General features: G+C 56.3%; 10 protein-coding genes and 3 long non-coding RNA genes across 22 annotated transcripts; 6 read left to right on the forward strand and 7 right to left on the reverse strand.

Moving 5' to 3' along the window:
- Window positions 1–43: 43 nt before the first annotated feature.
- Window positions 44–18,599, reverse strand: FHOD1 (formin homology 2 domain containing 1). Of its 3 annotated transcripts, none has more exons than XM_051629336.1 (24): window positions 18,390–18,599; window positions 12,446–12,552; window positions 12,241–12,305; window positions 11,150–11,217; window positions 10,954–11,059; window positions 10,671–10,765; window positions 9,404–9,515; window positions 9,224–9,318; window positions 8,990–9,133; window positions 8,650–8,852; window positions 7,810–7,920; window positions 7,528–7,551; window positions 5,926–5,979; window positions 5,315–5,481; window positions 4,182–5,077; window positions 3,771–3,920; window positions 3,435–3,617; window positions 3,085–3,204; window positions 2,741–2,902; window positions 2,471–2,661; window positions 2,204–2,396; window positions 1,949–2,102; window positions 1,686–1,862; window positions 44–449 (listed from the first exon to the last, which is right to left on the reverse strand). In XM_051629336.1, the coding sequence occupies exons 1-24, from the start codon at window positions 18,558–18,560 to the stop codon at window positions 367–369; spliced, it is 3,831 nt and encodes a 1,276-aa protein (XP_051485296.1). In that variant the 5' UTR covers window positions 18,561–18,599; the 3' UTR covers window positions 44–366. The 3 variants fall into 3 exon arrangements, with proteins under 3 accessions (XP_051485296.1, XP_051485294.1, XP_051485297.1); XM_051629334.1 differs by having other exon boundaries at window positions 3,771–3,923; XM_051629337.1 differs by lacking the exons at window positions 5,926–5,979; window positions 7,528–7,551 and having other exon boundaries at window positions 3,771–3,923.
- Window positions 18,600–23,117: 4,518 nt separating this feature from the next.
- On the forward strand, window positions 23,118–37,888 carry SLC9A5 (solute carrier family 9 member A5). 3 transcript variants are annotated; one of them, XR_007890559.1, is made up of 17 exons: window positions 23,118–23,275; window positions 27,665–27,967; window positions 28,565–28,728; window positions 28,985–29,063; window positions 29,323–29,500; window positions 29,627–29,847; window positions 30,026–30,228; window positions 30,781–30,870; window positions 30,976–31,046; window positions 31,893–32,022; window positions 32,168–32,256; window positions 33,315–33,441; window positions 33,543–33,713; window positions 34,618–34,687; window positions 34,887–35,018; window positions 35,312–35,991; window positions 36,573–37,888. XR_007890559.1 is itself a non-coding variant. In XM_051629346.1 (16 exons), exons 1-16 carry the CDS (start codon window positions 23,143–23,145, stop codon window positions 35,776–35,778), a joined length of 2,628 nt encoding a protein of 875 aa, XP_051485306.1. In that variant the 5' UTR covers window positions 23,118–23,142; the 3' UTR covers window positions 35,779–37,888. The 3 variants fall into 3 exon arrangements, 2 of the variants coding, with proteins under 2 accessions (XP_051485306.1, XP_051485307.1); XM_051629346.1 differs by having other exon boundaries at window positions 35,312–37,888; XM_051629347.1 differs by lacking the exon at window positions 32,168–32,256 and having other exon boundaries at window positions 33,580–33,713; window positions 35,312–37,888.
- A 12,972-nt stretch (window positions 37,889–50,860) lies between these two features.
- On the forward strand, window positions 50,861–144,606 carry PLEKHG4 (pleckstrin homology and RhoGEF domain containing G4). Of its 6 annotated transcripts, XM_051629331.1 has the most exons (24): window positions 50,861–51,546; window positions 67,153–67,350; window positions 74,491–76,648; window positions 81,944–82,150; window positions 85,571–85,694; window positions 86,736–86,829; window positions 93,226–93,312; window positions 95,015–95,131; window positions 98,096–98,194; window positions 99,215–99,363; window positions 112,345–112,483; window positions 115,012–115,134; window positions 115,644–115,835; window positions 131,930–132,879; window positions 134,600–134,849; window positions 135,544–135,633; window positions 136,376–136,600; window positions 137,528–137,698; window positions 138,724–138,937; window positions 139,494–139,610; window positions 139,703–139,978; window positions 140,693–140,889; window positions 141,436–141,520; window positions 142,705–144,606. In XM_051629331.1, the coding sequence occupies exons 1-23, from the start codon at window positions 51,364–51,366 to the stop codon at window positions 141,475–141,477; spliced, it is 6,402 nt and encodes a 2,133-aa protein (XP_051485291.1). In that variant the 5' UTR covers window positions 50,861–51,363; the 3' UTR covers window positions 141,478–141,520; window positions 142,705–144,606. The 6 variants fall into 6 exon arrangements, with proteins under 6 accessions (XP_051485291.1, XP_051485290.1, XP_051485292.1 ...); XM_051629330.1 differs by having other exon boundaries at window positions 141,436–144,606; XM_051629332.1 differs by lacking the exon at window positions 141,436–141,520.
- Window positions 144,607–144,650: 44 nt separating this feature from the next.
- LOC127389165 (uncharacterized) lies at window positions 144,651–148,330 on the reverse strand. Its single transcript, XR_007890565.1, has 3 exons — window positions 147,907–148,330; window positions 147,409–147,534; window positions 144,651–145,694 (listed from the first exon to the last, which is right to left on the reverse strand). It is a non-coding gene; the product is annotated as an uncharacterized LOC127389165 (long non-coding RNA).
- A 5,389-nt stretch (window positions 148,331–153,719) lies between these two features.
- Window positions 153,720–156,339, reverse strand: TPPP3 (tubulin polymerization promoting protein family member 3). The gene is made up of 3 exons (XM_051629414.1): window positions 155,886–156,339; window positions 154,738–154,891; window positions 153,720–154,562 (listed from the first exon to the last, which is right to left on the reverse strand). Exons 1-3 carry the CDS (start codon window positions 156,071–156,073, stop codon window positions 154,374–154,376), a joined length of 531 nt encoding a protein of 176 aa, XP_051485374.1. The 5' UTR covers window positions 156,074–156,339; the 3' UTR covers window positions 153,720–154,373.
- Window positions 156,340–161,224: 4,885 nt separating this feature from the next.
- On the reverse strand, window positions 161,225–186,406 carry ZDHHC1 (zinc finger DHHC-type containing 1). Its single transcript, XM_051629372.1, has 11 exons — window positions 186,325–186,406; window positions 183,642–183,860; window positions 180,806–180,981; window positions 179,205–179,306; window positions 178,025–178,149; window positions 177,109–177,267; window positions 172,815–172,927; window positions 167,470–167,555; window positions 166,821–166,914; window positions 164,811–164,919; window positions 161,225–164,218 (listed from the first exon to the last, which is right to left on the reverse strand). The coding sequence occupies exons 2-11, from the start codon at window positions 183,858–183,860 to the stop codon at window positions 163,698–163,700; spliced, it is 1,704 nt and encodes a 567-aa protein (XP_051485332.1). The 5' UTR covers window positions 186,325–186,406; the 3' UTR covers window positions 161,225–163,697.
- A 2,648-nt stretch (window positions 186,407–189,054) lies between these two features.
- On the reverse strand, window positions 189,055–192,323 carry LOC127389144 (fibulin-7-like). The gene is made up of 8 exons (XM_051629392.1): window positions 192,264–192,323; window positions 191,721–191,877; window positions 191,372–191,542; window positions 191,004–191,129; window positions 190,757–190,879; window positions 190,524–190,661; window positions 190,307–190,445; window positions 189,055–189,618 (listed from the first exon to the last, which is right to left on the reverse strand). Exons 1-8 carry the CDS (start codon window positions 192,321–192,323, stop codon window positions 189,258–189,260), a joined length of 1,275 nt encoding a protein of 424 aa, XP_051485352.1. The 3' UTR covers window positions 189,055–189,257.
- Window positions 192,324–194,790: 2,467 nt separating this feature from the next.
- Window positions 194,791–200,788, forward strand: LOC127389375 (C-type lectin domain family 18 member A-like). The gene is made up of 11 exons (XM_051629795.1): window positions 194,791–195,012; window positions 195,709–195,933; window positions 197,104–197,195; window positions 197,745–197,866; window positions 197,952–198,059; window positions 199,378–199,470; window positions 199,585–199,691; window positions 200,139–200,268; window positions 200,346–200,442; window positions 200,556–200,647; window positions 200,739–200,788. Exons 1-11 carry the CDS (start codon window positions 194,791–194,793, stop codon window positions 200,774–200,776), a joined length of 1,326 nt encoding a protein of 441 aa, XP_051485755.1. The 3' UTR covers window positions 200,777–200,788.
- A 2,122-nt stretch (window positions 200,789–202,910) lies between these two features.
- Window positions 202,911–211,165, forward strand: LOC127389151 (RNA-binding Raly-like protein). Its single transcript, XM_051629412.1, is given in 8 exon segments — window positions 202,911–202,965; window positions 205,356–205,431; window positions 208,127–208,177; window positions 208,348–208,369; window positions 208,371–208,536; window positions 209,017–209,130; window positions 209,602–209,747; window positions 210,459–211,165. Coding segments are annotated over 8 exon segments (651 nt in total). The 5' UTR covers window positions 202,911–202,928; the 3' UTR covers window positions 210,498–211,165.
- A 1,228-nt stretch (window positions 211,166–212,393) lies between these two features.
- On the forward strand, window positions 212,394–212,950 carry LOC127389163 (uncharacterized). Its single transcript, XR_007890563.1, has 4 exons — window positions 212,394–212,433; window positions 212,470–212,583; window positions 212,623–212,697; window positions 212,854–212,950. It is a non-coding gene; the product is annotated as an uncharacterized LOC127389163 (long non-coding RNA).
- Window positions 212,951–212,987: 37 nt separating this feature from the next.
- On the reverse strand, window positions 212,988–213,809 carry EXOSC6 (exosome component 6). Its single transcript, XM_051629395.1, has one exon. It carries the CDS (start codon window positions 213,807–213,809, stop codon window positions 212,988–212,990), a length of 822 nt encoding a protein of 273 aa, XP_051485355.1.
- Window positions 213,810–214,680: 871 nt separating this feature from the next.
- AARS1 (alanyl-tRNA synthetase 1) lies at window positions 214,681–234,825 on the reverse strand. The gene is given in 22 exon segments (XM_051629345.1): window positions 214,681–214,949; window positions 215,425–215,538; window positions 216,840–216,926; window positions 217,432–217,551; window positions 217,827–217,940; window positions 218,629–218,737; window positions 219,175–219,359; window positions 220,758–220,964; window positions 222,289–222,402; window positions 223,585–223,641; window positions 223,643–223,764; window positions 224,408–224,552; window positions 225,475–225,599; window positions 226,410–226,560; window positions 226,658–226,766; window positions 227,271–227,416; window positions 228,386–228,530; window positions 229,018–229,209; window positions 230,168–230,313; window positions 230,907–231,095; window positions 232,322–232,524; window positions 234,788–234,825. Coding segments are annotated over 21 exon segments (2,907 nt in total). The 5' UTR covers window positions 232,466–232,524; window positions 234,788–234,825; the 3' UTR covers window positions 214,681–214,763.
- A 1,102-nt stretch (window positions 234,826–235,927) lies between these two features.
- On the forward strand, window positions 235,928–237,068 carry LOC127389164 (uncharacterized). Its single transcript, XR_007890564.1, has 3 exons — window positions 235,928–236,038; window positions 236,674–236,818; window positions 236,927–237,068. It is a non-coding gene; the product is annotated as an uncharacterized LOC127389164 (long non-coding RNA).
- The last annotated feature ends 6,313 nt before the right edge of the window (window positions 237,069–243,381 follow it).

Raw genomic sequence — 243,381 nt, forward strand, 5'->3', positions numbered from 1 at the left:
CAGCAGAGGGGTGACCCGGGCGCAGGGACAAGGGACACGGGCAGCGTGTCAGACCAACTTTATTGCCACAGTGGCCACGGGACAGACCCAGTTCCCAGAGCAGGTCTGGGTCCAGCCCCTTGACCCCTCTAATACTGTTGAGAAGATGAACCCTGAGGCTCCATGCCCACACCCAGGAGCTTGGGCACCTCCATCCTGGCCACCACGGAGCAGCTCCGGGGCATCGCTCGCATCCTGCTGCCCACTCCTGCTGGAGCTGGAGGCCAGGGGAGGGAAGGGGAGAGGACCTGCCAGTCCTGGAGCCACAGGGGCTGCCACCACCTCCATCTGCCTCCCCGGGGCTGCTGGCAGGGGCAGGGGGGCCCCTCACACCTCCATGCCAGGCGCCCGCCCCAGGCCCAGCGCCTGCACCAGGTCGTCGCTGAGCCCGCTCTTGAGTGTCCTCCTCACTGTGGGGACAGGAGAGGAGAGGGTGGCACAGGCAGCAGCAGCTGCCAGGGTCACCGAATCGTTCTGGTTGGAAAAGACCTTTAAGAGCCATTAATGCAACTCCACCAAGCCCAGTGCTCAGCTGTGTCCCTCAGCACCACGTCTACGTGGCTTCTAAACCCCTCCAGGGATGGGGATCCCAGCACCTCCCTGGGCAGCCTGGGCCAGGGTTTAATGACCCTTTCAGGGAAGAAGTTTCTTCTAATCTCCAATCTCAACCTCCCCTGGAGCAACTTGGGGCCATTTCCTCTTGTCCCATCACTTGTTCCTGGGGAGCAGAGACCAACCCCCCTGGCTCCAGCCTCCTCTCAGGCAGTTGCAGAGCCAGGTCTCCCCTCACCTCCTGGTCTCCAGGCTGGACACCCCCAGCTCCCTCAGCTGCTTCTCCTCACACTTGTGCTCCAGCCCCTTCCCCAGCTCCCTTGCCCTTCCCTGGACACACTCCAGCCCCTCAGTGTCCTTCTTGTAGGCACTGGGTGTCTGTCCCAGCATGGTGGCCCCGGCTTGGTGGGGAGGTGTGGGGGTATGGTCTGGTCTCAGGGGCCCTCCTGGGAAGTCAGAGGTGGGCAGTGGGGAAGGGGTCAGGTAGGACATGGGGACAAGGACACAGGGGTGGGACAGGGTGTGGGGACAAAGCATGGGAACAGAGACAGGGATGGGACATGGACACAAAGATGGGAAAGAGCATCTGGGTAGGGGACAGGGCCACAGAGATGGAACAGAGTACAGGGATTGGGCAGAGCACAGGGACAGAGACAGGGATGGGGTAGGGCATGGGGACAGGGAGATGGAGATGGGACAAGGCATGGGGACAGGGACAGAGATGGAAGAGGGACACAAAGATGGGAAAGGACATCTGGGCAGGGACACAAGGCAGTACAGGGACAGGGACACAGAGCTGGAATGGGATATGGGGACAGGGACACTGAGATGGGACAGAGTACAGGGACTGGGCAGAGCATGGGGACATGGAGACTGGGCAGAGTCTGGGGACAGGGAATGGGAACAGGGCCACAGAGGTGGGACACATGGGGATATGGACTTAGAGGTGGGAGAGAGACACAGATGGGATGAGGCAAGGGGACAGGGACATGGAGATGGGAAAAAGCATCTGGGCAGGGAGAGAGAGATGGAACAGAGTACAGGGCCAGAGCACGGGGACAGAGACAGGGCAGGGGGACAGGGGTGGGACTCACAGGACTTCCTGTTGCCCCGCGACCTCCTGCGCTCCTTGCTGGGGCAGGGCCGGGGGTTGGCGCTCTGTGTCACCGACTTCACCAGCTGGTCCATGATCTCATCAGAAGCATCATCTGGGGAGCTGGGGACATCCTCCTGCGCTGGCGAGCCCTGCACCGGGCTGGCCTGCCCTGCCCCTGCGTGGGGATAACAGAGGTGCTGGCAACCAGCAGCACCCACACGGATGGGTACGTCTGGAGTGCCACTGCCACCCTGCTCCTACCCCGGCTGGCCCGGCTGCGGCGGGCAGGGACATCCGCGGGGGAGGTCAGCAGGATCTTCATGCTCTCATGACCGGCTTCCATCTGCTCCCCGGGGCTGCTGGAGACCACGGCGGGGGGTGGAGCGGCCTCGGTGATGCCGGAGAACTTCTCGGTCTGCAGCGGGGAGGAGAGGTGGGCATCAGGGACCTGGGGAGCATCACCTGGTGGCGGTGGAGGCGGTGGCAGGTGGGTCAGCCCGAGTGCCCCCCCCGCACCTCGGTGATGAGCCGCCCCCGCGTCTTGTTGCGCTCGCGGTGGGTGGCCCGTTTCTTCTGCTGCTGGAGGACGCGTTCCCGGCAGGTGCGGTACTCCAGGGCGAACTCCCTCAGCAGCTTGCAGATGGAGGTCACCTTGACGTCCCTCACCGTGCCTGCCGGGTACCCCAGGTAGAGCAGGAAGGAGCGGAACCTGCGGGGACATCAGTCGTGGAGGGGCCGCCAGCGGGACCCGGGGTGAGCTCCCCAGGACCTGGAGGCACCCACCTGTTGAGGACGCGCCTGTGCACCACCTTCAGGACGACGACGCGCTGGGTGCTGTCCTTGAGGAAGTCAGTCAGCTTGCTCTTCAGCACTGGCTTGGTCTCGTGCTTGGCCATCACCTTCAGGTTGTCCCAGGAGGCCCTGCACCTCCGCTCCAGCTGCGCCAGGCTGTTGGCCAGCTCCTCAAAGTCAACCTGGAAGGGAGAGAGGTGGAGCTGGGCAGCCAAGGGACCTGCACCCTTGCCCTGCTGGGTGTCACCTGCCTTGCCTCACCTTGGCGGAGCGGGTGATGGAGGCGATCTCTGAGTAGAGGTCAGTGGTTTCTGGGAACTTCTCCACCACCATCTGGCAGAGATGGTGGAGTAGGGACTGCCGGTGCACGGTGTCCTTCACTTCCGAGACCTTCTCCAGGTAGCCCAGCTCAAAACCTCTGCTCTGAAACCCAAATGGACTCAGCAGGGCCTCTCCATCCTCCTCCAGCAGACCTCCAGTCTGCAGACCCACAGGGCCCCCACCAGCACCACCCAGCACCAGGCGCTGCCCCAGGGTTCCTGTGGTCCCTCTTGGGCACCCACACACCACGGACAGGCCACATGTCCCCACACCTTGCTCCTCACCTGGGAGCCGTTCAAGAAGTTGCCCATGGCCAGCAGCGTGGCCAGGATGCACTTGAAGGTGTGGTTTCTGGCCAGCTGCTCCATGCCCACCTTCAGATCATAGAGCGGCTCTGCAATCTCCTGGGTGAGGAGAGGAGAAAGGTGAGAACCCTCATCCACCTGCTCCCTTGGGGGCTTCAGCATTCACCCTCACCCATGAGGGCCACCACCTCATGGTCAACCCAAGCCCACGGAGCCTCTCCCCAGCCAGGATGGCATCTCCTGTACTTGGTGCCCACCAGGAACATGCTTGGCTCAGCACTGGGGGGGCTCCAGTGGTGGGAGGGCAGGTGAGGTCCAGGGCTCTGTACCTGCTCCAGACTCTCATAGTCCAGCTTGAAGGCCCAGAGCTGGAGCCTGGCCGTGAGGTCGCTGATGGAAGACAGGGCGAGTAGGAACTGCTCTGCAGAGCCCAAAGGCACATCAGGGTTGGCCAGCTGGGCCTCCTGGATCTTCTGCTTCTCCTCCTCGGTTGGGACCATGGTCAGGATTTTCTACAGCAGGCAAAGAGAGATGTGGCACACTCCAGGCACGTCAGCGTGGGACGTGTCACCCCGAGGGCTGGCAGGGCAATGTCTTGTGGCGTGGAGGCCTCCTGGCCAGGGGAAACGACCTGCACGAGGACCTCAGAGGAGCCTGGTGCTCACCTCAATCCCTTCCTTGTTGACCGCGAACTCATCGAAGTTGAGCACGGCCGTCTTGATGATGTGCACGGGGGGCAGCACCGTCAGGCCGATGTTGATGGCGTTGCTCCTCTTGGGGTCCAGCACCACCACCACCTTCTTCCCATCGATGGCCTTCTGCGAAGAGGACAGGATGGATGGGGACAGCTGGGCAAGGGCCTCACCTTCAGGAAAACTCCACGGGGAGCCAATCAGGAACCTGGTGGTGAGGCAAACCTGCACAGCGCCCGTCACCGTCCCCACCCAGCCTTGGGGTGCCCATCCCCAGCGTGGGGTGGGGGTGACAGTGCATGTTCCTGGGTCCCCTCAGGAACTAACAGCACTCCCTCCCACCCCTCAAGTCCCCTCAGCTGGTGGGTGCCAGCCTGCTGGTACCTTGGAAGTTGGTGCTTCCTTTGACCGTGACTCAAAGAGATGCTCCAGTTTGGCAGCATTGACCTCGACGCTCTGCAAGGACGCCCACAGTGTCTCTTGGCCAAACCTCCCTGGCCCCACAGTGCCATCCAGCTGCTTCAGCTCCTTCCAAAAGAGCTTCACTGTCCTCTTCTTCTTGGCCTGGGAGGGGCCATCTGTCGTTGAGGAGCCTGGTAGCCCTGGGGGAGGTGGGCAGCTGGGGACTGCAGGAGGTGGAGGGGGAGGTGGTGGGCAACCAGGGATGGCAGGAGGTGGAGGAGGAGGTGGTGGGCAACCAGGGATAGCAGGAGGTGGAGGAGGAGGTGGTGGGCAACCAGGGATGGGGGGAGGTGGAGGGGGAACCATTAGAGCTCCAGCACTCGTTGCTTCGATGCCAGGAGGGAGGAAGGAGCCATTGGCCATAGGCCCCGTCTCCAGGATGTCAAAGTCTTCTTCGTCCCCCAGATCAGTGAAATCCAGGTCTTTGATCTTCAGCTGCACGGGGCCGGCCTCCAGGCGCTCCCATGTCAGCTCCACCTCCTTCTTGACGGGCATCATCCCAGTGCTCTCCAGCTTCTGCGCCTGGCTCTCGGCGTCTGTGCTGGACATGGCACGTGCCAGCTTGGCGTGGGCACTGGCCACCGGCCCATCTGGAGCCCTGCCACGGTGCCAGGCACCCTCCTGCTCCTGGCTGACACCTCCCTCGGGCTCCTTCTCCACTTCGCCCTGGACTGGGGGGGACAACGGGACCTCAGGGAAGACCTTCTCCCTGCCCAGCTCTGAGGAGCCCTTGGCGTAGAGCATGTCCAGCATAAACTTGGTGTCGGAGGAGATGGTGCCGCAGGAGTCGGTGGCATCGGGCCGAGCCAGGCGAGACCCTGTGGGGAGAAGGGGAGTTGGCTGGGACATCCCGCCTGGAGCAGGCAGGAGCTGCTGGGCTGCAGGTGGAGTTGGGGTCCTGCTCCCCCGTGGGGGGTGTTGGTGTTCAGAGCAGGATCGGGAGGTACCACCTCCACGGGTCTGGGTATCACAGGGCAGAGGGGCCACCAATGCCCACCCCAGGGACCCCCGAGCTGGGCACACACCCCCCCCCCCCCCCCCCCAGTAGCACCTACTTATGTTGGGTGGCTCCATCCCAGGCTCAGAGGTGCCTCTGTCTCTGTCCCAAGGCAGAGCACTGGGATGCTCCAGGGCAGCATCTCCAAGGACATCGAGCCGTCCCTTGGCCATGGAAGCCATCTTCTCCTTCTGGGCTGCAGCCAGGTTCTCCAAGAAGCGAGCTCTGCGAGACAGGGGTGGACGTTGGCCAGGAGCAAGGTGGGGATGGGGACAAGTGGGACAACACACAAACCACGCCATGCCACACCACCACTGCACAGCCAGCAGAGACCCCCTGCACCCACCACGCCACAGCAGGGACCCGGAGGACTCAACCTCCTCCAAGCCCTGCAGAGAGATGGGTGATGCCACCACGGCTTGGGGACAGGCACACCACATCCCCACGGGAGCTGAAGGCCCGTGCCAGCAGGCTGCCACCATCACCTGTTGGTCCCAACGGGCCTGGTGCCCACTCTGACCCTCCTCCAGAAGCTGCAGCACCCAGGAGGGTGCCCGGGCAGAACCTGGCAGCACCCTCCTGCTCCTCCTGCACTGGGTGGCTGGAGCCTCCAGCCACAGCTGGTCCAAGGAAGCACATGCCTGGAGCCACCCACATGCCTCTACTTACTCAAACCTCCTCAAAATAGGCTTGTCCCCACGCAAGGGGGGGGCATCCTCCCTCCTGAGGGAAAACAGGGGTTAGCCCCCCCTGCTGCTGGCAGACCCCCCAGGGCCTCCTGCCTGCACTCCAGCATGGGACCCTCATCCCACAGCCCTGGGGGGGTCACAGGGAGCCCCAGAGAGTCAGAGAATCCCAGACTGGTTTGGGTTGGAAGGGACCTTGAAGATCATCCAGTTCCAACCCCCCTGCCATGGGCAGGGACACCTCCCACTAGATCAGTCCCCTCCTGCCTGGCCACTGTGTGCCTTGCCCCACCAGAGCCACCCAGCTTGTCACCAGGATGCTGAGGCCACCCCCTGGAGGGGAGGTGGGCTGTGCCACCCCTGGCAGGGACATCCCACCCCCAAAAGAGGGGAGCAGAGGGTGCCATCACCCCAAGACAGGGGAGTGGGCTGGGGTCCTCCAGGCAGGACTTGGAGGGATGGGGGGCAGCGAGTGGGTCACTGATCCCATTGGGGCATCACATGGGGAAGGAGCATCCTGCCAGAAAGGAGCATCCTGCTGGGAAGGAGCATCCCATGGGGAAGGAGCATCCTATTGGAAGGAGCATCCCATTGGAAGGAGCATCCCATGGGGAAGGAGCATCCCTTTGGAAGGAGCATCCCATTGGAAGGAGCATCCCTTTGGAAGGAGCATCATCCCAAAGGGAAGGAGCATCCCACGGGGAAGGAGCATCCCATTGGAAGGAGCATCCCATTGGAAGGAGCATCCTAATGGGAAGGAGCATCCTGCCAGGAAGGACCATCCTGCTGGGAAGGAGCATCCCAATGGGAAGGAGTATCCTGCCAAAAAGGAGCATCCCCAGAGAAGGAGCATCCCTCAGAGAAGGAGCATCCCCAGAGAAGGAGCATCCCCCAGAGAAGGAGCATCCCCAGAGAAGGAGCATCCCCAGAGAAGGAGCATCCCCGGGGAAGGAGCATCCCATTGGAAGGAGCATCCCTGGGGAAGGAGCATCCCCCAGAGAAGGAGCATCCCCCAGAGAAGGAGCATCCCCGGGGAAGGAGCATCCCCAGAGAAGGAGCATCCCCAGAGAAGGAGCATCCCCGGGGAAGGAGCATCCCCAGAGAAGGAGCATCCCCGGGGAAGGAGCATCCCCGGGGAAGGAGCATCCCCAGAGAAGGAGCATCCCCAGAGAAGGAGCATCCCCCAGAGAAGGAGCATCCCCCAGAGAAGGAGCATCCCCAGAGAAGGAGCATCCCTCAGAGAAGGAGCATCCCCAGAGAAGGAGCATCCCCAGAGAAGGAGCATCCCCCAGAGAAGGAGCATCCCTCAGAGAAGGAGCATCCCCGGGGAAGGAGCATCCCCAGAGAAGGAGCATCCCCAGAGAAGGAGCATCCCCAGGGAAGGAGCATCCCCAGAGAAGGAGCATCCCCCAGAGAAGGAGCATCCCCAGAGAAGGAGCATCCCCGGGGAAGGAGCATCCCTCAGAGAAGGAGCATCCCCAGAGAAGGAGCATCCCCCAGAGAAGGAGCATCCCCAGAGAAGGAGCATCCCCAGGGAAGGAGCATCCCCAGGGAAGGAGCAGCCACGCAGAGCCCGGGCACTTACCAGACAGGGCCAGTTTGGCGCAGCCTGCAAAAGGAAAGACAGAGGAGTGGGCAGAGCAGAGAACAAGCGTGGGCAGAGGACAGAGGAGCTGCAGCAGAGCTGTGCGTGCCCAAAGGATGCCCCGAGCCCCTGCTGGACCCTCACAGGTGCCTACCCCCCCCCCTCCCTCCATCAGGCTGCTCTCCTGTCCCAGGGCCTGCCAGGACTCTGTAACCCCCAGGAGCCCCCCAAGCTGCCCAGGGGGATCCCCCCCTTTGCCCCCAGTCCCTCCCTGCTGCTCACTTGTAGACGCTGCGCTCGCCCGGGCCGGGGGGCTGCTCCTGCTGGGCTGGGGGGGCTGCCAGGGCCAAGCGGACGCTGGACGCGCTGCTGAACGTGCTGGTGGGACAAGGGCTGGAAGAGGAGGTGACAGGGCCTGAGAGCAGGTCCCCAGGACTCTGCTTCCAGCCCAGCACCTGGAACGGAGCCGAGCGCTGCTCGTGCTGCTTCCCAGCGTCTTCGGCATCCCGGGAGCATCCCTGGAGCACCCCCCACCCTCCTGGGAGGATCCTTCTCATCTCTGGAGCATCTTCACCATCCCTGCAGCATCCCTGCTATCTCTGGAACATCCCCCAAAAGTCCATGCCATCCCAGAAGCATCCCCATAGCATCCCCATCATACCAGGTGCATCCCTGCCATCTCCAGAGCATCCCTGCCATCCCTGGAGCATTCCCACCACCGTGGGAGCATCCTCACCATCCCAGGAGCATCCCTGCCATCCCTGGAGCATTCCCACCACCGTGGGAGCATCCTCACCATCCCAGGAGCATCCCTGCCATCCCTGGAGCATTCCCACCATCGTGGGGGCATCTTCACCATCCCAGGAGCATCCCTGCCATCCCTGGAGCATTCCCACCATCGTGGGAGCATCCTCACCATCCCAGGAGCATCCCTGCCATCCCTGGAGCATTCCCACCATCGTGGGGGCATCTTCACCATCCCAGGAGCATCCCTGCCATCCCTGGAGCATTCCCACCACCGTGGGAGCATCCTCACCATCCCAGGAGCATCTCCACCACCCCAGGAGCACCCCTGCTACCTTGGGAGCATCCCCACCACGAGCCACCTCCAGCTGTACTCACTCTGTGGGGCTGCTGGGCACGGAGACAGCCGGGATGTCCTTGGTGGGGGGCTCCTCCGGGGTGCCAGGGGACCCTGGCAGTGGCTGGGGGTCTGGGCAGCCCCCCTGGGACCTCCACCCACGCCGACCCTCCTCCGTCCTCCTCCGCTCCTTGCGTGTCCCTGGAGATGGCTCCTCCACCCCGTCCTCCAGCTTCAGGGCACTCTGTGGGATGGGTGGAGGGGCTTGGCATGGGGTGGGGGGGGCAGGCCACCCCTGCCACCCCATGTGTGTCCCTAGGCTGGGGGGTGTCCCACCGTGAGGTTGTGGACACAGTGTCACCTTGAGGGAGCCCCACACACCTCGTAGAGCACAAACTGCTGCTTCAAGTCCAGGTCGGTGCCCTTGTTGGCCAAGTGCTGCTGCACCACCTGCTCCATGCCCTGCTGCTCCAGGCAGTCTGTCACGTCGTAGAAGGTGTCCTGGTCTGGGAGGGCTGCCAGGGTCTGGGTGGGAGCAGAGGGACACTGCTGGGAGGGGTGTGACCTCCACCAAGCTCCAGCAGTCTGGCCTCTCCCTGCCCACCCTCCCCAGACCTTGTTGACCAGCGTCATGGCAAAGACCAGCAGCTCCGTGTCAGCCCCGTTGCGTTGCTCCAGGATGGCCATCAGGTTGGACCATGGACACATGCCTGTGAAAAGCAGGGTGATACACGGACCAGGGGGGACACCCTGTCCCCCACTGGGGGACCTTGGGGTTGGCTGGGGTGCACCCACCTCTTGCCTGGTCCACGGCGTTGACGGCGTGGATGAGGAGCAGGGCGTTGGGCTCCGTGTACTCCACGAACACCAGCAGCAGCTTCAGGGCCATCTTCACCACCAGGCGGAACTGGGACAAGGGGCAGCAGTGGTGGGACAAGGGACAGCAGTGGTGGGACCAGGGGCAGCAGTGGTGGGACAAGGGGCAGCAGTGGTGGGACAAGGGACAGCAGTGGTGGGACCAGGGGCAGCAGTGGTGGGACAAGGGGCAGCAGTGGTGGGACAAGGGACAGCAGTGGTGGGGCAAGAGAGAGCAGTGGTGGGACAAGGGGCAGCAGTGGTGGGGCAAGAGAGAGCAGTGGTGGGACAAGGGGCAGCAGTGGTGGGACCAGGGGCAGCAGTGGTGGGACAAGGGGCAGCAGTGGTGGGACAAGGGGCAGCAGTGGTGGGACAAGAGAGAGCAGTGGTGGGACAAGGGGCAGCAGTGGTGGGACAAGAGAGAGCAGTGGTGGGGCAAGAGACAGCAGTGGTGGGACCAGGGGCAGCAGTGGTGGGGCAAGAGACAGCAGTGGTGGGACCAGGGGCAGCAGTGGTGGGACAAGGGGCAGCAGTGATGGGACAAGGGGCAGCAGTGGTGGGACCAGGGGCAGCACTGTGGGACAATAGACAGCAGTGGTGGGACCAGGGGCAGCAGTGGTGGGACAAGGGACAGCAGTGGTGGGACAAGGGGCAGCAGTGGTGGGGCAAGAGAGAGCAGTGGTGGGGCAAGGGGCAGCAGTGGTGGGGCAAGAGAGAGCAGTGGTGGGACCAGGGGCAGCAGTGGTGGGACCAGGGGCAGCAGTGGTGGGACAAGGGGCAGCAGTGGTGGGACAAGAGAGAGCAGTGGTGGGACAAGGGGCAGCAGTGGTGGGACAATCCACAGCAGGGGCTGCCAGTGGGATGGTGGGACATCACGGGGTAGCTGTGCCCACATCCCAGGACTGGGGGCTTTGCTGTGGGGCCAGGGACCAGCCTGCAGCTGTGACACTGGTGGCTGAGGGACACTGGGAAGGGACCCAAACCAGGACCTTCTCCTACTCCAGCTCCGTGCCCAGGAGCACGGTGACATCTGGGGAGCTCTGGGGACCCTGAGTGACATCCAGATGAGTGGGAGCAGGATCCAGCACACCCAAAGGTAGCAGGGCACCATGCCCAAAGGCAGCCAGTGGGGTAAAGCCCCCAGGGGACAAGGTGAGGGGACAGCCACAGGCAGGGGTGCAGCCCCCTCAGGGCATGGAGGTCTTACCGGGCTCCCCGAGAGGGTGTAGAGCCACTGGATGGTCTCGTTGTGGTTGATGACCCCCTGCATCCCATCCACGAAGAGCATGATCTGGCTCAGGGCTGCAAAAGATCAGGCAGGGTGACAGGGAGAGCTCAGGCAGGGTGACAGGGAGAGCTCAGGCAGGGTGACAGTGTGGCAGGCAGGGCTGCAAGGTGGCCCAGCCAACCTCCCTTCCTCAGCATCCCCCTCCCCCGGGTCCCAACCCTCCTCCCCAGGGACCAGACGTGCCCTGGACCCAAATACCAACCCCGGAGGATGTAATTCTGGTAGTTCTGGTCGGCTTCTGCCCCTACTTTGATCAGACACGTCAGCCCATCCAGGTTCACAAACTCAGGCACCAAGTCCTTGTCCTCCTGGGGGGGGGGTGAGGGCCAAAAGTTAGGGAAGCTTGTGGGGGGCAGCCAGCCCTGAGGGGCCCCCCAAGCCCCCTGCCATCCCCCTACCTGGAAGAGTTGCTTGAGGGAGAAGAGGGATCTCCGCAGCTCCGGGCCCTGGGAGTTGTACAGCTTCTCTGGAAGGGAAGGAGAGATGTGGTGGCCGAGCTGGCTGTGGGACCAGGGCTCCAAAATGCTGCCAGCTGCCTGGGAAAGCCCCACAGCCCAGCTCTAGCCTGCAGGACACGTAGGGTGGAAGCAGCTGCAGCTCCACAACTGTTTATTTCAGCCCTGCCACCTTCCTATTTCCTTTTTTGTTTCTTTGCCTCTTTTGCTTGGGGTTTTTTTTTTTCTGTCCAGCAATTACACAAATATCCCCTCTGGTTTCCTGTGCAGAACTGAAACAGGAACACGGGCAGGAGGCTGAGCTGCTTTTAGCTGTCCCTTTCCAGGCACAGCCCTGGCATGGTCCCAGAGCCCCCCCAGCTTGGGAAGAGCTGCAGGACGGGGGTGGGAAGGATGGCAGGGACAATGGGATGGTCAGGCTTGGATGGAGACTACGTGTTGATGGGGATGGAGCCTTCACAGGAGCAGCTGGGACAACGGGGAGCTGCAAAGCCCCATTCCTATGAGAGGAGACCAAAGGCAGCAGCAGCCAGAGCTTCTTGCAGCCAAAAATCTAGTTATCCAAGAATCCAGCTATCCAAGCATCCCGAGTTCTTTGGGTTAGGCTTGGAGCTGTTCCAAAGGGGAAAAACAAAGATTTGAGGCTCTGGAATATTTTGCAGGGTTGGCCGAAGCCGTGGCAGTGCTTTCTGCTGCTCCAGACCTGTTTGTTTGGAACCTCCAAAGTTATATTTAGATCTTGCCTGAAGGACCCAGAATATCTGGAGAATATCTCCCAGCTGAGGAGGCAAAAGATCCAAGCTGGGAGGATGGGGGAGGGGATTAACCCAGTGGGTCCCCAACACGGGTGGGGACCGTGTCCCCTGCACCTCCTGGGGGGGTTATAGGGTGGGAGCAGCCCTGGGATGTATTGTTTCCTATTCTCCATCCCCAAAACTCTGGTCGAAACTCAAAGTGGAGATCAAACCCCTGCTGTTGGGGGGGGTTCAAGCTGCCAGACCCACCCCAGGCTGGGGTGCCCCCACCCCACTCACCGATGATGGCGTGGACCCGGACCGAGAGCTGCGTGCGCAGGATGAGGGTGGGTCGCCTCCCCTTCCTAGGGTGGGGGTAAAGGCCATGTGAGCACCCCACAGAGGGACACCCCAAGCCCCAGCCCCCTTGCCCGTGGTGCTCACACACACGTGGAGTCTCCACGTGTCCTGTCCCCGGAGGGTTCGGGCACCCCACGTGTCTCACCTGACCTCCTCGTAGAAACCCTCCAGATCATCCTTCTGCTCCAGCAGCGACAAGTCGAGGTCCAGGTAGTGTCCTGAGGGTGACACCTGCAGTGTGCAGTCCTCCAGCTGGGGGTGCAGATAGCCTGGATGAGCCCCCCTGCCCACCACGGCCCCCCTGCAGCACCCCCAGGCCACCCTCCCATCCACTGCAAGCCCACCAGGCAGCCGCAGCCTGGAGTGGGGTGGCAGGTCCCACCTTGTCCCTGCTGGGAGATGCCCTGGCACCTGCTGCCCCAGCCTGCTGGCAGACTGGGGAGAAAGATGGGGCCCCAGGCTGGGAAAAGGGCGGCTGCCACCGGGCTCCTTGGCAACCCCTTGGATTGGAGCCATGGCAAGAGGCTGATCCACACCCTGGGGCTCCCCTTCGGCAGCCGGGGTGTGACCGGGGCAGAATCCGTCTCCTCCTAGGGATGAGTCTCCTCCACCCGTGGGGAATGGCTCTGTGGGGACTGTCACAGCACCCAGCCTGGCCAGGGACACCCCAAGCCATGGCAGATCCCACAGGGATGTCCCCTGGGTGACCCGGCCCCTGGCTCAGCCTGCAGCCTCCTGACATCTTCCAAGGGATAGCACAGCCCGAGGCCAGGCTGGGGTGAGGGCATCTCACCTGAAAGCCCGTGGCCAGCACCCATGGTGCACCCCAGGCAGCAGGCACAGCACCCAGAGGTGCCCCAGACACAGCACCCACAAAAGCCCTGAGCCACCAGGGCACCCAGCAGCAGCCAGGCAGGGCTCCAGGGCCAGCTCCCCATGGGATGGGGGACAGTGCCCTCCAGGTGTGAGCCAAGACAGAGGGAGGGCAGAGCCTGCCTGGCTCCTGCCACCCTAGAGCATCAGGTCCTGTTCCTAAAGGATCTTCAGCCCCCTTTCCAGCTCATCCCACCTCCCAGGAGTTGATGCTCCTTCCCAGCAGGGCTGTGTCACCACTGGAGGGGCTGAGGATGGGGGATAAAATCCCATTTTTAATGAAAAAAAGAAAGAGCAAAGTGGCACAGAGACCAGGGGAGACAAGTGGGACTCATCAGCCAGCTAAAAACACCCCCAAATTTCAGCCCTAAATTGCAAAACTCTCAGCCCTGTGGCTGAGTAGCTGAGATGGGGACAGTCACAGCTCCTCTGGCTTCAGCACTGCTGCCTGTGTCCCTCTGGTGGCCCTGGTGACAGACAGCAATGCCAGGCATGGCTCCTGCACCTCGAGGTGCACCTTTTCCACAGAAGCCCCCACCTCTTTGGGTGCCAGATCTTGCAAGAGCTCACAGGTCTGACATCACTGCCAGTGACGTTACAACCAGAGGGCAAAGAAGAAAATGCCATGTGCATTAAAATAATTAACAGCTCTGACTAAGCTTGGCAATAAAGGGCAACCTGGCAGGGCAGAGCCCTTGGGTTGGACACAGTTGTTGTGTTATTAGTGTCCTGCTCCACCTCCCATGGCTGCTGGCCACGCCAGCCATGGCAACAGGCACCAAACATGGGCTGCTGGCTCCAGGCAAGTGCTCCTGGCCACCAGCTCAGGGTATCACTAGCCCTGAGCCCAGGCAGGGGTTGCTTGTTGGGGAAAGCTTTAATTCCTGCACAGGGAAAGGGCTCTCCTGGGTATCCCTGTATCCTCCTGGGCATCCCCTCAGGCGTTCCTGAATCCTCCTGGGCATAGGGAACCCCTCCTGAACCTTGATGGGCATCTACACACCTTCCTGGGCATCCTTGAGTCCTCCTGGCCATCCCCTCAGGCATCCCTGAATCCTCCTGGGCACGGGAGACCCCTCCTGCATCCTCCTGGGCATCCCCCACATCCTTCTGGGCATCTTCTCAGGCATCCCTGAATCCTCCCAGGCATGGGAAACCCCTCCTTCATCCTCTTGGGCATCCCTGCATCTTCCTGGGCATCCCCTCAGGCATCCCTGAATCCTCCTGGGCATGGGAGACCCCTCCTGCATCCTCCTGGGCATCCCTGAATCCTCCTGGGCATCCCCTCAGGCATCCCTGAATCCTCCTGGGCATGGGAGACCCCTCCTGCATGCTCCTGGGCATCCCTGAATCCTCCTGACCATCCCCTCAGGCATCCCTGAATCCTCCTGGGCATGGGAGACCCCTCCTGCATCCTCCTGGCCATCCCTGCATCCTCCTGGGCGCTCAAGCCCGGTGCAGAGGAACCCTGAGCTCCAGCACAAAAACTCTGCCTCACTCTGGGCTGCCAGAGCCCCGGCACAGCAGAGTTAACAACCTCAGCTCCTCCTCGGGCTGGTGACATGTCCCAGCTGGCCGGGGAGGAGACCCAAGTCCCTGGGATGTGACCCTGTGTTTCCCACGCACGCTTGGCAGCGCTTCCCGGGTCCGGCGACGACCCCCCCTGGCAAGCAGCAGCCCCTGGGGATGCAGACAGACCATCCCGGGGTTTGTGCTGCCCTGCCAAAAACTGAGTGCCCCAAGGCTGGGGTTCCTCTGGTTGCTTGGATGAGGGACTCAAACCACCCCGGGAGCTCGGGGTCACGCTGCTGGGGACAGCAGGTTGTGGTCACAGGGCACTGACAGCTCCACACGGGCCTTTTCCTGCCCACCCGTTTCCTGCCCTGTTTTAAAATGAGTTTTGGGGGTCATGGGGACATGCAGGCAGAGCTGGGGAGGAGGAGAGTGTCCCACGCTCACACCTCCAGCCCCCAGCCCAGCCACCCCCCAGCAGCACCCATGTCCTCCACCCACCCTCAAACCTGAGACATGGGGCAGGTGGGAACACACGGAGCTCCCTGATCCTACCAACACCAGCAGCTCCTGCTGGCTTTGGCATTCAGCAAGGACACACGTGCCAGGCAAGGGAGTTCCAGGGAAAGCTGGCTTCCCCAGGGCAGGACTGTCCCCCCAAACCATGGGGGTGGTGGAGAAAGCTCCACTTCTGAGATGGGAACATCCATCACCTTTTCCTGCTCATCCCTATCATGGCACCCGCACGCATGGAGAAGGCTCCAAGGCTGGACAGTGAATACCCCCTTTATCTGCCAGCAGAGGAAACACTTTATTCCCCTCTCTAACACTTTCTTTTTGCAGCAACCACAATTTCCCACCATGGCTGCAGCTTTTCTTGGAAGGCTGTGGGGAAGTTACAGGCAAAAAACATGCATTGTTTGCTCCAGCTGAGGCAGCACTTGAGCTGGAGGTCAAGTGGATGGATGGCAGCAAGTGGATGGCAGCACTGCTGTCACCTTATCACGGCAGGAGGGGAGGGGGAGAAATAACCCTCAGGCCAGGAGGGATCTCTGGAGGTCACCCAGAGTTGGCCCAGGACTGCAAACTCCAAGACTGTGCTGGGAGCTGCAGGGCACCAACCTCAGCTCTAAGCACTGGAAGAGAAGCAGGTGGCAGCTACAAGGTGGTGAAGTCAGATGGCAGCACTGCCAGTGACCCCATCTCACTGCTCTTGGGCCTGCCAGAGGTTAAGTGAGGCCAAGACCTTCAGAGAAACCCCCCCCTTGAGCTGGTTAGGACAAGCAGGGCTGGTGGGACTGGGCTTGTACACCTCATGCGTGCACCAAGGTCGCCCCAGCAGCTCTCCTCAACCAAGCCTCTATCAAAGTGAGCTTGAGCCACGGAGGCCAGCGAGCTGTTTGCTTCTCCCTAGGGAAAGGGAAAGGGAAAGTGAAGCTCCAGCCCGTCAGGTTTTGCAACTGTTTGGAAAAAAGTCCCTTGGCTGAGAGGTGAGATAGTGCCGGGGGGCAAGGGAGCGCGGGGGGCCTTGGGGGAGCAAAGGGACAGCCCAAAAAATCTGCCCTGCCAAAACCTGCCTGCAGAGGGTCAGAACTCCACCCCCACCCAGCACGAGCATCACCCAAGGGTCCTAGAAAAATGCTGGAAAGCAGGAGGAGATAGTATCAGTCTGGAGCTGAACAATGTGGTGGCAGCAAACAAAGCGGGAAGGGATTTTCAAGCACAAACACGTTTTCCGGCCAGCATGAAAAAGTCATCAGTGCCGGGTCAGGGAGAGGAAGCACTGAGGGTGTCCCAGAGCAGGACATGCTGTTCAAGGCAAGAATCCTCCTGCTCATCATCTCCAGGCTGTTCCCAACCCCGGGAGCAGCTTTGCTGTGCACCAGGACCCGGCCAGTCCCCCCAAGGCAGCTCATCCCCTGCGGGGTGGGGGATGTGGGGAGCTCCAGCCCAGCTCCTCCTGGTGCTCTGCAGCTCCAGACATGCTGCCCAGCACGTCACCTCCAGCCTGGCACTGGGCATCCTCAGCTGAATTTTTTTACAGCCCGTTCCTTGGGAAAAAAAATGTGAGTGTTCATTTACTAATTTTAGGGCGGCGACTAACGGAGCTGAGCACCACCTGGCACCGGGGGCACCAGGGGAGCTTGTGCCAGGATGACAAGGTCTGTGTGGTTCCAAGGTGCCAGCTCTGAATTTGGACTGAGCCGAGTGGTTCAGGAGACCAACCTCATTCCACCGGGTGTAAAGCCCACTGCAGGAGGCTCCTGACAGAGACACAAGCTCCTGCAAACCCCAGCCAGCACCCCAGCTTGCCAGGCTGGGATGGAGCCCCCTGTCACCAAGGTTTGTAGCCTGTATAATTTCACCTCTACACACCCCGGGAATCTGGTTTATAATCCCAGCGGAGTCTCAGCCACTTGCCTGTGATTTTGCCAAGGGGTGATGGAGGGAAACTATGGAAAAAACCACCCGGAGCTTGGCTTAGGCAGGGAACGGAGCCCCAGCCCTGGGGATCACCACGCCTCTGCTGGGCACAGCACCTCCTTGCAACGCTCCTGCCCTCGGGAATGCTGTGTCCACCCCCCTCCCGGCCACCCCGGCAGCACCCCGGGCTGGTGATCCCGTTACAGAGCACATGCCTGAAATTTGAGTTTGCTCCATTCGTCATATCTCGGGGCTGTTTGTTCCCAAACAAACCCCTTTTAGTCACCACCTAAACATCCCGTGACGGCGACGACATGAGACGCGGCTGCTTCGCTCCAAGCAAAACGCAAAAGGGGGAATGAAAGGGAGGGGCTTTTGGTGCAGGCAAAGGTCTGACCGTGATTTCCCACCTCAGCTCTCCCACCCAGCTCCGGGCAGGACCCACTCGCCCTGCCTGCCCCCTTCCCTGCACTCCGGTGGTGCTGCAAGCCGGAGATGTTCAACCATCACCATCCCACACCTCACTTGAGCTCCTAAGCAGGAAAACCAGCCCGTCCCCGTCCCGCAAAGGATGCTCGGAAAGCATCCCACCACCAGAGGGTTACCCAGGGGGAGAGTCCCCGGCTCCTCTGGCTCCCAGTCCCTCTGTCCCAGCCTGGATCAGGGAAGATAAGGAAGACATAGCTCCTGGCTTCAGCTTCTGCCTCCCGCCTTCCTCCTGGCCGGAGGAAATTGCTCAGCACGAATTTCCGCACCGCTCTCCGGCGGCAAAGCTGCCCCCGAAGCGGAGGGGCGAGGGGCTGGGGACCCTCCGGCTCCCTCGGCCCCTCCCCGGGCTCCAGGTACCGCAGCGGGGGGAGGGGGGGAGGACGCTGGCTCGGTCCCCGGTGTTGGGGTGCCGGTGTGATGCCGGCGAGGCCCCGCTCCCGGGGAAGGGGGGGGGATGCTGGAGTGGGAGCAGGCTGCCTGCTTCAGCCCCGACGGCACGGGGATGGGCTCCTGCCCACACCCTGCTTCCCCCCTGCCCGGGTTCCTGCCTGCTCTCGGCAAGCACATCCTCTTCCTCCCTGCCGACTCATCCGGGGCGGCATCTCCCCCCCCCCCTCCCCCCCCCCCCAAACACACAAACCCCGGGGCTCAGGGATTCCGCCGTGACTCACTCAGGGGCTCCGCCGGGACACACCGCCCCATCCCTCGCCTCCCAGCCGACATTCCCCGCTCCCCCCTTCCCCGTTCCCGATACCTCCCCCCCCCCCCCGCCAGGCCCGGCTCCCCCTCACCGGTAGCGGGGCCCCGAGCAGGCGGTGCAGGGCGGGCAGCTGCGCTCCCAGGGCCAGAGCCTCCACCACGGCGTACACCGGGGCTCGCCGCGGCTCCGGGAAGCTGCCGCAGCCGAAGGGATCCGCGTCCTCCAGGTACTGCACCCGGCAGGACACCGCCGGCTCCGCCATGGCCCCGCCGCCGCTCCCGCCGCCACCGGGGCTGGGGCAGAGAGGCGGCCCCGCCTCGTCCCGTCCCGTCCCGCCCCGGGAACGGCCGCTCGGGGCTCAGCGCGCCCTCCCGTGGGCATCCTGGAGCGGGGACTGATCCGCCGGGATGCTCCGGTGCCGGGATGCTCCGGTGTCAGGATGCTCCGGTGCCAGGATGCTCCGGTGCCGGGATGCTCCGGTGCCAGGATGCTCCGGTGTCAGGGATGCTCCGGTGTCAGGGATGCTCCGGCCCTGGGAACTGTCTCTCACCCTCGGGGGATGGTCTGCCAGGATGCTTCGGTGGCGGGATGCTCTGGTGTCATGATGCTCCTGTGTCAGGGATGCTCCAGGCCCTGGGAACTACCTCTCACCCGAGAGGGATGCTCCACTGGGGTGCTCTAGTGCCAGGATGCTCCAGTTCCAGGATGCTCCAGTGCCAGGGATGCTCCAGGCTCTGGGAGCTGCCTCTCACCCTGGGGGGATGCTCTGCCAGGATATTCCAGTGTCAGGGATGCTCCAGACCCTGGGGAGCTGTCTCCCACCCTGGAGGGATGCTCCACTGGGGTGCTCTAGTGCCAGGATGCTCCAGTTCCAGGATGCTCCAGTGCCAGGGATGCTCCAGACCCTGGGGAGCTGTCTCCCACCCTGGAGGGATGCTCCACTGGGGTGCTCCGGTGCCAGGATACTGCAGTTCCAGGGTGCTCCAGTGTCAGGGACGCTCCAGGCTCTGGGAGCTGCCTCTCACCCTGGGGGTATGCTCTGCCAGGATATTCCAGTGTCAGGGATGCTCCAGACCCTGGGGAGCTGTCTCCCACCCCAGAGGGATGCTCTGGTATCAGGGATGCTCTGAAGTTAGGGATGATCCAGGCCCCAGGAGCTGCCTCCCAGCCCAGAGGGATGCTCTGCCAGGATGCTCTGGTGCCAGGATGCTCTGGTGTTCAGGCCCTAGGAACTGCCTCCCACCCCGAGGGCTGCTCTGCTGGGATATTCCAGTGCCAGGGATGCTCCAGACCCTGGGAACTGCCTCTCACCTTGGAGGGATGCTCTGCCAGGATGCTCCAGTGTCAGGGATGCTCCAGACCCTGGGGAGCTGTCTCCCAGCCCAGGGCGATGCTCCACTGGGGTGCTCCAGTTCCAGGATGCTCTCATGTCAGGGATGCTCCAGGCCCTGGGAACTACCTCTCACCCTGGAGGGATGCTCCACTGGGGTGCTCTAGTGTCAGGATGTTTCAGTTCCAGGATGCTCCAGTGTCAGGGATGCTCCAGACCCTGGGGAGCTGTCTCCCACCCCAGAGGGATGCTCTGGTATGAGGGATGCTCTGAAGTTAGGGATGATCCAGGCCCCAGGAGCTGCCTCCCAGCTCAGAGGGATGCTCTGCCAGGATGCTCTAGTGCCAGGATGCTCTGGTGTTCAGGCCCTAGGAACTGCCTTCCACCCCAAGGGCTGCTCTGCTGGGATATTCCAGTGTCAGGGATGCTCCAGACCCTGGGGAGCTGTCTCCCACCCTGGAGGGATGCTCCACTGGGGTGCTCTAGTGCCAGGATGCTCCAGGCCCTGGGAACTGCCTCTCACCTTGGAGGGATGCTCTGCCAGGATACTCCAGTGTCAGGGATGTTCCAGCCCCGAGGAGCTCTGGGCTGCACTGGTAGGGGCTGCTTGCCCTGGGTGAATGGGAGTACAGGTGTGGGGCTGTGCTGAAACTCCCCATTCTGGGGCAGGGGGTAGTGGAGGAGGGATGAGTCCCCTTGCTTTGGGAGCCCCCCGGAGCCAGGGGGCAGTGGTACCACCCTGGCAGCTCTGAGGCCAGAGTTGATGCTAATGAGAGTGTCCAAGCTGGACCGTGTGTTCATCCCTATGGCTATGGTGGGCTTGGGAAGGAGCAGGCAAAGGAGAGCTGGGACCCCTAGGAGGACCCAGGGGAACTGTGGCTGCATCAGGGATGGGTCTGGGGACCTTGGATGGGTCTGGGGACACGGGAAGGTCCCATCACTCTTGGACTCAGCATGAAGCACCACTGAGCACTCTGAGCCCAACCCAGCGAGGCAAAGCTTTTGGAAAGGTGATTTTACTTTCTTTATGACTGATCCCCTGGGCCATGATGGCAGCCCAACGTGATGGAGGGGTGGGCAGGGAGCCTTCCCCCTGCCTGGGCTCCCAGTAGGAGTGAGGTGTGATCAGAGGATGATGAAATCACAGGATTATTTAGTTAGAAAAGACCTTTAAGATCACCCAGTCCAACCCTTCCCCCAGCCCTGCCAAGGCCACCACTGCCCCATGTCACTCAGCTCCACATCTACAGGGCTTGGAAACCCCTCCAGGGATGGGGACATCACCTCTGCCCTGGGCAGCCTGGGCCAGGGCCTGACAGACCTTTTCCTTGAAAAAATGTTTTCTGATCAGCCTGGGGGAGCTTGGCAGAGATTCCCAGGCAGTGGCACGGGCTGGGCCCATGAGGTCAGGGCAGCAGAGCACGACCATCCTGAGGGAGGCAAAGGAAGGGAGGGTTTAATGACACTTTTGACAAGGGAAAAGGGGAGTGGAGGGAACCTGTTCCCATCACAGCCCTGGCCAGGCCATTCCTGCCTTGCCTTTCCTGGCTGGACCAGCTGGCAGGGGGTGGCAGCATCAGGCTGCTTTCCTTTGCTGCCGCTGGAAAAGGTTTGTGCTGGATCAGAGAGATGGGAAGAGGTGACACCACTGAGGCTGCTGGGGACACATCCTGGAGCTCATTCCAGTGGGCTCTGCCCAGCACTCCACTTCCAAGGGTGCCCGCTCCATAGGCAGTGCCAGCCAGAGGCCAAGGTGTCCTTCTGTCCTGGCCCTGGGGACACACGGACACAGCTCAGAGCTGGCTCTCCATGAATTGCTTGCTCTGCCAGGGTCCATTCTTGCCCCCTGCCAGGTGGCATCTCCTGGGCATCCTTTGCTGCCTGCCCACGACATGGTGCTCTGGACCTGGGAGCCACCAGGATGGAATGTGGAAGATGGGGCACCTCAGGGAGCAGGGGGGATGGCCCAGGGTCAGTGGGCATCTTTAGGGGTGTCTGAGAGGGGCTGGGGAGGTGAGGGTGAACCATGGGGTGGGGGGTGGGCTGGGGCCAGCATGGGTGCTCTTGGTAGCAGAAGGGGCTGGGCTGGGAAGGGGCTGGGTGGGGCTGGGAGATCTGGAATCTGGTGGGTGCAGGAGGACGGTGATGGGACCCAGGCAGGGCAGGGGCACCAAGGGAGGGCAGGGGGGATCAGTGGGGTGCAGGGGGCACCGGGTGGGTGGCAGGGGAATGGTGTGGGGCAGGGGGGCACAGGGGCAAGATGACTGCTGTGGGGCAGGGGGGCAGAAGTGGGACCAAGAGGGTGCAGGTGAGCTGGGGTGCAGGGGGATGTGTGGGTTGATGTAGGACAGTGCTGGACCCCAGGGGCAAGTGCAGGGGTCCTGGGGCAGCACCGGGGGCCCCGAGGCAGTACTGGGGGGTTGGGACAGCACCAGAGGGGTATAGGGGGGCAGCACTGGGAGCCCCTGAGCATTATGGGGGACGCTGGGGCAGCACTGGGGGAATCTGGGGTGGGGTGAGGGGCGCAGGGCAGTACCAGGGGCCCCAGGGCAGGACCTGGTGGGTCCCAGGCAGTACCCGGGGCGGGCTGGGTAAGTACCCAGGGGACTGGGGCAGCACAGGACAGGGCTCTGAGGCAGTACCAGGAGCCCCTGGACAACACGGGTGACCCTGAGGCAGCACCGGGGGTGGTCGGGTCAGTACCAGGGACCCCGGGCCAGTACCAAGGGGTGGTCGGGGCAGTACCAGGGGGTCAGGTCAGTACCAAGGACCCCAGGGCAGTACCAAGGGGTGGTCGGGTCAGTACCAGGGACCCCGGGCCAGTACCAAGGGGTGGTCGGGGCAGTACCAGGGACTCATGGGCAGTACCAAGGGGTGGTCGGGTCAGTACCGGGGCCCCGGGGTCAGTACCAAGGGGTGGTCGGGTCAGTACCAGGGGGTCGGGTCAGTACCAGGGGGTCGGGGCAGTACCAAGGGGTGGTCGGGTCAGTACCAGGGACCCGGGGCAGTACCAAGGGGGTGGTCGGGTCAGTACCAGGGGGTCGGGTCAGTACCAGGGGGTCGGGGCAGTACCAGGGGCTCGGGGTCAGTACCAAGGGGTGGTCGGGGCAGTACCAGGGGGTGGTCGGGGCAGTACCAGGGGGTCGGGGCAGTACCAGGGGCTCGGGGTCAGTACCAAGGGGTGGTCGAGGTCAGTACCAAGGGGTGGTCGGGTCAGTACCAAGGGGTGGTCGGGTCAGTACCAGGGGGTCGGGGTCAGTACCAAGGGGTGGTCGGGGCAGTACCAGGGGGTCGGGGCAGAACCAGGGGGTCAGGGTCAGTACCAAGGGGTGGTCGGGGCAGTACCGGGGCCCCGGGGGCAGTACCGGGGGTTGGTCCGGGCCAGCCCCGGGGGCGGGGAGCGGCGGGCGGAGCCGGTGCAGAGGGGCGGGGGGGGGCCGGCCCGGAGGGGCCCCACGTGCGTGTGACGCGGCGGGGGCCGGAGCGGCGGGGAGCGGCGGGGAGCGGCGGGGCCATGCAGCCCCCGGCGGCCTCCCCCGGCCCCGCAGCCCCGGAGGGGGCCGAGCTGCTGCGGTGGCAGTGGCGGGAGGTGCAGGGGCCCTGCTTGGTGGCCGCCTGGATCCTGGTGGCCAGCCTGGCCAAGATCGGTGAGTGTCACCACCCCCATCCCCACCTCCCCCACCCCCCGACTCCGGTCCGGTCCGCCGGGGCTCCGGGAGGAGCTGTGCCCACCCCCGGGGCAGGCAGGGTGGGATGCGGTGTCCCTGGGGGGGGGGAGGGAGCGCGGGGAGACGCGGAACCGGGGGTGTCACCGCACAGCAGGACACGGGTCTTGGGGACAAATGGCCAGAGGCTGGCTGGTGGCTGTCCCCGGCAGGGCTGTGGTGGCCTGGCACGACCCCCGAGCCACGTCCCCTGTCCCCTTCCCTGGGGGGGATCAGCGGTGACAAAGGTAGAGCCCGAGGCGCAACGCGGGGACCCCATTTTCCCTGCGAGGGAGGGACGGGTGGGCGCAGGTGCAGGAGGAGGAGGAGGAGGAGGGGAGCAGAGATGCCCAAAATGATGTCCCGTGTCCCCCCAGGCTGGCACCACGCATGTCACTGGTCGGGGCTGGAAGCCATTTGATCCCCCCCCCGCCCCCTCCGCCCACCACCACCACTCCCGGGAAGGGCTCGGTGGTGCCGGTGTTGGGCAAGTCATGTCCCCCCAGCAGCCCCTGGGGACGGGTCGGTGATTGTGGTCCCCTCGGGGGGTCACTCCAGCTCCGTGTGCCCTCCCGGGTGGCCAGCGGGAGGCTGCGTGGGAAGGTGGGGGGAGGATGTGTGGGGATCTGTGTCCCCCTCCGCGCCGGGGTGCTGGGCAGGGTCCCCAGGGGCTGGTCCCCTGCTGTGTCTCTGCCCGCTGTGCTGGGGATGAGACCATGACCTTGAAGCTGTTTTCCTGCTGGGGGGGCCTGGCTGGGGGCACAGCCCTCTTAGGGAGGGGGGGGGTGGGTACAGACACCCACTTAGTTTGGAGCCAGCTCAGGAAACATGGGTTCAGGGTTAGGCAGAGGAATCCGGGAGTCTCCAAGCAGCTGGGGACCAGCTCCCAGTGCCCAGGGGACAGCTACAGCTGTGGCCACCAGCTGGCCTCTGCTGGTCCCAAGTGTCCTCGAACCCACTGCCACAGACCTAACGTTCCTCTCCTCCCTGGGCCTTCTCGCCAGGGAGCCCTAAAGCATCGCGAGGAGTGAATTAATGAGCATCATAAGCTTAAAAGTAGAACCTGCTCTCTGCAGCGGTGCCACCTCCAGCTGCCGAGCATGTCCCTCCTACCTGCAGAAGATCAAGAGAGATGATTCCTTTCCCTGGCTCTTGCTGTCTTCTCTCAAGCATCTCCCCCGTGTGGGTTTCCCTTAGTGCATTCCCCTTTGCCCCAGTGGAGCTGGTGGGTGCCATGGGGGTCTGAGCTGGGATTGTCCCAGACCCCCAGCCCCACCACACTCTTCCAGGCCTGAGACAAGCTGATGCCCACTGTCCCTCTCCATCTGGGAGGCACAGCCCCTACAGTAGGTAACTCCAGGTTGCTGGACTCAACGCATCGGATGGGTCCGATGGTGGAGCAAGGAGTGACACCCTGGGCAGGGGGAAGCCCAAACATGTCACACGACCCCACCACGCCTGTGCTCCCCGGGGCACCCAGGAGCCCCACAGAGGAGCTGGAAGGTGGGGGTGGAGGATGCTGGGGAGCAGCGGGGGCTGCCGAGGAGCGGCGGCGGCGCGGGGCTGCCAGCTCACAGCCCTGTGACTGCAGGGGAGGAAGTGGCCCCACGCCCGGGTGACAGGGAAATGACACTGTGGGCTCTGTTCTCCCAGGCTGTCACGATGCCCTGAGCGAATAAACACCCAGGGTGGGGAAAAACTGGCCTGGGTGTTGCCTTCCTGTGAGGCCAGGCATCAGCCGGGCTCTGCTGCCTCTTCTGTATTCGGCCAGAGCACAGATCTGCTTGGATGGCAGAAGAGAGATGAAGGACCAGCAAGAGCATTGCCCCGAACCTGCTTCTCACCCAGGGTTGTCCCACGGGCAGGGGTTTCCCAGCAGGTGGATGTTTTTCTACCCAGCAGCCTCCCCATGGGTCACAACCTTCTCTCCTTGCACTGTCACCTCTGTCCTTAGATGCTCGTGTCTTGGTTTTGGTGTTTCCTGAGCCCTGGAGGAGCGGAGCAGGTTGGCCCTGAGTTCTTCCAATGGCAAATCCCATCTTATGGATGCCTGAGTGTGGATTATGGTTCTGAAGTTAATTCACATGTGGCTAAGTTACCGTTGCTGTGGGAACCTTTAATGCTGAAATTCTTGACTCCAGCACATGTGAAATTACAGCTCCTTCCCCCCCTCCCTGCTGGCTGCTCCCTGTGGTGCAGAGGAGCTGCTGGGTGGTCATTTGCTGGGGAGGGTGGCAAAACCCCCATCTCAGCCAGGGCATTTTTGGAAACCCAGGGTCTTTCCCATCAATGCTGCTCCCTTTTTTGCCCAAGGTTTTTGGCTCGGGGGAAGGAAGGATGGATGACATCCAGGATCCAGGTCCCCGTAGCATCTCTGCGGGCTCTCCTGGGTGTCTCGAGCCAGCCGGGGCATATCTCCACAGCACGGGGAGTGCAGATGGGTTGCTGGAACAGGGATCTTGGCAATGCTCCCGAGCATGCAGAAAGGGGCTGGACGCCTCGTTCCTTTCTTGAAAACTTCAGAGCTCTGTTCCCGTGGGCGGGGAAGCAGTTTCGCAACGTGCAGCAGGCGCGGAGCGAGCGCCCGTCGCCCACCGGCGCTGCCTTTGCAGGGCTGGCAGGGGGTGAGCAGGGCTCTGCCAAGGCTGCTGTGGGCATTTGGCAGGAATTTGGCAGGGCTGGAGCTCAGCCAGCCCTTCCCAGGGCTGTGGATTTGCTCGGAGGGCTGCAGCGTCCAGGCGGATCGCCGGTTTCTCCCCGGTTGAAACGTGGTCCCCGGCAGTGAGCGGAGGCGGCTGGGGGTGAGGGGGGATCAGAGGATCACGGGGTGGTGGGGGTTGGAAGGGACCTCTGGAGATCATCTAGTGCAACCTCCCCGCTAGAGCAGGACCACCTACAGGACATCCCACAGGAACACGTCCAGGCGGGTTTGGGATGTCTCCAGGGATGGAGACTCCACCACCTCCCTGGGCAGCCTGGCCCGGGGCTCTGGGAAAATAAGTTTTTCCTGATGTTTGACTTGACCCTCCTGAGCTCCAGCTTGTGCCCATTGCCCCTTGGCCTGTCACTGGACACCCCTGAGACGGGTCTGGCCCATCCTCCTGACACCTCCTGTAGATACTGCCCAGCACTGATCAGATGCCCCCTCAGCCTCCTCCTCTCCAGCTGAGCAGCCCCAGCTCTCCCAGCCTTTCCTCACAGGCAGATGCTCCAGCCCCCTCAGCATCTCAGTGCCCTGGGATGGACTCTCTCCAGGACTTCAGCTGATGGGGATGGAGATGCTGGACACCTGCATCTGGTGGGATGACTTGCCACAAGCAATGGGCAGCTTTAGTCCAGCTAAAGGGCTTTAGGGACCAGGTTTTGGGTTGGCAGCAGGACTGGGTTTGCAGCCAAGTGACAGCTCAGAGGCCACTCTGGTGTCCCCTGTACCTACTGGGTGCTCAAGGACAGAGGTGGCTCTGGAAGTGCCTGGAGGAACCTGTTCCCCAGGAGAAGGTTTCTCCATCTGATGGCCAAGTCATGCTAGAGAGCTGGGCTGGATGTCACAAGTGATGGCAGAAGGTTGAGGGGACAAACACCCTGGGGACAAGCCTGCCTGGAGGAGTGAGTCCCCTGTGCTGGCTGGTGTGACATCCCAGTGTCTTGTGCCTGAGCTGCAGGCTCATTGCCACCTTCCTGATGGATGGACACCAGGGCATACTCCGCTTGCTTTCAAAAGTACATCCCGTTCCACAGCAGTTAAAATGTGGTCCAAACCTCACGTGGAATAACCTGATTATTCAAAGCATCCCTCGAGCTGCAGCTCCTGCTCTCCTGGTCTTTGCACATGGGTGGGTCAGTGGGCTCTGTGGAAGGTGGTGCTGCAATGGTTTGTGTCCTACTCCATCTGCTCACTCAGATGGCTGCAAACAAGGTCACCCTGTCACCAGGGCTGAGTGTCCTCGTATCTAGTTGGGTAGCACGTCGAGGTGAAGCGGGACATCTGTGCTCCAACAGCAGTGGTGTTGCTGGTGACACCACGAACGTGCTCTCTGGCTGCTTTTGTCAGAGCCAGAGGCCCAGAAAAGCAAACCAGCAGCTGCCTGGTGCATTGGGCAGTGGCTGGGGAGGGGAAGGAGATCCCAAAGAGTTTGGGGACCTGAAAGCCTGACCTGGGAGCTAGCTGGAAGGTCTTCTCTGCACACATAGCCACAAAGCAGCCTTAGGTGCACCCTTGTCAACCCTGGGGTCTCTCATGCGTCATCCAGCCCTTCCATGGGGCGTGTGGATCTGGAATGCTCTGCCCACCTGCCTGCTTGGCTGATGCTCACGTCCTTCCTTTCCTTCTAGTGTTCCACCTGTCGAGGAAGGTGACGTCCATCGTCCCGGAGAGCTGCCTCCTCATCCTGCTGGGGCTGGGCCTGGGGGGCATCGTCTTGGCCGTGGCCAAGAAAGCCGAGTACCAGCTGGAGCCCAACATGTTCTTCCTCTTCCTCCTGCCCCCCATCGTCCTCGACTCGGGCTACTTCATGCCCAGCAGGTTGTTCTTCGACAACATCGGCGCCATCCTCACCTACGCCGTGGTGGGCACGCTCTGGAACTCCTTCACCACCGGCGTCGCGCTCTGGGGGCTGCACCGGGCCGGGCTCATGGGTGGGTGCACAGGGCTGCTGAGCTCGGACCACGTCCCCAAAAGATGGGTTGGAGGGTGCAAAGCAACCCCCTCCCCCCCCCCCCCCAAGTTCAGAGCCCGCTGCCCAGCCCCACCGTGGCTTCCTAGGAAGGAAAAGTCCTGGTGTCCTGGGAATGGTGCTCCAGCAGGGCTGTCAAGCGTGCAGGACAAACGGGCCCTGCTCAGCACTGGGCTGACTCATGTCTTTGCTATTTTTGTCACCGACCTTGGCTAGTGCTGCTGGCTCACTGCCAGGTTCCCTGTCCTCGGCTGGAGCCACTGGGCTTGCTGCCTGGACCTGAGGTGGGGGCTGCTGAGCCTCCTTCAGTCCATACCTGCCAGAGGAGCAGTGATGCACCTGGGTGCCCAGGGCGACATCCAAGCCCTGCTCCCCTCATGCTGCTGGGAGGGTGTGCTGAGCCCTGCTTCCCCTGGTGGACCTTGGAGGTCTGGGAGCACTCCCAGGCTCAGCCCACGGCACCCCAAGTCGGGATGCTGTGGCCATCAGATGTTTCATCTTGGTGAGGGGGGCTGTGGGGCAGATGATCTGCCTGAGCTTGGTCCTTCTGTCCTAGCAGATCCAGGCGTTGAAGCTGGGCTGATGGATTTCCTGCTCTTCGGCAGCCTCATCTCAGCTGTGGACCCTGTGGCAGTGCTGGCCGTCTTCGAAGAGGTCCACGTGAATGAGACCCTCTTCATCATCGTGTTTGGCGAGTCCCTCCTGAATGATGCAGTCACCGTGGTGAGTTGGAGCTCGGGGGACACAAAAGTGGAGCCCAATGTGGGCCAGGGCACTGGAATCCCCCAGGATGGGCAGAAGATGCAGGTGACATCCCTAAGCCAGCGGCAGACCCACACCATGGGTCCTCTCTCCTTGGTCTTGGGGGACTTTGCCTGCTGAGATAAGCTGTGTCACCTGGCAGAGTTGGACCCTCTCCTGTGGGGTCCATCCTGCCCATGGGTGCTGCCCCTCCCCAAGGGATTTGCCTTGCCTGCAGGTGCTCTACAAGGTCTTCAACTCTTTTGTGGAGCTGGGCCCAGCACACATCCATGCCACGGACTACTTGAAGGGGGTAGGTGAGTATGTGCCCACCAGACCCTCCACCCCTCCAGGGTGGGACCGTAGGGGGCAAGCACGGGTGCTGTTGTGCCGTGGGGTGGCCACTGAGCTCCACAGCTCCGTCATCTCCATCTCAGTGGTCACACATTGGCTGTCATCACAGGATGTTTTGGTGGGAACGTGGGGCTCGGCCAGCCCAGCGTGCCATGGCCATGGGGCACGGGAGCTGGGCGCGCTTGTGCGCGGCGCAAACGGGTCTTCTCCCCACCCCACCAGCCTCCTTCTTCCTGGTGAGCCTGGGGGGCACGGCCGTGGGGCTGCTCTTTGCCTTCCTCCTGGCCCTGATCACGAGGTTCACCAAGCGCGTGCGCATCATCGAGCCGCTCTTCGTCTTCCTCCTGGCCTACGTGGCCTACCTGGCTGCCGAGATGGTCTCGCTCTCCTCCATCCTGGCGTGAGTACCAGGCTGTCTCCTGGAGGGGGGAGGTCCAGGCAATCATGCAGAGCAGCAAGTGGTGGTGAGCAGACCCGCTCCTCGTCCTACCGTAGGGTCATGCTGGCTCCTTCTGCCCCTCTCCAGTGTCACCTTCTGTGGGATCTGCTGCAAGAAGTACGTGGAAGCCAACATCTCTCAGAAATCCCGCACCACGGTCAAGTACACCATGAAGACACTGGCCAGCAGCTCAGAGACCATCATCTTCATGTTTCTGGGCATCTCGGCTGTGGACACCTCCAAGTGGACATGGGACACAGCCCTGGTGCTGGGCACCCTCATCTTCATCCTGCTCTTCAGAGCTGTGGGTCAGTCTGCCCCACGGTGCTTCTGGCGAGGAGCACCCAACCCTTTTCCTGCCAAAAAGTGGCATTTCCCAAGAAAGGCTGGGACATGGGACCAGCCACAGCTCCTGGCCTGGGCTTTGCCCCATCTCCAGGAGCAGGCCAGGCTCTGCCAGCATCCCGGGCTCTCCTTCTTCCCTAGGTGTTGTCCTCCAGACCTACGTGCTCAACCGCTTCCGCCTCATCCCCCTGGACAGGATTGACCAGGTGGTCATGTCATATGGTGGCCTCCGTGGAGCTGTGGCCTTCGCCCTGGTCATCCTACTGGACAGGACAAAGGTGAAAGCCAAGGACTACTTTGTGGCAACAACCATCGTGGTGGTGTTCTTCACTGTCATCGTGCAGGTGAGGACACTCTGCCCTCCTCCAGTGCTGCCCTCTTGCCCGGAGCTGGTCAGGACATGTGCTTGGGGCAAGTACCTCTTTTCAAGTCACCTTTGGTGCCTTCTGGCACTCCATCCACCCCCAGGCTGGCGTGCAGGACCTCGGTGGTGGCTGTCATGGTGGCAGGGCCATGGCCCACGTTGTTTCCCTCTTGTTCTGGGACTGGCTCCAGGAGCACGTGCCTCCAGCCTCCAGGCGTGTGCCTGGCCAGGCCATTTCCCTTAAAAGCTGCTGATGGTCCATGGCTCTGGAGTTCCTGCTCTCCAGGAAGGGGTGCATGGCAGATGGACACCAGCCTAGGGTCAGGGGGAGTGTGGGGTACAGAATGGTCACTGCCTGCTGGGACACGGGACCATCTCCCAGCTCCTGGGGTGCAGGGGTTGGGTTGGGAGGGACACGTGTGGCAGGCACAGCTGCTGTCCCTGGTCACTTCTTTCTGCTTCTGCTCCCGTGCCCCAGCCATGCACCCTCTCACCCTCCCAGTCTTTCCCCTGCCTTCTCCTGCCATTCCAGGGCCTGACCATCAAACCCCTGGTGACCTGGCTGAAGGTGAAGCGCAGCGACCACCACAAGCCCACCCTGAACGAGGAGCTCCATGAGCACGTAGGTGCTGGGGGCTGGAGGCTGGAGCAGGGACACCCGTGGCCTCAGCACCCCCGGGGCACCCACCACCTCGCCACCACTCTCACCTTCTTCTCCTCACTCAAGGCCTTTGACCACATCCTGGCAGCAGTGGAGGACATCGTGGGGCACCACGGCTACCATTACTGGCGGGACAAGTGAGTGTCTTGGTCAGGATCCTCCGCTGGCCACCAGGTGGGTGGGGGTTGCAGGCCAGCCCTGGGGACATGGCAGGGTCCCCACTGGAGGACACCCCTGCTGTAGGCAGGGTGGCAGTAGCAGGAAGGCTGGATGTCTGTCCATCTGGAAGGGGACTGTCTATCTGCTCTTCAGCAGCAGACAAGCTCCTAGAAGCATCCAGGAGAGGTTGGGCAGGCGCAGCTGGAGATGCTGCAGCACCTGGCATTGCTTCCCCAGGATGGAGCTGCTGGTGGCTGTGGGGTGGCCATGGTGGCAGCAATGTCCCTGTGCCTCCCCGTGGAGCTGCGCTGGGCACTGAGGAGGGCACAGCCCTGTGGAAGCCCAGGCAGTGTTTATCTGCAGGGTGGTGGCAGGAAAGGGATGGGACAAGCCTGCTTCCTGGAGGGGAAATGCTCTGGTGGGGCTGCTCCTGCTCCCACTCCCATCCCTCCTGCAGCCCTGCTGGTCTCCAGCTTCCCCTTGGGCAGGGATGAAGGATCAGCCCGTCCTGTCCCCTCCTGCCCTCCCAGGGCACAGGTCACAGAACCACAGGATCATCACGGTTGGAAAAGACCTCTTAAGGTCACCGAGTCCAACCACCAACCTGGAAAAAGCCACCGTGCCCACTAGAGCATGCCCTGAAGTCTACATGTGTTTTTTGGATGCCTACAAGGATGGTGACTCCACCACCTCCCTGGTCAGCCCGTGCCAGTGCCCAGCCCACTCTAGCCATGCTTTGGCCACTCAGCCTCACATGGGCAGGGTTCCCTGGCCGTGGTTCCCCCGTGGGAGCTAAACCACCCATGTCTTCCATCTGGTGGCAGGTGGGAGCAGTTTGACAAGAAGTACCTGAGCCAGCTCCTGATGAGGAAGTCTGCCTACAGGCTGCGGGATGAGATCTGGGATGTCTACTACAAGCTGAACATCCGTGATGCTATCAGCTTTGCTGACCAGGTGAGGGATGAACGGGCATGCGGTGGGGACGGGGCAGTGGGATGGCCTGGCAGGAGCCAGCTGGCCCCACGTGTGGCCATGCCATGTCCCCTCTGGCTGGGCGGTGGGGACCCCCAAGTGCCAGCTTTGCCCTCCCACCTCCCAGGGTGGCCACGTGCTCTCAGCTGCCAAGCTGGCCCTGCCCTCCATGCCCAGCCGCACATCCGTGTCGGAGTCGTCGGTCACAAACCTCCTGTGAGTACCAGCACCTCTCCAGACCCCCTGGGCAGACCCTGCTGGGCCCCTGCAGCCAGACCCTTCCCCACGGGGGGTTGTGCCAGGATGCAGGAGCCCAGCATCTCCATCACTTGAGCTGCTGTACTTTTGAAAGCAAGTGGAGTATGCCCTGGTGTCCATCCATCAGCAAGGTGGCAATGAGCCTGCAGCTCGGGCACAAGACACTGGGATGTCACACCAGCCAGCACAGGGGACTCACTCCTCCAGGCAGGCTTGTCCCCAGGGTGTTTGTCCCCTCAACCTTCTGCCATCACTTGTGACATCCAGCCCAGCTCTATAGCATGACGTGGCCATCAGATGGAGAAACCTTCTCCTGGGGAACAGGTTCCTCCAGGCACTTCCAGAGCCACCTCTGTCCTTGAGCACCCAGCAGGTACAGGGGACACCAGAGCGGCCTCTGAGCTGTCACTTGGCTGCAAACCCAGTCCTGCTGCCAACCCAAAACCTGGTCCCTAAAGCCCTTTAGCTGGACTAAAGGTGCCCATTGCTTGTGGCAAGTCATCCCACCAGATGCAGGTGTCCAGCATCTCCATCCCCATCAGCTGAAGTCCTGGAGAGAGTCCATCCCAGGGCACTGAGATGCTGAAGGGGCTGGAGCATCTGCCTGTGAGGAAAGGCTGGGAGAGCTGGGGCTGCTCAGCTGGAGAGGAGGAGGCTGAGGGGGGATCTGATCAGTGCTGGTCAATATCTACAGGGGGTGTCAGGAGGATGGGCCAGACCCTTCTCAGGGGTGTCCAGTGACAGGCCAAGGGGCAATGGGCACAAGCTGGAGCACAGGAGGTTCAAGTCAAACATCAGGAAAAACTTATATTCCCAGAGCCCCGGGCCAGGCTGCCCAGGGAGGTGGTGGAGTCTCCATCCCTGGAGACATCCCAAACCCGCCTGGACGTGTTCCTGTGGGATGTCCTGTAGGTGGTCCTGCTCTAGCGGGGAGGTTGCACTAGATGATCTCCAGAAGTCCCTTCCAACCCTGACCCCTCTGTGATTCTGTCTTTCCCCCCCCCCAAAAAAAAAAGGAGGGAGAGCGGGAGCGGGGCCTGCCTGGACCTGCAGGTGATCGACACGGTGCGGAGCCGGCGGGACAAGGAGGACGCGGCCATGCACCACGTCCTGCGCGGGAGCCTCTACAAGCCCCGCCGGAGGGTGAGCACCTCGGCCACCCCCCCGGGGGAGCAGGGATGGAGGGTGCTCCCCTGGGGACGGCTGCTCACCCGTCTTGTCTCTCTGCCTCTCCCCTCGGCCAGTACAAGGCCAGCTACAGCCGTCACTTCATCTCTCCAGATAAACAAGAGCGCCAAGATAAAGAAATCTTCCGGCAGAACATGAAGAGGAGGCTGGAGACCTTCAAGTCCACCAAGCACAACGTGTGCTCCTCCAAGAGCAAGGCCAGGCTGAAGGAGAAGGGCAGGAAAAAGGCAAGTGGTCCCCAGCTGCCTGCCCAATCCGTAGCTCTGTGGTTTGCCCCACAGAGCTGCAGACAGGGAGGTCCTCTGGGGGTCGAGGTGCTGCAGGGTGTCAGCAGCTCCAGGGCCAGTGTGGAGAGCAGCTCATCTCACATCTCCATGTGTCCCCACCATACCAGCAGTGCCGTGGTGTGGTTCTTCCCTGGGCAAAGTTTCTCTGGGGAGACCTTAGAGCAGCTTCCAGTGCCTGAAGGGGCTCCAGGAAAGCTGGGGAGGGGCTTGGGACAAAGGCAGGGAGGGATGGGATGAGGGGGATGGATTCAAACTGGAAGAGGGAGATTAAGGTGGGACATGAGGAGGAAATTCTTTGGTGTGAGGGTGGTGAGAGCCTGGCCCAGGTTGCCCAGGGAAGCTGTGGCTACCCCATCCCTGGCAGTGTTGAAGGGCAGGTTGGATGGGGCTTGGAGCAACCTGGGCTGGTGGGAGGTGTCCCTGCCCATGCAGGGGGTTGGAACTGGATGATCTTTAAGGTCCCTTCCAACCCAAACCAGTCTGGGATTCTATGAACGTGGTCCCAAGCCCTGGAGAAGCCCCACGTTTATTTTCCAAGAGCACCCAGCACAAAGTAGCCTGAACATTGGTGCAGGTCCAGGCTTAGATGTGTGGCACTGCACCTTAAACTGGGCTGTAGGTGTCTTCTCTCCCTTGGGGGCTTTTTGAAGCCATTGCAGCTCAACTGTTTATTGTAGGGCCACGAAGATGCAACACCTTAGGACTAGGAGGCACTGCCTGCTGGCTGCCATCCAGCCAGGGTGGGAATCTGTGTCCCCAGGGCTGCCTTGGCTTGCAGGGCCAGCTGGGTGGGGGTTAGGGCTTTGCACAGGGCAGGTCCCAGCCAGTCCCTCTTCCTTTGCAGAAGAACACCTCTCTGAGCAGTGATACACCCAATGGGAAGACACACAGAAACGTGCCCTGGCAGGAGGCTGGTAAGGCTGGTGGCTGGTGAGGTTTGCAGGACCTGCCCAGGGGACCTGGTGGGGTGGGATGGAGCAGCCTGCTCTGCCTGCCCTCTGCCAGCTCGGTGGCACCACAGTTGTGCCAGCACCAAGTCCTCCTTCCATGGGTGCAGTCCTTGCCCCACAGAGTGCCCCATCCTCCAAACCAACTGCCTCCATCTGGCTGTAGCTCCTGTCCTGGTGATGGTCAGCTCAGAGGAGGAGGAGAGTGAGAGCTCAGACACGGAGAGAGAGGATGACGAAGGGATCGTGTTCATCGCTCGAGCCACCGATGAGGTCCTGCAGGGCAAGACAACTCAAGGTAGGCACCAAAGTGCCCACACCAGGGCAGATGACATTGGGGAGCTTGTCCTTCCTCTACCCGGGGAGCAAAGTCGCCTTGGGCTGGGCCAAACCCAAGGTCAGCAGAGCATGGATGGGAGAATCCCCCTTCTCTGCAGGCCTGGAGGCACAGCAGAGCCTCCCTGCTGGCTGCTGCATCCCTGGGCCAGCTGGCCATGCAGCAGGGCTTGCTTCTGCCACGTCTGCAAGGCCCAGGGGGAAAGCAAGAGCTGTGCAAGGTCCCTCTCACTGTCCCTCCTTCTGCATCCCCAGGCAGCCTGGACGTCTGCCCCAGCCCCTGCATCATCCCACCATCCCCCACCTTGGCCGAGAAGGAGCTGCCATGGAAAGGAGACCAGGCTGATCTGGCTGTTTACGTCTCCTCAGAGACCACCAAAATCGTGCCAGTGGATATGCAGAAGGCCTGGAACCAAAGCATCTCCTCCCTGGAGAGCATCGCTTCCCCCCCAGGCCTGGAGAGTGGACCTCAGCACAGGAGATTCACCTGCTCTGTGCTGGAGGAGCAGCCCCAGTCTGCCAGCCAGGCCGTGCCAGAGCAGAGCTCCTGCTTCCAGTTCCCCAGCCACCTCTCCAGGAGCGGCCGGTCGCAGAGTGACAGCAGCCCAGATGGGGTGGAGCAGCAGGAGCTGCAGCCTTTGATGGCCACGGAGGAGCAGGGCAGGATGGTGCCCACCACAGAGCCCAAGTGGCTGATGTTCAACAGGGCGGGCCAGCTCTGAGGCCAGCTGAGGGTGGGGGCTGCCCACGGGCTGTGAGCCCCTGACTGCTCTGCTCTCTTGCATTGTAAAGCTTGGGTGTGTCTCCAAAAACTCCAGGAGAGGAGGGCAGGAAAGCCTGGGACTCCTTCCAGAGCTGCACTCCAAAGTGGGCTTTGCCCATGCACCTACTGATGCAAAGCTGGTCAAGAATTAGGCTTCAAGCTGCAAGAACAGGTACAAGCCTCGTCCACTTGGGAGTTACAGACCCCAAACCTTTCTTCCTTTCTGGTCCCTACATATCTTCATGGCTTTGAAAGGCCAGAGATGTGTTTAAGGACATGGGGCTGTTGGAGAGAGGCCAGAGGAGGAGCCACGGAGATGATCCAAGAGCTGGAGCAGCTCTGCTCTGGCACAGGCTGGGAGAGTTGGGGTGTTCAGCCTGGAGAAGAGAAGGCTCCAGGGAGACCTTAGAGCACCTTCCAGTGCCTGAAGGGGCTCCAGGAAAGCTGGGGAGGGACTTGGGACAAGGGCAGGGAGGGAGAGGACAAGGGGGAAGGGATGAAAACTGGAAGAGGGAGATTGAGGTTGGACATGAGGAGGAAATTCTTTGGTGTGAGGGTGGTGAGAGCCTGGCCCAGGTTGCCCAGGGAAGCTGTGGCTGCCCCATCCCTGGCAGTGTTGAAGGGCAGGTTGGATGGGGCTTGGAGCAACCTGGTCTGGTGGGAGGTGTCCCTGCCCATGCAGGGTGTTGGATCTAGATGATCTTTAAGGTTCCTCCCAGTCCAAACCAGTCTGGGATTCTGTGTTCCTCCCAGGGCTGTGATCCTAGCTGGACTTGATCCTGTCTCTGCCACCCTGAGGTGTGTGGGTGCTGGCTAACAGGATGTGGCTGCTCTCATGTGTGGGAGCATGAGCTGATCTCCAGCCTGGCTGTGAGTTGGAGACCTCTGGACAGAGGGCTGGGAGTGGCAGCTGATGCACCAGAGCCCGTCCATACCCAGTAACTGAGCCATTGACTTCAAGGCAGCTGCAGTGCTGGTTCCTCATGGCACGCGTGGAGCTGAGCCAGGAGGCCAGAGGTGGGCTCCTTGCCACAGCAGCTCTGCCTTCCCTGCATTGTGGAGGTACCTCAGAAGCAAGGCCATGACCTTCTCAGGACTGGGAGCAGTGCTCCTGGGGTTTGGCTCCACCAGGAGCTGGACTAGTCAACGCACAGGGACTCCTCCAGCAGCCAACCTGCTGTGCCAGCCTCACGCCTCTTGTCTGGATGTGCTCCCAGGAGCTGCAGCACTCAGCAGCCTTCCTGGCTTTGCTGGGAGGCAGCTGCCCAGCACAGCATCCTTGGCATTCATCCTGCCCGTGTCCCAGGCCCTCCAGTTGCCTGGAGCCCATCAGCTGGGAGGGCTGGTCACGGTGCGAGGAGTGGAGCGAGCAGCAGGTATGAATGTACATCAGGAAGAGGGGGGATGGGTGAGAACTGAGCGTATCATCAAAGGTCTGTCCCCACCACCTGCCTCTCAGCCTGCCCTGGTCCGTCTTGACAGGGTGGTGGGACCTGGTGGCAGTGGCCCACAAGGTGAACTAGTGCTGGTGGGACCTCAAGGGCCAAAGATTGCTCCCCAGGAACTGCTCAGCACTCAAAAGCTCCACCCAGCAGCTGGGCTCTGGCAATGCAGGAGGGCTGAGGATGTTCCTCTTGAGGAGGAATGGGAACTTGGGCTGTTAATGCCCCAAAGCAGGTAAATAACTGCCTGTTCCAGCTACCTGGGCGTGCTGAGACAGCAGGTGTGAAGGGGACACAAAGATGCACTAGGCAAGTGAGCACAACGGGCAGGCGAGCTGGTGGTACCCCCTGGTGTCACCAGCAAGGCCCCTCTGCTCTGCAGCCATCCCGCCAGATGAGCATGAGGTTTTTAAAAGGTTTTTTATATAGTTTTGCATTTCTGGTATGCCTTATTCTGGTTTTGCTGTCTGATATTTGGGCCATACTAAATCTCTAGCCGGGTCGGTGTTTTCCGTAGCCACGGGCACCACAAGCGACTCCAGACTTACCATCTGATTTGCAGTTGTTTGGATGTGAAAATATATGCAGAGTATTTTGTAATGTTCAATAAATGGGAGTTGGAGCAGGCGTCGTGGTCTGGTGTCTCCTCTCTCTGGGAACCTCTGCACATCCTGGTTTGGTTCTCACAGGCACCACGTCCCCCTGCCTCTCTGCTCGTCTCCACCCCAGGCCACAGCCCCCCCTCTCAGACTCCGTGTGCCTGATGAGATTTCCTAGTTTCCATCATGTTTGTGGAAAATGTGACATTCTTTCCAAAGGGCAGCTTGCCTGCAGCATTCATGAGGTCGTGCCGTGGGGAGCAGCCAGCCAGAGGCTGGCCAGGCCAGGCTGTTTCCCTGGAAGCAGTGGGTCTGTGGCATTCAGGTCCTTGGAGGAGGAAAAGTAGATGCCTCAGCTTCAGGAAACACTGGGGCTGGTTGCTGCTCTCTCACGTGGATATCTGAGCCTGGCAGCTAATGCATGTGCAGGATCTTCATGCCAGCATCTTGGAGCTCTTGACCCCAGCCATGTTGTGACCAAGGATGGTGGCACCTTCCCTGCAGGGTTTTGTCAGTATTTCTTCTCCTGCTCCACTTTTTGTATCTCACTTCACAGGGAGAGGGAGCAGGCAGCACCCTGCCTGCACAGGACTGCTCTGCACAGCACCGAGCCAGCTCTTTCAGCCTAAAAATACTGGAGTGTTTCAGTGGAAAAACACAAGAACCAGGCCAAACCACAAACACGTGTGCCCAAACCTCTGCTTCTCCAGGAGAGAGCAGAGCAGAACCAAAGCAGCTGCTTGTCAGACCCAGAACACACAACCCTCTGGCTGTTATTATCAGGAGCCCCATCCTGGAGCAGCCTATCCCAGACCCATCATTTTGCACCCAAGGCTTCTCCTCAGAGCCTGCCAGTAGATCTGCACGTTTGTTCCACAGGGATTTGTTTTCTCCCATGTTCAGCTCCTCTGGTTTCTCCGAGGTACCAGAACTTGTGAAGTCAGCAGAGGATGGGAGGCAGCTCTGGGAGCAGGGGCACCAGCTGGATGGAAGAGCCAAGCTGGGAGCAGTGGATTGGTGTTGGCCACCTCCCAAGTCAGCTAAGCAGGCATCTTAAAATCCCCACCTTGCCAGTGCTCAGTCCTTGTTGGAGCCTCAGGTAAATATCAGGCTGGGAGGGGATTGGGAGGTCTGTGGTCCAAGGCTGGCTCCATCCAGGGCTGGTGGCAAAAGCTAGAGCTAGATAGCTCAGAACCTTGTCTGGTTGGGTTTAGAAAGTCCCTGGGGATGGAGGTGTCACCATCTCCCTGCCCCAGAGCCACACGAGGGCTGCAACACTCTCAGGCAGAATGTTTTTCTCCTTATGCCCAGCAGGAATTTCCCCTGGTGTAGCTCATCCCCGCTGCCTCTTCTGCTTCCAGGTCTCTGAGAAGACTCGGGCTCTAGTTTCTCTGTCCCCTTTTGGTAAATCCCCTCTTTGTCTCACCTTCCTAAAGCTGGTTCTCTCTTGTGGGGAGCTCCAGGTTTGAGTGAGGGCCCAGTTGTGTCTCACAGGTACCAAGACAAGAGCAACAATCATTTTCTTGAACCTGCCAGCTTCACTTTCTCTGTTGCAGCAAGGGTGTCATTAACTCACAGGCAACCTTGGGGTTGTTTTTTTTTAATTCTGCTCTATTTCTGGAGCACTTCTGACGCCCTCGTGTGATGTTTTCATGACGCTCCACAAAGGCACCAGTGGTGGGAAGCTGATGAATGGGAGCCCAGTTTCTCACCTCCCACTTGGCCCCAGCAAGCACAAAGCATGGCAGAGGCTTTGGCCACGCTCAGGTTTTCATGGAGAACAGTGGGAGAATTCAGGAGTTCAGGCTGATCATAGCTGGGACACTCAGTTTGGAAACACATCAGCCCACTCTTGGCTCCTTCCTGCTCTTGTCTGTCTGTCCAGGCATCCATCTCACCTGGATATCATCAGACTGAACACCTTCACACAGGAAGCAGCCATCCCTGCTGTCTCTGGAAGCCTGCTTGGCCTGTTGATGGAGGGAACCATTCGTTCTCCCTCCAGACCTGCCTCTGGAGGGCTGGCTGGCAGCCCTGTCCCCTCTGCCCCGCTGTGCTGGCAGGTGGTCTCCGAGGAGACGTAAACAGCCAGATCAGCCTGGTCTCCTTTCCATGGCAGCTCCTTCTCGGCCAAGCTGGGGGATGGTGGGATGATGCAGGGGCTGGGGCAGACATCCAGGGATGCAGAAGGAGGGACAGTGAGAGGGACCTTGCACAGCTCTTGCTTTCCCCCTGGGCCTTGCAGACACGGCAGAAGCAAGCCCTGCTGCGTGGCCAGCTGGCCCAGGGATGCAGCAGCCAGCAGGGAGGCTCTGCTGTGCCTCCAGGCCTGCAGAGAAAGGGGGATTCTCCCATCCACGCCCTGCTGACCTCGGGTTTGCACCACTTGGTGCAGCAGCTTGCTCGGCTGCCGGGGACACCAGCCGGCTGGGGCTGCCGGGAGGCGAGGGGCTGGGGACAGAGCCGGGATCAGTCGGCAGCCGGGGTGGATAACGAGGACCAGATGCCGCTGGGCAGCGCTTCCCAAGCTGCGTTCCAGGACGGGAAAGCCGCCGTGCTTCCCGCTGCCCCCCTCCGGGGCGTGCGGAGCCAGCCCCTCGGCTCGCCCGGCTCTCCCCACCGGCTGCCGGGGCTGAACGTCCCCCCAGGCTCCCCGCAGAGCCGGGGAACCTTCTCCAGGGGCTTTGCCACCCGCCAGGCTGGCCACGAGGCTTCACCTGCATCCCAGCTGCCCAGGGGCACAAGCTGCAGCGTGGACAGGCTTGAGGACGGAGAAGAGCAGGGGGAATTTTGGGGCAGCAGGAGCTGGGGGGGGGGGGACGGGACCCACACCCTGCTTGGTGGGTCGGGTTTCCCTGCTTTTGCCTGGAGGAGCAAAGTGGCTGTGGGACTGACTCCCTGCCCTGGAGGACTGCGTGGCCAGGCTGCTGAACAGCCAGGGACTGCTGCAGAACAGCCAGGATGGATGCCAGCACGGTGGGGGCTTTGATGTTATGAGTACCCCAGATCCTAGAGTCGTCTTCTTGCCCCCAGCCAGCCAGAGCTGTTCCTCAGAGCCACGGGGAAGGCAAAGATCCCTGAAGAAGCCACCTGAGCTCCTCTCGCCTCGTCTTCTCCTGGCATCCAGTGCTTGTGCAGCCAGGCTGCCTGGAAGGTAAATGAAACCTGGGGTGGGTGAGTTGGAGAGGGAGGGTGCTGAGGAGACCCTGGGGAGATGGCCTCCAGCCCAGCTGGTCTGGTCTACATCAGACCACAGGTTGGCCCAAGCTTGCAGGCAGCCCCTGAAGAAGGACATGGAAAGGCCTTGGGGTACTGGTGGAGACCAGACCCTGCAGCCAGATCTGCTGTGTTTGTGCTTTCCTCTCTCACAGCAATGCAGGGCAATCCCTGCCTGTGCTCAAGCTTTACCTCCCAGAGCCCAGCTAAGCCCACAGTGTTGAAGTGGGAGAGCCAGTTAAAGCTTTGCTTTGGCTCCTTGGCTGGCTGGGGGGAAGTCAGCTTCTGGGCTGTGCACACCCCCAGGGCTTTGCCGTGTGGGGGTCCCAGAGGTTTTGGGGCTCTGAAGCTCTCCCAGGCAGCTGGGCAAAGTGTGGGCTCAGAGCTGTCCTGGGAGCCTTCCTCTAGGCATGGCTGGTGCTGGCACCACACAACCATGGCTGGTGCAGGGGTCACCCCTCCAGACTTCTCCTGGACACTTAGGGTCCTGCTGGCTTTCTCAGGAAGTCCCCCCTCCCAGAGCCAGGATATTACCTTCTCCACCACATACGTGTGCGTAGATACCCATGTTTTCAGTGGGCACCCCTCCCCTATTGATGGAGAAAGCTGCCAAAAGCTTTGCAAAGGTATCCCAGGAGAATGAAAAACAAAAATAAATGCAAACATCTCTGAAGGGCAGGAATGATGTGTTCCCATGCTGTGGTGTGGTGCTGGCTGGTGAAGGGGCACAACCTTGTGTTGGCTGGGGCTGAAGGACTGCTGGTTAGCAGGTTAGCCAGGCTGCTGCTGGGCAGTTAACAGGTGAGCCCTGCTAGACAGAATCGTTAGAAATGCTTGATTATTTTGGTTTCCCGCAACAAAAAATAGCAAACGGGAAATTTCAGAGCCTAGAGAGCGCAATAAAGAGTCAAGAAAGCCTGGCAGCTGCCTCGCCCTGCTGGGCTTGGGCTATAAATCCTGCTCCGTACAGGGCGCCGCGTGGCCAGAGGTGGCCAAACTGCCCCCAGGCTGCTGGACACGGCGGGGCTGGCTGCAGGAGCCCTGCAGGGAGCCGGTTATCCCGCAGGGAGCCGGTTATCCCGCAAGGAGCCCGTTATCCCGCAGGGAGCCCGTTATCCCGCAGGGAGCCGGTTATCCCGCAGGGAGCCGGTTATCCCGCAAGGAGCCCGTTATCCCGCAGGGAGCCGGTTATCCCGCAGGGAGCCGGTTATCCCGCAGGGAGCCCGGCAGTGCTGAGGAACCCCGCAGGGAGCCCGTTGTCCCGGTTGGAGCCCGTTACCCTCAGTTGGAGCCCGCTGCCTCTGGAGCCCATCACCCCCGGTGCGGTGTGGGTGCGGTGCCCCCAGTGCCCGTTGCCCCCAGTGCCCGTTGCCCCGTTGCGGATGCGGTGCCCGCAGTGCCCGTTGCCCAGGTGCGGGGCGGTGCCCGCAGTGCGCCCAGTGCCCGGTGCCCGCAGTGCCCAGTGCCTCCAGTGCCCCGGTGCGGGTGGCGATGACCGCAATGCCCGTTGCCCCCAGTGCCCGTTGCCCCGGTGCGGGGGCGGTGCCGGCAGTGCTCCTTGCCCGCAGTGCCCGGTGCCCCGGTGCAGGTGCGGTGCCCGCAGTGCTCGCAGTGCCCGGTGCCCCTGTGCGGTGCGGGGGCGGTGCCCGCAGTACCCGTTGCCCCAGTGCGGGTGCAGTGCCCGCAGTGCCCGGTGCCCGCAGTGCCCGTTGCTCGGGTGCGGGTGCGGTGCCCGCAGTGCCCGTTGCAGTGCCCGGTGCCCGCAGTGCCCGTTGCCCCAGTGCCCCGGTGCAGTGCCCGCAGTGCCCGTTGCGGTGCCCGGTGCCCGCAGTGCCCGCAGTGCCCCGGTGCGGGGGCGGTGCCCGCAGTGCCCGTTGCGGTGCCCGGTGCCCGCAGTGCCCCAGTGCCCCGGTGTGGGTGCGGTGCCTGGTACCCGCAGTGCCCTGGTGCGGGTGCGGTGCCCGCAGTGCCCGGTGCCCCTATGCGGGTGCGGTGCCCGGTGCCCGCAGTGCCCGGTGCCCCGGTGCGGTGCGGGGGCGGTGCCCGCAGTGCCCGTTGCGGTGCCCGGTGCCCGCAGTGCCCGTTGCGGTGCCCGCGGTGCCCGGTGCCCCGGTGCGGGGGCGGTGCGGTGCCCGCAGTGCCCGGTGCCCGCAGTGCCCGTTGCGGTGCCCGCGGTGCCCGGTGCCCCGGTGCGGGGGCGGTGCGGTGCCCGCAGTGCCCGGTGCCCCCGGCAGGGGTCGCCCCGCTCCCCGCCCTCGCCTCCCCGCGGCGGCGGCTGCGCCCCCCGGGGCCGGGCGGGCTCGGCGGGGCGCGCCAAGGGCAGCGGTTCCCGTCTGGATGCCGGAGGGGTCCCGGCCTCCTGCTCCTCCCCGCCGTGCCCGCTCTGTAGCGGGTGCTACCCTTGATCTGGGAGCAGAGACCTTTCCAGAAGGAGGAAGGGAATGCTGGCAGCGATGGGAGGAGGGTGTGAGGAGGAGGAGGCAGGGGAGGCTGCTCATCTCTTCAGCAGGCGTTGGTCCCGCTGCTGGTGGGATTCAGTCCCCCTGTTCCCTGCTGGTGCTCTCCAGCCCTCGTGCCACGGAGAGGAGATGCCCACCCTAGCTGGCACCGTGCTGCCCGGTGCAGGGTCCTGTCTCTCCAGCCCACCCTGGAAACAAAGGGTGTAGGTGCCCCGATCTCCATCACACCACTTCTTCTGGGAGCCTGCCACGCATGCCCTGTGGCCCCTCGGCTCTGCCTCCCTGCCTGGCATCCCCACTGGAGGCCTTCCCTGAGGGTCACTCATCTAATTGCCAGCCATGGATTTCCCAGGGCAGACTGCTCCTACCCCTGCCAAACCAGCCCTTCCTGGTGGCATCTGAGGAGCTTTCCCATCACCTCCTGTGCTCTGGCTCTGCAGTCAGCAGAGCTGGCTCCAGACCCTCCTGGGAAGAAGACCCCGACCCCAAACTGCTGTTTGCCAACCGCAGAGCCGCTCAGGTCTCAGCCTGGAGCTTTGCAGAGTTGCTCTGTTGAGACTGAGAAGGGGAACCAGGTTTTTCCCCTTTGCCACCAGCTGGGCAAGGCTGCAGGGGAAGCGAAACCCGTGCCTGCACCAGGGGAGACCATTGCCCAGCTCTGAGCAGGTTGTCACTCCTCTGCTGGAAATACCAGCAGGATTAAGAGTACTTTGAGAAAGCACCTGGAGGGACCCCCCAGTGGCACTGCCTGGGTTCAGTGGGAAATGAGGCCCGACTGGTACAGGGAAGGTGGGAGCTGGGCCTGGGGAACGCCCACGTGGCTGGGTGTGATTCCACACTGAGCTGCACCTCGGGGCAACTGCTCTGCCCCCAGTCAGAGCTGAGCTAACCCAGCTGCTTCTCTCCTTCCCTGCCCGGTCTGGAGGAGCAAACTGCAGGCAGGTGAGAGCTTTCCTTATCTCTGGAGAGACTCTGCCATGGGAGAATGGTTTGCAGGATCTGCTGGGATCTGCTGGGCGCAGGCTCTGCAAGTGCTGGCTGTAAGTGTGGGGGGTGTGAGGGGCTGGGGGGGGGGGGCTTGGCAGAGCCTGTACCAGGGGGGAATCGCAGTCCTGGGGCGGGGGCAGAGCTCCTGGAGCAGAGTGAAGGAGATGCTGCAGTCCCTGGCTGCCCCCCAAGGTAGCACCTGGGTGTCTGTGGTCAGTGGGGGTCCCTGCTCCCCTGGAGTGGGGTGGCTAGAGCTGGCAGCCCTCCTTCCTGGCAGAGCATGCTTAAATTGAGGTTGCTTTGGGGAAGAGAAGGAGTGGGTCTCTAGCTCAGAAGTGTGTCCCAGCCCTTGTCTGGTAATGGTTGGTGCTTCGTACCTACTTGGGACATCCCCCGAGGGCTGGATCTGCTCCTCCTGGTGTGGGCTGGGTGGGTATTTTGTGGGTAGTGGTTGCTGAGCTGGGCACAGAGCAGGGACACAAGTGGGGGCTGCTGGTGATGGCAGAGACATGGTGGGCTGGGTGGGTGGGTGTCTGTCCTTGCAACCCTTGCTCTGTCAAGCAGACCTGGGAAGAGGAGCAGGAAGGGAAGGGCGTAGGTGCCTGCTGGCATGTCTAGCTGGAAGTGAGTGTGCTGTCTTGAAGTGCACAGTAAACATCTGCCGTGAGGACTAAATAGCCTGGGACATCCCTGCCAGCAGGGGAAGTAAACAGATGACTGTCTTATGTCATTATTTAGGTGGGGTCTGGTGACACATGGGTCAGTTTTAGGCTGCTCTTCAGAGAAAGCTGATCTGTCCTCCCAGAGATGGTGGGAGTTTTGAAGCAGCAGTCCTGAAACCACAGGTGGATTTCTAAGCTAAGAGCACTTTAGTCTCAGAAAAAAGGCAAGGCAGTGCCTGAACTGCAGGGAGACAAATGAGCAGCTCCTCTTAAAGAATTCAAGCTCTCCTGGCTGGGTCTGCACCCACCGAGGTGTGTTGCTGCCAGGCTCTGTGTCCTGCAGGTCTCAGCTGCAGGCTTTCCATGAGGTTTGAGGTCTTCTTTCCACAGTGGCTGTGTCCTGGTCAACCAGTGCACCTGCCTAGTGCTCAGAGCACTTGGGATGCTGAGACTTAGCACCCAGACAGGGCAGTCTACCCCAGCGGGGAAACATCTTGGGGTGTGTGTTGTAAAGAAAACCTGCCTGTTGGGAAGGGTTCCTGATGGGGCAGGAGGCCTGGTTTCCATCCAAGCCTTGCTCCTATCCACCTTGGCTGTGTTCGTGGCTTTCACATCAGGAGGAGCCTCTGGAGGATGCTGTTGTAGAGGCATCAGCCCAAGAGGAACGTGCAGCATGGCCTCTTCTCAAGGCCTGGGGGGCACCCTCCCCAAGAACAGCCCAAAGTCAAGGTAGCCCAAAGCTGCCCAGGCTGAGCCTGGTGTCTTGGGTGTATGAAGAAGCAGGACTCGGGTCCTGTGGGCTGTTGCTGAGCAGAGACCCTGGGTACTTGGGGATGCCTGGAGCAGGCATTCAACTAGGAAGTGCCCTGCATGAATTGAGTCCCACTGCCTTGTCTGGGAAGGAACCAAGTCTCACCATGGTGTGCCTTCATGTCTGTGCAGACAGGCCATAAGGCTGGCATCCCCTGCTTGGCTTGTGAGGACCTGCACCCTGGCAGCTTGCACGTGGCCTGCAGCACACCTGATGTGATTTGATTTTATTTTTTTTTTTTAATCCCCCCAACCCTGTGACACGTGGGTATTTGAGAGCCCCTAAGTGGGACCTTCCTGGCTTCTGTTCCCATAAAACATCTCCTGTAAAGCCTCCTGCTGGGGAGCTGCGTTGCACGTGGCACTGAACAACATCTTGAAGTGTTGCTGGAGACCTGGTAATTGAGTTGCTCCTGTTCCTTCAGATGGTGAGCATGACCAGCTGTTGTTATGCAGCCTCTCCTCCAGTCCTTCTGGGAAATCACACCACGATTATATTTCTGGCTTAAGACATTTTCCCCCCTAATCAGACTGGGCCTCACAAAGAGGTTGCCACTTAGTGGTAATTACTTGCTTTAGAAGCTGCATGTCTCTTGAGGATTGCAAATAGGGGATTATCAAATTAATTAGTTAAACCAAGATGTGCTTTTGTGAAGCTGAGGCCTGTTTTACTTGTGATCTGAAATAAAGGTTTAAATATTATTAAAGCACACACTACCCCCTCTTGTCCCACTAATGGGGAGAGAACAAGTTCTTGCCTGAAACCTTTCTGTTGGCACAAAGGGCTGCCTGCAGCTCTCCTTGCTGCAGCACTTGTTGCTTTTCTTTGATAGATGTTTGCCTGAAACTGGTTTTATCACTGGTCTTAAGGCACCTGGTTGTGCTCAGCGGGGTCTGATGCTGCTGCTTGGTGGCTTCCCATGTTTTTCTAGGCTGCCAAGGGGAATGGGGTTCTCTTTGGGTCACTTGGTGGGACTGCAATGTGGCTTTCTTGAAGGGGGACTTCCAGGGGGCAGCTTAATCCACAGGACATCCGTGTAGCCTTGTGCACGGACATGGGAGCTGGTGGAGAGCCCTGGTCCAGGAATGAGGAGAGGCCTGGAGGTAGACTGAGAGGCATTCACTGATCCCTTACGTTAGCAGGAGGTCCTGGAGCACAGCTCTGCCACAGCCTGCTCCTGGACTCTCCCTCGGAAGGCCCTATGGACATGGGAAGCTCCCTGTGCTGTGCCAAGGACCTCACCAGTGATCCTGCTAAGCTAACGTGGAGTGTGTGGGGGAGTTTTCCTAAGAGCTGGTGGCTGCACAGTGCAGTTGTCTAGCTAGGATGCATATTGCACAACTTCCCCTAGGTCAGAAGATGTCTGTATCTGGCATCTGAAACATCTGGCCTGTGTTTTTTCCTGTTGGCAAAAGCACTGAGCTTTCCCTGATTTGCACGACTGAAAACAAGCAGCACTGTGCTGGTGCTGGCTCGAAGGCAGAGGTCTTTGCCTGCCTCCTACCTCTGCCTGCACTCTCCCCCAGCTCTTTCAAGGCTCTAGGTTTTGGTTCTGCTTCAGCAGGTACTTGAGAACCACAGCAGCTCCAGAAACCAGTCTCAACAAAGGAGGAAGGGATTGGGGAGGGGGGGAGCAGGGAAAGAGATGAGGGTCTGAAATTACACCCTCTGAAGTTTCAGAATAGTTGGCATGCTGACCCCTCTCCCACCCCTTCTTCTCCCAACTCTGGGGGGTCCCACAGCTTCAAAGTCTGGCTCCTCATCCTTCCTGATGCCAGCCTTTGCTGCCCCTTGCCATGTTTCCCCTCTGGGACAGGCTGTGCTTAGCAGTGCTGAGCTGCTGCCACAGCCGGGGACCAAAGTGGTTCCTCGAGGGTGAACCTGCCCGTCGCTCCACGCGAAGGACCCAGGACTGCTTGATGGGAAGCTGGAGCATCTTGAGCTGATGGCAGTGGCTTCAAGCAGTTCAAGCAACCCCAAGGAAAGCTCAGGCCTCACGGAGGAGTGAGGAGCTGCTCCTGCAGGGAGGCAGCGCGGGGCTGTGCGGGGAACAAGCGCCCCATTGTTGTCGGCCGCAGTCAAGAGGGGCTTTTCACACCCACTGGAGTGCTGCCTACAGCTGTCTCCCATGTGCTTGTGAGGGAAATGGATCTACAAGGCAGGAGAGGAGGGAAATGCCACTTTGTAATTTAAAAAGGAAAAAAAAAAAAGCAGCTATATCAGGAGCCAGGCATGAGTAAACAGTGTGATGTTCCCCTTAGCTCAGGAAATGGCGTCACTGCCTCCGACGGGGATGGGGCTGAGCTGAATTTGGGCTCTTCAGCCTGGAAATCTTTGAGGGGGGAAGGTTTTCCTGAGCTTTGGGCACAGGGTAGAAAAGGGAGGAGGTGCGAGGGCGGGCTCTAAGCCACTTTTGTGTTAGGCAACGGGTTCCCCCTCTGCTTTGGTCAATAAACACCTACAGCCGTTGGCTTTCCTGCATTGTCCTGTTGTGGTGTTGGCTTGGGAACCTGCCACTTGTCATCTCCACAACTGAGCTGGCTGCTGCACTGCAAAAAGCATGTGCTAGTGGTTATATAGTTAGAGTGGGACCTGGATAGTGAGTGTTGGCTGTGTGGTCTGGAGAGCATCTGGCTCTGTCCCTGGTCACAGAGGGGGAAAACGGGACAGGAACCAAGTCTGGGCTCTGTGTTTACGTGTTGCCCTCCCCATTTGTTTGTTGGGATGCTGCAAACTCCTACCCTAGCCCCTGGAAGTGACACATCTCTCTTTCTGGCCTTCAAAAAGCTGGGATTACATGGCTTGACTGCTAACTTGGAACTAAAGGAGATGGCAACCTTGTATTTCCCAGATCTGTGCCAGCCACCTGAAGGGGTGAGGAAAGCAGAAAGCTGCTGCCATAGGTCTGGGTGCAGGAGACTGGTTTAGTACCAGCATAGGAGTAGGTTCTCAGCTCCATCCCCTTCACCCTCATGGTCTCTCGAGATGCCCCAGCCTCCCCTGGGTCTGCATTGCTCTTTGTTTCAGAAAGTGAGGTAGCTCCTGGCTTGTGCAACAGCCCTTGTGGAGGTGCAGGGACCCTTTCAGCCCCACAGCAGGCTTTCAGACTGGCTGGGGCTTTGGCCACTGCTGGACTAGCCCTGAAGAGAGCCCAGTCTTGGTGGCTAGACTGCTTGTGGAGGCTTCAGATCTCTAGTCAGAGGCTGGTCCCCTGCAGACCCAGGGGAATTGCAGGGACCTAAAGTAGTCCAGTGCAAGGTGTTGGGTTAGGCCTGGGCAGCCCTGGCCTCCTGAATTGAAACCTGCATGTATTGCTGCAGTTGAGGAAAGAGCAGGGAGATTTCCATAAAACATCTGGGCACGAGAGGTGTGGTGGATCTCTTCTAACCCCTTTTCCTCTGTGGTGGGGGCTGTGCCTCTAGTTTAGCACCTCAGACAGCACGAGGCTTGTCACAGCCAGCTGTGTGCCATGCATCAGCTGCACCCCCTTTCTTGCAGGGGGTGCAGTCCCTAGAGAGACTCCCAGCACCTGCAGGAAGATGTTGCAGAGGTGTAGCCACATTTGTGAGCTGTGTTTGGGGAACAGGTGAAGGGCAAAGCAACTCTGCACATGTAGCCTGGTGCAGAGGGTGAACTCTGTGGTTGGAGGCTTTGCTGGGGAAGTATGCCAGGTTCCTCATCCTTCTACTAGGAATACAACAGGGCAAGAGAGGCTCTCCTGCATCCATAGACAAGGTCACAAATTCCTTCAGCTGTTGTGGAAGACAGCAACTAGGTAGTGCCTGTGCTGGGTCATTGATGTCCCTTGTATTGGCAGGGATGCTGTCCTTCACCCAGCTTGGGATTGTCAACTGATCCCCCCACTGTCAGTGCCTTTTAGGAGGACATCTCTTCCTGCTTAAGGAAAGCAAAGTGCATCCCTGCAGGGACTGTCATCCATCACTGCTGCTTGTAGACAATCCAGCAGCACATCAAGCAGCTGGAGTGTGGGATGGTTGCCTTTGGGACTGCTTGAACCCCTGATTGTTGGTTATGCTTGAGAAAATGCCACGAGGCCACCATGTGCAATGGCCTTTAGGGCCAACTGTTGGCAATGTTCCCTAGGAGAGGGGTGTCTGAAGGTGTTCTTGAGCTGGACCACCCCTGGTGGGCTCTGCTGCTGGACCTATGGAGCAGGGGGACCTGAGGTGCCCTTGAGCCGAGGCACCAGAGGAGTTTTGCAGCCTCTCCAGTTTCATCAGGCAAGTTCCTTGAGCTCCCCCTCTCAGCCTGCCCTTGCAGGGCACATCTCTCCTCCTGCTGCGGGTCCTCAGGTCCTGCCTGAGTCACCTTTCCTCTTGGCATGGCTTGGTTCGTGTGACCTCCCCCAGCAGGCGGGACAAGCAGCCGGATACCAACCTCCTCGATGGAGTGTGGGTCCCCACCGAGAGACTTGGGGGACACGCTTGCCCGAGGCCGGGGAGGCAGCTCCCAGGCCCTGCATCTCGTGTCCCAGCGCTCGGGGCTTGGCTTGTGTGTCATTTCCCCCCCGCTTCCCGTTCCACAAAGCCCTTTGTGTGTCAGCAGATGCTGGGATGCCCCGCGGCACCTGCCTCTCCCCTCCCTCTCTGCCTTTCCCCGTTGTCCCCCCTGGGCGGCTGCTCCCTGCCTGTTGAGTGACCTTCCCCGCTTCTCCCGCCGCTCGGGGCCAGGATTTTGGCCCCCGGCCATCTGAAACAATTAATGGAGGGGTGGAGAAATTTGCCACGTTAAATGACTTCCTCCTTTGGGAGGGGGGTGAGGTCTTCACGTCTCTCGCCCGGCCCCCGGTGCAGTTTGTCGCCGTTGCCTGAAGCGGTCACTGCCTCGCTGTTTTCCTTCCCAAAAGTTAGGAAAACAGGCTTTCCGAGCCGGTCTCTTTGTATTTCTCAGCGTTTTAGCTGAATAACCTGCGGCGCTGCCTCGGGAACCTCGCAGAGCAGAGAAACTCTTCAGGACTTTGGGACGAGAAAGAAAGAAACCAGGAGGAGAGGGAGGCGAGGGGAGGATTTTGCTGGGAGAAGCTGGAGACCTCCTCGGGGTGCCTGCCGTGGGCTGCTTCTCCTCTCGCAGCTCTCCAGCTCTTCTCGGGAGGAGGCAGCTCCTTGCCACGGAGCAGAGGAGTTAAGCAGGGCTGTGAGGACGACCAGGAGAGCTCCGGGGGTCTCGGAGGGCAACCAGATCGAAGCGAGCAGCCCCCGAGCGCTGCTGGCTCTGCTTGAGCCCCGAAGGGTCCCCCCCCCGTCCCCGCTTTGTGCTCTCTATGCCCTTCTGGCCGTCCAGCGCTGGAGTTGGTTGTCAGAGAAGCCTTGGAGGTCCCCTGCTCAGCCCCGGTAGTGTCATGAGTTAGATGAGTTGGAGCGGCGCTGGGGGCGGTGAGGGCTTGGGTTACAGAGCAGAACTCCAAGCGCTTCTCGGGGCTTTCACGTCGGAAGGGCTGGGAGGAGCCGCCCCCCGCTCGCACCCATGGAGGAAAAAGAGAAAAAAAGCTGCCTCGGCAAGTGAGGGAGAAGAGAAGGAGGCTGGGAACATGGTAAGGAAAAAAACCAAAACAAACCCAACCAAACCACTCTGCCCCGGGGTTGAGGAGGGCTGTGCGGGATGGAGCTGCCCCCGGGCCAGCCCGCCCGGAGCCCGGCGCTGCTACCGGCAGCGGGACCGGGGCTCCCTGGCACTGCCCGTGGCTCGGGTGGCACCAGCCCGGGCGGTGGCTGCAGCCCCACGGGGCTCTGCTGGCACCGGTGCCCCTTGGGGTGCTCTGTGTCGGGACACAGCCCTGGAGGCAGGGGCAGGGGCAGGCAGGGCTTTTCGGGCTGCCCCAAAGCCGGGCTCTCCTGCTGCCTGCTCTCCGTGGCAGCCCTGCTGGGGGCTGTGGCACTGCCCTCTTGCAGCGCCCAGGGAAGGGAGAGCTTTTGTTGCTGCCTAGGGTGGGCATCCGGGGTTCAGAGAAACCCCTGGAGCTGGGCAGGGATCCCCCTCCCCCCCCCCCTCCCTTTCAGTGTCAAGTTCTGCACGTGAGGATCCTTGTTTTGGGAGAGGAGAGAGACCAGTGAGCCCAGCTGGGCAGCAGAGCACCCATCTCCCTGGGGGGAGCTGCAGGGCAGTCCCTGCCCAGCCCCATGGGTGCTGGCCTGCAAGCAGTCTGGCTTCTGATGGTTTATGATTGGCATCTGGGTGCCCAGCAGGGCTGCATCTCCTGGTCCTGCTCTGCTGGGAACAAATCTGGCTGCTTCTCCACAGCAAAGGGTGCAAAGTCCATGAGGGGGACAAGCTGCTTGCTTTGCTGCTGGCCTAGCAGGGACTTGCTTTTCCTTAAAAGTTCAGCTTCTGGGCTTGGAGAATCTCTGCTTCCTTTGAAGGAAGAGTTGCCCAACTTTTGGCTTCTGCAGCCCTGCTCACAGGCCCATGTCTCTTCCACCCTCCAGCTCCTCTGCAGAGGACCCTGTGGCTCCCTGCACCCTCACAAGCCTGTGTTTGAGCCATGGTGTGCTCTCCTGTCCTGCTGTGGAGGCCCTGTGCTTCTCCCACTTCACCCCAGTCAGGAGACCTCTTTCCATCACCCCACCCCTAGTGTGTTCCTGGAGATTTTTGGTCTCTGCTGGTGATTGTATGAAGCTGAAATCAAAGGAGAGCTCTGTCTGGGGCTGTGCAGAGTAGATGCCACTCCTTGCTGTCCCATGGGCTGCATTTTGCTCAGGGCTTGTGAAGCTCTGCCTCAGAGACCAGCCACTGTTACTCTGCTCCTGCAAGCTGGAGGTGACTTTCTGGTTCCCAGGTGCTTCATCCCCAGTCCAGGTTCCTCATGTGATCTAATGAGTGATGCAGAAGCTGTCTGAAGCAAGGGCCTTTGCCCAGAGCAGTGCTGTGGTCAGTCTAGGTGCCATGGTGGGTTGTAGGTGTGCAGGGACCAAGCACCACTGCTGAGGAGGGATCGGGTACCTCTTGGGTGTGGAGTTCATGCTTGGCAGCTGCAAGGAGCAGGAACTGGAGGCCAAGATGCCACAGACCTGGCAGTGGGTGCTGGCCACACTGTGGTCACCTGTGCTTGGTGGCAAGTGTCTGCTGGTAGAGCAGTTTGCAGTTCAGGAGGTGTGATCTGTGAGTGGCTAAGTTGGGACTGTAGCTCCAAACTGTTCTGTTTGACTCGAGGGTTTGGTGTCCACCAAACCCTGCAAGCAAAAGATTTGGATCTAAGTAAATGTAGGTCAGGCTGTTGGCCTGCATGAGACTTGCCCATGGCCTCTGGCATCCACGGGGCACCTGGTGGTTTGGCTCTCCATGGGAGTCTGGCATGGTGCAACTGCTGGCTGCCCTGCCCTGTGTGAGGCAGGGGATTCCTCTTCACAGGGTGTCTGTCCTGCTTCATTCTTGGGGTTGATGTGGTGTGTGTATGGGTGCATGGGGGTTGTTGCAGCTGGGGGTGGCCTTAAACATCAGGTTTGTGTAGATGTGTAGGCCAAAGTAGCCCACAGCTGTGTCTTGGACTATTCTTCTTGTGTGGTGGCATGTTCCAAGTCTCCAGCCATCATGTAGACATGTAGAGCAGAGCCTGCATCACAAGATGTGCAAATGTTGGTGTCTTCCTGCAGAGGAGTTCAGGTGGCACCTCTGTGTTGGCAGAAGAGAGGATGAATTTCAGCAGAAAAGAGTCTTTCTTTTATCCTCTGGTTATGTCTTCTCCTCGGACGGGAAGGAAATGAGTCTGGGAATCACAAAGAGCTTTAAGCATTGGGGAGCTTCTTTATTTCTGTGCCAAAGCCATGAGCAAGATGTTGGAACACAGACAAAGCCCAGAGACATAATTTTGAGCACATGGAAGTGGTTTGAGAGCATCTTCTCTGGGGCAACAAGGATGACGGTCTGTGCTTGATGTCCTGTTCCTTTCCAAAAACTCTGGGCAAGTGAATGTGCTGTTTGTTGTAACAGTGAAGATAATGGCTAAATGCAGGTGACAGGACAGCATCCATGTCTGTCTGCCCAGCAGTCATCACAGGTGGTCCAGTAGAATCATAGAATCATGAAGGTTGGAAGGGACTTAAAGATCACCCAGCTCCAACCCCCCTGCCATGAGCAGGGAACCCACCACTAGACCAGGTTGCACAAAATCTTCTCCAACCTGGCCTTAAAAGCCTCCAGGGATGGGGCATCAACAACCTCCCTGGGCAACCCATCCCAGTTCCTCACCACCCCTTAGAGTGAAGAATTTCTTCCTAATATCTCACCTAAATCTCCCCTCTCTGAGTTTAAAACCATCCCCCCCTTGTCCTGTCACTGTCTTCTCTGATGAAAAGTCCCTCCCCAGCTTTCCTGGAGCCCTTTTCAAGGACTTGAAGGTCCTATAAGGTCTCCCTGGAGCCTTCTCTATGCTCAACAGGTGGGAATATTAACAGCAAGAGTTTGTGGTGAAATGTGGGAGGTGTCCAAGGAGGAACATTGGACACACCTTGCCTGGTGCACCCTGCTCCTTGGTGGGAGGCTGGCAGGAGAAACCCCAACCCGAGAGCCCTGTGAGTGTCTTGCTGCTGGCCACTTTGGGGAAGATGGCCAGCCAGCAGGTCTGCTCCTAAACACTAGAGCCCAGTCACAGCCTCTCAGCTCCCAGAGCCTCCTCTTCTGGCTTCACTTCAAGCAGAACCCTGTCTGCTCCTGAGCTGTGCAAAGCTGAGCCAGCCTAGGGGCTGTGGGAACAGCCTAAAGCTGAGCTTTGGTGCTGAGTGAGCATGGAAGTCCCAGGCACAGGCCCCTTTGGTAACAAAACATCAAGATGACTTCTGCAGAAGCTATAGACTCAACCCCCCATGGGCACTCAGGACATCAGAGCACCTTTTGTTCCTGCTCATGCCTCTCTACCCATGAAGAACCCTCTGCTCCTGTCCTGCAGGCCTCAGGGTAGGCAAGGTCTGAAAAACAGGGAGCAGCAGCACCAGGATGGGATGTGGAGCTGACTGAAGAGCACTAAAAAAAGCAAGGAGAGGCTGGTAGGGTGAGCTGCCCACTTCTGGTGGTGGGATGATGCTCTGTGCTAGCTACACCACTTGTGACACCTGCCCTGCAACTTGGACAAGTGAAGGGTTGTGCCCTTGTTGACCCTGAAGGTCTGTCCATGCTAATGGTCATGCTCATACCACCCTGCCACATGGAGTGCCTCATCCCTGTGGCCTGGCTTGGTTTGTCATTAAAAAATGACCAAAAAACCTTTCTTGTGCTAAGAGCTCCTGGCTGGTTTCATTTGTATCCCATTTCTTACATTGCTGGACACCAAGCTGAAACTGCCAGGATCAAAGCAGCACAGAATGAATCTAAAAGTCTGCTCAGATTTACCATCCTGCTATCAGGTGGGGATGCCCAGGATGAACCCTGCTCCAGCTGGTGATGAGAATGGGATCAAATGGCTCAGCAGAAGAGCAGCAGGGACCAGATGAAGACTTGCTCCTTCTGCATGTTGGTACAGGCAGAGAGGGCATTATGGTCACCTCAGCAGGATGCAATGCTGCGACTGGATGGTGGTTTGCATGGTTCAGGGAGGGCAAGCTGCAGGAGTTCTGATGATCTGAGCTAGGTGTCCACCTTGAGCTTCACAGCTTGTGTTAGGTGTGGCAGGGTTTGCAGGAGACTGAGTTGTGAGGCTTCCTGAGCGGGTTCCTTCAGGAGGATCCCTTCCCTCAGGCTGCCTCTCAAATCCCACTGGCTCCCAACAAAACCCTGGTGCTGCTGTTCCTCCACCGTGGTTAAAGGCTGTGGGTTATTTGCTGCCTGTTGTCATCTTTCTGAATACATTTACCTTTTGAACAAGGTCCTTCTCATGTGCTGGGGAGGCTGGTATGCAGCCCCGTTAATGGATCAAGGGGAAAAATGCCTGTGGATGTATTCTCCTTTGTGTTGGGGCTTATAACCACCCACGTTTTGGCATCCATCCCTTCTGTGCACAAAGATGTCTTTTAGAAATCGCTGGTTAAATCTCCACCCTCCTTTGATATGTATGGAAATAATGGGGCACGTGAGACTGTTTTCTGCTTGGAAAAAAAAATAATAATAATGGTGAAGCCATAAAGGGAGTAGCTTTAAAAGCCTGTATTTACGCCTCTAACTCGGGAGTTTAGTAAAAGTAATGCCCTGAATTTATGACTGAGTTACTGAGCTCTCCAGGAGGCATTTGGGGCTCTAGCTGGATAGAGGGGAAATGTTTTCATCTGACTGGCAGTCCCAGGCTTGGCTGTTCAGGGGTGGGAGAGCTTAGAATCATCGAATCCCAGACTGGTTTGGGTTGGAAGGGACCTTAAAGATCATCCAGTCCCAACCCCCTGCATGGGCAGGGACACCTCCCACCAGCCCAGGTTGCTCCAAGCCCCATCCAACCTGCCCTTCAACACTGCCAGGGATGGGGCAGCCACAGCTTCCCTGGGCAACCTGGGCCAGGGTCTCACCACCCTCACAGCAAAGAATTTCCTCCTCATGTCTCACCTCAATCTCCCTCTTCCAGTTTTAATCCCTTCCCCCTTGTCCTGTCCCTCCCTGCCCTTGTCCCACATCCCTCCCCAGCTTTCCTGGAGCCCTCTCAGATACTGGAAGGTGCTGAAGGTCTCCCCAGAGCTTAAGGATACCTGGGTTTGCTCCCCATTGAGCTTGGAGAGGCTTGGAACAAATCTGGGTCTCTCTGACCAGGAGCACTTCTCCCAGCAGGGCACAGACTGATGCTTCTTATAGTGGCCCAGGGCTGAGCTGTCACAACCACAGCCATCTCTGGGCTGCCTGCTCTGTCCTTCTGGCTTGTCCTTCCTCAGAGGTGGCATCTGGTCACTGCTGGCAAGCTGCTTTCTCCTATGGAAGGTGTGCAGGGATCTGCTCCTTCAAGGAAGGTCCTTGTGCACTTACTGTTTCCTCATGCCATCAGCCAGCCTGGAATTACATCTCTGCTTCAGAGTGGTTTCTGTTCCTTCTCCAGGACTTGCATTTCAGGAGCACGTGGTAATATGGGCTGTTTAAGGCCAAAAGGAGCTCTGGTTCATCTGTGAGGGGATACTGGGACCATAGAGTGTTAGCTCCCAGTCTCAACATGGGAGGCAGGTCTTTTAACTAAACCATGATCATTTCTTAGTGGTGTCTACGCTTCATTATGGATGTTGCAAGAGATGGAGAAGCCACCAGTCCCCATGGCAGTCTGGCTTGCAGCTCATGCACCTTGCAGAGGAAGGGGTGGGCTCTGAACACGATCCAGACACAGCCTTGAGCTCATCACGTGTGCAAAGCTGGCCCATCAGTAATAATCTAAATGCTGACACTGTGAAGATAATTTCTGGCACTCATCAGCTGTCCTGCTGAAGGATTATCATTTTCTCTTTGAGCACAGGAGGCTGCCCATCTGTTGTAGGGTGCCCCCAGATGGGTGTCTGAACACAAGGTGTTGGTTATGGCCTAATGCCTCTGACTAAAAGGTGTTAAAATGAGCTGACCTCTTTGGCTAACGACTCACTCAGGGTATGTTGTGTTCATACCAGCCAGCTGCATCTTCCCTCTGTCCAGAGAGCCCTGGCCTGGCATTTGGCACAAGCAGTAAGGAGTCCAAGGTGCTGGTGCTCAGGTTGGTTTGTGAGATGGATGCCAACACCTGAAGTTGAGAGTGGAGAAAACACTGGAACTAATAATACGAATGAGCTCAAGCAATTTCTTCACTTGGGTAGCAGAGAGGTTTTTAGTGCATTTCCCCAAAAGAGCCCTGAAAACAAAGGGAGCCTGCTGTAATGTTCCAGGACCAGCCTTGCGTAGGAAGTGCCTGAGAGAGAAATTCTTGGCTCTGGCTGGGGTACCTGACAAGATTTAGCAAACCTTATCTGGCCCCAGTGTCTGAGCCTGTTGTAGGAACATGACACGTTGCATGTGGAGATAGATCCCTGGCTGGATTATGGCATGTGGTGCCATGGCCAGACTGTTGGTGCCCAAACCATCTGGGAGTGAAGAGGGGCACAGCTCTGCCCTGGGGGGGCTCAGGGAGGTGTATGTGGCTAGTGCTGGGCAACAAAGCCATGTCCAGTACATATGTTCTTCCAGCGTGAGTCTGTTGCTGCAAAGGGTGTTTTAAAAGTACCCAGAGCTTTGCAGCACACTGAGTGCAGCTTTGCTAATTAGCTGCATGGTTAGATCTATGCCAATGATACTTAAAAAAAAATAATAATCTGTGCTTAGACAGTTATTCCAGATTAAAGACTTAATCCCTTGATTAAACTAAACCAAAATAAGCTGGTCTCCAGCTGTAGGATGGTGTTCTACACACAGCTCTTCTCATCCACTTGCAGGTCTGTGGTTCAGCTGATAGATTTCTAAGGATGGGGCTTTGGTTTGTTTTCTCACATGCCCTTTAAACACCTCTATCATCTCCCTGATCTATTGCTAATAGAAAGTAAGAGGCCCTTGGGAGCAGGGACTCATTCCTTGCTCTGGATAAGACCTACCTTCTGCTCAATTCAGTGAGAGCTCAGTTACAAGCAGGACTCATCTCTATGAGGAAAGGCTCATTTCCATTTCTCTGTTGTGCTCCTCTCTGGCCATATCTGGACTGTTTTTGGACTGTGGGTCAGTGTTTCACCCCCAGTTCGGCCTCTCTAATCTGTTCAGCAGTTGTCAGCAGCTTTTCTGATGTGTTGGGTGTTGCACAGGCAAAGGACAAAGCCCCAGGCCTGGCTCCAGAGAAGCTGGGGTATGAAAACCTGATGGAAAGGCTAGAGAGAAGCAACCTGAGCCCTGATGGGAAGAGGAGCTGGATTGCTGTGTCCAAATGTGATGCTGTTTTCTTTGGGGAGCAGCGTTTGGACCTGGCTCCCCAGCCAGGTCTGGAGATGGTGGAACAGCAGAGAGCTTGCTGGGTGAGCTGGGAGTGCATCCAGCTTCCCCTGGGGGCACGGGCAGGCGAAGGGCTGGGAAAGGCCCTGCTTCTCCAGGTGCACAGGCTTCCCTGCCAGAAGGACTGCACCAGGAGATGTCTTTGGCCAGGATGGATACTGGGCTTTGGGTACGTTAAGAGCAGGTTTGCTTGTTGTGCTGTTGTATCAGACCCATGTAAACATCCTGCTGGGCTGCAGGGCTGAGCAGCCAGGTGCTGGTCATGTTGCCATGTGTCAAGGTCTGTGTTTGGCCACCTGAAGAGCCAGGGGTGCACCTGTACCAGGCTTCCTCTGCTGCCCGCTATTCCCTGCCTTTCTCTCCAGCATAAGGACAGCACTGGTTTAGCTGTGCACTAGATCCCAAGCTCGAGGCTACTTTTAAAGCAAACTGGGATGTCCCCTTTGACTGGCAACAAAGCAGCCCTGGGTTGGCCAGGTGGTTGCCCAGCTTTGGGGCTGCTTTTCCCCAGCCGAGCACAACCCAACCTCCCGCATGCGCAGCAGCAGGACCTGAGAGCTGAAAAGCAAATACATCATTTTCCCCTTTGTTTAATTAAATGAGAGATCATGAGTTAATCGCTTCCAAGTGCTTGTTTTCCTGCAGTGCCTGGAATGATAATCCCACACGCTGCCCAGTAGGAGCTGCTTTGGCTGCCGCGGCCGCGTCAGCCCGGAGAAGGGCTGGGGGAACACGGGGAGGCATCTGGAAATGATTCTCTGAGCTCTGTCTGCAGAGCACCACTCCCTGCAAGGCTGTAGGAGCTGGTTTATCCACAGGCTGCAGAGCCATCCTGCTTTCCCCCCCAGGGAAACTGAGCCAGGCTCAGCCATGCCCTGGATCCCGTGGAGGCAGGTGGAGGCTGCTGGAGGTACAAGCTGTGAGGGAAGCTGGTCTGGGTGAGACTGCTAACAGTTTGCTCCCAAGTGTCCAGGTTTGTTGGGTTTTCTTTTTACTGTGTCCAATTCTGCAGCCCCCAACATAAAGAGGACATGGAACTCTTGGATAGAGTCAGGAGGAGGCCATGGAAATGATCTGAGGGCTGGAGCAGCTCTGCTCTGGAGCCAGGCTGGGAGAGTTGGGGTGTTCAGCCTGGAGAAGAGAAGGCTCCAGGGGGACCTTAGAGCACCTTCCAGTGCCTGAAGGGGCTCCAGGAAAGCTGGGGAGGGGCTTGGGACAAGGGCAGGGAGGGAGAGGACAAGGGGGAAGGGATGAAAACTGGAAGAGGGAGATTGAGGTGGGACATGAGGAGGAAATTCTTTGGTGTGAGGGTGGTGAGAGCCTGGCCCAGGTTGCCCAGGGAAGCTGTGGCTGCCCCATCCCTGGCAGTGTTGAAGGGCAGGTTGGATGGGGCTTGGAGCAGCCTGGGCTGGTGGGAGGTGTCCCCGCCCATGCAGGGGGTTGGAACTAGATGATCTTTAAGTTCCTTCCCAACCCAAACCAGTCTGGGAATTCAATGAGTGGAACTGGGTGCTGAGCTTTTCTCCCTGAAAAGCCTGAAACAATAGCCCAAAGAGCAGGTAGAGCCATTCCTGGTTATCTCACAGGAAGGTGGTGTAATTAACAGCAGTGTGGATGCCTACCTCTGTCGCTGCAGCACTTCACAGCACATTATTTTAGTGAAAACATCCCGAGGCAGGCAGGGAGCCGAGGGCAGGCTCCCTCCTCCTCCCAGCCTCCCCCTGAGCCTCGGAGCAGCAGAGGGGGGAGCTGGCACTTGCTCTGGGAAGATTTTTCTCTCTTGAACTCATTGCCGCTGTGATTAGAGCGGCTCAGGAAATGGGGCTGGGAGGGTTCTCCTCCCTGCAGAAACGGAGTGGGAAATCTCAAATTTTGTCAGGGAAAAAAAAAAAGAGCCTCTTTTTTGTGGTTTTGTTTTTTTTTTTACCCAAGGACCTTCCTTGGTCGGAGCAACGTCTTGCTTTTTAAAGGCAAGGCAGCCTGGGCTTCAGCTTGGTGTCGGAGAGTGAAAAAAAAATATAAATAAAAAAGGCTTCGTGGAAAGCCCAGAGGTCTGTTATTACTGGAAATGAGGTTTCTCACGTCAGCTGAGAGCCGAGCAGCCCCAGCCAAGCAGCACAGCACGGCAGCCTTTGCTCCCAGCTCGCCCGGCCCAGCTCAGCCCCTGCTGTGTGCTCCTCTTCCCCAGTCCCAAGGCTGGCTGGGGGCCACGGGCAGGCACTGTGATCCTTGGAGCTCTGCCTCTTCCCAGTTCTGCTGTTATTTCTCCAGCTCTGGGTGTGGGAGGGTTGGGTCGTCTCCTCTCCCGTCACCTCGGCGGACTGGTCTCCCCTGTCCTGCCTTCACGCTGCCCGTTGGTAGCTGGGTAAGAGAGGAGAAAGTGGGTGCCCTGCAGGAGGTAGCCAGGCTCTGGGCAGCTGGGAGAAGGAGGGCAAAGTTTCAGGAGCTCCTGGCAAGGCCTCCTTGTTGAGTGGGAGCTGAGACACTGGGTGACTCAGAGCTGGGCGTACCACGGGCACTGCTGGGTGTGCTCTCAGCCTCTTGGGCTCTGCTCCACCACCCAGCTCTGCTCCTCACTCTGCCAAGCCATGGCAAGCACTGGATTTCACTGGGGCACGTTGGGTTATGTAGTTCCATTCTTTGGATTCTCAAACAAGGGTCTGGGTTTCTCAGAGCAGGGCTGCAGATCCTGTAGACAAATTGGTGCTGCAAGATGAGTCCTCAGGGTGTTACATGGGCCAGTCCAGCCTGCTAGAGAGCAGTGTTGTCTGCCCCAAGTCATGGGTTAGTCAGTTAGGCCAGCCTCACTGTGCTGATGGGTTTTAGGAGTCTTCAGACAGCATCTGGGCTATCAGCAGGGAAGATCCGTGCCTCTTCTTCATGTGCTTCTTGATCAAGACTCTGCTTTGTAGACAAGATTCTTGAGCAAGACACTGACTTCTCAGCAAGGTGCTTGGGTGAGTTGTAGGGAAAGCGCTGCCAAGGTTTTGTGGGTCCAGCAGCATTGCAGCCCTTCCCTGCACCAACCTGTGTTGTCCTGAGCCACTTGGGTTGCTATCCCGGGACATCTTTGGGATATCTCTGCACTGGGACAACTCTCTGTGGATCAGCAGATGACACGGGGCTGTGCCAGTGTCCCGGTGGAGAGTTGTCCCTTCCTGGTCCCAGGCACTTGTTGGGAAAGCACAGGTACTCTGATGCTGTACAAGGTGTGTAGCCCTGGGGACCTTCTCTCTGCTCCCTGGGCAGGCTGATTTTTTGTTCTCCAAACCTGTAGGAGGTTCTCCAGGGTTCAGCCTTAATTCGTAAGCAGCAAGTCCCAAAAAGGAAGAAGCTGAGTCCTGAGTCAGAAAGAAATGTAGCATGGCAGGAGTTCCCAGTGGCTGGAGCTGCTACGTAGCTCTCTCAGTGCCCACAAAGGTAGGCAGAAAATTAAATTGGTGCACCTAGAAGAGCCCAAGAAGGTCCTGGTTACTTCAGATGCCTCTTGGCAGGCTCTTCTGCCATCCTGCAGCAGCTGCTGGCACCAGGAGAGGTAGAGATGTCCCCTGAGTGGATTTGTAACTAATCCTCGTCTCTTCTTCCTTCTGCCTGCTTGTGAGTCCTGGTTTGGGGCTTCTGGCAAGCACCTCTTCTCTCCCAGACTCCTGGTTCTCACTGTACTTTGTGCTGAGGAGAAGGTCTCTTTGGGCTGAGCAGCAGAGCTTTCCACAGCAAGTCTTTATCCCTCGATTAATTTCACAGCATCTGCGGCTCCCATTACATCGGGGGGTGAGGGACACCCTGTTTGCTTCTGCCCCTACTCAGACCCAAGCCCTCTGCTGCCAGTTGTGAAGCCTTCCTGGGCTCTCTCTGCTCCTCTCTCTCCCAGATGGGACCACTCTGGGTTGTTCCCATCGCACGGCTCTGTCCATGGAGCCCATCCCAGTGTCCTGCTTCCCTCCTCTCTGGCAGTGCTCCAGCCCTGCACTGGCAGCCAGCTCCAGCTGAGGAGCAGTGCAAGCCAGTACGGCCGGACGTGACCTTCACCTGGGCTTTATTTAGAGCCTTGATTTATAGAGGAGTTATTTTAAAAGCATATTTCTTTTTTTGGGAGGTGTGGTGAGCATGTGGCAGAGGGGTGGCGGTGAGCTGGAGTTCATAGGTCCTCCTGTGCTGTTGACAAAGAAACATTTGAGTCCCGAGATGCATTTTGCTTGGGGAGATGCTCTCTGGCTTGGTTGGAAAGCAATCCTTGCCTTTGTGCTGGGTGGCTGAAAAGGACCAAGTGTCCAGGATCTTTCCTATGAGGGGGATGTGGCAATACTGTTTGGAGGCAGGGAAGCCTGAGACTTGCATTCCCAGGAGGGGGCTGCTTTGTCCAGGAGGCTCCTGGGCCAGCTCTCAGGGGCTGCTGTGGGCTGGCTGCAGTGGAAATGTGCTGAGGCAGGGGAGCCCTCTCCTTGGACCCTTGTTGGTTTAGCTTGTTTTCTTCCTCTCCAGGTCCTGTCCCCTCATCCTGGGTTGCAGAGGTTTCTCCTCACACCTGCTAGGGGTTACATCACCTGCTTGAGGTGAGGGATGGAGTTTGTAGATAGGATGGGCTCTAGACTTGAGGTTTGTAGGTAGATGGGCTCTAGACTTGAGGTTTGTAGGTAGGATGGGCTTTAGACTTGAGGTTTGTAGGTAGATGGGCTCTAGACTTGAGGTTTGTAGGTAGGATGGGCTCTAGACTTGAGGTTTATCAGCCCCTGGAGTGCAGGATGCCATTCCCTCCTCTCACTGTCTCCTGGTGGTTTGTATGAGTTCCCCAAACTACATCTCTTCCATGGCATGACAGTGGGCACTGCCTACAAGCTGGATGGTGAGGCTGCCCCTCTGCACCCCAGCATTGAACAGAAGGACCAGGTGGCCTCTGGCAGCCCTTGCTGAGGCCCTTTCCTTAGGCCCCTCCGCAGTCTGAGAAGTTAATTAATACAAATAAGCAGCCCCATCCCTAGGATTGTGAGTTGGTTTCATCAGTTAATGATCAAAGGTGAATCTGCTGCTGTTGCAGGCTCCAGGTTCTGCCCGTGGTTCATCCTCTGTGTTTCAAGGTGACTTCTGAGGCTCTGCCATGTTTCACCCCCCCTCATCTGGGCAGGACCCATCCCTGGGAGACCACTCTGGGTGGGAGGAGTGCGGGGAAGGGGTGGTGCCTCCATCTTCCATCAGTGGCACATGGAGGTCACATTGTTCTGTCGCTGCCCAAGGATGCTCGTGCTACAGTTCCATGCAGCACGATGGGATGTGGGAATTTGCTCCTCTGTTTGGGGCTTTCCGTATGGAATTAGAGATTTGTGATAACATCCCCTCCTCCTACCATCTGGTGGGGGTTAAAAGCTTTTCTCTATCCCTTCAAAGCCTTCACAGCTATGATGGCTTCATGGCATAGTCTAGCTAGATAAAGCCTCTTGCTGAGGAGTGCAATGGCTACAGGCTATGGTTATTCTGCATTTTCCTGTAGGAAGGATAATGTAGGACTTGGTTTATTTTAACCATATAAAGGATTTTTGATTGGGTGCCAATGTTAATAATTGTCTTGTGAAGGCTTTGCTAAGGCAGCGGGAACGGTGTGAGAACCTCAGAGCGATGCACTGACTCATGTGCAAATATTTTGACTTCTTTGTTTTATTTGCAATAATAAATGTAACAGATTTCACTTGGGGGAGGGGTTTGATAGGTGAAAGAATTTTCCTCAAGCAGAGGAAGAGGTACAGGGGCAGAAGATGGCACAGAAATCCCCTCCCCCAGCTGGTTTTGACTGAGATTTTGAGCCTGTGGAGGGTCAGATGGAAAATGTTATCAAACACTACCAGCAGAAATGCTCCTGGGATTGTGTCTGAGCAGTTGGCTGGGCTCTCTGGTGGGTGGTGCTGGGTGTGAAAGCACCTGTGTCAAGGCCAGCTTGATCTGACAAGGGCATGGACACTTGCTGGGACAGGCTGGTGTCAACAGAGGTTACTGAGCTGTTCTCACTCATGGGAGCAGAACGATGTTTAATGCTCAGTGTGTTGTATCAATATTTGCTATATCATTAATATGTGAGAGGCTTCATGAGTGGGTTTGGTGCCCATGTCCCTACAGCCTTTTTTTAGCAGGTCCAGGGTACCACGTAGAGTGAAGACTCCTTATTTAGGCTGTCCTTTTGGGTCTGTACAACTCGTCCCACAGTTCTATCCATCTGCTTTCTCTTCTATTTCCTGAACTCTGCTGAGTCCTGCCCCTGCACCCTGCACGGGGGTGGGCTTGACCAGAACTCTGCAGGGGGCTGCAGCCTCTCAGCAGTGTTCTCTTGACCTCCACAATCTGGATGTTTTTTCTCTGAGGACCTGCTCGTGCAGAGAAGAAAATGCCTGGCAATTTCCAGGCTTCCCATTTCAATTAATGGAATAAAAGTTTGGGGTTTCTTTGGTTCTTTGCTGGGTGGGAAGAAGCTTGTTTAAAACTGCCCATTTAGGGTTGGGGTTAAATGCTTGGCCCTGGCATTCAACACTTGGAAGTGTGCACCTAGGCCTCCTTTTTGAGTCCTTGGGTTAAAACATATGAAAAATAGCTCCTTAACCTCTGTTTATCTAGTTGCATTGACCTTGAGGGGTATTGCAGGAGGCAGCTGGTCTCTCAGGAGTCTTGCAAACACTTTGGGAGCCTGCTGGCATCAGGAGAAACAGCAGAAGAAGTTCTGGAGCAGTGCTGTGCCCTGGGCAGTGTGTCACCCTCCTCCTGCCAGCTCAGCGCAGGCAGGGACTGTGGAGGCATCCCCTGGATATCCTCAGCTCTCCTACAATTCCTGCGGGAAGGATTTACAACAGAGCAGGGAGTTTATATTGTGCTTAAAACACCCAGCCCCGCTATAGGAGGAATTTAAAGAGCATTGAGCTGGGCAGCAGTGAGTGATGGGAAGGCTTGAGTGAGAAGCATCTTTGCTGCAGGTTGATTCAGGCTTCCTCTGAGGCTCTTTCATTTTCTCAAGCCACTGGGAGTGTTTGGGGTGATGAACATGTGCTCCCTCGGAGTGGAAGCCGTGAAACGGTTTCCTTCCTCCTGATCCCTTCATCCTGCTGTTCCCCAGTGAGGGCGTGAGCTGTTGTGGCACTGCTTTGTTTAACTTTCTCTCCCAATCTTGCTGCAGGACTGAGGTATGCTTCCAGGCATGTCCATGCAGCTGTTCCTGTTCTGCAGGAGGCTGGAGGGCTTCTGGGCCAGCGGCTGAAATGCTTTTCTTGTCTCTAGTGAAGGGAGGTGGATTTGGATCAGATGAAGATCTGGCCAGACACCTGAGTAAACTTTCCTTTGGTTTTGTAACAAAACTCACTCCCACTGGCTGTACGTTAGCCAGAGGGGTCCTCTCTAAAAGAGAAAAGGAGGGATCTGGATCCTCTCTGCAGATGTGTACAGATTAATTTTATTACTGGTTGTTTTGGTTGGTTTTTTTTTGCAAGCTCACTTGATTTACACCCATGCCATGATCCAAATTTGGCCTCTAGCACTGGAATTGGTCCTGAAACTATGGGCAGGCTCTGGCTGGCAGGTTCTCCTGAGAAAAGGTGGATGTAGGGAAGCCAGTTTCTCCAATCCCTGGGTAGGAAATGGGCAGCCTGCATATCCATGCATGTGCTCAGGCACCACAGGCCACCCTGTTTACATGCACCCTGGGGATCCTGCTGTGGGACATCTCTCCCTCCAGAAAATTCCTGGCTCCCAGTGAGAGGCAAACAGCTTTGAATGATGTAGGGTCACACCGGTGAGCAGCTTTCCCTGGTACCAAACAGCTCCAGCAGCTTACCCTGTGTGCAGACTTCAGGGATCAGCGTGCTGAGAGGGAGCTCCAGCACAACCGCTGCCCCTGCAGCTCCCCGGGGCTGCTGAGGGGGCTTTGGGTGGGCATCTCCAGAGCCGGCTGCCTGAGAGACGGGGCCCACCAAACCATCCACCCCGGGGAGCTCCGTCTGGCTGGCACGCGCTGGGTTTGGGATGATTTGGGAGCAGCCCCACCCCGCGCAGGCAGGAGGAGGACTTGCTGTGTAAGCAGAAGCTGGGGAGCCTCCCCGCCGCGCACAGCACCCGGCAGCGCTCCGCTCGCCTTTTGGGACAGCTTTTTGTGTGTGTGTGTGTGTGTGTTTACCTGGAATCACCGGAGCCAAAAGAAACTGGGAAGGAGAGCAGCTGGCTCCTTTGATCTTCTCTCCTCCTGCGTTGGGAGATGGCAGCGCTCCTGGGCGTGGGGCTCGTCCAGGCACCGGGACGGATGGTGCCGTGGTCCTGCTAACGCTTCCTCTCTTGGCAGGACTCGGAGTCGCTGGACGGCTGCATTCAGAGCACGTTATCAGCCCTCTACCCTCCGTTCGAGGCCACCGCAGCCACCGTTCTCTGCCAGGTTTTTGATGTGGTGGAGAAGACATACCGTGGGGATGGACTGCGCTACCTCATAGACTTCCTGATCCCAGCCAAGCACATCCTGCAGTGCATTCAGCAGGATGCCTGTGTAAGTACATCATGCTCTCCGAGGCCTGAGAAGGCTTTCTTGGAGAGCTTGCTCGCTGCTCTCGTATGCAAAACGGCTGGCAAAAAGGGCTCGCCTAGGTGGGAGGGCAGGCAGACAATTAGGAAACAGTTGAGAAATAGTTCTTGAAGCTGAACCGTGCCGAGATCAGATGTGGAGCGGTGCCCTGGCCTTCCCCAGCCAGCAACGCCGAAGAGAAGGCTCCAGGGGTTCAGGGAGGGAGGTTTAGGGAAGCGCTTGCTGGATATGGCTGGCTCGGGTGGCTTCTGACCTCTGCTGTTGGCCCTGGGGGTGAAGCTGTGGGGCTCCCACCGCTGGCAGCAGGACGTGCGGGGCCAAACGCCGCCAGTCGGTGTTTTTCCCAGAACTCCAGCTCCCTTTTGGTGGTTGCTGGAACGGTCGCAGGGCTCAGCAGCCCTGAGGAGTCGCGTTACGTTTGCTGCCAGGACGAATCCAAGATCAACGTGCTTTACTGTTGGGAGTCCGAGTGTTAGAAACAATGAGTCAAAATGCCTCCATCACAAGCTTGACTCAAAAGTTTGCAAGACGGGAAAAAAAACCACCAACAACAACCCAACCAACCCCAACTGCCTAAAACTAGGGTTTGTTCTGGCCTTTTTGTTTCTAAACCAGAGGGTGTGTGTGGCCAGGCTTTCAGTAGAAGCCCTCACGGTGGAAGGCAAGGGACTCCAGGGAGAAGGAAAACACTAAATAGATGCTGAAATAGTTACTCATTTGTCTCATGGAGGTGAAATGCTGGGGGGAAACACCCGTCACATAGGATGGATCTACCTAACAACCCCTGGGAGCTGGTCACCTGAAACTGTTTTCATGCTGTTCGCCCTGTCACGTTGTCACCAGCCTCCAGCTTGGTGCCAGCCCTGTCTCTGTGAGCCCGCATAGGAAGATCCGAGTTGTGCATAAGAATTTTGGGGAGCGGCCCTGAATGTTCAAATAGGAATCATTCCATCGATTTACCCAGCTGCAGTTTTTCAAAGCGATGGTTTTCCCCTTTTATAAAGAAGCAGAAGGCTTCTTCATTTGCGCGTGCTGGTGACGACTGCAAGCAGCTTCCCAGCTTTTCAAACGGCCTCCCTCACCAAAGGAGGCGAGGCAGCCATTTCCCCACTCCCCGAAATCTTGGCAGCCTCCGAGTGAGTGCCTCACGGCGCCCTGGGCAGGTGAGGGGAAGGAAAAAAGAGCCCTCTGACCCTGCGGAGGGCAGCACCGTGGGCCCAGCTCCTCCAGGGGGAGGTGTTTGGGGCAGCAGTGGGGTGACCTGCGGGAAGGGGAGGCAGCCAAGGGGGACCTGCTGGGCAGAGAGGGGCAGCTCCTCTCTGGGGCAGCCACAGACCCGCCATGGCTGCCCTGGGCACGGGCCCTGAGGGCAGGGGTGTGGCAGCAGGGGGCGGGCCTTGTGCTGCGCTGGCAGCCAATGGGAGGGGCAGCTGGGGCTACGGTAGCCAATAGGAGCTCGAGGCTGGCTTGATGGGCACCGCCGCCTGGGCTGAGCCGGGCGCCTGTTGGGGCGGGAGGTGCTGAGGCGGGAGAGGTGAGGGTGGGAGAGGTGAGGGTTGGGGGATCCTGGGGGGTCCTGAGGTAAGAGAGGTGAGGGTTGGGAGGTCCTGGGGGGTCCTGAGGTAAGAGAGGTGAGGGTGGGGGGGTCCTGAGGTGGGAGAGGTGAGGGTGTGGGGGTCCTGAGGGGTCCTGAGGTGGGAGAGGTGAGGGTGGGGGGGTCCTGGGGGGGTCCTGAGGTGGGACAGGTGAGGGTTGGGGGATCCTGGGGGGTCCTGAGGTAAGAGAGGTGAGGGTGGGGGGGTCCTGAGGTAAGAGAGGTGAGGGTTGGGGGATCCTGGGGGGTCCTGAGGTAAGAGAGGTGAGGGTGGGGGGTCCTGAGGTAAGAGAGGTGAGGGTGGGGGTGTCCTGAGGTGAGAGAGGTGAGGGTTGGGGGATCCTGAGGTGGGAGAGGTGAGGGTGGGGGGTCCTGGGGCCCTTGAGGTAAGAGAGGTGAGGGTTGGGGAATCCGGGGAGGTCCTGAGATGGGAGAGGTGAGAGGGTGGGGAGTGCTGAGGCCGGAGACCTGAGGGCAGGGTCCCCTGGAGGGGCTTGGGGTGCTGGCAGCTCCCTGGGCTGGCCTAGCACGTGGGGTCAGGGGACACACAGTGGGCTGCTGGTGGCTGAGGGAGGGGGGGGAACCAGTGTGGTGAAGCTGTCCTGCAAATGCAGCCCTGTTTGGGGAGGTGGGGCAGGAGCCATGCTTGGAACCACCCTCCTGTCCCAGGCCCAGGAGTGGGGGAGGGCTTGGACCCTGCTTGGCCTGCCCAGGAGCTACAAGATGCAGGGCTGGTGGGGGCAGTGGGGCAGCCACCTCCAGTGAGGAGAGCTGCTGAGGACCCAGCGTTAGGTATTGGGGCGGGGTTTGCTGCGATCTGACATGTCTGGGGGAGTGGGCAAGAGACAGACTGAAAGCACAGGCCTCTTAAGGTGCACAGCAGGATAGCTTGAGCCTTTCCTCCTTGCTTGTGACCCCTTCTGGCCCTGACTCATAATTTTGTGCTTTCAGAGTGGCAATACAGGGAGATCGAGGGAAGTTCTAGTGCCATTTACTGTCTTTAGAGGTGGGCCCAGGCTATTCCATATTTCATTTAGAATTCTGCTTGTTTGAAAATTTATTGCTGAAAATTATTTCTTCTACTTGTGTGGACAACTTCTTTTCCCCAAACCCCCACTGTGTGCCTCTTCTTTTGTCTTCACTGCTTGAAATAACAGGACAATTTCTTGTTACTTGTTCTTTGGGAGTTTTGTCTTCTTTTTAGAGAGTCTAAACAAAAGCAGTGTTTCCTCCTTAGGTTTGTAGTTCAAGCTTTTCCTAAGGGGTGGAAAAAAGTAACTCCTGTCTGAATGGCTGCTGTAGGAGCTCTTGAGAACACTGAATCTTTTTCTCAGGCTTTAAAGTGACAAAGTGTAAGTGGCTTCATGAAGTATTAGACAAGGTCATAGGCTTCAGGTTGGCATATTAAAATCAATGTCTGTATATGATCTGCTGGGGCTAGAGAGGGGTGTGTGGAGGGGTCTGTCCTTGCTCAGCACAGAGTAAAAAAACAGGTTTTGCCCCTGGCCTTTGGGTGACCTTCTGAGCTAAATGGTCATAGAAACTGTTTGTAGTAGTCTGGGAACTGATTTTTTTAATACATTTTTTTGTTGCTGGCCCCTTTTTTCTCCTCCCCAAAGGCCCGTAGTACAAATGGCCTTAATGTACCTACTAAGAAATATTCTGATGGTAGAAGAAGGGTTGATGTGGCCTGGTATAGGGTACAAATGTATAGTCTCTTCTGGAAAATAGCACCTTGGTTTTGTTTAAAAACCTTGTGTGCAAAATATTTGGCTCAGACACTTAGTGGAAGAGGTATTGACTGAGGTGCTGTGTGAGATTTGAGCTTGATGGAAAGTCAGGGAAGTGCATCTGGCCTGAGGCTGAAGCCAGAAGCTACTTCTGGAAGCTGTGCTGGGAGAGGAGGGCTCAGCTGAGTTCAGCTGTGCTCTGGAAGGAAGGGACTAGTTGGTGTGGAGGCATCTGTGTCTTGGAGATCAGAAATCATGAGAACACAAGTCTTAGTAGTGATACAGTGTGTGGATACAACCCTAAGGCACAGAGTGAACAGAAATCAACCTGCTGTGACTGAAAGGGATGTGTCAAAGAAAAGGGACTGGCTGGTTTCCACCCTGGAATATGGAAGAAGTTACCATGGAATGCTCCATGTCTGATAACAATGATTTTCACCAAATCTGTTCGGTCAGGGCTAGTAACAGAACAAGCTGAGCATACAACAGCTTGCACTGAGCAAGGACTGAATTAACTGACCCATTAAAAACTGGATAATGTTGTTTTCACGTGGTTTGCTCCATGGCAGGTAGTGTGAGACTGGCCTTTTTCATAAACCAGCTCTCTCCAGACAGAAAAGTTTTGTTGTCTCATCTCCTCTGTAAAGGATTTATTACGGAGTCCTGTGGAAAAATCATTTGCTGTGTCAAAGGGATGGAGGTTTATGCAAGTGTTGGTGAATACTGGTGAAAGGGAGAGTGTTTGCACTGCAGTGGAAACTGAGTTGGAGGCAGGAGTAATGAAACACACACTGCTTCTCATCCATGACCTTGGCATAAAAAGTAAGAGTATGCAGATGACAGGTCTTTTGTGATGAAACCAGTCTGGGAGACATGAGCAATAACAGAAAGGACGAGGAGGGTTATAAATCTATTGCACAAGAGGAGCTCTAAAACTGTACAGAAGTTGTTCTGTTGGTAGTCTCAGAGGGCACGTGTGTGTCTCCACAAAGTAACAGGCAGGATTTCCCTCTTGAACTGGGATTCAGCAGTTTGGGAAGAAAAATTAACAGGTGACTCTGTTACTGTAAGGGCATGACTAAAAACAAGCATGATTTTAGCTTGAAGAGATGCTTCTAGCACAGTTGGGAAGTGTTGGTGCTGTTACACGCAGTGTTTTGTAATGCTCTGGAACAAAGAAAGTGTTTTAAAAAAAGAAAGAAGGCCTCACCAAGGAGGAGCTTCAGGCAGACCTGAGAGATGATCAAGGGAGACATGGTGAAGTGATGTGACATGAGTTAATAATTTTAAGGAATGGCAGTGCAGCCAGAGAATAAGCTCCAGGGTTGAGGAGGAGGAATTACTGAATCTGAAGGATGATTTGGGCTTTCAAGCCTCTGAGCAACTTTGCATCAGGTGCAGTGAGGATGAGAAACCTGGCTGGGCTAAAGGTAAAGCTTGATGAGCATAAGAAAGGAAGGACTTGGTGCCATTAACTATTGTTTCAAGGTGTGTGAGGATCCAGGAAGTTCCTTCCATTTCTGTGGTTTCTCTGCTATGTTGCAAAATGCTAGAACTCAAGTTGTTTCTTTTTTCATCTGTCTGGCCTGAAGAATACAGCATTTTATGAATTACTTTCCCTGTCAAGGCTTTCACGTGTCTGTGAAAGAGAAATAAGATAAAATGTCTGAAGTTTGATGCTGCCAATACTAAAGTCTTGGGACTTCCAGATGATGGCTTTCTAATTTAGATATTGCATCTGATACAGGTGAATCCTATCTGACCCCTTGTGGGGACAGAGAAAGATGAAATTAATAATGAAAGTGATGGCTTATGTCATGGCTTAGTTTAAATCTTCCTTAACCCAAACCAGAGTCAAGTTCAAAGCAGTAATTTTCTTGGTTTAAGTTGTGATAAAGCTGTAAATAATTGAGTCATGTTAGTTCAGCCATGAAACTTCAGTTCTTCTCCTTGATTGGAATTTGTCCTAAGTGCTGCAACTTCTTGGGAACAAGGAGATCCCTAGTGTGCCAAGGGTAATTCCTAGCACCTTGCTTGCCTTCTCCTGTGTGGTCCTGCTGTGCTTTCCTCATTTGCTGCCTCCTTTCTCCTGCTTTGTCTTTGCAGTATCTCTAGCTGGCAGGGTGCAGCCATCCTTTGTGGCTGCCTCCCATGTAACATAGAATCATGGAATGGTTTGGGTCGGAAGGGACCCTAAAGATCATCTAGATCCAACCCCCTGCATGGGCGGGGACACCTCCCACCAGCCCAGGTTGCTCCAAGCCCCATCTAACCTGCCCTTCAACACTTCCAGGGATGAGTGTCTCCATCTGTCTTGTGTAGGCTCTTGCTAGCACCAGATGAATGATGCTTTTTACCTGGCTCTGTGCTCTCCAATTTGGCTCAACCAAAACTAAGTGGAACGTGCTTCATATTCCAGCAGATCATGTTAGGGAATAAAAAAAGGTCCTCAGATAGACCTTGGTATTTTGATTCTGCTTTCCCTCGTCAGAAAAGACCTTCATTACCTCTCTACCAACAGACCTCAGTCTAAAGACCCAACAGGGCTTCTGCAGACAAAAGGCATTTTTGGTGCCAAGCTCTGGCATCCTGTGCAATGAGGTTTCTGCACCTACAGCCTTCTTATGGCAGGTTGGTATTGAGTGTCCCTGCTACCACCACTGTGGATGCTCTGAAACTTATGTTCAGTAGTTGGCCACCTTTTTTGGTAAGGCTGTGAATGGTCTTTTAGAAGAGGACAGTGGTTTTTAATCATAGGATCAAAATGGTTAAGGTTGGAAGGGACCTCAAAGATCATCAGGATCCAACTTCCCTCCTATGAGTAGGGACACCTCCCACCAGCCCAGGCTGCTCCAAGCCCCATCCAACCTGCCCTTCAACACTGCCAGGGATGGGGCAGCCACAGCTTCCCTGGGCAACCTGGGCCAGGGTCTCACCACCCTCACACTACAGAATTTCTTCCTAATGTCTCGCCTAAATCTCCCCTCTTTCAGTTTGAAACCGTCACCTCTTGTCCTATCACTACCCTCTGGTGAAAAGTCCCTCCCCAGCTTTCCTGGAGCCCCTTCAGGCACTGGAAGGTGCTCTAAAGTCTCCCTGGAGCCTTCTCCAGGCTGAACACCCCAACTCTCCCAGCCTGTCTCCAGAGCAGAGCTGCTCCAGCCCTTGGATCATCTCCGTGGCCTCCTCTGGACTCTCTCCAACAGGTCCACATCTTTCCTGTGCTGAGGGCTCCAGAGCTGTGCACAGTACTCCAGGTGTAGTCTCACCAGATCAGAGGGGCAGAACCACCTCCCTGGCCCTGTCTGTGCTTTGTAAGCAGACTGCTGTGTGTCTGTGCTCCAACAGCCTCTTGTTAGGGATGCTGCACAGTCTGAATTTCCACTTTCACACTCAGTCCAGCTGGTCCCAAGGAGTTGGTCCTAAAGCAGAGATAGGGTCTCCTGGCTTGAGTACTGGGAACCCCTGGTTTCTCTACCCTGGGGTTCTAGGGCTTAGGCCTCTGCCTGGCTGTGCTGAGCCAGCTTTAAAACAGGTCTGACACTTCTGGCAGCAGGTTGGTTCGTCTTCAGATCCTGCTGATTTGTGTTGGTAGCTTCTCTTGTGTCTGCTTTTTAAAGAGAAGACCTCAGTGTGGGCAACTCCCCTACGCTGAGAAGCGAAGACCCCAAATTCAACTGTTGCTGCAGCTGTGAAAAAAGCAGCCTTGATCTCTCCCATCCCAGATTTTGAGCTGAGCCTTGATCCTGCTGCTGAAAACCCTTTTTCTTTTCCCCACAGGTGCAGTACTGTGGGTTGCTGTTCCGCCACGAGGGCTGGCCCCTCTGTGTCCATGAGAAGATCATAGTCCAGCTGGCAGCCATTGACTGGCGAATCCTGAAACCTGGGGACTTCTACCTGCAGGTGGTCCCCTATCTCAAGAAATCTCCACGGATTGTAGTGAAATGTTTGGCAAAAGACAAGCATAATGTAGAGGAAGTCGTGATTCCAGAAGTTTCCTATACCTCTATTTTTACTCTGGAATGGTTGAGTACTATCAATGGAGAGCGGATGGGTATAGCACTGGAAAATTGTTTACTAACCACTGATGATAAAATATTTCGTGTCCCCTGGGATCAAGTGGTTAAGCCTGAATTTAGAAATAAACCAAAAATAATTGAAAACAATATTATCTCTCCAGAAATAACAGAGCAACCTTCAGTTTTGTGCCTCCCCATGGACCGTGCTGAGTGCAGTTCACCAGACCTAGGATCTCGGTGTCTACAGGAACAAAGTCCTATTGGAGACAACCTGGTCATTAGCAGCACAGCTCCACAGTTGGGTGAAGCTCTTGTAAATGGTGTCTGTACAAGTCCTGTGGCTCAAGAAGACTTGAAAAGTGACCTTGAAGGGGAGTACGTTGAGCTGACAGAAGTTTCACTGCCCAGGTTTGGGCCACAAACAGGCTCTTTAACCCAGTCTCTAGCTTTAAGTTACCTGACTCAGCCCAGAACCCGAGTGAATGCAGCTAAAGGCAAGCACAGGTTCATTGTCATGCAGGACAGCACCTACTCCAAGAACTTGGTTCAGTCAGCACTGATGCAGAAGGAACACTGTCAAATGGACATTCTGAGGACTTCTTCTACTGAAGTTCTCAAAAATGCAACTCTGTTGGAAAACAACAAGATGATGGCACCTGGAGAACTGTCTTCAGAAGGTCAGCTGCCATCATGTGATCCTGGAAACATGGGGAATAGTTTTCCTGTGACTGAGTCTCCTGCCTGCAGTGCAGAAGATGGGACTTTGGAGCAGGAGACCAGCAGTGAACACTCCCTTGACTGGCGATACGCACTGTGCAGCTACAGTGACCTGGGTGCTGGGGATGGAGTCTGCTGCAAAGCACAAATGCCTGGTGCTCCTGGAAATGTGGAAGGAGGAGGTGATGATCCTAGGGGAAATCCTGGCATTGAAACATCAGAACAGAGCCCAGAAACAGTTCTAGATGCTGCTGCAGCTCCTGCTAATGAGGAGGAGGTGATACTGAGAGAACATGGAGAACCACTGATCGAGGGTCAAAATGAGGTGACACAAATGGATCCTTCTCCTGTGGCTGTCCTGGGACCTTCAGGACCACATTGCACACTGAAGGAAGGTCCTGATGTTTCTTGCCAGAGTGTCAGTGAAAATGTTGCACCAGTCCAGGCCACTACATTGCTTATCAAGCCTGAGAGTCCAGATGCAGGTGTGGAGAGAGACTCTCCTTCAGGGAATGTGGTGGGTGTAGGAGCTGATGATGGTTCTTGCTACAGTGATCAGGAAGCAACTCTTAGCTCTCCATTAAATCCTCCAGAGCAGAACCAAGGAGAGGTAGATAAATTTGAGCTGGGAAGAAGGGACAACCCTGAGGAAGTCAAAGAGGTTGAACAAATATTGACTGTAAATGAGAATCAGACTAGTCATAGTCACTGTTCTGTCAGGGCTCCTAAAGATGGACTCATGTCAGATGGTGAAGAGCAAGAGGTCTCTGCCTATCAGCATGAGAAAGCTGAAGAAAACAAGCTGCTCCAAACTGCTCTGTCAGCAGAGGGTGAGCAGACAGCAGAACAAGTCAGTGACTCTTTGAGCCCTGATGCACCAGCAGCAGGCTCAAGTCAATTTACATCTGGAGAGAGGTGTGAGGAGCTGCAAAGACAGATAGAAAATCAGGACCAGGAAACTGAAGAGAACTCTGTGCTGAACCCAGAGCCTGTTGCAGCACAGGAATTGGAGGGCAGGAAGGAGAACCAGGGAAGCTTTTCTTATGGGGAAAGGTCAAAGCTTATAGCCTTAAAAACACTGGAATCCATTGAAGAGGAACTGGAGGTTGGACCACTGTCCTCAGGACCTGCTGAGGACCATACAGAGCCCACCACTCTGCACTCCCACCAAGAAGCAGCTTCTGGGGCATCGTCACCTAAAGGTACAGCAATTAGATGTTTGTGTGTTTATGTTTGCTAACAATGATGCAAAGCAAAGTCCTCAAGAGGCACTGCTAACAAAAGGCTGGGAGCCTTTGGGGTAACAGTACAAACTGCAGGAAAGTGATTGTCATTTTTGTGGCTTGAAATTAGAGCTTTCTTTTCACAGGTGGATTGATTGCAGATGTTTTGTTTAACAGTTCTTCGCAAGTGTACATCAGTACGGAACAAAGTTCCAGTGTAAGAGACTTTTTAATTTGTGTTAATCTGATTGTTGGTGACCTCCATCCCTTGCAGTAACTGTATGCACATCATGGATGCACCATGGGAATGAGTGAGAAGGGAGTGTCTTTTCTGAGTCTTTCATAGCAGAGAATTGGCTTGAGGAAGGTAATTGTGGCAAGAGGAAACAGCAGGGGATGGCACAGTAAAATCCCAGCTGTGTAACGTGACCTGAAAATCAACAAATGTGTGTGTTGGCAACTGATTTAAGAAGCAAGCTGCCAAGTTGAGGGATTCCCCCCCCCTCCCCTCCCAGCCCCTCCGGCGTGCTTTCTTCAGTTCAGTTCTGTTTCAAGTAGGGGCTGTTTAACTTCAGGGGGAGAGCAGAAGGGAAATGAAGCCTCTAACTTCAACTGAACCCACTCGTTCCAGCAGGCATTGCCCAGACTTCTTGTGTCCTGTGCTGGAGCTCCTGTGCTCCCTCAGAAGGAACTGAAGGGGCAACCTGGGTCTCTGCCTTTTGCAGCAGACAGTAGGCAGGCATGGTGTCATCCCATGGACATGATGTTGGCTTTGTTGAGCTCTGCTGAGTCTGGAAAGCTGCAGCTAGATACGCAGCTCACATCCAGGAGCGTGTGCGTGTGGCGGGGGCGGGTGGAACGTGCCATTCCAGTTCAGCAGCTCTCATTCCCTGAGACCCCTGGCTAGGAAAATTACCCAGCTTGAAAAGTTAGAATGAGGACTCTTGGAAAAGGTTGGTGGTGCAGAGCACAGTGCTAGAACATGCCTAACCCTGTGGAGCAACAGATCAAGAGCTGGTCATCTCACGCCAGGCTGTCAATGTCATGCTTGCACTGCTCTGAAGTGTGTGGATGAGATCCTGTGTCCCTGCTGCAGCACTGCTCTGCCTGGCTGCAAGCACAGCTACATTCTCCAGTGTCCAGAAGTTACATCTTATCAGATGCCTTAGTGTGGCTGCCTAATGGAGCTAAAGCGTCCATTGATTAAAATGGCATTTCATTAACATATTTTGGTTCCATAGTTAGGCAGGCCCACGGTTGCCAGGCATTTCTGATCCTTTTGGAGTGACAGCAGTTTCTCTGCTGTGAAATGAAGGGCTCAGCTGAAAAGTTCCTGTTTCTGAAGTCTGTCTCTGAGCATATGCCACCATGAGCAGAGGAAAAGAAGTCACCTTCTGGCTATCCACAGCCCTTGGGAGTGGTGGTAACCATGCTATGTGTGTCCATTCCCCTAGCCAAGCTGAGCCTGGCTTGACTTTGTGTTCACTTCAGGACCTCAGAAAACCGAGGCCATGTTCAGCTCTGGGTGTTCCTTGCCTCATGACTCTGGTGGCTGCTTTTTCTGTGTTCCCATCTCTTCTGTCTAAAATTAGCCAGGTCCAGCTTCTGTGTGAGGTGATAAGTGTGGTGTTCTCACTGCTCCACAGAACTAGCCTTGGCTGTTGCTGTGGATTTCAGGGATGATGAACCCCCTCTGGGGTATGTGTGGAGTTTGTTTTTTATGAAAAGACAAATGTTTCTGGGGACTTGGCTGAAATAAGCAACATCTTCATGGCCCAATTCAGATGATGTGAAACTTTGGCATTGCAGTTAACAAGTTTATTTTGGGTGATTTTTATCCCAGAGTTTGTAAAGCGAAAGAAACAACCTAAATCACCAGAAACCCCCCTGAAAGCAACAGACTGAACTCTTTAAGGCAGCTCAAATGTCTGTTAATGAGGGCACTATTTCTTAGACACTGTAGCTGGAACTGTAACAAGCTTAATCCATTCAATTACATTTGATTGCTTTGAGATCCAAGCAAGCCATCCCCTTATCTAGCCCTGTTAAACCCTCACTGATACAATAATAAGATAATTCAGAGATAAAACGACAAAGTGAAGCAAATGCCCTGCTCTCAGTCCTACAAATTGACTTTTCCAGCCAGCCAGTCTGTGGACAAGTTAAATTCTCTGTGACTGTCTCTTGTTGAGGTCATTTTGCTACTATGATTGGAAACTGGGGGTATCTTGCCTAAACTATAAATAGCAGCAAAGCTTAAGCTTTACTGGGCCAATTCAGCTCTGCACTTCACACCTCAGCAGCAGTGGGCAGAGGCACGATTTGCTCTGGGGGAGGTGGGGGAGCTTGCTTTGTTAAGGCAGACATTAAAGCTTAAGTCAAAATACACATTCAGAGCTGAGTTTGCTGTGTCTGCAGATTTTTCCTTCTCCCTTAACTCTCTCCCCTTCCTCCCACTCCCAGTCACAAACTGAGCATTATGTTCTGTACAAGTAGGATCTCTCTTAGAAACTCTTGGAGTCAAATGTGAGTTGGTGGCTTAAAATTTACACTGGTTTCATTCACAGCAAACCTGACTGCTTTTTTTCCTTCATGACTAACTTTAAGTGAAAGTGAATTTTGAAACTTTGCAGCTCTGGAAAGAATCCTTATATTTCGGGGGTGGAAAATGTCTTGATCATCAAGAAATTGGTTGAAAAGCCCCACTGGAGCTTATTCAGCAGCACCTGTTTTGTTCAGCTCTCTGTTCCTGTTAGCCTAGATGATCCTGGTGCTGGGGCAGTTTGCAGGAAAAATGCTAATGTCTCTTTGAAATGCACACAAGCAAATCCTCCTCTACCACTTCCTTAACCTCAGGGAAAGGTGGAACCTGCAAACATGGCAAATTCAGATATCCCAGTCCTCAATTTGCTTTTTGATGTAATCCTCCGCGTTCTCCCATTTCCGCTTTGGGAAGTGCCTCTGCCCCAGATTGCAAGTGGCAAACACTGTGCTTGGGCCTGCTCGGGGAGAGGTGGGGTCTGCAGATCCAAACTGAGCCCCAGCAGCTCAGGGAAGAGGTTTGTTGGGGTAAGTTGTATATAGTCTGGAGGCTGTACAACTCCTGTGAGGTTTTCCTAGGGCTGAAAAGGCCCAGTATCAGGACTGTGCCTGGTGGCCTGAGCACAGTACTTCTCTCTCCAAGGTTTTGGGAGCTGCTACCTCATTCCTGAGAGTGTGCGTTTATGCCTTTCTCTTGCCATGGTGTGGTGCCTTCAATAAAGCTATGTTGCCTTTCTTGTCTTCTTTAAATGCCACCTTTTGGTCCTCTTTGCAGGCTTTCTTGATTTAATGCAGATTCCTTTACTACAAACTTGGTTGTAGTAAAGGCTGGACTTGTTTGGACTAGATGATCTCCAGAGGTCCCTTCCAACCCCTGCCATTCTATGAAACGGTGCTTCTGCTTATTTCCAGGCCTTTCCAGTTCCTTGGGAAGATGTTCTCCTAGAAAAGTCTAGCACTCTTTAGTGTGCAACTTTTGGGGCGTGACTTACGTGGCTGGATGATCTCCAGTATAGCTCATCTACAGGAGATCAGTGCCCCTCTGAAATGGCACTTCAGGAAGGTCTAGCAGTGTTGTCCAAAGGAAATGACCTTTTCATCCATGGCAAGTGGAGGCTCAGGCAGTACTAGGAAGAGCACTGAGCTCTGATTTATTCCAGAACTGTGGAGAGCCCTGAAGCCCTCACAGCATTTCATGTGGTCAAATGCAGCAGATGCTAGGCTGGGTCCCAGGGATGCTCCCTCGAGAGGGGATGTTACGAAAGAGTGATGAGCAGCTACTCCATCATGGCATTGGTGCAGAGCCCTGGAGCCCCTCCTAGTTTTCCCCCCACAGTGGGATAATTTTGCACAGTGAGCCATGCTGCTCAGGGCACTTCTCTCACCCACTTTAGCAATTTTGAAAGCCGTTTGGGCTGAGCCTCAACCTGTAAATCTCCACTGCTAAAACTTGTATTGAAAGCCACTTCAAGGACTACTTTGTTCCTGGTCCTGCTCTTTAATGAAGTATTGGAATCTGTTAGTAAATAAACTGAGTCAATTGTCAGCATTGTTGATGCAGCAGGAAGGTAGGATGGCTGGAATCAATTTGAAGTAGCAATTAAAACGTCTGACTTCATGGCAAGCAAATAAATACTCCACACTCTTATTTTCCAAAAGAGAGGCTGATTTTTTTCCTTGGTAGATATTGAGGTGTCAGAATTTGCAGCAAAGTGTGGCCTTTCCTCTAGTTTCTCTTTCTGACAGTGGGATAAAATTGTGGTGTACTTAGGATGCTAAAGATGTATAATTGAAGACGTATTATTGTCTTCCAGTTCTTATAATGTTGGGAAATGGGGAATAATGCTTCTTACACAGGAGGTAAATATTTTTTTCTATTCTTTCCAGTGACTTTTACATGAAAATTGAAACTTGATAAAACCAGCATTAGTTTCCATGTAGCAGTTCAGATGTTTAATTTTAGAAATAATTGATTCTGCTGCTTTGTACTTGAGAGCTGGTGTGTCAGGCAAAGGAAGCATTTTCTCCAGTTCTCAAACAGAGCTGATTGCTGTAATCACCTTGTTCTTCAGGGGTTCAAAACAGGTTTCTGACTTTCACATTAACTGTTTATTAAAAAGATCTGGATGAGCATAACAAGGTTTCTTCTGGCTAATTTCCAGCTGTTTTGTCAGCTTCGAGTTGTATTCATATTTTCAGGAACTAATCTGAAAGTGGTGTTGGGGGAGTGATTCTGCTCTGCTGGAGCAGCTCTCCCTGTCAGGAGCTGCTTTATCACTTCAGCATTCTCAGGCTGTTGGAGTTTGGCCAAGGACTTACACCATGCCAGACTTCCAGGCTGTGAGCAGACATGTACTGCTTGATACGTTACCTTTTAAAAATGGCTTGGACTGCAGCAATCCTCAGTTGGGTTTTTGTAACTTGCAAACTTCACAATAAATTGGTTTGGTTTTTTTTAGAATTGCAGTAGTATTAATGTTATAACCAGGTTTGGAAGGTGCATGGTGCTGGCATGAGGACTGGAGGAGCTGCAAAGTGGTGGGGCTAGGGGCAGGTCCCTCCATAATCTGGATCTGTTCCTGTGGGATGTACTGTAGGTGTGATCCTGCTCTAGTAGGGGGCCCAGACTAGATGATCTTCAGAGGTCCTTTCCAACCCTGACCCCTGTGGTACTTACCTGGGACCTTTTGGGTGCAGCTCTGCTCCAGCTTCTGCCTGCTGCTTGTCTTACAGGGATGGTGTCAAAAGGGAGAGAGACAAGAAAAGAAGCAACAAGCACAGATGCGGTGAAACCAGTGAGTAAAGTCAGTGCCCTGGAGGACACCTCAGCAGCTCTTACACCCCCGACATCCCCAGGGCTGGGCAGTGCCTGGGGTGGTCGGTCCATAGTCAAGGATGTGAACCCAGAGGTGCTCCGGAGCGGCGTTGCCTGCCTGCCAGGTGAGTAGCTGAGCCAGAATGTGCCTGGGAACTGTGGTTGTAGGAGAGCAAGGGAGCTGAGCCTCTCTTTGCAGCACTGCAGAATGATGCCACTTCCATTTCTTTCATCCCCAAACCTCTCCAGAATGAATACTTCCTGCATCTTCTAAAGTTTCTGAATGGGAAGGGCAGGAAGCAGAACTTCCCTCTCATGAAAATCATGTTAACTTGCTCCCAGGAGTCTTGGAATGTTAACCATGCATGTCTGAGTCAGAAATGCCAACTCTGTGGGCTCATACTAGGAGTTCAAAAAGAAAGGATGAGGGTGCAGCTAATGATGAGCTGGTGGGCCTGGCATCAGACCTGGCCAAAACAATAGGAACTTGATGCACTTGGTGGATAATTAAAGGATAGTGCAGAAGAGGCTGTTTGACAGTGCTCATGTGAAACCAATTTTATTCTTGGTAATCACAAGTTTGGTTGATGTAGCAGCCTAGATAGAATAGATTTTTAGGAATCATTTGATTTCATGACAAAGGGGGTTGAAAGGAATCTCCCAGTGAAGTGTGGATGAGCAGTGTGGTGGGATGAACAGGAGTGTGACTCAGTAGCAGATGGCAAAAATAGCTGTCAAGGGTGGACTTCCCAGAATTGTTCTGCTGAGATCAGCTAGGGGTCAAACATTATTCAGTGTTTGCACCTGATGTGGCAGCAAGCATCAAATTGCTGCAGATTAAACCTCTGCATGGGACAAATATTGGCAGAGCAGTGAACAAAGCTGAGGCTGTTGGATAGAAGAGCCAGGACACACAAGAGGTCTTTTGTGTTTTACCAAACAAAGTAAAGCAGAGGAGGTGGGATCTACCTCTCCAGTGGGAAGCAGCTGTGCCCCTGTTTGCTTCCTTCCCCAGCCAGCAAGAGGGTTGCCCAGGGCAGGAAGGTAGCTGTGTTTGATCACCTCAGGAGTCAGGTGGAGTTGAAAATTGGCCAGGGAGCAGAGCAGAGGTCAGGTGGACCTGTGCAGACTGGAGAAGTTGGGAAGGAGAGCAGACGGGCAGCACGGGGACCTTCCATTCCACCTCAGATGTGTAAAGGAGAAGGGGTTGACTAGCCAGATTAAGAAAGTGATGTTACCTCTGTGTACTTGTTAGTGATGCCTCTCAAATAGTTTGGGCTGTTCTGATGCTTTTGTTATAAGAAGAAATGGTGAATATTGGAGGTGGTGCAGAGGAGAGTGACAGCCCTTTCTTGCAACTGAACTGGATGTCTTATGGCAAGAGACTGGAAGGTCATTAGTCTCCTAAGATGCCTGAGGTGAAAACACCTTTGTGTGGGGAAGGAGGAAAGGGAATTAAGACTTTTCCAGTCTTCTGGAAAAAGGTGAAATGAGAAACCAAGTGCAGGGCAGAGTTCTGGTACTCTCAAACTTGCAGTTTTGTAGTGGGAGGGAAATTGTTACAAGAAATTCCAAAGGAGTTTTTCTAATCTTCTGGTCTGCTGATCAGGTTGAATGTTTTTATGCTGTGTACAGCAGCCAGAAGATCACAGTGCTCAAGAGAAGGGTCTTTCAGGAAGCTCATAGTCCTTGCTACTGTCAAAAACTTGTCACCTAAATGCTCTGATTGTGCCCTTTGTCACAGATTTCTATTGTCATGTACAAATGTTAAAGGAGGCAAATGCATTTGCATATGAGATGAAGGGATGTGCCCACAAAGTGCATTGAGGAAACAAGGTTTGGGTTTGATGCCACTTTCAAGAGTATGTTTGTCTAGGGGTCAAATCACATCTGTAGCAGCAGAATTGGATTTGACTGATGGCTCTTCTCTTGCCTGTCTCATTTTGGATTCTGGTGGGCAATCCTGCTACCTGAGGGAATCCACTCACCACTCAAGTTAAGGACTTTGTTAGACATTGGTATATGATATAATAATTATATTATGAAGGATAACTTCTATGATTAATAATCCAGAAGACCATATTTCAGGAATAATAAAAGTCCTGATTCAGAAAAGGAAAGATTTTGTCCCTGCTGTTTGGTATCTGGTCCCTGGGAGAGAGAAAACTCACCTTCTAAGTGATGTCCATCTGTGTCTGTGGCCCTTACTCAAGTCAAATCCTGGTGACAGATTGAAATGACACCAGGGCAGTTTTTTGTGCTTGAAGCTGTCCATCTGTGTCTGTTTTATCTGTCAGCTCATGTGCTTGTCCCTGGGATAGGAAGAGAGGTGGTCCAGGACAGTATCTCCTGGGGTAGTGGTAAGTTCAGAAGAGCTAGAAAGACATAGCTTTTTCTAAGCTTTTGGTTTCATCTTATGCTTGGGATTTTTCCTCCCCCTCACACAATTTGTATGACAGGAAAGGGCTGCTGTTCTTCTGAGCTGCTTGTCACACAATGGAGGTGCAGTGCCTGCTGTTCTCCAGATTACTTACCTTCCTGGGGACGTGCGTGGTGGCAGAGGGCTGGTCACTTCTTTTGAATGGCAGAGGCACCTCTGGGGCTCCAAAGCGGGGTGTCCACCTGCTCCTTACCCCTCCTTTGCATCTGGAGAGGAGGCTGGATGCACTTCCAGAAATGGCAGTGTTATGTCCTCCCCTTCAGAGTTCTCAATGCATGGTGCAGCTGAAGCCCAAAGCCAGACTCTCATTTGCTTTTGGAACCTCATGGAGCAGGCTTGGTTCCGTGGTAGCTGTCTTTGGCCTTGTGGGAAGTGAGGGCAGAGAACTCTTGTCCTGGCTGAGTGAAGCAGAGGGGTTTCTCCTTCCTCAACACACCACAGCTGGGCTGTGTTGTCCGTGCTGGGCTTTACTAGTTCCCTTGGCACTGAGTGAGCTCTGTGACTAACAAAAGCCAGGCACCAACTGCCCTTGGCAGAGCTGCAGGCAGGAGTGTGATCCAGGCTGTCTGCTCTGCAGCCTCCGAGGAGGAGCTCTGGGTTCCTGCTCCAGGGCTTTGCTTCCAGGAAGAGATGTCTGGGGAGGTGCTAGGCCCAGCCTGCAGTGTGGGTTGCCCCTCTCATCTTGTTCTGCAAACCTGTCTGTGTTTTCTTTAACACCAGTGTGCATGTTCTAAGTAGAGGTGAGACTGTTCATCTTGAGTTGATGACACTCTGGAGTTTCTCAGAAGGTTGGGTTATCACTAGCCAACTCCAGCCATATTTATGAAGAATGAGGGTAGAAGAAAGCAGTCCAGATTTAACACTACCAGGAAAGAAAGCCAAGCAGAGCTCAGCTGCTTCACTCTGGGGCAGCATTTGGGTACTTTGGAAGTGTGTTCATGGCCTATTGGAATCTGCAACACACAACTTCAACTATATCTGGTTCCTTGGAGAACTTCCACTAGGTGATGGGGTGGTAGTAGGGGGATATGAGGCATAGCCATCTGAAACCAGCCTCTCTTGACTTCCCTGTGTGACTTTTTTTTTCCTCCCTCTCTCTTTACAGGTACCAGAGACAAATCAGGACGTGCAGTGGCCATAATAACCACAAGGAACACAGCCTGGCTAAACCCCCACTGCAACACCCCTGAGCTTGTACGCCTCCTTCTGTACCTGCACAGCATCCCCAGGTTTGTGACACTCTTGGGGTGACAGGGTGGACACTGCTGCTGTGGTGATTTTGCTTTCCAGGGGTGTGGAAGCTGAGGGTGGAACAGGCTGGTTTTGTTGGCCTAGCAACCTGGTCCAGACAGTCCCAAAACAGTACAGGTGGGGATCTGCCTGGTGCTTAGCAAGCACTTTGGCTGTTCTGTATGAGCCTTGTGCACGTGGTCTGGTGGAATTAGGTGTGTACTGAATGTTTTCAGATGTTGCCATGAATCCAAGCTGTTCTCATTATCCTTCATTAGCTCAGAAAATGGGATTTGGAAGCTCTGATGGGGCAGTCATGCAGCAGCTCCCTGAAACAGTGTTGTGACATGATATTTAAGGCTGGGCCTGCAAGCTGGGAGGGAGGGAAGATCTGCTAGATTTGAGAAAATCTGCCCTGATGTCTGGCTGACAGTTGTTTTTGGAGTCTGCAGGATGGAGTTTGCTGCAGTTACTCTTCATGTCTTCTCCTAGCTCATGTCAGGCTCTGCTGGAACTTTGTTTCACTTTTAGGTGATTAATAAGAGGTAAAGTTAACTCTAGTAGTTAATTTTTATTTATTCTTTTTTTTTAAGCCTTTAAACCACTGATTGAGGGAACAAGCTTAACCCATGAAACAACTGCTACTCATGCTTTGTTTCTTATGCTTCTCCCTTACATCTGGTTCTGGGCAGCATAGATGTTAGGTCTGAATGGCTGCTCTTGTGAAGCAGTGTGGCTAAGGCCAAGCCTTCCCTGAGCACAGTTAGGTGTGGGTTATGCAGAGCAGGTATCTGTACCTCTGCAGTCAGTGAGATGTGTCCTGGGAACGGGAGAAATGGGAAGATCAGGTGGAAATAGTAATGGTACAAACTGAGCAATCCAGGTTGTGGTTTCTGTGTGTCTGTTTTGGTTAGGAGAAGGTGGCAGATAGCTCGTGTCCTTACAGAGCCATAATGTACTGGGGCTTTTTCACCCTGTCATGACCATGGGTTCTGTTTCCATATTCTTACTTTTCATGATCTCTTTCTCTGTCCTTGCAGACCAGAGTGTCAGGCTTTGGGTCTGACTGTCCTTGTGGATGCTCGTCGCTGTTCCCCAGTTCCTGCTCTCTTCAAGGCCTTCAGCACACTGCAGGTGAGCCTGGAGCTGGCTGCCTCACTGTCACATCTCCATCTGTGGCTTGTGTCTCCATCTGCCACCTGGCTTCCAGTTGGCTTTGGGAGGTGGAGCTAGGCACCCAGCCCTGTTACAGGAGGATGGTGTGGACTTGCCAGTCTGCAGACAAAGCAGAAAACCAAAGCAAGTCTGAGAGGAGAACAGCCCTCCCCACCCCTCCAAAGCTGGTTCCATCTCAGTGCTGAGAACAGTCTGTACCCGAGTGGCTGTACCCAACTGACACCTCTCCCAGCTATTTTCCCTCTATATAGTTAAGTGAAAACTTCTGTCCTTTTTTTCTGGGATTATTGGTAAGACCTGATTTTGAGAAACCAGAGCCTTGCTCTGTGACACTCAAGGCACTTTGCTCACGTGGAAAATTCACTGTGGCATCTTCTGTAGGGAATCCCATAAAGAGAGTTTATGGGTTTGATTGCCTGCCAGGACATCCCCCATTTTCAGAGATATTCCTAGTCCTAGAACATGGTTATCCCTGCTAGGAAGTATTTGTATGTATATATTTGTATATATACTTTTTACAAGGACATGCAGTGAGAGGACAAGGGGGAATGAATTAAAACTGGAAGAGGGGAGATTTAGATGAGATATTAGGAAGAAATTGTTTAATGTGGGGATGGTGAGAGCCTGGCCCAGGTTGCCCAGGGAAGCTGTGGCTGCCCCATCCCTGGAAATGTTCCAGGGCAGGTTGGATGGGGCTTGGAGCAACCTGGGCTGGTGGGAGGTGTCCCTGCTCATGCAGGAGGGTTGGAACTAGATGATCTTTAAGGTCCCTTCCAACCCAAACCAGTCTGGAATCCTATGAAGTCTAAACACTATCATGAATTATGGTGCTTGGAGGTGTTATCCCCTGCAGTGAGGGGATCTGGGAAATATTCAGGGATTTTTGCCCACCCTGGAGAGGGGAGGAAGAGAGGCCTCTGCCTGCTGTGGAGCAAAGGGTCACGCCAGGTAGAAGAGCACATGCAGCTGTTGATGTGGCTGTTGGTGAGTGATTGGAATCAGACGTGCTGTAACTCTATATTGCTTCAGGTCAAAGGCTTTCCTCTCAGTCACTTGGAGAGCAAGTGGGTTGTGTTGCCCCCACACCCACACAGCAGCTCTCTGCTGCTGTTAGAAAGCCAAGGAGTTGCTGGGTTGTAGCTATGACTAATCTTGTTTAAGCAGGTGTTGCTTTTTAATCAGAGCTTAGGTCTCTTAGGACTCCAACCCTGCAGACTGGAACGGGACAGTGTGTTAATGAGGCTGGTGCCTCTGTGGTTTCTGTGCCACATCTGAGAGTTGGGGCTGAGTCAGAGCTCTGTCCTGCTTCCTGGGCTGGGTGGAGCTGTGAGCTCTCTCCATGTGCTCATTCTTTGTGGTGAAGGAGTAATCTGGTGCCCTGCTCTGTTCTGCAGAGGCAACAGGTAAGTTATCTTCTCTTTTCTGCTGTACCCACGTGGCTGGCTAAAGCTTTGGAGTGTTTTGTTGCCTGTGGTTGTGTCTTAGTGGGATGATTTGGGAATCTGCAACATGCTGGGTCAGTGTGCTTTTTGTGTCCCCGTTCTCATACAAGTATGACAGGGATAAAGCTTTTCCAACCTTAAGTTTCCTACTCTTTGAGGAGAGGAAGATGGGAAGGCTTTTTGCAGAGCCCCTGGAATATCCTGCTGTGAGGGCTGTGTGAGCTCCTCATTATTGAGGTGGTGGTACAGTTAAGAGGGGCTGATGTACTGCATGTGACAGGCTGCTGGAGCTGAGTGTGTGCTCTAGGTGACAGTGACTGACAGCAGCTGATGACTCTGCTTGTGGTTTTTCTGTCCTTATTCTGACTCTTCTGCAGATGCCATGAACCAGACCTGCTCAAGTAGCTCATCACCTGACTATGGCACAGGAATAATCCCCTGGTCCTCTGAGCCTTTTGGAGATCTGTAGTATTTCCCTCTGTGATCCCATGGCAGTACTGTTATCTGCTCTGACACAAGGATAGAGAAATCTAGAGGTTGGACATGAGGAGGAAATTCTTTGGTGTGAGGGTGGTGAGAGCCTGGCCCAGGTTGCCCAGGGAAGCTGTGGCTGCCCCATCCCTGGCAGTGTTGAAGGGCAGGTTAGATGGGGCTTGGAGCAACCTGGTCTGGTGGGAGGTGTCCCTGCCCATGCAGGGTGTTGGATCTAGATGATATTTAAGGTCCCATCCAACCCAAACTGTGCTATAATTCTATGAAATAAAGAAAACTGTAACTGCAGTGGGGTGAGCTTGGCTTTCATAGAATCATAGAATCATAGAATCCTAGGGGTTGGAAGGGACCTCGAAAGATCATCTAGTCCAACCCCCCCTGCTAGAGCAGGGTCACCTAGAGCACATCACACAAGAACGCATCCAGGTGGGTTTCTAGAGCAAAACAAGGTTTGCTGGCCAGTGGATACAGAGGCACAGTCTGTGTTGTGCCTGCAAGGTCCCAAAACAGATCCTCTCCTCAAGGTCCTTTCTGAAATCCCTACTGCCTCTCCCAGTGTCCCTTGTATCTGGCAGACTGTGTGGAGCTCACTTCTCTGCTGTTCTGCTCTCCAACAGTTTATTTATATGGCTTTTGTGAGTCTCACTATGATAGAGTGGGTGGAATCTGTTAAAGGTTGAAATCTAGTGGTGCTTGTTCAGTTTGGAAGGGACATTTTCCTCTTGAGCAGTGAGGAGCTTCACAGTGGGCAAGCAGAGATCCCTGATGCAGAGTCCTTCCTCTGCAGTGCTGTGAACCCCAGAGAACCTCCCTGGAGAGGGATGACTTTGATCCCACAGGTTTCTGGGTCAAAATCTGTCAGCCTGATGAAATTACTTATTCCACTCTTCCATCTTTCTGGAATAAATGTGTGAACAGACTTTTCAAGTGCTAATAGACAATTCTGGTCCTCGCAGGTTTCCCTCCAGCACTGGGAGACTGTAAGTTGCTCTCTCTGGAGCTTTCACCTAAATTGGTGAAAGCTTCTCATCCTCTCTGCCTTCAGGGTGGGGGGAATTGTGTTCTGCAACCCTTCCTTTTTAGAGTATGGGTAGGTGGGAAATCCTTCTGTCCCAGCCAGCACTGGGAGCAGAGGGAGAGCAAAGCAGTGCTGCAGAGCTAGCTCAGGAAGGAGCAAGGAGGAGCTCTGGCAGCTCCATATGGAGGTGAGGGGAAATGCTCAGGGTGTACGTGCTGCAAGAACTGATCATGCTTATTCCTGTGGGAAGCTGCAGGTTGATGCTTTGGAGCAAGGATTGTTGTGGAGGGAAATGCTGCTGTGATGTTTGGTCACAGGTGGTCACCAGTGAGCTTTGTGCTGGAGGGCCTGTTCAGAGGAACTTTGCTTCTTGGTAGTGCTGGGCTGATCCCTTGGTTGGTGAGCAGGAAGGGCCTGGACAGTGGAATGTTCAGGGAACAGATATCTGTGGGATTGTCCTCTGAGTCTTTGTAGAGTGAAATGCTTCTGAATTTCACAATCAGTGGGAATGCTTAACCCTGTCATCTGCTGCATCTGTGTGTTGGCTTGGTATGGGAAGAGTCTGTTTATGAAGACAGAGTTCAGAAGAGAGCAGTTCAAAGTAGAAAACTTCTGTGCAAACCTCTCTGTTCAAGGGGTGTGTTTACATGCCTTGTCACTGCAGAAGTACAAAGGACCTTGGTCTGATGTTAAAGACCAGGGGCCTCCTACTACTCCATTAGAAGTGGTCACATTGAGATTGAACATGGTATCTGGGGACTGTCCCAACTGCACAGGCATTCCTGGTAGCCTGTGCTTCCAGCTGTGCCAGTTGTGGCCATCAGTTTCCATTAGGATCTGAAAGTCAGAAGCCTGAAGCTTCTGCCTTAGAAAGGTGGAAGAAAGTATCTCATGCTCTTACCTTAAAAAAAGAATCTCAAAAGGATGGGTATTTTCCCTGTTTATTCTGAGCTCCTGTGGATGCCCCTTTATTTAGGGGCTACTAGGTTAGGTATTAGAAAGAAATTATTAACTATAAGGGTTGTGAGGAACTGGGATGGGTTGCCCAGGGAGGTTGTTGATGCCCCATCCCTGGAGGTTTTCAAGGCCAGGTTGGATGAGGTTTTGTGCAACCTGGTCTAGTGGAAGTTTCCCTGCTCATGGCAGGGGGGTGGGAACTAGATGATCTTTAAGGTCCCTTCCAACCTTAACAATTCCATGATTCTGTGGTTTTATTCTGTCCACATTGTGCCTGACTCTTGTCTCTTTCCTTTCAGATAGCTGGTTTTGTTAGGGAAGAGGTTGTGCAGAAAAGCTGCAGGAAAGCTTCCTCAAGTAGCATCCAGCTGCTCCCAGCTCTGCCTGTGTCCCAGGGTGCTCCTGTAAACTGTTTTAGTCTGTTTGGGTTGCTCCATCAGTGCTGGATGAGACTGACTCTTCTCTTCAGCTGTTTAAAGAAAAAAATATGGTGAAAAAGACTTGATTTATTTGGAAATAGGACTTCTTGGAAAACCTTGAGCTTCTCTCCTGACAGTTTTATTTATGAATGGTTTTTTCAGTCTCTATTTTCAGAAGTAACAAACAAGTGAGTGTTTTGGCTGTTGTTGTAACCTCATGTTACACCATCACCACCTTTATCCCTCACTCAGATTGCCCATCTCGTGACTGTGGGGGTAGAAGGAGGATTGTGAAAGAATAAATTTATTTAGTACCATGATCTGTCTTGAAACTGTGACCAGTCTTCATCCTTCAGTACTTTCTGGCAGACACATTCAGAGCTGCTAATGCAGCTCTAATACCTCCTTTTCCTCCCTTAGATGAGCTGCAGTATTTACCTAATAGAGCCTAATTATGCCATAAACTCTTTTTGGCCTTTTGATCAGTGTTCAAATAACAGTGAAAGTGTGAATAATTTGCTTTGGAAAAAGGGATTTAAGAAGACTGAGAAACCTCTTGCTGTTCTGGGGGGTATTTGAGTTGGGATTTTTTCCTGCCAGTTCAAAAGGATCCTGTTTAAAACTAGATGAGAGAAGGGTCTTTTCCTGCTCTGGAATCTCTGCTGCTGCTTTTACTTACCATAGAATCATAGAATCCCAGACTGGTTTGGGTTGGAAGGGACCTTAAAGATCATCTAGATCCAACCCCTGCATGGGCAGGGACACCTCCCACCAGCCCAGGTTGCTCCAAGCCCCATCCAACCTGCCCTTCAACACTGCCAGGGATGGGGCAGCCACAGCTTCCCTGGGCAACCTGGGCCAGGCTCTCACCACCCTCACGCTCCAGAATTTCCTCCTCATGTCTCACCTAAATCTCCCTCCTCCAGTTTTAATCCCTTCCCCCTTGTCCTCTCCTTCCCTGCCCTTGTCCCAAGCCCCTCCCCAGCTTTCCTGGAGCCCCTTCAGGCCCTGGAAGGTGCTCTAAGGTCTCCCTGGAGCCTTCTCTTCTCCAGGCTGAACACCCCAACTCTCACTTGCAGAGTTTGGTCTCCTTGTGTTTGCTTTGTTTCTTAATTGCTGTACTGGGCCCACTGTCAAGTTTGGTGGCTCAGTCTCTGCTGCTGCACTCGCCTCTCTGCTCTGGCCCTGCTGCTCATGTGGATGTTTAACCTCAATCACTGCCAGAGCCATTTATTCAAACAAGGGTCCCTTGTCATGGGCTTTTGGTGGGCAGGTTCCCTGCAGCTTGAGCAATACTGGGCAGGATTTGCTGCTTGACAGTTTCCATCCCACATCCAGGTGGGATGGCTCTTATTTAACCCTGTGGAATGGCAGCTCAGTTCCTGCTATCCTGGTCCAGGCATCATGTATTTAGTGAGCCCTGTCTCCACGGTCTGGATCTTTCCCCCCATTTCCCCCTCTCTGTGCTTGTTTCTCACTTCCCTGTGGAGTGCTTCTATAACTGGAGAGCTGCTCCTGCATCCCAGCATTTGAACTCCAGCTGCCAGATGTCCCTTGTGTTTGGAATTTCTGTTGGTTTAACAGTAGCAACAGGATGCAAGTCCTTGATTGTGAGCTGGCAGTGGGTAAAGATAAGATGACATTTTTGGCATCTGTGGAGAAAAAAAAAAAAATTCCTTTCAGTTAGGAAAAGGGACCAGGGGAGTTATCAAGAGAAAACTTGGACATTGAATATGGTTCTTCCCCTGGCTCTGACACATTTTCCTGTGCAAAGGGTTTTTTTTTAGTATAGCCAAGGCATGACCTCTTTCATTGCTTCCTTAACTACTGCAGGACTAGTTGATCTGCAGCAGACTACCTTAAGGACATAACCCTGGTGGGCCTCCTTATACCTGGTGACCTCCTTCCAGGCTTCCTAAATACCTTTGAAGGATAAATTGCAGTCTCCTGTACGAGCCTGCTATGATGCCTTCTCCTTAGCATCCTGGGCAGCTCAAGAATGGGTTTGTGCTCTGCTCTGTTGTAGGACATGGATCCTCACTGTATCCATGGGGTGCTGCTGCTCGTTGAAAGGGATCCAGCTTTTCGGATGGAGAAGCCACCAGCAGGACAGGTAATGGAACCATTCCTCCAGGGAAGCTCTTGATACCCTCCATTTAACTCTGTGTGTTTATTCTCACATGAAATCTCTGTAGTTCCCTGTATTTTATGGTCCGTGGCCTCTTACGGGTGTGGTATTTATAGGGCTGTAAAGCTGATGTGAGCTGAGTGTAGCCCTGCCATGCTGTGTTCATTGCTGAGTCCATCTGGGACATATGTGCCATAGTTGTCAGTCTGTTGGGGCCCTCCAAGGCACAGGGGAGCTTGCTGGGAACATGGACAGCTGTATGGAAGAGCCCTGCACCACTAACAGTAATAGAGATGCTTTTCAGCCTCTCCTCTTAATAAGGGGGGAGATCCTTGGTCAGGAAGAGATCCCATCAGGCTAAATCTTGAATTCCATTCTGGGAAGGTACTTGTTGCTTTCTTGAATGTTGCATATCTCCTGTTTCCTCTCTTCATAGCTGCTCCTGTCAGTGGCTGAGAGGCTTCTGCAAGAGGGGGAAGAGGAGTTGGGGGGGGTGTGTGTGTGTGGCTGGGAAGACTGGGGGGAGGTGCTAATGGAGGAGGGAGGTTCACCACTAGAAGTCAGTCTGCCTGGGTATTTCACAGCTGTGTAAGAAATGTAGGTTCTCAGCCTCTTTGTCTGTGGGGAGTGAGCAGGTATCAGACTGCATCTCAGTCATCTTCCTCTGCTCTAAGGCAGTTACAAGCTACAAGAATGGACAGAAATTCTGTGCCTGCCAAAACCCTCTAGGTGTTGGAGTAGGCCAGGACCTCCCTTTTGGCCCCTGTGGATGAAAACTTGAACAGCATCAGGTTTGCTGTGTATGTTGAGCTGCCCTGGAAGGCTAAAGAAGAGCAAATGCCATTAGTCCATTTCCTCATTGCCACCATGTGGAAAAACTGGAAGTGGGAAAAAGGACTGCAAGCTTGTGCATGGAGAGGGAGCTTACAGGAGACATCAAACATGTTGAACAAATCCAAAGGGTGTGGGAGGGTGCAGAGCAAAGGCTGATAAAGACACAGGCATGCAGGAGGAATTGGAAGCATTGTTGCTATTTTGTCAGGAGGTGGGAACTTCACAGTGTGTGTGGGGGGGGGGTTAGATGTCTGCACCTGAGTTCCTGGTGTCTAGGCTGGCTTCCAACTACCTGCAGGAGCACTTGTCTGTTTCTTGGGTGAGTATAACAATGCTCTGAGGCCCTACAGACTCATATAAGGCAAATTATCTGTGTCAAGATCCAGGAAATACTTGGAGTGAATGAATAGCTGCTGTGATGAGTGGAGAGTTGAGGGAAGGGCAGAGGCTGCTTTGCTAGACTGTTGTTCTGGGAGGTGAGATGGAGAAGCTGGAGACTGGATTTAACCTCTCAGGCTCCCCAGACAAATGCAGGAGGCAGAAGCTGAGAGGGAGCTGCTGTGCTTGCACCAGGAGGTGCTGGCTCTGGAGAAGGTTGCTGCTGCCAGACTTCCATGGCAGATGTTCAGCTTGGTGGAACAGCGTGTTGTGACCTGCAGTCCCTCAAGGTTCACCCACAGAGCTGTACAACAAGATTGAACTGATTTCTGTTCCTTTCTACTGTAGTTCTCTTCCAGATGTGTGCTGCGCAAGACAGATAAAAAATAAAGGCTGCTGTCTTTTGTTAACCATCCCCTCCTCCTCTAATACACTCTAATGCAAATGTGCTCTTATTTCTTCTCTTCCTGTGCAGTTTGAACTTCTCACCTCCATGAAATCCCTCCACAAGCACATAGACAGCTCCCAGCTGCCCCTGGAACTGGATGGGACCTTCCCTTATTGCCACAGGGACTGGTTAAGCTTCCGCATGGTGAGTAGGATGTCTGGTGTGCTCTGGGATCTGAGAGAAGAGATGGCATGGTGACAGAGCTGGAGCAAGAGGAGCTTGTCATCAGCTGAACCCACAAGCATTAGAAGGCAGTGGTTCCTGTAACAGCTATGTATGCAAATGAATCTGTTATCAAGAGAATACTAATACTGTCTTCATAAAATACATGCACACTGTGATCTCTTGGCATAGAATCATAGAAACACCCCCAACTCTCTCAGCCTATCTCCAGAGCAGAGCTGCTCCAGCCCTTGGATCATCTTTGTGGCCTCCTCTGGTCTCATTCCAACAGCTTCATGTGTTGGGGGCTCCAGAACTGGACACAGTGCTCCAGGTGAGGTCTCATGAGATCTGAGGCATGACTGCCTGAAGTACAATTTTTGGTTTTAACTCATCTACTTGAATTACCTTAATTCAAAGTTGACTTTATTTTGAAGGGAAAGAAGAAACAATCCTGTTGTGTTGTGATCTAGTGGTACTTGCCTTCAGTTGTACCCTGAAGCTTAAGGGCAGGCACTTGTGCTAATCTCAGCAGAAGGTGTTGGATCGTGTTGCCTTTGAACTAACAATCAAGAACTTGAGCATAGTAGAAGCAGTTAGATCCTGTTGGTTTTGGAGCAGGTTCCCCAGGCCAGGCTAAGAGCTCCTTAGTAAAAACTGCAATTGTGGCAGGAGTGAAACTTGGAAGTTCCTCATAATCAGTTCATATACTTCTGGGAACATCCTTGTCATCCTTTAGATAAAATGCACTTACTTACCAAAGCTGTCATCAAATTTGAACTGTTTAGAAAGCATCTAAACTAAAAATGCAGGGAAGATTCAGCCTGGGGGAGCCTTACATTCCTCTTTGAGCTAAGGAAGCAAAGGAAATGTGCAGGTTGCTTTTCCAGGAGTCTCAGGACAGAGGTGGCAGTAGGAGCCAGTACCAGCAGTTGGTTCTTTCTCCCTGTTTTGCTGTGGTGCCACTATCCTGTTTGAACTTTGAGTTTTTCTCCAAAAGAGGCTTGGATCAAGAGATGTACAGTGAACCTCCCTCAGGTGTGGATTAGAGCAAGCCCAGGGTGCAGGGTGGCTGAGCACCCTGTGGAAATGTTTGAGCTTCAGGCGTCAAACACTGTTGATAAAGAAGGTGGCCCTGGCACAGGGTGGTGCAGCCACCAGTGCAGCACAGGCTGAGCTGCAGGTACTGCTGGCTGTGCAGGCTGCCAGAAGGCTGCCCCATCCCTGGAAGTGTTCCAGGACAGGTTGGATGGGGCTTGGAGCAACCTGGGCTGGTGGGAGATGTCCCTGCCCATGCAGGGGGATTGGATCTAGATGATCTTTTAAGACCTCTTCCAACCCAAACCATTCCATGATTCTAGAAGGAGAGGCACCTGTGGCACCCATACCCAGCTCTGGGTGCACTTGTGCTGTGGAGGGAGTGTAGGTTCTGGGATCATGTTCTTGTTGAATCTCTAAAAGCTGCATTGAGACATGATTTGACATGCTGAGACTAGACAGGATGACATCTCTGTAAATCTGCACACAAACTGCCTCTCTTCACCTTGTGTGTGATTCACTCACCCTGGGGGGTGGCAGAGCCATCACCTCTGCTCCCAAAATACTCGGGGTCCTTTGGCTGTGGTGTCACTGCATGGCACAGTGCAGCATTTGAAGCAGGTGAAGGTATCACTGGTGACACCCCTGTGGTGGTGGTGTTGGCAGACCTCAGCAGTTAGGCTTGGCACCTGCCAAATGTTCTTTTTTCCAACTTATTTAAGAACCCATTTTTTAAACTTGCATCTGAAAGCAGTAGTATGAACCCGTGCTGGTGCAGTAGAGGTACAGAAACCTGATCTTGGTGCCTGGGGTTGATTTTTGAGGCTTATTTAGCAGTGAGGAACCAAAGAAGCTTTGCAAGAAGTTATGGATTAGTTTTCTGGACAGAGTTGAGAAAAGCCAGATCACTGAGGTGCTGTGTCCATGCAGAGGATATTTCTTGAAGGAAGGAGCATGATACCAGACTATTTCTTGTGCCTTGCATCTAAACATGGAAAACGTTACCTGGGGGAGTTAGTGTAGGAATCAGTCTGTATGGGTTGCCTGTTTACACCATGATCTGTGTGTGATAATGGCCCAGATGCTCAGCCCCTTTAGATCTGCAGCTGTTGATTTCCTGGCTCAGTGATCTCACCTGCATCCTGCTCATCTGTCCCTGCTGGGGCTGCTCCAGCTTTCCAGGGAGGAGGCACTTCAGGGAAGATTCAAACAGCTGCTTTGTTTTGTTTTGAGTACTTTTGTTTTGGAATAGCTGTTCCTCCCTTCTCTGAATTCAGTGGCTGGGGGGTGGCATCTTGACACTACGTAGGCTTTAGATCACTGACTTTTCTGAAAAGTTCTGTGAACCCCTGTAAAATGTTTGGGGTGGTTTTGTTTTGTTTTTCCTTCCTTTCCCTTCCCTCCCCAAAGAGAGGAGGGATTTCAGATTTGTCAGTAGGTTAATGTGCTTAATTGTGGAAACTTCCCAGTTTCCTAATCTTTAATTTACACTACTTTTAATATAAACAGAAATTATTTAAAGTAGAGGAATTCTAAGTAGTCATTCTGTGTTTTGTTCCTTCAAAATTCATGTGTAGTGATTCATCTTAGTGGGAAGTTACAAGGAAGAATGTGGGACATAAGTGTATGATTTTGTGGTTGTTTATTTTTCCTCTCAAGTGTGGCCCATATGAGCCTTGAGTATATGAGTTGAAGGTCTATATAGAGGCCTTGCTATGGAGTGATGCATCTGAAGCCTCTGATGGGCCTCTCTGCTGGTACAGCCTGCCCAAATGGTGTCATTTAACCCTTGGGTTCATGTCCTTTATTCTCTCTTAATTTCTCTACTTACAACTTTCTGCAAGCTGAAAAGGCAACTTTCTTGTAAGCCACAAGACATTAACCTGCCTTGATCCTTTCTTCTTGTAGAAGCTGGAACACTTGCTACAAGGATGCCAAGGTGCCTGTGCCTTCCTCCAGGCAGCCATTCATAAAGTGGAATCTGGAAAATTACCAGGAAGAGCTGAGGTAAGAGTGTCCCTCACCTCTGGTCAGAGGTGGGCTGGGACAGAAGAGAGCAGGAGGCTGGATGGCTGCAGAGAAGCTGTGGCTTTGGATTTACAAGCTGTAGTAGCAGGGGTTTCTGAGCTGTGTGTCACTGTGGAGCTGTCAGGACAGCAGGACTAGAAGAAGCTAATCCAAATGAAGTGGTGGAGGCTTCACTGGGTGTAGAAGTTGGTTCTCTGCTCCTTCACTGTGACCCAGGAGATCCCTTCAGCTGTGCTTGTTGCTGCTGGAGTGTGTTCTTAGCAGCTCCCAGCTCTGGAGCTGGTGCTGGCTTTGGGGTCTGCCTCAGGCTCTGCCACACCAGGCTGGCTTGAATGGGCTGGTGAGAAGTTAGGTGACAGCACAGATGGTGGTGACGAGGCCAAGGCTGGGCTGTGGTTCCAGCTTTGCTGCCTCCAGAACAGAACTGTGGAAGTGGGCAAGGGGAGGAAGGTACAAAGGCCAAGCCAGTGTTGTTGCAAGTGTGTTTTATCCCCTGCTCTTGAGAAGCTGCTGTGCCCCTGGCAGAGCAGGGAGCTGCTGCCAGAGCTGCCTTCAGTGTGCCAGCAGTAAAACAAAGGAAGGTGCAACAGTGGCTGCTCTGGGCCTTCCTGTCTGCATGTGGATATCCACAAACCCTTCAAGTGCATCTTGTCCCACAGCTTGGAGCTCTGCAGGTCTGGGCTCTTGGAGCAGTAGGAGCTGGAAAGGAAAAAGGAGGCTGGAAAGCTTATTCTTTCCATGCCCAGAGTCTGGACAGTGATAGGCACTGGGTTTCAGTTTTCCCTGGTGGGGGAAGTATGGAGACAGAAGGAGGATTGTTTATCCCTTTGGATAAACAGGCCTGAGGGAACCAGCCGTGGGAACCAAGCTCCCTCCTTCCTAGGGTGGACTGAGGTGAGATGTGGTCTGTGTGTTTTGGGTTGGGCACTGGTTGTTGCCTGTTCCCTCATTGCCTGTAGGTTGCAGTAACTACTCCCCTCCCTCTTGCTGTCCCTCCAGGAGGCAGCTGTGCTGCTGAGGAACTACAGGCAGCTGATGAAGAATGTTCTTGAAGACACCCGGCTGGTCAGGCTGCAGCTGGAGGGTGGAGCACTCCTGGCCAGGCTGAGGAAGGAGGAATCTTGTGTCACCCTCACCCAGGACTACAGGTGAGCCCCCCAGGAGGGGGACAAGAGGAGATGGAGATGAGCAAAAATCAGGCACTGGGCTTCTCTGTGAGGTGACCCGTCGTTGGTGCAGGCTGGAGAGCAGCTCCAATTACTGAGGGCTTTTGTTGAAAACAGCAAAGGTGAAAAGCATAATGAACTTTTCCCTCCAGTCCAAAAACTTGTCTGGGTAGAATCACTTAGATGGTTGAAGTTCCTTTTCCAAGCCAAATCAGACTTACCTTCTGTAGTGAAGAGAGGGCTGGATATTTTGTGTGTCTCTAAAACATGAGTCTTAATTGTTGATGCTAGTGATGAAGGTTTAGGTCCAAGGCATTATCACTGTATGATTTACCAAGGCACTCCTTCTGCAAGGGGATTTCCAAGGACCTTAACTTTCAGGAATGCTTTCTGGCTGGAGCTAGCCCTGAGCTCCTCTCACGTGTACAGTTTGCACAAACAAATACTCACTGCCCATTTGCAGAATCAGTATGAGGAGCCTGAGAGAGGCCAGGGTTTGAAATCCCCAGGGCATTGCACAACTCCTGTTTGTACTGTGGGAGCACCTGAAGCCTATCAGTGTGTGAAGGCCTCTCTGTGTGCTGGGCAAACAGCAGGGTAGAAGGACAACCCTTGCACCCAGGAGCTTCCAGCCTAGCTGTGAGAGAAATGCTGGTGTGGGTGCAGGGGATGGTGGGGTGGCATGGAATGGCTTTGTGCATCCCCAGCTTGCTCTGCTTAAACTCTTCGTTGCCATCACAAACTGGGAGGTTTTCAGGGAGAGGAGGGAGAGGAGATAACAAAAGAACTTGCAGGGTGTCTCAGCCAAACACCGGGGAAAGAACAACCTTTCTCTTTGGAAATTCAGCTAGAGGGTGACAGGGCAAGTTGCTGCCTCTCACTGGGAGCTGGGGTCAGCAGTTGGGTGCTGAGCAAGAGGGGACCCTGTGGACAGGCTGTGTCACCCTGTGGACAGGCTGTGTCACTGTGGCTTTTCTCTCCTTGCTGTGACTCCTCCCAGCAGCTCTGGCCAGCTGTGTGAGCACACTCCTCTTGCTGAGCTGGTGAAGTGCTCTTGGTGCAGTTTTGGGTAGAATCAATACAGTCTAACCTTTCCTCCTGACACCGTGTAAGAAGTACAGATAATGTGGATTGTTGTTTTGGAGGTTTTGATGGATTTATTTATTTTAAGGAACACTAGCAACTTTAGAGTCCTGGGAGACTGAGGAGAGTGTGTCTGCTTTTTATGTTTTGTTTTGGTTTTAAGCTGAGCCTCGTGTTCTTGTGCAGGGAAATGATCAACTTTGAAATCTGATCTGACAGAGCCCCTCAGGGTAATTTACTGCTCTGATTACCTTAGCAAGGGCAGGGGCAAAGGATACACACATCATTCTTTGACTGCACAGTGGTTGAGCTTGTGCCCAGGCTGTGTAGCATGGTCTGTTTAATCCAGGTTATATTCACTGCCTGCCAGTATGAATGGACATGTGGGCTATGGGTCAGGTGTATGGGGAGTGTAAATTAATGTAGGGGAGGAAGTTAGTCCTCTTCCAGCCTGTGGAGCAGATGCAGGAACTAAAATGAGGTGTTTTAATTGAGGAAATAAATTGCATTGAATCACAGAATGGTGAAGGTTGGAAGGGACCTTAAAGACAGTCAGGTTCCAACCTCCCTGCTGTGAGCAGGGACACCTCACGTTAGACCAGGCTGCACAAACCTCATCCACCCTGGCCTTCAACACTTCCAGGGATGGGGCAGCCACAGCTTCCCTGGGCAGCCTCTTCCAGTGTCTCACCACCCTCGTGGTGAAGAATTTCTTCCTCATATCTAACCTAAATCTCCCCTCTTTCAGTTTAAAATTGTAACCCCTTGTCCTCTCCCTCCCTGCCCTTGTCCCAAGTCCCTCCCCAGCTTTTCTGGAGCCCCTTCAGACACTGGAGGGTGCTCTAAGGTCTCCCCAGAACCTTCTCTCCTCCAGGCTGACTTTAATTGCGGCCTGCTTGTTCAATAACTCTGGACAGAGGACTAAAGAAGTCCACTTGTGTTCCAGGAGCCTTTCAAAAGGGGGAAAAAGCTCTATCACTTGGCCTGAAAGCTCTGTATATAAGGCATTGTTTGGTTTAGTTCCCCTGTGGCTCCTTCTCCCCAAACTGGTGTGCAGATATTAAAGGTTCTGAGCTCTGTTAACCCTGTCCAGGCTCCCATTGTTATGATTTTTCAAAGGCTTCTTAAACAGACAGGATCAAAGCAGGGTAGGGACAGAATATTGGAGTGGGCCTGCTAAGCTAGCATGGAGTGGCTATTGATGTGTGTGGGGACCAATAATCAATTTTTTCACTGGTGATGTGTGAAAATGGCACAGGATTGGTTGTGTCCAAGTACTCAGCAGGATCTGTCGTGTTGCTTTTCTCAACTTTGAATTGTAAAATCTTGATCAAGGCTCAAGTCTCTAATTCCACACCCACTCCCCCAATATTTGAAATGAAATTATTTACAAAAGCAAGTCAAGTGGCTTTATCCTTCTGAGCCACCTTTTTTTGGCTCTTGTCTTAATCATGTGTCCCATTGTTTTAGTTTTTTCTTCTCTTTTGTGGTGCAAAAGCCTGATCAGGCAGAGAGTCATGACTGCCAGGAGCTGTTAGAAGTTGTGAGGCCAGCTGTGAGCAGGTAACTTAAAATGTGGAAAAACAGCACATAAATCAAGGCAAAAATGGTAAGAGCAGGACTTTTCTTGACTCTTAGCTCCAGTGAGCTAAAATATGCCAAGCAGAAGTGCAGAGCTAAAGGTAAAAAAGTGATTCATATTTTTTTAAGAGGCACAAAGAGGACAAGGCAGCTGCACCATCACCTTGGGATTGAAGCAGCAAGAGGCTGGGTTGCTTCTTTTGCAGGGGATGTGTTTTGCCAACTCTCACAGGTTACTTTCATGCCTGTTTCTGACTTCACATGGCAAAAAGAACAACCAGGAGGTGGCAAGAGGAGAGATGTGATGGGATGCCAAAGCAGGCAAGGGAGCAGGGCTGTGCTCTGTGCAGTCAGATGTTACCTGCCAAAATACCTTCTGGTAGCCCAGCAAACAAGGCCTTAGTCTTTCCTTAGTACTGAAACACTTCCCTTGGGGTTGGTTTTGACATGTTTCCCTGCTCTGCCCTCCTGGAGAGTTGAGATGCTCTTTGGAGTGTTCCACGACAGAGCAGTGGGATCTGATTGCTGCTCAGGTCTGACCAGGGTTTTACAAGCCAGTGGCACTGCAGAAATGGAGCTCATCCCATCAGAGGTGTGGTCATGCAGGAGAGATGTGTTGTGGTACATCCACTTGTTTCTCTGACAGATGCTTTAGAAGCTTCCAAGAGTCCCTCCTGGCTAGTCCCATCCCACAAGATGCTGTAGCACCACAGCAGTGGCTTTAAGTAGTAACTACTCCCTCTGTCCCAGTGTGAGCTGACCAAGAGTCTCCATAATTCTTTCTCCCCCAAGTTCTGTACAAACTGGCCTTGCCCATCCAGCTGCTTATCCACCAAGGGAAAGCAGCCTTCTCCAAGCACTCTTTCTGCATCTCAGCCTTTCCCAGCTCAGAAGGCAGGAGCTCAGTTGCCAGAACAGGCATCCTGCAGGCAGCCCATCCCAGGGAGCTGGCTAAGGAGGATGTGGTGGGCTCAGCTGGTCCCATTCTGCTCTCCCATCTCCAGGAAGACCAGGCTGCAGTTGATCTGGAGTTGCTGTGAGTGTCATGCTGATGAACTGCTATCTTTGTGGTGCCTCCTGAGGTGCAGTAATGATGATGGCTTCAGCCCAGGCTGGCCACCCCAAGGGGCAGGTGACCTGCTGAAGCCAGCATTGCCACTTATTCCCTGGTGGTGGGTTTAAATCCAGCACGTTTGCTGTCACAGCAGCTGCTGTGCTGGAGGCTCAGGGCTTCTCCAGGTCTGTTAGCTGAAACCTTCCAGGTTTCTCTGCCCTAGTCTTTTGGGGATTGAAATGCAAAGTTCTTATCCTAGCTGAAGTTCCCCTCAGGGAGTGTGGACAAAATGCCATGGGCACAGCCATCACTTCAGTGTTACCAATACTTATTTTTCTACTTTTGAACAGGAAATCATTATCAACCTCAATATTTTTCATAACTTAATGTCAGGAAGTCCAGCAGGTGTATTTTTCTTTCTGGCTGTCTTGGGTATTGATCAGCCAACCTGTCTGTGGCTTGCAGGCAACTTGAGAAGTGTGTTGTGGAAGGTGGACTAATGCACTGCTTGTTTGGGGGTGGATTTCAAAGGCTTCTCTGACACTTCCATCAGTAATCCTGGAGAATGTGCCAGGAGCCAGGCAGCACCACTGGGAGCTCCTGCTCGAGTGAGATGGTTGTGAGGGGCTGGGCAGCAAGACAGGAAAACTTCTAACCTGGTCCTTAGCCAGACATTTTCCACCGTTGTTCTCATTGCTGCTCTTCCAGCCTGGCCAAGAGCTGGGAACACTTGCCTAGTCCAGTGATTCCTGTCGTCCTGTAGATGAGTCAGAAGTCGAGTAAAGAAGATAGAAACATTTGATATTAATATATCTTACACTAGTTGAACCAGGATACACCTTGGCTTAACTAGCAAACCTGTGCTCTGTGTGGCCCAGGAGCAGGATTGCCTACTGCTCTGTGTGTTGGGGAGCAAGGCAGCCACAGGCTCTGGGTGAGAGCTGAGACAGAAAAACCTCAGAGGATGAATGCGAGTTGGGTGCTGGGCTGTGTACAACACAGAACCAGAAAAAGCATAATCTCTTTCCCCAAGCTCCTCATCTGAAAAGAATTTGTTCTTGCTAGCTGTGAATAAGCGATTTATAAATAGATGGAGGAGTGAATTCTCCTTTTGTTTGCAGAAGGGCAGGATAGTTTGTCTCTGTACTTTGAAGGTGGAGTGACTAGAGCCAAGAGCTGGTTTAGTGAGCTGGCTATTTTTAGTGTGGTTTGGTGATCTGGTTGGAAGCCCTGGGTGGGGACCTGAGCTGAGGTACTGGGCAGTGCAGAGCAGACTTCCTGAGCAGCAGCTCCCACATTCCTGATGCTGGACCTGACTCAGTTGTAGCAGCCAAGAGGATGATGTGGTGGACAACAGCCTCCACAGCACTTGTGCTGGGCTTTCACATGCAGTGCTGAGGCACTAGATCTGCATGAAATGGTAACCAGGTGGTGTTGGGATCCCTGCTGTTAATGAAGCACAAGGTCACAGCTGTGTGGTGATGTAGGAGCTTATATCTGTGGCTCTTTAGGAGGACTCCTGTTAGTAGCAACTCCTAGGATCCTCCAAGGCAGCCACATGTCCCCCTGCAAAGTGGTGTACAAACTCTTTTTGGCACAAGTAACGTGTGAGTTGTCAGGAGCTCCAGGAAGACCTGCCAAGGGGGGGTACAAGCACCATCTGAAGCTCTGTCTGTCTGGGGTCCAGGCAGAGAGACTCAGCTGATCATCCAAAGTATGGGACAAGATGGGGGCAAGGGTAGAGGGGAGACAAGTGTCTGGTGTGTAAATCCCAGTCTGGGGAGACTGGGATGGCTGGGATGCTTGATTTGGAAGGTAAAAGTTGGGTGCCTGCAAGCTGACAGCTGCTGCTGAGTGCTGGTGATCATGGTGGCCAGGCAACATACATGGGGAGATCCTTCCTGGAGTTAATACTTTCTTCTTCCATCCCCTTTCTGCTTTAGAGATGTTTGTTTCTGTGTGTGCTGCAGCCAGTTCGATGGTTGCTACTCAGAGCATGTCCTTCAAGAGGTGACAGTGCTTGTGTCCCTTTCATTGGTGCTATTTTCCCAGTGTGCTTAATCAGCTCTTGCTCATCTTCCTGCCTCCTGGGGACCCTCTCATGCTCCCACTTTCACAGTGCACACTCCTGATGTGAGATGCATCACAGAGTGTTGGGGGTTGGAAGGGACCTCTGGAGATCATCTAGTCCAACCCCCTGCTAGAGCAGGATCTCCCTACAGTAGAACCCACAGGAACACATCCAGGTGGGTTTGGGATGTCTCCAGAGAAGAATTCACAACATCCCTGGGCAGCCTGTTCCAGGGCTCTGTCACCCTCACAGCAAAGAGGTTTTTCCTTCTGTTACATTTGAACCTCCTGTGCTCCAGCTTGTGGCCATTGTCCCTTGTCCTGCCACTGGAAAAGAGACTGTGGAAAAGAGACTGGCCCATGCTCCTGAAACCCCCTGTAGATATTTATGAGACACACACCTCCTCGGTCTCCTTCTGCAGGCTAAATAGAGAAGTTAGGGAGTTGTTGGACACAATCTTTTTCTTCCCTGGCTCTTTCCCATCTGTGTGTGCTGGAAGCACAAAAGACTTAAAAACAGCAAAGCTCAACGCTGCTGATAAACACCTGGTGACTAAAACCTTCATCTCTTGATGAGGAGAAGCTCTCAATATACCTTGAAATGAGACAAAAAACTGTGGTTACATCCTGGCCTCAGAGCTTGGCAGCTTCCTACCAGGAGACACCTCTGCTGGTGACACAAGGTGCTGACGAGCACTGAACCTTTGGCCTTCAGCAGTGCTTGGGTGGCAGGGCTCTTCCATGGCCTTTGTTTGTCAGGTGGAGGGAGGAGCACAGGGTGACATTTCTATCCAAACACATCCCCTGCTGCTTTGCTATTCATTTTCCTTACAGTCCAACCTGTTCCCTCTGTTTGCCTGCTGGTTTTTGCCTGCTCAGAAGTGCTTACACTCTCAGGAAACAAACCTTGTTGCTCTGCACGTTAAGGGGTGTGAAGCTGCTGCTGTTCTCAGGGTACCAAGTGGAGCCAATTGTGGCATTTGCAGAGGGGTAAAAGATTGCAGAGCTCTTTCTAGGTAAGTTTTATTGTTCTCTTTGACTTTTTCATGAGATTATCTTCCTCAACACCCTTTCTGCTGCTTGTTTTCTGCTCTCACCTACTTAATCTTCCTGAATGCAGTGAGAATTTACCCAGAAAACTCTAATTTTACTTGTTCTTTTTTTATAAAGCTTGTCATGCCAATGGGGCTTTAGGTAATTCATGTCACACTGTGTGTTTTATCTGTTTAAAAAAAGATTATGGAAAGAAATGGCAACAAATTTCCAGTATAGGATGTGAGAGGAACTGCCTGAAGTTCCTGGCTCAGCCCAGGCCATCCCACAAGCACCTTTTTTTTTAATCTGGCTATGTTGGGGTGGATGTTTCTGTTGCTGGGATCATTAATGGCACAGTCACTGCTTTTATGTGGATCATAAACACCAGGAGCGTGTGAAAGGAGGATGTATCAGGGAAATAGGTTGTTGGCTTGAAATGACAGTGGGTGTGTGTTTGAGGAGAGCATCTTGAAAGCCTGGTGGTCCCAACTCCAGCAACACAGCTGCTGGACTGGTGCAGCTGATTGAGATAACAAGTATGAACATGAAGAGGTTAATGTACATGGGGAGAGGTCTGGAGGTAGAAGCTATTTACAGCTGGTAGAAAACCACAGCCTGATGCCTGGTGTTCCCAGAACAACGTTTCCACATCCTATCTCAGGCTCTGCTGCAGGGTGAGCTTTCCCCATAACCAGGCTACTTGTTGGTTTGGGATTTCTTATGATGTTGGGGTTTTTTTGTGTTTTGGTTTTGTTTTGGGTTTTTTTCCCAGTCAGTTTTATGGACCCTACTGGGGTTTAAAATCAACCAGAGTCTGCACATGGTTTTATTATAACTGAAAACAAGTCAGGCTGGGGAAGGAATCAAAGGTCAGAGCTTGGGACCACACTGGGACACTTGTTTAACTGTGTTCATCGAGCCCTTTGTTTTTCAAGGGACTTCAGAGTATATTTCTTTTAGGTGAACTCTTCTGCAGAAGAGAATTCTCTCAGTAATTAAGGTCTGAGGTGTGTTGTGTTAATTGGATGGGTTGCTCCCAGTGCATATGCTGGTCAGGTAACCCTGGGAGGATGGATTCAGGTAGGTCTGTGGTTTCAGCTAGATCCACTGTTCCCATCATGAATGGCAGGAATCCCACAGGCAGCCCTAGACTTGGTTGACCTCTCTGCCCTTCTAAGGACATTTCAGGGTTCTAAAAACTCTCCCTAGTTCCCCAAATACTTTTATTGGGTAATTAAAACCACTGTAGTTATTTGTGCACTGCAGAGAATGATTACAGTTCATTTAGCAGTATCTGCATTAGCTGCAGCATCATGGACACAGGCTGGGAGAGTTGGGGTGTTCAGCCTGGAGAAGGCTCCAGGGAGACCTTAGAGCACCTTCCAGTGCCTGAAGGGGCTCCAGGAAAGCTGGGGAGGGACTTGGGACAAGGGCAGGGAGGGAGAGGACAAGGGGGAAGGGATTGAAACTGGAAGAGGGAGATTTAGGTTGGACATGAGGAGGAAATTCTTTGGTGTGAGGGTGGTGAGAGCCTGGCCCAGGTTGCCCAGGGAAGCTGTGGCTGCCCCATCCCTGGCAGTGTTGAAGGGCAGGTTGGATGGGGCTTGGAGCAACCTGATCTGGTGGAAGATGTCCTTGTTTATTTTAGGGAGGTTGGACTAGATGACCTGTAGAGGTCCCTTCTAACCCATGATTCTATGAAATACACTAGCAAAAAGCTACGTCTTGCATTCCTTCCATCCACATATCTTTGCCATTTTCAAGTTGACCCGGCTTAGCCAGAGGATGAGCTTTAGGCTTCATTTGAGCTGTTCCTCTTGCTGCTAGAGCAAGTTTTCAAGGGCCAGATGGTGAGTTGCAGAACAGCAACAGTTCCACTGCCTCCCTCCCTGCCCTCTTCCATTTGTACAACCATACCTGGTGCAGCACCTGCTCTTCCAAGGTTTTTTTGGACCATCTATTTTCAAAACTAAATCAGGTTCTTTCACTCTGAAAACTCAAGTGTAACTCTCCAAGTCTAGCTGCCTTTTTTTTTTCCTGAAGGGCGGATTCAGACAGAAATGGTCTTTCAAAATTATAGGTTTAGAATTACCCTTCCATTATACAACTCCTTGGCACTTCTCCAGAAAACTGAAGATGTTGGGAAGCAGCTTCTGCTGAAATGATAATTGCCCAATGAAAACAAGATTTGGGGAAACATACACTGACATGAAGCTGCTCTTTTTTTGTTTGTTTGTTTGTTTGCTATAAATTATATCGACTCTGCTCTATTGCAAAATGATTCTGGATGATTTGACCATGGAAGAATGTAGTGAAAGACTCTTGTTACCACACTCACATGTGCAGGGAAATTGCAGTGCATCCAAACAGATCTGGGCTCAGACAAGACTTTCCACTGCCTTCAATTCTCTGCTTTTCTCCCTTGGAGTTGCTCAGGCCTCTATTACAATACCTTGAAGGTGCTTAACAACCAGGTATTTCCCTTTTGTGTGGCAGGAGGGAAGTCACTTTTCCTTCTTCCAATAAATGGTCAATATTTAATTTAAAACTCCAAGCTGCCTTGAAAGGGCAGGAATGAAAAACTCCCAAGTCTGACTCTGAAAAAAGCAATAGTTGTTCATGTCTGGTGTTTCCCATGGAATTCCCTGTTCCAGCATACTGCTGAATTTACCAGTTTAATAGAAAGGATTCAGAGGTTTTGAAGATGTGTATCAGCAAATGGATGGATGTGTGTAGATGGGGAAAGAGCCAGAGATCTGGGAGAAGGGAGTGAGTGCCACATGGATGTTTTCTGTGAGCACTGGAAGTGCTGGAGTGAATCAAACCCTCCGACTTTCCCATGGGCTTGGGAGTGATTTCTTTGTTTGGCTCAGCTGTACTTCATGCTCCAGGGTGGAAAGGGTTATATTTCCTCTGTGTAAGAGGAAAAGATGGATGTTAGTCAGAGAGCCTGTCGGGCTGGTAAAAGTGACCTGTCAAGAGCTGACAGTGGATGAATGGAGTTACCTTGGAGATGCAACAGAAGACCAACAACCAGACGTTGAGGTTTTAATGAATGCCTGCCAAGCAAGGCAGAATGTGTGAAAACAGCCTGGCTGGACCTCCAGACAAAGGACTGAGGGATGCTGGAGGGACTGGGCTGAGGAAGAGGAGGAGGGATGGTGTGAAGCCACAGCGGAAGTCCCTCTGGGGCTCTGAGCCCAGAGGAGCCTTGTGGAAACACTCTATGATTCAGGGTGGCTTGTGTGCAGTCACTCAGCAAACCACTGGCAGGACCATGGGAAGTGTTGGGTTGTGCCCTGCGAAGTCCATCACTAGCCTGCTGCAAGTGTTCACAGGCAACAAGGAGCTGCTGGAGAGAGTCCAGCCCAGGGCACTGAGATGCTGAGGGGGCTGGAGCATCTGCCTGTGAGGAAAGGCTGGGAGAGCTGGGGCTGCTCAGCTGGAGAGGAGGAGGCTGAGGGGGGATCTGATCAGTGCTGATCAATATCTACAGGGGGTGTCAGGAGGATGGGCCAGACTCTTCTCAGAGGTGTCCAGAGACAGGCCAAGGGGCAATGGCCACAAACTGGAGCACAAGAGGTTGAACCTGAATATGAGAAAATACTTCTTTACTCTGAGGATGACAGAGCCCTGGGACAGGCTGCCTAGGGAGGTGATGGAGTCTCCATCCCTGGAGATATTTCAAACCAACCTGGAGATGTTCCTGTGGGATCTGCTCCAGGGGATCCTGCTCTAGCAGGGGAATTAGACCAGATGATCTCCAGAGTTCCCTTCCAACCACCACCACTCTGTGATTCTGTGAACTCTTGTTTCAAGTTGCTGCACCACAAGGTTCCCACCATCTTGTGATATCTTGTGATGTGTTGAAACCAAGCATGCCTCCTTTCTCATGGGCTTGGGTGGCCATCAGGGCTCCCATTACAGAAAAGTCTAGCAGGTCAATCTAGCTTGTTGATGACTGCCATCAAAAGAAGTGGCATCTGCACCAAACTGATTTCCATGGACGCTCAGAGAAAGATTGGAAAACTGTTTTGCCTCATGAGAGGATAATTGCAAATATTTGCATACGATAGCCTGTAATATCTAAAGCTAGAGGTGCTTGTCTGTGCCAGTGGGAGGAACAGCACGTGCTGTGTCGGGGTGCTTTCCTGGCTGGATAAGAGCATTTGTGCCAGCAGGGACTTAAGCCACATGGGAGGAAGACCACAGGGTGTCTGCCTGCCTGGTTGTAACTCTGAAGCCTTCATAAAATCATGGAATGGTTTGGGTCAGATGGCACCTTAAAGATCATCTAGTTCCAACCTTAGTAGGGACACCTTCCACCAGCCCAGGTTGCTCCAAGCCCCATCCAACCTGCCCTTCAACACTGCCAGGGATGGGGCAGCCACAGCTTCCCTGGGCAACCTGGGCCAGGCTCTCACCACCCTCACACCAAAGAATTTCCTCCTCATGTCCAACCTAAATCTCACCTCTTCAAGTTTCAATCCCTTCCCCCTTGTCCTCTCCCTCCCTTCCCTTGTCCCAAGCCCCTCCCCAGCTTTCCTGGAGCCCCTTCAGGCCCTGGAAGGTGCTCTAAGGTCTCCCTGGAGCCTTCTCTTCTCCAGGCTGAACACCCCAACTCTCTCAGCCTGTCTTCGGACCAGAGCTGCTCCAGCCCAAGGACCATCTCTGTGGCCTCCTCTGGACTCTACAGGAGCTCCACGCCCTCTTCATGTTGGGGACTCCAGAGCTGGACCCAGCTCTGCAGGGGTTTCTCACCAGAGCAGAGCAGAGGGGAACAATCCCCTCCCTGGCCCTGCTGGTCACTGTGCTGATGACACAGCCTGGGACACAGTTGGTTTCTGGGCTCCAGCTCACTGTGCCAACTCATGTTGAGCTTCTCATCCACCATCACCCCCAAGTCCTTCGCCTCTGGGCTGTTTTCAATCCATTGTATTCTTCAGAAACCAGGACCTGCCAGATAGGCTCTGCTGCACAAAACCCAGCACCATTCACACTGTTGCCAAATACAACTCCCAGCCGTGTCCCGAGCTGTTCCTCATGAGCTGTCCTAGCTGTGTCACTGCTGCTGGAACTGCCCTGTACAACCTGCTCTGGAAACAAGCTTTCCAGAGCTCAGGTTGGCCAGTGGTGCTGGCTCTGCTGCTGTGAGTCTCCTGGGTTGGATATGGGTCCATCCCTGGGAAAGGATTACATAACAGAAGGCTCCTATCATCACTGCTTGTTTATGGTGGGTTTGGGAAAGGCAGGAGCAGCCTTACAGCTCAGATCTTTCCATTGGAGGCTGCAGTTTGTCTGTGGACAACCTGTCTGCTCTGCACTGCACTAGCACTGATCTCAGGCCAGAAACAATTCGGGATGTTTTGGCTGCACTTTGTAGAAATTCTTTCAGGCTAATGGCATTTTGTAGAGGAAAAACAAAAGTATCTTAAGAGCCTGAGGTTTGAGGAGTTGGCTGTTGCACCCTGGCTGGATTTCTCAATGGAAAAATCCTGTGGGTTTCTGCTGTGCAGAGCTAGTTGTCCAGACCTGTTGTACTACCTCATGTCAACAAAATACTATCTAAAAACTTCAGCATGGTTCCCACAAAATGCTCCCATTCAGTTGCATTTTGTAGGTTCAAGATGCTGATAACCTGAGAGAAATAAATGTGAATCATGGAATGGTTTAAGTTGGAAGGGACCTTCAAGATCATCTAGTTCCAACCCCCTGCATGGGCAGGGACACCTCCCACCAGCCCAGGCTGCTCCAAGCCCCATCCAACCTGCCCTTCAACACTGCCAGGGATGGGGCAGCCACAGCTTCCCTGGGCAACCTGGGCCAGGCTCTCACCACCCTCACAGGAAGGAATTTCCTATCTGAAAGTGTGACAAGGACACCAAGTTTTGCAAGGAGCCTGGCTGGGAGGAGGGTCTGTGTCCTTCCTGCCAGGTTGTCTGCGCTGGGATCAGAGAGTGGTGAATCACAGGGACGTGCAGGGAGCAGCATTATTGTCCTGTGCTCCATATGGAGATGGCCATTATGGGTCCTGTGGAGAGGATGACTGAAGTGCTGCTGTCAGCCAGGTTGTGTTTGCATGAAGTGCTGGAGGAAGGACCTGATGCAAACCCCCTGACCAGACCTGTGTCCCCCTCCAGGGACTCTCTGGATGCCGCCAGCGCGCTCTACAACCGGGTTGATGAGGGTGTCCACCGCCTGGTGATGGTGTCCAACAAATGCATCCAGGAGCTGGAGCTGGTGATGGAGTTTGAGAAAGTGGAAGAATGTTTGAAGGAGGTAAGACCTGTGTGTTAGTTCCAGTGAGTGCCTGCTGCCACCCTCTGACTCTACACCCCGTAACAGGTGCTGGGGCTGTTGAGCTCTCCTGTGAAGATGTAGAATGATGCCTTTAAAAGAGCACCAACAACTGAACATTAGAATGGGGGACTTGTTGTCAGAAGTGCTGAGAACCAAGGCACTATTTGCCTGGTACCTCTTCACACCAAGGGAAAAAAGCTCCTGGTTGTTTCCTAGGATCCATCAAACCTCTGAAACAACTGTGATATTTTTCCTGATCACAGTGTAGTGGCTCTTTGCTAAGCAGTACACTTGGAGATAGGGTCTATTTTCACATTGGCCATCAAAAGTACCCTCCCAGCAAGACTGCTGAGGAGCCATCCTTCCTGCTCCACCTTGAGAAGCAGCAGAGTGATGGCATCAAGCTGATGAGGAGTCAGCGTGTCCCCTCTGGGCTGTAGGTCCTGCAGGGTTTGCTGTCATCCTGCTGCTGGATGAGCCACACGCTGCACACCCCAGGCAACTGCCCATCCCTGCTGTGCACTCTGTTGTTTAGATTCCTGGGCAGTGCTCAGGTCCCTGCTATCTGAGAAGCCCCAGGTGCACTCCTTCCCCTCTGGGTGCAGCCCCAGGTGCACTCCTTCCCCCCTGGGTGCAGTCTGCAGGATGGGGAACAGCCTCTTGTCCTTAACCCAAGAGCTGTGCTCGGCCCCCCCACCTCTCTGCACTTCCATGGGTACCCCTTGTGTGGTGCTCATTGAAACTCTTCACAGCCATGGGGGGACTGAAGCCAACAGGCACTGGGGTTCAGAAGGACCTTTGAGACCTCTGGCCATATAGACAGAGAAGCTTAAAGAGCTATAAAGTAGTTCAGGGTGAATGTCCAATGGGATCTGGTCAGTGTTGTAGATCCAGGCTGTGCTCCCTAAGCCTGAGCTCAGCCTCAGGATTAAGGAGTCAGTCTCCTTTGCTGTAACTTGTCAGCAATGAGAAGTTTTATATATCACTTATTACCCTCTGTGTGTGTGAAGGGTTCTGTGCTGTTTGGGGATCACCTCAGGGATTTTACAAATCAGTAGTAGGTCCAATTTCACTATTGCTCTTCTAGGATTTTGGGCTCTTCTCTGGAGAGGACTAGATTTGCAGAGGAGGCTGTAACTTACCTGTTGTTTTCACAGGCCAAGGTGGATCCAAGAGTTGTAATGACTTCCCAAGGTGGATCCAAGAGTTGTAATGACTTCCCATTTGGAGGCAGACACTTGGGCTCCATGCATTCTGTGTTCAGGGCACAGAGTGTGATGCAAGAACCTAGTAAAGACTCCCTTAACCACACAGGTTCCTAATACCAAACAGAAATGGAAAAAAGGCACAAAGGGAGGCTCTGCAGCCTGTCCCTGCTTTAAGCTGAACTTTTTGTGGTGCTTTTTGATGAAGCACTGGAACAGGTTGGCCAGAGAGGTGGTAGAGGCCCCATCCCAACATTTTTTTGATTGAATTGAGCTGAACTGTCCAAGCTCCCAGCTTACTTTGCTTCAGGTGACCAATGATGGCAGCATTGCTGGTGGCAGCAGCTCCTGCTTTTCAGCCTGCCTAGGAGCTGTAGGCACCAAGAGTGTCACAACTGCAGCATGGGTCACAACCTGGGAGCTCACCCCATCTCCTCCTCTTGCCAAGGAGCTTGTTCCATGGGCCCAGACTCTCAGTCCAGAAGACTAGGAGTTTCTCCTTGACCATAGAGTTCAGTTGGGATATAGATGGAGGTGGTACAGGAAAATAGGATGGATGAGCATTAGGAAACATGTAGTCTGCCTCCTCCCCCAGGTGCAGCTATGCCTGAAGCAGACAAGTTTTCCAGCCTGTTTTTAAAACCCTCTGTGGATGGAGAAGCTCTTACCCTGCCTGACCTCCTGTGTCTGCTTCACTTTCAGGACACTCTTAGTCAGTTGTCTACCCATGTTTGAGGATACAGGCTTATGGCCATGGTTGGGCTCTCTTGAGGAGCCTGCAGTTACTGCAGGACTTGGTGGCCACCTGCCTTCAGAAGAGCAGGGACTGAGAGCCCCAGAGGACTGGGAAGGGTTGCAGATGGGGAGAATCCATCAGTAGTTTCCCACTGACGTAGTTCATGTCAGAAAAGGGAAGTGGTGCAGGAAAATCTGGCAACAGGGAGATTTTATCCCACTCGGGGTAACAAGAATATCAGAATATCAGGCCAGCCTGCAGGTTGCAGTGCTTGCATTAGGCCATGGCTGACCTGAACCAGAGCCCAAGCAGCTACTTGCCCTGTTTGTGCCTCAGGCTGGTGAGCAACAGCAAAGCTTTGCAATTACTCAGTAACCTGAAGTGGAAAAACTAGCAGGAGGCTCCAGCTGAAGTGCCAGGATGGGGGGAGAAGTGTACATGCACATTCTTTCCAGTAATGAAATGACCAGCATTATGAGAGCAATTCCTTGCTCTTTCCACATAAAGGCCTACCTTGGTGAGTAGCACAGGGTGACTAATTGTGAAGCTTTTCCCTTTTCTCCTAGGTCAGCAGTTGGATTGAGAATGTTGGCAGAAAACGGCTGAAGGAAATTATCAACCTGGATGATTCTTTGGAGATTCTGCTTCAAACACAAAAGCAGTTCAGGGAGTTTGATCTTGTTGCCAGTGTAAGTGTTGTCTGGTTGGAAAAACATATTCTCCAGAGGCTGAGCTGGCAGCATCTGTGCCTTGTACGTGCTCAGCTGAATCTGTGATGCTAAGAGGGCATGGGTAGAGGGTTCATCACCAAGGTGTGTGTCCTTCCTTTGCACCACTTGGCTTCCCTGCTCTCCTCTTGTAGACAGAGCCACCAGCTCAACCCCTCAGTAGGTGGTATTTGTCAGCTTTGAGGAGAATAACTACTGTGGTGGAAGATGGATTTTGTTGTTGTTAATCCCTTGATGTGCTTGTAACACTGTCTTTTTTTTGATCCTAATTGACCTGTAGGCCTTTACAAGCTGCTGTGTGGCTCATGTAGATTAAAACAGAGGGCAGAACTCTCTAGAGTTCTGCTGTAAACAAGTGCACTCCTGCCTTAAAAAACAGTCTAATTAGCCCTAGCTGTTAATGACCTTGGAGACTGTCTGCTGCCCATGTCAGGTCTCTGCCCTTATACACAATCCCATTTTGCTTTCAGGAATATTGCAGAAGGGGGCAGGAAGCACTGAAGAAGATGGATCGATGGGAAGACTTCTCCTCTGTGGATGTAGGTTCTTACAGGGTGAAGCTGCAGAGCTACAGGGACCAACTGGAGGAGTTCTGCACTCAGCTGGATGAAAACAGGCACCGAATCTGTGAGACTGTCAGGCTGTATGAGTTCTTTGACAAGGTAAGAGAAGGCTTCTGCTGTGTGGAGAAGGGTGTAAAAAGCCTGCTGGGCCTCAGTCCAGAGCTCAGTTGTTGATGAGAGGTGTGAAATGTCTCGTGTGCACCAGCAGGGAGCTGGATCTGCAAAAGCCCCCTCATGGCTCGTGTGTCTGCAGTGATTCTTTTTCAAAAAAGAAGGGGTGGGTGTGTATTCCAGATGTCCACATCTGTTATGAATAGAGATCTTCTGCTGTCTGAGCTGTAGCTTGTAGGCCCCTCTCGTGGCCACAGTGGCAGAAGGATCATGGCAGGGTAGCTTGGACATCAGGGGCCCAGGGACTGCCTGCTTTGTGTCCAGCCATGGCCTCCAGGCCAGGCTGCCTGTGTTTGGTCCATGCTGATTCCTTACATGCTGGGCAGTTCAGCCTGCTGACACATCAGGAGTAGCACCCTCCTGCTCAGCCTTAAATACAGCCCAGCTCCTCCCTGCTGGAGACCTGCCTGAGGAGAAGGAGGACCAGGATGGGGTGCTGGGAAGTGTGGCTGAGGGAACAAGGGGACTGGGTTGGCCCAGATGTCTGAGAAGCAGGAGGAGAGGATCCATGTGGTGACTGTGCTGAGTCCCTGCCCTGCTCACCTGTTTGGGTTAATGCAAATGCACCTACTCAGCAGACCTGCAGTTGGATTTGCTGTCCTTTAATTTCTAAAGTTGCAGATGAATAAACAGTAGGATTTTCTAAGTGCCTTTTAAAATACAGCTCTGGCAAGAACAGAAGGCCAGGGAGCCTGTGCTCCATTTATTCCACACTTGTACAAACATTGGGTATTGAAGTTCTCAAATTCCAGAAAGGATAGACACTAGAAGTTAAGCTGTACCAGATGTAGGTGCCACTTTGTTGCTGTGTCTGAGCTGCCTTGGCAGCCAGAAGTGCTCAGGGAGGGGGGAGGAAATTGAGCTAAACATGAAAACATGGAGAAGCATCTTGTGGGAGGGAGGAGAGTGGGGAAGGCATCCCAGAACACTGCTGCTAGGACATGGGAGGATTGAAGGGGCTTGGTGGTGCTCTGCAGGTCCACTCGAGCTCACGTGCAGGTGGGGGACCCTCTTGCTGTGGGAATGAGTAATTTAAGTTTTATTACTTTTGATTTTTTCCCTCCTAGCAGGGAGAAAAGTGCCTTCTGGGCTGCAGGAGAAGGGCAGGAACCTGTGCTCTGCTTGCTCGTTGGCCACATGTTCAGGGGCTGCTCTGGTCCCTCAACACCCGTTGCCATCGTGGGGATCCTGGCAGAGATCCTGGCAGAGATGGTTTTGTCATCTTTCTTCTGATAAACTGAGGCACACCAAGGTGCCAGGTTTTGCTCAGCATCTTGGCAAGTCTGTGGCCAAACCAAATGTCAGTCTGGTGTGAACCTACTCAGCCCAAGTTGGGTCTCTCTGGAGCACAGACACGGATTGTTGCACACGATGGCTGCTTGGGTCAGGCTTGGAAACCACGTGGCAGTGGCAGCTCTTGGGCTGCCAGGGTGGTCAAACATGACTTAACAGCAGTGGGTGGGCTTCTACAGCTCCAGAGCCTCTCCAAGCCCATTCTTAGGGGCACAAGTGTTACACAGATCCCAACAATGGCCCATTTCTTTTCCTAGGGTCTCATGGCACTGCTCAAACACCTTCTTTTTGGAGCATGACAGCTGGGGGTGCAGTCCTTGACAGCAACATTCCTCTGGGTTGTGCCCTGGTTGTGCAGAGCCTTGGTGAAAGATGAGTGTGAGTGGCAGAGTGTGTTTGCACGCTGCCTTGGCGTGGAAGAGAGGTGCCTGGCTTGGTGCAGGAGGAGGATTTTGATCTCCCTGGTTTCAGTAGAACTATAAACAAAGCTGGTGTTATATTTCCAAGGTGTGTATTGTGAACTGGTGGCCAACTGAAACCAGGGGTGTGGAGGGGATCCATCCTGCAGCTGTAGGATGGGTGCAGAAATCACTGTGCAGGATGAAAGTTCTTTCAGTGCTGATGATTTTGATCTTGATCTGCAGAATGATTTCTGCCTTCCCAAAGCCAAGTCAGTGGTGTGGTCTGGGAGGCTGGGGGAAAGCTGGAATTTTTATCTAAACTGATTTCACTCTTTTGATGCTGTGCTGCTTTGACCTTCCTGCAGTGATCTTGTCAGTGCCTGGCTAACCCCCTTCTCCCTTCCTTCCTATCTGAGGGAACATCAACAGCAGGAGTTTAAACTAAGCAGTGTCCTCAGTTTTCCTTCTTGTAAAGAGCCTGTGGTGTGGCAGACCCCAGGATTCGGGGAAGGAGCCTGAGGATGCATAAGCAATGTGCCCAATGGTAATGAGCTGGCAAGCTGGGTTCTCTCCAAACCCCTCAGCATGTGCCAAGGGAGTGGAGCTCCCCGCACAGGGATGGTTGGATTCATCCCTCACACACCTCGCTGTCTGCTGGGAACAGGAGGCTCCATTCTGCTGGGCCACCTTCTGCATGTGGTGGGCAAGCGTTGTGTGGGGGGCTGCCTGTGGCTGCTGGATGGGCCCTGGGACAGGACAGCACAGCCCCTTGAGGTCTGTCAAGATGCTGTGCCGTGTCTTCCACTGCTTGGCAGCTCCTGGTGCTCTGTCAGAGCTCCCTGAGACCCGGCAGGCTGGGCCAGACCATGGGGAGGTTGCAGATGGGCTGGCAGGGTTCCCTCCCCACAGCCATGACCAGAGCCAAGCTGGATGTTTCCATTTGTCTCTTCTTCCTTTGTGGCAGGAGCTCTTGTTGCCTGACAGGGGCTGTGCTGAGGCAGGAGGAGGGTTTCCCACCCCTGACTGCAGGCAGAGGGTTGTTTTTCAGTACCATGGGCATACTCAAGGACTTGCCATCTTCCTGTGGCTTCATGCCTGGTCTTTCCACTGTCCCTTGCTTACTCAGTTCCAAGACTGTTGGGACCTGGCACCACACAGGACTTTGGTAGATCACAGGGAAGCTGAGCAAGCAAGGGTGTGTACCAGAATCACTGATGTCTGCACTGTTCTGCTCACAAGGGCAGCACCTAGTACCCTTCTCTCCCACCACCTATCCTGGCTCCACAGGCACACCATTACTAGAAGGAGCTAGAGCATGTCTCCTTCTCCTTGTTTACCTTGTCAACCTTCCCATCTTTTCCTTTCCAAGGCTTTCTTTGGGTGACAATTATTTCCCAGTTCAGTCTTACAGCCCAGTCCCTGTGTGCTCTTGACTTTGCCATCATCAAAGTGCCCAGCTGCTTGGACCACAGGCTTGGAGTGGCCAGTGTGTGAGCTGTGTGCCCTGTCAGGACTGCAGCTGCCTGCCTGGCAGTGACATGCCTGATGATCCCCAGCACTCAGCACTGTCCCTGCCAGCCCTGGGTGACAGCCAGTCCTGCAGAAAGGTCGTAGCTAAGGTGCCCCATCCTTGCTGGCAGAAGTCACTGGAAGAAATCACTGACCCAACCAGAAAGGGCAGGGTCCTATCAGCCCAGCTCAGCACCTGCATGCCCTGCAGTGAGGCTGAACCACCCCTGTCATTACAGGAGAGCCTGAGGCAGCCCCAGGGGCTTTTTCCTGCTCGTCAGGGTGTTGTGCAAGATGCTGCTTCTTCTGGTGCTCAGGGAAAGTATGGGTGTTGCCCTGCCGTGGCCTGGGAGCCTCTTGCAGCTTGGGCCCTTGCCTTGCATTGGCTTTCCAAGGAAAGCCACTCAAAGGCTGGTGCTAAGGATTGTTGGGATGAGGCTGGTCAAGAAATAGTAGCATTTCCCCTGGTGGGATTTCTTGGGGCTCTCCTGTTCCTTCAGTGACTTTTTGGGCAGCCACCCTTGGATTCCTTCCCCCGAAGGACCCCTGGCCATCAGCCTGTGCTGATACTGGTTCTTCAGTGGTCATCTCCAGCCATCCCCAGCTTCTTTCTGCTGCACACCAGGATCTGCTGCCTCTGAGCCCTGCTTGGAGCAGGCAGAGGGCTGCCCTACCCCTCTCCATCTGTGTTGACACCTGGTGGAGCAGGTTACCTCTGCTCACGTGTGGATCTGCTTCTCCTCCACTCTCCTCCTCCTCCTCCTCCTCTCCCTCCCCTCCTCAGCCACTTTGTTCTCTGTGGCTTAGAAAACAAAGCCTTTGGCAAGTGAAGGAGGTGCCTGCCCTTCCTGGGGGAGGGCCAGCTGGCCTGCATTTGATTATGGCAGCGCCTCCTCATCCCACCCCATTGTCCTTGCTGCTGTAGGAATGCCAGCCTTTTTGCGCTCCATCCCCTGAACAAGTGTTGCTGCCTCTGGGGCCCAAAGCGGGGCTGGGGCCCTTCACCCCATCCCTCTAGGCCCCTCTGGCAGGAGAGGTCCTCTCTGCACATCTCCATGCACCTTCCCTCCGAGTCCAACACACCCCAGCCTGACTCTGCAGCAGACAGACACAGCAAACCCTCTTGTAAGTACCAAGTGTCCGGGGCTGACGTGTGAGTTGTGTCGAGATTGTTTGGGAACAACATAGAGAAGGCTTTTTCACTCAGTTGCTTGTGCATGAATCAGAGTGCTTTGTGTGTGCCTTTTGTGTGCTCAGGCAGAGCTCTGTGGGTTGTGTGTGTGTCTTTGCATGGTCCCCCCAACTCCTGGGGTTGTGCTGTGTGATCCAGCAGTGCCTGCCCCCTCTGCTCTTTATCAGAGGATGGTGCATGATCATTTCTTTGGGCATAATTTCACCGTGCCCAGAAGCTGCTGGGGGGGTTGCATACCTCCAGGCTGGCTGGAGGCACACGCTGCTGCCTTTTGATCTGCCCCCACTTCTTATCGAGGTGTGGACAGTGCAAGAGGAGGTTGCTTGTCTCAGCTGCTCCCAGGTTTACTGGGCTCCTGTCCCACCAGTGCCTGGGACCTGCTGGCACAGCGTTCCCAGCTTCGAGAGATGAAGCTGATCTTAGATGTGACAGCAGAAATCCAGCATGATAAATTAGCTGACTTCCACAGATTTCCTTACCTCCCACTTCTCCCCAAGAGTCAGAACAGTGACCTGCTGACACCTTGTTTTCTGCTTTGCTTGGTTTCTGATGATGGACCAGATACAGTGTTGCAGATGATGGTTTTGAGGGGGAAAAAAAAATCAATTCTCCTTCAGGCAGTAAAGTTTTGGTGTTTCTTCTTGATGAGGAAAAGAAGCGTTGTGAGTGTTGGCCTGTGGGAAGCTGGAAAGGATCCTGGTAACTGGGACCTAAAACTGTGGGGTTTGTTGGGTTCTTTTTTCTATCGCAGGCTGTTTGGCCCAAGTTGAGAGTTAATGTTACTGGAAGGGTGCTGTGATTCCTTGCTCTGGGAATGTGCTTGGAGGAGAAGTGGAGAGCAGCACCCGAGAGGAAAAAGAAGCATTTAAGTGTGTCTTTCCTGTAGTTGATTCATTCTGACCAGGCAGGTCTCTGTGCCGGGGTGCTGGTGTCTCTCGGGCAACGCTGCACAGGGCAGAGGGTGGCTTTGCCCCTGAGCAAATGAGGTTTTCACCGTGGCTTGTAATAAAGTTTCTGAGAGGGGCTTAACAGGCACTGCTGTCTCCCACCTCTGCCTAGGGACTGGCTCTGCGTTTCTGGGGACTGCTGAAATTCCCAAACAACAGCTTTCAGTTCATTCCTGGGGCAAGAACTGAGGATGATGAAGGAAGATCCAAGCAGCACAGCAGGGAGGAGTACAGACCATGCCTTCCTGGTGCTGTAAAGCAGTTTTAGGGGAAGCCACCAGCAGTTCTGTCTGACAGCAGCTGTCTCATCTCTCCCTTCCCTTCCTTCCTCAGTTACACTTGTAAAGTCGTGCCCTCAGACAGACATCCAGCCTGAGTTGCTCTCCCATTTAAGGGGTGTCCTTTTTCATGCACTGCCTGAAGCAGCCGGGGAGGGGGGGATGAGCCTGGAGGTTGGAAAATTGATCCTCTGGCAGGGTTCGTGCAAGGTTAATGTGTGAAATCTCTCCCTGCACCTCCCTGCCAGGTTTCTGCTTGGAGAAGTCATCCTGCAAGGTTAATAAGCCTCTGAGGTTCACTTTCTCATCAGAAAGTGTTTGTTATCAGGAAGTTTTGCTTTGCCTTGGGAGATAGTTCTCTTGCACAAACAAGAAATCCTGACCATTCAAATCTGATCTGCAGCTTACAGCTCCCCTGCATTTTTCTACCTCACAAAGTTATTGATTTGGAAACTGTTTTATTAATTCTGCAGTAATTCACTGCTAGATTGACTGGTGCTCGGGCTGTTTTCTCCTGTGTTTCATCAATTAGTTTATTGCCAAATTGGCATCACAGCAGTGCCCTGAGCTCCCAGCAAACTCTGCAACTGTAAGTGAATGCTAAATGGTAGGTAGCACCAACACTTAATGTTCATTTCTGGTTGCACAACACGGTGTGAAACTGGTGCATAAGTTTGTCCCTCGTTGTTACTGGGCAGCCTTGAATTAATTAGGGTTTTTAATGTGCTAAAGCCAAGCACAATTTGCAGTTGAAGGTGAAGGGTTCTTGAGTTTTGGTGCTTTTCAGCACCTCTCCCAGCACCCAGGTTAGCACCAGCTTTGTGTGATGTCTGTGGCTTGTGCAGGGGGGGCAAAGCCTTGCTCCTCTGCCTGGGGTTCTTCTCCCTCCTGCTGTGCTGGATTCTCTCCTGGCTTCAGGGCATGGCAGGGAGAGCCTGGGGGAGCCAGCCAGGGAGCATCTTTGGGGATGTAGGCTGCTCACTCCTTGACTGCCTTCCCTGGATCCCAGGAATGCCAACATGTTCTCCTACTCCTCTTTTTTACAAAAACATGCTTGACATGTTGAATGATCTGTTGCTTTCATCCTTGGTCAGCAGAGCACCTCTGAGTACATACTCCTCTGTGCCCCTGCCTGCCCATGAGCATAAACTGACAGTTCATAGAATCATGGAATCCCAGACTGGTTTGGGTTGGAAGGGACCTTAAAGATCATCTAGATCCAACCCCCTGCATGGGCAGGGACACCTCCCACCAGCCCAGGCTGCTCCAAGCCCCATCCAACCTGCCCTTCAACACTGCCAGGGATGGGGCAGCCACAGCTTCCCTGGGCAACCTGGGCCAGGGTCTCACCACCCTCACACTCAAGAATTTCCTTCTAATGTCCAACCTAAATCCCCCCTCTCCCAGTTTTAATCCGTTCCCCTGTGTCCTCTCACTATAAGCCCTTGTAACTGAGCTACAAACCCAGTTTTGTGAGTTGGGTGGGATCAGATCTGCAGGATCATAACACTGGTAGCTGGTCAGAGCAGTGATTCCTCCCAGCAGATGAAGGGCTTTCCCAGCTCCTGCTTCAGCTGGGCTGTGAGGGGAGCAAGTTGCCTTGAGCTGTAAGATCTGGAGCTAGCAGAGCTGTCTCCTCAGCTGCCCCCAGCTTGTGCATGTGGGCAAAAATGTTGCATTTGGGTGCTTTTTGTCACTCTCAACTTGGAACAGGAGCTGCACAAGGTGACAGGTTTTCTGAATGTTGGTGTGCTGGCATCCATCTGGATGCCCAGATCCTCCAAGAGGCTGGAATTCCCTTTAGTCAGGAGAGTTAAATAGATCTGTTCAAGCAATCTGGACTTGAAGCCCCCCTCGGAGTACAGATGGGGCTGAAGCTCACAATGGCTCCATCTGCATATCAAAGCCCTGGACATATGGACAGGGCTCTGAGCACTCCCTGCCTCTGACCAGGCTCCTTTAGCTGCTTGCCAGGGGCTCCCATCCTGCGGGTGCAGCTTGGTGTCCTCTTCACCCAGGGAGCTGTCTCTAGCCTCGCCAGCTGCACCCAAAGGTGCACTGGGTGTCTGGGCTCAGTTTCATCTCTGCCTCTCCCAAGGCAGAAGCACCCACAGCACAGAGAGATCCGAGCACATCACTGAATAATTAAGTGGAGTTTAGCTCAGCTTGTGACAGGGGAAGGGATGTGAATTGAAGACTACAGAGGAAGCATCCAGGCTCCCCCGTGCAGGCCCAAGGGTGTACTGGAGGTTTTGCAAGCCCCAGTTGGGCACGGAGGACCTCATTAGGAGGGAGCCAGTGCTGGGCAGACAGCAGACACCTCCCCCAGTCCGGTCTGTCCTGGTGTGCCATTGCAGCCGGCTGTTTGCACTGGGTAATGATGTGGCTGTCGGGACAGATGTAAAAGCAAAGTATGCAAAAAAACCTCTGGAGGTGCTATCAGCCTCGGAGCAGAGTGATTTGTGGCTGTTGTGCAATTGGCCAGAGCTTTGGTGACTCACACATCGTGCTGTGGCTTGATCTTGATCTCCAGTCTGGCTGGTAACGTGAGCCTCTGGCACTCTGCAAAGAGGGGAGTTCTCCCCTTCACTAGAAGAAGCCTGAAAATGTGCTGCCCTTTCCCTCCTCCTCCTCTGGGCAATACATCTACAAATACACACTCAGCCCTTCATGTCTTCTTTCTCAGCCATCAGTGAGTTACACTCAACATGTGTATCTTCTTTCAGGTCAATCTTTAGGTGGTTTCATGTCTCTAGCCTCTGGCATTGGCTGTAGCCAAATGAAGGACCAGCCACCAGATCCCAGTGGTTAGGGACAGCCAGAGAAGGACAGTGGTCAAAGGAGACTTCAGCACACTGTTTGGGTCTGTAACTGGTGAAGCATCAGAAAGGAGGGAGGATAATAGACACCAGTGAAACAGCATCTGCTCTTGTTCTGGTAAGAAGGGGCCATGAGCAGAGTTTCATTGACAAAAATAGCTTTGCAGTGAGTGCACAAAGCTGATGAAAAGATGGGCAGTGCCTCAAAGAGCCTGCTTTGCAGCAAAGGCAAACATGAAAGGCTCTGATTTTACTGGGAACAAACTCAACCTGACCATCTGGGCTCTGGAGTTTTTAAACATTGAGAAAATCCCTTTGGTGGGGCAGAAAAACGGGGAGAGAAGGGGGTACAAAGTCATGAGGAGCTGTGGAGCAGAAACTGAGGGAAAGCTGCTGAGAGGTTTTCTGCAGCTGCAGAGCAGTGGAAGCTGTGGGGAGGACAAATCAGTCTCTTGCTGCCCAGCTTCCTGGGGAGTCCTTTTATACATACGTGTGTAAATATTTACATGTGTGTTACATACACATGTGTGTGTGTTTGCATACAGATACGTAGTGAAACTGGCACAGGCTGCTCTGTGGAAGCTCTGCATTGTTCCGAAGCAGGGATTATTGTGGCTTGTTGTGATTCCTGAGTTGAGTCAGGCTGTTCCTGCTGGAGCTACCTGAGGTGTTGCTTGGCAGTGGCAGCAGTTGGAGCACAGGAGGGTGAGCACGTGTCCTGCACACCAGCCCCAGCCCCACATTTGCCCTTTGGGCTCTCGTGCTGTCGTCAGGAGAGCAGAAATCATATGCAACCCTATTTTAGCCAATTATATTCTCCTGTAATTAGACTCTCCTGAGCTTGTCAAGCCTGGCTGCCCAGAGGGGAAATGAAGGGATTTTTGAGCTGTGTTTGTGATCACCCAGAGTGCTGCTGCAAAAGGGTTTCCAAGCTCATTGCTGTAATGAGCACCCTTTGATGTGCCCTGACCAACCCTGACCAGTGTTGCTTCCCTGACCCCGTGTTCTTTGCTCCTGACCAGCTGTGGGTACCTCCCTGTTCTCCCATCTTATGCCTAAATCCAAGGAGTCTGTATCCTGCTCTTGTCTCTCATCCTTGGCCCTCCTGTAGTGCTTGCACAGCACCTGGCACTTAGTACCAGGCAGGAAGGCAGATGCAGGATATAAAGCTTGTTCTCCTTAGCAGCCAGTTTTTGGGGTGAATGCAGTGGTCTGTCCTCCCTTGGAGTGAGGAGGGGAGGCACTGTGAGCTGCACAGCAGCTCAGAAATGGTTGGACTTTTTATTTTGAGAGGGTGAGCCCTTTCCTCAGTATTTAAGGCTGAGCTTTTACCAGCTACATCCCACGCAGGGCATGGTTTTGATTAGTTTGGTTTCTGCTCCTAATGAACCCCAGGCAGGGCTTCAAATGCAGCTTGGAATACAGGGTGGGGGAAGAGAGTACCAGGGAACCTCTGTGCAGAGAGGAGATTGCTTCTGACTTGGTGGCTTTGCTGAAATGAATGCTGAAGTGTGCTCTGAAGTGACATGACAGAATCACAGAATGCTGGGGGTTGGAAGGGACCTCTGGAGATCATCAAGTACAGCCCCCTGCCAGAGCAGGACCACCTGGGGCAGGTCACACAGAAACATGTCCAGACAGGTCTTGAACATCTCCAGAGATGACGACTCCACCACCTCTCTGGGCAGCCTGTCCCAGTGCTCCCTCTGAAGTTTTTCCTCATGCTGAGATGGAACTTTCTGTGTTCTAGTTTGCATCCATTGCCCCTTATCCTATTACAGGGCACAACTGAAAATATACTGGCCCCTCCTTCTTGACACCCACCCTTCAGATATTTATAGACATGAATAAGATTCCCTCTCAGTCTTCTCCAGACTGAACAGCCCCAGGTCTCTCAGCCTTTCCTCTTAAGGCAGGTGTTCCAGTCCCTTCATCATCCTTGTAGCATCCATTGGACTCTCTTAAGTAAATCCCTGTCCCTCTGGAACTGGGGAGCCCAGAACTGGACACAACACTCCAGATGTGGCCTCAGAAGGGGAGGAGAACCTCCCTTGACCTGCTGGTCACGCTGTGTGTCTTGTACATCCAAGTACTTGCAGAGCTGCAAATCTTGCTAGAAGTGAGCAGGAGCTTTGGCTGTTAGAGATGTGGAAAAAGCCTCCCAGTGTCCAGGAGGGATTGCTGTTCTTTCCAAAGCTCTTTTGTGTGCACCTTGCTTTGAATTGTACTTGAATTTGGGGTCGGTTGGGATGTTTTCTCTCCCTGCTCTCGTGCAGTGAAGGATCTGACTCGTGCCCAGCCGGGGTGTTCCCTGCACACTTCAGTGGTTCCGTGGGAAGTGCAGCCCCTTCCCCCTCTGCCTTGTCCTGGTTTCCAGGGCTCCTCAGGCCGGCATTTAGAAGAGCAGCATTTGTTTGTGAATAGCCAGGGCTGGGGTTGCTCTGAAGCCGTGGCCCTGGCTCAGTCCTGCCCGAGGGGATGGTGCTGCACAGCCAGGACATGGACCCCCTCTGTAAAGATGGAAAGGTAGGATGAGGTCTGGTTTTAACCATTAATCGACTTGCCAGGGGACATGGCCAGGTCCTGAACTCTTCTTCTCCCTCTGTCCCTCCCTTTGTGGATGCTGGTAGTGTGGGGGGTCCTGAGGAGAGCACCAAGCAGATCCAAGGAGTGGTGTGCTGCCCACTTTCTGCTGCAGCTCCTTGGTCTTCGAGTCAGCAGAGAAACAGCCTTGGCACTGCTTGCCACTTGCCAGCTCTTGAGATGATAAAGTTTTAACCTGGATAACCTTCCTTTCAGTATATTTTGATGTAAAATGGCTTTTAAATTGTGGTCCTTCTGAACTGTCAGCACACAAGGCAGCCCCCAGCCACAGGTCCCTGCTGATGCTGTCCATGAAGCAGCGTGTGACAAGGGACACGTTGGTGTGGTGAGCAGGAGTCAGATCTCAGAGCCATGTCCTCTAAAGTCATGTTGGATTTGGGAAGGAATAAGCCCAAATGAGCACTCGTGGTGAGGAACACACCTGGGAGCAGGCATTTTCCTGCAGGAGAGCAGCATTTGCTTTGGGCTTGTGTTCTGGGGGGTGCCCTGGCACTCTCTACCCCTGTGCTGTGTGTGGAGGCTCAGCTCTGCAGGCTCCAGCTGTGCACAGCTGTGGGGACAGCCTGGCTCAGTTTGCAGCAGTCCCTGGGGGGCTTTGACCTTTTCTGGCTGCACCAGTTCATCTCCTTGCTGCAAGCAAACCTCCTCTTGCTCTCTGAACTCTCAGCTGAAGTTAAGAGCACTGGGAGTGAACTTGGTGGTGAAAGTCTTGTTAAACAGGGAGTTGTGCAGTTTTTTTTGCCACAAAGACCTGCAATTAGTTGTGTCTCAGTAACGAACAGCCAAGTGGGGCACAGTTTGCACACAGGAGCTGAATGCAGTCTGGATCAGGGCTTGTTTGATTACGTGTGTTTCTTTTTTGCTGTCCTTGGCACTCTTCCCAGCTGTTGTGCTGCTTCCCTCTCTCTCTGTTGTAAAAAGCAAGGGAGTAGGGGGGCTTGCAGTGCTGGGACTTGGCTGCAGAAGGATGGGGGGGGCTTGGTCTGTCTTGCTGCTGTGCTTCTGTCATCATAAACCACAGCTGTGTTGCATCCCTGCCTGTGGTGTTGCTCCAATCAGGAGCAGTCTTGGCTTTTCCTCACCCGTGTCTCTGCTCCCCTGCACAGTCACTTCAGATTCAGAGGGGAACCTTCTCACAGCAGAACTGGTCACCTCCCTAGGTGCATTTTTCTTCTGCAGAAAGTTGGAGGGTTTGTGATCTTACTTCTCCACCTACCTCTGCCTATTCAGACACCCAGTTTCCTATGTGACAAGAAAAGTAGAATTACAGTCAACATCTCCCCACAGGAAGAGCTGAAGGAGAAGGTTTGGCCAAAGGCAGCCCCCCCTTGAGATTGCCCCTTCTGTCATATGCCTGTGGATGTACAATGGTTGTCTCCTGTCTTGGCTGCCCAGAAGGTGTCTCAGAGATCACTGGATCTTGAGTTGGAGAGGAATCTGGTGGGTTTATGTTAGGTTTGAGTTGGAGAGGTGTGACATGGTGGCTCAGGTGAGGATCCAGGACCCTGCAAGGCTCTCTGTGCAGTGTTGGCAGGGTGTTCCCAGGCAGGGCAGAGCAGCTTCTCTTGGCCTGTGTTTGCAGATGGCACTTGAGTGGTGTCAAAGCCAACAGACACCAGACTCCAGGAGCTCTGTCTTCGCTGCACTGCAAACCTTGCCCGTGGTGAAATGAGCAGGGACCAACACAGGGTGATGGGCTGGAGGGTTGGAATGTGCTCTGGTGAAGTTCTTGGCTCTTCTGAGCCCCTGCCTGCCCTTGGCAGGACCAACCTGCTGCTGACTCCTCATACAGCTGCTGGATGGGTCAGCCCTGTGTGTGCAGGAAGCATATTTGTCTTTAATCCTGTAATTGAGAGCTTCAGCAACAACTTGTCTGTAAAGATCAAAAGCAGAGGTACAGGCTCCTTCCTGCCTGGTTCCAGACATGGTTGGGAAGATTCAGCTTCCCTGCACAGAGGTGCCTCCTCTTCTATATGAGCAGCTCTTGAAGCTTTGCAGAGAAGCTGTAGGGCTGCCTGGTCCCTGAGTGTCCCAGAGCAGTATCCTGGCTTGCTTGAGCCTGCTTGGCAACCTTACTAGGACAGAAACTGTGGCCATACCTGCACGAGGGTGTTCCCTCCAGGACATGTTGGGTCCCTGGAGAGAGCAGCTGTCCTCAAAAGGGACAGTCAAAGCAGATGATGTGACTGGAGAAAGCCTTGGTGGCCCCTTAGCATGTTACTCAGCAAGAGGCAGGGTGTGGAGGGCTGCTCCCATTGTGCAGGGAACAAAGCTGAGCTGTTCCTGGGGCTGCACTGGGAGGGGGAAGAAATGCCATTGGGATTGAGAGTCATTTCTGTGCAGCCCTTGGAGTCCTTGCCAAGAGCAGACAGATACCACATGAAGATGAGAGGTGCTGGGGCTGCCTCCTTGTGTGGTTTGCAGCCCAAATTTCTCCTCAGTGTGACCCCATGCAGATCTGCAGAGTTTCCTAAAAATAAAAGAAGCCTCTTTTCTTTCTCTCCCATCTGGAAGTAAGTTCCCCAGCCTTGGAGAAGGCTTTCCCAGGGCAGCTGCCTTCCTGACTGACTGCTGGAAAGGCTGGACCCATCTGGTCGTGTTCCTGTGTGATCTACAGTAGGTGATCCTGCTTTAGCAGGAGGATTGGACTAGATAATCTTCAGAGGTCCTCCCAAGCCTGATAACTCTGTGACTGGCCTGCTGGCTGTGCCTCTTCTGCATGTTGCTCTCAGCACCATTTTGCAGAGGTCCTGATGCCTTTTGAACTCAGCTTTTCCCATCAGTGAGTGAACAGGAGCCACTGTGCAGCCTTCAGTCAGAATCACCTCTTGGCCTCCAAAGCCAGAGAGGTGAGATGTGCCCTTAGCCCACACCAGCAGCCAGCCCTGGCTCAGGGCAGAGCTGGAAGGGGCTGGTGTTGGTTTTCATACAGCTGGAGGGAGCAGCTCAAAAAGAAAAAAGCAGCAGAATAGGCCATCTGTCCCCAGCAGCCAGTGCTGCCCCTCGCCGGGTGTGCTGCTGCCTCCAGGGAATTGAAGACCCTCCACATCATGGATAAATCAGATTCCCACCAGGCTCTGGTGTGTCCTCTGCCTCTGCACGTCCCTCCTGGCCCCAGCAGTGGGCAAGTCGAGAGCATAAAGCCTGGATGGAGGGAGAGGCAGGTGAGGGGCCTGTTGCTGCACTAGGCAGGGTGATGGGCAGAGAGGGGCTGCTGCTCTCCTGACTGTTCTGTCCTGTGGGTGTGTGGGGCTGTAGGAGAAGTGTTTTCTTGGAGCAGCTGCTGGTGTTTCTGAAGCATCTCCTTGCTCAGCATGAGTAATGGGGCTGGCTGCACGCTCACCCTGCAGCTGCAGCTCCCAGAGCCATGGGGAGGGCTGTGACATCTGTCCCTGCAGTGACTCTGCTGTGCTGGCATTCAGCTCTCTACAGACAGCAGTGCTTGGCTCTCAGGGGCTGAGCACCATGTGAGTGAAGCAGGTCCTGCCCTGCTTGCACCTCTGTCACCAACAGAATGAGCTGCCACCCAATCTTTGTGACCACCACATCCCCCATGGGGATGCAGTGTCTGCTCCATGTTTCCATAAAGTCTGGGGAGATTTCCTTGGTGTCTAAGGCTTTATTGTGCATAAAAATAAGTGCTTTAAGCTCTCAGGGTGAAGATTGTCACAGTGAGGCTGTTCAGCAGGTGGAAAATGGTCTGGTCACTTTGTTCTGGCACTGAGCATGAGTGTTGCTTCTCTGCAGAAACACAGCAGGTATGCAGAGCTTGGCAGGCCAAGTGCTAGAGATGGTCTGGCTCACTCCAAGGACAGCCTATGGTGTTCCCACACATCTACTGGTCCTGGGCAACTGGTGGCACGTGCCAGGCAGGCTCATCCTGGGTGTTTTCCCTGCCTTGTCCATCTGGTTTTAACAAATAACTGTGTTTTCACTGGTGAGCAGTAGAGTTCCCTGGTCAAGGCCTGTGGCAGATGGTCACATCTTGTTCTCTCTACATTCAGCCTTCTTATCATCCCTGTTTTACAGAGGAAGAAGTGGCTTATGAGCCTGAGTGATTCAGATGTTTGCCTTTCCTCTCACTTCTGTCAGTGACAAGCCTTGGTGCACGGTGCCTCACTAGCTCCTCTCCTGCCACGGTGGACAGACACTCTCACCTTGTGTCTGTCACATTGGGCCACGTTTTGTCCTGCTCCTCTTGCTCCACTGACAGGGCAGAGCTGTTTTAGCAAGGCCAGCATGTGCAGCACGGTTGGAGTTAAGCCCCATGAAGCTGCTTCCAGCATTTGTGGAGTTATCAGAAATAAACTGCTGAGCTCAGGGTTCCACCAGCCAGCAGGAGCCTGTAGTGCAGGAGCAGGCAGGGCCAGGCAGGCAGGGCTCAGCACACCCCACCACGGGAAGTGCATGACCTGTAGCTGGGCTTGCCTGCTCTCCAGTTCCTCCTTGTTGCAGAGATGGGTCAGAGCACTCGAGGTGATCCACAGAGCCCAGATCTGATCGACCTCCAGGCCCCTGCGGGCCCTCAGCGCCAGGAGAATCCCCGCAGCTTTCTGATGACCTTCCCACCTCATCCTGTGTGGTAGTGGTGGGAATGGCTGGGTTGAAGGCAGAAGGGAGAATTCCATGCAGAGCCACACCGAGGTGTGAGTTCCTGCAGTCCTGGCAGCAGCTTCCCCGGGGCCTCCCTGCCCAGAGGGGACAAACGTGCCCAGCAGCGTGGGTGTCACCCGGACCTGGCGGGGAGGTGGGGCTGTGGCAGAGCCAGCGCAGCTGAAGCCTTTTGCATAAGGAGCTGTTTGTTTTGCTGAATTGTTAAGCCCCATTGACAACAGCAGCCCCTCCCTCCCTCCTCTCACACTTGAGGAACTGTGGTGGCCACACACTGATCCTTTCTCTTGTCTTCAGGCACCGAATTAGGGTTATTCTTCCCCGAATCCTTCTGACTGGCTGTTGCCTTGTGTTCTCTCTCTCTGCAGGCCTACGAGTGGGCCTTGGAAGGCATGAGACACCTTGCCTGCATCAGCATGGAGGACTGCAGCTCTGCTGAACATTGTGCAGGTGTCATCAAGTGCCTGGAGAGTTACAAGGGGCAGCACCCGGACATCAGCGACAGCCGCTTCCAGGAGATGAAGGAGCTGGCCTGTGAGCTGAAGAGTGACAAGGGACTCAAGCAATGGAAATTTGCCTGGTCCAAATGCCAGGAGACCAAGCTGGTTTTTGAAAAGAAACTGGAAGCAGCCCTGAGGACAAGGAAGTCTCTGCTGTCAGACCGCAAAGCAGTGTCGGGGGAGCAGCCCCGGGCGGGCAGCGAGGCTGGCAGCCTGTCCCACCGCAGGCACTCCGAGGGGGCCTCCTCCAGCTCCCACTGGGACAGGACTTACAGCACATCCCACTGCTACAACAGGCCCAGCTGTTCTCCTGGGTGGACTAAGGAGAAAGCTCCCTCACCCTCCCCAAGCTGCCCTGGCAGTGTCGGTGCTGGGGAGGAATTTGCCTGCCTGGCTACTCTCAGCTCTGCTCCTTACTCGAGCAGAGTTTCCTTTGCCGGTGGAGCCTCCAGGTCTCCAAAGCTGCCTGAAGAAAAGCCAAACTTGGAGAACATATTGGAAACCCTGGAGGTGAAACCATCCTGCACCTCCACTCCATCCTCTGGGAAGCTGCCTCCCCGGAGGATCCTCCGGAAGGCCCAAAGCTTTGACCTCCCCTGTGGTGAGAGCCTGTGGTCAGGCTGCCAGAGGACACCGAGTGAGCCGGCCAGGTACGGCAACACCGGCGTCTTCATCAAGGGGCTGGAGGTGAGCAGCACTGAGCTGGTGGACAGGACCTTTGCCCTGAGACAGCAAGCTGCCCCCAGCTGGGCTGCAGACTGCCTGCTGGAGGGACACAGGGGCTGCCTCACCCCGTCAGAAGCCAAGAGCTGGGGCAGGTAAGTGACCGTGATGCTGGGCGCGCTCTGGTCCTCGGGGTGGTGAGAAGGCAGCCGGCAGAGATGTGAAGAGCTCTGCAGTGACGGTTGTTTTGGGGATGGGTAGAGGGCAGATAAAGATGGAGCTCCAGCTTCCCCAAATAACGTGTGTGGGATGCTGAGTGGACCCACAAACGTGTCCCCACACACCCTGGTACTTGCCTTTGAGGGAGACAGAGAAATGGGATCTCTTGCTCTTCCCCCACAGAGTGGTTCCTGCACAAAAGGGGAAAGAACAGTTCCCAGGGAGGAGAGAGAGTCTCTGAACATTGCTGACATTTGGGGACAGGGATTCCCAGAAGCATTACCACTGGACCAGTGGTACAGGTGCAGTGGGAGAGCAAAGGCATAGTGTATCCACCCCCAGCTTTTGAAGGGGAGGCTGTAGCCAGACTGGTGGGGAGCACTTCCAGAGCCCTGTGACACCTGCTTCACAGGTCAAAGGGTGTTTGGATTTGCCCTCCAGGGCTGAGATCTCCAGGAGAGAGATCTGGCTTTTGTTCTTTTCTATTACTTCTCTGTCCTTGAGGACCTCAACTTAACTTTGTCTTTACTGCAATGTACCAAGGGTATGGAGGGCCCAGTAATGTGAGCTGCTTCTTGAAAGGGAGTCCCCTGGCAAGTGTCTCAGCTGCTCTCATTGGGTTTAAAAAAATATAAATAGTGGTAGAGATGAAAAACTAGTGCTGGATGCGGAGGGATCACAGAGCTGCTCTGGATGGGATGCCTGGGGACAGCAAAATCCTCTGGAAGGGGCCTGTGGTATCCCAGCATGTGTCAGCAAAGCTCAGGGTAGGGGATGAACACCAGCAGACAGGAGGCCAACTGCTCTGCTTCCCAAGGGATCCATGCCCAGCCCTCCTGAGGGCGCTGGGGGAAGCTGGGGGGCAGGGAAGGCAGCCACAGGCTGGAGGAGTGATGTTTGGTGCTGCACTGCCTCACAGTGGAAACCTCCAGTACCTGGAGTGATTCTAGAATCACAGGGCTTGGAAGGGACCTCTGAAGATCATTGAGTCCAACCCCCGTGCTGCAGCAGGAACACCCAGAGCACATCACACAGGAACGCATCCAGACAGGGCTTGAAAGTCTCCAGAGAAGGAGACTCCACAGCCTCTCTGGGCAGCCTGTCCCAGGGCTCCGTCACTCTCACAGGAAAGAAGTTTCTCCTCATGTTGAGGTGATCCTTGCAACCCATCCTAGGAGCTGCTGTTTGATGAAGGGATATTAGTTCCCCACTCTCATTTTTATTGGGACAAGCCCAGCAGCACCTGGGCCCACCACTGGTGGTTCTCCCAGGGTTAGTGTTGCCTCCCAGTGCATCCGCAAGCATCAGGCTGACTCCTCCCCACAGAAGTCACCGTGGCTGTTTGTGGGGCAGCCTATTGTGTCCAGAGCAGGGGTTGGGTGGGCCTGGGGAGCTGTGTCCTGCTGAGCTTGGGTCAGGACCCCAGCCAACCTGAACAGAAAAACCTTGGATCGGCCCCACACTTCGTGGGGATCTGCTGACGGTCAGAGCCGCTCTGAGCTTGAGCTTGGGTGGTGCGATGGGATCACCTCATCTCCGAGCTGGGTCTCAGGGGGGAGCTTCTTGAGTGAAAGCCCCGTGCTCTGCAGGCACTGGGGGTGCTGCAGCCCTGCTCCAGCCTGGCTCCCCTCAAGGCTGAGTGTCCTCCCCTTGCAGCAAGCTGCGGCACATCATCGACGAGATGGTGACGACGGAGCGGGAATACGTCCGGTCCCTCTGCTACATCATCGAGAGCTACTTCCCAGAGATGGAACGTCTGGACCTCCCCCAGGACCTGCGGGGCAAGCGCAGTGTCATCTTTGGGAACCTGGAGAAGCTCTATGACTTCCACAGCCAGTACTTCCTGCGAGAGCTGGAGAGCTGCTGCAACCACCCGCTGCGGGTCAGCCACTGCTTCCTCCGACACGTAAGGCATCCGCACACCTTCCCCTGCTCCTGCTCCCCCTGCTTCCCATGCCCAGCAGTGCCTACACGTGTGGCTGCTCACCTGTGTGTAGCTCCTGGGGAGCAGGAGGACTACCCTGTGCTGGGTTGGTTTGTCCCCTGCCTGCTCAACTGCTGGGTTGGACTGGGATGGCTCTGTGAAGCTGAGCCCAGGCAGCAGCACGTGCTCTTTGGTTTCCTGTTGTTCTTTGCCACCAAGAGATACTACTTGGGAAGCAAAATGTCTGCTCCTTAAAGCCCACCTGCTTTTGGAGGGGCTTCTCTCACCCTGTCTGTGGTGTTGGTGCGGGAGGACTTGAGTGAGCAGGGGGTACAGACCTGCTGCTCTTGTTGAAAAGGGCTGCTGGGGAGTAGCATGGGGCACTGGTCTTAAGCTCAGCTGCCCTACTTGTTTGCTGCTCCCAGGTGAATGGCATTTGTTGGGGTATGCTTGGGGCAAGGGGTGACAGGACAATGGATTTAAAATCTCAGCTACTGTAGGACTAGGAAGATAAGAACATTCCTTGTTTTTTAATGAACTTGAAGCAAAGTCATTCCCAATGCCATAGGAGGCTTTGGTCCAGCCTGGGAAAGGCAGAAGTAGGAGGGTAACCAAGCCAGGGCATGGCTGTCACTGTCCTGGCTGTGAGCTGGTCTCACAGGGGTCTCATTTGCAGAAGGACCAGTTTGGGATGTATGCCTTGTACAGCAAGAACAAGCCAAAGTCGGACTCGCTGCTGGCCAGCCATGGGAACACCTTCTTCAAGGTAAGTTCCAGTGCCTGCATCACCATTGCTCCTGGGGTTTGGGTCACTGATGTGTCAAAACAAGCCCAGCTTCCCTGCCTGGGGCATGTTCAGCACTGTCTGTGCTTCCCTGGCATAGCTCTGCTCAAGTGTGTGTGGGGGGACAGGGCAGAGAGGCAGTGGGTGCTTTGGGACGAGCCCAGCACGCAGCAGCATTGATCCTCCAGCCCTGCCTTCCCTGCAGAGCAGTTACCCCAGTCAGGAAATCCTACAGTCATGGAATGGTCTGGGTTGGAAGGGACCTTAAAGATCATCTAGATCCAACCCCTGCATGGGCAGGGACACCTCCCACCAGCCCAGGTTGCTCCAAGCCCCATCCAACCTGCCCTTCAACACTGCCAGGGATGGGGCAGCCACAGCTTCCCTGGGCAACCTGGGCCAGGCTCTCACCACCCTCACACTCCAGAATTTCCTCCTCATGTCCAACCTCAATCTCCCTCTTCCAGTTTTAATCCCTTCCCCCTTGTCCTCTCCCTCCCTGCCCTTGTCCCAAGCCCCTCCCCAGCTTTCCTGGAGCCCCTCAGGCACTGGAAGGTGCTCTGAGGTCTCCCCAGAGCCTTCTCTTCTCCAGGCTGAACAACCCAACTCTCCCAGCCTGTCTTCACAGGAGAGGTGCTGAGAGAGTCTGGGGTTGCCAGAGCCTGTCTGGGGACACAGGGCTCTCCTTGGGAAGCTGCTGCCTTCACTCTGCTGCGTTTCTCAGTTCAAGCAGGTGCAGCTTGGGGATAAGATGGACCTGGCCTCCTACCTGCTGAAACCCATCCAGAGGATGAGCAAGTACGCCCTGCTCCTGAAGGACCTGATCAAGGAGTGCAGTGAGGCACAGGAGCAGGAGCTGGGCTACCTCCGTGCAGCTGAGGAGATGGTGAAGTTCCAGCTCCGACATGGAAATGACCTGCTGGCCATGGATGCCATCCGTGACTGTGATGTATGTTCCAGTGTCCTTCCCTGCCTGGGGGGGACAGAGCCACCCTTCTTCCCCTTCTCTGGTCTTGGGGTCTTTGGATTGTATGGTGAGCATCCCCTGCCAGGACAGCTTAGCAGGACTGCTGAGGTGTAGGGCAGGAGAACAGCAGGGCTTGGAAGTCTCTTTGATCTCCTAGGACAGACAACCTAGATGCTGTTACTTGAGCTGGGTGAGCTTCTTGTCATGAGCTTGTTCCCAGATGGTTATTGGTGACATGAGACAGCCTGGCAGCTCTTGTAGAAGGTGTCCTGGCTTCTTATCACCAGCTCAAAAGAGATGGAAGGGCCCTTCTTGCTGCCTTGGGCCCTTACCTCTCTTTTGAGCTGGTGATAAGAAGGTCTGGCAGTTTGCAGGAAGGAATTCAAGCTGATGCTGATGCCAGGGGTAGGCCAAAATCAGCTAGGTGGGACATGAAGGAGAGGTGTGCCAAGCACTGGAGGAGGAGAAATCACAGGTGGGGGAAGATGCATTTGGGGCTGGAAGAACTGAGGGACTTGCCTTCTGATCCAGATGTGCTCCTGGCAGTTTGGTGGGACTCCTTTCCTCTTCAGCTCTCGTCTTCCTCCTAAGATAATGCTTTGGCTGCTGCCTCCAGATGCCACCCCAGAGCTTTGTCACAGGTGTGCAGAGGGTGACAGCAGATGACCCCATCTGTGGGTTATGCCTGGGGGAAGGGTGCAGCTGTCCCCTCAGCTCTGAGCCAGCTGACTCAGCCTGGTGTGGCCTCTAGCAAAGCCACTCTTGAAAAGTCCTCCTCAGGTGACAGGTAGCTGCCAGTTCTTCACCACCTGGGCCACAGCCACATGGGACCCTGCTCTCCAAGTCCAGTTTTGGTGCTGCCCAGACCTGATCCTGCTGGGATCTGACCAGGATGTTCCCTGTGTCCAGGTTAACCTGAAGGAGCAAGGGCAGCTGGTGAGGCAGGATGAGTTCACCATCTGGCTGGGCCGCAGGAAGTGCCAGAGACACGTCTTCCTCTTTGAGGACCTGATTCTGTTCAGCAAGCCCAAGAGGATTGAGGGTGGCTTTGATGTGTACATCTACAAGCGTTCCTTCAAGGTAAGGGCAGCCCTGCAGCTCCCTCTGGTGCAGGAGGTATCCATGGCTGGTTTCCACATGGACCCATGGCTCTGGAATGGGGGGCAGGAGCAGCTTCAGCAGAGAAGAGCTGCTCTCACCACTGCTTGGCCTTCCAGCCATGCCAGAAGGAAATCATGGAGTGGTTTGGGTTGGAAGGGACTTTAAAGATCATCTAGATCCCACCCCCTGCATGGGCAGGGACACCTCCCACCAGCCCAGGTTGCTCCAAGCCCCATCCAACCTGCCCTTCAGCACTTGCAGGGATGGGGCAGCCACAGCTTCCCTGGGCAACCTGGGCCAGGGTCTCACCACCCTCACACTCAAGAATTTCCTCCTCATGTCTCACCTAAATCTCCCTCTTCCAGTTTTTTAATCCCTTCCCCCTTGTCCTCTAAGTACAAGCCCTTGTCCAAAGTCTTTTTATACTTCACATGTTAATGCCTGGGCCCACTTTGACCTGTGGGATGTGGGGCTGAGGGATGTGGGGCATGAGGGGCAGGCAGTGGGAGTGTGGCAGGGAGGTGGTGCTGCCTCTGGATGAAGCCCTGGGAATTGCCTGGGCTGCCTCTGTTCAGCTGTGTCCAGACCATTCCTGCTCCTGTCTGGACCCAGAATCACAGACTCAGCAAGGCTGGGAAGGGCCATTAAAATCATCAAGTCCAGCCTGTGACCTGACACCACCACATCTCCAGACCATGGCACTAAGTGCCACATCCAGCCTTTCCTTGGACACCTCCAGGGATGGTGCCTCCACCACTTCCCCGGGGCAGCCCATCCCAATGTCTGATCACTCTCTCCATGAGGAAGTGCTTCCTAATATCCAACCTGAACCTCCCCTGGAGCAGCTCCAGGCCAGGCCCGTTTGTCCTGTTGCTAGTTACCTGGAAAAAGAGCTGTCCCTCAGGCTCCTTCCCCTGGGTGTGCTGAGCTGGGGGTGCCAGGGGGGCAGGGGGGGTTCCCTGGTGCAGCCCCAGGTGATGCTTTGCTCCCCCTGTTCCTGGCAGACTGCAGACATCGGTCTGACCGAGAACTCCGGGGACAGCGGCCTGCGCTTCGAGATCTGGTTCCGAAGGAGAAAGTCCAGTGACACCTACATCCTCCAGGCCAGCTCAGCTGAGACCAAGCAGGCCTGGACCAGTGACATTGCCAAGATCCTGTGGCAACAGGCAGCCCGCAATAAAGGTGTGATTCCTTCCCGGGGCGGCTGTGCCACCAAAGGTGCGGGAGGCCTGTTCAGCTCGTGCTGTCCTGAGTAGGTTTGGAGCCTGTTGCCGGGCAGCTGTGTGCCAGCATGCAGCCTCAGGAGCATGTGCTGGGCTTGGCTGGGCATGTCCCTTCCCTGCCCCTCATCCCCAGGGAACCTGACCACTCCAAGCTTTGTAGACACCCAACTGGATTCCACGGGAGATGCTAGTGCGGGGCTCCCTGCACTGTGAGCACGGGCTGTGCTCCTGGGGGGTCTGCTCTCCCCAGGGTCTAGGCCACTCTCCAGGGTCTAGGCCACTCATGGAGTGGCAGCTGTACAGCTGAGTCCCTCCTCTCCACCCCAAGCTTCCTGCTTGGCAAGACCCTTGTAGGTGGCATGGCACTGAGCTGCTTGGCCAGAGCAGGGCATGATGGCTTGTCTGTGGAGCCTCCCCAGGACTGGGGAGCAAGGGGAGAAGAGACCTAATCTCAGTTGTTGAGCAGCAGCCTGGCCTGGGGGGCTGCACAGTGCCCGTGGGGCAGGTTGGAGCAAGGTCACGAGGTGGCTGTTGGGTCTCTTTCCCTCCAGAAATCCGCATGCAGGAGATGGTCTCCATGGGTGTGGGCAACAAGCCATTCCTGGATATCAAACCCAGTGAGGCAGCTATCAATGACCGTGCCATCGACTACATCATGAAGGGCAGAGGTGAGCACCAGCCCAGCCTGTGCCCTGGGCCCTGGGCCCTGGGAACTGGGCAGGGCTGGTGCTCAGGGCATTTTGGGGATGTTTTTTGGCAGGTGCCAGGACCAGAGCGTCAATCGCCGTGTCTCTGTTTGACCATTCCAACCCCTACAAGAGGACACAGGCACAGCTCTCTGCTGGCAGCACCCCAGCTGCATACTGCCCTTCCTCTTCCTCCTCCTCCTCCTCCCTGCTGGGACCCCTCAACCTCCACATGTACCTGGACCAGGCTCTGCTGCCAGGTGTCCTGGCCCCCAGCCGCCCCTTTGACATCGGCACCTGCATCGAGGAAGATGAGCTGGAGCACGAGACCAGCAGCCAGCCCTCACTGAGTATGTACCCAGGGTGCCCGGGGGTCCCAGCTGGTCCCCACGCCTTGTTCCCCACTCTGGGGTCACTCTGGGCTCCCAGCAGTCCCAGCCCCATAGCCAGATGGAGACATGGAAGGTTCTGCCCTCCCACCCTAGCTCTGTCTCGGCTTTCATGGGGGGGGATTAGTGAAGTGGAGTGCCTGTGGATGTGCAGCCATCCCTCTGGCAGGCTTGGTGCTGCATGCTGGTGCTGCACACTGGTGCTGCCTTGGAGACCAGTGCTGGTCTCTGCCTGCCCCTCTGGTATGAGGCACTCCATCCCTTCCCTGGTCCAGTGACCCCTTGGCTTCCCAGGGTGAACTTCCCTGGTCCAGTGACCCTTTGGCTTCCCAGGGTGAACTTCCCTGGTCCAGTGACCCTTTGGCTTCCCTGGGAGAAGGTCCCTGGTCCGGTGACCCCTTGGCTTCCCTGGGTGACCTTCCCTGTTCAGTGACCCCTTGGCTTGCCTGGGTGAACTTCCCTAGCCAGTCCCTACCCATCTCCAGCACTGTTTGCTGCACTTCCTTGGGTTATTTTGTTGCTTATGGCTTAGAAGTGCTCCGGACAGGAATGTGGCTTCTCTGTGGGCTTGTGTGGCCAGTGCCTCTGCAAACAGGCACATCATCAAATGTCTGTGGCACAGGTCATGCAGGCCAAGCCTGTGGTCATCAAAGTGACCTTCCTCTCCTCCCCCAGCAACAGAGAGCTCAGAGTCATCCCACTGCATGTCAGGCAGCGGCTCCAGCGGCTCCGACAGCGGCTGCGTCTCCAGCATCCCCCAAGAAAGCTTCTGTGAAGACATGGGCTCACCCCCCTACGTGCCCTTGGGCTCCCAGCACAGCTCTGCCATGGAGGAGAAGCCCAGGTTCACAAACAGCCAGTACATTTCTGCAGTAAGTGCAAGCAGCCAAAATACTCTCTTCACTTTACCTGGTCCTGCAACTGCCTCCCCGGTTCCAGCCACTGTGGCCTCTTGTCGGGGGGCTGAAGATGCTGCTTTTGGGCTAGGAGTCTCTGTGGGGAAGTGACCTCTCCTCTTTGCTGTGACTCTCCTCCTCTGGGGCAGGCAGAAACCCCTATGTCATGAGATCTTCCCCTCCAGTGGCCAGGATCCCTGAGGAGATGCTCTGGGAAGTATCTGCAGTGCTGGAAGCTACACTGGGAGGGGATGCTGCACGCAGGAGCTTTGATGCTGTCACGGGCTGGGGTTGCACAACAACCTCCTGGGGTGGATGGAGCTCTGCTGCAGATGCTGCTGAGCTCCTTTCCTGGGAGGTTTGGGCCTTTCTTGGGGAGCAATGGGATGGAGGAGCAGGAGCCTGTCACTCTTGAGTGTCTCATGTTCCTGAGAGTTCTCAGCTGCTTCCCTTCCTGCTAGATCGTGTCCTGATGCTGTTGTCCTCTAACCCCCTACTAATGCTGGCTTCTCTCCTCTGCAGAAAGCAGGCCAGGTCACCATAAGTCCCTCGACAATAGTGTGAGCCCCTCGGCACATCTATACTGCCTAAAGGAAGCAGAGTTGTTGTAAGTAGCCCCTGAAGGGGATTTTCCAGCAGCTCTGAGTGCTGGTCAGGTTTGTCAGTAGCCCTGAGTCAGGAGAACCTCACCCTCTGCTTCTCCATGAGAAGTTCTCCACGTACATTCCGGAGCAGTCTCTGATTCAGCTGCTCAGGGAAGACCAGCTCCCATAGAGCCATCACCTTCAACAGCTGGTCTGATGCCTCCTGGGTCTGAAGGAGCAGAAGCAAAATCACTTTTTGGGTAGCAGAGGCTTGAGCACCACCTAGTATCAGTGTTCAGATGAGCTTCTGCCCAGCTGTCTAACCACTAATCTGTTTCTTGTGGCTGCTTGGTGAAATCCTGCTCTTCCTTAGTCCCCTCTGAACTGCCTTGGAGAATCCACAGTATTCTCCCCAGGCTGGATTTATCCCACAGTTTCCTTTGAACCTCCCAACTGCACATCAGCAGGCAGAGGAACCTGCTAGGTTCTGCTCAGCATGTCCTGAGGGAGCTGCCAGGTGTAGTTCCTGTGTGTACTGGTTTCTGGAGGATGTAAGGAAATTGCTGTTGATTTGAGGAGGGGGGAGCCCTGACAAGACATGCAGCCACACTGGGCTTCCTGTCTGGGGGTGGCAGCCCTTGGAAAGTCATGTCAGGGCTCACTCTCCTCCTTCTGGCTCAGCTTTTTCCTCTCTCAACCTCCCTTTCCACTGAGAACAGAGGGGCAGGGATAGGTGGGATTAGGGCTTGGAAGGTCAAAGCACAGGGTGGCAGATGGCTCATAGATGTGACACTGTAGCAGTGTTAGAAGCACACAGGCCCATGGCTTGTGATCTGCAGGGACAGCAGTCCAGAACCAGCTAAAAAGGCTACAATTTCAGATCCAGAGCCCCCCCCCCCCTTTTTTTTTTTTGGAGGGTGGGTCACAGACAGGACCTTTAAAGCATCCCCAGAAGCAGCAGGGTTTGCTGTCCCACTGTTGCAGGGACAGCAGCACAAAGCCAAGGTGCCCTCTTGTGTGAGGGAAGAGCCACCCTTCTCCTGCCAGGCCCTTCCACCACAATGTTCACTCCCCACCCAAAAGCAGCTCTGACAAACAGGTGGTTTTTCAAGCATTTGCCAAAACCACTTCAGGCCAGAGGGACCTGTGGGATCCTGCCCATCAGGGGGTGCAGCTGCTCTAACCATTGCCTGCTGCTGTGTTCCAGGTTTGATTGCCATTTCAAACTCACTGAAGACCCCAGGCCTCTGACCAGCAGGAGGAGACAGTCTTCACCCATGAAGATATATTGATTTTTTTACACATAATCAGGCTCTTTCAAACAGCCCCAAACCTGACCTCTGCCTGGGGGAACCTCCCAAGAAGGTTCCTGTCAACTCCACATTGTAGCTTTGATGTTGGATGGGACCTTGGCATTCCAAACCTGGCCCTGTATTTATAAGTCCCACAGCAGTTTGGACAGGGAAAAACAAACACAAAAAAACAAAAAGTATTATTTTTAAAGCTATGAGCTGTACAGATTTTTGTTACGAGTGACTCTGTTACTATTTGTTCTTGTAAGCTGCACATTTTATAAAGTTTTGGGAAGGGCATGAAGAGAAACTGAGGTATTTAAGGAAAGTAGTGTTAACTTTCTGTTTCAGGGTTATATATTGACCTGGAGCTCCAGATTTAACGTCCTTCCTTATGTTCTAAATGTGTCTATCATAGCAATAATTTATTTTCTTGGCTTAACACTTCTGTTTTAATAAAAGCAGTTTCATTGTTACAGTGAATTGGTTCTTCAGATGATTCTTCCCAGTGCCTCAGTGCTGAGCTTGTCTCTGTCCTAACCATCTGTCAGCTCCTCCCTGTGCAATCCCCGCAATAACCCACTGCTGAACCCTGTCACACGCCCAGGAGAGGGGTGGAAATCCTGAGTGGCAGCGTGTGGAGCTTCCCCTGGTGCTGGTGGGAAGGCCAAGGCAGAGCAGGGAGCTCAGAGCAGCCAGCAGGGATGTCACGAGGCTGGTGGAGGGCAGGGGACACAAGCCACCTCGTTTCCAGGCTCTAATTTCAGCCCCTGACCCTGTGTAGCTGCTGGCCAAGTCTTCTCTCACTGCTGGGTCAGGTTCTAGGGTGCCAGTGGCAAACTCCAGGGTGCTTGTCCTGGCTGTGCCCTGGGTTTGGGGGTGACAGGGCCTGGCTGCTTGCCCTCACCTCTGACTCAGCCCCTCCCCAGGTACTCCAGTCCCACCTTGGAGAAGCTTTGCATGGTGGTGGCATCCGAGACCAGCAGGTTTTGAGCATAATGGGTTGGTTATCGTGTTGGTTATCGTGCTGAACCTTAAATGCAGGTTGTTGGAAGTAGCACAGCCCCCCTGGAGGACAGACCTGGCCTGTGTTCCAAGGAGCCCTGTTTATGAGTGACACCAAAGCTCCCTGCCTGGCTGTGACACCTTCCCTCTCTTCCTGGAGCAAATTAAAGCAGCATTTTTGGAAACCATAGTTCCTTGCTGCCAAGCTCCTGTTTACTCCTGGTTTCTGGAGTGCTGGGCATCAGGCTCACCGAGTGGGACAGCAGGGATGTCACATCCAGCCAGAAGAAGCTGCAGTCATGTCTTCCACCTGCAGTTTGGGGCTGGGGGAGCTGCCCACCCCCTGCAGTGCTCTCGGATGTCAAACCTCCAAGTTACCCTCCATGTCCAGAACTTCTCCTTCAGGTTGGGAGTTCCTGTACTGTACATAAAACACGTGTTTGCTTTTGAGAAGCTGGATGGGTTTTTTTTAAACCTTGCTCTGGTTTGGGGTTTTTTTATTTTAGACAGCAAAGAGAACACAGTTTGACACCTTTTTTACAACATGCTGTGGGAACCAGTTGCACAGGGAAGATCTTTAGAAGTTACTGTTTTCAAAGAATGGCAAGATTTTTGGAGCTGTCCTGACAGCAGTAGCTCATGTGATGAGGGAGAGAAGTTATTAATGCAATAAAAGGAACATGAAACTTCCTGACTTTCTCAGTTTCAAAGGTTTCTGCATTGCTGGAAAAACCTTTAGTGATGTTTACCTGACACTTGTTTTTTCAGGGTTGGATTGATTTGTCTATTAAAGGTTATTTTCTTTATATGAATCTGATTTGTGTTGTGTCTTGATTTCAGGGTGGGAACCTGAGCTGCAGGAGAGGAAAAGGGGAGAAGAGCCCCCTGGGGCATGGAAATTGCCTCTCAGGATAGGGGTGGGAGATGGAAATGATGTTTTTTCTACTCAGGTTGTTAGACAGGGTGAAGCTGATGGTGCCTCACTTGAGTTCACACGCTGACAAGTGTCAAGTCTCCTCCCCAGAGCTGCTGAGGTTTTAAAACAGGAGCAGCCAAGTGCTTAAAATAGAACATGAGGTAACTGCTGCAAACCCCTGATGAGTCTAATTTTATTGGGCAAATAATAACTGCCAGATACGTGGGCAGAAGGAAGGGGATTCTTTTGTTCATTCTGGATAAAGTTCCAAGAAGGCTGTTTCTTGCTGAGGTGCAGGTGAGGTTTGTACCCCCTGGACCTTCCTCACCTGCCACAAGAACATTTCAGAAACATATCTGGGTGAAATTTGTATTAATATTCTGTGGATTGAACAGTTCCAAGGCAAGGAATGAGATCCCTCTCTGGGTCAGAAAGCTGAGGCAAGTAAACTGAAATAGCCCAACACTGAGGCTGGTTGAATCACCCCCCAACAGCAGCATCACCCCCTCCTGCCACATCTTCCCAAGCCTGGAATTCTGCTGCCCCTCTTTCTGTGGGCAATCCTCCAAAGTAGCAGCACATGTTTAAACTCATCTTCAGACACTACATGACATTAATCAACTTTTCTTGTCAAATGCCCCACCCCACCTGCAAACAGGACTGGGAGCAGTGAACTGGTTGGGAAAGAAGCCAGGAGGGCTTGGGAGGAGCCACCCAGCAGCACCTGCTGGCAAATGCTCCTCCCTGCCAGCCACAGAAGTGGCTTTTCTGTTCCTTGCACAGCTCTGAAGGGACAAGGAGCCAATTAAAGGGCAATTAATTAGTGCTGGTGGATCTAAAATATGCTCCACACTTTTGAGTCTTCAACTCTGCTCAGCCAAGGAGCCACATCCAGCCCTGGCTCAGCAGCTGGTGATCAACTCACCGTGTTGGAGGGGGATGAGGTTCATTTCCAAGGTCCTGGCTCTTCCCTGGAAACACTTTCTGTGAGCAGAACAAGAGAAGGTTGAGGCTGCCACTGGAATTCATCAAAGGCTCTTACTTCTACAAGTCATTCAGTTAATGACTTTTGAAATCAATCACAAAACACCCGTTCACCTTCTGGCTGCTCCCTGGGAATATTCTCTGCGTAGTTTCCTGCTGTAGGAGCAGTTTTGATGCTGCTGAATGGGTACCTCCCAGCAGCTGGGGTAACCAGCAAGCTCTGTGTGAACACACACTGCTCCATCTCCAGCCCTGACTTCATACTGGGTAGCAGGATTGTTCCCCAGAGCTGGAAAGCTGGTTTCCCAGGAGAAGAGGCAGGAGGAGCTTTGCCACCCCCGTCCTTTCCAGGAGCATCGTACTGAGCTGCACTCTCCATGTTGCCAACCATCAGACCTTCTCTTGGAGCTCACTTCCCAGTCATAGAATCATAGAATCATAGAACCATTCAGGTTGGACAAGCCCCTTTGGATCACCGAGTCCAAACATCAGCCCTACTCTACAAAGTTCTCCCCTAACCCATCTCCACCAACACCACATCCAAACCACCCTTCAACACACCCGGGGGTGGTGACTCCACGACCTCCCTGGGCAGCCTGTTCCAGTCTCTGACCACTCTGGCTGTGAAAAAATTGTTCCTAATGTCCAGTCTGAACCTGCCCTGGTGCAGCTTGAAGCCCTTCCCTCTTGTTCTGTCACTAATCACCTGTGAGAAGAGACCAGCACCAGCCTCTCTACAATGTCCTTTCAGGTAGTTGTAGAGACAAATGAGGTCTCCTCTCAGCCTCCTCTTCCTCAAACTAAACATTCCCAGCTCCTTCAAGCCTTCTTCATCAGATTGATTCTCCAGGCCCTTCACCAGCTTCCTTGCCCTGCTCTGTCCTTGCTCCAGCACCTCAAGATCTCTCTGGAATTGAGGTGCCCCAAACTGGACACAGCACTCCAGGTGTGGCCTCACCAGTGCTGAGCACAGGGGGACAATCACCTCTCTGCTGCTGCTGGTCACACCATTTCTAAGACAAACCAGGATGCCACTGGCTTTCTTGGCCACCTGGGCACACACTGGCTCCTGTTCAGCCACTTGTCATTAAGAACCCCCAGGGCCTTTCCTGCCAGACACTTTCCAGCCACACTTCCCCAAGCCTGGAGCGTTGCCTGGGGTTGTTGTGGCCCACGTGCAGGACCAGGCACTTGGCCTTGTTGAAGCCCAGACCATTGACATCAGCCCAAGGATCCAATCTATCCAAGTCTCTCTGTAGAGCCTCCCTGTCCTCATGCAGATCAGCACTCCCGCCCAGCTTGGTGCCATCTGCAAACTCACTGGTACACTCTGTGTCCTTCTCAAGGTCATCCATAAAGATGTTGAACAGAAACAGTCCCAGCACTGAGCCCTGAGGAACAACCACCTGTGACCAGCCCCAGCTGGACTGGACTCCATTGACCACCACTCTTTGGCCTGACTATCCAGCCAGTGCTTGGTCCAACAGATCATCTGCTCATCCAGGCCATCAGCAGCCAGGTTTTTTATGAGGGTTCTATGAGGAACCATTCATTTACCAAGGAGATGAATTCCTGGTTGTGACTTCCCACATTCTTTGGCCAACTGCTTCTCCCCCCTCTCCTCCTGAGAGGGCTGAGCAGGTGTTTGGAGCAGCTGGATGTTGTCAGGACATGCTGTGTTCCTCCAGTGTATCCTCCTCTTTGTCCCTCTCACCTGGACAATCATTCCAGAATTCTTTGCCTTCTCCCCACTGGTCTCTTCCTTTCCCTTCAGAGCTTTTCTCTTCCTCCAGGTAATCACAGAAGACCAGCTGGAATCCACCTCTGCCCATGAGCACCCCTGAAATACAGTGAAATGGGATTTTTTAAATTGATGTGGAAGTGTCAGCTTTGCCTCTCCTGATAATTGTTGGGTTTTACTTATTGTAACACAAGCATTTAAGGATCGAGTTCTTAGCCCTGGAAAAGGCACCCTCCCTTTCCTGGGAGACACAGCTCCTCAAGGCTCTGCCCCCAGCCCTGAGTCCCCTCCCTCCCTCTCTCTGCCTTTTGCTGACCCCGGGGACAGAAGCTGGAGTGGCCAAGGCCCAGAAGCAGCACCTCAGCATCCCCATCACAGCTGAGATGGTTGCCTCCTGTAGACAGAGATTTGCTAAGATGAAAGGACATGGTATGGCAGAAAAGAACAAGAAAAAGGAGAATTTTTATCTACCTGTGTGCAGGTATGGACTTTGGGGCAAAGAAGAGTCGTGGTCCTCTTGGAAACAGCTCAGTGAGCCCATCAGCTGGTGACCTGCAGTGGATATGACCCCAAAGGCTTGGAGAGCTGGAGAGATCAAAGATCTGCTGGTGCCAGGAGGATCCTCCTGCTGAGTGCAAGACACTGGGACACGTGGTGGTGGCAGGAGCTACAGGGAGCTGGAGGACCAGCAGGTCAGTCCTGAGCAGCCTGTGGGGCTGGTGAGCCACCTTGAAGGACCATCCTGAGGAGACTGGTGTGTTGAACCATCTCAGCTCCCAATGACTGGTAACATTTAGAGAGCTAATAGATACTCTGCTCTTGTGACACCCTGCGTGGAGACTGGGCCCAGTTCTGGAGTTCCCAACACAGGAAGGACATGGAGCTGTTGGAGAGAGTCCAGAGGAGGCCAGAGAGATGATCCAAGGGCTGGAGCAGCTCTGCTCTGGAGCCAGGCTGGGAGAGTTGGGGTGTTCAGCCTGGAGAAGAGAAGGCTCCAGGGAGACCTTAGAGCACCTTCCAGTGCCTGAAGGGGCTCCAGAAAAGCTGGGGAGGGACTTGGGACAAGGGCAGGGAGGGAGAGGACAAGGGGGAAGGGATTGAAACTGGAAGAGGGAGATTGAGGTTGGAGATGAGGAGGAAATTCTTTGTTGTGAGGGTGGTGAGAGCCTGGCCCAGGTTGCCCAGGGAAGCTGTGGCTGCCCCATCCCTGGCAGTGTTGAAGGGCAGGTTGGATGGGGCTTGGAGCAGCCTGGGCTGGTGGGAGGTGTCCCTGCCCGTGCAGGGGGGTGGGACTGGATGATGTTTAAGGTCCCTTCCAACCCAAACCAGTCTGGAATTCCATCATTCCATACAGGTAGGGAATGAGATCTCCCTCTCCCCTGGGGCTCCCTCATTCCTGCACTGTCAGAGGCCACATTTCCCAGCACTAGAGCAGAGGCACCAGCAGAGGGGGCAGGTGGAATATTTTTCAGCTGGACCAGCCAAGCTTTGCCGGCCCTGCCGGACAAGAAGCCAGGCACCCGAGGAGAGAAGGTATCATCTCATCCAGAAACACCCTCCTGTTTGCTCCAGGTGTGATCCACCCTGCGGGGCCAGTGCCTGGTGTATTGACCAGTAAAAGACAGGCATAACTGGACAGGATTTCTGATTATTAACTAAGTAATTAGCTAATTATTAACTAAACTACATCTATGTCTTGTTTGGGTTTTGGTTTGGGGTTTCTTGGTTGGTTTTTTGTTTTGTGGGGTTTTTTTTTTTTGTTCTGCTCTTTGTTGTTGTTGTTGGTTCTTTGTTCCTGGTTTGTTTTCTTCTCATTCGACCAAACCTTCCAGCAGAAAATAGTAGAAATTGCTAAATTCCTGCACTCAGCAGGAAGGTCCTCCTGGCACCAGCAGATCTTTGGTCTCTTCAGCTCTCCAAGCAGCATTTTAGCCTATTTTCTGACATAGGCTTCTTGCCAGGGCACTAGGGTGGGAAAATCCAATTGAAACCATAAAAAATGTTGTAGTAAAAATCTGAAATGTGATCACAAAGAGGCAAGAATTGGTGTGGCTGGTTGAACTGAGTAAAAACGGGGAAAAAAAATGAAGGGCTACAGGTGCTGTGGTGTAAGGAGGGAAGTTTAGGGTACAAACAGAATCACAGAAGCCCAAACAGGTTTGGGTTGGAAGGGACTTAAAGACCATCCAGTCTCAACCCCCTGCATGGGCAGGGACACCTCCCAGCAGCCCAGGTTGCTCCAAGCCCCATCCAACCTGCCCTTCAACACTGCCAGGGATGGGGCAGCCACAGCTTCCCTGGGCAACCTGGGCCAGGCTCTCACCACCTTCACAGCCAAGAATTTCCTCCTCATGTCTAAAATTTCCTGGTAGGATGAGGAAAGCTGGTTGTTCCTCATCATGAGCATGTTGGTTGCATCCATGTGGCTGGTTTGGAAATGAGTGTTCCAGCAGCTTCAGGTACTGCTCACCATTGACATTTTTTTTTTTCCCTCCAACAACCTTGCCCAGGTTTTTAGTGCCCACAAACCACCCTGCTTCAGCCATCGGGCATCTGGGGCAGCAAACACACACTTTTCTTGCTGAGACATGTTCCAGGATCATCCCCACCAAGGAGAACCCCAGGGGTGCCACCAGCACCCAGCTCTGCCTGGGGCTGCCCTGCCTCTACAGCTACACAACTGGCCTCTCTGCAGGGAACAAACCAGGCATCCAACAGGGTTTTACTGTGCTCAGTTTTACCTTGTAGCAAATCTCAGGCTGCATTCAAAGCTGGGGAATCTAATCCTTGCTTTTGATTCATTCCTCTCCTTGCATCTCCCTGCTCCTCTCTTCCCTGTGCTCTTCCCTTCTGCCGCAGTTATTAGATCAACAAAAAGTGGGGTTGACTCCTGAATAATGAGGTTAGAGATGAAATCATGCCGTGCTGGGAAGATGGTCAATTAGCTAATTGAATTCCCTCTAAAATGGCACTGGATCAATATTCCAGCAGAGTCCTGGTGCTGCAGCAGCATGTGCAGCAACCGTGGCCAAGCCAACGTCTCCCTGCCAGGATCTGAAATGCTCATCCTGGGTTGAGATGTGAATCTCTGAGAGAGCCTGACCCACCAGGACATGAGCTGCTCCTGGAGTCTAGTCTGACCAAGGGTCACAGCCTCATCTGTGTGTTTTGGAAAATGTTTTCCATCAGGCTAGGAGGGAAATGGGGAAGTCTGGAGGGAGCTCGGTGGGGAAGATGTTCTGCCTGGCTGGAGACCAAGGACCTGCCCTGGATCTGCACAGCACACTCTGTGGAGGGGTGGGAGGGACACTGTGACCAGTTCTGGGGTCCCCAACACAGGAAGGACATGGAGCTGTGGGAGCAAGCCCAGAGGAGGCCACAAATATTATGGAAGGGCATATCATGAGGGCAGCAACAGCTTTTCGAAGGAGGAACTTTGGATCTTGTAAGGAGCATTGGAGGGCACAGCCAGCCAGGAGCTCCCTCTGCCCTGCTCAGAGGAGACCTAGCAGCCCCCAGCCTGCCACTGGGAGACACTGGGAGACCCTCACTGGGGGTGAGGCAGAAACCAGCCCAGAAGACAACCCCCTCCTTCTCCAGTGTTGTAAAAGCAGGTGGCAGGGACACAGAGGTGCAGGGCAGTGTGATGGCAGGGCCAGCCCACCCGAGCCCCACGTGTGTCCCCAGCACAGCCCTCGTGGTGTGGGCAGTGCCAGCACCATGGCTGAGGCACCTGCAGGTGACCCCTGTGGGTCACTGAGGGGGTCTGGCTCTGAATGGATGACCAAAGGGGTGGGTACCTAGCTGGGAAGCCTGGCACTGCCACTGGGCACTGGCAGCAGCAGCCACCCCATCCTGGAGCTGCCATCCCATGCTGGAGTTGCCATCCCATCCCATCCCAGAGCCACTGTCCTATCCCAGAGTTGCCACCTCATCCCAGAGCTGCCATCCCATCCTGGAGCTGCCACCCCTGCCACCCTACTGTGGAGCTGCTACTCCTTCCTGAAGCTGCCATCCCATCCTGGAACCACCATCCCATCTTGAAGCTAGCATCTCATCCTGGAGCTCCCATCCCATCCTGGAGCCAAAACCACATCCCGTTCCAGAGGAGCCATCTCATCCTGGGGCTGTCAGCCCATCCTAGAGCTGCTGCCCCATCCTGGGGCTGCCACCCTATCCTGGAGCTGCCATCCCATCCTGGAGCCACCACCACAGCCCTTTCCAGAGGTGCCATCTGATCCTGGGGCTGCCAGCCCATCCTAGAGCTGCTGCCCCTTCCTGGAGCTGCCACCCCTTCCTGGAGCTGCCACCTCATCCTGGAGCTGCCATCCCATCCTGAAGCCACCACCACAGCCCTTTCCAGAGCTGCCACCTCATCCTGGGGCTGCCACCTCATCCTGGAGCTGCCATCCCATCCTGGAGCTGCCATCCCGTCCTGAAGCCACCACCACAGCCCTTTCCAGAGGAACCATCTCATCCTGGGGCTGCCAGCCCATCCTAGAGCTGCCAGCCCATCCTGGAGCTGCCATCCCATCCTGGAGCTGCCACCTCATCGTGGAGCTGCCATCCCATCCTGGAGCCACCACCACAGCCCTTTCCAGAGGTGCCACCTCATCCTGGAGCTGCCACCTCATCCTGGAGCTGAGACCCCATCCTGGAGCTGCCATCCCATCCTGGACCCACCATCACATCCCATTCCAGAGGTGCCACCTCATCCTGGGGCTGCCAGCCCATCCTAGAGCTGCTACCCCTTCCTGGAGCTGCCATCCCATCCTGGAGCCACCACCACAGCCCTTTCCAGAGCTGCCACCTCATCCTGGAGCTGCCACCCCATCCTGGACCCACCATCAGAGCCCTTTCCAGAGCTGCCACCTCATCCTGGGGCTGCCACCCCATCCTGGACCCACCACCACAGCCCTTTCCAGAGCTGCCACCTCATCCTGGGGCTGCTACCCCTTCCTGAAGCTGCCACCCCATCCTGGAGCTCCCATCCCATCCTGGAGCCACCACCACATCCCATTCCAGAGGTGCCATCCCATCCTGGAGCTGCCACCCCATCCTGGAGCCACCATCACGTCCCATTCCAGAGGAGCCATCTCATCCTGGAGCTGCTACCCCTTCCTGAAGCTGCCACCCCATCCTGGAGCTGCCACCCCATCCTGGAGCTGCTACCCCTTCCTGGAGCTGCCACCCCATCCTGGAGCTGCCATCCCATCCTGGAGCCACCACCACATCCCATTCCAGAGGTGCCATCCCATCCTGGAGCTGCCACCCCATCCTGGAGCCACCATCACGTCCCATTCCAGAGGAGCCATCTCATCCTGGAGCTGCTACCCCTTCCTGAAGCTGCCACCCCATCCTGGAGCTGCCACCCCATCCTGGAGCTGCTACCCCTTCCTGGAGCTGCCACCTCATCCTGGAGCTGCCATCCCATCCTGGACCTGCCACCCCATCCTGGAGCTGCTACCCCTTCCTGGAGCTGCCACCTCATCCTGAAGCTGCCACCCCATCCTGGAGCTGCCACCCCATCCTGGAGCTGCTACCCCTTCCTGGAGCTGCCACCCCATCCTGGAGCTGCCATCCCATCCTGGAGCCACCACCACATCCCATTCCAGAGGTGCCATCCCATCCTGGAGCTGCCACCCCATCCTGGAGCCACCATCACGTCCCATTCCAGAGGAGCCATCTCATCCTGGAGCTGCTACCCCTTCCTGAAGCTGCCACCCCATCCTGGAGCTGCCACCCCATCCTGGAGCTGCTACCCCTTCCTGGAGCTGCCACCCCATCCTGGAGCTGCCATCCCATCCTGGAGCTCCCATCCCATCTTGGAGCCACCACCACATCCCATTCCAGAGGAGCCATCTCATCCTGGAGCTGCTACCCCTTCCTGAAGCTGCCACCCCATCCTGGAGCTGCCACCTCCTCCTGGAGCTGCTACCTCCTCCTGGAGCTGCCACCCCTTCCCGGCGCTGCTTTCCCAGTCCTAGAGCTGCCACCCCATCCTGGAGCCGTGGTCCCACCCGGCCACCACCGTCCCATCCCGCAGCCCATCCTGTTCCCGGGGATGGTTACCAGGAGCTGGTGTGTTTGGAAGCAAACAGAGCAGGAGCGGGAGCCAAGCGCTGCTGTTTGTGTTCCCTGCGGTTGCTCGGGCAACCCGGGGCCAGCCAGGAGCTGGGGGGGGGGGGGGGGGGGGGGGGCCGGTGGCCGGAGCCGGAGCCCCCGGTGGGACCAGCCCAGCATCCCCCCCCCCCCCCCCCCGGGGAACACAACCAGACGGGACCGTCAGTGCCGAGGGGGTTTTATTGCAGAGCCGGGGGCCAGCGCGGGTCTGCAGGGTCCTTTGGTGGAGCCTTCGGGAAGGCAGCGGGGGGGTGCGGGGCCGGGGGGGCAACACCCGCTTCCCCCCCCTCGCCCCCCCCCCCCGGGATGCAGCCCCGGGAGCGGGTCCCGGGGGGGGCGGGGGGTGTCGGGGCTGCGGTGGGAGCGGTGCGGGGCTGAGGCGGGTCCCCGGGAGGTGTGTGTGTGGGGGGGGGGGACACACACACGAGTGGCAGGGAGGGTGCCCCGAAAGGCAGGGCTGAGGTAGGGAAGCTCCGGGTGCCAGCGAGGCGGGGAGCCCCGAGGAGCGGTGCTGGGGGGTGCGGCGAGGCGGGGGGGGGACAGCGGGGTGGGTGGGTGGGTGGGCGGGGGACACGGGAGGGGGCTGGGGGGTGATGGCACAGGGACACACACGCAGACAGAGCGACTTTTTCCCAACCACGTACAGCGCGGGGCTGCCGACATCCCGCCCGCCTGGGGCTGGTCCCAGCGCAGCCCCCCCAGGGGTCCCACCTGGGGCGGGCAGGTCCCCCCAGCTCCCCAAGGTGCCACCAGCGCCGGCCCCGCGGCCGAGCGCAGGGAGCGGGGCGGTGGGTGCCACCCGCACCCCTCCCTCCCTACTTCTTCACTTTGGCATCGTAGGTGCCCGCGTTCTTGTAGGCACTGACGTAGCCGCTGGTGTCCACGATGTTCTCCCGCCCGCTCTTGCCCTTGCCCTTGCCGCTCTCGTCGAAACGCTCCTTGTGGCTGCCCGTGTACTTGGAGGTGTCCGTCAGCCTCTCCACCGCCCCCACCGTCTTGGCTTTCTGCAGGGAGGTGGGACCAGGGTCAAGGACGTTCCCCCTCCCCTTCGTGCCTTCTCAAGCTCCTCGCACCCGCTGAGGACCCTGCCCCGCACGACCCCGGGCCACGGGGTCCCCCACGAAACGTCCTCCCCTCCCGAGCATCCCTCCTGCTCCCAGGGGAGGGGTCTTCACCCACCGTGACGCCCACGTTGATGGGCTCCTTCCCTGCCACCAGCTGGCAGATGGCCTCGTAGGCCTCCTCTTTGCTCTTGTCCTTAAACCTCTTGGGGGCCAGCTCCTCCAGAGCCTTCTTGAACTCCTCGTAGTTGATCACCCGGGCTGTCTTCCCCCTGCAAGCACAAAGCCCAGGCTGCCAGGAGCACATCCCCAGCTTGTGCCTCCCAGGGGGATGAGCTGCAGCTGGGAGACCCCGGCCTTGTCCTCCCCCAGCCTCGGGCCCCTCTGAAAGATGGGCAGAGCCAGGGTAATCCTGGCTGAGCTCCAGGAGCTCTTCAGCCACGGGCTGTTAAACACCCTGGGGCCAAAAATCTTCACCCCTGCACCGAAGTGCCCTGGGACTTGGGTGCTGGTGGTAGGAGGGGACATGTGCCCATTGCCACTGCTCTGGCCTGCCTGGGATGCCCAGCACCCCCTGTCCCCTGGCAGGCAGTGCCCTTCTCTGGTGACATTTGGAAGGACGTGCACAGGGCATCTCTCCCCTGAGTGCCCCTTCCTTGCCCCGAGGCAGCTCAAACCCTCCTGGCCCCACCCAGTGAACAAAGGGATTGCAGAGGGAGCAGGTTCTCCACCCACCCTTGCCCCCACACCCTAGTGAGGAGCACTGGGTGTCTTTGAAGACCCCAAAGACCCCAGCCCCTTTAACTCCTCAGCTGCCCCTGTGACCTCCAAGGACCAGAGTCCTCCCCAGGTTCAGGTGTGGGCTGGCCAGGCCCAGGGATGGACCATGCCATGTCATGCCAGAAAGCCCTGAGCCCCCTCCTCTGCTCCCAGCAGCACCCTCTTGCTAGATGGGAACCTGGCAGAACCAGCCAGGCCCACCCTGACACCCGGGAGAGGGGGGGACACAGCCTGTGCACCCAAACCTGAGCCTCCCACCTCCCACATTCGGATTAATTTATGACCAGGTCTTGCAAAAACAGCCCCAGGAACTCCCTGAGGGCAGGGAGCACACAGGGCAGCACCTGATGCTCCACAGCAGAGCCACCACCGATGGGTTGGGTGGGCAGCTGGGGGACCACCCTGCCCTGGGCACCACCCTAAGCTGGCACCCCGAGAGGGGATCCCCCTGCTCCAAGAGGCCCCGGATAAGCCGAGATCACTTACTTCACCTTGGAGAAGACAATGTCCACGTCGGTGCTGGTGACGCTCTTGCCGTCGGTGACTTTGCAGTCCTTGCACAGCTTGGCCCAGTTCTTCCCGTTCATCTCCTGCCCCGTGGCCTTCGTGTCCCCGTAGATGGCGAATTTGCGGAAACTCTCTTCCAGGGACGCCATCTCAGCGCTCCCGGCCATGGGGCTGCAGGGCAGGGCGGGCGGAGGGGACTGTCACCACCCGCTGGCGCCGCGACAGCCCCGCGACGGCAGCAGCAGCAGCAGGAGGAGGAGGAAGGGGCTGGTGAGGGCGGAGGAGCCTGGGGCGGGGGGAGGATGAGCCCGAGGCCAAGAGCCCAGACGTGTCCTGAGGGATGAAGGCTCCGACGGAGCTGCCGACTCCAGGGGAGCTGCTCGGGATGTGAGCGCATCAGCCGCCGGTTCCCCCCGGGAGCTCTCCGGGAATGACGCGGTGCACACGCCTTCCTGCCGCCCGCCCTGCCCGCAGCCCCTGCCCGCAGCCCCCGCCCGCAGCCCCTGCCCGCAGCCCCTGCCCGCAGCCCCCGCCCGCAGCCCCTGCCCGCAGCCCCCCGCCTCAGCACCACCCCCTCCTCGCCAGGCCTGCGACAAACCGGGGGGGGGGGGGGGGAGGGGGTGACAAGTGACACGGGTGGGTCTCAGTGCCGTGGCCACCGGCCCATCCCGGCTCCCTGCTCGCCGTCGCCCCGCCAGCTCAGCACCCCCAGCCCCCACCCCCCAGCAGGATGGGACCCCCGCATGGCGGGACCCAGACACGGCTCCAGCCCCCCCGGGGTGGGGGGGGGGCAGCTCGTCCCGCCCGGGGAAAGGGGCCCGGGATGGGGTCCCCCCTCCCCCCTCCCGGGGCGTCGGCGACAACCGGAGCGCAGCCCCGAGAGGCAGCGGGCTCGGGCGCTGCCTGGCGACCGTTGCTAGGGTGGATGGGGATCCTGGCAACCCGTCGCTAAGGAGGAGCGGGTTGCCTGGCAACCGTCGCTAGGGCGGAGCGGCAGGCGGGGCAGCCGCTGGTCCCTGCCTGTCCCCGGCACCCCCGCACCCCCCCCGCACCCCCCTCTGCTCCCAGGGCCCCGCACAGCGGAGCCGGGACCCTCCGGTGGGCTGGGGGGGGGGGGGAGGGGGCGGGGGGGGACCGGGGCAGCCGCCGTCCCTGCTCGCTGTGTCCCGCCCTGTGTCCCCCCGCACGGCAGCCCCGGGCCGGGCAGGGGCAGCAGCCGGGGGGTCCCGCTGCCTCCAGTCCCGAGCGGGGGGTCCTGGCCCGGCCGCGCTCGCCCCCCCGGTGGGTCACTCACCTCCCGGTGCCGCGCTCGCAGCCGGGGGGCGGTCGCTGCCGCCCGTTTAAGGAGCCGCCATGAGACGGGAGGGGCCCCGGGCCGCCCCTTCCCGCCTCCCCCGGGCCGGGGAGCGACTCGGGGCGGGGAGACCGAGCTCGGGCAGCCGGCACGGGCTGGGACACCCGCTGCACCAGCCCACCGAGCCCCACCAGCACCCCACAAGGGCCCTACGAAGTCCTACAAAGCTCCTCCCTCAGCCCAAGAAGCCACTTCATCACCCCACAAAGTCTGTCTTCCACCCCACAAGGTCCCACCAGCACCTCACCAGGTTCCCCCACCACCCATCAAGGTCCCACCACCACCCCACCAGGTTCCTCCACCACCCATCAAGGTCCCACCACCACCCCACAAGGTTCCTCCACCACCCATCAAGGTCCCACCACCCCCCCACCAGGTTCCTCCACCACCCATCAAGGTCCCACCACCACCCCACAAGGTTCCTCCACCACCCATCAAGGTCCCACCACCACCCCACCAGGTTCCTCCACCACCCATCAAGGTCCCACCACCACCCCACTAGGTTCCTCCACCACCCATCAAGGTCCCACCACCACCCCACAAGGTTCCTCTACCACCCATCAAGGTCCCACCACCACCCCACCAGGTTCCTCCACCACCCTGCCACCACAGGCAGCCCCCCAGCAGTTCCCCCCGTGCTCTGCCCCACAGCCCTGTCCCCTGCACCCCATGGCCACCATGCTCCTGCCTAAAGGAGCTGGCCTCTCTTTGTGGGTGCCACCCTGAACCAAAGGCTGTGGGGACAAATGCCAACCACCCTGGCAGGCCAGCAAGCACCTGTCCCCTCTACAGGACCTGGTGGGACCCTCCTGGAGGAACCCTGGGGGCCACAAGCCACCTGCCAGCATTGCCCACCACAGCTGCTGCCTTCCCCTTGCCTGGAGCCTGACCACACATGGGGCTCCTGGCGGGTGCTGTGGGCTGAAGCAGCACCCAAATATTGTGGTTGCCATGGAGTCCTGACACAACCCACAGCACTTACTCACAGCCCCACCTCAGCTCTTTGCCCAGCAGCCCTGGCACTCCCTGGCCTGGTGCCACCAGCCACAGCATCTCGGGGAGTTGTTGACACCGAGGGGACACGGCGTGTGGGTGGCTGCTCCAGCAGCTGAGGGGATGGGCAGTGTCTCCAACAGCCCAGGCAGCCCCTGGCACCCTGTGGGCCCTGCCTGTCCTGGTCCCTGTGCAGAGAAGCTGAAGGACAAGGATGGACACAGGTGCCCCCACAGCTGAGCTGCCCTGGGGGTGTCAGCTCTGCTCTTGCACCCTGAGCTTTGGGGACACGGCCCCCGTGACAATCTGGTCCCTGCTGGGACCTTGCTGCCACCTCTCGACTGGACAAAGGCCTGAGCAACCTGCTCTTACTGATCCTGGCTTGGATCCCAAGCCCCTGGAGACTTCCAGAGGTGACCAACTCTGCCAGTCTGTGATTTGGGGTCACTAACTTTACCGCCCCACGCTTTGGAGGGGGGTGCCAGGGCTGGTGTCAGAGGACACAGGCATGTCACAGACCCTGGTCGCTTTGGGTGGCCCCAGGTGGTCCAGATGAAGGGCCACATGCTGTCACGTCCCCCAGCCAGCCTTGTGATCCTTCCAGCAGCAGAAGCTGCTGCTTCACAGCCCAGTCAGAAGCAACGTGGCAACCAGGTGCCTGATGGCCAGGACATCCCAGAGGGGACAGTCAGAGGTGGGCAGGACAGGTGTGGGGGCTCACCTAGTAGAGCTGGACCAGCTGAGTTTCTCTTCAGTCCAGCTGGTCCTGGCAGAACTCAGACACGGAGAAGGGGGCACCAGGAGAAGGGGGCACCAGGAGAAGGGGGCACCAGGAGGACACTGTCCTGCACACACGTCCTTCCCACCCTTCATAAAACACGACAGCAGGTCCTGAAGTGCAGAAGCTCAGAGGTGACAGTGCCTGGCTGTGAAGAGGCAGGTTAAACCAGCAAGGACCTGGGGGCTGCAGACCCCGAAGAGCCAAGAGGTGGCCCGTGGGGAGAGCCAGGCCTGGGGGCACCAGGCCAGGGCTGGCAGGTCGCCCCAAGGGGTCGGGTTGAGCAGGTCAGGTTTCGGTTCCTAAGGGCCGGGGTTTGTTGTGCGTTTGTTGTCACCATGACAGCCCTGCGGGGACAGAGCGTGGTCCTCGGCCAGATCCGGCTGTTCCTCCTCATGCAGCCCGGAAAAGGAAGCCTGGGAAGAGGCTGTGCCTTGGTCCAGAGCCCGTGGCACGGGCAGGAGCCAAGGAGGAGGCTGCACGGGTCCTGTGATGTGGTGGAGGAGCACGGACACAGCTCTGTGCTCAGCTCCCACCCCCCGGGGACTTTTCCCTTCTTGTGCTTTCCAAGAAGGGGCAGGATGTTCCCAGGCTGTCTCCTGCCCTTGGAGCTTCATGAGCTGGGTCACTCCAGGGCTTCACAGAATCATCCTGGTTGGAAAAGATCTTTAAGATCATGGAGTCCAACCACAACCCAACTCGACCGAGTTCCTCAGGACACACTGAGCCCACAGCTCAGTGCCAGGCTCGGGACCATGCCTGTCTCCCCACCTCCACACGGAGTCCTGGGCTGCTGTGACTTCTCCAGGCTGCAGCTCAGAGCTTGCAGGAGAGCACAGGGACAACCCTAGAGCACCTTCCATGCTCACCCTCCATCCCCTCTGGCTCCCCGGGGCTGGGCACCGCAGGGAGTCAGCTCGTTTCAGGAATGAGTCTCTTGGCTCGGGCCCATCTGGGGTGGGATGAGGTTATGAGGAAACGGCTGCTTCTCCAGCCCGAGTTGCTAGAAAACAGAGGGAAGTGTTTCGGAGGTTGTGCAACCTGGATACAGTCACCCCAGCAACAGCCTGTCCACAAGGCACCCCCGGGGCCGCCCTGGGGTCCCGGCTGCCATGAAACCCCGGGAGGAGAGGAGGGGGAAAAGGCACCCGTGGCTTGAAGGACCTTCCTCCTCCTCTCCTGCAATCCAAGGCAGCCCCTCGAGCTGCTCTCAGGAAAGCAGAGCCCAGGAACAGGCTGCTCCCCACATCCCCCCCCCCCCCCCAAAAAAAAAGGATCCTTTCCCAAGGGAAGGTCCCGTTGACTTCAAAGAGGAAAAGAAGAAACTTGAGTCACGGCCACAGATGAAAGTGTCTCTTTATTAGCAGGACGTGTGTCCTGTGCCAAGGCTGGGAGAGGAACGTGCTGCAGGGCCTGGCACAGCCCCTGGCAAGTGGCCAGGGACCTGGATTTAGGATCTGAGAGGACTCTGGGAAGCTGCCACCATCCTGGAAACGCGTGGCTTGCTCCTGAGAAAAGCCAGAGAGTCTTGTGGGGGGAACCAGCCTGTCCTGGGTGCTGCCTCCTGCTGATGGAGGGTCCACGTCCTGCTAAACCCCCTTCATTTAGTGCTGGGGATGCCAAACCTGAAATGTTGATGGGGAACTGAAAGCACCAGGACTTCTGCTGCCACCCTACCCAGGTGACAGTCGCCCCGCTCCGCTGGCCTGGGGCTGCGGGCAGGGCTTGGCTCCTGGTCCCTCAGTCCCTGGTGGTGTGGCCAGGACAGCTCTGCCCACACCTCGGTCTCTGCAGAGGTACCCAGAGTGACTCCTTCCTTCTGGCTGCTGCCACACGTCTCCTCGGGAGCTTCCCCAGGCAGTGCACCTTGCAGGAACACCCTCAGCACCCAAACCCACCAGCAGCAGCATTTAGGGTCCCAAAAGGAGAGAAAGGAGGTGGGGAAGGAGCTGTTGGGACCATCCTGGAACTGTGTCCTCCTCCTGCTCACCCTGCTGCAGCACAGAAACCAGGCTGTACCTCCTGGAGAAGGTGGTCTACCCCCCACCCCAGAGGGCAGGCTGTCCCATCCAACATCCAGAGAGATCTAGGGAGAGGGGGACCATTGCCACCAACACTCCAGTGAAGGTGTGGAGCCCAGCTGGGACATCAGGGGTGCAGGGGAAAGTTCTGGGGCAGAAAGGAGGAAACTACTTAGCAAAGAGCATAGAAAACTTTATTGTGGAGCTGAAGAGCTCCATTACATGATTTCTGGACAGGTTCTGCAGGGAGAAAGGGTAAGAAAACACACGAGGGCTGCTCAGGGGCACCTGCTGCAGGGAAACCACCAATGCCTGCTGTGTGGAGGGACAGCTGGTCTCTGAAAGCCCTGCTCTACTGCAGGGTTAGTTCCCTTGGGGGACACCAGGTGTGAGGAGAAACATGGGAAGGACTTTGTCCACCAGGGATCCACCAGTGAGCAGATGCCCTGGGCTCTGCAGACAAGCAGTGCCACGTCTGCTGCTCCACCAGGGTTGGTCCCACACCACAGGGTCACAGCACCTTGTGCAGGAGCCAGGGAAGCTGTGAGGAGTGGGAGGGCAAACCCTACCTCCAGATTGTGATCATGTCTTCAACAGCTCCACGAAACTCACGTGTGCTGATCCATGGCTCACCTAATTTGATGAAGAGTCAAAGCTCCTCATTCCAGCTCCTTCAGGAGTCAAAAATCAGCCAACAGAGAAGGAGGGTAAGACAGCCTGGAGTGAGGGATTGTATCTACAACGGCCTCACCAAAAGCTTCCCAAGGATTGTCCCAGGATGTGCTCAGCCTGGATAGTCCTGGCTATGAGCCACACTTACCCCATAAACCCTTCAGCAAAGGAGGACTTCCCTACTGCAGCTTCAGCTCTGCACGGATCCTGTTTCCAGGAGCAGCTGCAGCTCTTCTCCTTCTCCTTGAAGGCAAAGATGTCTTGAAATGGCCACAGCATGAGCACCAGGCAGCATGGTGAGGGTGCTGGGGTGCTTCCTGGGGGAGCCAGGCCAGGTGCTGGCATTCAGGAATGCTCCTGGAATGGGCTGAGCCTTCCAGCATCCAGCAGGCACCTCCCTGCCTCTCTCTGCAGAAGTGAGTTTCCAAGAAGAAAATCCATCTGGACCTAAAGCTGCAGGGGAAGTGGACTTTGTGTGGACCTCAGAGCAGAGCAGGAGCCAGTGGGAGCACTGGGAGAACAGGTCAGGCTGGGAATTGTGTACATCAAAGCTAGGAGTCCAGCCTGCCTGGGCCATGTGGGCTGTGCCCAGAGGGCTTTTGTCCTCAGATCCTGTCCTGCTCTGCACCATTGCTGATGAGCACTCTCAGGCCAAGCCAGGCAAGGGGAGGAGCAGCTCAACTCAGCTCCCACAGCACCCTGCCTTGTCTTGTCCCTCCCCAGCCTGCACTGACCCCAGACTGGAGGAAGGGTGGCTTGTGGTTTCCATGCACCAAAACACGTGGCAGGGTGACAAAGACTCCCTGTGCTTCCTGCTCAACCTTCGTGTCCCCCCACACCTGACCAGGAATGGTGCAAAGGTCCCAGGCAGCTGCTCAGGGAAGGGGCTGGGTGGCAGGTGATGGGTGGTGGCAGGTAGAGCCACTCCAGTGACAAGGCCCATCAGGCCACCCTGGGCTAGATTCGCTGGTTGCTGGGCAGAGCTGGGCTTGCTGGCAGCCCTGGCCTCAGCCAGGAGTTTGGAATGGGAAGCAGAGAGGGCAGGGAATGTCCCAGCACAGGGAATGTCCCAGCACAGGGAATGTCCCACGACTCCAGGCACTGGCCCCACACTCTGCTGCAGGATTTTTCTGCACTACAGAGACCCCAGGCTTGGCTGTGGCCTCACGTGGATCTGGCAGCCCAGGAAAGGAGAAGGTTTCAGGACCTGCTGTATCCCAGAGCTCCTGGAGGCAGCCCAGGCTGCTGGGAAGGTGGAGCAGGTGAGAGGACACTGCTCAGCACAGCACACGCTGGTGAACTCGGCTTGAGGACACGCAGTGGAAAGGGCTATGGGGACAGGGTGATCCTGAGGCTGCTCCCTGAGCAACCTGCTGAAGCTCCTGTGCATGATCCCAAGGCTGACAGGGGGTGGGCAGATGGGAAATGCAGTTTTCAGGGTGCAGGGAAGAGCTGAGATGCTGCTCCTCCTTCCCCAGGCACCGGCCCGGAGCGTGGCTGGGCGTGCAGAGGGGACAAACCAGACCCTCAGCCAGCACCCAGCTCCTCTCCAGCAACATGCCCACCTCAGGTTTGCCACCTTATTGCCTCTTGCCTTTGGTTGGGTAGGAGCAATGTCCCTCTGGTGTCTGCCAGCAAGCACACAGCACGGGGACGAGTCCCTCAGCACCCTACGGAGCACTAAGGCCACATCCTTGACCAGTGGCAGCCCTGGACACTTCCCTGTCATGGAGACCATTCCCCCTGGAGCAGGAGAGGACCTCAGGGACAATCCTGGCTCAGGAAGAGGCAGCAGCCAAAAGCAGTGATAGTGCAGGGGTTTTGCTGCCTCTCAGCTAGTTCTGCTGGAGGATGGACAGCATCAGGTGAAGGGATGCTGCTGCCCCCAGGCAACCAGAGGAATGGAGATCTTTGAAGAGCAAAGAGAACCTCTTGCCTTGTCCCCAGAGGCTGTAGCTTTGGAAAGGTGATGACTAGGCCACTGTGGTGTTTGTCCTTATGTCCTCAAAGCATGGATCATATCTGCCCACCTGCTGCTTGCTGGTGCATTTTCTGTGGGGTGGCTCAGATGTGGGCTGGGAGACATGAGGTTCTCCACTGCTCTGACTTACAAACACAGCAGGAACCTTGGTAAAAAGCTCCAGGTCTCGTTCCACACGTCTGTCTTGCTGGCAGCTTTTCCTTTTTACTTTGTGCCCAGAATACAAATTCTTCTTCCTGTCACCTCTGGGATTGGTTGTGGCCAAGGGAGGGTGTTGAGAGTTGCTCGAGTTCTTCTTAGGAGGCCTGGGAAGGGCTGTGCTCCCCAGGCGAGTCTGAGCCACAGGAATCTCATCCATGGATTCAGCAGACTCTGAGTGATAGTCACCTGGGGGTCCTGCTGCTTGGATGGGGCCCGTGGTGCTGGGGGGCACAGCAGGTCTGTGAGGAAAAGCTGGAACCATGAGGCTGTGGGAGGAGGAGGTGGCAGCAGCCGTGGCTGGGACTTCTACAGCTGGAAAGGGAAGGAGGAGAAAGCTTAAGGAGGGAGTTGAGAGAGATCCCTCAGCCCCAGAGCCCCAACAAGCCCAGGAACTCTCCCATGGCTGATCCATGAAAGCAAATCACACACATATTTATACAAAATTCAGTATGAAGATGTAGAGGATTCTACACTCCGTGGTGTGCCCAGGTCTGAGCACCTCAGGGTGGCTCCAAGCACTCCCAGACACTCAGTTTTTCCTTCTGAGGCAACTTAACTTCCTGCCACTGCTGGGTTTGCAGGACACATTTCATTTCTGGGTGCCAACAACCCCAAGTCCAACTCTGAGAGCAAAGAGTCACAGGATCACAGCATGTCAGGGGTTGGAAGGGACCTCCAGAGATCATCCAGTCCAACCCCCCTGCCAGAGCAGGACCAAAACCAGGGCAGGGCACTCAGAAAGGCATCCAGACAGGTCTGGAAAGTCTCCAGAGAAGGAGCCTCCACCACCTCTCTGGGCAGCCTGTCCCAGGGCTCTGTCACCCTCACAGCAAAGAAGTTCTTCCTCATGTTGAGGTGGAACTTCCTGGGCTCCAGTTTGAATCCATTGCCTGGTGACTCTCACCTGACTGGGGGGCTGGGAAAGGGGGCCAAGGTCTGGCCTGTGGTCTAGAGCTGCTGTCCCCTGCTGAGAAGGAGGCTCCATGTGTCTTCTTTCTTCTTTTTTTCTGTGGCTGTGAAAGGAAGAGGTCCAAGAGAAGGGACATCAGTTCTTCAGCCCAAATAAACAAGACACTCTGGGGTTTTAATCCCTCCCTCTCTTTAATTCCTCTTATTTTTAACCCTGAGGACTCGGGGTGACCAAAGACCAGGGGTATTTTCTGGTTGAAGACTGAGTTGCTGTGAAGCAGTGAGAGAGAAGAGGTGTTTGATGAACACAGTGACTCCCCCTGTGCAGGTGCCTCAGGCTGGTGTCTCATGTGGCTGGAGATGCACGAAGACACTGGTGGACAAAGGCACTTGTAGGGTCAAAACAGAAGAGGAGACCACAAGTCCCACAGCACAGGATGTTAAAATACAAGTAGAGAATCACAGAATCATGGACTGGTTTGGGTTGGAAGGGACCTTAAAGATCATCAAGATCCAACCCCTGCATGGGCAGGGACACCTCCCACCAGCCCAGGCTGCTCCAAGCCCCATCCAACCTGCCCTTCAACACTGCCAGGGATGGGGCAGCCACAGCTTCCCTGGGCAACCTGGGCCAGGCTCTCACCACCCTCACACTCCAGAATTTCCTCCTCATGTCCAACCTCCATCTCCCTCTTCCAGTTTTAATCCCTTCCCTCTTGTCCTATTGCTACATGCCCTAGATGACACAAGTTTTATTAATAACCTTGGAGGAAGAGGGGGGAGCACCACCACCTTTGAGAAGCTGGAGAGAGCATCTGGACCTAGGCACATGAACACCAAGAGAGTGGAAAGCTTGACTTTGGACAGCTGTTCCATCCACCCAAGCTCCATATCCACACACAGCCTCTTTCTCTGGGCTTTCACATCCATGTCTGAGTGTATCAAGTGTTGGATTTTGCTCCACAGGAACATGCCCAGCTTGTTCCATCATGGAAGTAGGAAAGATAGAGTTAACTGCAGAGAGGTGTTCGAGTTGAGCTGTGAGCTCAGGAGGGACCAGCAGAACATCCCTGATCACCTGTGAGAGCTGGGACAGGAGAGTGTCCCTGGGATGTAGTGACCAAGGCCCAGCCACACCTGCACATGCACAGTGAGGACAGGGAGAGGTGCACAAAGGAGGTGACCATGGTCTGTGCCAGTCAGGGGGCACCCAAGCACCTCAGTGAAGTGTCCACTGCAGATGGGATGTTTCACAGGGACATTTCACAGAATCCTTCTGGTTGGAAAAGATCTTGAAGATCACTGAGTCCAACCATAACCCAACTCTACCAACCACTAAACCAGCTCTACCAAGCCCAGTGCTCAACCCATGTCCCTCAGCACCACATCTACAGGGCTATGAAACCCCTCCAGGGATGGGGATTCCACCACCTCCCTGGGCAGCCTGGGCCAGGGTTTAGTGACCCTTTCAGGGAAGAAGTTTCTTCTAATTTTCAATCTAACCCTCCCCTGGCACAACCTGAGGTCATCTCCTCTTCCCATCACTTGTTCCTGGGGAGCAGAGACCAACCCCCCTGGCTCCAACCTCCTCTCAGCAGCTGCAGAGCCAGCAGGTCTCCCCTCACCTCCTTGTCTCCAGGCTGGACACCCCCAGCTCCCTCAGTTGCTCCTCCCAAGTTCTCCAGACCCTTCTCCTTGTGCTCCAGCCCCTTCCCCAGCTCCCTTGCCCTTCTCTGGACACGCTCCAGCCCCTCCATGTCCTTCTTATCCTGAGGGGCCCAGACCTGACCCCAGGATTGGAGGTGCAGCCTCAGCAGTGCCCAACACAGGGGATGGTCATTGCCCTGCTCCTGCTGGCCACCCCAGTGCTGACACAAGCCAGGATGCTTGGCCACTTGGGCACACACTGGCTCATCTTCAGCCACTGTTGACCAACACCCCCAGGTCCTTTTCCCCCAGGCACTTCCCAGCTTGGCACGTTGCCTGCAGAAAGTCTCCTACTCACCTGAGACGGGACCACAAAGTGAAGAGGTGGGGGGTCTGGAGAGAAGCTCTGCTCAGGGTCAGCCTCATCATTGTGGACACAGAGCTTGGAAAAGCTACAAGAGATCCACAAGAGACATCCCTCAGACACCCCTCACTCTGATGCCCACCCTGCTTGCACACATCCTGACCAGAGCATCCCTCACCTTGCAGAGCATTCCCAGCAAAACTGCAGGGAAAATGATCCTGGACAAGTTTGCAAAATATGAAGGGTTTCCTCTCTCCCTTCTCCAGGGACATGAGTTAATAGGCAAGAATTAATTAAGAGACAAGGATGGTGTTTCCCCAGGAGCCTGTGTTACCAACTTGGGATTCATCTCTCAACGACCTGAAATTATGCAGCTACAATCAGCTCCACGTGGGAATTACAGGAGAAATCAGGCAGCTTTCAAGTCATTTTAATAGAAAACAGCCTAAACAGAGTCATCTAGGCAAGATATTTTCCCAGGGGAGGGGAGACAAGTACTCCTGCAGGTATTTTGACCCTCCTGAAAGTCCAAGATTTCACCACACCTTGGTCACTGGTGCTCCCTATCCTCCTTGGTTTCTCAGTGCCTTTAGGAACCATTTCCCAGTGCTGCTGGGAGATTCCCAGCTAGGACTTCACTCACTCTTTTCCTGAAGCTACTGTTGAGAATTCCTCTACTTGAACACCAGGGTCTGTATAACCAGGGTTACCTGGGGAAAAGTTTCCCTCCTGGAAGGCAAAAGAAAGGAAAAAAGAATTAACATTTTCAGCCCAATATGGACACAGAGTGAAGAGGGATTTTTCACCACTGAGATGTCTTCTTGTTCCTTCCTCAGTCACATGCCAGGTATTTTCTGCCCTGCCAGCTGAAACTCAGCAGGAGTTTGCTGCTTCAGAAGATGGAAAACCAAGCTTGAGACAATCAGAAGTCCCTGATTCATTCATTCAGTCCAGCCAGCACTTCATGTGACTCAGAATCAAATCAGAACCCACTTCCAGAGAGCAGCTTAATCACTTCTTGGGACCACATACAAAATATCTCTTAAAGCCTCCATTAGTTCCAGAGATCAATCACAGGAGTTCAGCAGTGAATGCAAAAAAAACCCAACAACCCAACAGCCTCCTTTGAGATGCAAAATGGAGCTGATGGAAATGAAACATGCAGGGAAACAGAAAGTGTGTTTGGTTGGTTATTGCAGAGCTAATTACAGGGCTGGTTTTTTTGAAAAAGAAGGTGATCTATTGCCCTCAGGTCTTCAGAATTCAAAATCATGCCACCCTGAATTTTAAAATCAGGAATCAACCCCTTCAACCCAAGTGTCTGCATTACAGAAAAGAGCTCCCAGTTGTCCCTTTCTGATTTGAGGGCTCTGCTCTTTGGGGCTGTTGCAGGCAGGGTTTAGCCAAACCCTGGATTAATAATCTGCAGAAATTAAATCACCATTAACCACCCATTTGAAATGGAGCTTCAAATGGAAGTTGTCACTCAAGTCAGATCCTTGCTCCTCATCAGCTGAACATCAAATGGACAGAGATTTTTCCTCAAAGCTCCTTGGGGCCCAAATGTTTCATGTTGACATTCAAAGCTCATGCACCTGAGGCCCAAAGGAAGGAGACCAGACACAACCTGGTGTCCCTGAGGACATGGGGTGGAGATCTAGGTGTTCCAGAGGAAAGCACACCCTGGCTGAGCTGAGCTGCAGCAGAGGACAGCCTGTAGCACTGTCCCCTGACATGAGGGGACAGCAGGACAGGGCACAACTAACCAGCAAGCCCCAACATCCCCAGCATATAAACATTTCAGAGGAGATGAATGAGTGATAGAGTTTGAGAATACCACAAAGAATTCTTTCCAAGCAAGGAGGGAAAGAGCTTTTGAAAATCCATTTTGTCCATCTCAGCCTTTTATAAATTATGCACAACCAAAGCAGGCAGATAAAAGCAAGCAAATCATTAGAGCTGACTGGGAGAAGCAAATGGGAGAACACTCAGTAGAAAATACAATGTTCTCTCAGTGTGACAAAGCTACAGGGATGACACCAAGTCCCAGCCTCCCTCTGCTGCCACAGTCAGCAGGACAGTCACTGTCCTTCAACTGGGACAGCAAGACAAAGCCACCCTTTGCTGCAGGGTTGTTAAGATTCAGCTTTTCCTCTTGCTTTTCTGAAAACAGGCTGCTGAGTGGGCAGAGTGCCCAGGTCCACTGCCACCTTCCACACCCTGAGACCTCCTCTGCACCAGCTGTGCCCACCCCAAGGTTCTTGGTCACAGCTTCAGGATGGATTCAGCTCCCTTGCCCACTGCAGCCCCTCTCACCACCCACTTCAGAGACAGCCTGGAATGTTGCCTGGCTGCAGGGGAGGCAGAACTGACCAGGGAAAAATGGCTCTTGTCCCAGGGAAACTGGGTCTGTTGCAAGTCATAGAATCATGGAATGGTTTGGTTTGGAAGACCCTTAAAGATCATCCAGTCCCAACCCCCTGCATGGGCAGGGACACCTCCCACCAGCCCAGGTTGCTCCAAGCCCCATCCAACCTGCCCTTCAACACTGCCAGGGATGGGGCAGCCACAACTTGTCCTGTGTCCAGTGTCAAAGCTGAGGGTGCAGACCAGGTTCATCTGCACCAGACACTGGAAGAGAGAAGCAATATTGAAAATGTGAGGGAAGCTGAGTAAAATCCATGTTTATTATTTAAAATCAAGCCTCACTGACCTGAATCAGTGCCCAAAGCAAGTTCAAAGCTTTAGGAATGTTTTAAAAAATCACATCCCAGCTGGCTTTGAACTCCAGCTCCCTGGTATGAAAGCAATTAGGCATGAAAGCCTCAGGTTTGGGTTAGTTTATGTTTCTTTGCAGCTGCCTACAGAAAAAAAGCCTGTTACTTGCACATGCTGCTCTGGGCAGAGTAATAGAGGCACAGCCTGGATGTGTCCAACTGTTTTGCATTTTTCATGACATCTGAACCACTGGAGTGTGCAAAATGAGGGCTTTTACTGTCAGCATGTTCTGAGGAGGATTTTACAAGCACATCTGCATCCTTTAACCTGAACAGGAATTCTTTACCCTGAACAGGACTCCTTTAACCTGAACAGGAGTCCTTTAACCTGGTAGTGAATCCTTCACCCTGAACAGGAATCCTTTAACCTGGACAGGACTCCTTTAGACAGGAATTCTTTAACCTGGACAGGAATCCTTTAACCTGAACAGGAATCCTTTAACCTGGACAGGACTCCTTTAGACAGGAATCCTTTAACCTGGGCAGGAATCCTTTAACCTGGAAAAGAATCCTTTAACCTTGACTAGAATCCTTTAATCTGGACAGGAATCCTTTAATCTGGACAGGAATCCTTTAACCTGGTAGTGAATCCTTTACCCTGGACAGGAATCCTTGAACCTGGACAAGAATCCTTTAAAGTGAACAGGAATCCTTTAACCTGGACAGGAATCCTTTAGACAGGAATCCTTTAACCTGGTAGTGAATCCTTCACCCTGAACAGGAATCCTTTAACCTGGAAAAGAATCCTTTAGATGGGAATCCTTTAACCTGAACAGGACTCCTTTAACCTGAACAGGAATCCTTTAATCTGGACAGGAATCCTTTAACCTGGCCAGAGCCAAAGACTTCCCCACAGACAAAACTGAAGCCAAAACCCAACACCCAGGCTTGACTAAGGCTCCAAACCAAGGACTAAAAGGAAAATGCATGTTTCTCCTCACTCCCTAAAATGAATGAACAGTCAAGACAAAAGTGGGAAGAGGATGATTTCCATGTTATGCTCCCAACATCTTGGATCCATGACAAAGGATTGCTGTGTTCAAGCTAAAGCAGGCTGCAGTCAACACAGCTTACAAAAGGCAAGTCACTCAGTGTCCTCCTACTCCAATCTATTTGTTTGTGTTTATCCCTGGTTGCTATGTAAGAAACAAGGAAAATCTGGTGGGTTAACATTTTTCTGAACAATGTTCTTTGGCATCATCCAGTTCTTCTTGTTCCCCAAGGTCCTGAGTGCAGCCCTGAAACACTACCCTCTTCACCCTGCTTCATCCAGGGTTCCTGCCTCCAATCAGCCACCTTCACCCATCTCTAGGTAGGCACCAGAGGAGGCAGGAGGACATCACTGAACTGCTCCATCCCACAGAGTCCACCCCTGTCCAGATGTGTTGTCAGCCTCCATCAAAACTCAGTCACTAGGAAGTGATGAGAGCTCATGTTTTATCATCCTTTTCATTTTCATGCTCTGTCAGACAAAGTGCCAAATATTTTTGTTGTTATGGAAACCTCTGTTTAAACTGAAAGTTCAGCTTTTCCATGATAGCAAAAAAAAAAAACCACCCAACATATTCAAAACTGGGGCCTCCATATTGTACAGAAAAGGAATCATCTCCCTCACCCCTTTGCTTTGACAAGGAAAAACCATGAATAGTCCAGACAGATCCCAGTATCTCTCCATGGAATATCTGGATGAAGCTTGGATTCAATTTATATCTTATGAAATATAAAACTGGTTGTATAGAGGTGACTTCCTGAGTTACACAGGATTGGAGAATAATTCAGACTAAGAAGAATTTCTGGAAGTTTCTAGTCCAACCCCCCAGTTCAAAGCCAGTAAAAAATTCTTCCAGTTCAATTTTGAGTAATTCTAGGGATAAAAAAAAAATAAATGGCACTGAACTCTCTCAATTCATAGCAGGATGAATGTGGAATGAAATGGAACAGCATGAAAGAGCTTGTAGGACCCTTTTGACAGCTCAACAGCATCACAAGGACCCTCAACACTTTGCAAAATCAGTTCCAAGACAAGCAGGTATCTGAGTCATTTCTGAATATGATTGGTGTCCTTCTCCTTTTCAAGATGGTTAAACTATTTGGTATGATCAGCTGCCTGATGAATAGCCCCAGTTTCTTCAGCCTGTCTTGCTCTCAGTCATGACCTGTGATACTGCTCACATGAGCCAGACAGACCTGCAGTGTCACCAGCACAGGAGGGACATGGAGCTGTTTGGGCCAGAGGAGGCCACAGAGATGATCCAAGGGCTGGAGCAGCTCTGCTCTGGAGCCAGGCTGGGAGAGTTGGGGTGTTCAGCCTGGAGAAGAGAAGGCTCCAGGGAGACCTGAGAGCACCTTCCAGTGCCTGAAGGGGCTCCAGGAAAGCTGGGGAGGGGCTTGGGACAAGGGCAGGGAGGGAGAGGACAAGGGAGGATGGATCAAAACTGGAAGAGGGAGATTGAGGTTGGACATGAGGGGGAAATTATTTCCTGTGAGAGTGGTGAGACCCTGGCCCAGGCTGCCCAGGGAAGCTGTGGCTGCCCCATCCCTGGCAGTGTTGAAGGGCAGGTTGGATGGGGCTTGGAGCAACCTGGGCTGGTGGGAGGGGTCCCTGCCCATGGCAGGATGGGACTGGATGATCTTTGAGGTCCCTTCCAACCCCAACCAAAGCTGATTCTATCATTCCATGAAAACAGATGGTCCTGTCCTTTCCCATGACAGGACCCTTCCCACTCTGCAGTCATCCTCCTCATGCTGACACAGGCACTTCTCTGACTGTTTGGTGAACCAAAGGGGAGGGAACTGGGCCAGCAAATCACGAGCTCAACTCTTCTTTTAAGCAAGCATAAATAAAAATTAAAACTATTCTTTCTTCTTACCCAGATGAGATTCCCCACCCTGCTCCCTGCATGACTGTAAGGAACAGCTGTGTTGGCAGAAGAGAAAGGACAGTGCAGGGCCCAAAACAAGTACTGGGGGAAGAGAGTGGGTGGGACTGATTCCTTTGAAAGCAGGTGGGGTTGATTCCTTGCTTGCTTGTGCCTGAAGTGCCCATCAAACCACAGGCCTCACACTCTCTCACCTCCTACTCAACTCCACCTCTAAAACCTCATCTCTAGCAGCTGCCTCTAAAATTTGGAGCTGGGAAAAGCAAAGCAAACTGTACACTGTGGCCAGGCCAGGCAGGTTTTGAGGAATGGAGTGGAAGGAGGACAAGTACCTGATTGGGGCTGACTTGGGAGGGACAAGATTCCTGCTGCTTGTCTGTCTCTTTGGCCTCTTGCTGGGGACGCTGCTGCAGGATGTACTCGTACGTAGTCAACTTGTTCCACACTGGGAGGAAAGAAAGAGCTGTCAGCACAGCCCATCCCCCACTGCACTGAGCCAGCCTGAGAATTACCCAATCAAACAGTAATTAAATCATGAAAAGACTGATACTCCAAGCCCAAAGCACCTTTGGTTTGTATCTCTTAACTATATCATCTACTATATGATCACAGCTTCTCACAGTCCCACTGTTCTCCCAAAGCCCCAACCCCCCAAAACATGTGATAGAACCTTCTGGGCTGCAGGAATTGGTTCAGTTCAGAGCAAATCCATCCCTCACAGCCCAGCTGGGTGAGCTCAGTGAGTAGGCAGCAGGTATGGGATGCTAAATTGAGGGAAGAAACTCAGCATGTTATTGTCTCCTGGAGAGATTGAGACTCTAGGTGTCCAAAGCACTGAGCAGGAAATGCCCAACCTGCCTGGAGCCAGGCATGTTCATCTGGGGGTGCTCAGCCTGGAGAAGGGAAGCCTCCAGGGAGACCTCAGAGCACCTTCCAGTGCCTGAAGGGGCTCCAGGAAGGCTGGGGAGGGTCTTGGGACAAGGGCAGGGAGGGAGAGGACAAGGGGGAAGGGATGAAAACTGGAAGAGGGAGATTGAGGTTGGACATGAGGAGGAAATTCTTTGGTGTGAGGGTGGTGAGACCCTGGCCCAGGTTGCCCAGGGAAGCTGTGGCTGCCCCATCCCTGGCAGTGTTGAAGGGCAGGTTGGATGGGGCTTGGAGCAACCTGGGCTGGTGGGAGGTGTCCCTGCCCATGCAGGGGTTGGATCTAGATGATCTTAAAGTCCCCTCCAACCCAAACCAGTCTGGGATTCTATGTGCCTGCGTTGATGAGCTCTGAAGAGCTCCCCACCCAAACCCATCTGCTCCCACCAATGACCAAAAGCCTGTGACATTTCTGAGAAGCCTGCTCCCTTCATGAGACCCACCACATTGCCAGGATCCAAAACTCAGACATTCCTCCCTTAGTGACCCCCCTGATGATAAGTATTCTGGAGCAAAAATGGGTGCTGAGGTTTGTCATAGGCTGTCATTCCTCCTTGTTGCAGAAGCAGATGCCTAGGAGTGGGACATCCAGACTCATCCAGACCCAATTCCTCCCTCTGCCTGAAGACACTCACACCAGCAACTTCCTACCTCCCAAAACCATGCCTTAAAACCAGAATGACTTCCCAGGGAAGTGGGGGAGAGCAGAGGAGAAGGTGCCCCTCCTGTAATAGCAATAACCTTTTGGAGAAAAAAGAAAGAAACCTTTTCTAATTGAGTTCTTGGCTTTCTCAACACTTAACAATGAAACTTTAAAACCATTTTAGAGCTATTTAGTTAAAAAATACTGCAAGTGTCTGACCAGGTAACACTGCAGCACCTCCTGTGCAATATATAATCCCAGCTCCAAAGCCTTTCCTATAGTCTCCTTCTTTCCTATATTTTCTCCTTCTTTCCTATTCCTTTTCCCTTCCTATTTCTTTCTTTTTCATTTTGCTTCCTATTTGCCTCTCAGTGTTGGAGACCAAAATAAAACACTCCCTCCAAACTTCCATTCCACTGGATGCCTCTGGAATGAGTCTCAGTCAAAGACTGATAATTCTGAATACATGGAACAACCTCCTTCTTTCCTGCTGAGTGATAACAGTGAGTAATTAAAATCAGGGCAGTGATTCTGACCAGTTCACTGTCCTTGTCACAAAACTAGATCCTAAAATGTTCCTAAGTCCTACCTGACTTTAGCCAGGGATTTTTTTTTCTGTGAAGCTTAAAGGCAAGAGGAGTCACAGGGGGGGTATTTTATTTCTGTAATTTACTTATTGAAAAATAAATTAGGTTTATGAAGAAGTAGTCATGGAGAGAAATTACCTTTTAATTGGTAAACTGTATTTTTAATCCCCCCCCAAAATGTTAAACAGCTCCTTCCAGTAATTCCAAGCATTTAGATGAAACTCTTGGCAGATATAGGTGTGAAATAAGAGGAGTTTCAAGAGGTACTTTGTCCATCTCACATCCACAGTCTAGGTTGATATCTCTCCTTTTAAGCACCTCTGCACAGCTGGAACTGGTTTCCACAGACTTTCATGTCATAAAAAAAGGAAGCAAAATTGACAAGAATTGGATTCTGTTCCCCATGTAAAGTCATAACGATTTAAAATTGGGGCAGGAAGACAAGTGATTTCGGCTCAAAATGTACTGTGAAAGAGGTTGACAAATCACCCTAAGGTAAGAGCAACAAAAAATCCTCCAGATCTGGAGTGGAACTGGTTTCACACTGTCCTTCTCCCGAGGAGGGAGCACCCCCTTGTGGGAGTTGTACACCAGGACAGGACCAAGACCACTCAGTCCTAAACCGAATAATCCTCTGGTTTTCATCCAGAATAAACTTCCCTGGAGCAGCTTTATGACACTTTTAAGTCTTTCCACAGTGCTAGATGGACCTTTGAAATCTCCAGGCAGCCCCATCGACCCAGCAGTCCACTTTACATTCCCCCAAGAAAGCAAAATTGCAGCATGACCAAATTTCACAGAATCACAGGATCCTTCTGGTTGGAAAAGACCTTTAAGCTCAAGTCCAACCACAACCTAACTTTACCAACCATAACCCAACTCTACCAACCACTAAACCAGCTCTACCAAGCCCAGTGCTCAACCCATGTCCCTCAGCACCACATCTACACAGCTTTGAAACCCCTCCAGGGATGGGGATTCCACCACCTCCCTGGGCAGCCTGGGCCAGGGTTTAGTGACCCTTTCAGGGAAGAAGTTTCTTCTTATATCTAAAGCTCAAAGAGGCTGTGAGAGGAAAACATGAGAGGAAAAGGCCAATGCCAGCTGAGGAACACTCACCCACCAAACCCCACACTCCAGCAGGGCAACTGTTTTGCTTCTGGAGCTGGTTTGTGCTGACCTAGTTTGTGTTGGCACCTGCATTGCTGTGAACTGACAACCTAAAAATCCATCCAAGGATCCTCTGTAACCACTGTCCTCATTCCTCTTCCACCACATCCCTTCTTCCCTGCTTTTGGCATCACTGACCCCTGCAAGTGTAAGATCTTTTCTCACCAGGACTTACGTCAAGCAGCCAAATAGTCTTGGCTTCATTTTAGAGGGTGGCTGAAAAAAGTGTTTGGATGCCCATCTGAACATAAACAAACATAAAAATCCCTGCTGGAGAGAGCAACATGCAGGAGATCTAATGAGGAGCCTCCCTGAAAACCTCTTCCCCTGAATTCCACAAGTCTTCTTCAGCTGATAGAGTAGAACTTCCACAAAGGGACCTTGACATGGAATGGAGATCAACACCATCCATGTTTCTCTGGGGTATCACAGAATCATGGAACGGTTTGGGTTGGAAGGGACCTTAAAGATCACCTAGATCCAACCCCCCTGCACGGGCAGGGACACCTCCCACCAGCCCAGGTTGCTCCAAGCCCCATCCAACCTGCCCTTCAACACTGCCAGGGATGGGGCAGCCACAGCTTCCCTGGGCAACCTGGGCCAGGCTCTCACCACCCTCACACTCCAGAATTTCCTCCTCATGTCCAACCTAAATCTCCCTTTTCCAGTTTTGATCCATCCCCCCTTGTCCTCTCCCTCCCTGCCCTTGTCCCAAGCCCCTCCCCAGCTTTCCTGGAGCCCCTTCAGGCACTGGAAGCTGCTCTAAGGTCTCCCTGGAGCCTTCTCTTCTCCAGGCTGAACACCCCAACTCTCCCAGCCTGTCTCCAGAGCAGAGCTGCTCCAGCCCAAGGATCATCTCAGTGGCCTCCTCTGGACTCTCTCCAACAGTTCCATGACCTTCTTATCTTGAGGGTAATGGAGAAACAGGCTCTCTCCCACAACAGAAGGCCAGGGGAGCACAGGGCCCCACAAAAGCCCATGTGTGGAGCCAGCCTAGATCTGCCATCCCTGGCACTAACCAGTTTATCCCACCCAGCCTCTCTACAGCTCTCCCATCTGCTCTCAGTCCCAGGATAACACAGCCCAGAGCCAGGAATGCACAGGCCCCAGGCAAACCCTGCATTGCACAGGCACTGATAAGCCTACCTGGTGCTGGGGGAAAATCAGATGTAGGTTAAACCCCAATTTTTCTACCTTTTCAGTTGCCATCTTGCACCATCTGTGGACTTTTGTGACACAGATGAACACCAGTGCATGTAGAAGGAGCAGAAGAAGCAAAGGAAACAGGAACACAACACCTACTGAGATAGATGTGAAAGGTCAAGAGGTGGCCAAGCAGGATCACAGTCATGAGGCTCAGAAGAATGAAGATCCCAGCTGTCACCAAAATGGCAGATGCCTGAGTCTCAACAGGAGCTGCAGGAAGAAACACGAACCAGGAGTCTGTGTGGTTCTTCAGAGCTGGAACACAAAAAGAGTTGGAGGTAAGTAGGTGGTCCAGGTATTCAATCCCTCTAACTAAATTTACACCTGGAAATGTTAACTCAAAAGTAGCTGCAGATGCATCATCATAGAATCACAGGATGGTTCAGGTTGGAAGGGACCTTAAAGACCATCAGGTTCCAAACCCTTTGCATGGGCAGGGACACCTCCCACCAGCCCAGGCTGCTCCAAGCCCCATCCAACCTGCCCTTCAACACTGCCAGGGATGGGGCAGCCACAGCTTCCCAGGGCAACCTGGGCCAGGCTCTCACCACCCTCACACCAAAGAATTTCCTCCTAATGACCTAAATTTGCCCTCTTCCAGTTTTAATCCCTTCCCCCTTGTCCTCTCCCTCCCTGCCCTTGTCCCAAGCCCCTCCCCAGCTTTCCTGGAGCCCCTTCAGGCACTGGAAGGTGCTCTAAGGTCTCCCTGGAGCCTTCTCTTCTCCAGGCTGAACAACCCAACTCTCCCAGCCTATCTCCAGAGCAGAGCTGCTCCAGATCATGCATTGGAGGCCTTGGAAATCTTGTGTCTGCAAGGCCTTTAGGAAGAGCAGTTTGCTCGGGAAGGAAAGACGTCCCACCCAGCTGAAACTGGACAACACTCTTGCAGAAATATCAAACTCAAGGAGTAAGGAATGGAGCTCCTCCTCAGTGGGAGAAGCCCAGAGGATGTGCTCCTGCACGGAGCTATGCTGGCTGAGCAAGAGGGGCCCAAGGGGAGCAGGGGCAGTACCGTGGAAGCGCGGGTCGGAGCGCAGCGCCGCGGGGTCGATGAAGAACTGCACCAGGACGTAGCAAGCGACGAGCAGCAGAGGGGCCAGGCCCAGGATGGCAGAGAGGACACTGTTCAGAAAGAGCCTGCCAGGAAGGGGAGACATCTGAGGGGCTTCAAGCACAGCACACAGAGCTCAAAATCACCCTGGTTATACAGCCAGCTATGCCAATCGTGGTGACATGATCATAGAATCGTCACAGAATCCCAGACTGGGTTGGGTGGGAAGGGACCTTGAACATCATCCAGATCCAACCCCTGCATGGGCAGGGACACCTCCCACCAGCCCAGGCTGCTCCAAGCCCCATCCAACCTGCCCTTCAACACTGCCAGGGATGGGGCAGCCACAGCTTCCCTGGGCAACCTGGGCCAGGCTCTCACCACCCTCACACCAAAGAATTTCCTCCTCATGTCTCACCTCAATCTCCCTCTTCCAGTTTTAATCCCTTCCCCCTTGTCCTCTCCCTCCCTGCCCTTGTCCCAAGTCCCTCCCCAGTTTTCTTGTAGGCCCTATCTTGTAGATCCTGGCTAACTGTCTTCTGATTCATCATCCCAAGGGACTAAACTGTGACCCTTTGGACCACCCATGGTTACAAAACAGCCAGGTTCTTCTAGGACAGACAGAAATCTGCAGGCACTGCGACGTGGCACCCAGCAGCACCAGCTCCTTGCTTCCCACCTGGCTTTAGTGCAGGGAAGTAAACAGAGAAGCAATAACCAGTGACAGCCTCTTTATTCCTCATCTCAAACCTGGTCCATGGTCCCTCCACACTGCTGGAGCTCCTGCAGGTTGTTTCAAAGACTGGAACAGCACAGTCATGGTTCTATGCCCACTCCAGCTCTCCAAAGCATTAAGGACACCCAATTAACATCCCATAAGCTTTTCCTAATACCAAATAATAAGATTATGTTCAGCTACAAAACTCCAAGTGCAGGAGCTTTATCCCTGGTTATCTGAATGTCATCACCACCCTTGCATTTTCCAACTGGTTTTCTGGTGACTGGTTTTTTTCAGCTGGGTCCTGAAGGACAAGTGTGGGTGAGCACAACCTGGCCTGAGGTGCAGGAGGATCTTGGGAAGAGAAGGGGGGGGACATGACTGGTACAAAGCTGTGCTCCTGTCACAAGGCCAGGCTCTTACCAGTAATTCCTCTCCCCCACACAGTTGTTGAGCCATTTGCAGTGGTGATCAAAGCCACACACGCACTTGTTGCAAGTTCCACAGTGCTTTGACTTGGCACTCCTGCCAAAGAAAGGGTGGCATTAGCACATCCAGTGACACAAACACAGCAGTAGAGACCCTGCTACTAGAGAGAGAACCCTCTCCATCAGGAATGCCCCAACAGCCAAATGTATCAGCCCTATTGGCCACTAACCCAGAGTCACACAGAATTACCTTGGTTGGAAAAGACCTTCAAGATCATTGAGTCCAACCACAGTTCCCAACGCTGCAAAACGTGCCTGTCGATGCAGTTTCTGATTTGGAGATGGTTGATTTCTTCTTTGAGATTGCTTCTACAGAGCTTGGTGTGAATGTCTGCCCTCCAGCACTCCCTGCTGCTGTCCTGGCCCCCAGCCAGGCAGAGCACACACACAGGAGTGACAAACACCAAGAATAACCAGGTGACATGACCAGCACAGTCCTCTCCACACGACATGAGCAATTAAAGCACAGAATCACAGAGTGGTGGCAGCTGGAAGGGACCTCTGGAGATTATCTAGTCCAACTCCAGGAATACATCCAGGTGGGTTTGGGATGTCTCCAGGGATGGAGACTCCACCACCTCTCTGGGCAGCCTGTCCCAGGGCTCTGTCACCCTCAGAGCAAAGAAGTATTTTCTCATATCCAGGTTCAACCTCCTGTGCTCCAGCTTGTGCCCATTGCCCCTTGGCCTGTCACTGGACACCCCTGAGAAGAGTCTGGCCCATCCTCCTGCCACCCCCTCTAGATATTGACCAGAACTGATGAGACCACCCCTCAGCCTCCTCCTCTCCAGCTGAGCAGCCCCAGCTCTCCCAGCCTTTCGTCACAGGCAGATGCTCCAGCCCCCTCAGCATCTCAGTGCCCTGGGATGGACTCTCTCCAGCAGTTCCTTGTCCTTCATGAACTTGGGAACCCAGACCTGCACACAGTGCTCCAGGTGAGGCCTCACCAGGGCAGAGCAGAGGGACAGGAGAACCTCCCTGACCTGCTGGCCTTACTCTTGATGCCCCTCAGGATGGCACTGGCCTCGTGTCTTTGAGGGCACATTGTTGGCTCATGGTCATCCTGTTGTCCACCAGGACTTCCAGGCCTTTTTCCCCAGAGCTGCTCTCCAGCAGGTCACCCCCCCAACCTGTACTGGTCCCTGGGGTTCTTCTTCCCCAGACACAGCACTCTGCACTTGCCCTTGCTGAACCTCATTAGATTCCTCCTTGCCCAGCTCTCCAGCCTGTCCAGCTCACAGTGGGTGGCAGCACAGCCCTCTGGAATGTCAGCCAACCCACTTGGTTTTGTATCATCATAAAGAAATAGTAATTTATTCTTAATTATAACTAATTCATAATAAGTAATAAAATACTAATAAGCAATAAAACACAAAACCACACCTGACAACTCCCCAAGCTCTGCCAGGGGATGAATTTCAACCCACCCTGGAGACCTTCAGGGGCTCCATTTCAACCTTACAGCCTGACATAAAAAGACTAATGATGAAGAAGTAACAGTGAAGAAGACAGAGCAGGAGAAGGGGAGATACTTACACATTGACATCACAGACATGGCAATGATGGTTTTCAATGACATGTGCATGTTGACTACGACTGAAGGTGGCCAGAGGCCCCAGGTAGTTTTTCTCTCTCACGTTTGCATCCGCAGGATCAATGGAGACTGCAGTAAGATGGACAATTAAATGGTAGATAAAGCAGACCCCAGGACACTGGAGCAGACAGTTAAGGATTGTATGAGTGATTTAATGCACATCTTTTTCACCCTTAACACACCAAATCCACAGGGATGAGAAATACATGGCAGAGAATTAGAAATCACAACATAACTGATGGCAGAATGTTCACCTGAGCTTCATGCCAGGAGATGGTTGTGCTGTAATAAATACCCTCTGGAAAAACAGAACTACATCTACAGGAACAACCCTCCTTTTTGTGTACTACTCTGCCTCACAGAAACATCCTTCCTAGCACAGGAGTTTTGGAAAAATTACCTTGACTCACCAGAATCTGCCCCCAGGTGCAGACTGCTGGCTCAGGTCCACGTTTCCTAGTCCATACAGACTCCTTGGAAAGGAAGAGTCAGTTAAGGCCACACACACACCCCTTCACAAGACCAAACTTCCAAGAAATAAGAAGAAAGTCACATTGAGGAAGCTGTAGTGATCCCCCTTGCTTTCCTTTTCCTTACTCAGAGTCCCAAGCCAGAGGATCACCCCTGTAAAGCAGATTCCTACCTAATTTACAGGCAGGATCCAGGATTTTTCATGGTTGCTTGAAATACTATCAGCTTGGATTCCTACTTCTAAATGCAGCAGCAAGTCAAGAGCAAATGTGCTTTAGAAGTACCTGAAGTAACTGCTGATAGTTGGGAAGAATATCCAAATCTGTAAGGATATACAAAAGCAAATCAGCACCTCTGCAGGCCTGGAGCACCTCTGGGTTTACTTCTCCATGTACTGCAACTAAAGGAGCATGTCTGCAAAAACTGACCTGCTGGATTATTTGTTGCACCCCCAGGTGTGCACAGCACTGATGACACTAATGTCTGTGGGACACTCAGCAGCCAGGGGAAAATGTTTTGGAGAGGTGTAGCTGATGAAGATAGGCTGGGAGAGTTGGGGTGTTCAGCCTGGAGAAGAGAAGGCTCCAGGGAGACCTTAGAGCACCTTCCAGTGCCTGAAGGGGCTCCAGGAAAGCTGGGGAGGGGCTTGGGACAAGGGCAGGGAGGGAGAGGACAAGGGGGAAGGGATTAAAACTGAAAGAGGGAGATTGAGGTTGGACATGAGGAGGGAATTCTTGGGTGTGAGGGTGGTGAGAGCCTGGCCCAGGTTGCCCAGGGAAGCTGTGGCTGCCCCATCCCTGGCAGTGTTGAAGGGCAGGTTGGATGGGGCTTGGAGCAACCTGGGCTGGTGGGAGGTGTCCCTGCCCATGCAGGGGGTTGGGACTGGATGATCTTTAAAGTCCCTTCCAACCTTCACCATCCTGTGTTTCTATGATTCTACCTGGTGCAGCAGGATGGGAAGGGAGTTGCCTTTGACACAAAAGAGACATTTAACCAGTACTAAAGCTTTGGGAGACATGAATCTGTCGAATGAATGACTTCAGATTGAGTGATGAAGTGATCTGGCAGACAAATTCCTGAGGTTTGAACCATGACAACACCAGGATAAGACAGGTAGATGCAAGACCACTGTGAGCTAATGATTTTCATGCCTAAATCCCACTGGTGTAACTAAAACAATAAGCAAAAGCATCCCCAACATATCAAAGGCTCCCTGGACATACACAAATGAGATGTATAAATTATTGATGTGCATATCCCACCTCTTCAGAACTTTTCTCTCTACAGTTTCTTGCTTATCTGGCTTTCAGGAAGCACTAAGTGGCACCAAGCCATTCTAATCCATTTTATTTTCACCAGGAAATGTTACCAGAGAGATGCCAAAAGCAAACTATATGCTCTACAAATTATAAACCCTCAGCTGCTTCTGAGGTACTAAATACACATCTCCAGACCCCCTCTTCCAGGCTGCCATTCCCTGGGCAATCTAGTCCACCAGGAGCCAGGGCCTGGCTTTGGAGAAGTCCCCTCCCAGGGTGCAGGTGGCAGGAGGAGGTGGCACTGGGAGCACTGGGATTGCTCCCAGCACACCCCTCCTTCCCAGCTGCAGAAGTTGCACAGCTCTGGGGAGGTGGGTGTAGGACAGGAGGTGGAAAACACATGGAGCTGGGCTGGGTTGGGCTTTTCTGGGAAAGGTGCAATCATCTCACCTTCTGATTCCAGCCACACTTAGAGGACAGCTGGATGTGGATTAAACTTCACTGCCTCGTGACAGACCTCTCCCCTGAGGTTCACACCACACCACCTCACCTTCCACTCACAGATTTCCCAGAGGACAGGAGAAGGTCCCAGGCAAAGATCAGCTGCCAGCTGTCCCAACCAACCCCACCATATTGTCCCAACCATGCCAAGCTGCCTTTCAGGACTTGGTTGGTGAAGACAGGGAGGTGTGGTTGCCCATCACAGGATGGTGCAGGAAAGGCTTCCCTCAGACCCTGCAGCAGACTTGGAGAAGAATCATATGAGGCCATGGAAACCCATGGGAGCAGAGAGCAGAAGAACCTGGGAGGTAACAATAACCTGAGCAGAGAGTGATGAAGGAGAGAAGCAGGACATGAGTGACCTACGTAGAGTGGGAGGGCAGAGAAGATCTCAAAATCATGTTTGTTTGTATGCAGAAGATCAAGACAGTGATTATAGTTCAGAGGAGATTCTAGCTGAGCTGCTTTCTATGCTACCTAACAACTATTCCCAAAAATTCCCAGGTAGTTTCTTAGAGTCCATGTTCTTCCCTTGAGCAAAGGATACGATATAACCAGCAGGCAACCAGTGCAGGGGCAGGAGAGGAACCAGGATTCCAAACCCAACCAGGGCAAAGAAGAGGTAGAGCAACCAGGCAAGGATCTGGAAAATGTGGAGAGGCCAACTCCAGCCATTCCTTCGAGCATGTTGGACCTGCACCTCAGGAACAGCTTCTCCCAAGTTCTCTGGAGCTGTCTTATTAGGAGGCTTATTGCAGATATTCATCTACAGAAATCAAAAGTGGAGAATAAAACAAAAAAATGTGATACAAACCCATGTGACTGAGCCCCAGTCCTGGAGAGAGGCTCCAAGGGGGGAGAGAAAGGTGGAGAGACTGAAGTGATGACACATCTGAGGAGAGACTAAATTGACTGAAAAGTGCCAAGGGGGTGTTTTGGTGGCAGTCCAGAGATGGAGTATGATGTGCTGTGGCCTGGGGATGTGCTCATGCCAGAATGTTGTGGATGAGGAGAAGGGGTGATGGAATAAAACTGGAAGAGGGAGATTGAGGTTGGACATGAGGAGTAAATTCTTTGGTGTGAGGGTGGTGAGAGCCTGGCCCAGGTTGCCCAGGGAAGCTGTGGCTGCCCCATCCCTGGCAGTGTTGAAGGGCAGGTTGGATGGGGCTTGGAGCAGCCTGGGCTGGTGGGAGGTGTCCCTGCCCGTGCAGGGGGTTGGATCTAGATGATCTTTAAGGTCCCTTCCAACCCAAACCTGTCTGGGATTCTATGAAGGCAGAACAAACAATTCCACCTGTCTCAGATGTGCCAAGTTTTTCTTCCAGCTACCTTGGAGAAGTGCAGTGAGGTCAGGTGCCCCCACTGGAGCACGGGGTCTGGAACCACTACCTAGTGCCACACAGCATCCAAGAAAACAGAGACTCCTTTGTCAGCAACAAAGGAAGTTGGAAAAACTAGAAACTGAAAAAGTGAGCTGAGAATTTCAAGGCAAAATAGGGAGAAGAAGCAGGAGTTACCCCAGAACACAAGTGTAAAGCAGACTGGTGCTAGAAGGACAGAACACCAACATTCCATCTGCAGGACACCCATGCTTGGTGATTCAGCTGTCCCACAGGGTCTGGAGTCCTGGCAGGATAAAGCAAGATGCAACTGCAAGGAGGAGTTACAAACCATAACCTGGGAAGCTCTTGATGTTTGATTCCTGTCTGCACAACAGCTCTTGAGCTCACAAGTGACCTCCCCTCTTTCCAGCTGGTGTTGGATCATTCCTTGGTGCTTTTCACTTGCCCCACAGCCAGGATGAGCTTTTCACACCAGAGAGCTGGGCTGCTCAGCTTCATGGAAAACTCAAGACACTGGGGAGCACAATGCAGGTAAAACCAGCACTCAGCAGCTCTGCTGGACCTGGGCTGACTTGAGGTACCTCTGGCTCATGCTCACAGCTCCTTAAGTGACTAAAGAGCACATGAAATGAACATCTAACAGGAATGAGGAACTTCAGTTAGTCTGATGACTTGGACATGAGGGTGCTGAAAGAAAAGGAGGAGGGTTTCTAGGTCACTTGTGGTATTTTTTAAGAATGGTTCCAGTAGCAGAAAGATGCCCAAGGGCTGGAAGACAGCAAAGGTGCCAACGTGCTGAGAAAGAGAGCAGAACAACTCACACCTGGGTGCACCAACAGTCCTGCACCAGGCCCAGGCAAAGGGCCAGGACTGTCTTCTGGGGTCAGCTGGTAGAGAAGCAGGGTGTAAGAATAGCAAAGAATGCAATTTATGCTCATCAGCACAGTCATAAGGCAAGCAGGCTGGAAAAAAAAAAGAAATATCCTAACTTCAGTCTTTGAAAAAGTGAGTGGGATCTGCCTGCATTCACAGGTCAAGCTGTTTGAGGGGAACTGGCTCCTCAGTGATGAGAAACAGCTACTAACAACGAGGTAATCTTCTCATGAGGTTGTTCCACACCTGCTTGTGCAGCACTTTGAGACACCTGTTACAAAAGCCACTCAGATCATCTGAAGAAACCCCCAAGTTTCTCCTTCTTCTGACAAAAACCATCCCTGGAAGTGCTGAAGGGCAGGCTGGAAGGGGCTGGTGGGAGGGGTCCCTGCCCATGCAGGGGGTTGGATCCTGATCATCTTTAAAGTCCCTTCCAACCCAAACCATTCAGTGATGATTCTATGATGATGAAAAGCCTGGCTGGGGGAGCCAGGCCCACCCAGACCCTGGAACCCCCACTTCCCTGCGAGATGTTGCTGCTTTATACCGCCCAGACGGTTTAAACGTCACGTCGCTTAACGTGAAAAGCTTTTTACGCAGGGAATTGTGACAAAAACCAGCGTCAGGTCCCTCCTGGCTGAGCTACCCTCCCCAGGCAGCCGTGGCTGGAGAGCAACAGACTCTCCAGAAGGAGGGAAGCCAAGTGAAACGCTTCGGCTGCCCCGTTTGGGACGCGGGAAACTCCTCCTGCCTTTCCCTGACAAAGCTCCGCGGCTCCTCCCGCTCACCCCCCGGTACCGCTGACAAACAGGGCTGGCTGCGGGGACACGGGCTGTGCGGGAGCGCCCCGCGCTCCTTTCTCCCCCCGCGGAGAACGCGGCCCGCAGGGCAGGGGGGGGGGGCCGCAGCTGGGCCGGCCCCGGCGGCGCACAGGAGCGAGGAGACACGCGTGGCTGCGGGACCCCCCCGGGCGCAGCCCTCCCGGCAGAGCCCTGCCAGCCGCCCCGCGCTCACCTTCTCCCCGCGGAGGCGGTCGGGAGCGGCCCCGCCGCCGCTTCATGCCCGGGCGGCTGGCGGGGCCCTCGGCTGCTGCGGCGGGTCAGGCCGCGGGGCCCGTCGCCATGGCAACGGGACGGGGCTACGGCGGGACGCAGGGGACAAACCAGGCCCGGGCGCGCTCGGCTGCCCGGCGGGGCGGGAAGGGGACGAGGCCCCGTTCCTCAAGGATCACAGCGCGGGATGAACCGGGATCCCTCCCAGCCCCGCCGACGGGGCTTTGAAAAACGTCTGGCAGCGCAGATCAGGGGCTCCTGGAGGCCGCGGCTGCGGGGACGCCTGGCTCGGCAGCGCAGCAGCGGGAAGGCGGCGGGAGGAGCGAGGTGCCGAAGCCGGCGGGGGGGGGCCCGGCTTGGCCGGGACGGGAGCATGGAGAATGGTGGAATGCTGTGGTGGTTTGGGCGGGAAGGGGCCCGTGCAGCCCCTCCAGTCCCTCCCTGCATGGGCAGGGACACCTCCCACCAGCCCAGGCTGCTCCAAGCCCCATCCAACCTGCCCTTCAACACTGCCAGGGATGGGGCAGCCACAGCTTCCCTGGGCAACCTGGGCCAGGGTCTCCCCTCCCTCACACCAAAGAATTTCCTCCTCATGTCCAACCTCAATCTCCCTCTTCCAGTTTTAATCCCTTCCCCCTTGTCCTCTCCCTCCCTGCCCTTGTCCCAAGCCCCTCCCCAGCTTTCCTGGAGCCCCTTCAGGCACTGGAAGGTGCTCTAAGGTCTCCCTGGAGCCTTCTCTTCTCCAGGCTGAACACCCCAACTCTCCCAGCCTGTCTCCAGAGCAGAGCTGCTCCAGCCCTCCCATCATCTCCGGGGCCTCCTCCGGCCTCTCTCCAACAGCCCCACGTCCTTCTTGTGCTGGGGACCCCAGAACTGGCCCCAGCCCTGCAGGGGGGTCTCACCAGGGAGGGGCCTGTCCCCCTCTGCTCTAGTGAGAGAGGGGCTCCAGCACATGGTGCCCGCTCCTGGCGAGCTTCTCCTCACCCAACACCCCCAATTCTTCTCCTCAGGGCTGCTCTCCATCCCACCCTCTCCCAGCCTGTGTCGATACCAGAGGTTTCCCCTGCCCAGGTGCAGGACCTCGCACTTGGCCTTGTTGAGTGTCATGAGGTTCGCACAGGTCGACTTCTCGAGCTTGTCCAGGTCCCCCAGGATGTCATCCCATTCCTCACGTGCACCCCTCAGTTTTGGTGTCATCTGCAAACTTGCTGAGGGTGCCCTTGATCCCGCTGTCCGTGCCACTGATGAGCAGCACTGGTCCCAGTACAGACCCCTGAGTGCCACCACTCATCACCATTCTCCATCTGGACATTGACCATTGACCACTACTGTCTAGATGCCACCACCCAACCAACTCCTCATCCACTGAGCAGTCCACCCACCAAATCCATGCCTCTCCAATTGAGAGAGAAGGATGATGTGGAGAACCATGTCAAAGGCCTCACAGAAGTCCAGCTAGACACTCTCTGTAGCTCTTCCCTTATCCACTGATGCAGTCACCATCACAGAAGGCCACCAGGTTGGTCAGGCAGGACTTGCCCTTGGTGAAGCTGGCTGCTTCCAGCCACCTCCTGCCCTCCAGGTGCTTTAGGAGGATCTGCTCCATGACCTTCCCAGGCACACGGGGTCCGTAATTCCCAGGACCCACCCTGTTTAGAAACAAGTGCCACATTTCCCTTTTCCCACTCACCAGGCACTTCACGGGGATCTGCTCCGTGACCTGCCCAGGCACGGAGGGTCAGTGATTCCCAAGGGGTCTCCCCTGTTTCAAAACCAGTGCCACGTTCCCCTTCTCCCCCTCACCAGCCCCTTCGCTTTTCCATCAGCCTGGATTTTTACCCTCCTCGTTCCCTGCTTCCCCCCCCCCCCGGCCTCCCTCCTCCTTGAGCGCGGGCCAAGCTGTGGGTTTCCCAGAGGCAGCCAAGGGCAGCCCCCCCTTTCCAACCCAGCCTCCAGCCCAGCCCACGGCTCCTCTGCCCCGGAGGAGGCTTTTCCCCCTGGAGCCCCCCCGGGGAGCCACGCATAAGGGGACCTTTATGAGCCGCCCGCGGGCTGCGCACAGCGGCTGCTTTGTGCGAGGGGCCCTGGCACCAGCCCCAGGGACACTCACCTAAGAAAGCTCCTGTGTCCTTCGCTCGCTGTCCCCAAAGGCCCCCGTCACCTTTGCAACCCCCAGCTGTGGGGGGGCTCTCCCCGCTCAGTGCTGGAGGTGGTGGCAACGGGCACCCCGCGGGGGCTGTGCCTTCTTCCATCCTCGCCGCCCACCCCCGTTGTCCCTTGCTCAGCTGGTCCTGCTGTCCTTTGTCCCCCCCCCTGTCCTTGGGGACAAGCCGTGCAAGGCAGCGTGTTCAGCCCACCTCCCAGTCCTGAACTGGGAGGGGGTTGGTCCTTCAGCACGGCCCCCTGGAAACAGTGGTGTGATGGGAGGGAGGTGGACAGAGGGTGATGCCGGGTGGGCTCGACAGCTCTGCTGGCAGCCGGAGCTCTGCCAGGGGACCGCAGCCCCCAGCTGTCCCCAGGAGCCTTGCACGGGGCTGCTCCCACCCGGCAGGCACAGAGCAAGGTGGACACCCTTCCTACAGCCACTTTTTCTTTTATTAGAGGTTACAAGATATAAGGAGCTCGCTCTGCCGTGCCCCGCCGTGTGCCCTGCGGGCGGAGGGGAGGGGGGTGGCAGAGCAGGGACCCCCAGGCTGGTCCCTTCATTGCCCGCAGGGTTTCCCTTTATCTCAAGCACTGTGTCTTCTGTGGTGGCTTCACCCTACCAGCCATGAGCAAGCATTGCAGGAGAGGGATGTCTCCAATGGGACAAGAACTGGGACCACTGAGCTTCACCCGCTCCCTTGCTCCCCAGGAGACACCCTGGCTTGGCCCCACACCCGCCCCCAAAGGGGATCAAAACTCATATGGGGACACAAAGACCGTGACCTTGAAGATGTGCTTGCCCAGGAGGACCTTGCGGGAGAACTCGCTCATCTCCAGCTCCACCTCCAGCGTGGCTGGCCCCACCGTGGGGCTGGTGAGCACCAGCTCTCCCGTCTGCCGGTCGGAGCGCCGCACGGCAAAGACACCCTGGCCCCGGCCACCCATGATGGCAAAGCGCAGGCTGTCCCCCACGAAGTGGGTGGTGGACATCTTGAAGAGGACGTGGGGCACGGTGCGGTTGGCCTGGAGTGGCAGGTAGTGGAAGGAGATGGAGTTGGCAGCCAGGCGACAGGCTCGGCTCTCCACGGGGCAGGGGTTCCTCTCACACTGGCTGCCAGGAGAGAAGGGTTCCCACCACTCAGTGCCAGGGTGTGGCTCTCAGGGTCAGCTGCCCAGGTCCTTGCAAACAAGCCTAGCCCACACCACAGGAAGTATCTCCAGCCCCACTGCTGGTCCTGCAGCAGAGCAGCCCAAGACAGAACACATCTGAGTGTGGAATCTCTATCCCATCCCTTCTGCCAGGTGAATGTCACGGAGACATCCAAAACCTAGGGATGCAGCTTTGGGTCATGCTCTAAGGCTGGGACTGGGGCTACCACAGTCCTGGCTGGAGGCCAGGGACGGAGCCAGGCTTAGCTGTGTCTCCTGCAGAGGAACGTGTCTGGAGCAGGGGTGCTCCTCTGCTTGGGCAGCTCATGCTCCACCACCCAGTGGTTTAGTCTCAAGAGCAGGACCAAGGGGGTTTCCCTGCTGGATGGCAGCCAGAGGCACCATGTGGGTGTCCAGCAGTGGGGAAATGGCATAATTACCCCCGACCTGGGGCTCTGGAGGGCTTGGATAAAGCCACCATGCCTTGGGGCGCTCCCACCAGCACCCCCAGCACCCTGAGACCACTGGGGACCGTGCCGAGCACACCCAGGTACCCCGTGTGGCAGTTTTGCTGGCTGGCACTCTCCCCGCCGCCCCTGGGTAGCACGCTGTGGTCCCCAGGGCACTCTAGGACCCCAGGCTGTACTCACAAGGTGGAGGTCTTGACGTAGCTGGTGTTGTGGCGCGGCGGGGGGCACTTGGGGCGCACGCAGCGGTGGCCCCCGAAGGTGTTGATGCAGAGGTCGCCCTGGCTACAGTTGTGCTGCTTCCCGGCGCACTCGTTGACGTCTGCGGTGGTGACAGGGGGTGAGCGGGACCATCCCTGGTTCCATGGGACACCCCAGCTCCCGCACACCCCCCTCTCACCCTCGCAGGCGTTGCGCTCGGCGTGGAGCAGGTAGCCCGGGGGGCAGAGGCAGCGGTAGGAGCCGGGGAGGTTGAGGCAGTCGTAGAGGCAAATCCGGGTCTGAGGGTTGGACTGGAAGAGCTGGCACTCATCCACGTCTGGGGGGGAGTGGGAGGACAGAGCGGGACGTGGCTGGAGTTCCTCGCCGAGCCTCAGTTTCCCTCCCTCCTCTCTCATCCTCACCCCCCGTTACCGTGGCAGAGCCCGCCGGGTCGCAGCTGGAAGCCGGGGTCGCAGCTGCAGCGCCGGGCGCCCGGGCGGCCCTCGGCGCAGCGGGGCTGGCGGCTGAAGGAGCCGTTGCTCAGCGTCACCCAGTCTGTGGGAAGAGCGGGTGTCACGGCTGGGGTGGGGAGGCACGGGGAGGTGGGGAGGGAGGGGGAAGTCCCCGGGGGAGCCCGGGTGCTGTCACCCTCCTCCACAGCCCAAACCCGGGCACCTACAGGCATGGACGGGGCTCTGGCAGTTGGGGCCAGACCAGCCCCGTGGGCACAGGCAGGTGTAGCTCTGGTTGCCATCCACGCAGGTCCCGCTGTTGGCACAGGGGTTGCTGGAGCAGTCGTCGATGCCTGGGGGAGAAGGAGCTGGAGAAGCCCATCCTCACCCCAACCCACAGCCCAGCCTCGGCGCCCACCGCCGCGGCCTCTGGGCTGCTCTCCCTGCAGCCAGAGGAGGAGCAGGGTGACGGGACCCCCGAGGCTGGAGGGTGATGGAGGAGCCCCTGGGTAGGGCTGAGCCAGCCCCTGAGACCCCAACCCAGCCCCTGAGACCCCAACCCAGCCCCCGAGACCCCAGCCCAGCCCCACTTCACTTCTGCAGAAGGGCTGGGTGCCGCTCCAGGTGCGGTTGTGCCGGCAGACCCGCGTCTCCGAGCCCACCAGCTGGAACCCGGGGTCGCAGACGAAGTGAACGTCGTGTCCCACCCGCAGGCTCCGGCCCAGCATCCGCCCGTTGGGAGGCACCAGCGGCTGCGGGCAGGTCTCTGCAGGACAGACAGACACACACAGCTAAGGATGGACACAGCCAGGCAGGAGCCGACACCAGCCCCGCCGAGGAGCTGAGGGTCCCTGGGCCCAAGCTGCTGCTTGCCGGGGGTCCGAGGTGACCCCCCGCAGCAGAGGGATGTCCCCCCACCGTGGTGGTGACCCGGCCGGGGTTACCGTTGTGCTTGGTGGCCTGTCTCTGGAGGCGGCTCTGCAGGAGGGAGAGCTGGTGCCGGAGCCCGCGGGTGCCGCGCAGCTGGGCGGCCTCCTGCGCTGCCAGCAGCTTCTGCATCTGCCGCACCGCCCCGAGCGCCTGCGGCTGGCTCAGGCACTCCTGGGGGACACGAGGACATCCCTGTCACCCGCCGGGCTCCCCCGCCACCCTGACACAGCCATCCCGAGGCAGGCGGCATCTTCAGGAACGGCGTGGATGCCCTGTAGAGCCCTTTCCACCCCCACGCCCCAGGGTGGGGTCTGCCCCTGGCCCCTCCACCCGGTCCTGCCCCACCACTCAGCTGCTCCGGGGAGGTTTAGCATCACCTCCCAGGGGAAAAGCCCCAAGACTGTCCCCTCCCCTGGTCCTGGGCGGTTCCGTGGGCACGGCGGCAGTGCCATGCCCCCCCACCCCAGGGTGGTGATGGAGCGCTGGGGTGTGAGAGGTGGGCACTGAGAAGCCCCCAGCGAGGAGGGGGCTGGGGCTGGGGGCACGAGGGTCCTTACCTGGGCGCCGCCGAGGGGCAGCTGCAGGATGCCCAGGACCAGCAGTGGGACGAGGAGCATGGTGCCAGGGCTGGCTGCAGGGACGAGACACCAGAGGTCGGGCTGTGTCCCGCTGGCTGGCGGCCGCTCCTCTGCGCTCCCCGGGATTTATCCGCAGCGCGTGCCCGTGGTGTTTGTTGGTTTTTCCCCTGGCTGAGGCCGAGCTGTAGGAAAGTTTCCCCTTGGCACCGGCGTCAGCCTCTCCCTTCCCCTCTCCACACATCAGAGGCTTTGGGGCCTTTCATGTCCCAGGGCCAGCAGATGGCGGGGCCAGGCAGTGGCTGTCACGGCAGCACCAGGTTCCCCCCGGGGCTCGGGGGCTCCCCGGCACGTGGGGGTGCGGGACGAGGTTAATCCCCTGCGTTGGCGAAGTGTGGGAAAGTCTCCTGGGAGAAGGGATGGATTTGGCTGAGGAGAGCCCAGCAGCACCGTGGGGTGAGTTCAGCCCCAACTGGAGCTCCCAAGGGGATCCCAGGGCTCTGCTGGGGCCCAGAGTTGGGGTGCGGGGTGGGATTCGGGTCAGTATTGACCTTGGGGTCAGGGGTAACCTTAGGGTGAGCCTGAGGGTTAGGGTAAGAGTTAGGGTTAGGTTTCTGGTTGAGGTTGGTGTTCAGACCAAGGTTAAGGTTGGGATTAGCATTAGGGTTGGGATTCAGTTCAGGGTTAAGGTTGAGGTTCAGGCCCGGGTTAGGATTGGGGTCAGCATTAGGCTGGGGTTCAGGCCAGGGTTAAGGTTGGGGTTCACGGTGAGGTCACGGTGAGGGAACTGAGGGCATTCAGAGCTGGATTTCTGCTGACATCCAGCTCAGCCCCAGTAGCTGGACTGGGGTGATGCTCCCGGTCCCTCCTGCCCATGACAGCCCAGAGCAAGGGGCCCAGCAGCACGTCCCTGTCCCCCAGCCTCCCCCACACCCCAAGCTGGGGTGTCTTCAGACATCCAGACACCCGCCCTGTGCAGAGGAACACCCCCAAACCCCAGCGCAGCCGTGGGAGCCCCACGCTGGTGCTGAGCCATCGGGGTGCTCTAGGACCCCCACCCAACCCTGGCTGCCTGCCTAGACATGTCCCCCCCAGCCCGGCATCCCTTCCCACTGCCAGCCCCCCAGCCCTCACATCCTCCCACCCCACAACCACCCTGCCCAGCTCTCGGGAGCGGGTCTTTGGCTCGGCGCCCGGGGCGGTGTGTGTTACCTCCTCAGCATCTTTAATTCATGGGGCAGGAGGAAAACCAGCAGTGAGAGGGGGGACCCTGTAGCCCCCAGCCCCTTGACATCCAATCTCCCAGCACTCCAAAGCGGGTGTCACTTGGGGCCCCCCCTGCTCTCGTCCACCTTCTCATCCCATCTGGGCAGCGGGGTTGGGGCAGAGCCCCCCGGGGGGTCTGACCCTGCTGCGGGGCATCCCGGGGGAGCTGCAGCCCTGGGCCCCGGGAGTTGTCTGTCGCCTTCGCACCAGCGAGCAACTGTTTTGACAGGGCCATTCCTCACCCGTCAGGCTTTTGTTCCAGCTGCCCAGCGGTGCCTGTCTGGAGCCCTCAATAGGATCAAATCCTGCCACCAGACACACACACTCACACACACACAAGCTCAGGAACTCACCACCAAGCTCGCTCCGACGTCGGAGCTGCTGCTGGTTCATCTCCCCCAAATCCTCCCTCTTGGAGCCCTTGGGGTCTCGTGTGTGTGTGTCCCCCTCCCCAAGCCCAACCACCTGCATGGAGCTCTTGATGCTGCTGGTTTGTAACCTCCTGGTGTGGAGGGGGGGTGAGACGGATGATCTGGAGAAGGTGGCTGTGCCGGCGCCGGGAGGTAACTGGGAGAGGGATGAGGTGGTTTGTTGGGGGGGCAGCTGGTTTTGGGGGGGGTGGGTGCACCCAAGGGCCATTTGGGCTGAGTGGGTGATGGCAGCTGGGCATGGCAATGGGGGTCTTGGTGGGTGGGGGGAGCTGGGGAGGGGATGGGATGGGGCTGGGGGGGGTATGGGGCTGGTGATGGGATGGGGCTTGGAGGAGTCTAGGGATGGGATGGGATGGATGGGGAGGGTCTGGGGATGGGGTTGGGGAGGTTTGGGGCTGGGGATGGGCTGGGGATAGGAGAGGGATGGGGGGGATCCTGGGGCTGGTGATGGGATGGATCTGGTGGTGGAATGGGGTGGGGGGGGTCTGGGGTTGGTGATGGGATGGGGCTGTGGGGGTGAAGCTGTGGATGGTGATGCAGTGGAGCTGGGGGTGGGGGTCCTGGGGCTGGTGATGGGATTGGGATGGGGGGGGGGTGGTCCTGAGGCTGGTAATGGGGGTTAACAATGGTTCCAGCCTGGTGGGGTCTGGGTGCTGGCAGGACAGAGTGGGGAGGGGGGAGCAACGACATTCCTGGCATTCCCAGCCCACCCGTGCGAGACGGGGGCTCAGTGGGCTGTCCCCCCCACCCTGGCCCCTACCCCTTTTGTGCTCCCAACCCAAAAGAGTTTTCTTCTCTCCCCTCGAGTCTCCATGGAAACCTGGGTGCCTTCCCCGTATCCCCGGCTCCGGCAGGACCCTTCGGGGGGCCGTATGGGAAGGCATTTGCCCCCTGTGGCCCCCTTGACCCCACCCCCTGTCCCCAATGTCCCCCCCCCCCCAGCTCTCAGTATGAAGGAAACTTTCCTGGTGCTCTCTCTGCACAACAAGCTGAGGAGCAAAGTGCAGCCTCCTGCTGCCAACATGCAGAAGCTGGTGAGTTTGTGTGTCCCCCTGGACCCCCCCCCCCCCAAGCCTGGATGTCCCATCCTCCTCCCACCCCACACCCAGGGAGGGGGGCAGGGCTACCCAGGAGCTCATTAATGAGCTGACAAAGTGGAAGAGGTGCGGGGACCCCGAGGTGGGACATGCCACCAGCACTGCCAGACCCAGCACACATCAAGGGTCCCTTGGGGACCCTCTTAGGGGTCTTCGATGTCCCCCAAGCACCCCCCACCTGCTCTCACCAAGGGCAGGGCTGGTACCCCGGGTCGTCCTCCATGTCCTGTGATGGTCCTCGGTGTCCCCCAAGGACCCCGCACCCGCACTCACCAAGGGCAGGGCTGGTCCCCTGGGGTCCCATGATGACCCCCAGCTGTCCCACGACCACACCTGCACGCATAAAGGGCAGGGCTGGTTCCCTGGGGTCCCTTTTAGGTGTCCCCCAGGTCCCACGATGACCCCCAGGTGTCCCCAAACCACCCCACACCCACACTCCCCAAGGGCAGGGCTGGGTCCCCTTGCTTGTCCCTTGCAGCCTCCCCCATGCCCACCCCCTGCTGTCCCCCCATCGCCCCCTGGGTTCACCCCCTCGGAGACCCCCAGTCCTGGGTGTTCCCCCCGCTGTCCCCACACCCCCCCTCTCCCCGGGGTGGGGGGCTGTCCCGGGGTGGCTCAGGGCAGCCCCCGCAGGAGTGGAGCGAGGCGCTGGGGCGGCTGGCGGGGGCTCGGGCAGCCGGCTGCCTGCAGGGTCCCGCTCCGCCGGGCTCCCCGGAGCTGGGCTGGAGCGAGGCCCTTGTCCCGGTGGGCTCCGGGGGGTTCGGGGCCCTGCTGGAGCGCTGGTTCGCCGAGGGACGGAGCTACGACCACAGCACGGGGCGCTGCGCCGGCAATGCCACCTGCCGCCACTACACCCAGGTGGGCAGGGGGTGGGCATGGGGGGTGGGCACGGGGGGTGGCAGGGGGGGATGGCAGGGGATGGCAGGGGGGTGGCAGGGGGTGGGCATGGGGGATGGCAGGGGGGTGGCAGGGGGGGATGGCGGGGGGATTGTGGGGGGATGGCAGGGGTTGGCAGGGGAGGATGGAAGGGGGGATGGCAGGGGGGGATGGCAGGGGATGGCAGGGGGGGATAGCGGGGGGGGGAAGGTGGGGGGGATGGCAGGGGATGGTGGGGGGATGGCAGGGGGTGGGCATGGGGGGTGGCAGGGGGGGATGGCGGGGGGGATGGCAGGGGGATGGCAGGGGGATGGCAGGGGGATGGCAGGGGAGGATGGCAGGGGGGGGGTGGCAGGGGATGACAGGGGATGGCAGGGGGGGATGGCAGGGGGATGGCAAGGGGATGATAGCGGGGGATGGCAGGGGCATGGCAGGGGTTGGCAGGGGAGGATGGAAGGGGGGATGGCAGGGGGGGATGGCAGGGGAAGGGGGGGGGGATGGCGGGGGGGAAGGTGGTGGGGGGATGGCAGGGGGGATGGCAGGGGATGGCGGGGGGGATGGCAGGGGATGGCAGGGGGGATGGCAGGGGGGGATGGCGGGGGGGGGGGCAGGGGGGATGGCAGGGGGGGATCGCAGGGGATGGCAGGGGATGGCAGGAGGGTGGCAGCGGGGGGGGCAGGGGGATGGCAGGGGATGGCAGGGGGGGGATGGTGGAGGGATGGCAGGGGATGGCAGGGGGGGATGGGGGGGGATGGCGGGGGATGGCAGGGGGGGATGGGGGGGGATGGCGGGGGATGGCAGTGGGGTGGCAGGGGGGGATGGCAGGGGGGTGGCAGGGGGGGATGGCAGGGGGGTGGCAGGGGGTGGCAGGGGGGGATGGCAGGGGGGGATGGCAGGGGGGGAAGGTGGGGGTGGATGGCAGGGGGGACAGCGGGGGGGAAGGTGGGGGGGGGGGGGGGGATGGAGGGGGGGTTGGCATGGGATGCAGGATGGGAATGGCAAGGGGGGATGGTGGGGGGATGGCGGGGGGGGGGCAGGGGGACGGCAGGGGATGGCAGGGGGGGATGGTAGGGGGTGGGATGGCAGGGGGGGAGCCGGAAGGAAAAGGGGGGGGTCCGGGGGGTACAGGGGTGACACGGGGCTCTCTCGCAGCTGGTGTGGGCCACAGCGGGGCGGCTGGGCTGCGGCCGGCACCTCTGCCCCCGCGGGCACAGCGAGGCCTTCGCCTGCGCCTACTCCCCAGGGTGAGGGGAGAGGGGCTCACATGGGGCGGGGGTAGTGGTGGGCGTGGTCTGCGGCTGAGTGGGCGGGGCTTAAAGTGAATGGGAGGGGTCTGCGGAAGGGTGGGCGTGGTCTCAAGGTGGGTGGGCCCCGGGGGTGGGCGTGGTCGCCCTAGGGTGTGGCCTATGGGGTGCGAGGGGAGGGAAGGGGGCGTGGCGTCATCATAGGGGTGGGCGGGGCTGAGATTGTGGGCGTGGCCGATGTCTGTCAGTGGGCGGGGTTGCGGACCCAGTGGCCTGGCGGTGGGCGGGGCCGTGGCGGTGGGCGGGGCTTTATTCTGACAGGGGGGCGGGACTGGGTGTTGTGGGCGGGGCTACGTGGGGAGAGGGGGCGGGGTTTTTGTCTGCGGGGCGGGGGCTACGTGTTGGAAGTGGGTGGGGCTATCGCGACATGGGTGGGGCTATCGCGATATGGGTGGGGCTATCGCGATATGGGTGGGGCTATCGCGATATGGGCGTGGCCTGCGGGTGTGGGCGGGGCGGGGCAGCGCCTGCAGCCACCCGCGGCCTTAGGGGCAACTGGGAGGTGGGGGGGACGCCCGTCCTGCCCTACCAGCGCGGGCCCTGGTGCTCCCTCTGCACCGCCGGCCTCTCCGGATGCTTCAAGTCCTGGGACCACGGCGGTGGCCTCTGCGGTGAGTGTCCCTGGCCCCCCGGGATCTGCCATGAGGGCCTCCCCCAGCCCCGTGTGGCAGCCCTCAGGCCTTTCCCTGTTCGCAGAGGTGCCGCGGAACCCCTGCCGCATGAGCTGCCGGAACGGCGGGCACCTGCTCCTCAGCTCCTGCCTCTGCGCCTGCGCCCCCGGCTACACCGGCCGCTACTGCCAAGGTGGGGGGGGGTGGGCGCGGCGTGGGCCCTGCTGCTGTGCGTGTGTGTGCAGTGCCCAAGCAGTGCCAGAGCAGTGTCAGTGCAGTGCCAGAGCAGTGCCCGAGCGGTGCCCGTGCAGTGTCAGAGCAGTGCCCGTGCAGTGCCAGAGCAGTGCCAGAGCAGTGCCCGTGCAGTGCCAGAGCAGTGTCAGTGCAGTGCCAGAGCAGTGCCCGTGCAGTGCCAGAGCAGTGTCAGTGCAGTGTCAGAGCAGTGCCCGAGCGGTGCCCGTGCAGTGCCAGAGCAGTGCCCGAGCAGTGCCAGAGCAGTGTCAGTGCAGTGTCAGAGCAGTGCCCAAGCGGTGCCCATGCAGTGCCGGAGCAGTGCCTGAGCAGTGCCCGAGCAGTGTCAGAGCAGTGTCAGAGCAGTGCCCGAGCAGTGTCAGAGCAGTGCCTGAGCAGTGCCAGAGCAGTGCCAGAGCAGTGCCTGTGCAGTGCCCGAGCAGTGCCAGAGCAGTGCCAGAGCAGTGCCCGTGCAGTGCCAGAGCAGTGTCAGTGCAGTGTCAGAGCAGTGCCCGAGCGGTGCCCATGCAGTGCCGGAGCAGTGCCTGAGCAGTGCCCGAGCAGTGTCAGAGCAGTGTCAGAGCAGTGCCCGAGCAGTGTCAGAGCAGTGCCTGAGCAGTGCCAGAGCAGTGCCAGAGCAGTGCCTGTGCAGTGCCAGAGCAGTGTCAGTGCAGTGCCAGAGCAGTGCCCGAGCGGTGCCCTCGCAGTGTCAGAGCAGTGTCAGAGCAGTGTCAGAGCACTGCCCGAGCAGTGCCCGAGCAGTGCCAGAGCAGTGTCAGAGCAGTGCCTGAGCAGTGCCCGAGCAGTGCCAGAGCAGTGCCCATGCAGTGCCCATGCAGTGTCAGTGCAGTGTGTGTGCCTGCTGGTGCAGAGCAGGAGCATGCATGGGCAGGGCAGTGCGTGTGTGCACAGGGGCAGGGCAGTGCGTGCGTGTGCATGGCCAGGCTAGAGTGTGCCATGCCTGCTGTGCAGTGCCAGTGTGAGAGGTGCAGTGCAGTGCCAGTGTGAGAGGTGCAGTGCCTGCAGTGCCCACTGTGCAGTGCCAGTGCAGGGGGTGCAGTGCCTGCTGTGTGGTGCCAGTGCAGGGGTGCAGTGCCAGAGCAGTGCAGGGCTGCAGTGCCTGCTGTGTGGTGCCAGTGCAGGGGTGCAGTGCCTGCTCTGTGGTGCCAGTGCAGGAGTGCAGTGCCTGCTGTGTGCTGCCAGTGCAGGGGTGCAGTGCCAGCAGTGCAGGGCTGCAGTGCCTGCAGTGCAGGCCCCAGCCCACGCAGCCCGTCCCGCAGTGTGGTGCAGCGGGCAGTGTCTCCACGGGAAGCTGCGGAAGGAGGAGTGTTCCTGCCTCTGCCACCCGGGCTACGGCGGCGCCGACTGTGGCAGTGAGTGGGGTGACAGCGGGGACCCGGGGGTGGGGACCCCTGCGGCGGGGCCAGGGGTCCCAGCGTGCCCAGCTCTGGGGCACCAGCACCCACTGCTCCCGCCCCTGCCCGCAGTGAAGATCCGCTTCCCCTTCCACGCCTGCGACGTGCGGATCGACGGCGACTGCTTCATGGTGTCCCCTGAGGCTGCCACCTACTATGGAGCCAAAATGAAGTGCCAGGTGAACTCGGAGCACCTTCCAGTGCCTGAAGGGGCTCCAGGAAAGCTGGGGAGGGGCTTTTCACCAGAGAAGGTAGTGGTAGAACAAGAGGTAATGGTTTTAAGCTGAAAGAGGGGAGATTTAGGTGAGATGTTAGGAAGAAATTCTTCACCATGAGGGTGGTGAGAGCCTGGCCCAGGTTGCTCAGGGAAGCTGTGGCTGCCCCATCCCTGGCAGTGTTGAAGGGCAGGTTGGATGGGGCTTGGAGCAACCTGGGCTGGTGGGAGGTGTCCCTGCCCATGGCAGGGAGGTTGTTTAAGGTCCCTTCCAACCTTAACCATTCCATGACTCTACGCTCTGGGCATTCCTTTGTGGCTGGAAGATCCCACCCAGGCTCACACCTCCCCCACGCATCTCCCCGTGGTCCCAGGCCACGGGCTGGGGGCTGACTCACTCCTGTCCCCACAGGAGAAAGGGGCCACGCTGGCCCAGGTCAGAAGTCAGAAGGTCCAGGACATCTTGGCTTTCTACCTCAGCCGCTTGGAGAGCGGCAACAGGGTGACAGACACGGATTTTGAAACCGGGAACTTCTGGATCGGTGGGTGAGGGAGGTGGGCAGGCTGTGGGTGCTGGGGTGGAGGGGCGGCTGTGCCACCCCACCTCCCACTGCCCCAGGGCTCACCTACAAGACATCCAAGGCCTCCTTCCGCTGGGACGTGGGAGAACCCTCCTCCTTCACCAGCTTCGCCTTCGGGCAGCCGGACAACCAGGGGTAAGTGCCGGCTGGCTGGGGAGGCCACCTGCCCTCCGTGTGGTGCCACCACCCTGCCACCAGGCTGGCTGGCCTCACTGTCCTCCCCCCCACACCCCCCCGTGGAGCCACAGGTTTGGGAACTGTGTGGAGATGCAGGCACTGGCTGCCTTCAACTGGAACGACCAGCGCTGCAAGACCCGGAACCGCTACATCTGCCAGTTCAGTGAGTGAGCCCTGAGCACCCCCTGCCAGCCCTGCCCGCACCCCTGGCTCCTGCCTGGTGTGGAGGGGACACTGACTGTGTCCCATCACAGCCCAGGAGCACATTGCTCTGTGGCAGCAGGACCCCTGAGCCAGCAGCCCCGGCCAGCGCCGGCTGCTGTGCCCAGCCCGGGCCCAGGAGGACCTTGGTGCTGTGCCCAAGCCCTGGTCATGGCTCAGGAGGACCCTGCTGCCATGCCGAGGCTGGACCATGGCTCAGGAGGACCCTGCTGCCATGCCAAGGCTGGGCCATGGCTCAGGAGGACCCTGCTGCCATGCCAAGGCTGGGCCATGGCTCAGGAGGACCCTGCTGCCATGCCAAGGCTGGACCATGGCTCAGGAGGACCCTGCTGCCATGCCAAGGCTGGACCATGGCTCAGGAGGACCCTGCTGCCATGCCAAGGCTGGACTATGGCTAAGGAAGACCCCTCCCACAGCACCCTACACAGGGGACAGGGGGCTGAGGGGACCCATGGCCCTGGGACCTGGTGAGAAGGGCACATGCTCCCTGAAACAGTGTGTTCTTCTGCCCCTCACCTTCCTCTGTGGCAGCCCCCAGGGCAGGGAGGTGTCCCCACATCCAGCTCCAGCAGCAGCCTCCTCCTGAACTGGCAGCTGGGCTGTGTCCTCACTGTGGCTCTGGTGCAACCAGGGTCCAGGGGGGCTTCTGGGGGGGGATGAGGGGGGCACAGACCTTGGCTCCCAGGGAGGGCTGGGATCTGCTCCCCGTCGTCGTGCGGGCCTGGGCAGGAACCCCCAGCCTGGCACCAGGGGTTCTGAGCCATCACCTCGACCTTCACCATCATCACCTGGTCCTTCAGCACCTCCTGGGCGCTCAATAAAGACCCTCTCCCTTGGGAAGAGCTGCTTGTCTCCTTTTCCTCCCCCAGCCCCACCAGGCTCCCCCTGCTGAGACCCACACCCTGCTGGTACCTCCAGCTCCATCCCTGGGGCAGGGGCTGGAGCAGCTGGATCCAGCCAAGCTCCTGGCTCCAGTGCCCAGGGTTGGGAATGGGAGTGGGAATGGGGATGGCAGTGGGATGGGGATGGGAATGGGATGAGGATGGGAATGGGATGAGGATGGGAAAGGGGATGGGGATGGCAATGGGATGGGGAGTGGGGATGGGAATAGAGATGGCAATGGGAATGGGAATGGGATGGGGAGTGGGAATGGGGATGGGGTTGAGAATGGGAGTGGGAATGGGAATGGGAATGGGGATGGCAATGGGAATGGGAATGGGGAATGGGGATGGGGTTGGGAATGGGGAGTGGGAATGGAATGGGGTTGGGAATGGGGATGGCAATGGGAATGGGATGGGGAGTGGAATGGGGATGGGGTTGTGAATGGGGATAGGAATGGGGATGGGAATGGGAATGGGATGGGGAGTGGAATGGGGATGGCAATGGGATGGGAATGGGATGAGGATGGGAAAGGGGATGGGGATGGCAATGGGATGGGGAGTGGGAATGGGGATGGGGAGTGGGAATGGGAATGGGGATGGGAATAGAGATGGCAATGGGAATGGGATGGGAGTGGGAATGGGGAGTGGGAATGGAATGGGGATGGGAATGGGGATGGCAATGGAGATGGCAATGGGAATGGGAATGGGGATGGGGTTGGGAATGGGGAGTGGGAATGGGAATGGGGATGGCAATGGGGATGGCAATGGGAATGGGATGGGGAGTGGAATGGGGATGGTAATGGGATGGGGAGCGGGAATGGGATGGGGAGTGGGAATGGGAAAGGGGATGGGAATGAGGATGGGGAGTGGGGATGGCAATAGGATGGGGAATGGGAATAGGGATGGGGATGGGGAATGGGAATGGGAATAGGGATGGAGATAGGAATGGGGATAGGATGGGAATATGGGAATGGGATGGGGAGGAGGACGGTCATTAGGACGGGGATAGGGATGAGGGTGGAGATGGGGGGTAAAGAGGAGAACGGGGAGGAGGGCAGGAAAGGGGAAGAGGATGAGGATGAGATGGGGATGCAGGACGGGGGCAGGGACGGGAGGAGCTGTCGCCGCCGCCGCAGCGGGGGGAGCAGCAGCCGGAGCCGCGGGGCCAGCGCTGCGGGCAGGGCCGGGCCGGGCGGGGTGTCCCCTGGTGTCCCCCGCTGTGTCCCCCGCTGTGTCCCCCGCTGTGTCCCCCCCGTGCCGCGGTGGTGCAGCCCGCCGTCCCCCCCCTCCCCACCCGCGGTGGTAGGAGCCGGTGGCGGCTGCGGGGCCGGGGCTGCGGGGATGACGCTCTTCGGCAGCGGGGACACGGGCTGGAGATGTGAGTACCCCCCCCCGGATCGGCCCTCAACCCCTCCCCGACCCCCCCCCCCGGGATCGGCTCTGTGCCCACACAGCCCCTCCCGGCAGATGCTCCCGCACCGGGCACCGTCAGCCCTGCTGGGGGGGGGGGCACGGCCGGTGTCCCCTCCCGGCAGGGTCGCCCCCCCCGGTACCGAGCCTCCCCCCCGCCCCGTACCAGTCCTCCCGGGATGTCCTCCCGCTACTGGGATGCCTGGTCCTCCCCACATCGTCCTACCGGCCCCCCCCCCTCCAGGACAGGGGTGTCATTACAGTACCAGGATGCCCCCCACACCGTGTCCCCAGGACAGGGATGTTCTCCCAGTGCTGGGAAGCCCCTCACACCATTTCCCCGAGGACCAGCATGTCCTCCCAGTACTGGGAAGCCCCCCATACCATGACACCCCCAGGACAGGGATGTCCTCCCAGTACTGGGAAGCCCCCCCATACCATGACACCCCCAGGACAGGGATGTCCTCCCAGTGCTGGGAAGCCCCTCACACCATTTCCCCGAGGACCAGCATGTCCTCCCAGTACTGGGAAGCCCCCCCCATACCATGACACCCCCAGGACAGGGATGTCCTCCCAGTACTGGGAGGGAGCCCAGGGGCACAGGGCTGATGGAGCCGTGCTGGCCCGTGTCCCCTGCCCCAGCAGGACGGTCCCCTGGGTGCCAGCAGCCAGTGAGGGTGCCTGGCTGGGGCTGGGCTCCCTGCTGGGGCGCTGAGGGCTCCATCCTGCAGGCAGGGAGGGGAGCAGGTGGCTCTGTGAGTGGCACAGAGGTGGCTGGAGAGAGGGATGTCAAGGATGGGCTCAGAAGGTGGGTGCCAGCTCTCCCCAGGGCACATGGGGTGACTGGAGCACCTTGCCCAGTGCACCTCGAGGTCAGAGCCAGCCCGTGGACTTTGTCACACAAGGTGACAGCCTGGAGAGCAAAGAAAAGTCATTTTCCTTCTGCTCGGACCTTGCTCTGAAGCCCTCTCCTCTGCAGGGATGGGGGAACCTTCCTCCAGCAGATCTGGGGTTCAAGGGGACCCGCGGCCAGTGCCCACACTCCTGGGGAGGTCCAGACCTCTCTGATGAGCTGGTGTGTTCCCAGAGGACTCATGAAGGGTCATCTCAGGGTTCCCTGGTACAGTGACATCCCCAGTGTCACCTGTGGAACAGCTGGTCAATCTTACCATGGCCAAGGGGGGGTGTGCAAGAGGGGACCTCAACATCTCACCCACCACCTCCTACCCCAGGGGCCAGAGAAGCTTTGGAGCCCCCCAGGGTTACACGGTTGAATATATGGAGGTGGCTCTTAAATGGGAACTGGTACAGGGAGGGATGGGATGAGGGGGAAAGGATTAAAACTGGAAGAGGGAGATTGAGGTGAAACATGAGGAGGAAATTCTTTGGTGTGAGGGTGGTGAGAGCCTGGCCCAGGTTGCCCAGGGAAGCTGTGGCTGCCCCATCCCTGGCAGTGTTGAAGGGCAGGTTGGATGGGGCTTGGAGCAGCCTGGGCTGGTGGGAGGTGTCCCTGCCCATGCAGGGGTTGGATCTAGATGATCTTTAAGGTCCTTTCCAACTCAAACCAGTCTGGGATTCTGTAAAAACAGATTCAAGGCAGCTTTTATATGGATGTTGGCTGTGAAATCCTCAAGAGGGGTGAAGAGCATCACCAGAGAGGTGGGATGTGGCATCACGGAGCATCTGGAGGCATCTCCACCTGCAGCTCTGCATTGCATGGGTCTCGGAAGCCTTCAGGAGCACGAAGGGGTTGGGTGCAGGGTACCCCCATCCCCAGCACCCATCCGTGGTGGGCAGCACTCACCAGTGTCCCTCTGGCCTGGGGGTCTCCAAGAAATGGCCCAACCACCTGGCAGGGGTGATAGAATCATAGAATGATGGAGGTTGGAACGGACCTCTGGAGAGCATCAAGTCCAGCCCTCCTGCCAGAGCAAGATCACCTGGGGCAGGTCACACAGAAGCACATCCAGGTGGGCCTTGAAAGTCTCCAGAGAAGAGACAAATTCACTGCAGTGCTGGGAAATGTCCCCCCTCGTTGTCAGAGGTGTTTTCTGCCACCCTCCTGGAGCCTGTGGGCTCCTGGGGACCTGGCACCCAGGGGAAGGGGCTGCTGCAGGAACAGCCAGAGCTGCCCCATGTCCTGGCACGACCCTGGGCTTCTCCAAAAGCTTAAATCTAGAGAGAGCTGCCAGCCTGGACTCCTCCTGTGGATGCTGTGGGGCAGGACAACCTCCAGCCAGGGGAGGAGTGTGGTGGGGACCCCCCCCAGGAAGCTGGTGCTGGAGAAGTGTCCGTGTGGGACAGCGTGGCACCCACTTTCCTCCCCAGCACCCATTCCCCTCTTCTCTCTCCCCTCAGACTTGGACATGGCCCGGGAACCCAAGCCCAGCCGGGCCAGGCTGGGCCAGAAGAGGCAGCACAGCAGCCTGTACCAGTGAGTGCCAGCACGGGGGGTGGGGGCTGTGCTGGGCTGGGGGGGACACTTAGAGCTGGGGACTGTCCCACGCCTGGCTCCTCTTCCTCCCCCTGCCCTCCATTTCTTCTCCACCCCTTGGACAATCCTGCTGTGGTGGAGGTGGGATGATCCTGCCCCATCCCTGTGGGGCTCTCGGAGCACCACCCCGACACACCAGTGGCAGCTGGAGCCCTCACTGGTCCCAGCTGGATTGTGCTGGTGGGGTGTGGAGATGCCACCTTCCCCATCCAAAGGCTCCAGGAGAAGCAGAGAGCCCCGTGGTTGATGTTGGTTGCAGTTGTGGCCTCGAAGTGCTGTTCCCTGGGGACAGACCCCTCTGGAGGCACCGGGGGGGGGGGGGGGGGGGTGGTGCTGGTGGTCCTGCTGATGGCAAGAGATGATGGCGATGGTGGCACCCATGGTGGCAGGAGCACAGGTCTCCACCCCCACGTGCTTTTGGCTGGGCAGGTGTGTGGCAAAGAGGGGACTGGAGCTGGGCTCCATCTGCCTCCTCCGAGCTTTATTGCGAACGCCCTGATTGAACTAATTGCTCTGCCCGTTGCCATGGAGCTGGAAGGATGCAGGGCTGCCAGGGCTGGGACTGCCAGCCCCTCGGGCCTGCAGCATGGCAGTGCCCTTCCCAAGGGATGCTCCAAGTGAAGAGCTGAGCCAGGAAAACCTTTGCTGTGTCCTTAGCTGGGTGCCAGGCCCCAAGAGCAGGTCTCCTGTGGAGGGGCTGAAGGTGGCCTGTGCCATCCCTGTCCCTCTGGGTGGTGGCTGCAGGTAGCAGCAGCCATGGGAGCTGGCACCTTCCCCCTGCCCTGTGGGTGAGTTGGGACCCACCTCCAACCACCCGTTGCCCTCTTCCCCACGGCAGGTTGTGACTTTGCTCCCCGGGTGACAGGGCAGGATGGGAAGGACACACAGCCACGGAAACCTGGGAGGCAGAGAGGCTGCTCTGAAAGCTCCCAGAACCTCCCCAGGTGCAAAGAAGGGTCCTGACACCCCGGGGCTTTTGCCCCTTGCTGGGCTCCAAGCTGCCTCCCGGGGTGGGCAAGCCAGGCTCAGGCTTGGGAGCCCCAGGCAGGGCAGCCTAGGTTGCCTGTCAGCCCCCCCAGCAGAGCTTCAGCTCTCCCCCAGCTCCAGCATCAGTTCCACGGTGACGGGCTCATCCACAGGAGCACACGGAGCCCCGGGGAACCCTGTCCTGGCCCCCCCATTCCCAGCAGCACAGCTGGGGACAGTTCCCTGCTCCCAGCCCCGCTCCCAGCACCTCGGCTGCCCTCGGGCTGGGCTTTGATCCCGCGCTCCCTGATTCCTCAAGAGCTGAAGCAGCAAAATGAGCTTCCGAATCTTTCCTCCTCCTCTTCCTCCTCCTCTTCCTCCTCCTCCCCCTGCTCCTGCCCCGCGGCACAGGATTTATGAGGGGCAGGTCCCTGCCCGCCCCGTCGCGGATCCGCCGACGGATCCCTCCGGAATCCGGAGCCAGGGACCATGACAGGGAACAGCAGGGTGCTGAAATCCCGGCTTCCTGAGCCCAACTCCTGCCCCTGCTACCCCAGGGGCTCCCTCCGTCCCCTTCCCACCCCCTCCTGTGAGGACAGGCTGGGAGAGGGGAGCTGCTCAGCCCGGGGAGGGTGGGATGGAGAGCAGCCCTGAGGAGAAGGACCAGGGGGTGTTGGGTGAGGAGAAGCTTGCCAGGAGCTGGCAGCATGTGCTGGAGCCCCTCTCTCACCAGAGCAGAGGGGGACAGGCCCCTCCCTGGTGAGACCCCCCTGCAGGGCTGGGGCCAGTTCTGGGGTCCCCAGCACAAGAAGGACGTGGGGCTGTTGGAGAGAGGCCGGAGGAGGCCCCGGAGATGATGGGAGGGCTGGAGCAGCTCTGCTCTGGAGCCAGGCTGGGAGAGTTGGGGTGTTCAGCCTGGAGAAGAGAAGGCTCCAGGGAGACCTTCTTGGGACCTTCCAAGACTTGAAGGGGGCCAATAAGAAAGATGGGGACAGACTTTTAGCAGGGCCTGTAGCACCAGGACACGGGGTGATGGTTGGAAACGGAAAGAGGGGAGAGTCAGACTAGAGAGAAGGAAGAAATTGTTTAAGCTGAGGGTGGTGAGACCCTGGCCTAGGCTGCCCAGAGAGGTGGGAGTTGCCCCATCCCTGGAAACATTCCAGGTCAGGTTGGATGGGGCTCTGAGCAACCTGCTCTGGTTGAAGATTACAGAATCCCAGACTGGTTTGGGTTGGAAGGGACCTTAAAGCTCATCTAGATCCAACCCCTGCATGGGCAGGGACACCTCCCACCAGCCCAGGCTGCTCCAAGCCCCATCCAACCTGCCCTTCAACACTGCCAGGGATGGGGCAGCCACAGCTTCCCTGGGCAACCTGGGCCAGGGTCTCACCACCCTCACACCAAAGAGTTTCCTCCTCATGTCTCACCTCAATCTCCCTCTTCCAGTTTTGATCCCTTCCCCCTTGTCCTCTCCCTCCCTGCCCTTGTCCCAAGCCCCTCCCCAGCTTTCCTGGAGCCCCTTCAGGCCCTGGAAGGTGCTCTAAGGTCTCCCTGGCACTTCTTCTCCACAAGACACCCTCACTGCAGGAGGTGGGACTGGGCTTGTGAAGGTCCCTTCCCACCCAGACCACACTGACCCTCTGCCCTCTTCTCCTCTCTGCCCCTGCAGCAGCTCCTGCCAGCTGGACTATGATCTCTACAGGGACGACTTCCCCTACCGGTGAGCAGCATCCCGGGAGATGGGTGGGCTGAGCACCCCTCTGCTGGAGGGGACAGTGAGGTGGCAATGCCCACCTTGGGGGTCCCTTCACCACAGGGGGACCCTCTCCCGGCTGCTTTGGCACCTCCCAGGTCGCGCTCACACCACCCCGGTTCTTGTGCCCTGGGCAGGGTGTACGAGTACCAGAAGATCCCCCCCCCTCATCAACCGCATCCCCGTCAAGGCCAGAAGGACTCACGGGGGAGGAGGAGGAGGAGCAGGAGGAGGAGGAGCAGGAGGAGGAGGCAAAACCAGCCTCATCCCTCCCCAGTCCGGGACCAGGAGCAGCAGCAGCAGCTCCGCGGCAGGACGGACGAAGCGTGAGTATGAAGGAAGAGGCTCAGCCCTCAGGTCTGGGTGTGTTAGTGTCGGTGCCACGAGCCCCCAGCCCCACCAGGGGGACAGCCTGGCCCGTGCTGGTGTCCCCCGTTCCCCGAGGATGCTCTGGACAGGAGGATGCTCTGGAGGGGAGGATGCTCTGGAGGGGAGGATGCTCTGGACAGGAGGATGCTCTGGAGGGGAGGATGCTCTGGAGAGGAGGATGCTCTGGAGGGGAGGATGCTCTGGAGGGGAAGATGCTCTGGAGAGGAGGATGCTCTGGACAGGAGGATGCTCTGGAGGGGAGGATGCTCTAGAGGGGAGGATGCTCTGGAGGGGAAGATGCTCTGGAGGGGAGGATGCTCTGGAGAGGAGGATGCTCTGGAGGGGAGGATGCTCTGGAGGGGAGGATGCTCTGGAGGTAGCTCCCCGGGCCGGTGTGTCCCCGTGGCAGGGGGTGCTAACGAGTCCTCTCCCCGCAGTGAGGGCCGAGGAGCTGCACTCCATCAAGGGAGAGCTGAGCCAGATCAAGGCTCAGGTGGACAGTCTGCTGGAGAGCCTGGACCGCATGGACCAGCGGAGGGAGCGGCTCACGGGTGAGGGGGCAGACCCTGCACCTGCCAACGTGCCAGAGACCCCACGGTTCTGCTCTGAAAAGCCCTTTAAGATCAAGTCCAACCCTTCCCCCAGCCTGCCAAGGCCACCACTGCCCCATGTCCCTCAGCTCCACATCTCCAGGGCTTGGGAACCCCTCCAGGGATGGGGACTCCACCCCTGCCCTGGGCAGCCTGGGCCAGGGCCTGACAGCCCTTTGGGGGAAGAAATTGCTCCTAAGATCCAACCTAAACCTCCCCTGGACAACTTGAGGCCATTTCCCCTTGTCCTGTCACTTGTTCCTTGAGAGAAGACTGCTGGGCAGCCTGTGAGAAGAGGCCAAACTTGCTCCATCAGGACAAATTTCCCACATCCCCCTTTCCCGGGCTGGCACTCGGGACGAGGGGACCCTGTGAGGACAGGGCTGACGTCAGCACGGGTACCATCAAATTCTGCTGTTTCCATCCTTGCAGGGTCCAAGGAGAGCGAGAAGAAGAGGGCAGAGCAGGGGCCAGAGTCACCATCCCCAGAGGGGTCACGGGAGCCCCGGGGGAAGGAGGGGGCGGGAGGCGACGGGCACAGTGACAGCGCCGAGGAGAGCACGGACACGGAGGAGATGGTAAGAGAGCCAGACCCTCTGCAGGACTCTCTGCTCTCCTGACATTCCCTCTTGCAGGATCCCTGGAGCAGGGAAGCTCCCTCAGGGTCCCTCCTGTGCGTCAGGGCTGCCCCGGCAGCACAGTCCCCGGGAACACGTTCCTCCACAGGCTGCACGAGCCCCCTGGAGTAGATAGAGAATCATAGAACACGCTGAGCTGGAAGGGACCCATCAGGATCACTGAGTCCAACTCCTGCCCCTGTGTAGGGCACCCCAAGAATCACCCCATGGGCCTGAGAGCATCATCCAAACGCTTCTGGAACTCAGGCAGGCCTGGTGCTGTGACCCCTGCCCCGGGGAGCTGGTTCCAGTGCTCAACCACCCTCTGGTAGAAAAACCTTTTCCTGATACCCAACCTAAACCTGTCCTGAACCAGCTTCCTGCCATTCCCCCCACTCCTGTCACTGGTCCCAGGAGTGATCAGGACCTGCCCCATCTCTTCCCCTCCTGAGGAAGCCACAGACTGCAGCCAGGTCACCCCTCAGCCTCTTCTCCAAGCTGAACAATCCCAGTGACCTTACCTCATCAAAGTCATCCCATCCAGACCCTTCACCATCCTGGTGGCTGGAAATCTGCTGCTCCCACCCCCCAGCTGGGTGCAGGACCCCTGGGCAGGGTGCCAGGCCCACCCCTGCTGCCAGGAACAGCCACACTGTGCCCTTCTCCTTGCAGGTGAAAAACCACATGTCGGACCCCGAGGGGAGCCAGTAGCTGGACTGGGATGCTGTGGCCTCCCCTCCCCTTCCCATCTTGTGTTCCTGTTTCTCTGGAGGCTCCCAGCCCGGGCCAGGCACAGGGAGAGGTGCCCACTCTGGGCAGGACCATCCCCTGGCCCACCCCAGCGAGAGAATCTTGGTGTTCCCAGTGCTCTTGTTTTCTTCTTCCCTCCTGTTTTCAGACCTAGGGATAAGCAGACGTGGCCAGGGAGGAGCAAAAAGAACCTTAACGTATCCTGAAGGAGCATCCCAAATCCTGCCTGCCTTGGGTGCAAGGATCCCCCCCCATGGAGAAAGCACCCCAGAGCTCCCAGCCCCTGTGGCACAGGTTGCACCCCAACTTCTCCCACAGTGTGAGCCCACCCGCTGCCTCCCTGCTCCAGATCCCCCTGGGAACTGGTTCAGCTGGTGTGGGTAGAGCCCAGGAAGGCTTTTTGGAGCTGCTCATATCCCACCACGATGCCATGGGAAAAAAAAAAGAGACCACCCCGAGGCAGCTCTGAGGAGCTTCCATGGGATTTTGGGATGGAGGGGTGGTGCTGAGCCCAGCTCCAACCCTGGCTGCAGGGCCACGCAAACCCAGCTGCTCCCAGTTGCCCCTGCTCACAGAGGGGTTTTCCTTACTGGTTTGCCACAGGCTGTTCCAGGCTCTGTGGGCAGCAGGGCAGCAGGGCTCCTGCTCTGCACCCAGGGCTGTCACAGCCCCCCTCGTGCTCCCCAGCATCTCAGTGTCCTTCATTTCTAGGTCGTCCTTCTCTCACTGGTAGGAACTTGTTCTGTAGTTCTAATTTTCTCTGGTAAAAAAAAAAAAAAGTGTTCTTGTGTTGGAAAGAAAAAGAATTTGTATTTCTTTTTTCTGGTTATCTGACTCTGGTGCCGTTTTTAACCGTCTGAAAACACACTCTGGAATCTTTGTACCCACATCTGTCTGCTTGCCTGGCTTTTCTAGGATGTCACCTTCCCCACAACTCAACCCAGAGGCAGGAGGAGCACAGCTCTGTCCTGTGGGAACATTCATTGCTTGTTTTCACCCAGAATATTCCCTCCCAGCCTGGCGTGGTGCAGCTGGGCAGACAGGACCGGGTCCTCTTCACCCCCAGGAAGAACCAGACCCTGGATCCCTCCACACACCTTGAGGAAAGACAGCAGAAGCAGAAGGAGGTGACCCCTGGCAGCCCATCACCACGAGAGCATCCTTCCTCTGCCCACAGCTGGTGGGGGCCCCAGAAGAGCCACACAGGCAGAAGACTCACCAGAAAAAAAAAAACAAACAACTAATTTATTACTAAAAAACAAAAAAACCCAACAAAATCCACCTCTGTCCCCCTGAAGCAGGAGGCCCAAGGGATGTGCAGTCTGTGCCACGACACGGTTCCTGCCTGCTGCTGCCTGGGTGGGCAGCTTGGTGGGAGGGTCTCTGATGTCAGGGACACCCTGGGGTGGGGTGGGGGGTCCCCCAGGGCAGGCAGCTGCTTGGAGGGAGGTCACAGGCAGGGTCTGGCAGCTGCAGCAGAGGACTGAGGCTGTTTGGGGGGGCTCCAGCAGCATGCAAAGCTGCTCAGACCCCGCTCAGGGGGGGGTGTCCTGAGAGATGGGGGCTCCTCAGGCAGGCTCCGGGGTGCTCAGGCAGGGTGGGAGTTGCTATCCAGTGGTGAGGGGGAGGCAGGATCCGCTGTCCTTGGGCAGGTTTCTTGGGCCTCCAGCTCTGTGGGGGAAATCTGGAGGATTTCCAGCAGCAGGAGGGCTGGCTGGGGCAGGCTCCAGGGCGCTCAGGCAGGGTGGAGGCTGCTCTCTGGTGCTGGGGGACAGGCAGGAGTCAGTGTCCTCAGGTGGGTTTCTTCAGCCCTTCAGCTGCTTGGGCAGGTCCAGGGGGGTCTCCAGCAGAGTGAGGTGTGGATCAGGGAAGCTCCAGGGATTGCTGGCAGCAGGAGGTGGATCAGGGAGGCTCCAGGGATTGCTGGCAGGAGATGGATCAGGAAGGCTCCAAGGATCACGGGCAGCAGGAGGTGGATCAAGGAGGCTCCAGGGATTGTGGGCAGGAGGTGGATCAGGGAGGCTCCAGGGATTGCTGGCAGCAGGAGGTGGATCAGGGAGGCTCCAGGGATCACGGGCAGCAGCAGGTGGATCGGGAAGGCTCCAAGGATCATGGGCAGCAGGAGGTGGATCAGGGAGGCTTCAGGGATTGCTGGCAGGAGGTGGATCAGGGAGGCTCCAGGGATCATGGGCAGCAGGAGGTGGATCAGGGAAGCTCCAAGGATCATGGGCAGCAGGAGGTGGATCAGGGAGGCTCCAAGGATCATGGGCAGCAGGAGGTGGATCAGGGAAGCTCCAGGGATTGCTGGCAACAGGAGGTGGATCAGGGAGGCTCCAGGGATCACGGGCAGCAGCAGGTGGATCGGGAAGGCTGCAGGGCTCTCCAGCAGCAGCAGGTGGATCGGGAAGGCTGCCGGGCTCTCCAGCAGCACCCCGGGCAGCCCGGCCGGGCTCAGGCGGTGCCGGCAGCCGCGCAGTGCCGGCGGCGGGCGGCCCGGAGCAGGCTCTGCCGCAGCACGGGGTAGAGGCGGTGACAGCCATCCAGGCCGAGCCGCAGCGCCTGCGCCCAGTCCTCGGGCTCGCCGCCCTGCCCGGCGCCCAGCACGGCCGACACCTGGTTGAGTGCGGGCAGCAGCGCCAGGGTCAGCCTGGCCGCGGCCCGCCTCTCCTCGGGCTCGCCGGGCTGCAGCAGCCAGGGCTGCGCGGGCCCGCGGCACAGCCCGCAACCCACCGGCAGGTCGTACATCTCCACCCCCGCGTCCGCCAGGGCCAGCCCCGCCGCGCTGAGCGCGGCCGCCAGCGCCGAGCCGCCGTCCTGCAGCAGCAGCGCGCTGACCGCCAGCCGCGCCCGCGGGTACCGCGCCAGCCGCACCGCCGGCTCCAGCGCCTCCCGCAGCGCCGCCGCCGCCTCCCGCTCCGCCTCCCGCGCCGCCGCCGAGCCCGGCCGGCCCCGCGCCCCGCGCCCGGCGAAAGGAGCCCGGCGGAACTCGCAGAGCAGCTGCCCGGCCCCTCCCGGGGCGGGCTCGGCCGCCTCCCGCGGGCCCCAAGCCGCGCACAGCACTTTGGTGCCGCCGCTCAGCTCCACGTAGGCCGAGCCCTCCGCCTGGCTCAGCAGCCCGGCCCGCGCGAACAGCGGCCGCAGCGCGCAGGGGTCCCGCGGCCCCGCACCCTCCTGCTCCTCCTCCTGCTCCTCCGGGAGCCCCGCGGCCGCTGCCCAAACCTCCGGCGGCTGCGATTCCTCCGGGCCGCACAGGCGGCGGTGATCCAGAGGCATGGTGGGGAGCGGGGGCGGCGGGAGGAGGAGCAGGAGGAAGAGCAGGAGGAAGAGCAGGAGCGGGCAGGGGCAGGAGGAGGAGCAGGGGCAGGAGGAGGAGCAGGAGGAAGGGCAGGAGGAGGAGCAGGGGCAGGAGGAGGAGCAGGAGGAGGAGCAGGAGGAAGAGCAGGAGGAAGAGCAGGAGGAAGAGCAGGAGGAAGAGCAGGAGCGGGCAGGGGCAGGAGGAGGAGCAGGGGCAGGAGGAGGAGCAGGAGGAAGGGCAGGAGGAGGAGCAGGGGCAGGAGGAGGAGCAGGAGGAGGAGCAGGAGGAAGAGCAGGAGGAAGAGCAGGAGGAAGAGCAGGAGGAAGAGCAGGAGGAAGAGCAGGAGGAAGAGCAGGAGCGGGCAGGGGCAGGAGGAGGAGCAGGGGCAGGAGGAGGAGCAGGAGGAGGAGCAGGAGGAAGAGCAGGAGGAAGAGCAGGAGGAAGAGCAGGAGGAAGAGCAGGAGGAAGAGCAGGAGGAAGAGCAGGAGGAAGAGCAGGAGGAAGAGCAGGAGGAAGAGCAGGAGTGGGCAGGAGGAGGAGGAGGAGCAGGAGGAGGAGGAAGAGCAGGAGGAGGAGCAGGAGGAAGAGCAGGAGGAAGAGCAGGAGGAAGAGCAGGAGGAAGAGCAGGAGGAAGAGGAGGAGCAGGGGCAGGAGGAGGAGGAGCAGGAGGAAGAGGAGGAGCGGGCAGGAGGAGGAGCAGGGGGAGGAGCAGGAGGAAGAGCAGGAGGAGGAGGAGCAGGAGGAAGAGCAGGAGGAAGAGCAGGAGGAGGAGGAGGAGCAGCAGGAGGAGGAGCAGCAGCCCAGCCCGGCCCAGCCCGGCCCCCCCAGCAGAGCCCGTGAGGCGGCAGCGCCAGGGCAGGCGGGTTTTATTGAGGAGGCAGGCTCAGCAGCGGGCGGGGAGAGGAGGAGGAAGAGGAAGAGGAGGGGGGACGTCAGTTCTTCAGCTGGCCCAGCCGCAGCCTGGCGAAGTCCGCGGCCAGGCTCAGGGCCTGCTGCAGGCAGCCCACGTTCTTGCCCGTCGCCTGTGCCGACACGTCCTTCCCCCCGCCTTTGCCGTCCATCAGCGCCGACACCTCCTGCACCCACTGGCTGGCCTTCAGGCCCCTGTTCGCGGCCTCCTGGGGGGAAAGAAACCAGAAAAAAGGAGGTAGCTCGACCTCAACCCCGCCGGCAGGGAGGGAAGAGGCTCCCCGCGTGTGGCACAAGGAGGGGTCTTGCTTCAGGACGTGGTTTGGTGGTGGAGCTTCTTGCTCTCTGCAGCTGAGGGGAGGTTGGAGCTCAGGGGGGGGGTTGGTCTCTTCTCCTGAAGGGACAGGACAAGAGGAAACGGCCTCTTGTGCCAGGGGAGGTTTAGACTGGATCCCAGGAGAAATTCCTTCCCCAAAAGGCCCTGGCACAGGGCAGGGGTGGAGTCCCCATCTCTAGAGGGGTTTCAAAGTCGTGTAGATGGTGCTGAGGGACGTGGGGCAGTGGTGGAGTAATGGTTGGACTCGGTGACCCTAAAGGTCTTCTCCAACCAAATGATTCTTTAATCCTAGGACTGAACTGTTCCACCGGGGGCTCAGGGGAAGGGGGGAGCAGTCTGAGCATTACCTGGGGTACCTGACACAGGCAAGTGATCCTGCCAGCTTCAGTATCGACAGCGAAGAGCATGGCAGCAGTCTGGGGGGAGTGGGTCTTGAAGAGCTTCAGAGACTCGTTCAGGGCCTGCAGGAGGACACAGTCACTGCAGCACCCCTGCCCTGTGCTGACACCCAGCCCTGCCCCAGCACCCGTGGAGCCCTGGGCTGGGGTGAAACCAGCCAGCAGCTCCCTGCAGTGCTCCTGCTCCCAAACACGATGGTCTCCACCCCCCTGGCTGTGCCTGGCAGGGGACACAAGCCCTGGCTGTGTCCCCTCACAGCTACAAGGAGGCAGGAGCGAGGAGCTGCTTCTACCTCCTCACTTTCTGTGACCTGGGAGCTGGCAGAATTAGCCCCAAAGGCAGTGAACCGAGCGTGCTTGGCTGCAGCTGTGAGTGCCCAGCAGGAGGGAGCAGCTGCTCCAAGGTGAGTCAGGACGACTCAAAGGCAGCACGAAGAAGCTGCACAGGTTACCAGGCACAGCAGGCAGGCTGGGGAAACAAGGGAGACTGCCACGCATCCCAGGATTCCCAAGGAGACAGCACAGAGCTCTGGGAGCAAAGCAGTGCTGCTTCAGCTGGCTAGGGAACCCGGGATGCACCCTTCTGCCAGGGAGAAGGCGTCAGCACCCGCTGCCAGCAGGATTGCTGGCACCCTGGGGCTGGGGGAGTCAGCAGGCATTTGTAAGCAGGATTGGCTCCCAGATTCCCAGAGGAAATTTTCATTTAAACAGGAGGTTAAACTCAGAGTGATCCAAGGTGGGTGGGGGCAGGAGCAGCCCCTGCTTCCTGGCACTGCTGGGCTCAGCGCTGCGGAACTGAGCACATGAGGGAGCTTTTATCCACAACAGAAAGTGCTCAGAAAGAAACTTAGCTTGGGTGTGGAGGAGGGAAGGAGCAGTTTAAGCCCTGGTTGGAGAAGAACCTGCCCCTTGGTGCAGCAGACAGCACCCAGGAGGTAGGGAGCAGCTCCCTGTCTCCACACGCAGCCCGGGACACCCTTCCCAGAGCAGATCCGCAGTGGCCACAAGCATCACGGCTCCTGGGAGGTGGCAGAGCTGCTGTTCAGAGCTCCTCACACCTGCATTTGTGTCACGACTGCTGCTGGGTGAGTCTTACCCGTGACATGATGTGATTTCTATCCACCATTAGGTCTGGAAGCTCAGCAAATGGACAAGACCACCCCTCAATTCCTGAAAACCCATGGGTTAGTCCAGGAGGTGGGACACAGAGTGTCCCTGGGGTCCTCCTCCTCTTCATTAACCACTGCTCAGGTGGCAAGAGAGACAGCCCAGTGACACAGCACCACCTGCCCAGGTGAACAGAGACCACCCAACTGCTCCTCAGGCACAAGGAAGGTTGTTGAGGAGACCAGACCTTTCCCTACCTTTGCCGAGGCTCCATTTTCCATTTCCATGATGACCAGTGGCTGGTTAGGGTGACTCTCAATGACTTGCTTAGTCTTCTCCAGCACCTGAGGGCAACAATGGTCAGATGCTAGAGCACCCACATTGTGTATGGACACAAGAACCACCCGTGTGGAGCTTCCTTGCAGGTAGAGAGTCCCTCGAGGTGCCCCAACACACCCATGGCCCAGCCTGGAGCACCCCACGTTCCACAGCCAGGAACAAAACATGTTGGCAGGTGGATGTGAGGTCTGCAAGGCAGGAGTAGTGCTGGATGATTCCTCCTCCAGGAAAATCCAATGGGATTCAGGAAGAAGAAGCACACACCACCCATACCCTGCACCCAGGGGCACCATTAAGGCAGGAGCACCCCAACCTCCAAGACATGCTGCCAGCACTTCCCCTAGGGAAACGTAGTGGAGGTTGCCATGACCTGGGAAAGGAGCAGGAGAGGCTGGAACACTGCCCAGCCTGAGGAGCATCCCCACAGCTCAGCTCCCTTCCACACCAGACAGGAGTGGAGCTCCCAAGGGAGCCCCCCACAGCCAATCCCACATTGTCCTTCATTCCCACCCGTTTCTGGATGTCAGCTTTGCTTGCTCGGTCCAGGTCATCCATAACTTTCTTCAGTGCTTTAACAGCCTCTCTCAGCTCATCCTTCTGCCACTGGGGGATAACAGCAGTGGCCAGTGTCTGCAAAACAGGAGTGGGTAGAGAGGGTCAGAGGTACCCGTGACCATGGCAGGAGATGCTGCACCACCTCCTTGAACCTCAAGTGCCTGAACTGGCAGAGCTCACTGAGCTCCTCATCTCACCCACAGTCCAACACCCTCAGGCAGGAGGAGCTGGCTGCAGCACCCACTGGGCTGTGTGGCCAGGAGCAGGACTGGGCCTCATTAGTGCCACCCAGTGCTGGCAATCAAGATCCCATTTGCTCTGGGGAGGCAGAGCACTGCTGCCATCCTCACCTCACCGAGATCCGTGATCTCCTTCTGCACATCCTTGTTGGGAGCTGTCTGCACCTTCACCTTGGCCTCCAGGGCTGAGAGCACTTTCCTCAGGCTGTCGACTTTCCTGAGGGCCTGGCAGAACACAATCCAGGTCAGGTCAGGCAGGGAGATGCTGGCAGCCAAGCTCTTGGCCACCACCCTGAGAAGAGCTGAAGAACACTGCAGCCCCAGGGTGGAGTTCAGTAACTCCTCGGGAAGCAGCAGAGCCAAAGCAGGCAGCACTGGACCAGACCCTTTGTGAGATGCTGGCAGACAGGCCCCAGACTCTCCTTTGCCACAGGGAATGCCCAGACCCTCCAAAAAGAGAAAACAATCATCTCACCAAGCCCTTTCTCTCACTCTAGGAAGCACCAGTCAGGATCAAGGTCACCTGCCTCCTGCAGCAGAGGACTGGATTCTGGCTGGATCCAGTCTTGCCAGCTCCAAAGCCCCAGATCACCAGCTCACTCTGAAAAGTAACCTGAGCTAAACCCACAGCCACCCTGGGGACCCACCTGGGGCCCTTCTAACACACCAGCTTCATCCAGGACTTCCCTCCTTCCCTCCCAGCTCTCTCCTCCAGCTGTAGCACAAACAGGGCCCTCCAGAGCAGCCTCTTCCAACAGCAGCATCCTCCCCTACAAGTCCCTCTGATACTCATGCCAATTCTCCCTGGTTCTGAGTATCCCAACAGGGATTCTGGGCAAATTTGAAGGAGAGGAACCTTGGTGTGAGATTCATGTGTGAGATTTCACAGAGGATCTCTCCTGCCTCCCCTTACCTTCCTAGCTTCAGCCCCAGTGACTGCAACTATCCTCCGGATGCCTTTGGCAATTGCTTCTTCTGAAACAATCACAAAGGGGCCAGCGTGGCTGGAGTTCTGCAAGTGCCTTTGGAAAGAACCCAGAAAGACCCACAATAAAACAGAGTTCAAAGTCCACCTCTCATCTCAGCAGGCATCAGCATGGGAACAAGAAAACCACCCTGCCAGAGAGAGGCAGCGAGCGAGGGGACAGGCAGAAAACCCACCCCAGCCACTGAAAGTGAAGGAGTGAGGAAAAGGTGGCCAGGGCTGTGTTCCCAGCACTGCTGGAGACCACATGTGTGGGCAGGGACAGCACAGAGGCAACTTTCCTGCCTGCAAAGGCAGCTTGACTCAGGGCTGGGAATACAAGGGCACATCATCAGCACCATCAGCACCTCCAGCCCTGCCCTGGCTGCGGCCCAGCACACGCCCACAGCACTCAGCAGCCCTCGGGGGCTCGGGCTCCCCTGGGAGTCCTTTCCAGCCATCCTGCCAAGTCCCTCAGCCTCTGCAGACACTCACGTCCCTCCGCAGAACTCGATGGAAGTGATGGAGCCTGCAGGGCCTGAGGGGTCAGCCAGCAGCTCCTCCACGGGGATGCCGATGGAGACCACGCGGACGGGGTCAGGGTAGGTCTCGTCAAACACTGCCCGCAGTCCCTGGATGGCTTTGGCTGCTGCTAGAGGACAGTCCTTGGCATAGACAGGCTGCAGGGCACAGGACAGGGACACAGGTCAGAGAGGAGTCCTCTCAGCTGTGACTGAGGGCACACATTTCCAGATTCAAGAGAGGTTCCCCTCCCCCTCTATTCTGCATTGGTGAGGCCGCATCTGGAGTATTGTGTCCAGTTCTGGGCCCCTCAGTTCAAGAGGGACAGGGAACTGCTGGAAAGAGTCCAGGGCAGAGCCACAAAGATGATTGAGGGAGTGGAACATCTCCCTTATGGGGAAAGGCTGAGAGAGCTGGGTCTCTTTAGTTTGGAGAAAAGGAGACTGAGGGGTGACCTCATCAATGTTTACAGATACGTAAAGGGTGAGTGTCAAGAAGATGGAGTTAAGCTTTTTTCAGTGATGACCAGTGATAGGACAAGGAGTAATGGATACAAATTGGAGCATAGGAGGTTTAAGGTGAATATCAGAAAAAATTTTTTTTACTGTGAGAGTGACAGAGCCCTGGGACAGGCTGCCCAGGGAGGTTGTGGAGTCTCCTTCGCTGGAGACATTCCAAACCCACCTGGACGCCTTCCTGTGTGATGTGCTCTGGGTGACCCTGCTCTGGCAGGGGGGGTTGGACTAGATGATCTTTCAAGGTCCCTTCCAACCCCTAGGATTCTATGATTCTATGATTCCCTCCAAAATGTCCTAAAAGGGAAGTCAGGTGCCTCGCCCACGCTGGGGTTTGTTGAGCTGTGGGGCTCCCAAAGCCATGGAGAGCCTCCCCATCTGCAGAATTCCTCACCCCACTGCCTGCTCAGACCCCCCGTGCTCCTGCACCTTCCTCCCTAAGCACAGATTCCTGAGCAGAGCACAGGGTCCTCTAGGGTCTGTTCTGACACTGGGCTGGCACCAAATGGAGTAGCTCTCTCACCACTGAGGTCACAACACTGGGGGGACACTGTCCATCCAGAGAGGCCAGCAAAACCACCCTGTCTTGGCTCTCATAGTTGATGTGATACTAGAGCAGGCACAGAGCCTGAAAGAGTCATTAAACACTGGCCCAGGCTGCCCAGGAAGGTGGTGGAATCCCCATCCCTGGAGGGGTTTAGAAGCCACATAGATGTGGTGCTGAGGGACACGGGTGAGCCCCAGACACGGGAGAGTTGGGTTAATGGTTGGTCTCAATTATCTTACAAGTCTTTTCCAACCAGAACAATTCTGTGACTCTGTAGCCCAAGAGAGGGCTCAGTACCAATGCACAGAGCAATCCACATGGGAGTTTTCCCTCCTGGAACACTCTGGGATGCCAGCCTGCACCCAGCACCCCACCAGCAGCTCCGAGGACACCCGCTGGGCCAAACTCCCACCACCCCAGCTCATCCAAAACCTTGACTCACGCTCATTTTTTTTCCCCCCCCTGAGCACATCCAACCCAGCAGCTGGGCCCACCTTTGCCTCCTCAATCATCTGGTTGGCGATGCCTTCAACCGTCTTGATCTCCTGGCTAGACAAGGCTCCCTTGGCTGTGAAGTCGAAGCGCAGCCTGTCGGGGGCCACCAGCGAGCCCCTCTGCTCCGCCTCCCCCAGCACGGAGCGCAGGGCGAAGTTGAGGATGTGGGTGGCCGTGTGGTTGCTCATGACCGGCCTCCGGCGGCTCTGAGGGAGGGGGGAAGGCACCGTTAGACAGGGCCAACAGCACCCTCTACCAGCAAGAACTGGAGGTTAAGGTGCTGCTCCAACAGAAACCTCAGGAGAACAGGAGGAACTTAGCACGCTTGGTGCTTCGGAGCCACTGCTAAGGAAGCAGGACATTCCCCACCAGATCTGTGCAGGACTTTTCCCCTCATTGGGTCTGTCTGGAGAGACAAAGTTTCTCGAGTCCTGGGGTCAGTTCTGGGTCCCTCAGGACAAGGATATTGAGGGGCTGGAGCGTGTCCAGAGAAGGGTAAGGGAGCTGGGGAAGGGGCTGGAGCACAAGTGTGAGCAGGAGCAGCTGAGGGAGCTGGGGGTGTCCAGCCTGGAGACAAGGAGGTGAGGGGAGACCTGCTGGGTCTGCAGCTGCCTGAGAGGAGGTTGGAGCCAGGGGGGTTGGTCTCTGCTCCCCAGGAACAAGTGATGGGACAAGAGGAGATGACCTCAGGTTGTGCCAGGGGAGGTTTAGATTGGATCTTGGGAACAGTTTCTTCCCCCAAAGGGCTGTCAGGCCCTGGCCCAGGCTGCCCAGGGCAGGGGTGGAGTCCCCATCCCTGGAGGGGTTTCAAAGCCCTGCAGATGTGGAGCTGAGGGACATGGGGCAGTGGTGGCCTTGGCAGGGCTGGATGAAAGGTTGGACAACGTCTATTCTGACCAAAACGATTCTGTGACTCTATGACAGAGACACTCATCAGGGAAAAGCTCTGGCAGGTGGGAGGCTCCCCTCTGGCTCCACAGGTACCACCTCTAGATGGAAGGGAAACACACCTTGCAGAGGAGGCTCAGCCCAGCACCCACTGAGCAGGCTGAGCCCATGGGAGCCATGTCTGGAGGGGGGCAGACAGCCCAGGCCCTCTGCTGGCATCCACACCACCCCAGAGCACCACACCTCCACCTCCAAGCTGTGCCCCAAAACGTGCTGCTGCTGCCCAGCAAAACCCAAGGAGCACAGTCCTGAGCCAGCTGGGCCTTATCTGCCTCCTGGCAGGAGGAAACCAGATGCCAGGCAGGAGAGGCCTGGAGTCACCCCCACTGGAAAGACCACGCTCCTTGCTGGCATCTTGGAGCAACCTGATCTAGTGGGAGGTGTCCCTGCCCATGCAGGGGGGTTGGATCTCGATGACCTTTAAGGTCCCTTCCAACCCAAACCATGCCATGATATGATTCCATGATCTTGTGCCACAGGGAGAGCAGACCCCAAACTTCAGGCAACTCAAGTGGCTTCAACAGAAGAAGACAAAATCCAGGGAAGAGATGAGGGTGGCTGTTGCACTAGTTCTTAACTCACCTCATCAATGGACAGGTGGACCTGATCTCCTACTTTCAAGCTGCCATAGAGGGTTCCTATGTGAAGCACGTAGCCTCCTCGGACCTGCACGTTCTTCACTGTGAATTCTGTTTTCTGCACAGAGAAGGAAAAGGACCCAGTGAGCAGGTGAGAGGGCAAGGAGACAGTCCAACCAGAGTCTGAGCTGCAGCTGGAAAGGTCTCAGCTGAGAGCCAGGCTGGTGTGTGTGACAGGAGAAAGCTGAGTGTCCCCAAACACAGCAGAGAGAGCAACAAAGCAGAGCATGGAGGTGGGGCATGGGGACAGGGCACAGCAGAGCTGGAATTGTTCCCCCCCTCAGCTCATCACCCCCCAGCCCAGTCCTCCTCACAGCAATCCCAGCTCCCTGCACCTCCCAACTCTGTCCTCCCAGCAATCCCAGCTCCCACCACCTCCCAGTCCTGTCCTCACAGCAATCCCAGCTCCCAGCACTTCCCAGTCCTGTCCTCACAGCAATCCCAGCTCCCAGCACCTCCCAGCCTTGTCCTCCTCCCAGCAATTCCAGCTCCCAGCACCTCCCAGTCCTGTCCTCCCAGCAATCCCAGCTCCCAGCACCTCCCAGTCCTGTCCTCACAGCAATCCCAGCTCCCAGCACTTCCCAGTCCTGTCCTCCCAGCAATCCCAGCTCCCAGCACCTCCTCCCAGTCCTGTCCTCACAGCAATCCCAACTCCCAGCACTTCCCAGTCCTGTCCTCACAGCAATCCCAGCTCCCAGCACCTCCCAGCCTTGTCCTCCTCACAGCAATCCCAGCTCCCAGCACCTCCCAGTCCTGTCCTCACAGCAATCCCAGCTCCCAGCACCTCCTCCCAGTCCTGTCCTCACAGCAATCCCAGCTCCCAGCACCTCCTCCCAGTCCTGTCCTCACAGCAATCCCAGCTCCCAGCACCTCCCAGTCCTGTCCTCACAGCAATCCCAGCTCCCACCACCTCCCAGTCCTGTCCTCACAGCAATCCCAGCTTCCAGCACCTCCCAGTCCTGTCCTCACAGCAATCCCAGCTCCCAGCACTTCCCAGTCCTGTCCTCACAGCAATCCCAGCCCCAGGCACCCATGTTCTAAGCCAGCCTGTGTGAGCTCAGCTCCCTGGGAAGCAAAAGGAACAAACTCCAGCACATCAGTCCACCCTGCACATCCAGAAAGGAAACTGTGCAACCAAGGACAGGAGAGAGTTGCAGTGTGCTTGTCCCTTCTTCTCCACACACCCTGCCCAGGCCCCAGCTCACACTGGGTCCAGCCAGAAGCTCTCAGGCTCACTCACATCCTCCCTGCTGTCATCCTCCTTGACCATGTAGCCCTGGTCATAGATCTGCCCCCCCCTGCTCGGCGTAGAAGCAGGTCTGGTCCAGCACAATCCCACACTCCTGGCCAGTGGACACCTCCTCCACAAACCTCTTCTCCCTGCGGATGGCTTGCACTGTGGCCACGAGGCTCCCAAAATCTGTCACCAGGACAACAGGCAGTGTCAGTAAAACAGGAAAACCTTGTGGACACCAGGTGGGAGGAGAACTTCACAGCAACACCTGCCCAGCTAGGGCAGGAGCTCGGGGCAGCTACATTTGCAGGGTTAAGGAAGGAGAAAGAACCAAGGTAAAGGTTAGTTGGAGAAGAGGGAATTGCATTCTGTGCTCTCTAAGGTAGGGTTGGCACTTTGTTCCACACCTAGATGGTAAAAATCAGCCACGTGTGCTGCCACAAGCCTGGGGCCTCCTGAATCTCTACCAAACCAAAGCATGAGCAGCAAAAGCCAGAGCCAAGTGGACCCTGCAGTCTCCTGTGACACTGGTAGAAGGGCAGAAGGAAACACAGTCCCAGGAATGGAGAGACACAAAGCTGCAGGGAACAGGAATCCCTCCAAAAGCCCCTGAGCAGGTGGGCAACCCCAGACCTGAGCAGCAGGTAGACTCCCCAGCAATCTGCCCTCCTCCTCCCCTGCTTCCTTTGCTACACACAGGCTGTTGTCCTGCACACATTTCCACTCCCACCTCCCAGGAAAGGTGAGCCCAGAAGGAGACCTTGCTGAGGCACATGCCAGGAAAGGCTGGGCAGCAGAGGATGATTCTGAGAAGGTTTGTTTTTCTTACCATAGGCACCACTCTGATCTGAAGCATAGGTGTACTTTGGTGAGTCGTCAGTCACCTCCAGCCCTCGGGCCCTCAGCTCTTCAATGGCATAAATGTCCAGCATGAGGAGATCCTCCCCACCTGCACCTTTCCCTTGGGATTTGAGCTGTCAACAATAAGCACCAAAGTTGGAGAAAACCCACCTCAGCACTGGCCTGTGCACCCCAGCCTGCTCACACCCCTCCCTCACACCCCTCCAAGCTTCTGAGGTGGGTTCTGAGGTGGGAGGTGGGTTCAGAGCTTTGCTGTGGGAAGCCCTGTGCCAGCAGCTGGAGTGTTCCCATCTTCTCTGACTTGGGAGCAGGCTGTTCCAGGGGTACCAGCATGCAGGCCTGAGCCCAGCAACGGCATAGCAAGTACCCAGCCACCAGCTCAATGCCTCTCTCTGCTGCTGCAGCAAAGTGCTGGGAGAGGCACCTGAGCTGCAGGCCTGTCTGGACACTGCTCCTCCAACAGGGGAGTCCTGAACTTCCCCACCCAGAACAGGAGCAGTTGTCCCAGCACATCACCAACTCTGAAGGCCGAGCTGCAGGCTCCAGGCTTTGCAGAGCTAGTGAGCAGACCCTGCCCCAGCTGCACAGAAAGCTGTGTCCCACACAGCTGCAGTGACAAAGAATCCAGACTGGTTTGGGTTGGAAGGGACCTTCAAGATCATCTAGATCCAACCCCCTGCATGGGAAGGGACACCTCCCACCAGCCCAGGCTGCTCCAAGCCCCATCCAACCTGCCCTTCAACACTGCCAGGGATGGGGCAGCCACAGCTTCCCTGGGCAACCTGGGCCAGGCTCTCACCACCCTCAGAGTGGAGAATTTCTTCTAATACTTCATGTAAACCTCCCCTCTTCCAGTGTGAAACCTTTCGTCTAGACATGCCCAGGGCTCTGGGGCACTGGGGGTGTGAGCAGACCCAGTAAGAAAGGAGCAAACACACTGACAGCAAACTGAGAAGGGAACCCTCCCTGCCCACAGCAAGCTGAGAAGAAGGGATCCCTCCCTGCAGAGCAGCTCCCCTGGAGCTGTTCCTCTACCTGCGCATTTTTCCGCTCCTCTTCAAAACCCTCCATGTCCACAACCAGGCCCTTCTCCTCTGCTATCAGCCCAGTGAGATCAGCAGGAAAGCCATAGGTGTCATACAGCAGCCAGGCAGTGTCACCTGCAGAGGAAAAGCAAAGCAGTCAGCCCTCCTGCTCCACAAAGACACTGCTCCTATGCCCCCTCTCCCACTGGCTCCGTCCCACCCAACTGGCTCTGCTGTGGCAGGAGAGTGAGCAGATCTGGTGAAGATGAACATCTGAAAGGCTCCTCTGACAGCACAGAGATCACCACGTTGTGTCTGGGCAGCTCAGAAACCTGAGCAAGTAAACACAGGGCAGAGGGGAAGAGGTGGGTGGCCCAGCTGTGAGCAACAGGCTTTTGAGTCACAGAGAATCACAGAATTATTGAGGCTGGAAAAGAACTCCGAGATCCTCAAGTCCAGCCTGTGACCTGACACCCCCACATCTCCAGACCATGGCACTAAGTGCCACATCCAGCCTTTCCTTGGACACCTTCAGGGATGCTGCCTCCACCACTTCCCTGGGCAGCCCATCCCAATGTCTGGTCACCCTCTCCATGAGGAACTGCTTCCTGATATCCAACCTAAACCTCCTCTGGTGCAGCTTCAGGCCAGGCCTCTCATCCTGTCACTGGTTGCCTGGAAAAAGAGCCCAACCCCACCTGACTAAACCTCCCTTCAGGTAGTTGCAGAGAGTGATCAGGTCCCCCTGGAGTCTCCTCCAGGCTGAACAACCCCAGCTCCCTCAGCCTCTCCTCATAACTTTCCCTCTAGTCCCTTCACCAGCCTCATTGACTCCAACTCTTCCCACACACCTTCCATCAGCTCAGTTCCCAACCCAGCTGAGCCCGAAGTTGGTCCCAGATAGAAAGGACCTTTGGTGCACCCAGACAGAAGTCCTAGCCTTACCAGGGATGGTTTTACTGTCTCCCAGACTCTGAATCTTCCTGTCAAGGATGCGACGTCCTCTGCTGAGTGTTTTCAGGAACTGATCCTCTTCTTCATTGATAATGTCCTTCACCATGTCTGGGTCCTTCTTCAGCTCGGGAAAGGCATCTCCCTGCAGACCCAAGAGGATTAGTCCTTCAGCAGGGAGATCTGCAGACCTCAGCAGAGGAAGTCTTCAGCAGAGGCAGCAGAGCAGGGGAAGAACTCACCAGTGACTGCACCACCACATCAACCAGAGTGGCAAAGAAACCCTTGGGGGCGTTGAGCTTCTCGTGGGAGTAGCGCACAGCCCGCCGGAGGATCCTTCTCAGCACGTACCTAGGGAACAGCAGAGCCCCCCATGCAGACATCACACCTCTCAGCTCTTCTCAGGGGATCCACCACCATCCACCCAGTTCTCATCCCACATTTTCTCTCAACGGGCTGCTCAGGCCAGCAGCAAGCCAGAGGTGAGGGGCCAGGCTCCAGATCCGTGACCCAGCCTCACTCTGTGCTTCAGAGCCAGCAGCTCCCACAGCACAGCCCCCAGCCCAAACTTCACTGGGTTTTTTCAAAGCAGGACTGCACCGAGCAGGGTTTCATGCCTGTCTACCCATGGTGACCTTTTCTGGGGGCTGACACAGCAGGACTGTGCCACAAGGACCCTCAGACCTGTGTCTCTTGGCCTTTTGGGCCGACCTGGCTACGGGGATTCAAAACTACGGAGCAAACGCTCCGTGACCCACTGCTTGAGTGATGCATCCCGTGACATCCCAGAGACAGGTGACATCCCACAGCCCTCAGAGAAGCTGAAGAGAAGGGATGGGGCAGCTCCTTTCTTACCCTCTGCCAGTGTTGTCAGGCCTGCCCCCGTCGGACAGGGCCAGGGTGATGGTGCGTGCGTGGTCAGCCAGCACCCGGTACGCCATGTCGATGCCGTCGGCGTCCTCGGCACCAACCTGCCCCAGGTAGGGCCTGGCACCCGTGCCCTGCAGAGGGAGAAGGTGGTGGCCAAAGGGGACACAGTTAAGGACAGTGGGGACCAGCAACACGGCAGGAAAGCAGACAAGAACACTGTGTGTCCAGTCAGTGGCTTTAACACCGAAGAAAGGCAGCGCTCCGGTTCCAGCTCCGGAGCTCCACACCTCATCCCTCAGGGGCAGCAGGAGCCTGGGATCTCTTCCCTGATGTTTATTTCCCAGCAACATCTACACCCAGGAAGCTCTGGCCCTTCCACGAAGGAAAAAAAAAAAAAGCTTGGACTTGCACACCAAGTTCCCAGCACAGCTCCCACCAAGGAAGATGCAGGAACAGCAGCCTGGTTCTGCCATGGTTTATGGCCAAGGCCTCCTCTCCCAGGGGACTTCCCACAAAACAGCATGTTCAGGGTGGGAGGCTGAAGGACAACCCCTGGTTCTGGCTCAGCAGCACCACGTGCTCTCTACCACACAGCAAAAAGATGGTGCTTGGCCAAGAGAAGACCAAGGAGTGTGCCAGCAGGACAGTTCACAGCAAGTATCATAGAATCATGGAATCCCAGACTGGTTTGGGTTGGAGGGACCTTCAAGATCATCCAGTTCCAACCCCCTGCACGGGCAGGGACACCTCCCACCAGCCCAGGTTGCTCCAAGCCCCATCCAACCTGCCTTTCAGCACTGCCAGGGATGGGGCAGCCACAGCTTCCCTGGGCAGCCTGGGCCAGGCTCTCACCACCCTCACATCAATGGGAAAGCTGCACTGCTTGTCCTGTGTCTTCCCCTGGAAGGAGGCCCCAAGGCAGCAATTCCTGTCCCAGCCTGAATTCCTGCTCTCAGCAAAGTACAAACCCCTGGGCTCACAGCAGCTGGAGAGCAGAGACCTGCAGACATAACCACCCCATCCCACCAGCCCCAGGCATCTCCCCAGGGATTCAGGAGATGGATGCAGCTGGGTGCAGACCCAGCCCTCCCAGCTTGTACCTTCTGGATGGCTTCAAAGTAAGGAAGGAAAAGGTCGGTGTCATAGTTGGACATCTTGTTCTGCAGCACAGAGACCAGCCTCTCCAGGCCCATCCCAGTATCAATACTTTTCTTAGGAAGAGGTTTCAGTGTCCCATCAGCTTCCCTGCCCAGCCACACAAAGAAAGATGACCTGTTATGGAAGGAGCCTCTGCACAGGCAACTCACCTCTCTCTCCTCATCTCCATGAGGTTTTGTTCCACCAGATTTAGACACAGGCCCATACACAAGGACAACCCAGACAAGCTCAGAGTGGGATGGCACTTATTCCCCATGGGATTAAGCACTGGACTTGGTAGCGTTGGGTTATGGCTGGTAGGGTTGGGTTATGGCTGGATTTGATGATCTTAAAGGTCTTTTCCAACCACAACTATTCTGTAATTCTGTGAATTCCTGACAAACAAACTGAGAAAATACTTGGAGTCTGTCCCCAAAGCCAGTGTGACCAACCTGTTCTGCAGGCTGGGTGAGGGGACAGAGCATCACAAAGTGCTGACTCAGCTCCTGGGCAAGAGGGATTGGTGAGCAAGCCCAGGGCAGGTCCAAGAGTGCAACCCCCATGGAGCAGCCTGGGGGAAGCAGGTCTGGCTCACCTGTTGAACTGGATGAACACCAGGTTCCAGATCTCCAGGACGTTGGGATCATCCTGGTTGACCAGGTGAGAAGCATCTCTGTCCCCGATCCTGTCGTAGTGGATCTCACTGCAAGGGCCACAGGGGCCTGTGTCTCCCATTTCCCAGAAGTTATCCTTCATATTGCCAGGCAGGATCCTGCCCTCAGCCAGCCTGGAACAAGAAACTCTTACTGAGCAGCAGAGGCAAGAATTCCCCCAACCAAGGACCACAGCAGAGACACCTTGGTTCACTAACCCCCTGGATGAGCTGAAGAACTGTCAGGGTGCTGAGCCAGACCAGTTTGAGATGTCACCCTCCCTGCTGAGGAGGATCAGCACTGGGCCCAGATGGAGGCAGAGGCCTTCACAACCCCCCAGAGAAGCCAGCAGCAAGAAGACAGGTGGATCTCTGAGTTTAATACAGGCAGGTTTGGCCCCAGGTGTCACAGGGACTGTGGCAGGTTTCTGAGGGGACTACAGCCACAGGACCAAAGCCACCACAACATCAAGCTTTGGTCCAACCACTGCTTGAGTGTTGAGTGCAGTTCTTGCTTCCTCAGCTCCAGGGGAGTGAGGTGGAAGTAGCAAAGGCACCAAGGAGGGAAACTAAAAGTGCCTAAAGGTGGAGCAGCTGCCTCAGGAAGAGACTACAGAAAAGAGAAGGTCTCACGGAATGGGTTGGAAGGGACCTTAAGGATCATCTAGATCCACCCCCCTGCATGGGCAGGGACACCTCCCACCAGCCCAGGCTGCTCCAAGCCCCATCCAACCTGCCCTTCAACACTGCCAGGGATGGGGCAGCCACAGCTTCCCTGGGCAACCTGGGCCAGGCTCTCACCACCCTCACAGCAAAGAATTTCCTCCTCATGTCTCACCTCAATCTCCCTCTTCCAGTTTTAATCCATTCCCCCTTGTCCTTTCCCTCCCTGCCCTTGTCCCAAGCCCCTCCCCAGCTTTCCTGGAGCCCCTTCAGGCCCTGGAAGGTGCTCTAAGGTCTCCCTGGAGCCTTCTCTTCTCCAGGCTGAACACCCCAACTCTCCCAGCCTGGCTCCAGAGCAGAGCTGCTCCAGCCCTCCCATCATCTCCGTGGCTCTAAAATAACACAGACATTCCTCAGAGAAAGGCCTTACCCCAAATCCAACCATATCTGCTTGCACTCCAGGTCTGGTTGCAGCCCTGCAGCCTCATTCCCCCCAAAATAAGTGACGTAGAGTCTTTCAGCAGGGATGCCAAACTCCTTGGTGAGAAGGTCCAGGGCCAGTTTACAAGCAAGTTCCTGCAGATGAGAAAAGGAGCTCAGCAGGTGAATGCAGACCTTCTCCTCAACATGCAGCATCTGCTCATGCAGAGCAGGCTACTGTAGCCACCAGCAGCTCTCTGCAAAGGAACAATCAGTACCTTTCAGACTGGCACAAGAACCAAACAAGTCCATGCAGTGAACAGGGCACAAAAACCATCTCATATGGCTTTCCAGATGCCATAGGTTAATTCCTAGCACGTTGGCTGTCCCCAAAACCCCTTTGAAGTTGGCTGCATTCTTAACATCACCTCTGAGAACCCCACACTTGAGAAGGGATGTTGTTATTTTATACCCAATTCTTGTTTGAGGTCTATCAGAGCTGCATAGCTCCAGGACAGCCACTAAAACCTCTCCAAACAATTTAATCAGCTTTGTAAACCTTAAGTAATTAATCTCAAAGCATTCTTCAGGGTTGGGGCAGCTTCCAAGCTCACGTATTCCATCAGAGACACACACACCTTAGGAACCACTCTTTGCCAAGATAGTCTCCATCCTCTTGGCAAATGCTCTGCTGAGCTGACAAAGATGGGTAACTTTGGGCAAGAGGTTCAGAGCTGCACCTACTTTACCTTGAAATAATCCCCAAAGGACCAGGACCCCAACATCTCAAAGAAGGTGTGGTGGTAGACATCCTTCCCAACATCATCCAGGTCGTTGTGTTTGCCCCCTGCCCGGATGCACTTCTGGGTGTTGGTGGCTCTGCTGAGCTTGGCGAGCGGGTGCGAGGGGTCGATAGTGTTGAGGAAGATGGGTTTGAACTGAGAGGGGAAACATCAAAGGGCAATCAAGACAAGCACCAAGAGCCTGTTTCCCCAGGGTGCAAGCAGTAACAAGGCAGAAAGTGTCCTCTGGATCACGACAGCACTAGGCTGGACATTCTCCAAGGCGTGTGTCAGAAACACCAAGCCTGTGTGCAGGGAGGCTGCAGCGCTGCCTGTGACTTGGCACACCCACACGTGTCCCTGGAGCCCACCAAGCCCCAGGGCTTCCAAAGGGACTGGAAGGAGCCAGATTCACAGGATCATCACGTCTGGAAAGGACCTCCAAGATCACCGAGTTCAACCATCAACACAAAAAGACTGCACAGCCTCGCCCACGAGAGCATGTTCTGAAGCACCAGATCTAGATGGCTTTTGAACACCTCCTGGGATGGTGGCTCCACCACCTCCCTGGGCAGCCTGGGCCAGGGCCTGACCACTCTTTCAGTACAGAAATTCCTCCTAATACCCAATCTAAACCTCCCCTGACACAACTTGAGGCCATTTCCTCTGATCCTGTGGTTATTTACTTAGGAGAAGAGCCCAACTCCCACCTCACTCCAACTTCCTCTCAGGCAGCTGCAGAGCCAGCAGGTCTCCCCTCAGCCTCCTTGTCTCCAGGCTGGACACCCCCAGCTCCCTCAGCTGCTCCTGCTCAGACTTGTGCTCCAGCCCCTTCCCCAGCTTCCTTGCCCTTCTCTGGACACGCTCCAGCCCCTCAGTGTCCTTGTCCTGAGGGACCCAGACCTGACCCCAGGATTCGAGGTGTGGCCTCACCAGTTCCCAGGGGCACAATCACCTCCCTACTCCTGCTGGCCCCGTTAATCCTGATGCAAACCAGGATGCTGTTGGTCTTCTTGGCCACCTGGACCCACGTTAAGCCAGCTAATTCCCAGCTAACCAGGAAAAAAAGTCAGAGAAAACGGAGTGCTGCTCTCCAGCACAGCCCTTTTGGCAGCCCAGCCACAACCACCCTTTAAAGATGCCGACGGTCACTTGTGCCAGGACCAGCTGAGGTCCAAAGGGTCAAGGAAGGGAGGCTGGCAGTGCTCCCATCACTGCACCACCAGCCTAAAACCTCTCTTGCCAGTTTTGGGAGAGCACAGAGGACTCCAGCAGTCCCATCAACCCCCTCTTCGCGACCAGAAGACGGAGGAAACAACAATAATTTTCCCCCACAGGCAGGTTTCAACCGCTGTTCGTAAGGACCTCGGTGGGAAACCCACCTGATTCATGCCAGCATTGGCAAAGAGCAGCGTGGGGTCATCCAGGGGGATGGTAGAGGAGGAGTGCACGTAGGTGTGCTGGTTTTCCTTGAAGAAGTCAATGAAGCGCTGCCGGATCTGGCTGGCTGTTAGTGGAGCTTCCATGGTGAAGCTGCAGGTCAGAGCTGGCCAGAGGAAGCAGGAGGAGAAGACCTTGGTGCAATCTGAGGAGACAACACCCTCTGAGCTCCCCCACACGGACAACTCACCAACTCCCCATGGGTTCGTCCCAAATGGTGCTGACCTAGACCCAAAGTTCCTCTCCCTCCAGCTCCCTGAGCTCAAACTACCTGTTCTTTGAAAACATGTGTTCTTGAAAGATCAGGTTCACCTGGACACTGATCCCAGTGAGAGGCTGTGCCTGTCCTGCCAGGGACAGAGGGGAGAGGGGGGGGATTCTAACACCTAAACTCATTCAGGGTGATTAAATCATAGGCTCGTTGTCTGGAAATGACCTCTGGAAATCACCTCATCCACCCTCCCTGCTCAAACAGGGTCAACTCCTGGGATGGCTGGAAAGCTTCCCTGCCAGGAACTGCATCACCACAGGGACACCAGGTGACAGAGGGAGCGAGGGGATGATGAAGGACTGGAGGGGATGAAGGACTTGGGGAGTGAGGGGATGATGAAGGACTCGAGAGGAGGATGAAGGACTCGAGAGGAGGATGAAGGACTCAGGAAGGGAGGGGGTGATGAAGGACTCGAGGGGATGAAGGACTTGAGAGGATGATGAAGGACTCGAGGGGATGATGAAGGACTTGGGGAGTGAGGGGATGCTGAAGGACTCGAGGGGATGATGAAGGACTGGAGAGGAGGATGAAGGACTGGAGAGGATGATGAAGGGCTCGAGGGGATGATGAAGGGCTCGAGGGGATGATGAAGGGCTCGGGGGGATGATGAAGGGCTCGGGGGGATGATGAAGGGCTCGGGGGGGTGAAGGACTTGGGGAGTGAGGGGATGCTGAAGGACTCGAGGGGATAATGAAGGACTGGAGAGGAGGATGAAGGACTGGAGAGAAGGATGAAGGGCTCCAGGGGATGATGAAGGGCTCCAGGGGATGATGAAGGACTGGAGAGGAGGATGAAGGACTCGAGGGGATGAAGGACTCGGGAAGGGAGGGGATGATGAAGGACTCGAGGGGATGAAGGACTTGAGAGGATGATGAAGGACTCGAGGGGAGGATGAAGGGCTCGAGGGGAGGATGAAGGGCTCGAGGGGAGGATGAAGGGCTCGAGGGGAGGATGAAGGGCTCGAGGGGAGGATGAAGGGCTCGAGGGGAGGATGAAGGGCTCGAGGGGAGGATGAAGGGCTCGAGGGGAGGATGAAGGGCTCGAGGGGAGGATGAAGGGCTCGAGGGGAGGATGAAGGGCTCGAGGGGAGGATGAAGGGCTCGAGGGGAGGATGAAGGGCTCGAGGGGAGGATGAAGGGCTCGAGGGGAGGATGAAGGGCTCGAGGGGAGGATGAAGGGCTCGAGGGGAGGATGAAGGGCTCGAGGGGAGGATGAAGGGCTCGAGGGGAGGATGAAGGGCTCGAGGGGAGGATGAAGGGCTCGAGGGGAGGATGAAGGGCTCGAGGGAGGATGAAGGGCTCGAGGGGAGGATGAAGGGCTCGAGGGGAGGATGAAGGGCTCGAGGGGAGGATGAAGGGCTCGAGGGGAGGATGAAGGGCTCGAGGGGAGGATGAAGGCTCGAGGGGAGGATGAAGGGCTCGAGGGGAGGATGAAGGGCTCGAGGGGAGGATGAAGGGCTCGAGGGGAGGATGAAGGGCTCGAGGGGAGGATGAAGGGCTCGAGGGGAGGATGAAGGGCTCGAGGGGAAGATGAAGGGCTCGAGGGGAAGATGAAGGGCTCGAGGGGAGGATGAAGGACTCGAGGGGAGGATGAAGGACTCGAGGGGAGGATGAAGGACTCGAGGGGAGGATGAAGGACTCGAGGGGAGGATGAAGGACTCGAGGGGACGAAGGACTTGGGGAGGGAGAGGATGATGAAGGACTCGGGGAGTGAGGGGATGCTGAAGGACTCAAGGGGATGATGAAGGACTGGAGAGGAGGATGAAGGACTCGAGGGGATGATGAAGGGCTCGAGGGGATGATGAACGACTCGGGGAGGGAGGGAAGGACGCAGAGGGCTCCCGGGCAGCGCAGGGCCCTACCCCGAGACCTCCCGTTCTCGAACGCCCGAGGAGAGGCGAGGGCTGAGCGGGAGCCCCTGCAGGCCCCCCGTGCAGGCCCCCCCTGCAGGCCCCCCCTGCAGGCCCCCCCGCTGCCCGCCCCGGCCCCACGCCGCTCCGTCTCCGGAGGGCCCGGCCGGGCCGTGCAGAGCCCCCGAGGGGCGGCAGGACCCCCCCGGGGCGGCAGGACCCCCGGGGGCCGCAGCCCCTCACACCGCCCCCCCCCCCCCCCCCCCCCCCCCCCCCCCCCGGCCCTACCTCCCGTCACCGCCGCCCGGCGCCGCCGCAGCGCCCGCCCCGCCCCTCGTGCCGCAGCGCCGGGCCCGGCTCCCGATTGGCTGGTGGTGCCATCACTCCGGATAAACCCCGCCCAGCCTCAGGGACGGACCGACTCTCGGATTCTGATTGGCTAGAGGTGGCGTCACTCCGGATCAGCCCCGCCTCCCTCCCGTTCCCGCCCGCCGGCTGATGCAAGGACCCCGCGGTCACGTGACGCGGCCGGGCAGAAGCCGGGCAGGGACCCGCCATGTTAGGAGTGCCAGGAGGAACAGCGGGGACCCGGGCCGGGCAGCGGGGCCGGGGGCGCTGGGGCCGGGAGGGGCCCCGGGCTCTGCTCAGTGCCCCCCGACCCCTCCTCACTGCCCCTCGACCCCTCCTCACTGCCCCCCAGCCCCCCCTCACTGCCCCATCCCCTCCTCACTGCCCCCCAGCCCCCCCTCACTGCCCCACCCCCTCCTCACTGCCCCCCGACCCCTCCTCACTGCCCCTCGACCCCTCCTCACTGCCCCCCAACCTTGCCTCAGTGCCCCCCAGCCCCTCCTCACTGCCCCCTGCCCCTCCTCACTGCCCCAGCCCCTCCTCACTGCCCCCCAGCCCCTCCTCACTGCCCCCCAGCCCCTCCTCACTGCCCCCCGACCCCTCCTCACTGCCCCCCAGCCCTTCCTCACTGCCCCCAACCCCCTCCTCACTGCCCCCCACCCCCTCCTCACTGCCCCCCAACCCCCTCCTCACTGCCCCCAACCCCTCCTCACTGCCCCCCCAGCCCCTCCTCACTGCCCCCCCAACCCCTCCTCACTGCCCCCCGACCCCTCCTCACTGCCCCCCCAGCCCCTCCTCACTGCCCCCCGACCCCTCCTCACTGTCCCCCCATCCCCTCCTCACTGTCCCCCCATCCCCTCCTCACTGCCCCCAACCCCTCCTCACTGCCCCCCCAACCTTGCCTCAGTGCCCCCCAACCCCTCCTCACTGTCCCCAGCCCCTCCTCACTGCCCCCCCAACCCCTCCTCACTGCTCCATCCCCTCCTCAGTGCCCCCCCGACCCCTCCTCAGTGCCCCCCCGACCCCTCCTCACTGCCCCCCGACCCCTCCTCACTGCCCCCCAGCCCCTCCTCCCTGCCCCCTCTCCCTGCAGGAACCATGTTGCCTCTTCCCGCCCAGGTCCCGCCGTGGGATCGCTCCCGAAACCCAAAGAGACGACGTTTGGGCAGGAGACCTGGCTCTTCACTGCAGGTTTGCTCCCGGCTGGGTGCTCGGTGCCTCCCCACCACCCAACAGGCCACATGAGGTGCCCCACAACATCTCTGCACACCCAGCGCCCCGGCCAGCGAGCGCCGAGTCCATCCTCCCTGGGGGGCTTGGTTAGTGCTGCACGTGCAGCTCCAACCTGGTCACAGCTCTGTTTGTGCCAGGCCCAGGGGAAGGGCCTTCACCTTTTGACACGAAGCTATGATTTTTAATATTATAATGACATGATAATGAGCTCCGTTCACCCAACGGGCACAGTATCACAAGCTCTGCAGCCCCAGGCTGGCTCAGCCACCCATGGCTCCTTTTTATCCCCCCCTGCATCCCTCAGGCCCAGTTACCCCCACAGACCTCGTCTTTGCTGCCAAGGGGGTGGTTTAGATGAGACACCCTCCAACCCCCTGGGTGCTTTCCCTGCTCCAAGGCAGGTTCCTGCAGGGTGTCCTTTGCTGGGCACTGCCTGGGGCACTGGCTGTGCCTCTGGCACCTGGGATTGCTAGAAATGGAACGTTGGGTTTGCATCCCAGTCTTAGAAGCACATGGTTGGGGTTTTTATTTTATATACACCCTAGTGTTAGGAATAGCTTGTTGAAGAGAAGTGAGGTCTCTGCACCTTCCAGTGACACCTGGGGGGGTTTATGGCCCAAGAAGCTGAGGGACTGAACTGGGCTCCATCTGGGGATCTGAACATGGAGCAGGATTGATGGCCAAGATCAGACCCAACGAAGCCACTTCCATCTTGCTCCTCAAACTCACAGCCACTAGGTAAGAAGCAGATTTCCAGAGATTCTTAAGTTTTAGGGATACAAAGGAGGAGAAAAATGTCCTCACTCAAATTCAACCTACTTTTCATGTAATTTACCTTTGGGAAAGCAACTAACACTGGAACGAAACTTAGAAAACACCTTTTGCTGAAGCTGAGAAACTTGCACCGTTTCTGTTTCTCCTTTCAAAGAACAGGAAGAACCTGAAGAAATTCATCAAACCAAAAGAAATTTTGGGTAGATAAATTAAAATTACAATGGACCCTCATTGCTCTGCCTGTCCAAACATGAGCGAGTACTGATTAACGTGTTTCAACCACAAGATCCCAACTTTAAGGGAGGTACAGATCATTGTGGTGGTTGGGAAGGCAGCCAGGGGGGCAAGAAAGGTCAGGATTAGACCTTAAAAGGTAAAAAGTGACCTGCTGGAATAGGATGTGTGAACGGGGGGAGGGAACTTACAGTGTCATTAGAAGCGTGGGATGGGCTGGAGACCCTGGAGTGCCCAGCCAGGGGGGACACAGGGAGCTTTGGGAATAGGGAATATAAACTGTTATTCACCTGACATGGGTGTGCCTGCTTGTTTGGGTCACCCGTTCTGGCCAGAGTGTCAACAACCTGTCCTTGGCCTCAGGACCCATCTGGGCCCGTTCCCTGGCACCACAAATGCTTCTCACAGTTTATGGAGAGATGCAGAGCACATCTGGCACGAAATAACCCCCATCCATCTCCATTTCTGAGGTGTTTTCCAACACCACCATTCCTGGTCCTGCAGCCCTCTTCCCTTGGGTCTGTTCTGTGCTTCCCAAGGAGCCTGGAAGGGAGAGGGGGAAAAAATCCAGTCCTCCCTGCCTCATGGGAGCTCTGCTCTGGGTGCTGCTGGTAGGCAGCAGGAGCAGGCAGGTCTGTGCAGGGCAGCTGCTGGGGCAGGTGGTGACACCCTCACTAACACCAGCTCCTTGGTGAGTCCAGCACCACCCAAACCCACCCCCAGCACACTCACCTCTCACGGGAGCCAAACTCTGCCCACCAAGGTGGAAGGGAACATCCCTGCTTCCTCCTCTCCGTGCCCTGTGTCACCTGGAAGCACATCTTGGCACTCCCTTCACCATCTCCCATTTCTTTGGTGATTGCCAGACCTGGAACCACTCTGGGAACAGTCAGCTCTGTCCCCTTCTCCAGGCAGGGCAGCAGATGTGTCCTTGTGTGCACATCCAGATGTGACCCACCCGTGTTATTTTTCCTCTTCTTTTTTCCTCCCCCACCTTGGATTCAGGTTGGGCCAATTCTCCCTTTTCACCTGAGGCTTTTTTCGTGGCAGCTCTTTTGTTTCTTCTAGCACCTTTCTCACTTCTGTCTCCTAAAAACTCATGCCCCCGTGCTGGTCTGGCCTGTGGGAGCTTTGGCTTTGCAGGCACCTCTTGGGCTGATGAGCATCCAGCCTTGTCCTCCAGCAAGGAGAAGAGTCTGGAGCCCCAGCAGTGGGCAGAAGGGGCTGCAGGGAGCTGGGAGGACTTCTCTGGGTGAAGGCATTGGTTGAAGGCATTGGTTGAAGGCATTGAGGGCATCCTGCCCTCCCTGCACTTCCCAGGGTGGGCTTCAGCTCAGCATCTGGGTTCAACCACCCCAGACTCAACCCCCAGACTAGGAGATCACTGCCCACAGCCACATCTGGCCCTGTTTTCCACTTCCTGGTGATGTCTCCAAAGGCTCTTCCAGGCTCCTGGTGGAGGTGACCCTTCTCCATCAGCCACTGGCAGCTGGGGAGGAGTCGAGTGGTGGGGAACTGGGTACAGCAGGAGACACAGGGTCCCCATATACCAGGGGATCCCTTGGTGTGCCCGTCCAGGCAAGGGACAGGGCTGGTGCTGGCACAGTTGCCATCCCCGTGGATGCCTGGACCTACAGCCTGGGCTGTGCCCAGCTCCTCTTCAGGCCCTGCCCTGTGTCACCACCCCTGGAGATGGCTGTGCTGGCTTGGGGTGGCAAAGTGGCAGGGCATGGAGCTGGAGCTGGTCAGGCAGGTGGCCACCAGCCCCTGGGCCCCCCAGCACATCTTTGCCACCTGCCACCACCCCGAGGGTCTCAGGGTGGGTGCAGGGCACGGGGGTGGCCCCCAGTGGGTGGGAGAGGGGAGCTGTTGGTCCGGAGATGGCCTGGCAGTGGGGACAGGGACCTTCTGGTGGGGTCCATGGCCGTGCCTGACCCAGCGGGGTGGGATGAGGCTGGAGGGGCAGACGTGGTGCCCGTGTCCTCAGCACTCACCCATGGCCATGCCAGTGGCTGGCCAAGCCCTTCCCCATGGGATCCCTTCCCCATGGGATCCCTTCCCCTTGGGATCCCTTCTCCATGGGATCCCTTCCCCTGGATTCCCTTCTCCATGGGATCCCTTCTCCATGGGATCCCTTCCCCATGGGATCCCTTCCCCATAGGGTCCCTTTCCCCATGGGATCCCTTCCCCATAGGATCCCTTCCCCATGGGATCCCTTCCCCATAGGATCCCTTTCCCTGGGTTCCCTTCTCCATGGGATCCCTTCTCCATGGGATCCCTTCCCCATAGGATCCCTTTCCCATGGGATCCCTTCTCCATAGGGTCCCTTTCCCCATCGGATTCCTTCCCCATAGGATCCCTTCCCCATGGGATCCCTTCCCCATGGGATCCCTTCCCCCATGGGATCCCTTTCCCATGGGATTCCTTCCCCATAGGATCCCTTCCCCCATGGGATCCCTCTCCCATGGGATCCCTTCCCCATAGGATCCCTTTCCCCATGGGATCCCTTCCCCATAGGATCCCTTCCCCATGGGATCCCTTCCCCATAGGATCCCTTTCCCTGGGTTCCCTTCTCCATGGGATCCCTTTCCCTGTGGGCTCCCTTCTGCATAGGATCCTTTCCCCATGGGATCCCCCAGGATGGGGGCAGCCCTTTCTCCTGCCAACCCTGCCCCTTTCCCTGGGGACAGCCCTGCCACACCTTCCCCAGCCACCCTGGCTGAGCTGGGAGCAGGGCTGGGAGACCTGCCCATGCCCTGCTGACTTCTCATCTCCTCCCTTTGCTCCATCACTTTGTGTCCAGGCCCTGCAAGAATTAGCTGCTCAGCACCCCAGCATCAAACTGGTCCAGCTAGGTATGGAGCAATCTCCCCTCCTTGCACCCAGAATTGTTCCCAGCTTTCTGCTGGCTTCGGGGATGGCACCAGGAGCAGCTTTGTTGGGCAACCTGCCTTGATGCTGGCACCTCCAGCCCTGCCAGGTAGGGAGGGATGGGTGCACCTCTGGGTGGGCTTCCCCCTCCAAACAGAGCTTGTCCTTGGGCTGGAAGCAGTCAAACCAGCTTTGGAGGCAGGTAGAGGTGGGTCTGGACACCTCAGCTGAGGGAGTTTCGTGGGAGAGGCATCTCTGTTCCCAGAGGTGCTAAATGCAGTGCTGAGTTTTGGGGTGGGACACGTGGGTTGGAAGAGGGCAGCAAGGCAGGGCACAGCAAGTGACCATCCTGGGTGGCTGCTAAGAAGGAGGGTTGGTTTGGGGGCTGGTTGGAGGTGGCCATGGGCAGCTTTTCCTTTGGGAAAAAGGGAGAAAAGAAATAGGCTCACTGGGGGAAACTGGGTGGTGGTGATGGTGGTGGTATCTCAGAGATGTGCTCCTATTTGGGGTGTCCACAGCCTGGACTGAGGAGATGTGGCCTTTCTCAGCAGCACTGGGGAGCAGCAGAAGGTGGCAAACAGACTTAGACACCACAGGGAGTTGGGGAGGAAAAGGGAGAGCAGCCAGGGCAGCACTTTGAAGGAGGAGAAGCTGCTCCAGGCTGGTTTTCTCCACCTTAAGGCAAAATTGGCTTCAAACCCTGTAATTCACTTTTCAGAGAGGACCATTAGAAGTGAACTCCAAGCTGCACGAGACCTGTGGCTTCCCTTTCTTTCTGTCTTTCCTTCTTGTTTCATTTCATCTTTATTCTGTTCTTTCTTCCAAGGCAACAGGAGTTTGTTCCTTCAGCAGACCTGGCTGCTGTGCCCTGCCAACCTGCTGGTCCCACAGCCTGTGGAGCAATGACCCAGCTCATCCCCTCAGAGCAGTTAATCATTCACCTGAGAGACTCAGAGATCCCTCACAGGGGGTGGAGTGATGGAACCTTGAACTCCTGTCCCATTATTAGCCACTAAGCAGCAGCCTGTGACATGTCCTGCAGCAGGCCATGCAGGTCCTGGAGAATCCCAGGACTAACCAGATGAGCCTTAAGGTCCCTTCCAACTCAAACCATTCTGTTGTGTCCACTTCTGCAGCCCCCAACACAAGGAGGACATGGAGCTCCTGGAGAGAGTCCAGAGGAGGCCACGGAGATGACCCAAGGGCTGGAGCAGCTCTGCTCTGGAGACAGGCTGGGAGAGTTGGGGTGTTCAGCCTGGAGAAGAGAAGGCTCCAGGGAGACCTTAGAGCAGCTTCCAGTGCCTGAAGGGGCTCCAGGAAAGCTGGGGAGGGGCTTGGGACAAGGGCAGGGAGGGAGAGGACAAGGGGGAAGGGATGAAAACTGGAAGAGGGAGATTGAGGTGAGGCATGAGGAGGAAATTCTTCATGTTGAGGGTGGTGAGAGCCTGGCCCAGGTTGCCCAGGGAAGCTGTGGCTGCCCCATCCCTGGCAGTGTTGAAGGGCAGGTTGGATGGGGCTTGGAGCAACCTGGGCTGGTGGGAGGTGTCCCTGCCCATGCAGGGGGTTGGATCTAGATGATTCTTAAGGTCCTTTCCAACCCAAACCACTCCATGATTCTATGAAGGCTCCAACCCCTCACACCGAGCAGCCCCCAGCAGATCATCACATCCAGATCTTCCCCCCAGATATTTTCAGGACACCTCTACAAAGGCCCATGCCACACAAAGCAAGGTCCTGGCCCACTCCAATGGCCTTTACCATCCTGAATTTAAAAATTCCAAGTAAGAAGGGGTAGTTCTGCTGCTCCTCAGTGCCCACAATGCTCCAAGAAGGGAACCTTCAGCCTTGCCAGCCTTTGCTGGGTCTGTCTCGTCCAAGGGTGAGAACAGAAACACAGCTTGGGGGCCCAAAGTGTTGCCAAAAAGCAAACCAGCTCTGCAACCCCCCCCTCCAGAAGGGTCACCAGATTAGCACCCAAAAAAACGTGTCCAGAAACGTGTGCAGGAAGCCAAGACACACTCCAAAGCTGGGAGGACTGGCTGATCCACCTGAAGGCTGGGCAGCCCTCGAGTGAGATCTGGATAGACTGGAGAGCTGGGCAAAGAGGAACCTCATGAGGTTCAACAAGAGCAAGTGCAGAGCCCTGCACCTGGGAAGGAGCAACAACATGCACCAGGCCAGGCCAGGAGGTGATCTGCTGGAGACAACAAGTGATCCATGGGACAGGAATGTGCCCTGGTGGCCAAGAAGGCCAATGGGATCCTGGGGTGCATCAGGAGGAGTGTGTCCAGCAGATGGAGGGAGGTTCTCCTCCCCCTCTACTCAGCCCTGGTGAGACCTCACTTGGAGTCTTGTGTCCAGTTCTGGGCTCCCCAGTTCCAGAGGGACAGGGATCTGCTGGGGACAGTCCAGTGGAGGCTACAAGGATGAGGAAGGGACTGGAACACCTGCCTGAGGAGGAAAGCCTGAGAGACCTGGGGCTGTTCAGTCTGGAGAGGAGAAGACTGAGGGGGGATCTAATGAATGTCTATCAGTACATGAGGGCAGCAAGAAGGCAGGACAAGCTCTTGTCACTTGTGCCCTGGGACAGGATCAGGGGCAATGGATTCAAACTGGAGCCCAGGAAGTTCCACCTCAAGATGAGGAAGAACTTCTTTGCTGTGAGGGTGACAGAGCCCTGGGACAGGCTGCCCAGAGGGGTGGTGGAGGCTCCTTCTCTGCAGACTTTCCAGACCGGTCTGGATGCCTTTCTGAGTGCCCTGCCCTGGTTTTGGTCCTGCTCTGGCAGGGGGGTTGGACTCGGTGGTCTCTGGAGGTCCCTTCCAACCCCTGACATGCTGTGACCCTGTGATTAAAAGTCAACATATGAAGTTGAATGTTGGCCTAACCAGCCCATTTCAGATCCTGGGGAGGTTTGGGTGACCCCTTTGGAACAAACAACGCCACTTCCACGGGGTGAACACCTGGCACCTCCTAAGAGGGAAACCCAAAAGCTGAACACAACCCTCAAAAATACCCTTCCTGTTGCTCCAGCTAACAAATCCTGCAACCAGACCGGGCAGAACGACACATTGGTACCAATAGTTGAGTGACAAAAAAGGACCTGGAAACCCTGGTAGCCCCATTTCAGGGGGGTCCTCCCCACCTCCTGGCTGGGACCTTGATAAAGATGGGGAGGTTCAGAACCTGCAAATAAACCCTGCAGGCCACACCCCAAATCTTTTAGGACTTGGACTCAACCTCAGCTCATCTGGCAGCTCCAAACCCTCGTGGGTAACGATGTCAAGGGGAAAAAAAAAAACAACCCAAAGGAAAGGAAAAAAAAAGGGAAGGAATTTTTGCCTGCAAAGGGCTGAAAAAGCTGTGGGAAGTTGTGTTGGGGAAGATCAATTGAAGCACAAATTGTTACCAAGGCCAAAATA

Source organism: Apus apus, chromosome 11 (genome assembly GCF_020740795.1).
Source record: "Apus apus isolate bApuApu2 chromosome 11, bApuApu2.pri.cur, whole genome shotgun sequence".
Classification (NCBI taxonomy): Eukaryota; Metazoa; Chordata; class Aves; order Apodiformes; family Apodidae; genus Apus; species Apus apus.

What these genes read in the sequence shown, in the direction of transcription:
- FHOD1 (XM_051629334.1), bottom strand. Translation starts at nt 18,560, where the DNA reads ATGGCGGAGCCGGCGGTGTCCTGCCGGGTGCAGTACCTGGAGGACGCG. An exon ending in CCATGACGCTGGTCAACAAG is followed by an intron (nt 9,134 to 9,223) that starts GTCTGGGGAGGG and finishes GCTCCCACCCAG; the next exon opens with ACCCTGGCAGCCCTCCCAGA. An exon ending in GGGGGCGGCTCATCACCGAG is followed by an intron (nt 2,103 to 2,203) that starts GTGCGGGGGGGG and finishes TCCCCGCTGCAG; the next exon opens with ACCGAGAAGTTCTCCGGCAT.
- TPPP3 (XM_051629414.1), bottom strand. Translation starts at nt 156,073, where the DNA reads ATGGCCGGGAGCGCTGAGATGGCGTCCCTGGAAGAGAGTTTCCGCAAA. An exon ending in ATTGTCTTCTCCAAGGTGAA is followed by an intron (nt 154,892 to 155,885) that starts GTAAGTGATCTC and finishes TTGTGCTTGCAG; the next exon opens with GGGGAAGACAGCCCGGGTGA. An exon ending in CCATCAACGTGGGCGTCACG is followed by an intron (nt 154,563 to 154,737) that starts GTGGGTGAAGAC and finishes ACCTCCCTGCAG; the next exon opens with AAAGCCAAGACGGTGGGGGC.
- SLC9A5 (XM_051629346.1), top strand. Translation starts at nt 23,143, where the DNA reads ATGCAGCCCCCGGCGGCCTCCCCCGGCCCCGCAGCCCCGGAGGGGGCC. An exon ending in ACGAGGAGCTCCATGAGCAC is followed by an intron (nt 30,871 to 30,975) that starts GTAGGTGCTGGG and finishes TCCTCACTCAAG; the next exon opens with GCCTTTGACCACATCCTGGC. An exon ending in GCAGGGCAAGACAACTCAAG is followed by an intron (nt 35,019 to 35,311) that starts GTAGGCACCAAA and finishes CTGCATCCCCAG; the next exon opens with GCAGCCTGGACGTCTGCCCC.
- LOC127389144 (XM_051629392.1), bottom strand. Translation starts at nt 192,323, where the DNA reads ATGCTCCTCGTCCCACTGCTGGTCCTGGGCATCCTGCAGCTGCCCCTC. An exon ending in TGCCCCTCGGCGGCGCCCAG is followed by an intron (nt 191,878 to 192,263) that starts GTAAGGACCCTC and finishes CGTGTCCCCCAG; the next exon opens with GAGTGCCTGAGCCAGCCGCA. An exon ending in CGAGCGCAACGCCTGCGAGG is followed by an intron (nt 190,446 to 190,523) that starts GTGAGAGGGGGG and finishes TCACCACCGCAG; the next exon opens with ACGTCAACGAGTGCGCCGGG.
- PLEKHG4 (XM_051629327.1), top strand. Translation starts at nt 51,364, where the DNA reads ATGAGTTGGAGCGGCGCTGGGGGCGGTGAGGGCTTGGGTTACAGAGCA. An exon ending in TGGGGCATCGTCACCTAAAG is followed by an intron (nt 76,649 to 81,943) that starts GTACAGCAATTA and finishes CTTGTCTTACAG; the next exon opens with GGATGGTGTCAAAAGGGAGA. An exon ending in TGGAAGAATGTTTGAAGGAG is followed by an intron (nt 112,484 to 115,011) that starts GTAAGACCTGTG and finishes CTTTTCTCCTAG; the next exon opens with GTCAGCAGTTGGATTGAGAA.
- LOC127389375 (XM_051629795.1), top strand. Translation starts at nt 194,791, where the DNA reads ATGGAAACCTGGGTGCCTTCCCCGTATCCCCGGCTCCGGCAGGACCCT. An exon ending in CCACGGCGGTGGCCTCTGCG is followed by an intron (nt 197,867 to 197,951) that starts GTGAGTGTCCCT and finishes CCCTGTTCGCAG; the next exon opens with AGGTGCCGCGGAACCCCTGC. An exon ending in CCGCTACATCTGCCAGTTCA is followed by an intron (nt 200,648 to 200,738) that starts GTGAGTGAGCCC and finishes GTCCCATCACAG; the next exon opens with CCCAGGAGCACATTGCTCTG.
- EXOSC6 (XM_051629395.1), bottom strand. Translation starts at nt 213,809, where the DNA reads ATGCCTCTGGATCACCGCCGCCTGTGCGGCCCGGAGGAATCGCAGCCG.
- ZDHHC1 (XM_051629372.1), bottom strand. Translation starts at nt 183,860, where the DNA reads ATGAATATCTGCAATAAGCCTCCTAATAAGACAGCTCCAGAGAACTTG. An exon ending in GTGGGGGAGAGGAATTACTG is followed by an intron (nt 178,150 to 179,204) that starts GTAAGAGCCTGG and finishes CCTTCCTGGCAG; the next exon opens with GCTCTTTCTGAACAGTGTCC. An exon ending in ACAGTAGCTTCAGGAAAAGA is followed by an intron (nt 166,915 to 167,469) that starts GTGAGTGAAGTC and finishes GATCTCTTGTAG; the next exon opens with CTTTTCCAAGCTCTGTGTCC.